We start from the raw sequence: 228,151 nt of genomic DNA on the forward strand, positions 1-228,151 counted from the left end.
CTTGGATTATCAGATTGCAGCGTTACAGGAAAAGCTTCCAAAAATCTGGGGCATGCCTGGCCAAAGCCAGGGAAGAGCCATAAAATGCAGCAAATGGACAAAAGCCTCACTGCTGTGTGTGTCTGTCATTTGGCATGGTTGTCTTCAGCCACGCACAGTTCACTTATCATTGATAGAGCCTCCTTGATCCAACATGCCAGAACAGCATACAGTCATGTTCTTGAGATGGATGACCTTTATCAGCAATAGCAAACTGAGTCCTCATCATTGATCCTATCACCTGCTTTTCTAATTTTTTCATGTTGCACCATTACAGCCTGTTGAGCAAGGTCACTGAATTGGCCGCACGATGACCGCAGCCAGTCTCTCCAGAGGGGGTCCACGTAATGGGGCTATGGACAAGTCCAAGTGACAGTGCGCGCTGTAGAGCAGTGCCCTTTACTTTGACTTGATGTCAAAATGTCAAATACTGTTGATATTCAGCATTTACTCTTGTTTGCTTTGGCAAGATACAGGTTCATTAGATAATCTCTCCTTTTGATACTGCTGTGTAAAAAATTAAACACTTATTGGCACATGATATGTAACCCAGATGTACCATGTCCTTGATGAATTTTCTAACCAGCAGCTCTCTCACAGTTTTCTTTCATACTGTGTAGCAACAGCTATTCAGGAATTGTAGTAAAAGCATATCGGCCTCACTAGGGTATACGGGGACCAATATTTAATAACCTGATGGTTGAAACACATAACCGGAAGATAAATGAACCTGGACCTCTTATTACATGGATAACTTTTATATTGTATTTATGCAATGACGTAGAGGTTATAATACCATTAATGCTAGCATTAATGACCCAGCCCCAGCCCCAGGCCCCATTTCTGCTGTCAGTCTCTGCCCCGCGACGCTGCAGCGCTGCAGCTCCAGCCCTGGAACAGCCCTGTCCTCGCCCGGCCTCGGCCTGTCCCCGACCCCATGGTGGTGCTCGGTGCCAGGGCTGGGGCTGCCCCGGCCGCCCCCAGCACCCTGCACCCTCAGGGCGGGGGGACGGGCCCTGCGGCCAGGCCCAGCCCTGCACCATGGGGCCCCGACACCGGCCCCGGGGGCCGCCAGCCTGCGCGGGGTGTCTTGACAATTCAAATGCCAAAGCATCATTTGATTTTCAGCAAAGGATTTCTTTGGATGATTTGAGAATTCAATAGTGACATTGAAAACAAAAAAACAGAGCAGAGTTCTGTTTTCACGCTACTGAAAGAGCTACGCTATTAAATACCACTTATCAGCTCCATTTTATAAATGCGTTAAAGAGATATCTGAAGTACAGATGAAAATAATGAATGGTGAAGCACTGCAACCTCAAAATAATTCTGATAAGACACAGAACAGAATATGACACTGTCTTTTTTTCCTCCCTCACTTCATAGTTCCTCAGCTATCTGGGAATTTGCTTTATCTCTGTCTGCTCAACTGCACATTTTTATCTGACAGATAAGTCACATTAAGCACTTTAGGCTTGCTCAGTGTTATCTGTCCATTTACTACTGTTCAGCCAGAAAGCAAAGCTATAAAGAGAGAAGCCAAATGGCATTAAAAAGGTGAAAGCTGGCAATCAAAGCAGCACACCAGTTATGCATGTATGAAAAAAGCAGGAAATCTGACTAGCTCAGCCATGATACAATTAGGTGATAGCTGATAGATGGGTGAAAAGCACATACATCATCTGACAAGAGGATAAGTGCATATACGGGCAGCTGCTTACAGCTGAGTGATAGAGTGTTTTTGAGGTAATAAGTGAATTGGACAGCAGAGCCTTGGTTAATCACATCAGGATACCTTTGATCTGACTTACATCAGCTATGAAAATGGTGTTGCTCAACAAGGGCAGAGATCAGAAAAGATCTTAATATAACATTTACCACAAACTGAATGGTGACACTAATAATGGCGGTGCCTGCTTAGCATGTGAATAAAGTTATTAACTAATTAGGTGATGTATTGCACAGATGCAAGAAAGAAGGCCAATAAAAAAACCTTAGTGAGGAGGAAACAGTAAACTGAGCTACAGTTCTCTCTCTATAGTTGCTAAACTCTGACTGCTACAGAGCAGGACTGGACAAGGTGCGCTGCCAGCCTCCTGCTTGTTCCTTCCTATCTTAGATCATAAAGCAGTCTGAACGATGAATTTGAAGTCAAGGATTATGTCTGGGCAAGGCAGGGTAAGTGATTTCTGGAAGAGCTGTGATTAGAGGTGTGATTAGCCAGCTGTAACCTATGGAAAGGCAGAGAGTGAACATAGCTGTACCAGTTGTCAGGTTATCAAGTCCAACACTCAGTCTCTAACAGCAGTCCAAAACAGATGCCTAAAAATGAATGTAAGAGCAGTGCAAGCAGATATCAATGCTTCTGCAAAATGCTCTCCCAGAATCCGATGACTTGCAGGTCAAAGGTCCTTGAGCCAAATATATTTAGCAATTCTCAAAGGACTTCTCTTCCATGATCTTGTACCATCTGCCCCTAAGCCCACAAAAATTTCTGGCATTCCCAACCTCCTGAAATAAGGAGCTCTTCAGATCATCTGTATGGCATAAGAGGAACCTCACCATCATCTCTTTTGAACCTGGCTACTATTAACTTAATTTGAGGACCTAAGCTCTTGCATAGGAAAAGAGGCTAGCAATCAATTATTTTCCATCATCTCCAAGCTGCTTTTAGCTAACAGACCTTTATCATATCTCCTGTTAATAGTCTCTGGACTAGGCTGGAGTGTGCACAGTTGCAGTTTTGTAGCTGATAAGGTGAAGCTGAGGTGCAATTTTTGCTAATTGAAAACTATTCCCAATATCCTGCTGTGGCAGCTTGCAATATAGCTGCCACCAGCAATTTTTGAGGGCCTATTTAATTTTTAACTGGCTGAATGGCAGAGCTCAGAGGGTTGTGCTCAGCGGTGCAGAGTCTAGTTGGAGGCCTGTAGCTAGCGGTGTCCCCCAGGGGTCAGTACTGGGTCCAGTCTTGTTCAGCTTGTTCATCAGTGACCTGGATGAAGGCACAGAGTGCACCCTCAGCAAGTTTGCTGACGATACAAAACTGGGAGGAGTGGCGGATACGCCAGAGGGCTGTGCTGCCATTCAGAGAGACCTGGACAGGCTGGAGAGGTGGGCGGAGAGGAACCTCATGAAGTTCAACAAAGGCAAGTGCAGGGTCCTGCACCTGGGGAGGAATAACCCCATGCACCAGTACAGGTTGGGGGCTGACCTGCTGGAAAGCAGCTCTGCGAAGAAGGACCTGGGAGTGCTGGTGGACACCAAGTCAACCATGAGGCAGCAATGTGCCCTTGTGGCCAAGAAGGCCAATGGTATCCTGGGGTGCATTAGGAAGAGTGTTGCCAGCAGGTTGAGGGAGGGGATCCTCCCCCTCTACTCAGCCCTGGTGAGGCCACATCTAGAGTACTGCGTCCAGTTCTGGGCTCCCCAGTACAAGAGGGATGTGGCACTACTGGAGAAGGTCAAGCAAAGGGCTACTGAAATGATTCTCTTGTATCAGGAAAGACTGAGAGAGCTGGGCCTGTTTAGCCTGGAGAAGAGAAGACTGAGGGGGGATCTTATCAACATGTACAAGTATCTGAAGGGAGGGTGTCGAGAGGATGGGGCCAGACTCTTTTCAGTGGTGCCCAGCGAGAGGAGGAAAGGCAACAGGCACAAACTGAAACACAGGAAGTTCCCTTTGAACATAAGGAAATGCTTCTTTACTGTGAGGGTAACAGAGCACTGGAACAGGTTGCCCAGAGAGGTGGTAGAGTCTCCATGTTTGGAGATATTCAAAACTCGCCTGGATGCGATCCTGTGCTATGTGCTCTAGGGGACCCTGCCTGAGCATGGGGGTTGGACCAGGTGATTTATAGAGGTCCTTTCCAACCTCAACCATCCAGTGATTCCGAGTCTTTGGCTTAATCAGTAATTCCTATAATGGAAGCCATCCCATATCTCTCATCAACCTTGTCACATTTTTCATTGTGTTTTTGTCAGTTCTACTAGGACTTTTCTGAGATAAGGAGGGCAATAGTGTCACTTATAAAATTGCTACCACTCATTTTTGTCTAGCTTCTTTCTTGTCTCTTCACCACTGTTTATATCTGAAAAGACCTTTCATTTTATTCAAGGGCAGTTTCTTTAGAGTCCTGTGGTAAGGGAACTTGCAGAATGCCTTTTGGAAATCCAGGTGGACTAGTTTGAGGAAATCTCTCTCCATGTGGCTCAGAATTCCTTGATGCATTCTACACAATTACTTTCCCACACTATATCACATTTATACCAGTATCCAATAATCATATTTTTATATGAAAATAAATTTTATGATTTATATATAGTTTTCTACTAATTTGCCTGCTGCAAATATCTGGCTTACTAGAGTTTAGTTACCCCAGATATCTGATGCAGCCCTTTCTAAAATTCCTGTCACACCTGACACCTTCCACTCCTGAAGTGCATGCTATTTTCAAACATGTGGCTGCACACCCCAATTAGTAATTCTGAGACTTCATGCTTCATCCTGGATAAATACCGTCTGTTCCTGGCAATTTGCTACAGTTCAGTTTGTCTATTTGTTCCACAGCTTCTTCCACTAACACTTCATTTTGAGACAAATAATCTGATGAATTCTCCCTCAAAAGAATTCCAGCATACAAACCTCTTGACCTCATTTGTATTGAGCATAAAAACTTCATTTTATTTTTTCTGATACATGTTTACCTTCTCCAAATGCTCCTTTCACACTGTGATATCAATTGGCCCAACATACTCTCTAGAAGGCTCCCTCCTCCTGCTGTCTTTGAAAAAGCAGTTGACATTGGGGTTGGGATTTTGTTGTTTGCTAGTTGTTCCTCAAGGTTTTTTGCCTGCTTTATTAAGTTTTACATTTAACTGATAAGTATTTCCAACATTGTTGAGCTTTCCAAAAGATGCCTTTTTGCTTTTAGTAACCACCTTTCCTCTTATGTTGATGCTTAGTCACACCAGCATCCATTTGCCTTTTTTTGAGGATTTTATTTATTGGATAAACAGTATGCATTTGCTCTGTACCTCTGCTATGGTGTCCTTAAATATCAGCCCAAAACCATCCAACTCTATAATGCTGGCCCTCCAAGGGATACATAACTGGTCTTGTCTTCTGTTACACACATTTGCTCTACCCACTGAGAATACAGAGATTTCAGGACATCATCTTCATTTCTTCCTAAATACACCACAGTTTTCTCTAAGCTTTGTCCAGTACAACCTCAACACTTTCTCACATGAAGATATTCCTCCCCTTTCCTTATTCAGGTGTCAAATCCCTACTAGTCTTGCAGATTTGCAGCATGGTCGCTCTCATACATCCCTAAAAGTCACACAATAATGCAAAAGCAGGCCTGTGATCTCTCCACCTTAGCGAGGGAAAAGGGCCAAATGTAAGGAACAATCTCTACCCACCCTTCATCCCTTAGTTGAATGTAGACCAAAGACACTGATTTGATGCTCCTGTTAAGAAGAAGTATGTAAGATGACAAGAGTAGTTTAAGAGGTTCCAGGCTGAAAGGTAATTAACCACTTACAGAAAAAGAATAAAACTTATTGGTAATTTAGTGGAGAAACACCTTTTTACAGAATCAAGGAAGCAGAATCCCCTCAGGATGAGCTTGTGTTAACTGCTTTGCTGTCAGCATCTGAACCAGGTCAGATGAGCGGTTCACTGTCAGGACATTATTGTGAAATGCATAGATGTCTCCCTTTCAGTTCCACAGGACCCGCAGATTTGGAATTCTACAGACTTCATATGATATACTCTGAAAAATGAACTTTCTTGATTTGGGAACCTTAATCTATTAGGGAACAAGGGGCCACGGTGGAATTTATTAAAGTGTTTGTTACTCTATAGAGCAATATCTTGTATTCAGACTCTGTGTTTAGCGACTGGAGACCAGTAACCTCACTTTTTCTTTTTCTTTTTTTTTTTTTTAATGAAAGTGCAGTATCTCTTATATTCTGTTGCTATCTTTGTCTTCTCTCATTTTGAGCACACTGACAGCCAGACAGTTTTTTGAAAGTGTCCTAGAGAGAAATGGAGGAAAACTACAGTAATTTTCCTATTTCTATTATCAGAAGATAACACTGAACAAAAAAAGTCAGTGAAATTGCTATGTTTCAGTGAGATCACTGTCATGAGCTTTTCCCCAAAATTCTCCTTCTTGGCATGAAATTACATGGTCACACTTTGTAAGTAATTTCAGACAGAACCTGATCTCATTTGTGCCAAAGTCAAATAAGGACAGCTTTACTGATGCTAATGAAGTAATGAAACCAAAACTAGAATGTAACCTCTTTGCAATTCTGGGATCAGTTCTTCCTATAGGATCCTAAAGTTCTTGGCAGACACAAATAGGATTGATCATGCCCTTCTGCTAGTACTACATCAGTTGCAGTCCCTGAGACACTGGAATTAAGTGACCAGTCCCCAAGGTCCATAGCTTAGAGCACCTTGCACTGCACTGACATGGTGCCTTGTAGAAATGGTGCATTCCTTAAAAGGTATTAAGGTAACATAGGATATCTACTGAAGACTTGTAATCAGGCACAGCCCTCACTTCCTGACCCACTTAATATTCTCTGTCTATGTGTGTAATGGTTTTGGACACACAATAATTGCCCCACCAGCAATTTAGAATAGATGCCATGCATAACATGCATTAGTTTAATAGCAAAAACAAGGCAGATGTGTGAGAACACAGGGAAGGGTGCAGGATGGAGTAGAAACACAGCGATTATGTTTCAATGAGAGTAGTTCTTCAGCACTCAAACCTTCTGCAGATGCAACCAATTTTTTCTCTCTGAAATTAAATTCTTGTATAAATACTGATTTTGAGTACATCTAAGATAATTCTGTAGCTTTTGTCTTGCTTTCTTAGGAATGGCAGTGTATAAAAAAATTATATAAAATGTTTTATAAATAAATTGTACAAAATAGCACTATATAATAAAATTGTGCAATTCCCCCAAGATAACATAACAAAGGACTCGGATGAGATTCAAATCTTAAATTATAACAGAACCACATGACACCTTCTACTTAAACTACAAAAGAAAAATTTTCAGAAGAAATCTGTAACCTAACACCGATATTCCACAATCAAACAAGATTTGCCAAAATACATTATTATAAAATGACTGACCAACCCATGAATTTATGTGTCAGAAGTTAATTAGTTTTTACTAATCTGTATGTTGTAATCATCAAATAAATATAGTACACCTCTATGTGATTCTGCATGAACCATGTACAACCTGCTATCAATGATTCCCGGTAACAGGTAGAGAGAAGAGTTGGTACATACTAACTACTGCATTCCCATACAAAATCGTTGAGGCATTATTGAAGCTTAGACATATATTAACATTTTTTCCCTTTTTGATATCTTTATTAATGAGAAGAAAATGATAACTTCAATAACTGGATAAGTACTTAGACAATCAGCTTGATTTTATTCTCTTATTCTGTGCATTTTTTGCATTGCCAAATTACCAAATTTAAAGGAAACAACATGCGATGTCAACTTAGTTTTAACCTGCACAGAACAAAATGTAATACATTTCATGATTAACTTTCTCAGAAATGTCTTTGTCAGGACAACGCCTACTGAATTGAAAGCATAGGTCCAGGTAAAATGGGAAACTTTATATATGCTGCAATATTCTGAAACTCAGGCTTCTGAATAAGTCTACAAAAACATCAAGCATGGGAAGTTTCTAAAATACTTTAGAGTTGCTTTTCATATCTTCTATAAATATAATTCTGCAATTCCTTTGACTCGTTTGGCTATTGTATCACTTCAGTGTTGTGTCAAAAGAAAGACATACAAATTTCAATTCTGAAAGCATAAACACACTTTCCTCCCCTATTTTCCTGAGTGTTGTTGCAATTATCATGCGGAGAAGTACTTACGCATCCATAGTTCTAAAATTTGAGGTAGAAGCAGATACAGACATGGGAGGACAAAAGTGTGCTGTAACAAGCATTTTAGGATTCATTTGTTTTTTCTTAGCAGTCCAAAGTGAAGTGAACATTTTGTATTGTTTTCTGAGAAGTGAAGCACAGCTAGAAAGTATATTAAACTTATTAGTAAGGAATAAGGCAATATTAGTGCTAGAGCGGTTTGGCAGATTCAGAGCCACTTTATAACAGTTTTTACAATCCATTCTGCACTTTTTTTTCCCCCTCCAGAAGCTACCCATCTAAATTAAACTAGCATTCCTTTCCTAAATCATTTGAAGAGACAGATGGCAAAGACTGCACTTTGTCAGATATTACTACTGAACCATCCATCTCTTCACAGAAATCTGGCACTACAGCAATTCTACAAACCTAAAATCTTCAGAACTACTACAACTGCAACATATTTAATGGACAAACGGCAACCAAAGCTGTAGTATTTCTAGATTCCAGCAACAGGGATGCTACTGGCACTAAAGGCATTATTTGCCCAAAATGACCACTTGTCCTGAGATTAGGAGACATTTAGATGTCCTAATAAGTGTCCACTGAAAAAAGTTCCTCCTCACTGCCTGGATCTTGCCCAGGGGACTCCCCCACCCAGTATGCACTGCTGAACTCCTTGTATTAAAGGACTGTTTCAGCCATATGGTCCCACTAAAATGGCTGTGCCCTCTTGGACCAGAGAAAGTTCTGTTGCAGCAGAAAGTATTGCTGGGGTGATGGAAAATGAGTTATTGATAACGTATTAATTAACATTGTGCTTATTCTGCAGTTCCCTCCTGCTGTCAAAGGTGGGGAAGAACGAGGGTCCTTCTCTCTAGAGGATGGCTTGAGGGGCTTGTTTCCACGCTGAAATAATACTATTCAATTTGCTCAAGCAGAGGGACCAGAACACCCAAGGCTCAGTGGCTTGCCTGAAATTTTGCAGTCAGTGTGTGGCAGAAAAATGATTAAGATGTTTTAGTTCCCTTTCTAAATCCATTTGAACATACTGTTCCTGTGTAAGAGGTCTGGGATTGAAAGATCCCAGTTTTCACCTGCCACTTTCAGAAAGTTGTTACCTGCTTCAGGCACCAGGTTTCTAGCACTGCTACGAAATGGCACAATGGAGACAACATTTTAGGCATAACCTAGTCTTCTAACTTCAGTCTTTTCTGAAGTTTTTCCTCAGTCTACAGGTTTTTTTCTTTTCTTAGTCTACAGTTTACAGCTTTTAATTTAACCACTGCAGATAAATCCAGATAAAAGAAATAAGAATTCTGAATTTCCAAGTTTACCCACTGCTCCATATCAGGGCCTTCTTTTTTCATTTTTTTTCATCCTAATGCAATGTTCAAAGAACAGTGACATAAAGGAGGAGAAAGGAAGTTGGCTGTAAAGGTGGAGCCCTTAGGGTAAACAAGCAACTTGATATATCAGTTATGATAAGAAAGATGCTATGGGAAAAAAAATTCACAATAGTTTTTCTTTTAAAGCTTTCCTGTACCCAAATGACAAAACAAATTAGACTGAACAGAAAGCAGTAGTGGAATGTTTTAGCCAAAAAGACGTGCAATCTTTCTTCTTTATCAAAGAAATCCTTTTGACATCTTTGCTCAGCAGTGCTCAGGTTTTCTATGATCTTTATTTAAAAGCTACACAGAGAACAACTTTTACTCATGTCCAGTGTAATATGTAGTTTCCATGCCGAAAACATCGTATTCAAACTAGTGCTTAAGGTCTTTTCTCAAATATGTTTTAATGTCAAATTTACAACTGTGAATTGAATCACTTGTTCTATTTCTCCTACAACCATTTTTTGTTATCTTCTGCAACATCCAACAACAGAGTCTTATCTGAGCCACGAGGATATTTAAATTCTTGGAGATCCATGTTCCCTATGACATCTACAAAGAACTAGCAAGGACACACTTATACTTTGTGCAATGCAGCTACTTGCTACTATCAATGGAAAGATCAAATGATGAGAGAAGTCTGTGATGCACTTCAGATTTTCCTCAAAAAAACCCCCCACCCTTAAAATTCAAAAAACCTCCACTTTTCCAAATACATTGTCTGGACTGAGAATTGACTTGACCGCTGTCCCAAGCTGGTTTTGTTGTTTCATTTCAGTTATCACTCAGGTCACTGTGTGTTCCTGATGTTGCTAACATTCATTATCAAAATTAAGTGTTTTCTACTGAAAAACACACATCCTGTCCCTACAGGCCTTTTCCTTAGTAAGGAGAAGAGGCTTAACAAGGTTTTCTTGTAAGCTAATTCCAGTAATAAATGCATGAACTGGGAACAAGAGAGAAATGATGAGAGACTACTGATTTCCTGTTTTCAGGGTATTCCTTTCAAAACAGTATGTTTAGTCTTCAAATGCTGTGGCTCTATGAAGGGCTAATAAGTTTTGGACTTCAGTACAGTAGCATAAAGGTGTAACAAAACTCTCAAATCACATTATTTTGGTTCTAGTTCAGTAGGCAGTAGCACAATGTTATTTTGGGTTATGGATGTAAGCAACGCTAGAGGCAAGGGGAAGACCACTTATGTGCAAAAGCGTGGTGCTGACCAGTCTTCATTCTGAGGCTCAGGTTAGAAAATGAAACAAGACATTCAACTGTTGCTTGTGAAAAAAGTGTGAAGGAAACAAGCAGCAGTCAGTTGCCTGTTGCATGGGTGAATAAAGATAGCAGATGTTCTGCAGGAAAAAAAAAGAGAAGGAGGAAAAATCTCTTCTCCTATGCAAGGCAGGTGCCAGCCTACAGGTTTGAACACAGTCGGTCTACTTCACCATGTATATAGGAATGGAAGAGAAGAAATAGAATTACGGCATAAACTAAACATAAAGACATCTCCCATCTCACCACCTTATGGGCATAGAAAAGTATAAAAACGCTCAAAGTAAGTCAGGAGTCCCTATTATTTTCTGCAATATAAAATTTAAGCCCATGGAAGATGCAACGCTTCTGTCAAAGATCTTCTGAAGAGCTTCTGGCTTTACTTCTCCATGAGAGAGGCAGCAGTCATAAATAGGATTGTACATGACTAAAATGAAGAGAAATATCCATGTCTTCTCCATCTCTTTCTCTGACTGTGACTCCCTATTATAATGTAGTTCTCAGCATTACCAGATGGCCACCAAGGTATAGAAGTTTCCAGAGGAAAACGGACTTAAATTTCCTAAAGTCAGAGCCATACAGAAAATAGGAAAGGTGTATTGATAAACAGTTTTGGAGGTCATATTGTACCTTGAAGATCATTTTAATGAATTTTATTGAAAACTAAGGTATCTAACAGGTTAGAAATTTGTTCTCTTCCAAAGCAAGTGTAGGGAAAATCTTGCGTCTCTCATTCAGCAAGTCACAGCCACAGGGACCATCCAAGGCATCCAGAAAAGAATTATAAAATCCCACTGAGGACAAAATGTTGAAGAAGTAAAACAGCATAATAAATAATTCATAGATGATCTAGGAGTTTAAGGGATGAGCAGAGACTGGATATTTGAAACTCAAAATAGAAGTCCTTTTACTACTTCAAGCCCTATAAGGTCTGTTCTTGCCTTTCCTGCAATTAACCCTGTTCTAAACCAACTCAGAATGCTGTAAATATTGACCTTTTTAGCACAAGAAATGGCATAAGTTGCTCCCTTAAGAAAACACACTTAACTTTAAAATTAAAATAACTAGTCCTTACAGCACTAGGGAGAGTGACCTATACAAGTCCAGCCCTTTGGTCTAGTCTGGCCTTTCCTTCTAAGACAGCAAAAAAGAAAAAAACCAAAACCTTTCCATTAAACTCTCTCTTGTAAACAAAGAAATGGTACAGGCCAACTTAACCCGCTGAACAGCAGCTGTCGCAGCGAGCCTCTCGCCTCTTGGGACAGCCGTACCTCAGTGCACGCTGGGCTGAGGACCGCCACAGCGCTGCCCTTTCGCTGCCTCCTTTCGGAGGGAGATGCTCCTCGGCTCCTGCGGCTGCCGCGCGGGTGCATCCGCGGCTCCCGGGCCCCGCGCTCTGCCGCGGTGCTGAGGGGCTGCAGGGCTCTCCGCCCCCGCGGGGCCAGTGCGCAGGGGCCTGAAAGCTAGCATTTCCCTAAGTGCTTACCAGCAAAGAGCTCGGGCCAAGCTTTCAAGTGCCCTTTTACAAATTGGATGTGCAGGTTTTTCCCCATCAAAAATGACATTATTTCTCTTCCTTGAATAAACAAAACACTTCATATGTAAGTTAAAGCCAAACATATAAACTCAGGAACATTTTGTTCTTCCTGACAATGCAAGACAGCCACATCACTCAAAACAAGAGTAAGTAACAACATAAATCAGTAAATTATTTTCCCAGTTAAGGCAATTTTGTTATGCAGTTTGATATTGCCAGCACCATACCCATTTTTTTAAGGTTTTACATATGCTTTCCTTTTTCTCCTTAAAAACAATACATTTTTAAGGGAAGAATTTTAGTCAGTGTACAGTTACTGTAATAATTTACTCTCTGATAAAGCAGGAGTCAAGGTAGCACTAAGTCATGACCTCAGCCTTAACAAGATTCTGTAGCACCATTCAAATTACAGCTTTGGGTCCCAGGACCCATAAGTCATAAGGTCATATAGCACTACTAGCTATTCAGCAACGTTAAATCCCAAAATCTTTTAGAAATTGAATAAAATGATTTGCGGTCTTTGTAATTACTGCTCATTTTGTCCCTGTGTTCAATTAGCTCTTCTCCAGCACTTCAGTATGAGGCAGATTTCTCTGATGAAATGTCACATTTTGGTAATTACTTCTGACCTTAAACTTTCTGTACTTCAGTCCCTGCCTATAAAAAAAATCAAGCAAGTTTTATCTGCCCATTTTGTAGGAATGTGTGATGTGGCAGTTGGTCTTCACATACCAAACACACACAGACACACACCTTGATGAGCACACAGAGAAGATCCCATGAAAATTAACAACTCTGAGAGGAACCTAAATAGCATATACTGACTACAGTCACATACTAATCAAACAGGAAAAGGTAAGATACAGAATAGATGCTCTCATTTGTCTCCAGAAACCAGGTGAATGAAGTAGATGATTTCAGGATATTCCTGGATTTGGTAACCTGTTGCTAGTGCGCAATATACTCCACAGATCTATCTCAAGAGTATAGCAATGTCCTGGTGAAAATATATTTTTCTCTTGCAACTCCAGGTGATTCTTCCTACTAATACAGCTGACAGAACGTGTCTGTATAAGGTGGAGCAATACAGCTTTTGGATACAAACATTCCCAGGCATCTGATTTGAGAGCATATTTCCTGCTTGCCTACTCACTTCCCAACTCTCTTTTTATGACTGCTGCAAAGAGCAACAGCTGTGATAATCCAAAAGTATCACAATAAGGACCCCAAAAGAAGGTGTAGGATCTATACCTTTAGCATGTTGCTGTTTCCGATTGCAAAATATCAAGTTTTGCAGGCCCAGTGCACTCACCTACTGTTTGAAGAGTTAAGGGCCTCTGAAAACTTCCTGCTGCCTATCTTATCGAGCATAATTCTGAAAAAACATAACTCTGAGTCCTGGTTTGGTGACTTCAGTCTGGTTTTGGTTGCCTTCAGCAACCTACTATGGAGATAATTGCAAAAAGCTGCACAGCTTTGCTCAGTGGGGGTGGCAATCACTGCTATGATCTTGGTTAAACCTCTAGGGATCATAGAGAGATCACAGGTTAGGAGCTTGTGAATCAGCTGAGCTCATGATACAGCCCTCCTCATGAGCGAGGGGAGCTGCCATTCCTTAGAAGCCTGTTTTGGGTTTCTGCCTCTCTCTCGCTTTTTCTGGCAAGGAGAAGGTTCCAAAAACACAGCAATTTTTTTAATCATACTGACAGGTCAGTCATTTGAGTCTATGGCTGCATGCTCTTTCCTTCACCTTTCTGGAAATATTATCATATACCTGTATCTTAACCAAAAGTCGGCTACGCCTTGCCTCATGAGTGTCAAGATAATTTTTGTTCAGGTAAGAAACAAGCCATATTTGCAGTATTTACCAGCTATTCCCAGTGAATACCAGTGTCTTGGCCACATTAGATATGGATGTTGCCAAAAGTGGCTTCAGTAGTTGGTGTTTCTCTGGAGGTCATCTGGGAAATTTACCTGGCCTTTGTATCAGGAAGAGTACAGGACACTTGAAGCTTTTGAAGCCCTCAGACAGACAAACTGATCACTGGAGAGACACTATAAGGCTAAGAAATGGTCTGGAAGCACATGTGCAAAGCATGAGTGAGAGGAGTACCTCCAGCTTTAACTTGGTAAGAGAGAAGAAATCGTGAGGAAGCATAAGAGGAAAACTGCTGCATTGCACTGTCACAAAGAGTTAAAAGGCAGTCAGGGGTTACGGCTGCTCTGTCCTTCACGCCCCTAGGCAGAGAAGTGCCGAGTACGTACAGGGCAAGCTGTCCAAACCGAGCTGCTGCTAAAAGGATGGGAGGAGGAAAGAGGTACTTTAGAGAAAGCACCCTAAGTGATAGGTCTTAGAGTGCAGTTTCCAGGGAAAACAGACAGTGAGGTAGAAATCATTAATTTTAAGCTGTCTGTGCAGTGACATGTCTAATAGGCTTTTTACACATTTAGAATAATGCAAAAATTATAGCACTCAAATTAGCATGAATGCATTTAGGAACTCAATAGTAACATAAATGGTGAAAAGCATACGTTAAGGTTTTCCTCATATAGGAACCCTGGGAATTTAGCACTGAGGAAGCAAAAAGAGATAGTCTGTAGCAGAGTTTCTATAACTTTAGGAAAAGCCTGTGAAAATGCTGAGGCAAACACATGAGGTGCTGGTACACTTACACTGAGGAACCTGGGTCCTTCTACAGAATAGAAAGGAAAGCATGAACACTGTGTGAATCTTTTCTGTTTCTTGCTCTGACCTATATTACCTTATTAAAAAGCCTTCTACATAAACTTCTGTAGGGTCTGGGATGTAAGGATCCAACAGTTTTTAACAAACAAACTTGATCTATCCGAAAAGGCATTTCAGGTTATTTCTCCTGATAGTCATAGTTGAATCGTTCTTCAGATCAAAGGTACACCAAGCAGAATACCAAATAAAAAATAGCCTTGCTTCTTGAAAACATAGAATTTTCTTGTAGAATTGTACAATAACCTACAAGCATCTTCATAAGCAAATGCAGATTTTTTGCAGTTTTAACTTTAAATTTTGGACAATTTAAATTAGAAACAACAAAGGAATTTTACAGTAACATTTTAGCAAAAAACAAAGAGAGTGAGTGAATTAATGTGAGTGTCTTGGTCTAAAAAACCCTATTACTGCATCAAAGGATAGAAAAATCCAGCTGCAGCGGAGACCCTAGGGCTCTACTCAAGAGTTTGACTAACTATGACATCTTTTTATTAGCTTGAAAATATGAGTACCTGGAGAGCGAGCTCATTTTAGTAATCTCACCTGCTAGTCCTTCATACTGTGTTTCTTGGCAAATCCACATTCAAAGGAAAATATAACCAAATGAAACCTCTGGTATGCTCTCCCATAAGACCAAATACAGACAAATGTGTATAAAAACAGTGTGACTTCCTATTTTATGAAATAAATATGGCACATCAGAAGAGCCTATTTTCTATGAAGACCTGCAAAGCTGCATTCAGCTAAAGGGAATGAAAAGATTCCTGTGAGCTAAAGTCCAAGTTGAATGGCAACTCTCTGCAGGGAGCTGCATTTACTGCAGCTGGGTTAGGAAGGTATTGTGTTTTATCTAGCTGAAGAAAAGCTGCAAATCATTGCAGCTCACTGTTCCAATCTGAAAACAACAAATAAAACAAAATTTCTTCTGCCTAATTAGGCAGTGAGCTGGATAATATCACAATGCCAGACATGAATAAAGACTTGGGCTCCTTTCTGCAATAACTGGAGCACCTCAGGCTAATCTACCATTAAAAAACATACCTAAATTTTTAGCCTCCAGGACTCCTCTTGAAGACAAGGCACTCAACCTCATGTTCTGCAAGATCAGGCAAAAGCACTAGATGGCTCAGCATCTTGCCTGACTAAGGTCTTTTGAAGATGTGAAGCCCTGAAGCCATAGTACCTGAGCGATTAAGAGGAGATAGTGAGAAAGAGCATTTAATTTGATTTTCCAAAAATACGTCACCCAAGAAACTCAGACTGCAGTCAGACATGTTGTTCTTCTTGTTTTCAGGCTGGGTGAAAGGATTGTTGCTCCAATCCAGCCCCAGGTACTTACCTGCAGCTGTCCTACCAGACGGTGTTGCTCGACTAAGCCTGCCAGTTTTGCTGCCTGTGTAGTGTTCCCCAGTGTAGGCTTCCTAACCCTGCTCCTCCAAATGCACTAGCCAACCTGGAGCATTTTAACAGAACTGTGTGAGGGAGCAAAGGTACAGCTGATACTGAAAAGAAAACCAAAAAACTGCTATTTTCATAACATGCAAACAGAAGAATCCAAAGTCATTGAAAAATAGATAATGTATCACCTGATTTGAATTAAAGCATCCGATCTGTGGACTAAATTCCATGAATTAATCAAAGGGATTTAAAACAGAAAATAAGTGCCTATCCTTTTAACATGACAGCAGGGCACTCTTTCTGTTCCATTAAGTGCATCTAATTGCAGCCCAAGACTAAACAGGCTTCTTCACCAATTTATACTTTGTTTTTCAAAGCATGCTGAAGAGACAGAGAATGAATCAGAGAAGAGCAAAAGGCATGCTGATTGATCCTCAAATCAGTACCCTTTAGTGTTCACTGAGAGAAGGGGAGTTTGAAGGCGGATGCAGCACAGTAAAAGCTTTCTTCCTTGCTTCTTTTCCTAGAGATTTACATTATATTCTGAACTGACAAGAGCAATGCTGGTAAAAACGAAGGGGCTCTTGTAAGTTGAAACAAAAGTGGAAAAGCAATTTAAAGTATTTTCTGCACTGCTTCAAAACATTTAGTTTCAAAAAAAGAACAAGAGAAACTTTCACCTTCAAGAGGACAAGAAAGCCGGGGCAATTCCAGACTCCAGCCAGAATGGCTGAAGAGACGAAGGAGAACAACAAGAGGAAAGGATGAGAAAAAGTTAATGATGATCATCCCAATATGTAATCTTTCCTTTAATGACATTTATTGGAAGCCTAGGTTGTCCAAGTTTGTTCTCACTTTCAAGTGTCTTCTCCTTTATTGGTAAGTGTCAGCCTTTTTTGAGTTAGAGAATTTGCTGCTACAATTGCTTTGCTAAAGATAGTCTGAGAGAAACTTCCCATCTGTTTACTTATTCTCTATCACCCTGTTTGTGAATCTAGGTCAAGTATCTGAGTATGTCTATACTGCAGTTAAAGCCGTGACTGTGGGACAGTAGAGAAATCCTGACCTAACTCTAAACTAGCTACCTTGGATACTGGATTTTTTTTATCATAAACACATAGAACTTAAAAGGGCTGATTTAGCCAAACTGGAATGCCTCAGATACCAGTTTACTACACTTACATACATTGCCCCTTATCTTAAACAAGAAAGATGTTTTTGCATTTTGAATTTGCCATTCAGGATCTGATCCAAACATCTACTTTGATTTTCTGTCTACATCAGCAGAAAACAGCCAGTGTGTCAGGAGACTGCAAGAACCTCAAATTAAGAAAGCAATATAAGCTGCATGCAACTCACTCTACTCTCTCAGACCACTTTAAGCTCTGAAGTATGGAGCTCCATAGATCTCCTGACATTAAACTAGGATAATCATAGCTGGAAGCAAATTATTCCTCTTATAAATATTCAGTTCATTTGAATATTGCTTAAAATATTCATATTTCAAATGATTTATTGTGGTAAGGAACTCCACGATTCATAAGGATGATAACACTTCAAAGTGCTTTAAAAAAAATTAAAAAATTCATCATACAGAGAAAATACCGTGGCTGACCAGGACCTCCTGAAAATGCAGCAAACGTATGCAGCAGGGGTTGAAAATATCTGATCAAGAATATTTAAGTGAAGTATGTCTTACACAGAATATATAGGATCTAGTTTTCACTAGGTGTTGCATTGTGTAAAGTTACCCACCTACCCAGAAGCTGCTGAATATTGTGAGCTAGACGTCTAAAGTAAGTAAGAATAAGTGTGCTGGCTTAAATGTGATCAGTAATAAACCTCTTATTAAATATACAAAATGAGCACTTGAGTGCAAAATTTATTACAGCTTTGTAAAACTGAGTCCAAATCTGAAATGGACATGGTGAGTATTCTGAAATACTGAGCTGATTAAATCTTTCTTTGTTGATTAAATATATGCCCATTCCCAAAATCGTGACCAAGGACTGCACAAGTTAGTGAATTAAGTTTCTATTCAGCTTCAAATCCTTTACTTCTATTCACATTTCTAACAACTTCGTCCTATCAAAACAGTTAAACTGTTGCTTCTTTTTTATGCATATAAACTGAAAGTAAAGGATAAACTTTTATATAGAATTGTGATGCCCTCGAGCTTTATAAAACTCATATCTCCTCCTTGGCCAGCAGCAGTTAAACTCAAGATCTTATTGAATTAGGTATTCAATTCATTTGTTCTTATAATGCAAAAATACAAAATTCAGGAAAAAAAAGATCTAACTTGCATTTCATTTATAAATATTTATCATGCAACATTCAATTTAATAGTACGTTATCATTCCCTTTTTCATGTACTGCTGTTTTATTTAATTTTTAGCTAATGCTTTTATTGTTTATCCATTTTTTCAAAATAAGACATATTTGCTCAATGAATTTCACTGAATATATTTTATTGCATTCAAATATTTCCCTCCAGGTCTTGTCTGAGTTTTTTTAAATTTTTTTTAAATACACATATATTAGGAGGAATCACAAAAGAGAAAAGTAAATATAATTTAGATTTTTTTTCTCCTGAAGGCATGGTATGTAGACTGAATACTAGCATTTGCAATTTAGTGTGTGTGTCCTAGGTACGCCTACATTCATGTGCATGCTTAATCATATTTAAAGAATTGAAATCACCTTGACATGAATGCTTAGTTTATTGAGTAGGCCCTGAAAACAAGACTGTCTTTCATTTGTAAAGTTTCCATTGGATCAGAAGTTAAATCTAATGGCAGGTTTGTGAACACAAGCTCTCCCTGCTTCTGTCTGTGAAAGACAACACATTTGTGAAGACAAAGAATTTACTTCCTATATTGTCAATTTTTTTTCCCAAAAAATAGTGAAAAGTAATATGCATTAAAAAACAAATAAATAATTATAACAATTCATCACAGGCTTAGAAGATATTTATTAGTGCAATGTAGTCCCAATATTTTTCAGTAATTTGTAATTTAAAAAGTACTAGAAAAAAAAGCCATTTCACAGAGATAGCCTATTTTGTATAAAGTTGCTAAAATGAACCTGTAATATTTCCAAAAGTATTAGCTAGCTGGCTTGTGGTCTAACTGAAAATGAGAAACGAAGCGTAGGGTAGAGAACACTTAGATGTCAATGCTGGAAGAGAGGGCACACACAAGGAGGTGGGGTTATAACGCAGATTGAATGTCCATCTGGAGCCAGAATATGAGTAAATGTAAGTATATCTGGGGGGAATGGATTCCTTGGATTGTGGGGGGAGGAAGGGGACACAGAAGGACACAAGGACACATTGCTATCTGGTGGAAAACATCACAAGCCCCTTAGCACAGATAAAACTTTGCTAGTTTATAGCAACAAAGTACTGAAGCTGAAGTTATTACTTTGATCCCTTCACAACTTTAGGATGTTTTTTTTTTATCCTCCTTAGGAGATGACATTGAATTTAAAAAAAAGTCCAAGTTTCCTAATAATGCCATTTAGGTATGTGGGTTTCTTAGGCAGCCCATCAGTTATGCCTTCAGCATTACATTACCAGTAAACACAAGTATAGCAGTGTTGAAGAAGATTTTATCTTCTCTGAAAGGGTGTTAGATAATAACTGAAGATTCATGGAAATTATGCAAGTACCCAAAATAATAAGCAGTCATGCTGATGTGTATACAAATCTGTCCAGAAAGGAAAGTTGAGCACAAACAGTAAGTGCCTCAGAGAGTATATTAGTATGCGTACACAACTTTTTAAAATGATTGGCTTGTATCACTTCTCATTTCTCTTCAGAAAATGAAAAATACATTTCTTTGTGCAAAAGAATCATCCCCTCTGCAACCACTCAATTTCCAAGTAAAATTTTATAAACAGTTTCTATAAAAGAAACACTACCATTGATTATTTAATGATAATGATTATGATAATGAATGTATTAGATTGCACCCTAAGACACTACAGTTTACTTTAGCAGAAGAAACACTTTCCTGTTAACTCACTGATAGAAATTTATCTAACCCGGTACAGAGACACATACATTTTTTATGTAACTTTACAAGACTCATATATTTTACATAACTCATACAGCAAAGAATTTAGTCCAATGTTTGATCCTCTTTGCACATTTCAGAGACAGTATTATGCTAAGCAAAACAATATGAAGAAGCTAGTGAACTAATATATTTTATGTACTAACACACCTGACAAAAACTCTTCCACCCTGCAGAAGGTGGCAATCCCCACTTCAAAATCTGCTCCTTCCAACACAACCTTGAATATATTTAATTTTGTCAGAAAGCAACATACCTGGGTCCACTCCGCGCCCACTGAGGTTGTCTGCTGATTGCTGTCCCCTGCGCCTCAGGTGCTCCTGTTAGGTGCAAGTTAGTGTTTCGTGGGAGCCATCCCGCTTTCTGACAGCCCCACGGTCTGGCAGTCGCTCCAGGAGAGGAGGGGCAGAAGTAGCACAGCCTTTCCCTCCATAAACTCTCTTTCCTGTAGTGCTTCATGAGGGGGTTAAGCCAATATATGACATGGCAAAAGCAGTTGGCTGGAATGGGGGCACAATATCCCAACACGCAGCTCTCGCTGGGGAAGGAAAGAGGAACGAGGGATTTGGATGGCTCGAAGGGTTCCTGAGGCTTTACAGCTCCATAGTGAGAATTTTTTATTGGCCCTCTTCTCCTGCTTTGTACCAGATAAATGAAGAGCATCCTTGAGAACTATTTTGCAAGCAGAATTATGGCATTTAATATTGCAGTTAGCAAGCATTGGCAAAAGGTCTACTTTGCATTGTTTTTAAACAGCCTACACTGAGGGGGCCATGCTCTTCTGCGTTATTATAACAAACTACAGGGGCTCTTCAAATGCAGGCCCTGACTATCCCTTAATGTTCTTAGTGGCCCTTTGCTGGACCCTCTCCAGCTTGTCAATAGCTCTGGTCCCAGGGGCCCCGAACTGCACATAACACTCCAGATGTGGCTTCACAGATGTGGTGCAGAAGGGAGTCATCACTTCCCTGGGCCTGCAGGCTACCGTCGTGATAATACAGCCTCCCACGCAGCTAGCCGCCTTCCCTGCAAGGGCACACTGCCGACAAAAAAAAAGCCTGCATAGTCTTCTTTTTTCCAAATTATATCTATTTATTTTATGACTGTGTGCAATAAACAGCTCCAGCTGCTTTTAAGCCTCTACAGCCTTAGAGAAGAGAATGACACCAGCAGAGGAGAAAGGTCGTGTGCGCACCTCATTTACAAGGGAATTAAAGGGTGCAGATAAATCCTGCCATTTTGTCTTTGTAAACCAGATTAAATCCCTTCCTCCCGACTCCTTGGGACAAGATGTGAGATCCATCCGCCACCCCCTCCCCTACAGCCAGGCCCCGTGCAGCGACAAGCGGAGAGGGGGTTGTTAGGAGACAAAACAGACAAAAACGGGCTCCGGCGGGCACCGGCCGCGCTGCTTGGACACGCGGTGAAACAAGGTGCCGCTTTGCCTTTCCGAAGGCGCCCGCGCAGCCGGCAGCGCGGGCGAGGTGAGGAGCCGGCCGAGGCGGGGGCCGGGCTCAGGGCGACCCGCCGCCCCAGCCCTCGCTGCGGCCCTTCTACAGGCTGGATTAAAAGGGTCTGCTGCCGGCAGGCGGAAAGTCATCTAATGTAATTTCCACCCGGCGTAACGCTACGGCTTCGCCAGCTGGGTGTTACAGGACCCATGGTCTACACGAGAATTAGGCCGTCGGTCTTCAGGCTACGTCTGTTCACGTACAGCTATAGATCTGCTGAAGGGAATTTATTACATATTTTCCCTCCCATATTTGCATTTTTCTCACTCGTTAAGCTTTAATATGGCCTTAATATGGAAGTCAGCTGGAGATCATGTAGCCGTTTCCCAGTCCCACGGACAGAGAAACCGTGGCCCCAGCAAAGCACAGAAAGTGTGCTGTGGTTTTCTCTCGCACGGATGGGACAGTCACAGGTTTTGCTGGGGTGCTGAGCTGTTGCTCTGGGTTTTTTTCCTTCAGGCAGCGAAGCTGTAGATTATCTCAACATAATGCTGTTTTTCAGGAAACTGGTAAACAGGAATCACTTTGAGCTGTTCGCCTGTGCACCTGTCCTCTCACAAGCACGCTTCCAGCTCCGCACTGCGTATCACGGGGCCTCTGATGCAATTTTTTCCCCAGGAATTACAAAAGCAGGGCTGAGGTACTCTTTCAGTGAAATGCTCTGGCTTCTGTCATTTACATAGTGCAGCATTCTCCCTTTTTGGCTAGGATAGTGACACAGATGAGGACATGAAATAAGGTTCTGAAGTTTAATTAGTGTCATTAGAAAATTGGATAGAAAAGCAATTTAGGCTGCTGCTGCTGAGGGAAAAAAACCCTTGACGATAGCAGAGAATTGGACTCATAATGTACTATTCACATACAACTCATCTTCCCATCTCTGAACTGACAAAGATGGTTTTTCAGTAATTTGAACACCAGCTGGCTTGTGCAGGGTTTTTTTTGAATAATACAAATACTTGTACTGCGATTCTTATTAGGTTTGTTTATATCTCCATTGCAGCTACGAAAAGTTTCATTGTGAATTGATAGCAACTTTCTCAAGCCGGAGTTAGTCTAACGTGTCATTCATATTTTTGCTTGAAATATTGTCTGCAACTCTTCAATGAAGTACCCAAAAGTCAGCTAAAAATTTAAACTCGCCACTGAACTCTTCAGTGTGGGTTCAATTCATTGCTCATCTACAGACTTTTCTGTGCAACCATGAGCAAGCTTAGACCATGCTCAGACCCCCCCAGCTGTGGCTTTTTAGAAGGTGAAAAGCAGATTAATTACTCTCAAGCATCATCTACTCCTCAAAGGTACCTAAAATCAAGCAAGCCTAAGTTTTGTTGCAATTCAGAAATACTTTACATGTCATCAGATCATATTCTACTCAGTTAACTAGCACTTAAAGAGTTCACTTAAAAATAAAAGAGGAGAGTGAAGGGACCTTTCCAAAGTGGTTTAGCGGTAAGAGGCTTTCAGGGGAAATAGGAGATGAGGGATCAAGACCCCCTTAGCCTGGCTTGACAGTGTCCAGGCATGTTTTCCTGATCAGACGAAGGCAGAGGAGCACCAGTACACAGCCAGGAATGCAAGATCCCTAGGACGGCCTTACTCTGTCATCTGGTAAGGAGAAGAAGGAAAAAAACTTGGTTTCTGATCTCTGGGAGAACCATGTGTGTGTTTTCCACTTAAGAGTTGATGAGCACCAGGAGCAGGGAAGAGAACTCTTCCCACTGAGTGGCAAAATCAGATTTCCCCTCTCCTTGCTGCTGCCAGTCCTGCAGGCCTTTCTGCCATGGCCCAGCTTTGCGGAGTTGCCCTACCTCAGGCTGCTTTGCTGCTCTGAAGTGGGAGCAGCGGGCTTAAATCCTTGCAGACCGATGAGGGTCAACAGCGTGCTTTATTGTTTCAGGGTGAGCATTGTAACCACAAAAATATTGCATTGAAGAAATTGTTCTCTTCCCTACAAGCCTCTCCAGTACGTACAAAAGAGGTCTTAAACTCTGAGTCCCAAGCTCTGAATCAGAGCTCGCTCAGGCACACCCAATGTCTACGTGTTAAATCTTTGCTGTCAGCACCCCACTTAGGGGTATGGGAATATATATGGGAAGTGCAGTTCTGCTACAGTAGTGCCTCTGCAGCTACTGAAAAGAGGCAGTTTCCTAATTTAGGTGCACTCAATTGTTCTCCAGTCCCACACAGCCCTTCCCATTGCAAAATATTTCCATGCCTTCTCAGTTTTGCTGAGTATTGCTGTATTAAAGATCTTAAAACTGCTGTTCGTGCCATATATATTGTTGGTACACTTAAAATATCTCATTTCATGCATGCCTAGATTTTTTTTTTTTTTTTGTTAATCCCACTATGAATACTAAAGTTTGTTCAGAGAAATCTGTCTCAGCCTGCCAGACAAGTGTGGCTAGACAAACTCTTTTTAAATTTTTTTTTATGACTTTTTTAGTTTGACAGCATTTGGTCAGCGTGAATGATGACTGAATTCAGTGAATAGTTTTTGCCAAAGGAAAAAACAAGGAAGAAATTTCCAGGATGGCAAAACAATTAATTTACCATTTCCATAGCAGAATCTTCAAATATTTAGGCTATAACTCCACAAAGAAATGTAGATGAGGAAGAGACAGTTGCCTCAGTGGTGCTGCTGTCTTTTACACAGTGTGGCCCTTAGTTCATCTAAGATTCAAAATAAAATGGAAATTCTGGCTCCCTCTCTGCCTGCCTGAATGCAGAGGTTTGAGCTGAGAACTCCACTTCCTGAGAGAACAGCCCAAAGCTCTCATTAAAAAAGGCTGTTTGGTTTACCCCTTTAATCAAGCCCTATAAATACTGGTCCTACAGCTATTCGTACAGCCCTAGAGATGCAGCTGTGAACTGAGGCCTGCAGGAGGCACACACGGACGTAGCACGCAGTGTCATTTTAAAAACACCAGAGGTATTTTGGCGTGAGCTTGTATGCCTGAATGGCAGATCATGAAGCAAATAACGCTGGTTTCAACCCGCTGCAGTGAGGGAGACCTCTTGCAGTCCTCCAGCCATCTTCTTATTAGGGCAGCATGATCCTGTTGTGTCAAACCTCGGTACCTAGCAATCACATCTGACAGTGTCAAACACATCTTTGCTTATGGTTTAAAATAATAAAAGGAGAAGTATGAATTCTGACAGGAGATGGCAACTATGTAATTTGTACACTGAGTTACTACTCTTCAACTGAGAAAGCCATTCGCTGGCTTGTTTCTCCAAGATTTCTCTGCCAGTGTTGTTTAATTTTTCAAGTAAATCTGAAAATACATTATACCTAGAAGGCATTGCAGACTCATGATCTCACCTGGCTTAAAGCTAAAACTCACAATTTTCATTTAATTCCTTCATTTCTACCCCGCCAGCAACAAAGACCTCCAGAAATAAATTGAGGCAACTATCTGTTGAATTTATATTGTTCAAATCATTGCTAAGTTCGTTTGGTACATTTGTGCTTCAGGAAAGTTGTGTGTGAATGGGTTTTAAGGCATTGTCTGCAGTCAGGTAGCCTATTTACAATGCTGGTATTAAGTTATAGTTGGTTGTTGTTGCAGCGCTCCTCTATAATGTGTCCTATTGGCACACTGAGTACACTCAGACAGAGTTTACGGTAGGTGCGATCGAGTTAAGACTCAAGACTGAAATGCAGGATATTCTTGAATGGCTAGAGTTCACATTCATCCGTCAGAGCTTCTTAGTTATTGAGGGAGGTGGGCATGTTACTGAACGTTAGAATAGGAAAAGCTGCACACACAATATATAGAGAAATGTGTTAGATACACATGAAATATAGTGAGAAATGTGTTACCCTGCACATGAATTCAGTAACAATATTTTGTAGGGAATCAAGTTTTAGCATTTAGGTAAGGAGCTTCTTTACTGACCCAAAGATATACAACAGGAAGGGTGCCCGTGAGAAGGCAGAATGCCACCAGGCCTCATGCATAACACTGTATGGATCTTCCCTCTCACCACAAAAAAAAAAAACCAACAACCCAAAACAGAATAACAGCATCCAAACAAACAAATGGGAGCCAGCTGGAGCTAGGATTTTCTCTCAAGACTTCCTCTTCTATGGGAAAAGCTGACTGACTTACTTCCCCCCTTCTGTTTTATCTTATTTTTTTCCTTCCCAAATTGCTTAAATAGCATGATAACAATTAACACACTGCCTATCCTATCTGACTGTATGGGGAAAAGGGAAAAAAGCCTCTTGCTCTTTATTTGTTCGCTGCTGTGTAGTAAGTTTTACAGCAAAGTTGATTCTAGGCTCTAAAAAAACTCACTGGTCTAGTGGCACTGATGTAGCTTTTGGCTTAAACCATCAGTAAGCATGAAATGGTAAGCATTCATAAAGCAGTCAAATCAATTTTATGGTAAATTCTGCCATTAGCCACATACAAGCAACTATGCTTGGTTAGAAAAATACAAAATGTTCCCAGTGTTGCTGCCCTCTCTGCTGCTTGTACCTTTAGTAGTAAGCATACCAAACCATTTAAGTTTCTTTTCTGGTCCTAGTTAAATGAAAGAAAATCTCAACAGTTAGTGCAAGCATTGCAGAGCCAGGACTGAATTACCTCTTACCAGACTGTTAATGATCCCTCTCAAATGCTGGGACTGTTTTTTGCAGTACACTGTGAAATGCAAACGAGTCTTTGCTTCTCCAGAGTGAACTGCTTGGGCTTATTAGCATTGCCTTTGCCACAGGGCTCTGCGTCACCAGAGAGGTGACTGTTTGGTTACGCTTTCTGCTCCTCTCTCAGTGGCAAGCTCATCCACTGCCATTTCTGCAGCAGACAGAGAACTACTTAGGCAACAGGGATCTCTCCCTCATTGCCATTAAGAGGAAAATACTAAGGTGTTTTTGTGAGGAATCCTGTTAGAAAGATGAAACTTTAAGCCTGCAGACATCTGACTTTTGCCCCTCACTTCCCCTCTTCTGTGCTGTCTTCTATTACAGACTGCCCCAGCACTTGAGCACTCCTTTTCATTTTGAAAATATGTGTTCTTTTTATCACGATATCTGTAGACAATGGAGAAATTGTTACCACATATATAAAATACCTTTTCCAGGATTTTATGCATCCTTTTCCCACTTGGTTAGCTTTAGGGAAAAAAAACACAACCAAAAACACTTATTCAATCTTTTTCTGAATGTAACAAAATTAATGCAAAAATACCAAAAGGCCAAGATAATGAGTGCTTGCTTACAAGAAGAAACTTATAACTTTCTATACCAGATTATTTTCATAAGTTTTACAGATCTTTTTAACAGTACAAAGTATTTTTTTTTCCATTTGAGAAAGATCTAAGAATTTGTATTTTCATACAAAAATGATACATTTGGTACAATTGTTATTAAAAATAGCTCATGGACTGCTCTAGAAATGAGAGTTGATTTCCTGACATTTTTACACATAAAATGCAAACAGACTTCATAAAATACTCTCAATATGATAATTTTATGAGAGCTGATTTTGAGCAGAGAGGGAAGTATCTGCTAAGACACTCATTGAAATATATCTGATTTTGTTTGTCCTTTAAATTCTCAGGATTCACTGGGTCCGAGAGCAACACCACAAAAAGATATGCCTAGACCATCCAGATTCTCTCCCAACCTCCAGCTCATGTTTTCAGTTCAGGTTTCAGCTTCCGTTTTAGTATTCCCTAGGAGCCAGCAGACTTTTGCATGGCCTAGCAACCCGCAAGCTCTTTTCGAGGGCAGTACATGAAAATGTTCTCTTCATATAATGTGTGAACCCGATGATCACCAAAGGAGTGGGATGCAGAACTTGTAAAGGGGCTGTTCAAGTGGACAAAACAGAATGCTTCTGAGCATGTTTCTCAGTACTGATTATCTTAGCAAATCTTAGGTTCAGTGTTATCAGACGTGAGTTTTTTTCAGCTGATAGTTTTTCCAGCTTCTTTTCCCTCAAGCATTGATTTAGTGATGTGAATGGGAAAAGAAATCCTTGATTATTTGTAATGAAATGAAAGAAGAAGCAATGGAAGTTTACACAATCTTGTTTTGCAGGCCAAGACAGAGAGGCCAGCATAAGGATGACAAGCAGATGAACAAGCCTGAAACACAGGCAAGATGACTGTGTTTACCTGAAGCACTATCAGAAGGGAAATGGGTAAAGAAAGAAAAATCTCTTTAAAACTTTGTTTAACTGTGATGCCTACATCACTGTGCAGAGACATCCGTGCTCATCCTATCCAAACACTCCCACTTTCTTTTACCCACCTGTGTTTCTCATCTTACAATTAAATGCTGAGCACAGAGGAGTAGGATCCATCTTCTTGTTTTGTGTTTGAACAGTACCTTGCACAAATTGCTCCCAAGTCTCTGGCTATGAACAGTAAGTACTATAGAAATAAAAACAAAATCTGGACCCCGAGACTTTGATAGAGAGATACCCTGAGTAACCTAAATAAAGAGAGGATAAATGAGTTTGGCCTCAAAAGGATGTAAAGAGAAAGGAAACAAAAAGGGACAAAGACTATGGGGCGTCCATAAAAAAAGGGCAAGGGAGGAGAAATTATTAGTGCTAGTAAATGCAAAGGTATCATGTCTACTTCAGAAGGTCTGAAACACAAATTGCTGAGAGCCAGAAAAGTGTGTTTCATGTCCGGCCGTTGCAGATGATCTCTCTGTCCCCTGGGGATGATGGACTGACCCACTGTGGCCATTCTGATGCTCTTACATAAATGACTAAGAGATGCTGGAGAAACAGTCAGAGATGTGGGCAGCAGTCAAAGAAGGAGAAGAAGGCAGGAGGGCCTGGAAAGGCCAGGGAAGATGCTTTTTGAATAGTACAAGTGTTGGTAGAAAGTGAATCTGAGACCTCAAGCTAAAATGCAGCTATTAGAATGGAAAAACATCCATGAAATCTGAGGAGGGAGGGAGAAGAATCGGGGACTGGCAGGTCAAGTCATGTTGGATTTCACACATCTTGTTTTGGAAGTTAGCCAGACTCTCCGTGAGGACATTATAACAAAATATATCAGGAACATGAAACTGGACAGCATCTCTTATGCCTCTGAGTCCAGGCTCCTGGTGGATTTCTGTGGTGTCTAGGTGTCACATAATTCCTTTCCACAAATTTAGTTCATTCGTCCCACTATTTCAGTTATGGGTCTGCTGCATAACCTGTTCATTCTAATGGCTAAGAATAAATTTATTCATGGCCAGTGGCTCTACTAGCAGCTCCAATTAAGGGAAAGTCAGTAGGAAGTCAAGCAAAGGAGGCAGGAGACCTGCATGGATGAGCAAGGAGCTCCTGGCAAAAGTCAACCAGAAGAAGGAAGTATACAGAAAGTGGAAAGGGGGACAGGCCACTTGGGAGGAATATAGGAACGTTGTCAGAGTATGCAGGGATGCGACGAGGAAGGCTAAGGCCCGTTTGGAATTAAATCTGGCGAGAGATGTCAAGGACAGCAAGAAGGGCTTCTTCAAATACATCAGCAGCAAGAGGAAGACTAGGGAAAATGTGGGCCCTTTGCTGAATGGGGTGGGTGCCCTGGTGACAAAGGATGCAGAGAAGGCAGAGTTACTGAATGCCTTCTTTGCTTCAGTCTTTACTGCTCAGGCCAGCCCTCAGGAACCCCAGACCCTGGAGACAAGAGAGAAAGCCTGGAAAAAGGAGGACTTTCCCTTGGTGGAGGAGGAGTGGGTTAGAGATCATTTAAGCAAACTTGACACCCACAAATCCATGGGCCCTGATGGGATGCACCCACGAGTGCTGAGGGAGCTGGCGGATGTCATTGCTAAGCCACTCTCCATCATCTTTGAAAGGTCATGGAGGACAGGAGAGGTGCCTGAGGACTGGAAGAAAGCCAATGTCACCCCAGTCTTCAAAAAGGGCAAGAAGGAGGACCCAGGGAACTACAGGCCAGTCAGCCTCACCTCCATCCCTGGAAAGGTGATGGAGCAGCTCATCCTGGAGGCCATCTCCAAGCATGTGGAGGACAAGAAGGTGATCAGGAGTAGTCAGCATGGCTTCACCAAGGGGAAATCATGCCTAACCAATCTGATAGCCTTCTGTGATGGAATGACTGGCTGGGTAGATGAGGGGAGAGCAGTGGATGTTGTCTCCCTAGACTTCAGCAAGGCTTTTGACACTGTCTCCCATAGCATCCTCATAGGGAAGCTCAGGAAGTGTGGGCTAGATGAGTGGACAGTGAGGTGGATTGAGAACTGGCTGAATGGCAGAGCTCAGAGAGTTGTGATCAGTGGCACAGAGTCTAGTTGGAGGCCTGTAGCCAGCGGTGTCCCCCAGGGGTCAGTCCTGGGTCCAGTCTTGTTCAACTTCTTCACCAGTGACTTGGATGAAGGCACAGAGTGCACCCTCAGCAAGTTTGCCGACGATACAAAACTGGGAGGAGTGGCCGATACACCAGAGGGCTGTGCTGCCATTCAGAGAGACCTGGACAGGCTGGAGAGGTGGGCGGAGAGGAACCTCATGAAGTTCAACAAAGGCAAGTGCAGGGTCCTGCACCTGGGGAGGAATGACCCCATGCACCAGTACAGGTTGGGGGCTGACCTGCTGGAAAGCAGCTCTGCCGAGAAGGACCTGGGAGTGCTGGTGGACACCAAGTTGACCATGAGGCAGCAATGTGCCCTGGTGGCCAAGAAGGCCAACGATATGCTGGGGTGCATCAGGAAGAGTGTTGCCAGCAGGTCGAGGGAGGTGATCCTCCCCCTCTACTCAGCCCTGGTGAGGCCACATCTGGAGTACTGCATCCAGTTCTGGGTTCCCCAGTACAAGAGGGATGTGGCACTACTGGAGCGAGTCCAGCGAAGGGCTGCAAAGATGATTAGGGGACTGGAGCATCTCTCTTCTGAGGAAAGACTGAGAGAGCTGGGCCTGTTTAGCTTGGAGAAGAGAAGGCTGAGAGGAGATCTTATCAACGTGTACAAGTATCTGAAGGGAGGGTGTTGAGAGGATGGGACCAGACTCTTTTCAGTGGTGACCAGCGACAGGACGCGAGGCAATGGGCACAAACTGAAACACAGACGCTTCCATCTTAACATGAGGAAAAACTTTTTCACTGTGAGGGTGACAGAGCACTGGAACAGGTTGCCCAGAGAGGTTGTGGAGTCTCCTTCTCTGGAGATATTCAAAATGCGCCTGGATGCAATCCTGTGCAACGTGCTCTAGGTGACCCTGCTTGAGCAGGGGGGTTGGACTAGACGATCTCCAGAGGTCCCTTCCAACCTCAGCGATTCTGTGATTCTGTGATTCTCCAGGGGTGCTTCTCTCCCTCTCTCCCAAGAGTCTGGGCCCCTAACTTTGGGTACCATGAACAGCACCCTATTTAAATGCCTTTAAATAGACATATGATGAAAACTTATCTTTAGAAACCTTGAAGACAAATAGAGGGGTCCTAATTAGCAATTCCTCAATCCTGTCCCAGCCTGAGCCGGTGGGGAGCCTGCAGTGATTTCAGTGGGTTTGGCTCCATCTGCACACTGTTCAGGAACTGGTTCCAGCTCACCGTCAGTGAGAATGAGACGAAGTTTTAGGTTTTGAGTGGGCTCCAGAGCACTGGCACCTCCGAGAAGAAAAGCCCGCATTAGTCCTTACTATAGCGTGCTGTCACCCTGGATGGCCTGTGTTAGGGTAGAGCTGTGCCTGCTGGCCCTGGGTATTGGGGAGCAGCGAGGGCTGGCTGCTCCGCGAGGGCAGGCGAGCCGGGAGCGGGCTGCAATGATAAGGCAGGAGCCAGCAGCGACCTCCCGGACAAGGAGGCAGGCGCAGAGCGGCAAGGCCAGGTCGGGGTCAGGGCCAGACGCAGTCCGCTGGCCACCCAGCCAGTCCGTAGCGATGAGGCAGGTCTGAGGTCGAGCCATGAAGCTGGGCCGGTGGGTCTGGGTCAGGGTGAGGCTCGTGGGGGTAGGAGACCGGGTGAGACGTGGCTGCTGCACAGCTGCGATGCAGCAGAGGTGGGGGCCAGAGTGCAGATTCTGCTTAAAAGAAGTTCCCAAGGGAAAGGAGAGGCAGGCCCTCACTTCTAGCTCTCCTCACAACAGCTCTTATCAGCGAAGGAGCCGACCAGCTGATCTCATTAACTTGGCCAATAGACTCCTAGAAAGGGGATGTGCTCCAGGCTTTGACAGCGGGTCCGCAAACGTGCAACTCACAACGCGCTCTGTTGACAATATGGCACCATACAGGGCTGTCAAGGTGATCCAGGCTGCAAACATGCAAACAGCACAGCTCTGCGAGGTGCTGCAGCTGAAGAACAGTGCAAGCATGGCCCACGGCTCACTGAGGCCGGGGTGCACACTCCCCAGCACCTCCGGGATTAGAGTGTGTCAAAGAATGGTCCAGGAATGAAAAGACTTAATTCAGAGGTTTAACTCACTGTATTTTTATTTTAGAAATACAATATTAATTCATCTCACGAGACATCACATTTAAAGCTTATTTTCTGTGCGGTTATTCTGGAATAACTTTATTCCTGAATAACTCTGGTGTGCTGATGCCCAGGAGATCACAGATTAGGCCCATGAAATGAATCTGGCAGACAGAATAACAGAGTGGGAAAGAAACTGCTGTGCCGCACTGCTGACGCACAGGAGATACGTGAAATACAGCCCCTGGAAAGAGCAGGACAGGAGCCGACTGCAGGAGTCTCATGTTCAGTGCATGAGATTTGACTAGGTCACTCTCCCGCAGGCGGCAGTATGGACACCCCCCCCCCCCCCCCCGCCCCGGCAGACAACAGGCATTGTGGAAATGTCGGTACTGGTTGTTTTGGATGCAAGCCAGAATTTTCCAACGTGGATCATTTTGGGTGTGCAACGTGAATGTTGTTGATTATTGGAGCACCAGTTTTCAGTATCTTCTGTTAAGCTGGGCCTTTCAGGCATACCAAGTCACTCCTAAAATATTTACACACTAATTTTCAATTTATTTGTAAATTATTAACAACTTATATCTGAAACAAGTGATCAGAGCATAGCCAGAGGAAAAATTTCTTATTGTGGATCTATACACCAGCTGATTTATGTCAGCTCACATTCTGTGGTGGAGTGCAAGTTAAAGCATATAAATACTTTGTAGCAGTTCTAGTTTTTTATTAAGTCTAAAAAAGTTCATGTATATCAAATGAAAAGAAAGATATTGATGTTGCTTCAGCAGTAATTCATAGTGAAAAATGCTTGTATTCAAATGCAAAATTACCCCTCCTATTTTATATGAACGCAGCAGTTATCAGGTAATTAGGTTCCTTGCTCTCAAAATGTATATTTTTACAAAATTTGAATATCTGATCTTGGAAAAACATAAGATTCTTTTCATCTTTTGGCTAGTTAAATTTATAATTTGCTTTGATTGTTTCGCAAATAGCTTGCTCTTTTTTGAAAGAAGCATATGTGCTGTTGTATCATGATATCCTTATGCTAGGTTTGGACATATGCTGAATAAAGGTTATAATCTAAAAAGTTGATTCCCAGGTAACTCATGTAATTTACTTTAATCCTCATGATTTGGGTTCATGTCACAATTTTAAAGAATTTATCTAATAGAATTTAATCTATAGCAAATAAGCAGGTTGAAATTAAACCGTTGCTTTGATGTATCTTTTTACTCTTTCAAATTTTACCTGAACCCTCTGAATTTCAAAGGTACTTGGTTGTGAATACCATCCGTCTTAAAGGAGACAGTTCTGAGCTGATTCATCTGCATAAGAAACTTGCATAAGAACCTTTTGTGAAAGACAAGCTGGATTTGGTTCAAAGTGGAGAAGAAGGGCTGCTTCCGTCTTTGGAGAATAGCCCTTGTATATTCACACTTGTGGAATATGTCTCCCCTGACATCGAGCTGTGGAATTGCCTTCAAAATTTGAGTTTGTGGGGAAGACGCAAAAGATGGCACGCACAAATGCTATCATCCCTTTATCAAGAGAACACCACTGATTAAGAAATACAGTCCCCACTCATTCTCAGACTACCTCAGTTCTTTGATCGTCACCCCTGAGACCAGAGTAGTTTATTTTCTTGTCATCACACTGCAAGGAAAAGTATTAAATATTTTAACAAATAGAGCAGATGTCTCAGGATTGTCACCAGGATCATTTCATGATGAAAGACTTTTCAGAGCTTGGAGAAATATACTTCTGGTACAGTATCAGACTTTCATACTCACAGCTGGTGTCTCCTGTCAATGACCAGTTTGCCAAACTACAGAGGAATTAATTTGGAGTCTAAGTCCTGTAGTGCTCAACTGTGGCCCAGCAAAGGGTCACCAAGATGGTTAAAGGGCTGGAGCACATGCTGGGGGATACCTGGGGACTTTGGCCAATAATGTCTGAGACTGGTAACTGCGAGCAGCTGCATGGCACAAACTGAGAGGACCTTCTGCCCGACGCTGCCAGCAACAGTCTCCCTGCTGGGAAGTTGAGACCTTGTGAATGCAATGCTGGGTGGGGGGTAAGAGCAAGTGTGTGAGATAATCAAGTAGCATAAAAATTCTCATCTCATTGGTCCTTAAACCAGTATGCAGATCCACTATGGGTTGTTGCTTACCTGGTCTCACCTGTTGAACACCTCTGCTGTATGCCTACCTGCATTCTTGATTTGCAGTTTCGTCCTCCTGAGGGAACTGAGAGCAGCCTGTGGGCAGATGTCTGCTGACCTGAGACTTTAACCATAAGCTCTAGCAATAGCATTAACTTCTGTAACTGGCCTGAGAAAATTATTTCTTTACTCTTATACATGAGAATATGTTATTCAGAACCACTAGTGCTAATGTGGCACAAAAGACAAACTAGTATCGCAGACTAAAGCTTCAATCTCCTTGCAATGACACCAGCAGTATTTCCATACATCTTCCTGACAGCGACTCTGGATGTTCTCTTTGACAGCAATACCCATTCTGCCATACAAATTGATATTGATACCCACCAGATTAAAAGAGGCAGCATATTCCCCTATATGCCTTTGAAAACCCAGTTGATTTTCTCATAGGCTTTTCTATAACTGCATCTGCTTGCTGCCATATCTGAGAAGAGAGAGTAAAATTGATTACTTCAAAGGAAACAATTTTGTTGGGTGGTCTAAGGATGCTGCCTGGAGAGCAGCGGCGGCGGGTGTGGATCAGCAGTGCCATCCAGCGGGAAATGCGGCGAGCCACAGCTCCCTCGGAAGCTGCAGGGAGAAGGTCCAGACCCCGCTCCCCCGGGACCCTCTGAGACCAGCCAGGGCCACCCCACGGCACAGAACTGCGCGTGACACCTAGCGAGCCACCTGGACATTGTCAGTGTGCTGCCTCTTTTGCCCCGTGGCCTTGCAGGTACCATCATGAATTCCTTTGGAACTGGCAGCATGTAATTTTCGTTTTTCTAGGTTTCAGAGACTTTATGAAAGTTAGCATCTCCAAAGCCACTTTCTTTTTGGGAAATTTGCTCAGGGGAAAGTTCAGTAACTGAGTTTATTATAAAACAGATGTAGTACCAGTTTAACTTTTTGCTTTTATTTATTTGGTGTCCACGTTTTAGATAAATGTTCTGCCTCAATGGTCAGGAAAGTGATTCTCTTCCTAACAGCATTAGAATCCTTCCCAAGGACACAAAATTTCTGGGAATCAAATCCTGATGGTTTCAGTTCTCACAGATGCTTTACAGTTGCAGTTAATCTTGTGAATACTAAGTTGAATGGATAAAAATATTGAGCTTTTTATGTTAAAAATTATTAGATTTAAAATAAATTTTAGTGACATTTCAGTTTTCAACATCCAACTAATTTTGAAACAGTGATGATTTAAGTCCCAAACTTATATAACATATTACACTCCTAAGCTCAGCAGACTAAAGAATTTAAATAGTCAGAAGTATTAGGTGAAAACAAAAAGGTATTGCTAAAATAGACATGGAATTACAGTGCATGCCTGCAACGTCTATTCAGCACATGAGCTCTTGGCAGGCTGGTTGCCCATTCCATAGCACAGCTCCGAGCATCGGAGCGGCTCCTTTGCACACAGGGCATGCCACTCCTCGTCCTCCTCGCCTGTATCGATCCACCACAGTACTTGGTCACGCAAGCTGTCCCCCAGCTCTGCAACTCCAGTGGTGCTGGAGCACCGGCACTACACCAATGTCTAATTCCCACCGTGCGTCTCCTAGGCTGCATTCTTGAAACTCTTAACTCTTTAAACTAATCCACCTTTATGTTAATACAATTGATGTTCTTTCGGTTAAGAAAAATTATATTCCCTACATTATCTTGACCTTTAAAATGACAGTGAATTAATATCTGTTAATGACACATTCAATAACATTAAAGTCACTAATAAAAACAATGTTTATACCAATACATTGTTATCTGTTGTTGTAGCACAATCACAGACATTGCGAAGCCTACACACACACACACACACACACACACACACACACACACACATACACAAAGAGAGAAAGACTGGAAGTACCACTCTCTTCAAAAAATAATTTATTCTTTAGGAAGAAAGCAGAAAAATGTTATAATGAAGATCTTGCATAAACAAACACATAGTAGCTAACATAGTATCAGATTGCAACATTCGCCCCTCTAAAATGTGGATGAATCATTCCAGAATTGTTATGACTAGCAGGAAAGTCACATACATCCAACCACAAAATATGGAAATTTCCCCCAAATATTGATACACATTTTGTGTCCCCACTGTTTTAAAGGGAAAGTACTCATAACTTACTAAAAAAGGATAAAACACAGAATTAGCATAGCATAGTTTCCCATGGATTTTCCCTTGAAACACCCCCACGTGTCCTGATAAGAAGTCAGAAAAAAAAGTCTAGAAAATTGAGTTAACTGTGGATAAAGAAGAAAAAAAATGCAAAGACACCTCCTAGTTCGTTAAAAAAAAAGAGACTTCCCAAATGGAATGTCTTTAAAATAGTTGTGTTATGCATCAAACACACTTACCAGACTGAGGGCAGTTACAGCTACACTGTACAGTTATACATGACAGCTGAATGTACACTATGTATCCATTTATCTAGATACCAAGAAACAACTGTTTGTGAGACTACTGCATTTCCATGCATAGAAATGAAGCAGAAGACAGAGGACAGAGAGATGCAGGGAAAGAAAACAAACACATGCCTAGACAAAAACGTCAAGGAAAGCTTGTGGGCATTCATCCAATAATTGAAAAAACAATAAAAAGGTGGAAGACTAGAAGCAGAACTATCCTAAAAGGCACCAATATGGAAAATACAATTCTAACTCTAAAACGTTGTCTCTCTTCTATAAAAATACTTCTGTGTAGAAAATTTCAAGCCAGGCACACTTCACATCTGCAAATGCCACAACTATTTGAGTAACTAGTAGATCCTTGGGATTTATGCATTTGATAGATGTTGTAAAGTCCTAATGATTCGATCTAACATTTGTTTGTGATAACAGAAGGATGTCCAGTTCAAGCCAATAACTTCACTGAAGCAGAAAGCAGAAGATGCTGAAGTCTTTTGCGGTTCATTAATAAATAAGATCACAAACAAGAAACAAATGATTCATATGGAGTATTTTGTTGGTTTGCTTCTGAGAATTTTGCTCTGGGCTGACAATTCTCCTTCAAGCACTATTTTTTGTCTAGGCATTGCTCCTGAAAAAATATAGAGGAATTTATTATTTTGAAAGAAATACTGCCTTTATATTAACCTACTACAAAAGATGATGAGCTGAAAGCACAGTACAGGATACAGTGTATTTTCTTTGGTTGGGAATTGTCACTGTCAAGATCTCCACTGAATATATTTTGTAAATGTGATGTGATGTATGCCATAGGGCTGTGCTGAAAAATTAACCAAGTGCTAGGTATATTTACAAAAACAGATTAGATTATAAGATGTACAGAGAAAAGATTGCTTCGTAAATGCCTCAACTTAAAAGAGAACAAAACCCCACAGCTTCCAAAAAATCACTTCTTCATCAGCTGCTGGAATCCAGGCAATCCGGCTTGTAGTTCTAATTCAGGTCTACAGTTGGAAGAATGTTAATTATGAAAGTATGTACAATCAAATATATGCATGTCTTTTAAATCTTTTATCTGACAATGCTGTGTCAGGACAAGAGTCTCACTTCATCTGAATTGCAACACAATAAAGTCTCTATACAGTAAAATGAAGCAAGTTTTATTACTGTGGATTTTTACAATCTGCTTCTTCCAAGAGCCACTCAAGTCCACTTAGCAGTCCATCTAAAGTAGCCGCTACAGTGTCCTGCACCTGTAAAAATAAGATAAGCTACTATATTACAGATTACAGGCAACGGATCTAACAATATTGTATCAGCACTTCATGTCTATCCTTATGTCAGAAATACTCATGTCAAATCTAAATTTTTATCATTGGTTTCTAGGTACCTTGACAGGGCAGGTTTCTTAGAGTAAGGTACAAAAAGCAAACATTATTCTTTACATAATGAATTATGAGAGCCATTAGAAAAGAGAGCCATTTGCATTCTTGATATCACAGCAAATTTTATACGAAGCCCTCCATCAGCTATCCTAGAACATTTTATTTACTTTACAGATGATGGTCTACTTGAAAATCCTCTTTATAATAATTCTTAGAGGAAAAATGCTGCCAGCTTTAGAATTCAAGACATATTATTACTTCTCAAATTTTCTAATATATTATGAAGTGGTTATTATAAATGGTACTTTAAGAAAAAAGCTTGTAAACATTGTCCTTATGAACACAAAGGAATTAGATCTGTCTTTTTTTTAAAGTATTATCCTTTAACTACACTATGTCATCAAAAACAAAATTATATGTTACTGAGACACACTGATATACATTGTGCTCAACAAGCATAAAAGAATGGGCTCAGGACCTCATGGGCTAGGCAAAAAACTGTGATTTGTCAAAAACTCCATATATCATGTCAAGCAGGTGTCAATTAGTCTCCCGAAAAATGACAGAAAAGCCTACCTTGTGGCTAAGGCCTTAGGTCAAGGAAATTCAGATTCAAATTAACTGAAGCTTTCTTACCCTCTTCAAGACCAGCAATTCATCCTTCCTTCCACTCTGGCTCCATGTGAAGCTTCTCGTGTGTTCCTGGGCAAGCCACTTAGCTTCTCTATGTTATGCTAGGCTATAATGCTTTATCTCATAGGATCAGAAAAGCTAAATTCATCACTTAAGTGGAGTGCTCAAATAGTAGTGTTGAAAGCTATGCATTTACTTAGATAGGTACAGTTCAAGAGCCACAATAAGCCTAAATTGCTTTTAAGTGCAGAGAAATCGAAGGAAAATAAAGGTTTTAAAGCAAGTACCATCCAGGGCTGATGTAACAGATTCAGTTGCAACTGATGTGCCATGTAAACACAAGGAAATCTTTTCACACCAACATGAGAGACACAAGATAAAACCAGCAGAGGTCTGTTTTGAGGCCCAAGAGCAGGATCAATCATTGCCAAAATATGGGCCAGTTCCTCTTCACGATCATGCTCTAGGAAACAATTTGTAATATATGAGTATTAAATATATGTAAATCCCAAGCAGAATATTTTTCTTTTATCTTGATTTTTCAAATATTTATTATTTCAGTTCACAAAAGCGAGGAAACGTAGGGCTGGAAGTGGCGTGGGCAAATGATCTAATTCTGCTTATCTCAGGGCTGGATCAGCTGTACTCATGTCATTCTTAGCTGTTATTTAAAGATCTCTGTAGATTTACAGGCAACCTATTCTAGTCCTTAACACCGGAGCGTTTTCCAAGTACCTCACAGAGATCAAAATCACAATAGGCCATTAAGAAATACTGATACCCTACACAGTCAGTAGCCCTTCCCTACTGACTTAATTTTTCTTGCCAGTATATCCCCCCACATTTTTTTTACCCCCTGCTTTCCTGAGTTAGCCCCTTCCCTCCACTTAAAGCTGATGAATATAAAGACAGTCCACCATAACAGGTGTTTGGATTACCCTTATTTAGGCTATTATAACAAGACAATCCTAATTTGGGTTGGTTACACCTTTCACTGCAGCGTTCCCAGTAAAGGCTCTGTTTCCAGGTTATTACATCACCACTGCTGTATTTCAGGCTTCTTCTCCCACCCACCCCACCCCCTCCACTCCGCTACCTCCTCCCAGATTTTGTTTTGTTCTGTTTTTTTAATCCAGATCATTTCCCAGATCTGACGTAAGAGAGCAGCCACACGGTACTGGCACTGACAGAAAGGGCCATAAAGCCTCACAGGAAGGTGAGAGAGAGTGTCTAGGAGAGGGGACCTCTTCAACTTGAAAAGCCACTGAAGAAATAGCACCAAGGAAGCATACCTTGAAAGAACTGGGATATGGATTTTGAGGTATCCCATATTCTTCACATATCTTTTATGACATTTCAATCATTCACAAAATATGAGTAAATATAATAAAGAGAAACCCCTTACTTTTATGAGCTTCTGCATTAGCAACATAGATGAATCCATCAACTACTTCGCACACCTTTTTAACTTGAGCTATTACATTGTAGTGCACAGCTTGCTGATTCCCCACTGTACTGTTGTCTTGGTAGAACATCTTATTCACAACAACAGCTTGCTCTGCCCTTGCTCTCCTCCTTTCCACACTGAAAGATATTAAAATACTTCAGCCATTTAATAATAATAGCCAGGTTAATTTAGATAGAAAACGAGAAAACAGAGTCCAGGCAGCGATAGCAGCACAGCAAAGGGTCAGGAAAATGGCCTAAGCCAGGAAAACAGCTTAATTCCCCCATTTTATTTGAGTGTGCACATACAGATGGTTAGCAGTCTGCAGGATGCACATTAAAATACACCCCAGGAATGAGTTTATAGAATACTTCAAAAGGGAAACAGTCAGAATATCAAGAGGGATAGAAGCACCTGTTATGCATTTGTCATAAAACATTTGTTATGTATCAGTTTTGGGAAGAAGGTTTACTAATTCCACATGGAAGTTTATAGGTTGGAGAAAGGGAAGGAAATAGGGAAGATACATATTGAAGCTTCAGTTTATAAGAGATATCCACGTATGCAATAAAGGCATAAAACTGACATCATGAAACTATGAGAGAAAGTATGAAATAACTGAGAAACTGTACTGTTGGTGGGTTTTTTTTGTGGAGAACAAATCTTACCTGGTGGTTGAATACAATGTCAGAATATTGAATTTTTGATTGTTATTGAACTGAAAACTGACTCCTGATCCAATTCCTACAAGGAGAAAATGAACATATGAGATTACAAATATCTGGTTACTGAACACAACTAAACGACAGGCTGAAAATTCTACTGGGGCTGTAAAATAGATGCCTCTAAACCTAGGTGTTGCTGTTATGGGGAAGCATACTTATTATTTCGCAAGGAAATAAAATCAAAAGAAAATCAGGAGGCATTTCCAGGTTTGTTTGTTTTTTGATACTTGTATTAGAACCTAGAAATTTAAGTCATGGAGAAGCTGATTTGCATCTGCTAGCCTAAACTGACATAGTAAAGCTCTAGTCTATTTAGGACAAGCTGCATTGAAAAGGACATAAAAGAGAATAGAAAATAACAGCAAAGAATGCATGTTTTCCCACTTCCTATAAATATAATTTAATTATCCCAATTCTGCTGTGCTTAAATATTAGTTATTCTTAGTTAAAAACAGTCCTCAGTTTTTGTATCTGGTTTGGACTGAAGCAAAATTAGAGATGTTCAAAAGTATGTTTTTTTTAAATCCCCTCTAAATATCAAAAAAATTCCTTCATCTGATTCTACAACCCCTTTTTAAATGAAGAACGTTTACACCCATTTGACACCAGAATATTCAATCAGATAAAGGATCAGTATAAAAAGACAAGCATATTTTTAACCACTAAGTAATAGTGGCACTAACCAATAGTAAGCACTACTTAAAGGAAGTCGTGTTCACGCTTATCCATCACAACAGCATGTGTGGCATGGAATTTAGGATCAAAATACAAGTATAAAGAGCACAATCTTGATCCTCTGACACTGTACAAATTTAACCATTAAATTCACTGGAGCTAAAATTTTATCCTAACTGGTTATTGTGTTTATCCTTTGGAATATATATATATATATATATATAAAAGAAATAATTTTTTACAATTACATTATTGAGCTTCAAGGGGAGCATTAAAAAAACATTCTTTTTACCTATTTCTCCCCCAACTTTTTTTGTTTTATAAGACATATCTTTTTATAAAATTTAAAAAAACCAGAAAACAAAAACCAGAGCATTACCATGAATTCGTCTTTGAGGTAGGCCAGCCACTAGTAGAATTTCTGGGCAAGTCATCATCTTTTGCACTAAAGAGTCATCCAGCTCTTCCAACCCTGGCCCAAACATAGCAAAGCGAGGTTCTGCCTGAGTGACCAGTGATTGCAAAAAGGATGTCACAGCCCCATACCGCGGACGGCTTGATTTCAGACTTCTTCTACTCTGAGGACAGCTTTTTTTATATCTGTGTAAAATAGACGCAACTAGAAATTAAACACAAAATACAAAAGAGGTATTAATCAAACAACATCAGTTAATTTAGGTCCCAAAATTCTCATGCTGTGTTATCAGAACAACTTGAGCACAGCTCAGAAATGACAGTTAAAAACTGATGGTTTAGATCACCAGCACCAAGCAGGTAAAACCGCTAGTCCTGCCAAGTTCCAAGGCATGAAGAGACTTTGGTAATCCCAAGAAAAGATGTAACAGTTACAGACGGGACTGACAGACATCCTGGAGAAGCAGCTTCAGTCTTTGCTTCTGGTCATGTGATGCTAGATAAATCACTTCAAGGAAACATCAACCGTGTGCTCCTCTGTACCCAACCCGAGACATTTCAGCTGACATCACCAAAAACATTAAGTGCTCACAGACACAATGGAAATCAGTGACAGCTGGCTTCAAGTATGCGATGTGCTCTGAAGTATTCACACCTAAAGAGATTTAAATCCAATGTTCAGAATTAAAGGACATTTTGCACTTCAAATTCTAGGGTGCCTCTTCCCTGGCTGTAAAATAGGGATGAGAGACAGAGAGATTGCCAAGATTAGCGTATTTATTGTGAAGTGAGACAAAAAAACTAAGATTTATTTGCCGTATTTTAAAGACTTAGTACTTTTAATAAAATAGGTAATTATCTTTTCTACTGAGAGTGGAGACCACGTCTTCCTCAACAAGCTCAGCACAGCATGCAGCCTCCAAGACGGCTGTATTTCTGTGGCATAGTTGGCATACAATACACCGAGAGGTTTTTTTAATATGATTTTGCATTCTTCTTTAATTCTAATCGGAAAGAGCAGACCAGACGGTCACATAGCAGGAAATGATACCCACAGACATCCGCACCCGAGACGCAAGGTCACATCCGACCGCAGCAGCGCCCGGCAGCAGGGCCCTGCGGGCACCGGCACGAGAGCTGCCGCGCGCCGAGCGCCGCTGCCGCGGAGCCGGCCGGCGCCCCCGGAGGGCGCGAGGACACTCACACCGCCATGTAGTCGCACAGCGCGCTGCCGCCGGCTTCGGAAAGGACTTGCTTAAGGACCTCCGCGCTCGGGAGCGACTTCCAGTCCACCGCCGCCCACGACGGGAGATCCCTCAGCAGAAAGCGCCTCCAGAGCAGCGGGTCGCGCACCGCCGCCCGCCAGTAGGAGCCGGTGCAGCCCAGGCGACACAGGTCTCGCGGCGACAGCAGCGACATGATGCGCAGCTGCACGTCGATCTGAAACACGCAGAGCGGCGGCTCAGCGCCCGGGGCCGCGGGGAGCCCGCGCCGCCGCCCGCGGCCGCGCCGCACTCACCGGCAGCGCCTGCAGGGCGCTCGCTTCCTCCGCGGCCTCCCCGCCGCCGCCGGGGCCGGGCGCCGCCTCCGCGCCCGCGCTGCCGCCGCCACCGCCGCCGCGCTCGCGGGCGCCCCGCGCCCAGCGCTCCCGCAGGCCGCGCAGGCGGCCGCGCACAGCGGCCTCCAGCCGGCCGCCCTCCGCCATGGCGCCCGGGCCCGCCGGCGGCGCCGCCTCCGCGCCGAGGGCGGCGCCCGCCCCGCTCCGCACCGGCCCGGCCCGCGGAGAGGCGCCGCCGAGCCCGGGACGCGGCCGCCTGCAGCACCGCGGCCCCCCGCCGCTACGCGGCGCACAGACCTGCCGCAGCCCCCGCCGCAGGGAGCCTGCTCGCCGCTTCTTTATTAAACCTCCTAAAAATACTGCTTTATTGGGCTAGGGCTTACGTGCCAGAGAGTCTCGGCATCAGTATTTTTACAACCGCATACGCGTTTTGACAAGAACAGTCAGAGAGCGAGTAGTGTTTTGCCTCACGTCAGTGCACACCACCTCCCTAGGCCTGTTCTTCATGCAGTGAGCTTCCCCTCAGAGCGCAACAGCACCAACGTCAGTTGTGGGATTTCCTGAAGCAACACAACATTTGCTTTGCACTTGTTGTGTTCCACCCTTGTCCTTTTAAAGGTCCTTCGCATACTGCCACGTATTTTGTTAACACATTTTTGCCCACTTCTCGGAAATCCAGTGCTGCACTCTGCAATCTGCTAGACCCTGGATCTGTTGTCTCAAGGCTTTTTTGCTTCCTTTCTCCACAGTGTTTCAGTCCCCAGTAGCACATTTCTCCACTGTACATCATCGCCAGTAAGCGGGTATCACTAAATATACCTGCAAAAAATAAAGTACTTTATTCTTCTTTTGTTAAACATGTATGTGACTTGTTAACTTAAAAAAAAATCTTTCTCAGTAACACAGCAAGAATTTTTCAAAAAGTCAATATATGCCTTCTATTAAGGAAGCATATCAGAGAACAAATTCCAACCCTTAGAGCACTGATACCACCAAGAAGAGAACCTGAATCAAAGGCCTTGCTCATTATTCCATCCATTTTGCTTTTTCACAATGTTAAAATCTTTAGTTTTAAGCTTGATATATAGATATTTTCTAAAAATTGTTTGTATATTTATCTTTCTGTATTTCTTTATAATCCATTAAGTGCAGATATGATTATGCATATTTACTTTATAACACTTCTGTGCCTCCCACATTTTAGGCCTCATGGAAGATGCTACTTGAGCATCATCTTAACTCAGGTTGCCGCAGCAGCTTTAGTATTTAAATAAACAGAAAGCCATATTAAGTGTCCATGATCATTCAAAAAAATCCCCCCAAAACAAAAAACAAAAACTACCAAGTAAATGTACAAAATCAGCTATTGAACTTGGCTTTGCATTCTGGAACAGAGTTGAAGCAACCCCCCTTGGTCCCTTTTGGATAAAACTAAATGAGAAGGTGCTCCATCCCATGTAGGCATCCGTTCCATAGGACCAGACTAGAGTAAGTTTTGGCAGTGTATCATGTGGGCCTGAGCACCAGCTGTTTTACTTTAAAAATCCAGTCCTGCTGCGTGACATTACTTGCATCACGCTGATGTAGCCTCAGATGCTCAGGTGAAATGCACTATAGTAATACAACTTACATAAAGCTACAGTAGAGAGCGATATACAGTTTTGCCTACTCTAAACAATGTACTCCTTCTACCTGTATGAAACCAGTAATTCATCATATCTGTTTTCTCCTAGATCTAAAGAGGAATACAACATGAGAACATTTAGCATCCATTGTAGTCATATTTATGCTTTTAAGATTTGTTAGCTGTAAACCAGATGGTTATAAAACATGCACATCGCATGTAAAACACAGACAGCCTCTGTTGTTCATCTTCCCCAGATGTGCTTACAAAGACAGAGAAAATGAACATTATCACCTCCTAAAATCTGCAAGTCAGAAGAAAGGAGAGTTGGGAGGGCAGAAAAGCACCACTGCTTGCTAACCCAATTATATTTTTTGTTCTAAAAAGTTAGTTCTTGAATACAATTAAGTCCAACCTGATATAACAAAAATATACAATAAAGGGTTTTATAAAGTGGGGAAGGTATTTGGGGTGTTTTGTACACCCCCCCCTTTTTTTTTTTTTTTTTTTTTTTACCTTCACTGAGTAATCTAGCTGTGTCTTTATCCTGAAATGAGACATCTTCATCTAGCTGGAGAGGGCATCTAAAGCTAAGCATCTTCATCAAGTAATGGACTCCATCATTAAGACACTGAATACAATTAAAAAAAAAGAGAGAAAAAAAACTAGACAAATTCTGAGCAATTTAAAGCCATAAATACTTTCAGATATGAATTTCCAAAGCAGTTATTTAAAAGGAAAAAAAAAAGGCACTGTACTTCAAAAAAAGTCATACCTGAAAAGTGTATTTATGGGCATTCACACGCTCATGAGATTACTTTTTTTTTTTTTTTTTTGAAATCTCCTTTACCTTTTCAAATACGCCGATATTCTCCCTTAGCCATTCACTCCTTTCTTTTACAGTGTGACAATACATGTAAAGCAGGGCTCCTTTTCTCCAGTAAAGACATTCAAATAACTCTGTGCCAAGGATGCTGGTGGGCTAAAATAAAACCCAATAAAACGTGCTAAGCCAAAAATAACCATTTGAACTACACATACACACTGACACATGCAAACAGTGTTGTATTAATCCTCTAACTTTAGAAGATATACTTAATTGTGATGGTCACAGACACAAGCCTAATACTTTGGATTTAAACAGCAGAACGCATCTGAAATCCTGAAGTGTTAGCAAGAAAAATTCTGAGCATCCAGTAAGTTATTTGAAAAATGATTTATGGGCAATGATTTGGGAATCCACTGCTTAAATATAAATAAGACTTGGAATTTTTTCAAAGGATCTCAAATTTTGCTCATCAAAAATGCAAATGCCACTATCCTGTTTTAGATTTTTGATTTTTAAACAATGAAATAATTAATTCTCTCACTGAATAGTGTTAGTACTCACTTCTTCATTTATGTTGCATTCTTTCACTAGGTCTTCAGGTTCTGAAAGAATACAAATAAGTTCTTTAACTTTTTGTAAGGAATAATCTTCTGGAAAATCTTCATCCACAAGCTGGTTTTCCTCAAAATATGTAATATCTAGGACAGCCTATGAAAACAGGAAGATGCATGATGTAAAAAAAATAAAATAAGTAAAAATAAGTAACATAAGTAAAAGACACTACCAACAAAATAATCAGATGGTGGCATACAATAATATACAAACTCATTAGAGTTTATAAAATACTACAATTTTAAAGATAATTTTTAACATTTAATTTTCAAAAGTGTTACAAGTTAAAAATATTGTTAGACTCTTCATTATAAACAAACTCAGAACCCTTTTTATCCTCACAATACTTGTACAATACTTGTACAATTATCAACTCTCGGTTACTATCTAATCCAGAACAAAAGTGGGCCCGTACTTTGTGAAAGTTCTGTAATCACTGCACACACTAAAAAGCAAAAATACAGGGTTTTTTTCCGCTCTACCCGCTTTATTACACCCTACCCTCTCCTATACCCTACATAGTGGATTTTCTTAAAGCAGTGCTCCAAATTCTTTAAATATACTACCTGTGTATAAAGCTGCAAAAGCTTGGAAGGATATGCTTTTTCTTTCTCTTCTTTACAGAGGTCCTTCAATTTCTCCAGCGTAGCAGAGCCGTTTACTAAGAAAGTATCTGAAGGAAAAATACAAGGCTTTCTTAGCACTGAAGAGCACCCAGCAACGGCCTTGCTTGCTTGCTTGCTACGCTTTTATCCGTCCTTGTGATACATACAATAGCAAGTGAATAACAAAGTACTTAGGCGCCTTGTCCTGTTAGACTACTGATAACATGACCAAACTCATGGCATTAATAGTTATGGTCTGATGCTTCAAAAATCACTCCAAACACTTCATTTGCAAAGAAATCATAAAGGGAAAATGCTACTTGTTATTTTGCAGTTATAAACTTTAGGCCTCAACCACCCTGCCGCAGAGAAAGGCCTCAAGACTCAGCCTCCGCACGGAGGCCTGCACAGAACACTGGAGGCGCTGCCCGGCGCAAGGCTCCTTCCCTGCGGAGGGCGAAGCGCGGCCCTCGCAGCGCCCCCGCGGACGGGCTGCCGGCGCCCCCACCGCCCAGCAGCAGGGGCGGGCCGAGGGAAGCCGCGCAGCACCAGGGCAGCGGAGGGCGGAGCGGGCCCGCTCGTTCCCCCGCTCGCTGCGGCCCCTCACCGTCGCCGCCCGCTCCCTTCAGCGCCGCCAGCCGCCGGCCCAGCGCCGCCAGCCTCGGCCGCAGCGCGGACACGGCGCTCGCCGCCTCCGCCATCCCAACCGTCACCCCCTCCCGGCGGCACGTGACCGCGCACCCGCGCCACGTGACGCGGCGGGGCCGGCGCGGCGGCCACGAGGGCGGTCCGGCTGCTCCCTTGGACGGGGCTGCGCAGGCGCAGCAGCGCCGCGGTGGTGGCCGGGCGGGTGCCCTGCTCCGCCCCCTCCGCGGGGGGCGGGAGGTGGCCGCGTCCGGTAGCGGCTGAGGTGGCTGGCGGGGGAGCGGCCGCGGTGGGGCTGGGGCTGCTCCCTTTTTAAGTGGACTTTAAAGCTCTTTGCTAGCGGAGGTGTATGGTTGCCACAGATTTGCTTCGGGGTCCTCGGGCAGAGCCTCTGCCGGGCCCTTCTGTGCTCGCTGTATCGACCTGAACGCCGTCCAGGCTCACTGCGAAACGTTTCTTGCCCATACATGAACTAAAGGGAGTGTTGACAGACTGCTGAAAGGGGGCTGGGGTTTGAAGACCGGAAGCTGAATTTTTTCCGTCAATACCTACTTCTTTACCGGGGGCGGGGGGGAGAGGGAGGGTTTGCTTTTAGTATTGGGATTATTTAACTTGTATAGGTAAAAATGTAAAAGTTCAGCTAAATCATCTTGAACTCCAAGCCTTTGGTTAGAGGAATCCCACTTATGCTCCAATTTATCATCCAACTTTAGTATACTTAATGAACCTGAGGTGCTGAATAATTCCCCTGTTATGAAGAAAAATCAATTTTCCTTCTATTTTTCACAACAGAAGCATGCTGCCATACCACTGTGAACCATCAAACACTATATTTTATGTTGCATGAGCATAACAATAGAATATTTTACTCTATCACTTTTTTAATTTTATGTTTTTACCTGTCTGGAAAAAATGGTGCATAGATGTCCAGTTGAGTAATATGTCATGACCTCACCCAATATTTTGGGTTTTGTTAGCCTGAATATTTTAAAAGAATAATTGACTAACAACATTTTTCCCTACCTGCATTATAATCTTAACTTTTTCAAGTCATATAATGCTTATTTGTTAGTGTTTGTGTCCCATTAAGGTACTTTAAAGAAAGTGGATGCAATTTACTGATGTATTTTAAATTAGTGAAAAGTCATCTACCTACACATGCACAGATGTTTTTAGTATTAACCTTGTTATGCCATATGTAAGAGTTGTCAAACAGACTAAATACAACAAAAAAGTAAAACCTAGAAGGCAAAATTGTGTTTGCTTCCGGAAACAATTTCATTTCTTGAAGAAAACTGTTAATGTTTTAGCTGTATATGTATTGTCATTTACTCCTGCATAGTCTGTATCCAGATAGAGTTCTTCATCTAAGGAACAGTTGTGTTAACAATACCAAAATTATCATGACAGTTAACCATAATTTTAACTGAGAGTAGAGGATATGGTGCTTTATGTTTTAAATGAAATGCAACACTTCCCATGTTCATTTTGGGACTGATAAATGTTTGTGCATTGAGAAGTTCCCTTTTGGTTTTTTAGATTCTTTGCTTACTTGTTCCTGCCCTTACTTTTTTGTTTAAATTCCAGGCTATGATTTTATGTCTTAGTTGCTTTTTTTTATAGCTAGTCAAGTGGGTCATCCCTTAATAGTGAAGAAAATGTCATCCAGTTTTTTAGGATATCTGTTGTAACAGAGAAAAGGAAATGCTGCAAATGGAAGAAATGGGGTGGTGTCCACTTTTCTGAGGAAAAGTGAACCTGAAAGATTTTTACCTTTTTTTCTTTTTTTTCCCCCCAACCTGTTTTTGCCATGAAACATGGTATAGTCTATCATCTGTGAATGAGTGGAAGACACTTACAGTGGCTTTCAAGCTTTTTTTCCTGTGTTGTGCCCTACACGCTTCCTGTTGGGAGCTGATTTGCAAGGAAAGGGGGTGACAAAATATATACCTGATAAACTACAGAGCTAGGAAGAGCAGGCTTGTGCTGAGACAGGATCAGAGGTGCCTCCTTAGTGTGTTGTGGGAGCCCTAACCTCTGTTTGGGCTCTCCCTTGCTCCTGGCTGGAGTGGCCTCTGAACAGCTCCAGTATCCATCCCTTCTTTAAGCTGTATCCCTGAAGTCACTAAAACCCCAACCTATATTTTGTAATTTAGAGAGCTGCTGTGCTAGTCATCCCACACCTTGCAAAACAATCAGTTCTCAAATTTGATAAAAGGGTGGGTGTCTGATTATTTGAGAGAACAATGACTTTCATCCGCCTCGTATTTTGTTTTCGCTTAGGACCCATTCAGATCAAATCCTTTCCAAATGTTTGAAAGAGAGTGTCCTGGTTTGGGGTTTGCTACCTCTCCCTATTCTGTTCAGGCCTGGGAAATCTTACAATTCAAATTCTCAGAGCTTCACACAAAGAGAAAATTGCATCTACTATTTTTCTGAAAGCTTTCCACATTTAAGAAAACTCATTCCTTCCGGATGACTCTTAGGTAAACTATATTGAAGCAAAACACCTCCTTTTTACTCTATAGAGCTACTTTAGGGAATAGTTACAGTATGGTAAAACAATTTCCGGTGAAGATATTGCACGGGGTTTGTGATAGTTTACTGCCTAGCACTTGCTGTTTTTAAAGCTGCAGTTACTAATAAGGGAAGATGTAAAATGTTGCCTATTTAAAGACAGACTGTGTTCCTAAATGGGTGGAAGCACAACAGGAAAAGGAAGCGTATCATGGTGTTTAAATAGCTGTGGTTGGTGGAAGAGGGAAGGCTGTTAAGGTTTCGTCCTTCAGAGCCAAGAATGCGGCATTGCCACCATTATGTCTTCCTATCATTTGGGATTTATATATAAATATACCTCTGTGTGTGTGTTGGCACTTGAGAGTATGTACATATACACAACGTGTGTGCTTTTATATGGAGTATATATTTAAACATATAATATTCTTTGTTTCTGTGCAGTGACTTTGGAATTACACAACCAATAAATATGGCTATGATTTTTTGTGTGTTATGAATTTGTATCTCCAGCATATGCATTAGAATCTGTTTTCATTGAACATGATTTTTTTTTACCGCATTGGATTCCACTGCTTCTTTCCTTCCGAACCACATACTCTTTCTGTTCTGAGATTTATGTGTGTAAATGAGAACAGACTAGTTGCAAATACACACTTTGGAAATACTTTTGTCCTGCAGTATTCCATCAACACTTATTAACTGTTCTGATATATGTAACGATGAAACTGAGGTATCTTGAAATCTTCGAATATTTGAAAACTTTGGACATACGTATATTCAAGATCTACATAGTTCTAATAATTTATCTTGCTTTAGAAGATGTTTTGTAACCTCTTTTATTTGTGAAAGTCAAAGAAACAATGCTTTGGTCATGACGTGTGTTGCTCCTCTGTATACTTAGTATTACCAAAATTCATATTTACAGAGAAGAACTGGAAAACCATGGTGGTAGGAAAATATTGTTAGCTCTAACTAAAAATACAGAATTGTCTAGAAAAAACAGTTTTTCACAGATGTTATGAAAGATATACTTTTATCATTGATAGTAGTCTCAAGAGCTTTTAAGTTTTGCAGGTTGTGCAAATTTTCTTGAACTGTGGTACATAAGTGGGGTGATAATGAAATCATGCTAATTATTGGAGAAAGTACCCTGAGAGAAGTTTTGTTGGGTTCAGGTGAACAACAAATTTTAATTATGTGATGCTTTGATCTTTGGAAAGAAAGTTGGAAGAAACAGGCTTTCTTTTCAGTAAATTAGTTTTTTGACCACATGTTACTATACCTGATGAAGACAGCACTGGATTATTTACTGCTTGATTTAGTTCTGGCTTCTCATTAAAAAAAAAAAAAAAAAGTGAAAGCAGTTGACAACATTGAATGGAAAGAGAGAGACTGAACTGGACCAAACAAGACTCAAAAGATACCAGATATATAATTATCACATATCCAGCAGATTCCTAACAGGTTTTAAGTCTATGGTCAAAATTTTGGCTTTGAAATGAATAGGTAAAACAGAATGGATATTAATACAGATGTACCTGGCTAATTTGAGTTTAGACTAGCATAATTCAAGCCCTGCAGAATCTGGGAAAAATTATAATACAAATATTTGGTACAGGATCTTAGAATGACACTAAATTACTGTGATTTGAAGAACAAAATGTTAAGTAGAAATAGCAATGTTTTGTAAGCAAAGAAATGGGAAGCTACTCACCTTCTTTGTTGTTTTTTTTTGTTTGAACTAAAAAAATTACAAAATTTGATAGAGTACAAAAACATAACTCCCTAAATTAGGGGACAAATTCTGTTTTATTGGTTGCTAGTGTGAATTCAGGATTTGATCAAAATTTGTGTGTATAGTTGGGGTTAGGCTCATTTATCTGTTTTATAAATTATGCTCTTATGTTACATTGTACCTCTAATAACTAAGAAGCATTTTATAAAAATGCATCCTACAGATGTACTTGCTCTTATTGTCATTTAGTTATATGTTTTAATGATACTTAGTTATACTTATCTCCTATGAATTTGAATAATGGAAGTTTGCTCAAAAGGTGTTACTTGAGATCAGTCTTGTTCTACTTTACATCAGTTGATAAGCTTTAGTGAGCAAAGAGTGAACTGCATGGATGCAGCAGTTTCACAGTCTGTTTGTGGCAGAGCTAGTCGAACTGCCTTAGGAAGAACTGGATTGTTGCACTCAATCCTAGGTGTCAGACTTGTGTCATAATCTGTGTTAGTTGAGGATTATGAGAAATGTTGTCTATGGAAACAGCTGAGAGAAACTTAATTTGTGAAAATGTGTTATAGAATATTTGGTCCTTTGCCTGTCTTTTGTCATTGTACTCTTTGAAGCAAGTATTTTTGTTCTTGAAGACAAACAAAAAAATTTTTTCTGGTTTCATGCACAGAAACTATTAAACAAGGGTATATATTTATTGTATGTGAGCTTCATGAGTGTGTTGTATCTAATATTATCTCCATTTATAAGAAAGATGGTCAATATTGTGGTACCAGCTTTCAAATGTCTGTCTGGCTCACGAAGGGAGATGCATGCTTTTACATATGACATATGTGGAACTGCTAAAATACAAGTTACCAGGGAAGGTGTGCAAAACTGGAAGTTAATCCGAATGGTGCTAAGTGGAAATTAGTCATCAAGGATTTCCTCTGTGTTCATGAGATTAAGTTTTGTGAAATGATTTCCAGAATTCAGGGTCATGGCAGGTAAGAACATCATATCGTTGAATAGGAAAATCTAGGTATCTAAATCAGTCAGTCCTCTTCTATTACCTTTTTATTTAGATATATACATACCCTATTGCTCTGCATCAAATGGAAAATAAAACTGTGTATTCAGTCTGAAATATATTTGAGTCAGAGCATTTGATATTCATATTGTTAGTCTCAGATGTGAAATCAGGGCATAAGGGTGATCTGTAGTGGAATTTTACTTTTGTGCCCATGGTTGTGAAATGTATTAGTTCTGGAGAAGCATATGAATGCCAGCTACTAAAAGTCATTGTAGTTGTGTTGTGTTTTTGTTTGCCTAACCTTGCATGACTCTTCCTTGTTCTGCCTGCTTCAAGTGTACGCGTAGGCTGGGTTGGTCCTCTGACAAAATATAAAACAGCTGCTTTCTTATGATGTGGCTGTTTGCACAGGGGACAGCGTGGCATCGGATTTGCATTTGAATAGGTTCTGAACATATGAGATGATTTAGCAGTTGATTGCTGGTTATTTGGAAGTGGCATGCAGTGAACTTTGAAGTTGTAGCTGCTCTTCTGAAGTGACCTTCCTATAAATAGCATAAGAGACCAACAAACAGGGACTGCTTTTTGCAGCTGGAGAGAGTTCAAGTAGTTTTTAAAACAGTAACTATAAAGTATACAAATGCCTCTATTAGAATGAAACTTTACTTAGACAAGGAAGACAGGGTTTTTCTGTTTTATGGTTAGTGATCAAAGAACTGCTGGTACCGTGGACACGTGTGCAATACAGGAGGACTTGCTTACAGTAGTCTTCACCCCTGCCTCCATAAGTGAGCATTACAGATTATTGTGTATGTGATTTAGGGTATTGTTTCACAGCTAACATAAAAATAATGTCACTCAGTCAAAAAGTAAGTGACCATAAACTTGTCCCTGATTGTGTGTTCCCAGCCTTTAATTGTAGAGTCATGTGACAGTATGGTGTATGAGATCACCTTGCTTATCTAATGAAATGCTGATAATCTTTTCCATGCAACTAGCCTCCAATTGGATCACCAAGCTGATCTATGTGGCCATGAGCCACATGGGATGCATAACTGTCAATTTGGAGGGTTTTGCCCCCATCTGAGACTCGTAACTTCCCCCCAAAGTTGTAATGTGTAACTTATGCTCAGAGACCCTTCATCTGGCTTTTGGTAAAGTTTTGTGCCACCTTAAGAGGTTTTACACTGTTAATTTTCTTGGATCATAGCAAAATTAAATCCGCTAATTGGGATTTTGTATTAACTGGTGTGGCGCTTAGCATTAAAGCTTTTCTGGTTCTTCTGGGGTTCCCCCTGAGAAAAAAACACACCTTTTCCTGGAAGAATTGTGGGATGGATAAGAATGAACTTTTATGTTCCTGTAGTGCTGCATGAATTTCTAAAATACAGTAAAGAGGAGCCACCATTCATACTTGTAAAAGGTTTATACAAGACAAAGGTGCCATATCGTAGTTTGGCAAGCATTTCTTTTGGAAGAGCACTAGTTTAACCAGCTGCTCTGCTCTGTTGCTTCTTCTTCCCACTTGTTTTGAAGCTGCCCTTGTAAGTTGTGCTCATATAATTGTTTGTGTCTCTTTTAGATGAACATGACTGGGAAATGTATCTGTGTTAAAAGCCTCCTCACACTTCTTTCTGGATTATGTTCAATGTGCAGTCACATAAAGGACGGTACTGTCCTGACTGATGGGTGGCTGGCGTTGCGTGGGGTAAGCTGTATGAACGGCACCGAATACCTGCCAGACTATGCGTTAAAGGTAGAACCTGGCCTATATTGCTCCGCCTTTAAAATGAGGTTACTTGAGTCTTGAATTTGGGATCAAAACTCAAATTTAGAGCCTCTTCTCTCTCACACAAAACTTTAAGGGATGCTGAATATGTCCTTTATCTTCAGACTCATTGTAAAAATGTCTCCTAATGAAAAGAGGGGGAGTTTTACCAAATAACAAATTACAGTGAATCTCTGCTGGTGATCTTTTTTTTTTTTTTTTTTTAAACAGGAACCAGCAATGTCACCTATTGCATACATAGTATTAGTGTGTTCATGTTTACTTTAACTGGAGCTATGATTTAGCAGTAAAATATCTCTTTAACATTTGTTATATTATCACCTATTTGCTGTTTACTTTCTTGCTATTTCTTAATTCACCCTGATGGTACAGTTACTTGCTCACAGTATGTCTCAGTGAAGAAAACTGGATAGTACTTGTTAATTTTCCATTGAGTTTTAGAAAAAACATTCAAAAGTTTCAGAAAAATTATTTGGGAAAATAACGTGATACAATATTTTTAAAAATATATTAGCAGCCTTTGCTAAATTGTACAGCCAGGTGACTGACCATCCTACCATGTAAATCTAGAAAGTTAACACAACTGTACAGTATTTTTGTTTTAAGTAAAAAATCAGAGGTGATATCTTCTGAAGAAACTTTGGGACTTTGTTGGAATTTCTAATTATGACTGTTAAAGATAGTGGTCATTGTATAACCGTCACTTCAAGCTCTGGGAAAGTGCTGGAAGTGTATTCTAAAGAAAAAAAGGGGGATGGGGGGAGAATTCAGCCTTTATGATTTGCAGTAGTAAGTCCATGAAAATAGCAGTTATTTTCTGGACCTGTGTCATTTTCATTTTTGGGTAGAACTTGAAAACAAACAAATATTTGTTTAGAAATGTAAGAGCATAATTTTCAAGCAGCTTTTTGGCAGCACTCAAGAATTGTCTATACATCCAATTATAGTCATGCACGTTTTTGAGTATATAATTAGTTATTTTAGACCAACTTAAACTAATGGCTTATGTCATTAATTTGTCAATGAATCATGAGAGGTAATGATTGCAAAAGAATTTGTTTTATGTCCATAACATAAAATGAATTAATGCAGTCACCTAAAAAATAAAAACTTGGATAAGATCACATGAGAACTTATCTACTGCTAGAGCAAGAAGTCTGTGTTTCTGGTACATTCAGGGCAGAGGAGGACGCTCAGTGTCTACGTGTTGAGGTCTGTTATCTGGTGGCATGATTTTTGAAAGTATTCTCTTGAATTGAGGTTCAAGTACCTTATGTTTCAAAGGCATAAGTAAATAAATATGAATTTACTGATTTTTGAAGAACTGTTCTTGTCACAGGTAATTCCTCCATTATACTTCGCAACTGTTGGGATGGCAAGCTATGATGGTAGTAATCAAAGTTTTATTCTGTGAGGTAAATGAGAGATCTAAGATTGTTACCTTATGACAGATTTTATGATTCGTGTTGTGGATAACTTGCAAGCTGAATGAAATTCTGAAGTTCTTGCTTGAAGTGATTAACAATTTAAATGCACTACAGCCAGGAAGCATCATATTCACTGTCTGGGTGAATAATCTAAAATCGTGTGAATTATACATTCAAAGGCCCTTTAAAATTATATGGGAATTTGAGACCTCTTCACCATTCCCATAGTAATTATTCATCTGGTTACCGTTGTTATTTAAAGATATGCATGTCAAAGTTGGTACAGAAGCAGCACCTAATTGGGGCCTGCTATGTCAAGTGAAGGTAGGCATTGGTGCTGGAGGAAGATAATGTCAAACTGTGTCCCTTTTCTGCTTGAGGGTTCAGTAGGATGCCACGGGGTGTCACTAGTGTGCTCGATATATTTCAGGATTTAATGGGGATGTTTCACTATAATAATGTCAGTCTTAAACGGTTGTCTTTCCTAAAACTGTACAAAACCCCCACAGCAGAGTACTGAAGTTCTCAGGGAACTATTGGAGTATGGCTGCAAACTGGCCCCTCAAGCGGACCTTCCTGGTGATGTTTGCAACTGATGGATTCAAGAGCAAGAGACCTGCGACCAGCCTGCGGAGCAGCTGGGTGCCTGCAAACGTGGAGTGCTCACCCACACCTGGGCTTAGAGGCTTCCAAGCTTCTCTTGAGTGTGTTTTTGTAGAACCAAGTTTAAAATCAGGCAGTTAAACCAGAACCAGGGGAGAGCTGAAGGGAATCCCAAATTTCTAAGACTGATTGACTGATTCTATGGCCTTTTTAAAAGATGGACAAATGAACAGAAGGTATTCTTTTTAAATTTCCTAGGAAGAATTTAACAAAAGTTTCAGATTTTGCCATGTATTCTAACTGAGGGTTTAGTTACATTCCTTACTAATTCTTACCAATTCTTGTGTTCGTTTGATTGCCACTGGAAAATGAAATGGAACAGGAAACAACTGTCTGATTTTCCTACATGTATAATTTTTAGATCACACTTTGTGTTGAGAATATTAACCAAGTTATTGATGAATTGGCCCACTGTAAAAGGGAAGCAGCTCTGAGCTCCAGAGAGTTGTTCTTCAGTAGCTGAATGAACTAGAAGAACTGGGCAAAACAAGTAATTCAGATAAGACTGTATTGGCAACCGATCTTGTCAGAGCATGCAGGGATCCAGCTCCCTAAGGATGATAAAATAATTACGTGGGCTTGGACTGCACGCATGAGTTTGCATGCCAGGCTCTTGTAGCCAAGAAATGGTGGTTGCCAAGTAAGCACCACACCCGTGAAATGGATGACAAAGTCCGAGTTTCAAAGAGGAAACCAGCATTACAGGCGAAACTTGTAACTTAGACAGGTGCTAGCTTTTTGTAATTTCTGACTAGCGTCTGTGCAGTTGGCTTATTGCACAGCACTATCTGCAGTGCCAGGTGTGTGGTTTGTTCACTGTATGCGACTCTTGCAGATGTGGTTCTACATTATCCTCTTCAGTTTCTGTATCTGTTTTGGTAAGTTGCATATCAAACACAAATAAAGAGGGGGTTTTTTACTAATAGTTTTGCACATTCTTCCTAGGTTCTGAGTTTAAAATACATACTAATTCTGCTTGCTGATGAAGTTTGCTTTAAAGTACCTCTATGTAGCTTTTAATGTAATGTTGCATTGCAGAATCTGGAAAAGCCTTTTGCAGTAGTGCTAACAAACGTGAACTGACGTGCAGCATGACGGCCGCTCAGGATTCCTGTTTACAATTTATTGTTCCTGTAGCCCCTTTCGTTATATTTAGCTTTAATCTTCTGCAACGCTATCAGTCTGGAGTGTAAAATAACCCCATGATGTCTGTTGGGCCAATGGAAGAAAAGACTTTCCTGTTCTGCTGCATTCTTGCAGCAAAAAACTCCTGGCAAAAATGAGGAGTAAGACATTAGTTAAATTTTCTCAGTAAGAACTAAAAACATTCCCCATAAATATTGGTGTACAAATATATGACACTTTTGCAGCTGGTGTCTGGGAGTATCTGCTGAATGGGCCTTTTGTTTTTTCTCATTCCTGCTGTATGGGAATGAATGATAAATCACTTATCCTTATTCCAGAACTAATAGGCATATTGGATTGTCACTGTTGAAGTTTTTCACTACTTTTGACTCTATTGATGACAGTTACTAAATATGTATTATTAAAACCTGAATAGAATTGCCAAGGATCACGTTGAGTAATATTTTTTTTTGATTTTTTTTGTCTTTTAAATATACAAAATTGACTTACCTTAAATTATACGTACTGAATAATTTAACATTGTAAGTATTCTGGCTTTGAATTGAGATGTAGCATTTGCGGTGACCAGAAAGTTAGAATTTCTCTCTGTATTTTTAAGAACACAAAATTGCAGTAACCAGTTAACTGCGGATTTAACTGAGTTTTCAGTGTCTATTTCTGTCAGGGTTGTAGAGGTTAATAACTGAATAACTTGCTGTAATAACTTTAATTCTGTAGCTTTGACCTTGTATAAAACATTCAATGGCTTCTAAGAAGTTTTGCATAGTTGCCTATCCTAGCTTATAATCATGATATGATAGTCTGACATAATATTAGAAACTCTTTTCTTCTCTGTTACATTAAAGTAGGTCATCCTCACTAAAATATGAGAGTACTGTAATGGAAACTGGAAAAGGATGAACGAAGCAAAAAAATCCCTCAGATTTTTAAAGCTGTTTATCCAATCTGCTCATGAGAATTTACTTAGAAGTTTTTATAGTTACTTGAATTAGGTGTGTCCCTGTATTCTACTAATATATTCATTGTAGCAAAAATATTCACTGTTTTTCTGTTGACTGCTCACAAGTTCATTCAGGGATAAAGAACTGTAACCAAAGAGTTGTTGATTCTTCTTTATTGTGTAGCTGCAGGATCCTCTCATACCTTGGTGTCCTCTTTGATCCTAAGCTTAGGCCTGTGAAGAGGAAATCTTGCCAGTCAGGCAAAGGAATTCCTCAGTAGCTCCCCAGCTCATTCCCTTCAGAAACCTTGGCTCTGTGGTTCTCTCACTTGCTTTACACTTCCATAGCTATCTAGAAGTTGGCTTTGTTTGTTTGTTTGTTTGTTTTCCAGTTCAATTTTGCCTTTGGTATTTATATTTAATTATGTATATATTTATTAATTAAATGAGCTTTCATTTGGTAACTACCTGTTAATTTTCAGCAAGTTTCACTAAACTCAAATACCCATGCATTTTTGTAAGGAGTAGATTTTGCTTGTAATGACCTTCCTTTCACCTGACCCTTGTTAATAAGTTTATATTTATAATTATGATATTTAAGTTCACATGACTTACCAATGTAATCACTGGTGATGCAGGTGGCAGCCCTTTTCTCTTTTGCAAGGTAAATATATATCCTATAAATGCTATGAGTGGATCTTAAAATTGTTAAATAGTGTTGCATAGGCACATGTAGTTATTCTCATATTCCTGGCTGGAATACATTTATAACTATGTAGTGCCCTTAGGTTTGTGACATGCAATATATTTAATTTTTTTTTTTTTATCTTTTCTTGATTTGCTTTTCCTTGTAGCATTCCACTCTTGAAGGAAGATGTAATGTCATGAATTACCTTCTTTCATTCTGCATTTCCCTTCCATATCAAGGTGTTCAGATTCACTCCACTTTATCCAAAGATGAGTTTTCTGTGCTCTTAAATGAGTAATATCAAAAGTATGTATTTTGAGTAACACTGGAAAGTGTGTAAACACCAGCATCTTGTTTCAGATTAGGACCTATTAACATGTTGGGAGGTAAGTTAAGGTGTTCTGTGCGTGCGTTCTAGATACGGCATAATTTAATGAGTTTTCCCTTCTGCTTGGCTCAATAGGTGATTTTCATGGCTCAGTGATTGAATATTCTTGCCAAATTCTAATGGATCTAAAGGAAAGCTTCAAATTGGTAAAAATCTAGTTAAATGTATAATAGCTTTATAAGCAAATGTTGATGAGACGTTTACCTAGAAATAAATTAGTTCATCTCAGATTTCTGGTTCTTCCCTCTATACAGATAAAATCGAGTAGATAACAAATGCCTGCATGTTTGCTAACTCTTTGATGGCTTTTGTTGTACTTCTTTGGGAAATGGTGTTTCAAAGTATTGCACTGGTCTGACTTTGACATGTTATTATGCTTGGTAGTAGTATAACTAAATAGTGTTATAACGAATATATAATCATTAACCTGTGGTTGCTCCGAAAGACCAGTCTACTGAGTTGTGTTTGGCATTAAGGGCTCAAAACTCTTCCACTATTCATTTCTAAATGCTGTTAAATGTGACAAATGTTTGACCAATGTCACATGCTTGACTTCAATGGAAAAAAATAAGACCAAGCTGAAAATATCCTTGATCATTTCAGAGAATCCTTTCATATTGGCTGTTTTGTTGTAACTGTTTGTGCGAATGGCTTTAAAACATTATGAAATTAAGACAAAATAGATAATCTATTGTACTTCTGTAAAATACTCCAGAATAAATTCCTTTTTCTGCTCATTCAGTTATGTTTGGAGCTTGTCTAAGCCAAAATAGGATGTTTGTGGTCCAAAGCATGTGGAATTTGCGTAATCTTTTTTGAATAATTTTGGCTTTAGATAATCTATAGCTGCTCATAAGGAAAAGGTATGTCCTCCTAATTTCCTTGTTAGTAAACTGTAATTTATATAAGTAGAATATCTAAGTATCAATGTCACATAACATTAGGAAACACAGATGTTTCAGGGAGGTATTAATACTTATCGTGTGTAGCTACTGCATGCAGTTGGCCCCTTCCCTCCAGAGCGCAATTAGCACCCTGTGGGAATCCCAAACAGCCCAAACCCTAGGCAAAGTAAGTGCAAGCTGGGTACGTCGCAAGTGTTCAAGAGCATGAACAGCTTTATAGGTAAGTCTGGGGATAAGCACTATTGGTTTAAAGGAAGATATTTGCTGAACAGAAGAGAATAAACTTTTTAGATGAACAAGCTTTTCTCACTTAGGGAAAATGTTTCATGATAGGAGAAATGGCTTCATCCAGCAAGAAATTTATGCACCTATATGAAATTTAGGTAGAACTGAGGTTTAGGAATACAGTCCTGTACAACTTTTCTCCTCATGCTTAGCCCTGGGGAGAATACAAGCTCCACTAGCATTTTATTTTTAAGTCCACCAAGCACCTGTAATTTGTAGCTCTTCACACCTAGAACTGCCCCGGACTTAGCTAACTAAATCTGATAGGTATTTAGAAACAAAACCATTCCTGACCTAACCCCCCGAGAGCCCCATTCGAAAGGAGTGTCCACCACATGTTGCAGTGGCATCTGCAAGGTTTATCTGTTTTGTGAACTGTAACTGCGGAAACCACCTCTTCGAAAGCGCGCAAGGGACTGGCGTGGTGGAGCCGGTGTGACCCCGCCAAATCCTGCTCCTGCGTGTCGCAGAGCAGCACCCTGCAGGCTGGACCTCTGGCTGGAATAAAATGAAGCAATGTGCACAAACACACTGAGCGAGGCCAGCGGCACCCTCCTAACACCTTGGCTTCCTGGTTGTAAATGATCCTTTGGCGCATTCAGCCCCCTCCAAGTGCAGCACAGCAAGGCCAGCGGCTGCGCCGCGGAGAGCCTGCAAACAGCAACAGCGGCGTGGCAGCAGAGACGCGTGACCTCGCGTCACGTCTGCGGGCAAGTCCCCTCTTCCTGCATCCAAACTGCTTCCCACATTTTTCTCCGAATCTTCCACCAGCCATCTTTAGGGCATGAACTGATCATGCCGGCTATTTTTAGAAAGCGCAAATAATGGTGGAGGCATGCTGTGAATTTTCCTTCCAGCAGCGACAGCATTGCTCGCGGTAAGAGGGTCGCATCATGTGACTGAGCAAGTCTCCATCTATTCTAGTCACATTTTTTCCAACCAGACACAGCATCCAAGTGCCTGCTGGAGACCATGTGCTTCCAGGAGCCGGGCAACCTCGAGCGCTCCGGCTCCGCGCGTTAACCGCTCACAGCCCGTGCTGCTCAAAGCACCGTCGCTGGGGGCCGGGGCCGGGGCCGCCTCGCGCCCCCGCGGCCCCGCCCCGCCCCGCCTCGCCTCGCCCCGCCCCGCGCCGACGTCAGTGGGCGCCGCGGCCGAGCCCCCCACCCTCCCCCGGCCCACGTGACCCGCCGCCGCCCGCGCGCCCCTCGGCCGCCGCTGCGCTGTGCCGCCGCCGCCTCCCTGCCCCGCGCTGCGCGAAGATGGCGGCCTGCGCGCTGCTCCTGCCGCCGCGCCGCATCCTCTTGGCCGCCGCGCGGGCCGCCCGGGCGGAGGTAAGGCCCGCCCCGGCCCCGCCGGTGACCTTGGCGGGGATGAGGGGCGGCGCGGGTGACACCGGGGGGGGGGCGGCTGGCGCTCCCCCTTCGCCGGCGGAGAAACGGCGGTTTCGCTCCGTTTTATGCTTGTGGTACGGGCCGGGCCCCGGCGCTGCTCGGGGGCGGGGGGCCCGGCGAGGCGCCGCCTGGGATGCTGCGGCCTTGGGCGGCGGGCTGGAGACCTTGCTCCGAACTGCCTTCTTTTCTTTTCTTTTCTTTTCTTTTCTTTTCTTTTCTTTTCTTTTCTTTTCTTTTCTTTTCTTTTCTTTTCTTTTCTTTTCTTTTCTTTTCTTTTCTTTTCTTCCGACGTCCGAAATCGCTGCATGATTTCAGGAGGTCGCTTTACGTCCCGGTGCTGTCTTGCCCGCACGGCGCCGCGCCAGGCGTGGGCTGGGGGCTCCCGCGGAGGCGGGACGAGCCCGCTGCCCCCCGTGAGTCCCCGCTCTGCCTGCGGCGAGCCCCGCCGCGCGGCCCGGCCGCTCCAGGCCTCTGCCCTCGCTCGGGGAAGGCTCGTCCAGACCCCATGGATCTGCTGGTGCTCAGCTGCGTGCGACCCTGCACAGACTGGCTTCTTCTTGAGCCAGCGTTGTTTCTTTGCCTCTTCTTGTTGTTGGTCTGCTTTAGTTTAAGAAGCTCACCTACTCTCCTCCTCATCCCCACGTTTATTCCTGATGGGTTATGGACAATAATTGCGTCTTTCCCAGCCTGTGTTTTGCTAAGCTGTTTTGCTCCCCTGTATTACTTCCTTCTATTCTGCTGGTTATCCTAAAAGCCTGTCTGTCCCCATTTTATTTCTGCTTCTCTTGAACCTGGGCAGCCAGATTCACAGCTGACTGCAGGGCGTTTAGCTTCCCAGCCCAGGTCTGTGGGTTAGTGTGGGTGCTCTCCAGCGCCTTGGCTTAGTGAAAGCTCATAGCCCTCAAATAGCAGAGTGGGTGGGGAAGGGACTGAGGAAAAACATAATTAGGAGAGTAGGGCAGACACCCTTCTTAGAGATATCCAGGCAGGTATTGCGTAACACAGCTTGCTTCATTGTAACTAACCTAGTTTTTTTTTTTTTTTTTTTTAACCTGTCCTAGAAGAGGTCTGGTATAGATCTTGGATTTGACTTGGCTGGGGTTTTTTTTTGGGGGGGAGGGGGTTGGTCCAAGTTCCTTTGATTACCCATTTGTTTTTTTCCTTTTATTGTCACACTTTATGTCTACATTAGGATAAAGTACTCATTTCAGGTGTTATGTCAACATAGTAACAGAGAAAGTTCAGAGGACTCCAGCTGGAACTGGATTTCACTGTTAGTTTCTTCTGACCAGCTTGACAAAGTTTTGTGACCAGTGGTAGACACTTTTGCTGTTACACTGGCATCACATTTTTATTTTCATCTTCATTTTTTTCTAACAGTAATTAAGAAAAGTCAGACAAAGCTTACATCACTTACCCTTAAGGAAATGCTCACAATGACTGAAGAGATGAATGCCATTATTGGTGTGCGTAGGGGCCAGAATAGGAAGTTTTTTAGGACTGACATTTGTTGCTTTTTGAATGGGGATAAAGGTTTATACTCTTCTGATCTTAGAATATTGTTCCCCACTGTTATAGGTACACCTGTGAGGAGGTTCAGGGAATAGGTACCCTGTGGTCTCTTCAAAATGTTGTTGCCCATGTGCCTATGGGCTGAGTGGCCTGGCCTCTCTCCAGCCCTGCCCCCTTGGTCAGACCTGAGGGCAAGGAGCCACCTGGAGCCCTCCTGCCCTGCCGCTTGCCCTCCGCTTGGACTGGGTCTCCTGTGGCTGCCACTGCTTACTGCTCCTTTTGTCACCTCCTGCAGAAGGGGACCGGAGGAGATGCTCTTCACAATCTTACTGTGGTCCTGAAAAAAGGTTTCTGGAAGAAATAGTCATGGTATAATTGACCATGATGTTTGGTCCTTTACTTTTTCTCAGTCAGTATAGAATCATTCCTTATGACCTACTTATTGATGTTTTATTGAGCCCATCAAAGCAAAGTAGCATCAATGTTTCCCTTGGGAATGAGATAAGCAAGCCTCCCATTAGAATGGTTTTCTTAATATTCATTATAAACTCTTGCAGCTTTAATTTTCTAAAGAAGGCAGTTTGTGTAATCTTGAAATGGAGCCAAAAATTATTGCAATGGTTGTAATTATATCTTAAAAGAGGCTCATTAGGGAGGAATTACACTACTGTTTTAAAAAATGTGTATAGATTAGGTTATTTATTACTTATTTAGTCATTCTTTTCCTTCTTTCACAGCCTAAAATTTCCTGCTTCGGCTGTCAAATTAGAAGTGGAGACATATGGACATATGAAGTATATTAAACTCCAAATACTCTGAATTTATTGAGATTGCCTCCATGTAGTATGGTGACCTAAATATCAGCTGGTGCTAGTGCCTTGACAGTACTTGATTAATATCTATCTGTGATAGCAGTAATGGGAAATACTTAAGGAGGGGAGGGGAAGTTTAGGATAATTATGACCAAAGAATGCAATAGGTGAGCTATGACACTGTAGAATGGCTTTATAGTGTGAAGTCTAGTTTTGGGGGTGTGAGTTCTTTTGACTTCCCACCTGCCTATGCACCTGCCCCCATTCTTTTTCTGTTTGTCGCCATCTCCCTGATTCTGGGTTGTTCTCCAGCAACAGAAGGAGCCCTAAAACTGGATCAGAAAGCTGGTGCAAGCATCACCCTGTTGAAGAGAGTCCCTGTTTACAATACTGCTAGCACAATGCAGCACTTTGTGTCATTCATTGGCCTCCTCTCCAACTTTGTGGGGATTTGGCCCTCTGCTTCAGCAATTCCTAGTGCCTGGATATCTTTGAAGCTACAAGTAGCTATATACAGGCTAGAGCAGTCTTGTCCTAAGTCATGCTGAGGAATTAGCATTTGAGTCTGTTTAAACTGTTGACAAATTTTGACTTCCTGTAGTGTAGGACTCAGAAATTTAAAATACCTTTGAATATTGTCAAATTGATGAAGCTTGTATTAGCTCTAAAGCATTCATCATGCATATAAACAGAATAGCAAAATATGCTATGACTTGGGGGGAGAGAAAACAGATGAGTTCACTCTTGCTTTAGAGATGCCAGAGTGATACTGGTCCATAAAGGATGCTGCAGCTGAACCTTTCTCTGTCTCTGTCTCTCTCTCTCTCCACAAACGTTTAGTGTCTAGAGTGGAGATATCAGTCTTTTTTTGCACATCTCCTTACTTAGTTACAGGGATCGTCATCATTATAAATCTACAATATAATGCTTTTGATTAATTCACTTGTTTCTGTTAATGTTGTTCCAGATTTGTGGGTGCTATTTTTCTACCAGCTGTCAACGCAACACCAAGTTTTATACTGATCCTGTAGAAGCTGTAAAAGATATACCCAATGGGGCAACTATACTTGTTGGTGGTAAATATTAAATTCTTTATGGATGAAATCTTGTATCCTGTTAAAGAAATACTTTTACCTTCATTCTTTTTAAATTAACTAATTCAAGAATCCATATTCTTATATAAATATTTTAAACAAGTGATTTCTTACTGCTACTCGTGGGACAAACTTTTTCAGTAAGAAAATACCTGTTTGCTTGTTAGGGGAGGAAAAATTGGCAGAAAAATAATTATTATTTTTTCCACGTTAATGAAATATTAGATTTTACTTGTGCCAGTTTGAATGCAAAATATTAACTTGGGCTTTTCAGGTTAGTGTTATTATTTCAAATAGTGTGAAATTCTGGTTTGATCAAGTTTATGGTGGCATTCTCTATATTCTGTAGCTCCTTGTCACTGGCTCTTTTGATGCTGAGCAAATCATCTAACCTGTTTCTGACTGGGAAAAGAAGATAATATCTATCTATGTTACACTAAATGGATACATGTAATATTTTCAGAAGAGTCAAGAAATTGTGTCACATTGGTTTTCAATGTGTATTGAGCTTTTGAGTCTTCTGGGTGATTTTCAGAATTTTACCCAATTCAATCCACTTAAAGAAAAAAAACCTCTCTATGCAATTGGTTGCAACTGATTTTTAGTGCTGAAGAAGAATAATTAACATAACTTTGTAAAACATGGGAAACATCATTGGAGATCGGTAATGAGGCAAAATGCCTAATGGGAAGAATTGCTGTTTTTTTTTTTTTTTTTTGCTTGATAGGAACAAAGAAAGATCTGAGGCTAAGTGGTTGGGAACAAAATATTAATAGTTTTGTTCCTAGAGCCCAGTCTAAGACTTTAGGTGCCTCAAATTTGGCATGGTACTTTGTTAGGCATATAGGGTTCTTGCACCGCACGTAGGCGTTTTAGGCACTGCAGCCTGGGTGGAGTTCTGGGTTGTTATGCTTCCCCTGTCACAGATCTTCCCCAGCAGGTTAGGAGTCCCAGATTTTTATCACCTAATGATAGGCTGCACTGTATGGGAGAACTCTTCACTCCTGTTTGACATTTTGTGCAGGTAGAAAGAGAGGGTGAAATAATGAGTATAATGGAATAGTGTAGTGGTTTGGGGACACTTTAGGAGAGCCAAGGTTCTCTAGCCCTGCTCCAAAGGCCTTTTATGTATGAGCAGACCTCTAATAGTTAATTGCTTTCATCCAAGCTGGGAAGCACCTGGTGACTCTAGGAGATTCCAGCACTAGGGTGCAACTGAATAAAGCTTTTTGAGTCACACTTCTGAGTTTAAGTACTTCAGATTTGGTTTAGGTGCAAAGTTAGTTGTTGTCTACTATTCTTATTCCAGAAAGGTTTCTTTCCAGAAGTATTGGGCTCTTTAGTCATCTAAGAAGCTTGTTCTCATCTATTCAGAAAAGATTTTCAATCAACCAGTGCATGTTGCCAGACTTTTGATTAAACTGTGTTCTTTCAAATACTTGTTACATATTCAGTTTTCTTTATTTTGCATAGGTTTTGGATTGTGTGGGATCCCTGAAAACCTGATAGGGGGTCTACTGAAGACTGGAGTAAAGGGAATAACTGCTGTCAGTAACAATGCAGGGTAAGTATTCATGTAAGTCCCTAGTTTAAAAAGTACAGACTAAATATTCTGCTTACATTGGTAGGTTGATATGTATGAAAAAGCCTTACTTTTCTTTGTGTAAATTTCCATATTAACTCACTTAGCTGTGTTTGCAAGTGTTATTTTTGGAATGACTTTAAAAAGTACAGTATACCCAATTTTGTCAGTAGTTGTCACTGCTGTAGAACATAGCAAGTGTATGTATATTTATATGCATATGTAACTGGTGGACTGTAAATGAAAAATCTGACTTAGATGCTTTAAATGTGGTATCAGTGATTTTGTGTGTGTGTAAGTTCCAAATAGTTTTTTTTTCTAACTGAAATTTGATGCTTTTTGACAAGTTTTTATTGTAGTTTGATTATTAAAAAATGGAGAATGTTTATAACAAAGGAATGGGGAGCCTTTTTAGTAGGTCTTGTGATTTTTTTTTTCTTTGACATTTGCTCATTAAGAAGTTCAAGTGAGGCCGACAGAATATTTGTTTGTTTGTTTTTGTATATATAATTTCTCAGCTTCTCATTAGGGTTAATTTTTACACAAGCCGTTCATTGTAATAGACTCCATAACACCTAATGAACTTCACATAGAGAAATATTTACAGCCAGTTCTGTTAAAGTGCATTGATAGTATAGAAATGAAAGTAAAAAATATTGATATGCAGATTGATACCTTTGAAATTGGCCTGGTCAGAAAGACTGATATTCTCCTTGCAATGTGTCATTGGATGACTAGCATCTGTAGGTGGCCGTTACGTTAGTTACGTTAGTTACGTTAGTTACGTTAGTTACGTTAGTTACGTTAGTTACGTTAGTTACGTTAGTTACGTTAGTTACGTTAGTTACGTTAGTTACCGTATTAAGTGTCACCTTCAGCAACATCATAATCCCAGGGTAACTTGATTAATTATAGGCTTAAAGAACATTGAATAACTGATGTTTCCTGGTAGCATTATACTTTCTTTGACAATCTTTCCTTCATGAGGTGGTTCATCTTAAACTATCTTGTCATGTGAAATAAGACCTCAATGTACTGGAGTTACAAGCCGTAACTGCTAAGGAAGCTAGTTTGTTAGTATTCTTGTTTGTTTGTTTGTTTTTCTAATAGTGTTGCTTACATTCAGCAAACAGTAATCTCCATTTTATTAAATTTTCTGTGAACTTTTTACTTCTGAATGCTGCATTTGTGACAAACAATAAGAAGAACGTTATATTATTTTCAGTGGAGCTTCCTTAATACTTGCAATTATGAGCTTCTTCCTTGGGTTGGAAGTCTCCATCTGTTCTGTAGAAGTACAGCCTTTGTATGATTGCAGAACAAAAGATGTGGGGGAAAAAGATTGGGAAGATGTTTTCTCCTGTGGCTATGTCAGAATATAAGAAAAGGGAGTTTGTTATGTGAGCCAGAAAGGTTGCCTGGGTATAAAGAAGTTGGTTACCCATGTGGAGTAAAAGTAGATGTCAAACTCCACTCCTCCAGTCTTGCCAAACAAATGAATTAGGTTGAATTTTTCTAGTAGTGCTTGATGCTACTTTTAGCTATATCATTGCATCTCCCATATCCTTTTCTGTAGGTTTATATCCAAATATTAGTGTTTTGTTTTTAACCAGAACATGATTAACTTGAGTTAAAACCAGAATACCATTCAAAAAATGGTGTTTTAAAATATCATGGCTGTTTTACTGTCCCTTCCTGTGTTATTGAACCATCATGTTTTAGTTTTCATTTAAATCACCTCTAATAAAGTTTCTTGGTAATAGAACAGGAAACAGCAAAAATCTGTATTGGTCTTTTGCACTACCTTTTCAAATGCAGATTTAAACATTAACAAAAGTTTCTCTTATTATCTACTCTGTTGTTGATAGTGTTGGCTGGATGATAAGATAATACTGACCTGTAGATTGCTGAAACACTTTTTTTCCTTTTATCGTTGCTAGTTTCAATGTTACTTGCTAAAAGTTTGATATGGTGAGCTAAAAATTTGAGTAATGAGCTTATCAGTAAATTTTCTTGGATACATCATCTTGAGAATCTTGGAATATTCTTTTTAGCAATGATTATGACAATTCTGAAGTATCTGATTAAATTGGCAAAGTATGTGGCCATCCTACTCCATTACAAAACTTCCTATATTTAATAAAAGGGCACTTAGCTATTGCTGGAATCCTATTAAGTAGAGAAAGCTATAAGATATTTATGTTTAGTTCTACTAAGTTTCTCACTTCTGTTCTCTCCTGTATGAATTCTTTTGCCAACCTTAGAAATAAGCCACCAGTCTTATTTTCTATATTTACCTATCTTAGGTTGAAAGATAGTTGTTATTATTTTTTAAAGCAGAAGAGATTTAGTCTGTGTGTAAACAGTCCAGTCTCCTAAGGATGAAGTTCAGCATATCTTATACTTCATTTTTATTGGAAGTGCATCAAGCTTGTAGTAGCATGGTCACAGACAATGCATGTTTGTATTGATATTTGGTCCTCAGATAGTCAAATTCGAGCCCCTCAGAGCCTTTTTTCAAAAACCATTTCTGCTGAAAGGAGGAAGGAGAGAGGAAGAGCCCAGAGTACTCTCTATTCTCTGCTGAGAGTAGAGATCAATCACTTTCTGAAGTTTCTGAAAGACAAACATATATGTAGATAGAAAGATTGCACAGATGTTTTGGGGAGGGAGGTGGGGGTTTGAGTGTGAGGAAAAAGTGGAAAGAGAAGCATTGTGTAATAGAACTGAGAAGCAGCTATTTTGTATTGTATTCTGTATATTGTTGGTGGTATTCCAGGCTGGAATTAACTCAGCTCAAAAGAATGCTAACTCTCCTGATATTTCTGCTGTCTTTGAGGCTGGAGAGAGATACTGTAAAAAGTTTGACTGGTTGGAAAGCATAGCTTAATTCAGCTGTCCTTGAAACTGGTTTTCCATAAATGCTCATGGCAGTTAGATAAACCCCTCACAGACAGTACAACGGTCCAGGCCTCCTCCTGGCATGCTCAGAAGCTGCTGGTATTTGGTCTGTCTCCAGGGCAGACTTCTGGGACCCCTGCAGATTTTCAAGGTGCTTCACATTCTCATCCTCCTTTTCCTTTTGTATAGCAGCTAATGACTGTTACCTCTGAGGAGCGGTTGGAGCAGCAATTCTGCTAGGCTTTCCTTGTAGAAGTTACTGTATATGATGATTAGAAAATGTATAGGGACATTCATAGAGTCTAGTTTATAAAAAGGCCTGGTTTTGATATCTTGTCTCATGCTGAACAATTCCATCTATTTTGAAATTCACTCCAAAAAAAAGTATAGTCTAATCTGTTGTTTTTATTTATTATATTACTATTATATGGAACTGAGCCTACTGTAATTCTGTAGGATTTGGGATCCATATTAAAGCAGATGTTGTCATTAATAAAGTCAGGATACTGAGTTGACAGTGGGTGATACCATTTAAGTATATTATAATATCATACCAAAAAAGTATAGTGATATTACCAAATATTGTGATACTAATAAATAGATTTGAAAACTGAAGTAACCAGCACAACCTTCACATACCCTGCAGAACAGTTTTGAAAGGATGGATTGTTCCTGTAATCTTAGGTTGTCAAGTACTTTTGGGGTTGAGCAATTTACTGTTTTCCAAGAGGCCTCTGGATTCCGTGTTTTGCTTTGGTGCTGTTATGCTGCAGCTGATGCCCTGCTGTGTTTCATCCTCCTGACTGCAGCTGCTTTCTATTCTCCAGCTCTCCCAGCAAACAGGTGGTAATTGGCTGTGGTCAGGTTTATTCAGCCTGCAGTGGGATTAGCAGGCAGCTTGCAATTGCAGAAGGAAAGGAGCCAAGTATTTAGACAGACAGCTTATTATGGAGAACAGTGCAGCCCCATGGACTGAATCACATGGCTTTCAATGTGCGTGAACTGCAAAATGTGTTACAGAGCTATCTGTTTATAACTAAAATAGCGGCAATGGAGACAGCATTTCACTTGCATCTAGGGGAAAAATGTTAACAGTACCTGTGCTTAATTAAGCTGGCAGTTCTGATAGAGTAGGGAGTCCGGAGGCACTGTTACCAACTCCCTCTCTCCTTTAGCTGGAAAGAAGGTTCAGCAGAGCTTAGAAACACTTGGCAGCATCTGGAAACAGCTTTAAAGGAGTCGGGTGGCCACCAGTTCACACCCAGTTCAGTGTAACGGGGAGAAGATTCCTCAAGCAAGTCCTTGCTCCCTTCATGTAGTTACTGTCAGGGAAAGTCCTTATTTTGGCCTATGACAAGCTTGCCAGGGACCAAATATACAGTAGTCTAGGGGTGTTCCAGCGTACCTCCTTCATTTAGAAACATGATACTGCTACAACGTTTTGTCTATTGCTGTGTGTTACCTAGCACGTGCATGTGTGCTGGCTACTGAAACAGCCCCTTTAAGAGTAGTTACTGTTTTGCCAAGCCAAACAAAGTGAAGTGTTGGAAAGAGAAGCAATACAAATATCCAGTATCTCTGATATTTACACAGCTCACTGCAAGGAAACTGGAGCCTGTGAGGGAAACAGTGAAAGCTACCATGGTGGGTGTGTGTGCTGCTAAAATGCCACCTCTCATACCTTCCCTTACAACTTGTTTTGTCTACGTTACTCATATTTTAAGTATTTTCTTTACAATATTTGATTATATGCCCTTTTATAGTTAGAGGGTTCTGTCTCCTTAAGGTACTTAAAATCCATTTTATTGAATCTTTATGGCATGTTGCTAAAATTTGCTTAGCTCCATGTCTATCCAAGCTCCAAGGATGTTTTGCAACATCCTTGTTTTAAAACTTTACTCAGTAAATCCCCTGCGTAGTTGCAGTTACTATACAATACCTTCTAGCACATGGCTTTTTTGTCATCTGCCTTTGACTTCATGGTAACCTTGACTTCATGGTTACAGTAGACTTGGACACTTCAGGTCAACTTAACCTGCATTAGGGAAGTGTCAGTATATCAGGCCTATTGTTTCAGGATCTGTGTTGCAACAAAACTATGTTCTTGTCGCTAACAGTCAACAAAATGAAATATTTAAAAAAAGGTTTAATATTGGCTCCAAATGGCTGGTTTTAATTATGCTTTATGAAATGGATAACTAATTTTGCATATGAATTCATTCTAAGATTAACTATCTTCTGTCTCTACCATCTCAATAGACTGAATTTGGGCTGGGTGAAAATGAAGTCCGTTATTTATACTGGCTGCACATGTGGTCTGACAGGCTCAAATGAGCTCTTTTCTTTCTTTTTTGTCTGTTTTTGATGCTTTTCTTGATGATGTACTTTTTTTGAATGAGATAGTGTTGAACTGTATGAATGTCATTGTACTATTTACAGTAAAAATTGTCTGAACAGTTACAGTTAATATCTCTAATTCCTAATCACCTAGAGGATCAACTAAAAGGAGATTGACAGCATGCTGTCAAATTATCACAGATTATCACAGATTCAAACTGTCTGCTTAAAAGGCATTATCAGTGTTTTGAACCTTTGATCTCTGTGCTCTTTGTGGAGAAGTTCTTTTTAGGTTACTATGTTATGCATTAATAAGCAGAAAATATCTCTGTGATAAACATTTGAACTGCCAGTAAAGGTGCATGAGTGTTCTTGGTAAGTAAGAAAGTTATTTATTTATATTGAATATAATGGCCTGTTTTTCATAATGGGCTAACTGTAGTTGCTGAGCATCCAGATCAGGAACTATTCTATGGCAGTATTTTAAAGCACAATTTAGAGACTAAACTTCTTGCATCTGTCTGCATTCCATATTCTAAAGCAGCAAAGGTATTTTTCTACTCTTAGCAATTAAATACTTTGAATTTAAAGGATTAATACATTTTATCTATGTTAATTAAAGTAAAGTTAAGATCTCATGTGTCAGTCATTGCTTTAAGTCAAATGTTTCTGTTAAAACCAAAGTGCATCTACTGTCTTTGCCACAGACTTCCTGTTTGTTCTTGGGTATGTTGTTCCCATGCCGTAATTCCTTCATTATTATTATTAATGTGTAAAATGCCCTCAGGTAGAAGCTGCATTCCAAATTCACAGAAAGTTGAGAATTTTTTCACATAGTATATCAATAAAGTGTAAAGTGGTTTTAATAGGCACAAATTTGACAAACCCTTGATTCAAAGAGCTTAAATGTAACTGAAAGTGTATGACGGAGTAGGAAGAAAGCTTGTATGTTCACAAAGATATGATCAAGGTGATGCCCAGAATATTTAACATTGTGCATATCGTTTTTTTATATACATAAGAAATTCTCTAAACATCCCAAGTTAAATATACTTTCAGAGATGAAATATAAGGGCATCAATGACACTTATTCCTTTTGACAGAGTTAGATAAAAACTTGCTCATGGCAAGTTTGCCACAATAATAATGATGAAAGGTTTATAAAATATCTTTAATGTTAAGTTGATTTTTTTTTTCTTATTTACTTGTTTTTTTTAATCACCATTCTTCTTGAAGATTCTATTCAGGTGCTTTATTACAAATTTTAAATTGCTGACACTGTATGAACTGTAAATCCCTGAAGATGTGCCCAAGTTGTCCTGCTAATTTTAGCATAAAGGTTATTTAGGATTTTGGCAGGGCAAATTGTACTGAACTTTGCACTACGTAAAACTATTAAGGAATCATCTGTGCAGCTGACTGTCTTGCCTGTTATAATTCCAAATGCAGAAGGCAAAACAGGTCTAGAACCCACAGCTGTGGGACTGTGTCAACTTGGTTTTAGAATAGTGCCAATAAAAGGTAACCTTATCTTTCAGCCACGAGGCTTTTGAGGAATGATGCATTCATGATGAAATTCAGATATTTAAAGGATTATGTCTACACTATGTAACTGCACTGTAAGGGCAAAATATGGTAGAGAAAATCTAAAATTTCTGAATGGAGTGCATTGTTTCATTTGTTTTAATAAAAACAACATACCATTTCATAGTTGAAAGGAACATGGGAAGATGAGACTTCGCTGCTGACATAACTGTGCAACATCTTCAAAAATCTTCTGCCCTCACAATTTTTTAATGGATTTGCCAAATATGCCTGCATCAGTCATTCTTAAAGCAGTGGTGCTTTTGGGGAGGAGGACGGCAGAGGAAAAGTACTGCTGTGAGCAGTAGCTGTGAGGCTGGAGCAGAGATGAAGTTAGTGGAATAGAGAACAGCCTTGTTCTAAACAGGCTTTAGTAGCAGAGGGAGAAGGGTGCTGCGCAGATGCTGCAGAGAAGGAGCAGAGGGAGTTTAAGGCTCAGTAGAGTCATGCTGGTAACTTGCAGGCCAGGCTTCATGACTCAACAACCATGGGCTCCCTTTTTTCTTCCCTCTTTCTCCCCTCAAAGTGAAAGAAGTCCCAGGCTGCAGAGCTGGGAGCTCTTCAGTGCGTTGGTTCCTTTGTCCTTTGCCATGGGCTGAGAAGGTGGCAAGATAGGTTCTGTGTTTCTGGGAGCTGTGAACTCCAGCCCTTCTTTATGTCATAGTTGTTCCTTCTCCCGACCTGGGCCGCCTTAGCTCTTGGGAGCTTCAATACTTCTCTTTTCCTCCACTCTGCCAGTCACTTTCCCTCCAATACCTTCTGCCTCCCTTTTCTGCCTCCCATTAAACAGTTCTCATTAGGGGAGATGGGAAAATATTCTAGGCAAATGGAAGGAAAAAAGATGGCTGAAGACAGTGTCTCAAGGATCAATGGGGCAAATAAACATTATGTCTCTCTAATTTACCTCTTCATGAACTGAATTTATTTTTTTCCCCCATTAGTCAACTCTCATTCCTCATCCTCCCCTCATTCTGTGATACTGTGCTGGGCGGGGGGGGGGAGAAAAGAAGCAGAAACAGAATATTGTCTGAGCTGGCTCCTTGGTGCTCTTTCAACCAATTCATGGGAGAATATTGTGGGACATAGTCTCACTGTTAAGTACCCGGTAGATGGCTCTTGAAGACAAGTCATTAAGAGTTGTTATGTGAGTGATTGTCTACATTTATTTTACCCTTGGCGTGTCTGCACTTGTGTTTGGTGTCTTCTGACAAAGGGCGTCTAGTGGGGATAAATGCTGCTACTTGTTTTCTGCACAAAGGGGTATAAAGGGTCACTGTCTGGTGCTGCCAAGATTACATTTTATAATTCTTCTTGCAGAGCTGCTAATGTGCATCACTGAGAACTTGGATGGTATTTTCAGCCGCATACCTTCTTTCATGTTGGTCAAGTTTCATGCCATAGTTTCAGTCTCATGAGCCTGAAAGCTGAAGTCTGTGTATCTAAGACATGCAAAAGAGCCAGTGATTGATGCACCCCTCTTAGCTGGGGAGCATATCTGGACTTCTCAAGGAAGTGTGGATCTGCCAGGAGATGTAATTGCATGTAACTTGGAGCAAATTGTTTGAAATGAAACTCAAATGCTGATGCTACAAAGTAAAACAGGTAGGATGAAGCATCTTTTAAGGGGAGAGAGATGGAGGAGGTTGTTTCTCTTTCACAATCCTAACCTTTTGCCTGGAGAATATCTAGCTCTGGAACAGGTTTATCCATTATCAAGCTTCATACATAACTCTACAACGCTTTGACCTGCAGAATGCCTAGAGAGACTGCTCATGTATCTTCAGAAGGTGACTATTGTCTGTATATAAAGCATTCTCCAGGAGTAGGACCAACTGAAAATAAACCCTTTTGCAGCAACAGCAAGTTTCAACAAATCCCACTTTCCGTTTGAGTTGGAGCCTCACCGTGGGATTCTTACTACATGCATTTCTTTCTCAGTTCATAGTCTCCAGGAGTAATGTAGTAACCCTCCTGTCATTCTGATTCCTCAAATTGTGAGAGGAGAAAGGCTGGGTAGTTAGCTACAGTCATTACATTAGCTCCTGTTTGGCCAACACATTTTAATTCTCTGTAACTTAGATATGCATGTTAACCTTTCACAACTAGTGACTTTTGGTCTTGATATTATCTCCCAGAAATCTCCGCCTCAAATCCTGGACAGTCCTTGGATGACAAATATGAAGAAAGTCTTTTCTTTAAGAGAAGTAGAAAAAAGCCATCACGCTAGCTGATGCAGTTCAACAGAAGTTTCCAGTGAGGGCAGCCAGTCTGTCCTAATTACCCCCACTTTTCCTGGATACCTTTAAATCTCTTTAAAATGACAGAGGGAGAGAGTTTAATTATCTCAGTTTACTGAAAAGGGAGCAAAAAGCCTTCTTAAGATCTTTTGCCAGAGTAGTGTGACATTCCAAGCCTCCTTTTTTCTGCATAATAATAAAATGTTTTATTCCATACATCTTTGGGCTCTGTAGAGCTTGGTATGGGATGCTCTTGTCCACTTAGAAACTTTGCAACCTCTTCTCTATGATATTGTACAGTGTGTCTTGTTACATGGACCACCAAAGAGATGAAGTTCTGAGAGCTGTGAATTATCTTTTATTTGAAGGGCAACATTGGTGTGTTGCCTTTGACTACTTGCAATATATTTGAGAACTGTGGGCTGGGTCTGTCTGGAAGTCTTTTCTGGCTAAATTTTTTGTTAGCAAATGCTGACATTAGTTTTGACAGAAAGATTTTGTAGGTCTGAGAAGGACAAAACAATAGAGAGGAGTGTGCTGCTTAATAACCAGACCCGCTTGATAGTAATTACTTTTTTTCATCTCAATCAGTAGAACAGGGACTGTGAACTTGGATCAGCTACATTCTTGACGAGTGCCATATTCTTTTTCTCTGTTTCTTTCATGTATTCTGTAGATTCACATTTCATACTAATATAGAATGGGAAACTTTTAGAAATCTCAATATTTTTGAGGGGAAAAAGAAAGCATTCTCTGTCTAGCACTAATATGTGCTTTCCTTCTTCTGGCAACACATGTAACAGCTATATCAATGTCCACCACACCTTTTTTTCTTCCTACCCAGAGGAACATGTTTTTATTGTACTCACCTTTGACTAGATATTTAAAAGACTGAACCCAGCTTTTAAAATGCATATCCAGTATGTATTCTTTGCCTGTTCATATGCTCAGCGAAGGACATTTTTCTTTTTACGGCTGCTGTTTGGTATGGAGGGCATTGCCTGCAAGACTGATATTTTAGAGAGAACATTTTCAACATAAATGTAATTTAAGTGAAAAGTCCTAAGAAACTTTTTCACCTAAAAGAAAAAGACCAAGAGAGCAGCAAAGTATGGGAAAGGAGAACAAGTAACTAATAATCACAGTAAAAAATATTATATTGTAAGAAATTTCGCCAAACCGGAAATTGGTGTCTATTTTTATTCTGGGACAGAAATGTCAAGTAAAGAGCAAAGGATAGGGAGAAAGGGAGAGAGAACAGTATTTTGACTGTTTTGTGAAATGTTAGTTTCTTAGGACATTCAAATATAAGAAACACTGAATAAAATGTTCAAAATGAATTTTAGGAGGGACAGGAAAGGAAAACTGATGTGCCTGGAAGGCAAAAGGATTATTTTAACTGGAAACATGAATGCAGGTTGCATCATTAATGAAGACGGATAGCACTATATTTCCTTTAGAAATTTATACTTTAAAAATAACCATGTAAGTAACAGCAATTGGATTTTGTGGTGCTGCTCTGAAGAGGAAAAGCCCCAGGGAATGGAGATAATGTGATATCAGGCAGGCAGAACTTCTTGGTGCATTAGTGTCTGATGGTAAAAATGCCTTTTCTAATTGTGCTAGGAAAATGAAATTGTATGACCTGTGTGCCCAGTGACTGGTCCTCACTGCAATTTTATTTTTAAATAAATTGACCACCTTTCAGGTAAGGAAAAAGAGTGACTTAAGAAGCGATGAACTTGTGTGATGAGCCTGACGGAGAATAACTTTTGTGTATCTTGTTGTCTAATTTCTGTGGTGATCTTTGTAACTAAAGGCTTTTGTTTGAAAGAAGATATCTTCCTGTAGTAGATGAGAGACTCAGACATGTCCATATGGGGTCCTGTAGGAAGATGTACAAAATCCCGTTAAGGATAATGTGTGCTAGTTGCTGCTTCTGAGATTGTCGGAGTAGGGATTATAGATCTTGGTGAAATGAGGCAGAAATTTCTTGAATCATTCCAAATCTGCGGTTGACGCTCACTTGCTGTCCCTTTCTCATGTGCATATGCACTCAGAATTTTTGGTCTATATGTGGAAATCTTGTATCTGCCTGTTTCTATTTCATAGCTTGCAAGTGTTGAAATGTAAGAGCACTATTAACCAGAGTGAATGATATGTGAAAGTAACAAATTGTGTTCTGTAGGCAGTTCAAAATACTGCCATGGTTGTTCTTGTGCTATTAAGCACTGGACACTATTATGTCTATTCTTTTGCTAGCTGATACTCCAGTTATCGATCCCCATTAAACTGCTAGTAGATACTGGCTGCTCTGTTACATTTGCTTATTATCTTTTGTAAAGAGAAGTCAGCGTTTGGTATTCGTGTGAAAGGGATTTTTCTGCTATTAGTGACCCTATACAGTAAATCCTGTCACTTATATATTTTTATCCCTTTCTTTGTCCTCTTTGCCCTGTTTCTGCTCTATTCTGAGTTATTTTAATTCCAAACTGGTGGAAGTCCTTGCTATGAGGAATTAAAAATACAGGTTGTTTCCAGGCAACACACATTTTACTCTCGAGGCTTTGACACTGGAACATTTTTGACATAGTGAAGTATTGCATTAGGTTTAGACTTTTATAGGCCAAAGTTGGGGAGTGGAGAAAGCTTTTAAAATAAGTCAAGCTTTTTACATTTAGAGAACATAAATCCAATCAGAGACCTAAATCAGAGAAGTTTGTTTTGCTTCCTCTCATGCAAAGTTTTCAAGATGTTTGTGTATGCATAGAACTGGGCTGCCAAATCTTAAAATAGTCCTCATTATACATGCAATTGAGAAGTCTTTCTGACTGCACGTCAGAGTCTGTGTCTGTGCAACTGTTCTGAGTGTTGTGATAGGAGAAGAGCTGTTGCTGCTACTGCTTAGCCCCTGTTCTTTCCACTCTGCCAATGCATGCAACACATGCTGTGGAAAGTCAGTGCTATCGAGCAAGAAGATATTGGTCCTGTTGTAATAGTAGGCAGGCCAGGCCTGATTTGGCCTGAAGAAGAGAAACTTGGTCTCTTTTGTGACTTCAGATTAATCACTTAGGAGCAGATTTTCAAAGGTAAAGGTTGACATCCCCCTAGTCACCTGGTTCTGTTTGAAATTTAGACTTTCAACATCTCTGTTTGAAAAACAGTGAGAGGTAAATGTAAACTCTGTTTTGATCAGATGGTTTCTGTGGAGTTTTCTGATGTGGGAAATACCATATATGACACTACATCTGTCAAAGTTAATTAATCAGTGTTAAACTTCAGAATAAAAATGGATGAGCAAGTGGATTAGGTTCATCGTTACCTCTTTTAAACTAAAAAATGAGAACTCTATACTGTTTACTTTTTGATCTAGTCTGTTGAAAGGATGCCCGGAGGTAGCAGCTGAGATGTCTAAAATAGAACCTGGTGCAGTGGAGTATTAACATACATTAAATGAGGTTTGGTTGTTGCCCAAGGGGTTCTTTCCTTTAACCTACGCTGATTTATTGTGCAAAATATCTCTCCACTAACTCAGCATCATAAATTGATTTTTAAAGGATTTTTTTTTTTTTGAGTTAGGAAGCCGTAGTATTTCTTTGCAAGCAAGATTTTAAACAAAAATTAAGTCTTTGTTCACTAAAAGACCGATTTTGCCTTGTGACTTTTTAATTAATTTATAAGACTTTTTGAGGAGGCACATATATAAAATAACACTACTTGTTAAATTGCAATTTGTAGCTGTTACATGTGAAATGTCTTAAAAATTAAAGTTTTGGCTGTATTTGGTGTATTCTTCCCTTGAAAGAGATGAGGTCTGAACACTAGACTCCTAAATTTTAATTGTAGCTTTGTTGCTTTTTCCCCCTGAAAGCTGGAATTTGATTTCATCTCTAATTCTTTATGTCTAAAATGGGGGGAGATAACTTCATTTTATCGTGTTAACTCATTAAACCTTATTAAGTGTTTGAATACAACAAAATACTTTTATGAATCCTGAGTATTGTGTTTCTTTTTCTATCCAGTGTTGACAATTTTGGACTTGGTCTTCTGCTTCAGACTAAGCAGATAAAACGCATGGTATCATCATATGTTGGAGAGAATGCTGAATTTGAACGCCAGTATTTATCTGGTGAGCTTGAGGTTGAACTTACACCTCAGGTAAGAGTGGATCTTTAAACTGGTGATTTCTTTTCATCTAAAATAGTGATTATGATATGGTTTTCTTAAAGTGCTCTTTTTAAAATTATTTGGCAATCTAAATGTTTTCTCTGTACATATATGTGCAGTAAAGACAAATGGTAGTTGCCATCTTCAGATCATGGGCTGTAGACTGCTGCTGGTCTGTTAAGAATTGACTAAATATATTGTGTAAATTCCTTTTACAGCTTGTTGCCTTACATTCATTTCAGCTAAATATATATAAATATATATGTTTTATTGTACAGTGTTTGGTTTTGATAGATCTCCTGGGTGGCAGAAAAACACATGAAGTAGGTCTTGCTTGTTGCTGTGGTCCACATGAGGGGAAAAAGAGTCAGAGAATCCCTGGATTACCATATTGGTCGCATTTCTGTGTGCTTATAGAGATGTCATGTGTGTAGTGCCTGCCATCTAATGGTTAGGAATGAAAAGAGGAGCTTTCAGTTCACTGTGAGACTTAAAAAGTCTCTTAAAAAGAGTACCTTACTCTCAACTGAATTAATCTCCGTGTAGTGTTACGATTTTACTATTTGCAGATTTACTTTTTAGCACCACAGTTGTAACTATTTTAGTGCTGCCAGCCTACATGCATAGCCTGAATACAATGAGATCCTAAGTCAGAGTAGCAGTCATATGCCACTGAAATCTAGTTTTGCAAAATCAGTAATATAACTTTAAAATCTGCAGCATGTCACTGTGTGGCATTTCCAAATTTCCATCTCTTCAAACACATAACTTGCTGTGTGCAGTGCACAGAAAAATTATGTAGATTATGTAGGACAATACCAGGGAATATGTGACCTGTGTTTTGGAGACTGCTAAGCTAGATAATTGACGATGATCTTTTCTTGCTTTAAATTTAGAAAAATATTAATAAAATGTGTGGTAGGACACTAAAGGCAGACAGATGTGTCTCCCCACTGAACTCCACAGTTGAAGCTGATAAGGAATTTGGGATGTTAGTATCTGTGATCTGGCTGGACATAGGGGAGAGCACAAATAGGGTGGTCAGACTGAATGACAATGCTGTTCCACCAACCTCTTGGCATTTTTGGCAAATTACTTCACTCCTCCTTCTTTCTTAATCTGCTATGCATGGTTGTCTCAACTTGGAAGGAGGTATTTATTAAGTTTCTCCTGAGGTGTTGGAGAAACATAAACAAATATATAGCATTCATATAAAAGAAAAAGCTCCTAGAATATGTAGCCAGGTGGGGAAGAGAAAAAGAACTGTGTACTCTTCTCAGAGTGGTAGTTGGGGAAACAAAATTAAAGAAAGGTATTACAAAAGGCACAACAAAATGCTGGGGCCTGGGAGTCAATTATGAGTTCTGTGACTGTGTGCTGTTGAGCAATTCATGTCCAAGTGTGATACTTTTCTTGCCAAATCCTGTCCCAGTCCTGCAATGGAGAACTAATGGGAGGAAGAATTAGATGATGGCCTACTGAGTTCAGAAGGAAAAGCCCCAAATGATGGGATATAAAAATAAGTTCACACAAGTGAAACATCAGAGTTTGATTTGATTTTTCCAAGTGGCTAAGCTCTTGAATGTGTTCTCCCATAGGGTACGCTTGCTGAACGCATTCGAGCAGGGGGAGCAGGAATCCCAGCATTTTACACCAGCACCGGCTATGGGACACTGGTGCAGGAAGGGGGGGCGCCTATCAAATACAACACAGATGGTACCGTTGCCATTGCCAGCCAGCCAAGAGAGGTAAGATGTCATTTTGTTATAAGGAAGCTCTGAAAACTGCATTTCTTACAGATTTCCAGGATAAATAGTAATTTAAGCTTCTCCATGCCAAGTTTAACCTTGACATGTTGGATTAATAGCGTGGCTGTGCTACTGTATGCATGAATTTCCCTTGCCTGTCATTCCTGCTCATTCCTGTCCCCTGTGAAGTGCTAATTAAGTTCTTCTCTCAGCTTTAAGGTGACTTAGCATCAAGAAACTGATCCAGGGAAAACCTTCCCTGCTGAGTAATTCTTCACTTGATTTAGTTCTCTTACCTGGTTCTCTGTGTATTTAAACAAAATCTTGTACCAGGCCAGTGCACTGCCCAGTATCGATTGAGCATAAGCTGCTATAAGGGAGGCAGGCGCTCCTTAAGTAGCGTCATAAGAATTAGGCAGCCTTGCAGCTGAACATGAAGCTTTAGCATTAGAAGAGACAGGACATCTTCCTGGTAAACAGGAAAAAGCTCAACCGACACAAACGTATTCAGCAAACACGTATGCCAACAGTTGAAATGCAGTTTAATATGAGCCTTTGAAATTGCAAAGAAATAAAAAACAGTGTGGCTTCCAAGTGAGAAACAAGGACTTCATGTTGAAATTTCAGTATGAGGACTTCAGATTGAAATTGGATGGAGAATTTGGAGAAGGGAAGACATTTGTCAGTGTTATGACTGTACTTGAAGAAATGGAATGAGGCTGATGTTGTATGTTCCATAGACATTATACTCTACCTGAAGAGCCTCAGTAAGATAAAGGTAACTTTTTTCCCCCCAAGGATTTCACATATTTTATACATGTCATTTTCATTATCCCATCAATAAATTAGTCTTTTTTTTCTTAATTTTCTTACTGACTATGTCATTATGATATTTTACTATTTGAAGGACTGTTTCATTTATTAAATAGCTTATAATTTTGATAGCAGTTTTCTTCTCCCTTTAACATTTGTTGAAAAGTGTATCTTACTCTCCTCAGTCTTTTGGGAGGCTAATAACATCGCTAACATTATTTGGTCAAATTCATTCTCCAAATCCATTTCACATGTAAGTATCATTTTGTAAAAGGAGATCTGAGCTTTTATAGGAACCCAAAACTGACTTTTGTTGTACTCTCTCCCTGTCTCAGAAATTATAGGTTATGCTCCAGTAGTACTTGTGTATACTCTAATCTTCTTCTACACTGTCAGGAGAAAAGCTGTTTCATGTTTCTGTATAGGATTTGTGTCCTACCTGCTTGGTGGTGGCTGGCAATTATAAATATAGACACCATCTTTTCTGAGGCAGTAATGGTTTTTACCTTGATGGTTTTTTATGTTCTTTTGCTTTCTTTTCTGCAATGGTTTCTAGTGATATGCAATATTTAGTAATGAAAGTGCTTGTTGAAGAAGTTAGGGTTTGGTTATTGTGTAATCCAGATTTTAAGGAATATTAGTTTTACTTCTAGCTCTTTTTTTCATGGGAGTGTCCATATTCTTTGGAACTGAAGTCTTAGATACAACTCTACATAGGCTTGGAGACTCCTCATATAAAGCAAGATGGGGAAGAACAACACTCTTGAAGAAGCCACAGTCTGCAGTGTGCCTGGAGGGTATTTGATGATCTCAGGCACCTTGACAGAGAACACAGAGAGGGTAGGGACATAGCCCAACTAACTTTGTGCTGGAGGATTGAGCTGGCTTCACAGAGTGTGAAAATGGCCTTGTTTCCTAAAATTCATCTAATAATATATAATATAAGAATTACTTTTGTCTTCCTCGTTTTTGACTGTTTTTTATTTTTGAGTTTTATTTCTGTATGCATTGTAACACAGTTCTTCATGAATAAAAATAATCTCAATCTCTATTTTAAGGATTTAACAAGGTCCAGTACCTTTCCTTGGGGCATCAGTAATTAGATGGATTTAATACATATACCCTGAGTTTACCCATGTTCTTTGAAATATTCTTTGAAACCAAAACTGATTTCCAGTGACATTCAGTTCTGCCTTTATCCTATGAAATGGTTCAATGTTGAGCTTCAGTTGTGATTGTGAAGAGAACTCAGTTACATTTTAGAGAATCTAGGAATAAGTTTGCCAGTATACTTTTGTTAGACTTCATTCAGTTTCTACATTAAATATAATTCTAATGTTTTAGATTGTGTCCCTCGCCCAGTTTTACGAATGAGCTTGGCAATGAATTGGAAAAACTTTTACCTTGATGATAAGAGACTCTTCCTATATTTATTTTTACAAAATGAATTTAGTTTTATGGAGCTGTTAAAATATTAGCTGTTTGTCAGTTATATATTCTGGCTTCAAGCACAATATCATTAAAAATATTAATCATAAATGCAGAGAAGACCAAATGAAATTCAGCCTGTCAGCTGAAATGAACAGATGATCTGAATTGAGTACTCTGCCTCAAATCTTCTTCATTAAGATTTGGGGTCTCTGCTGATGGGCATACTTTTCCCACAGTGAATATGAACTTTTTTGAACAGTTCTGCTTTAGCACTTCAGTTTTGGGTTAGCTGGTAGATGTGCAGCAAAAAGCATGTTAAATTCCAGTAGATGGAGCAGCAGGAATATGCATCTGATTCTCATTGTGTTTCAGTAAACAGGGACACTCAAGAGTATGCTAAATCTGTGTTTTACAGCTTTTCCATGCTTCTCTGTGACTACATACTTGAGCTACAGTTTTTCAGATAAAATTGTACATAGATGAAAAAGAAATCTAAATAAAATAGACTGTAAAATTAATCCCATAAAATAAGTATTACGTGAGAGATCTGTTTGAAGAAACCTATATCTCAGTAGTGTACTTTTCTCTACAGGTGCGAGAATTTGATGGTCGTCACTTTATTATGGAGAAGTCAATTACAGGAGATTTTGCTCTTGTGAAGGCATGGAAGGCTGATCGTGCAGGAAACATCATTTTCAGGTATGGCTTGTTTACCAGTAGGAAAAGATTCTTTAATGGTTTAGATAATGAAAGAGAAAGAGAATCCTGTCTCCTCTGCAATGGCAAAATAGTGTTTTACTGACTTCACTTTCATTCATATTGCATTTCCCTACTGTCAAATGATACTGCTATAAAAAACAAAATATAATTGCTTTTTATAATGACTTCTGAGAATTCAAATACGGCTGGTATTAACTACGAATACATTGGTAGTTAAAAATGAGGCATAGCAGATAAAAGTCATTATGTTGACTATTAAGAAACATAATGATATTCTATTCATATTGCAATTTTCATGCGAGAGTTTGGGTCATGTTTCTTGTACATATGAAAGCTGATCCAAGACATGTAGGTTCATACACATCAGAACAGAGAAGAGCTGAGTTATTCTCCTGGCCAGTAAATAATGAGAAAGCTTAATTCTGTCCCCAGAAAAGAGTGTTTAAAATGTGTTTAATCTCAGTGGTGTAAGGAGAGGCATTATAGGAATTTAAACATCTTTTGTAGAGAAAAGCTTACACCTGACTTTACAAGCTTACAAAGCTTATAGCTTGTAGTGAAAAGATTGTGCTAGCGATAACATTTATTTAGGTTGTTATACTGGTGCTTTGGTCTGTCCTGAGTTGAAGGAAAGGTTTGTGTATGTTTAATGTCTGGTCTTTGTTTGTTTGTTTTATGGCTATCAGATGAGAAGGTAAGTGCTCTAGCAATCAACTGCAGATTACTGCAAGAAAGTGCTGAATGATGCAGTCTGCCTTTGTATATATTAGAAGAAAGAAGGAGTTGAGGAAACAGCAGTGATAACCCAACTGTCCAGAAAATATATAGATAAAATAATATAAATATGTATAAATAATTATTTGTCTATAATAATTATAATATAGATAAAACAACAAAAAAAAGAAAGTGAAGAGAATTACTTTCCCCCTCTTACCCCCCAATGCTTGATATACTGGCTTCCCCATTGGCAAGACAAGATTGCTTCTGATGGAAAATTGAACTTTCTTGTGTACACATACATAAGTTTGGCTGTTAAACTGCTTTCTGTGGGCTCTGGGACATGGACTACAGAAAATGTTGTCTTTCTCCTTTGGTTTGTCTTTATCTTTGATTTTGAGCCTCTCCTTTCTGTGCCTCTACCCAGTGCCTGTCCCCTGATGCTTGCTTACTTTGAATTTCTTTCATACCTCACAGATACAAATTGATTGTGTTCTCACCTTCCCCCCTTCATTTGCATCCTTTGGTGTCTCATTCTCACTTTATCTCTCCCCCCTGTTCCTTTCAGAAGTCTTCCTATCCCTCTGGAATTCACACAGTACAGTTGATAACAGAACTAGTTCTATTGGGAGACCTAAAATCTTAGCTGCTCCTTTCAAATGCTGCTAATAAAGGATGGAAACATCAACATTTAATGTCTTATTCCATGTTTAGTGTTGCTAGTTTCAAAGAACTTGTTCATAATAAGCGGTGACCCATTCCCTTTTTGAATGACAGCCTTGCCTGATGGTCTAGAACAGTGAAACAAACATAGGCTGTTCTCATAGCCTGCCAGAGACAAGAGAGAAGGAAACTGGAATAGATTAGAATATTACACTGTTAAATATGTGACCTACAAGTTGAAAAGGAATATGTGTTTTTTGACATCATGTTCCATTTGGCTTATGTCAGTGGAATCGTTCCATAGTTATTTTTACTACAAAACCTCTGTTTCCATTTGCTGAGGTACACCTAGGTTAGCATGGATTCTAGGCTTCCTCGTATCTGCCACTGCTTTCACAGCAGTGGGATATTATTTATAGTGTATTTCCCATGACTCTGATTCCTGTTGTGCCAATAGGAGTGAAGTAAGAGTCTGCCAAGCTGTTAGTTACCCTCAAGTTAAGAGCTCCTTTTATGTCTAAAGGATGTACTTAAACTATATTTAAATAGACTTATTTGGAACACACAGGCCAGTGTAATCTTTTTTTTTGTCTGATCTTGTACATGAAGCCATATTGATTCCTTGGGGATCCTGCATGGATTGTCAACGGCACCATGTCCTTTAGAAAGCAATTTTAAAACAAGGGTTTTTACATGAGGCTTTATGTCCCATTTCACTTTTGTTCCATACAGTATGCTGTGGCTGCCTTCCTTCCAGGTGTGTTTCTGCTGAGCAGACTTCTGCAATGCAACCCTTGCCTAACAAGACCTGTTTTTTTGGCCCAGTAGATAATCATTCTTAGTTATAATGAACCATTATCAAGACTAATGTTCCAAGACTCCTTCAAACTTGATGAAATAATTCCACCTTGTTCCTATGCTAGCTCTAAGGATGCATATATGGGTGTATAACTTCAGTAGTCTGCTGTAGGTACTAGTTCTGCTTAGCCAAACATCTTGTCTCCAGGTCTTATAGCTCCCTCAGAGGAACTTTTCTTTTTAGGACAACAGCAGGGAGCTCCACTGCATATGTGGATATTCCACTTACTTTGGCTGCATTCCCTTTTCATCTAGTACCACTCAGCTTTGGAGTTGTTCTGGCCTGATATACTCTCACCTTACAAGTGAAGGTGTAGTTTTGTACCATTAAAAGTATGCTTTTGACATAGGAACAGAAAAGTTGAAGGGGTGTCTTGAGTTAGGCCCGTGCTATCATAGGCAGTCATGTCAGGTCATCTCTTCATTCTTCAATTGGCTCTGAAATACATTAATTCAGCTCATATCTGAAGTGTCTTTTCACCCCTGTGCCATTAGGTACATAGTTAATGTACTTGGTTATTTTATCTTGTTTTGAACTAGTTTGCCATCTTCTGCCTTTAGGAGAGAAGCCGCTGTCATGCCTATGGGTCGGCTTAGAAATCCATTGCTGGAACAATGAACTTTGTATGCATAGCTGAGTCTAGATATCCAGTAAGGTACCTTAAAATGAAAAGTTAGACTTAGCTAGCTAGTTTCTGGATTTCAGACCCCCAGAACCTGAACATTATTCTGTGTTGGAAAGTAAGTTTAATATTTCTGTTTTTCCCCTCCCCCCCCCTTTTTTTTCTTCTGAATTGATGTGTTCTTCAGAATTCAGACCTTTGAGGTAAATTTGATCTTATAGAAGATTGCTTTCTCTGAAGCAACTTTATTAACCCAAGAACATTTCAAAACGAAGAAACTTTTATAAATAGAGTGGGAATCAAGCCCATCAAATCTTCTTAATTTGCCTTTGGAATTTTTTCTTCTTGTAACTTTTTCTATGTGAAAATAATTTTATATCAGTTTCTTATATAGACAGATCAACCAATAAGATCTTGTGAGAGACTTTGGCTCAGAAAGGTAGTCATTTGGGAACAAATGCCGAATTCTTTGTCGCCACTTCTGCCCTCCCCCATCTGTATCCTTCTATTTTAGTTCAGCTTTTGTAACTTTATTTTTCATCTCATTTTCTGCTCTGCCTAGTTTACAGCTATATTTCCCTAGATCACTCCCAGCTAGTGTTTTATTCATGCACTGAGAGAAGAATATAAATTTAAATCATTTTTTATGCTTTCCTCTTCTTACATTCTTTCGTGTTTACACAGCCACAGAGGGGACCAACAGACAAAATATCTTGTGCCTCCCTTAGCCTTTGTTAGAGGCTTTACAGTTGCTGTATGTTTCTGATAAGACAGTCCTGCCCCAGATGTGTGCCTTGGGGTACAGTTCTTATTCTATCCTCCTTCTGCATTACAAATCATCTTAAAGCTGCCTGGTAGATGCTGCACCTCAGCATTTGGCCAACCCCCAGGACCACGAGGGGGCAGCAGCACCCCAAAGTTCAGCATGCTTACAGCACTAGGAATGGTCCTTGGACAAAAGGGTGAAGAAATGAGGAAAATACGTTGGAAAATAAGGAGAGTCAGGGAAAAAAAATACTTCCGTAGAAAGGGAAAAATGAGGTTTTGACTTTTTTTTTTTTTCAATACAAATCAAAAGCAAGCTCTTTCCTTTCTAATTGGAGAGGAATCTAATCCAAGATATGGGACACACGTGTGCAGGTCCCTGCCTAGCCTACCTCATGGCAAACACTTGAACCTCAGTTGCATGTATTTTGATGAAAAAATTTCAAGAGTGGTACTTTTTAAAAGAGAAAAATGTTGAGAAGTTGTCAGTGGAACTCCACCAAAATATGTATCATAGATTCAAATATTATGCCCCACAGCTGTTTGCTTTCTGGAAAATAGAGGGGCTGACATGGGTCTTCTGTTGTTTCTTGTGTCCAGTAGGATCTGGTTGCGGATTGTGGCATAGTTATATATGTCATGTGTTCCTTTTACTTCCTAGAGATTATTTTTTCCTTTTTACAGAAATAATGCAATTAAGGCAAATGCCAGAAGCTTGTAGTGAGTATCAAAACTGGCACAGCTTTTTTAATCAAGAGAATTGGATTAAATTTACTGTTGCACAGAATGCTAGCCCAAGTCCATATAGCTGCCTGAACTGAATTGTGAAGGCATATGTGGGACTTGAGAGATTGTTAGGCCCTATGCTGGCCCCCTTGTGGAGATAAATATCATTCTGTGTGCTATGAAGTAATAGGAAAGGACGTTGTACACAGCTTTCTGCTGCTCTTGGATCTGAAAAATGAAGATATCAGTAGCATACCCAATTTCAATAAAATAACGTGCTGATTAAAAATTCCAAGGAGCTGTAATTAATACTTTCTAATGTCTCAAAATACAATTTAATTTCATATGCATTCTACACAGTTCTGCAATATTTTTTCCTTCCTCCCATTTTTTATTAGTCTTCTGGCTATTTGGCAAAAAGATTTGTGTTGTTTACTTTACAGAGATACTTGCAGTAGTTAGTTCAGAGGGGTGTTTCCATGTACATTTACAGCTTTCAGTAGTTATTCATTTTCTTTTCTTTCACAGGAAAACTGCAAGAAACTTCAACCAACCTATGTGCAAAGCTGCCAAGACAACTGTGGTGGAGGTAGGGAATTGAAATGTACCCAGTTCCCTGTAGGAACAAACCCCTTTGGATGCTGTGGCATTCTGGGGACGGAGTTCCTTTCTTTGACTAATTTTGGTGGATTTCATGCTATGGACAGTGGTCTAATCATTCTTTGCTGATAGTGTTAGGAGTAGCCAATTCAGCGTGCTTGGTTTTAATGATTAGTTTACTGAGTTCCTCCAGTTATTGTTTCTCTGATCCTGTCCAGGCCTTTGTGTTCACTGTGATTAGCCTTTGGGAGGGAGACATGGGAATAGCTTCAAACATGTAAAAGGATGTTAAAATAAAAGAATATGTGGATAAAAGAAGAAACGGTAGGCGTAGGCTATGTCTGAGAAGAATCACATAAGACGTTATGAAAAATGTCCTGATAATAAAGACAAATACATACCAGCATAGACTGGGCAGGTCATGGACCTTTCACAGTGGAGATCTTTAAAAGTAAGTTAGATAAATATCAGTCATGACATAGAGACATTTGGTCATCCTTCCAGTAAAGGGACGGGCTATATGATCTAGAAGTTTCTTCCAGTCTCTTTCACTCCTCTTTTTTTTTTTTTTAATTCTTTTTTTGATCCTTTTTCCTTGCTATCTAAAAATAAAACGTTTAAAAGCATGGGGCAACCTACATTGGAAGTATATTGGTGACTGAAGAGTTGCTAAGGCAAAGTAATGTCTAAAAGATAGACTACTCTACTGGCTTTTTCTTGCTCCATGGTAAGTTTTTATAAGTCTAGTAAAAGCTAAATAAGATTTTACAGTAAGATCAAGAGAAACTATTCTGGAACATGTTTAGTAAGCTCTAAATGGAAGAGGCTTGTGTTTCTTCATTTTTTTTTTCATAAAAACTTATCTGAAAAAGATGTTTGTTATACAAACATCTCTGGATAATATGTTTTGGAACTTGAGTTATTTCTTTGTGTTGCACAGAGCTTCGGCAAACAATACTGTATGATTTCCCTTAGAATTTGTCACTTGAATTACAGTGACAATTCAGCAACAATATATGAATTTTCACAATTGGTTTTCAAGAAAGGCTTAAAATATTTTTCTATTTAAAAATGAAATAAAGAATCCTTCATTTCTTTTCCTTCTATTCACTTGCCCTTCATACTTTGTTCATACTCTGGTGTTTAGAGAATTTAAGTAGATCAAAGCCTTCCACCTACATTCCATCTCATTCTCTCTTTCTACTGTTCTTTCCACATATGATGGGGTAGAATTTTCTTGTCAGTGAACAATAATTATGTGACATCCTTCTTGTTATAATTCCACTTAAGAGTATTTAGTAGCTCTGCCATGAATGGTGTCCACCTCAGGTTTGTTGCATTTTCAATACCATTTAAAACCTGGTATGCTTTTTGCAGAATAGCACACTAATATTAATTTTTTCCACTCTAGTTTTTATGGACAAATTAATGAGCAGAGAAGCATAACTAGAGAGCTAGGAAAAAATAAGTATTTCAGACCAAATGCGGTGCCTTGTTAGCTGAACTTTTAAGTGCCTTGCTTCCAGAGCGGAATCAGAATATTGTGCTAGGATTTAAGAGCTTGGATCTTAGGCATTGGAAAGAGATATCTCGATGTGGCATCTAGAACACCCTGAGCACTGAGCGTGGTCAGCCTGCAGATGTCTACAGCTAATCACTAGGGAACTGAGGAGGCTGAAGGGAGTTTCCTCCCAGTTTACCCATTGTGTCAGATGCCGCTGCTTCCTTCTTAGGATTTATTATTCCACCAGTCTTTCCCCATATTTCTTTAAGTTTCTGATCATTGATTAAAAATATGGACTGGCATTGAGCATAATGAGATCCCTGCCAAGGAGAATATAAACTACTGGAAATCCAGTCTGAGGATATTTGTTAATTTAGTGAAAGTGGGAAGCGCACTGGGAATTGATTGCTTTTGTTAACCTGCCCTTTTAAGATGTCCTGTGGAGCTGAAATATGCAGACAAAACTGTGCATGCACAGTAGAAAGCACATTTTTTCTTTAATGTATTAAACCTGCTGTTCCCTAGTTTAGGTCAGTGTGGCAATTAATACTGTTTTAGCTGAAATATGGACAGACACTTACTTTTTGTAAGAATTCAGAGGTGAGAAATTGGCAGCATTTAGTGATGTGGAGGATAAGAGCAAAGAGGCCAAAAAAAACAACCACCCACCCAAACCCTGATAGCTGTTGCTTGCCTAAAAATCTTACCATGTTGTGAGGAATGATACTCTCTGTGCATAGAGAGGCTTTCGAAGGAGGGGGAAGTAAATCTGTTCTGTTACCAGTTGTGTCTGTGGCACATAGTTGAGGGCTCTTGGTTTTAGAATTCCCTGAGAGCAAGCTTCAGATTAAAGTATCTGACTCTCAGCCTTGTGTATTTTAACTAGTGAAATGGTCAGAAGTAGCTGTACAGAACCAAATACAGTAGTCTTTTTGAGATTAGAAATGTGTTGAACATAAACTTCTGCTAAGGAAATACAAGAGGCTTACTAAACTGCCCAGATATTTGGGACTGTTTGGTTTGTTTTTGTTTTTATAAGTGATAGGAAGTAGAACCTGATAACATGCTCGATAATAAGGATGTTTGCTGAGGCATAGATGACGTTCTGTAGAGGTCTGATGATGCTGTGTCTAGAGGAATTTCTACTTTAAATTTAAAGATGACCAGTTCTGAGGGTCAAAAACAAGTTTTAACTAAAAGGTATGATTCATGTTATTTGTAAGGTAACTGTTGCAGAGAAAACTGTTAAATAATCCAGCAAGATTAGTTACTTTGGCTTTATCTGTATGTGAAAACCAAGTGATACAGGAGTTAAGCTGTTTTTTAGTTCTTCTACAGTGTTGCATTCTAAAAAGATACTGTATTTGGTATATTCATATCTCACTTCATCTTGCATAAGCACTTGCAGTTAGAGCTATAGCTTTGTGTGTGGACCTGGGTCCTCCTGTGCACATTCTGCCTGAGTCCTTCAGGTCGACTTTCAGAGCTATAAACACTTCCCGGCTCCTCTGGCATAGGCACTGCTATTGCAAGGACGAGGGAGCTGGGAAATCAGCCAATCGTTTGGAAAAAAAAAAAAAAAAGGAAAAAAAAAAAAAAGAAAAGAAAAGGCAATCACAAGTTATATACAAGCCCCGAGCATTTGTACAGCAGCAGAGAAAGGACTTGGCATGTGAAGAAACATGGTGGTTTGTGTGGTATATGCAGCAGCATTTCAAATGCTCCCTGCTGCCTGAGGGACTTGTCTACTGAATTCACCAGCAGCACTGCTGTTAGGCCTCTCAAGAGGCCCATAGCCCATGTTATGAATTGTGTGATAGGAAATGAAATGGTGTTTCAGGAGGGCCTTTTGGATGTGTGGTCTGGAGTGCAGGGGAAGGGCTGTGATACACAGCTGCTTCCAGAGAAGTGTGTCTTGCTGCAGAAGCTCCTGTGAGCAGCGTCCCACTGGGAGAGACAGCTTTGGCTGTGGCGATTCTTTTTTGGAGAATATCAAAGCAACCTAAAGCCACAGGAAAAAACATGATGTGATTGTGCCAGATGTGGGTGTCGTGACAATGCAGGAGAGGTGAAGGGTGATTTAGTCTCAGGCTCTCATTCTCTGCCCAGGAGAGCACATAAACCTCCATAATGGCCATAAACATCCCTAAGCTGCTGTCTGTTCCCTGCCACTGTTACTCTTTGCTGAGAGACCTACAGAATACTTGTCCCTGGTGAGGTCGTTTGAGATCTCAGCCACTGCTATGATATAAATGTTTGATAGTGGTAATAGTATGTTTAAAAATATTTATAGGCAGGCTGTTTGGATATCCAGTTTGAAAAATTTTTTTGTTCAGATTGCGAGAGGATGGCTAAATATATCTCCCTGTGTAAACAGCATTTCCACCTCAAATAATGTCAGGGGAGGAAAAAGAAGAGTGTACTTTCTCATAAAAATGCATTAAATAAAAATCATTAAACCCTGCATTTTATCTCTGGTTGCCTAGTAACAACACAGCCACGTCAGTGAGCGCCATTATCTCAGGTACAACGAACTGTGCTGCACTGAGGGATAGAAGCAGACTGAAACAAGTCACTTGTATCCTATTATCTGCGCTAAATCATGGCATTGTGTTTTACTGAAAAATGAACTTTTTTGTGCCTAATCGTCCAAACATTTTAACACCAACATAACTTTCCTCAGATGCATAGTTCTCTTCTGAGAAAATTTTCAGTGTTTTTGCACAGTGGTGGTTTGCTGTAAAAAGCCTATAAGCTGAGTTTGAAGATGGAATAAGAATCTAAATCTCTTTTTCCTTACCTGAATGCTCCAACCATGGAACTTGAAACTGTACCCTGGTACAGGAAAGAAATCTGAAATTGGAGTGGGCACTGACTTTGCGTAAGGATGGTTTTCTGGGGGACCCCAGGTCAGGATTTGAGGCCCAGGAGGACAGGAAACCCATGTCTTTTTGCTTCAGTGCAAGTGCTTGAACCACCGAGCTGTCATACAGCTAGAGCATTCTCGATATTGCTGTCCAGGCGCTCAGTGATGACGGTGCGGGTGCTCAGGGATGGCTGCTGAGAGGGTATCCCAGCGGACTTCAGTGGAGAAATGTTTTGTTTGAGAATCCCATTTGGTACAGGGTGGGCACTGAGCTGCTTACTCTAACCACGTTATCACAAGTTTTTGGCACAAGTGACAATAGAATTGTAGTTGCCATAGTAATTTATTAGTATAAGTATGGAAAACTGGATCATAAGTACCTAGGGGTTAGTCAGGGACTTTGACTGCATGATTGGGTTTACATGCCCAAGTTCTGGCTAAATCCTGCATCAGAAATGTTTGTCAATCTGGATTTAGATAAACTTAAAATTAATAAAGTGAACTTAATTGTAGGGTACAGACATTCATTATAATCTCGTCTTCCAAACGAACCTTAGGTGAAAGTGATTAGAATGAACACTTGAGGGAGAGTAACTATGAAATACAAGTTCATGGTGCTTAGAAAGCATAGAAGGGAGAACAGCAAAATATCGGGAATGACTCTTAGGAACACTGACCTCATGAGCTTGTAGATTTGGTAGATGAAGGCTTCTGGGAGGTAAGAAGAAATGAAGTTAAGGAAAGACCTTATTAAAGGCTTGAGAGTAAACTTTCCCACCAAGGAGGAAGCATTGGAAGAGCAGCAGGAGATGAATTCAACTTCATCACAATCATCACTATCATCTCAAACACAGAAACAAAAAATTATGAAAAGTGACACCAAAGTCAGACTTCTGAGGATGAGCATTAAAAAAAAAAAAAAAAAAGCCTAAGTACATAGAGGCAAATTCAGAAAACTCCAGCCCAGTGTGAAATAAAAAAGACATGAAGGTAGCAAGAAATTGTTATGAAAGTACATATGTAGTGAGCTGGAAGACCAAGGACACTGGGACACTGATATTTCACTGCTCGATGAATGGAGGGAAAATTACCAATGCAGAGTACAAAGAAGGCTGAAGTGTTTAATGCCTTTGCTGCTTCAGTCTTCAGTTATGTTAAAAAGCAGTTTGGCTATTACTACTATGAGAATTTTGAAATAGTCATTCCAATCAGCAGATCAGATTTTAATCTGTTGCAGCATCCTTCCATGCAAATGCTTTAAAACAGAATTATTCAGTGAAAAAACTGAGGTTTTAAAGAGGAGTAAAGGATAAAGATATCAAGGCTGTCTTGACTTCATATAATGCTGGTTTTTCTTTTCGTGTGTGAGAAGCCAGAGAAAGTGATACCTATTTAAACAAGAGATTGTTTTAAGATTTATGTAGATATTTTTTTGATGATAGAAAAGTAGGGACATTTCCCCATTTTGTCAACCTTTGCAGTAAGTCAAAGGTATTATATCAGTTTTTTTTTTTTTCCTTGTTGAAAGAAGCAGGGAAAAGTAAAGAGCAGAGTTGGGACAGATATATTCCTGATAAAAATGGGGACTGTATGTAGCTGATTTATTGTGTAAGCTAATGAGCTAAGGAGGGCTAGAGTCTTCCTGGCTCTCCTGATAAAGCTGTAGATGCTGAATTATTTCTCTTATTTGTGCATATGGATTTTTAATTTTGGCAGGGATATTTGGTTAACATGGGTTCTAAACATAACAACTGGCAACTTCAATCTTGGATATCTATCCTTAAGACTTTTAAAGTGCTGAATTTGTCAGACACTCTAAGTATCAAGAGCTGCAAATGAAGGCACAAGCACATCTAGCAGTTAGTTTTTTAAGTAAACTAAATCTCTTTTTAAAAATAGTTTCGGGTACTAATTTTTCCCCCAGTACTTTCAAAATAGACACATGCTTTTTTATGCTATTTTTTTTTTTACCTATTTGAAATCTAGACTGGTGGAAGATATACTGATATGTCTCACAGTTCACCTTGCTTCTTTTAAGTGAATTAAAGAAAGTTTTTTGCACCTTCTTTTGCCATAGCTTTGTTCTGTTGCTTTTTTTCAGAGTGGTATCTTATGAGGAGTCTTGTAACTGGAGAAAAGATAGCACTTTGCTTCCTTTTGCAACATTTTGGGATGAGGCTAGGTAGAAAATAGACTTCCTAGCTTGGACAACAGCACATTCTTGGTGCTGTAATATTTGGTCACCTCCTGTAGTGCATTTAGGAGGGATTACGTGTATTTTTTGTTTGTTTGTTTTTGCCACCAATAATCAGAAAAGATCCCCTCCCCTTCCCAAGTGGCCTGTCCCTTGATTCTCTTGAGCTGTCTGTGTATGTGTTCATTTTCTTCTGGCATTCATACATTGAGAGAAGTAAATAATAAAGCTATTTTTACATGTTTTTGTCTTTGAAAAAGATGTAACAGAAGATGTAGAGTGCTTCATCGATTCAAAATTAGAACTAATCTGTGATTTTAAGACACTCCATATCTAAGGTGCTAGCTATGGTAAATCTAGCTATGTTGCAAGTAGAAATGATCTGCTCTTTGTGATGAATTACAGCAGATTCCATCAGGGCTGAATGCACACTAACCAAACGTGTCTGATTTAGTCATCTGCCAGAAAATTTTTGAGAGAGGGGAGAACCACATGAGTTATATGAAGTTGGCCACCTAACCACCCACTTCAAGGCAATGTCTAGACTTTCAGACACAGGAAGAACAAAAATCGCTAAATGAATATAAAGGTTTCTGTGAGAGCTATTTTTTTTTCCCCAGTAATTTGGATGAATCAGCAATAGCAAAGATACCTATGATTAATATATTTCTATTTTTGAGGGGGGCTGGGGAAGGGAAGGGTTGTATAGGGGTTCTATTAGGCAGTTGAAAGCCAATTGGTATTAGCTTGGTGTACTTCAGCTATTATTCCCCCAATTAACAAATACACAGATAGAATAGAAAGCTTGGTGTGACTGGGAGATTAGAGATCATACTTGTTACGACTTTGAATATCAGATTTGCTTAAGACAATTCTTCACAGTTTTTGGAAGCAGATAAATCAGAATTTTCTCATTAGGTTCTGAGAAACAATTTTTTTTTCTTCAGTGAAGGTCTGATTTAATACATCTGTGTCAGTTTCAGCTTCAAAAATAAATTTGGTTCCGTGAAGCATGTTATTCTTGTTATTTATTCCCATGCATGTGGTGGTGTCTTTCCAGGCAGTGTTCAGGAAGGATAAAGTGCAAGTGTAAGAAAAGTTTTATTTTTCTTAATATTTGTTACTTACAATCCGTTTTTACCCAAATTCCTGTGATTTCTGAGTAAGCTATTGAGACTGTTTAAACCTCACAACATAATACTACTTTCACTTCATTTTTTTTCTTCCATTTTTTTCTTTGAAAAATACTCTGACTGCTTTCTTCCCAAAGTTTTATTGATTTTGAATATTTGGAGCATTTGGATACCTGCTATGGTTTTGAAGGTGAGATGCAACACACTGCTCTCCTGTTGAGGAAAAAACAAAATGGTAGCATGCACTTTTTTTGGAAGTCTTTATAAACTATCACTGTTTTTAATGAATATGTGGAATAAGGAGGACAACTAATACATGCATATACCTAGGGTGCCATTTTGTGATGACGTGTCTTTTTGTCTTCTTTAGTAAAATACCTGAGGGCTTTCTTTCTCTTCCCAGAGGGAACCTGCAACTTAATTTGTTACTAAATAGCTGCTACTACATTGATTCACTCTGATTACCTTACTATGTGTCTTGTGTTCAGCACAATCTGGCCTGATTCTTAGGTGTATTCCTTGAACTTTAGAGGGGTTTAGTTGGACTTGCATATCCTGGAAGATGCAAATAAATCTCTCAGATTTCTTTGAAATTTTCCACCTCTTCCTTCAGCAATTAAAACTCTTTTTATATCACTTTTGAAAGTAAAACTTAAATTTATCTCCTGACCTTTGGGTTATATTCCTTTGAACATGTAGGAGATGAGTCTCTCTTCATTTGTCATTTCTCTGATATGAGTAAGAAAATATAAGTCTATTTGTTTAGGTTTCTGTTCTTCCTGATAATTTATGAATAATTTTAATAAAAAGGACAGTTATTGATTTTTACCTTCTAATCAGTTCAAAGGTTTTCAATCTAACATACTTTGCAAATAAGCAATGAAGTACTGGAATAATTTACTTAAAACAATGTAGCTTTTGTTTGCAAAAATGTTAAATTGTATCATTTTGATAGTCAATATTGTGAGCAGCTATTCTACTTGAAAGTGGAAAGATTAGGGATATGGCCTGTTTCCTTATTTAGCATGTGTACCTAGTACAGATTAAGTAAATTCTTTTGCCATTAGTTAGCCATTAATGAATAAAGAATTTGTTCATGGATTGTGGGATTTTTGTTTGTTTTTCCCCTGGCTCCTGTCCTATTATGTTGATTATTTTCAAAATAATTATGTAATATAAGCTAAAAATTTATTTTCCAAAATTGCCTTTTCCAGAGTTGAGAAAGCCATTTTATAACTATTGAGTGTAGATGGTTATGTTTCATTTTGTGTTAAGTACTGAATACAAATCGGGTGCTTTCTTATTAAGAGGCGATAACACAGTTATGTTCCAGTTTCTGTTGCATTGCTAGCATCTAGTTGAGTATAGTAAAATTAGGTATTGAACACTATGAAATCACCTCATTTTATCTGGAAAGTACAAGCTGCAAAATCTAATTGATTACAACGAGAGTGGGTTCATTGATGACTTGTATCCAAACAATCAGATTTTAAGAAGGATCTAGGAAGTGATCACTTCCTGAAGTGATTCCTAAAGATTATTTTGAGAATGTTGTATTCTTAGGAGTATTCCTTTGAGGAATTTCAGTATCTTCTGACTTTGAACATGACCTTGAAAGTTAAGTATATTGTATACCCTAGTTATGCTGGAATTTGACTAACTTATAAGTTCCTGAAGAAGTGTAGTTCTTATGTGTATAGTAGAGCTTTTTCAGAGCCTGGCAACTAAATTCTTTCATTCATGCATATATGCACACAGTTTTACAAATGGACAGCTTTTGCAGATAATCAAGTATGCTGCTTCTTTTCTTTGCAGTTGTTATCCCAGAACTGCTATGCACACGTACCAAGAGCAGATAATTTAGTGCAATCTGTATTCTTCTTTGCTGTCACCAGTACAGCATGGAGAAAGAGGTTAAAGGCATGGAATGGAAAGTGATCGTTGGAGAAAACAGAGGAAGCAGGTGCAGAGAAACACAAAAGAAGAGATTAAGCCTGAGGCAACTAGAAGTGGAGGTAATTGAGGGGATTTAGAACAGAGAAAACAAATGTAAAATGAGTATAACGTAGCAAGGGCTCCTAAGTTGTGAGAATCCGTAGCCATATGATGAAAAATCTGGAGGCAAATCTAGGAGATTTATTTCAGCTTTGCTCCTCTAATGACCAGTTAAAACATGCAGCATGTCTGGCTGTTTTTCACGGGAGTGTTCACAGAGCATAACAGTCTACTAGCAACCAAAAAAGATGTAAAGATACATAGTATTTCCATTAGTATGGAAAAGTCAAATAGAGAACAGCTGCATACTGCTCCTATACTGCAAAGAGAAGGAAACACCCAGTGAAATTAAAAACATAATGAGAAATATTTTTGACAGAATCACAGAATGGTTGAGGTTGGAAGGGACCTCTAGAGATCGTCTAGTCCAACCCTCCTGCTCAAGCAGGGTCCCCTAGAGCACGTTGCACAGGATCGCATCCAGGCGGGTTTTGAATATCTCCAGAGAAGGAGATATTCACAACCTCTTTGGGCAACCTGTTCCAGTGCTCTGTCACCCTCACCGTGAAGAAGTTTTTTCCTCATGTTCAGATGGAACTGTCTGTGTTTCAGTTTGTGCCCGTTGCCTCGCGTCCTGTCACTGGGCACCACTGAAAAGAGTCTGGCCCCATCCTCTCGACACCCTCCCTTCAGATACTTGTACACGTTGATAAGATCTCCTCTCAGCCTTCTCTTCTCCAGGCTAAACAGGCCCAGCTCTCTCAGCCTTTCCTCATAAGAGAGATGCTCCAGTCCCCTAATCATCTTTGCAGCCCTTCGCTGGACTCGCTCCAGTAGTGCCACATCCCTCTTGTACTGGGGAGCCCAGAACTGGACGCAGTACTCCAGCTGTGGCCTCACCAGGGCTGAGTAGAGGGGGAGGATCCCCTCCCTCAACCTGCTGGCAACACTCTTCCTGATGCACCCCAGCATATCGTTGGCCTTCTTGGCCACCAGGGCACATTGCTGCCTCATGGTCAACTTGGTGTCCACCAGGACTCCCAGGTCCTTCTCTTCAGAGCTGCTTTCCAGCAGGTCAGCCCCCAACCTGTACTGGTGCATGGGGTCATTCCTCCCCAGGTGCAGGACCCTGCACTTGCCTTTGTTGAACTTCATGAGGTTCCTCTCCGCCCAGCTCTCCAGCCTGTCCAGGTCTCTCTGAATGGCAGCACAGCCCTCTGGCGTATCCGCCACTCCTCCCAGTTTTGTATCGTCAGCAAACTAGCTAAGGGTGCACTCTGTCCCTTCATCCAGGTCGCTAATGAATAAGTTGACACTAGTCAAACTGAGGAAATGCAATGATACAGAAAGTTTTGTTTGTCAAAGATGTACATGGCTTCAGAAATCTATTAAACGAATTCATGGTCCATCAGAAGCTATAGAGCAAGATGGCGTGTGTCCAACCTCTTCTGACTCAGGAAGTCCCTAAACTTCATGCTGCTAGAAGCTGGGATGAATATCACCAGAAGTATCTCACTGTCTTTTAAGCTTCTGTCTTTTGCTAGGAAGGAGGGTTCATGAACTAGATGGATGGACAATTAGTGTGTCACCCAGATGATCAGTTTGGTCAGACTGCAGGTTCTTTAATAAATGTGAACTTCACAGATTTTACTGTTCCCCTTCACCTCAGTAAATTTATGAAGATATTTATTCCAAACTGTTAGGTGAGCACAAATCAGTGATTATTATCGAGACATGCCTTTGTCTAACTGATTAGTAGTTGCTTGCTTTTTAAAATTACTCTGAAAGTCTCTTCTTTAGGATGGATATTGACTGACTGTCATTTCACTTCAATGGGAGCTGGACAGGAGTAGAAATTTCATGGTCTAATCTAATCACAGAATCAGAAAAGGACAGAACTCTTCTGAGACTCTCAGAAGATCAGAGAGAAGATCAGAAGAACATCTATTTTGTCTCCCTGCGTTCATGCAAAATTGAATACATATTGACTCATTTTGCTCTTTCCTCCAGCCCAATACATGTTTGTATAGTTTGTTCTCAAGAATTTCCAGGGGCCAGTTTCCAGAATATATTCCACTGTTTTACAACATCAAAAGTTTTCTGTGATACTCAGTTTATTCTTTTTTTTTTTTCTTGTTTGTCATTAGAATAGTTGATCATAGTGCTCTTTCTGTCTACCTTCAGTCTTCTCTCAACTGGACCAAACAAACGCAACTTCTCCTCGTAGCCTTATTTTTTAAACTTCTTATGATTTTATATATGTTACAATGAATTTTGTAGTGACATCCTGACTCTTCCTGCCGTAAACTGAAGAAATGTTCTAATGAACTTGTCACTAGCATCTAAAGGGCTAAATATGATTTCATTCTTCTGTTGTTTTGGAGATCTGACCAGGTGTAATATTTTACCCTACTTATGTTCTGCTTAGTATTCTTTTTTTTTTTTCAGTTTGAAGAACTGAAGGGTACCAGGATAATGAAGATAGTGATAGAGAGCTTCAGTAAAGCCAATTTAAAAATAAGCTACTTAAAAATCACAGAATCACAGAATGGTTGAGGTTGGAAGGGACCTCTGGAGATCATCTGGTCCAACCCCCAATGCATTGGTTTTGTTAAGCGCGCACGTGCTTGCTCGTGCGCGCATGGTCGCTCTCTCTCATCTTCCCCCCGCCCCCATAGTAAAGAATTATATTGTCATTTCTGCTTATAGCTTAGTTGTATGGAAACTGAGGTTTATGACTAAAACAGCTGAGAACATGTCACATAATATAAAGCATCTAATTAGGCTGCAGAATTAAGTAAAAAATGAAATATTCAAAGTAAAAGCCCTTTTTTATTTTTACTATTAAGTGTTTTGGCATGAATAGGTGTGCCATTACAATTTCCTTGCCAATTTTTGGTCAAATATAAGCATTCATTATCTTACTGGAAGTTCATAATCTTCCAGGTTCAATTTCTCTCTCTAAAAGCCTTTGGAAATTCTGAGGTAAAACTTTAGGAGAATAGCTGAATTTCCATAAGCAAAAATAAACTAACTACTTGCTTAAAAAGGGAAGATTGGATGTAAATTACAGAAGGAAGTGATATTTTGAAACAAGTGACCATTGACTCTGTGACTGCTGATACCAAAAGGAATGGCAGAATGCTCTTGTGAATCACAGCAGAGAACAGCTTTTATGTTCTGGGTGTACTTGCAGATAAACCAGTATTCAGAAATGATTGAATTCGTTCATTCTGCCCCCATTGTTAGCAAGCATTTGCTAGCATAGGCATATTTGCAAGGATACTTATACAGAGGAGGAAAACTGATATTGTGCAGCTCTTGAAACAATGAAAGGATTTTTTAAATCACAATTCAGAGCCTTCCAAAGAGAGGGAACTCAGCCTGTGTGGTCTCTCAGAGTTACTTTTTAGCTTTACCTGTGTAGCAAAAAGTTACAAACTTTCTATTTCCTGTCACTTTGGTGAAGGTAAGTTTTAAAATGATCACATGTGATCAAGACAATCTAAATGGTACCAAAATACTTTCACTCACTAATTAAAAAAAATTACAGGAGGTTCTCTGCCCTGATTACTTCCCTCTTTACACTTTGCCAGACTTCATGGTGTGTCTCCTAGGCAGTTTGTCATATGATGATTTTTGATGTTTACAGAGATTCTTCTGTACATGACAAAATAAAGCCTGAGGCAAGGTGAGTTGGGGGAAGAAGGAACAGAAGGATAAATAAAATGGAGAAGTAGAGCGAGAAGAAAAAAAGTTTTGTGAAACCCATACACATCCTTCTAGCTAGTCCTGTAAATGGTTTCCTAGCTATTTACAGGTGATTGAGGCTTAGGCTGGGGATGTGTTAAAGAGGAGACTCACATGCAAGGGAACTGAATGTGCCCAGTTATGAAACTATTAATTTTTGGATTATCATTCTTATCTAGCAAGGTGCTTGGATTATGTCTTGCAGTGGTCACAGTAGTGCTACATATAAAGTTAAGTTGTTGATTCCCTTAGCCATCAGATTTCCCATAGCTTCACTTCTCTTGGCACAGCTTCACATGTGGTAGCAGTGCTGGCAATACTGATGTAGGTGTGCTGCCGACAGCCTCCTGTAGTGTTATGCAGTTTGTTTATAAGCAGAGTAAGGAGAGAGAATTGGAGAAGTGGCAGTCAGATGACATTTGTGCTTCCCCTGCGAGACTTCTTGCTTTTTATTTTCTGCCACATAAACATGCTGATTAATCCTGCTTGCAGGACTGGATGATGTGGATTCTTGCAGACATTATGTACAAATTTATAATCCCTTTTCAAAATTCCATTTTATTGCTTTATGGCTATTTCTAATGTATTTGATTTTAATTATACTTGGTACTTGTTTCATAATGGTAGAATGTGGAAATTGCAAAACAGCAGCAGAAATTGTGTGTGTGTGTGTGTGTGGGGGGGGGGTGTTGCCTGTGAACATGGAGGTGTTCCAGTGTGCAAGGGTCCTTAGGCTCATTTAAAATAGCTAGGACAATATACATTTTGTTTGTCTGTGTGTCATACTCATTTAGGATACTATAGTAGGAAAATAAATAATTGTGTTGGTGGTTCTTAAGAGGAAAAGCTATCATACTGATTGCTGTTTCCAAAAAGATAAAATTCTAACCAATTAAGGAGATGGGGGTGATTAATAATAAAATCTGGTATTGTTGGATAAATTATTTATTCTGTGTATTGTAAGGGGGGAGGAATACAGTGTGTCAGGCTTTCTGATAGCATAATTCTTTTGAAGTCAGCTGAAATGTGCCAGCAAAGATTTTGGTTTTATAATCCCAGCTGCTAAAGTATATTAAAGTAGTTCTTTTATGACAAGATTCAAATCAGTAGCAATTAGTATTCTCAAGGCCTAATTTTTCACCTGATAAATGAAGACAAATGTTAATTAGAAAAGGTGAATTTGGGAATTCAACTGATAGCAGATCATCTGCTTATATATGGCTTCACTGGAAAGTCTGTACATTTCCTGCTTTTCCTCCCTTTTGATCCTGTTCTGGCAGTAGACAGTACTCTGAGAGAACATCTTCATCTGTGCACATCAGGATTTTTTTTCATCTTAGTCTAGGTTTGACTTGGTCTCCATGTTCATTTGCATATTAATGTATAAAATAATAACCTTCAGGTTAGTGAGACAGGGCATGAATGCCATTGTAGCACTTTTCCCTGAATGAAATAGTTTGAATTTTTAAAATCCTAAATTGATTGTCTCTCCATCTTGTAAAAATTCTTGTAGCTTTGCACTTTCTGGATGTGTAATATTGATATTCGTGAACACTGTGGCTTGTGTCACTGTGGCTGCTATAGTCTCTTCCTCGCAACCTTCACTTTAGAGAACTTGCATCTTGTCTTTTCCTGTCTGTTTACCCCATGGCTCCTTTCAGGGGTCAACTGGAACTGATCCTATGATCATTTGTCTGTTAATTTTTCCTCTCCCTCTGCTGCTTTTTGTGGTAGATTGGTTTGTTTATTTATTGTCACACTGCAAGGCACAGTAGGAAGGTAATTGTCCATCAGATGTACTATGGATTTTATTATTGATCACATTGTGCAATAGCAGTAGGATGTCAAATCGGATTTTAAGTTCTTTAGTGTTGCTTCATTGGTGATGGCTGCTAAGTGATGCAGCCCTACTGATATGCCATATTCTATGTCCTTTGGGATTCCTCGACTTTTTTCTAAACGTTTCTAAAAGTCTATCTAGTTCCTGATAATGTAGTTGAGTAGATTGTTTCAGAGGTTATCTTTGACCCATTGCTTTGCTTAACGTTATGTATTTTCTCAGTGGTCCAATGCAGATACAGTCGCGAAATGAGTGTCTGTTTCATGAGTTTTGTGACAGGATGAGATGTGCTCCTTGCAGCTGAGATTTGCCAGGGAAAGTACCAGACACGGCCAAGGCTCTGAGCTGCATGCACGTGGCCACACAGTGGTCTCCAACCATGGAGCATGGGACCACCCTGAACTCAGACAAAGCAGGAGGGACAGCCCTGTTGTCTGTGTTGCCCCAAAGAGATCCCATCTAAAATGCACCTTGTGTGGGTCAGTGCCATTTTGTGCTGTATCTCTGTTTCACTAACTATTGATCTTCACATCTTTTTTACCATTAATTATTGCCTTTCAAATGTTTTCAGCATTATCACTGAGCGCACTACAGAGTAACTTCAGTGCAGCTTCTGAGTTTGTATGCTTAAAATTCGTGCTTCTTGTTTGTACTCTGACTTTTTGCTACCAGCATATCATTTTGTCCTGTTTAGATGTAAACTACTTATAGGTACAAAGAACTCTGATGTGAGTGTATACGGTATGTTTCTCTAAGGTGGTTTTATACAATTTGGGCTGTTAGAACATCAGCTACTTTCAGTTTGTGTATAGAAATACCCTTGGCAAAAAATGCTGCAGTTTGCTGCATGTGAAAGAGGAAGAAAGATAAATACCTAAAACAGCCTATTTTAAAGGGTATTTCTATTCTGTCCCATTCCTTGCTTTTTCTTAAGTGATTTGATCCACTGCATATTTAATATTTGAATTTTCATTGCTAATAAACTCTCATTGAATCAGTAAATATTTTCCCTTTCTCTTTTCTTTTTGTAGGTGGAAGAAATTGTTGATATAGGAGCATTTGCCCCAGAAGATATTCATGTTCCCAAAATCTATGTCGATCGTCTGATACAGGGAGAGAAGTTTGAGAAGAGAATTGAAGTAAGTAGTTCAGCTTCTTGGTAACAACATTTTTCAACTTGGGGTAGTTTTTTAGAATTTGCAGAATGTTTTCTCTAGCCACTAAGTGTTAGTGGTGAGAAAACACTATGAGAGAGACCTGCCAAGTTTCACTAAGTACTGGAGAATAGTAGGTAGATGGAGGGGCTGACAACTAAACCTTGCATCTCATGCCTCAGCCTCTCTGGTTTGGACCCTGAAAAAGTCAGAGCAACTGCCCGTGGTCCCAAAAGACTTTACAGCAGTTGAAAATTTGTTGATGGAAAATCCATTCTCCTTCCTTCTCCCAGCCAACCTGTAGACACAGTGAGGAATGCCTAGACTAAGAGCTAACTTTGACAATCAGATATTTTCTTTTCTACTGGAGAGCTTTTGAGGTGGACAGGTAGGGCCAGTCTCAGTCCTGTTTGTGCTGTGTAGTGAATTACACTGCAAAGGTCCTGGAACCTTTCTTTCCTTTTCTTTAAACAGGAACTTTTTTATCAGTGGATTTCTGGACTAAATACAAGATGTCAATGGCTATTAAAAATTGCAGCAATAATATTCCAACACTGAAAAATTCCAAGAAAGTGATGATTATGTAATTGTTCTTTTTTTTCTGTTGCTTTGCCTCACTCAAGCTATGTCCTAATGCTCATTTTGGTGATGTGACAATGCACTTAAATTGCAATTGAAAATTCTGTATTTCTCCAGTGTCTCCATACTCTGGAGGTGGAAATTATTCAAAATGTCATTAGAAGAACTAGTGGAGGGGAGGAATATATGATACAAGGAAAAAACCTTCGTGACAAAAAAGAGTGCAAAAAGAAATTGTAGTAATTAAACTTTTATTTTTAAAATTAAGTCACAAAGTCCTAGAAAGTCATACAAGTCCTTTTCTCTGGGTAAACTCTTTTTGGGAATGTTAAGGTTAAAAAGTGGGGGGGGGTTGTTTTTTTTTCCTCCTTCCTCTTCCATCTGCTCATCCTGCAAAAACATATTGCCTCGTTGAGTACTGGACTGGAAACAGATGTATCGAACCTCTTTTTATTCTTTGGGCATGTTGTGTGAGACTGCAATTAATAAATACCCTGTTACTTCCTTTTGAATGGATGTGATATCTCAGTTTAAAAAAGCTTTCACCTTTCATGAGAGAAATCTATTTTGCATTTATTAAACTGCTGCTCTTACTGCAGTTTGGTGCTAGATAAAGAGGTGACTCTCCACCCAGGAAAGACCTCTATACAAAATACATAGGTTGTCTGAGATTTTCTTTGACTTCTCTGCATAAGTGGGAACTCCTTTGATGTCCACTCAACTGCCTCTTTTTTATACGCCTAAGAGAAAAAGGAAGTGAGAGAGAGAAAGAAGAAAGCTTTTATAAACTACACAGCAAAGTTGCAACAGAGATTAACTTTGTCCTTGGAATTTTGTAATTCTAGCAGTGATGCATCTCATTATTGGAAGTATAGGAAGGAAATGGCAGATTATATGTGAGGAAGGAGGCTGTATGTATAAAAGCATAGAGTATGATAACTGGTAAAGGGGAGGAAATGAGGAATAAGTAGAAGACAGTTTGTCATAATTCTTACTGGTTTTAAATAGCAGTTTCTGCCTAATTGGACTCATACTTGGTTCCTCTACTGGAAATGCCTTTGTCATATTTCCTATCCAAACTTCCATTCGCTGCAGAGAAATCCTCTGTGATTTTTCTTACTTTTTGCATAAACAATTCTAGGGAAAATAGCCAAAGCACAAAAAATTTCTGTATAATGAAATTCCAAATAGGTGGGAAAAGGGAAATCTAACTATGAATTTTATCTAAATATGAATCTTATTTAATTCAGTTCCTGCTGCTGGCCTCTGTTCTTTAAGGAAGGGCCTCTTCAGCACAAACTCATTGGCTTCAAACGCAAAAAACAAAATTTCAGAAAATATTTTTTGGGCAAAGATTTTCTCAATGGATTAGATCTGAAAAGTGCCTTTATCAAAAAGACTTTAAGTTCTCAAAAGCAGGATAGCTTTTCTAGAAATGTTCAGCCAGTTTTTTGCATGCCATTGTGAAAATGATACTATCTAATATGGTCTGTAGGATAATTTTTTATAAAGGAATTAATTTAATAATAAATTCTATGTGTTTTGTACAATGCCTGTAATTCTGATTAGTTTACCCCTATAAAATTGTTAAGAGATTTTGAAGAAGGTATTTCACCTTTCATAAAAAGAACCAATCTGCGCATTAGAATACTAAATAAAATGCAGTTAGAAGATTACAGTGCACAAGAAGAACCTCTTTCAAATGGGTCAAGAACTGTAATATTTCAAGTAAGAAAAAAATAGTAACTCTTTTTTTCAGGATGTCTTGTCCTTGGGAGTTCTACTCCTAGAATACATGCAACAATGAGCACAAAGTAAATTCTTTTGGCTGGGATTGTCACGGAGACTGTCTGCAGTTTGTTTGTCCTTGTAGTTTTCCATATACAGCACAAAGGGTGGAGCTCTTGTGCTAATTCGGAAGCCCCAGGGAGCAGATGTCAGATGTAGAGAAAAAGAGCATATCACCAGGGCCGTGGAGACAGCACATCCTGAGGAACTACTGTTACTGTACAATTGAGAATTGTTCTCCCACAGCATGCAATGTAACCTACAAAGTAGAAATATCTTCTAAATGGTCTGAACCACTCTGTATGTAGCTATCATATATGTTTTTATATGTGTGAATATGTTTGTATGTACATATATAAATATATATGTTCCTAAACAGTAGTGGAAGCTCCTTAAGTTCTAGTTGAATAAGTGCTAAGGTGGCTAAAAGGATATAATTTGAACAGCTTGTAACTCATTCTTAGAAGCTGAAGATTCACTTATGATATCTGCAGGGATTTTGGCTATCCATAACCTTGTCTACAAAAGCTGCAGCTGAAGGTAATCCTGCATGATAGCGTACTATTAAGGTAACATGTTGATGCCCTTATAACTTAAAGTGCATGGAGCAGTGCTTCCCTGACGTAAAGGAAAAGAAAACTGAGATGAACAGACTGGGTTGTGTGGAACTCTGTAACAGCTATGTGCAAAATTCCTCTTCATGGGCAAAATTCCTCTTTATGAAAGATTGCATGAGGGAAGTCTGTGATGAAAGTCTGAGTCTTTCTTGCTGTTTGAGACAATGTTATGCCTTCTATAAAGGCAGTCATCACTTGTAAGTGATATAAAGAAGAAATTGCTGAGGACTTTAAGAGAACTGACAGTGTTAGTCCATGACTGTCCAGGAAGAAAGGGGCTCCCAATATAAGGAGAAAAAGGCGCTGAAAGGGTTGTTATGTGATGGTGAAAGGAACAGAGGATGATTTTGCCTAATTTGTCCTTTATGACCTGGAGTAGGAGAGAATGTGAGGACATAGGGGGTGCAGGACCTGCAACCTGACGTTGTTCAGAATAGTCCAAAACAGGACATGGGGGAGATGCACAAAGAAGAGAATCCATGTACACCATCACTTAAAAAAAAGGTCTTACGAACTTTTTGAATGCCATGGCATTTTCACCTACATGTGATTTGGAAAGCATCAACTTAAGGCCAGGAAATCACAGGAAATGCCTTTTGGACAGATTTGTGCAAAAGTGTATTTGAAACTTAGTTGCTTAGCTCTTTACATGACTGGTATTTGTGTCTCTCATGCATGTAAATCTAGAATAGCACCATTGAATGGAATGAATGCAGAGAGAGGGCAGTATCTGCATTTTAGGCTGACATTTAAAAAAATGTAGTTATCTATGGGGAAATGAATCTCAGACTTGTTAGTATCTGCACTAATGCCTGGTGCTTTTTTTCTCCTTTATTCTTAACCAGTTGTGTCTGTGTATCGTGCATCCACTCAGCCTTGGCAATACAGACAAAGAAATAACATTTTCCTCTAAGGCTATCATTTGGGGTACTTGATGACTACATTGGTTAGATAGGACTGAACTGATGAAAGAAAAGGTTATTTTTTGTAAGAGACATTGTTAACCTTATTCTTAGACCAAGTATCTCAGTGCAATCACAAATCAGGCTTTCATGTCTGGGAAGCAAGAATTTGGATGCTAATCTTTGCTTATGATTATTTTTTCTTTTGCAGCGCTTATCAATCCGAAAGCCTGAAGACTCAAAAACCAAACAAAAACAAGGAGACAATGTGAGGGAGAGGATCATCAGACGAGCCGCTTTAGAGTTTGAGGATGGCATGTATGGTATCCTCTAGCTGTGCTGTAGGTTAAAGCTGTGGTGATTCACTATAGCAGCTGCAGCTGTTCTGCTTAACACAAGTTTATTTTCATGTTTGTTCTTTGCATTGCCCAGCACATGGAATTATGTCATTTTATTAATGCCCTATTGAAATAGATGGGATGTTAATGCATATGGAACCTGGAGTCTTTACCCAGGCACGTCCAGAGTGTTTGCTAGCAGTTGAATGTTTCATAAGTATGTCTTGAAAAAGTACATTAGAAATGAAGATTACTTGGACAGGTTTTTTTTTTAGCATGTGAGCCATTTGACAGAATGCAGTTAGGCAGTCCAAATGCCAAAATAATTCAGTACAAATGTGAGGCGTCTAACTGAAAAATAAAATGTTTGTGAAGAGAACAGTTCTAATCTAATTGTAGTACAATGGTAACTTTGTCAATTTACTAGTTTGCAATAACTGTGTTCCCTGTTTCTGCCTTGACCAATTCACTCAGCGAATCTGGGTATCGGAATCCCGCTGTTGGCCAGTAACTTCATCAGTCCAGATATAACTGTTCACTTACAGAGTGAAAATGGAGTCCTGGGTTTGGTAAGAATATATCATGGTCACTGATAATTTTCTGCAGTGTATACACCTTGCTGAGCTGCTGGGTTTTAGTCTTCCCACCAACCTCATTATAGTTTTACTAAAAAGCATGTTCAAAGACTTGCCATATTGCAGGATTCCATAATTCTCTTTGTAGTGTGGGGAAGTCTTGAAGGAAATGCTCATTTCAGGATTATGGTGTTATTTATTAAAATTAAACATGTTCTTAACTGCATATTTTTCTGGAGGGGTCAGAACCTTCGCTAGTTTGCAAGACCAAGCCTTGTAAGTTGGCTTATTAACATAATTTAACTTAAAACTTAAAATAAGCATTATTTTCACTGTGGTAAAAAGCTTTATTAAATTGCATTTGGAGACCTCCCTCTGAAAAATATCTGTCATTTTGGTGAAAACAACTCTGTGGTCATTTAATAATTCTAACAGCCTCCAGCAATGTGTGCATCAGTCCTGATAGGTTAGTACATTTTGGTTTGTATATATAGGATGGCCTTGTGCCAAAGAGGAAAAAAAAAAAAGCAAGTTGGTTATGATCTGCTTTCAGTAATAAGCATTAGATATAATAAAGCAGTTACAAATTGTATCTCAAAGGTATTTTAATATAGAGCTGACATACGTCTGTTTTGTTGTCAGGGTCCTTATCCACTTGAAAATGAAGTGGATCCAGACCTGATTAATGCAGGTAAAATCTTTTAAATAAACTTCATTTATGGAAAATGATTATTCATTGTTAATCTAAAATTTTTCTTTTGATCCAGTATTTGAACCCAGATTCCTGATTTATTTACTTATAAATATTGATGTATTTGGCTTCTTTTAGTATTTTAAGTAATAGTTGTTTTTGATCACTACAGATGTTTTCTGTTCTGGTTAGAGCTTATGCATTGGTACATATCAGTAACTACTGAAGGAAACTTTTTTACAGCCTAGGCAGTAGAGGGTCAAATTTTCCTTTTCAGAAGTGAGATTGTTTTGTGAGGCCTATATGTGAATATGGATTTTTTTTTTTTTCCGGGTACTTCTCACATTGTGTCTTCTAGAATATGGTTTTCAATGATTCATGTCTGGGACACAGTTTTCAAGGTTGTGTATATAACAGCCTGGTTTCTTCCTATGCAGTGAATTGTATAAGTGATACCTGATTATATCTTTGGAGAGGGAGCTGTAGCCAGGGCAGGAGCAAAAGAGCTTGCCAAAAAGGGCCAGGCACGCTGCAATGCTGCTGCTGGGGCTGCTGCTTTCGGCACTTCAGGAGAGGAATGGAGCTCCATGGGCGCTGAGAGCAGCCTGGCCGTGAGGGAGGTCAGCGAAGGAGCAGCGCTTCTGGGACTGCTCTGTCTGGAAGAGCTTTCCCTTTTTCAAACGTATCGCCTGCTGCTGCTCCCTTTTATTTATCCAGGGCAGTTTTGCACTGCTTCCTTCTGTTTAGGGGCATTTCACCTCAGAAGCAGCCATGAAATGTGAAAAAACAAACTTCTTAAGGTTTAGTGTGTCTGTCTTTGGTTTGATTTCTGTTTTCTTAGTGGTAAGTTGTGCATGTACCTGTTCCCTTTGCTTCCATATAAAACTGGACCTATATATTGCATTGTGATAAACTTCAGGAAGCCTTTGCACCTCATAAATTCCCATTGATATTAACAGTATAGATTACGGATCCATAGCTGATATTTCAGAGTTGTTTTTGCAAAGTTGTCTTTATCAGAAATCACTTTATATATAAAAAAAGTACCTTTGCCAATCGCTATTTCTTAGTACAATTAAACTCTGAATAGCCAAATGAGATAAAGCACTGACATAAGTTAAGCTTGTAATTTAATATCGTGGTACACTCCAACAATTGCTCACTGACTTAAAGCGTTTGCTACCTGGCTTAACTAATTGATACCCACTATGTTATTTCCCCTGTTTCAGTGTTACATTTTAAATAAAGAGTTATTTAAGCCCATCTCCAGTGTTTCACCAGTAGCTGACTGTTGAGATGCGCTGTAAGGTGGAAAATGTCAGAGACACATTGGAGCTGAATTAATGCCTGAACTAAATTCAGGATTTTTAAAATTTTTTATTAAAGTTGTCATTGGAAAGAAAAAATATTTTAAAATAATCTACCATAGAAATTGATATTGATAAGTTCTAATATGGGTATATTAGAAATGAAACATTTTAACAAAGTGAGGATTAATAAAACTCGAAGAACTTTATCAGATTCGGAAAATCATTGTGCTTTTATATAGATATCAAGATGATCTTGAATTATTATTTATGATCAGCAAATATTTTTCAAGAAGTAGTCTTGCTGGGTTGAAGCTAACATATGAGAGATTAGAATAAAATGCAACATGGAAATCAGGTTATTCTAGTATTGGGTAATTCAGTGTTGAGCATCTTACATCTGTGTCTGAAGCTGCACTAGGCAGGACACAGGATTAGATGAATCTCAGAACTACCACCAAGACTATTATTGTTCTCATTGGTAAAACATTCAGAAACTGCTGAATCCCACTGAGACTTAGCTGGGTTAAGACCACTCTAGGTGCCTTTGAGCATTTCAGCCAAATTTGTAAAACCATATGAAGATGACAGAAGCTAAATGTCAAAGGAACAGGATTTAATTCTGCTCCCACTCATAGACTTGAATGGTACAGTATCAAAACCCAAAGCTTGTTACAAAAAAATATTTTTACTCAAGTTTTCAAAATAACTTCCTGGCTTTTCTTCTCCATTTTTTTTTTCCTGAAAATGTAATTATATTTTTTTCCAATATATTTCCCCTCATTTTCTGGAAACTGTTTAATGGTGTTTCATTTTTCTTACCCTCTGTTGTTACATTAACTTTTTTTTCCTCAATGTCATCTTGCATTACAGTCTCTTTTACTCTTCAGTTTCTCATGCCTGGCTGCTCATTCTACCCGTGGTTGTGCTTTTTATGCATTTCCATAGGCACTTTATAAATATGGTTGTTGCTCAGACCAATTCAAAGAATTGGCAGGGGAGGAAAGAGAGGGCTCTGGATGGAGTCAAAATTAGACGCTTCCATGTGATTCATGCACTGGGCACTGGCTCAAATTTTGTGTGCTCCATTGCTTGACCCAAATACCATGGAAAGAACAGTACAGCACAAAGAAATACATTTTTTTGTGCACTTAAATGACAGATTTAGTCTGTTCTTTCTTTGTTTATTTTTCTGTTTTCTATATCATTGCCACTCTAGACTGTGTAGCATCTGGTCTGCTCTCTTCCTTTCAACCCTTCTATCTCTTGAAGATGCTCTTTCTCTCTTCCAAAAGTGATTACCCCTCACTTTTCCTGTGGATAGAGCAGAAAGCTGAAGTCTGCAGGGATTTCTTAACCTCTGGCCTCAGTGATGTCTTGCCTGGGACTGCTAGTGGTTAAACAGTAGGCAATCCTATGATAAAAACTGTCACATAAACTACTCCATGATTCATTATGATTGATTAGGAAGTGTAACCAAGTCCATAGTTGTGCAAAATCCAAAAGGAATTAGATAAAAAAAAAAATCCTTTCCTAGTGGTTAATAGCTGTGACTGCATTTGTAAAAGACACAAAATACATACAAATAATAGCTTATTTCTTTTACAGGAAAGGAGACAGTCACTGTTCTGCCAGGTTCTTCCTATTTCTCTAGCGATGAATCATTTGCAATGATAAGAGGGTACGTAACAACAGAAACATATCTTTTGAAACATGAAAAGAATAAACTGAGTCAGTGACTGAACTCATTAGTAATTCTTTGAAATGTGGTTAGCATTTAACAACCTGTAAAATGATCATGGACTTGCTCGGTGATGGTTTACAAAGAATTAGGTCTGGCTATTGGAAATTGAAACACACTGTAACTAATAGATACCATACTGATGTTCGTGTCTAGCACCCACCTGGCCTTATATAAACACATTTATAACTATGTTTTAACAAATACTTTTTGGTGATTTCCAGGTATCTAATCTGTACTTGCACACTGTGTTCTCGTTGCTCAGCCTGCAACTGCAGTCCTCATTCCACCCTGCTGATGGAAATTCACCATCTGCACCTGTTTTTTGTTTGTTTTTTTGGGGAAGGAGGTTGGATGCAAACAAACACTAAATCATAATGGCTCTGAAAAGATAATGAGTGCATATAAATATGTGAAGGAGTGCACTTAAAAATATGAGTTCAGAGCTGATTGACTGTGCATGCAATTAACCAAAATCAGACAAAAATAATAACAGTTTGAGGCTCAGTAGGCAGACAGAAAAGTTTGCATCAGTGATACATCTAGAGAAAAGAACAACTACATATATGAAACATATATGTATCATATACCTGCCTCTGTGGTATACCGCTATTTTTCTCATTGATATAATGAGAGTGTGAACAAAAGTTTGTAAAGATTTGTGGGCTGTTACTTGAACATGATATGCTAATTACACACTTTGCTTCTGTTACCAGAGGCCATGTTGACCTGACAATGCTCGGAGCTATGCAGGTGTCCAAGTATGGTGACCTGGCCAACTGGATGATTCCTGTAAGTAGACATTTGTACTTCTGTCACTGCACATATTATTTAGGATAATATAGATGCATTAGTAGCTGAGAGTCAGGCAAAGGAGCAAAGGGTTGAAGCAGAAGGGACGCTGTGAAGCTCAAAGCATTAAAATAGAGATGTGCGCGGCTTTAAGGTTAACACTGTTTTTCTTGGATATTGTTGGGACCAAGCAATCAAATATCAGCAGTCAGCCCTCTAAAATTATGCTTACATTAAGCATAACGTGTGAGGAACCAAACACGATATAGGTTAGCGTTCTTTCTTCCTGTTGGGTTTAAGTCTTTGAAATGACACATTTTTGGGCTGAGGACTGGTGCTTTTTCTTGAGAAAGCAACAACTCTTGTATGGTTACCTAACTAGAGCAAGAGCTTGACGAAAGGTGTAAAAGGATGTGTAGCTATTACAAAGATATAAGACTAAAAATTGGCTGCCTTTTCTTTCCCCAGTGTTCCTGTCAAAGGATCCCAGCATTGCTATTTCGCATACAGCTAGAATGAAGTAATACTGTTGTAGTTACATGAATAGTATTACAGGTTTCAAACACAGAAATATAAGCCAGTCTCAGTGTTATTCAAGCAGCTAATGATATTAGCCATTCTTTGAATGCAGTTTACATTTTAACATTAAACAGCATAAATGTTTTTCGCATGTTTTACAAGTTTATTTCAGATATTTACAACTGCTTGCAATACAGTACTGTTGTATCAGAAGAGATACCTAGAAACAAATGTTTTTTTAGTCTGGTTTAAGGTAATGAGCTGTATTTAAAAATTGGAAGCTGGATAGAGGAGGAAAAAAAACAAATGAGTGTCCTGTCTGAGGGAAAAGCTTTAGCTGAGCACAACAGTCTGTGTGACCTTCCAGTAGGCCTATGAGCACACAGGTAGCATAGCAGTGCCTGGAGCACAGGTTGCTTTTAGCGAGAGGGGACATAGGATCTGTGAGGACAGATGTGGGAGAAAGGGATATCTGAAGGGATATTGCAGGTGTCTGTGTGAGAGAGATCACAGGAGATGTGAAGGGCTTATGGCTAGATTGGAATATGGGGTGTATGACACAAATCCATAAGAAAACACACTTCCTTACTTCTGCTTCTTGCAGAATAGCTTGTTTTTATAGTCACCTAACTGAGAACAGAGGGACTAATGCTGGTTAGATCTTTTCAGACCCCACTGATAAAAGTGCTGGCTTTTTCATGATGCTTTTCTGCTTGCAGTGTCATCTGGTTAATACTGTGAAAAATGGGGTCTGAGAGTTAATGCTTCTCCCTATTGCATCTCTCTGGGATCTTATATGTGTTCTACTATTACTACTCTGTGTCTTTTGACAGAGCTCTGTATTTGAATCTAAGCCAATGATCAGTTATACTGTAAATGTCCAAGTGTGATATGCATGAAAGTAATGCTGGTTAGCTTTGCATTACCCAAGTTCCAAATTTGTACTAAAATCTTTGAGTAGTTTGGTCTCCTGAATCTGATTTGGAACTTCTTTTCTTGACTTGAGTTACAAGAGCTTGTCACTAGAATCCAAAATAATGAAATCAGCCTTTATTGAGGGAAAAAAAACCCACTTTGAATATAAGGGATAAATCAAATTATGCCTTTAACCCCAGGTTTGCTGTTTGAACCAAGGTGAAAGAATGATATTGAAAGTTTTCAAGGAGTTGAACTAAAATTGGAGTTCACCTGATTTATGCATGGCCCTGTATCTCAAAGGTGCGATAAATAAGTCACCCAAATTTTAAATAGCTAACTGTTTAAAAGTTATGCTTATTAAGCTATATTTTTCCAAATGGTAGATATAGATAAATCTAAGTAATCTATACTGTTAGTCCAATAGTACAGATAAAGGTTACTGAGAACCTGAGTGGGATGTTTTTTCCTTTACGTCAGCTTAAGATCTACTTTTCTCTCTTTTATTTTTACTTGAGGAGTAGTTTTGCTTCTGTCAAAGCACTTCCTTACTTTAACCTGTGGTGGCTGTGATGTCTTATACAAACATAAAATTAAGTACTTGTTTATGTAATGGCTAGTAAAAATGATTTTGAATCATTACATTCTTTGTCAAAACTGATTTTTGGAGATAGACTAGAAAACATATTTAGAAGTAAATTATTACAGTATAAACCCAACTAATAATTTACTTTTTTGTGAATAGAATTTAGAAGTATTCTTATAGGCACAATTCAAGATGATTTTAATCCATATATCTTTTTAAATTTCAATTGTCAGATAAATTCTGTTTCATTTGGCTGGGCTGTCTTAGACTGATATTTTCTTTATACTTTTGCAAACTGAAAGTCACAATATTAAAATGTCTGTAAGCTGCACTTTATATTCAAGATTACTTAACTCTGGGATTTTCTTCTTGCCCTAATATTTGGCCTGCAAAAGCTCTGTTAAGTGTTCCTGTACTCAGGAAAGCCTTCCATTTACTCAAGCTCTTTCTGAGAGACCTACTAGAAAGCAGAAGGGGGTGGGTCGAATTCTAGGTCGGAAGAATTGCTTTGTTTGCTTTATTGTTGCTATTGTAAACTGAAAGGGCAAGAGAAGCATCTTCAAAATGCACAAGTGAACAAATGGTAAATACAGGTCCCTGCTCTACAGTATTCCTGGTGATCTAGCAAAAATACACATGTAGTGATATCTCACAAAGCTGAAATGTCTGAAAATAGGCATTCCTGATTCATCAATGGACAGATTTTAATGTCAAAGATCCAAGTAATTTTATATGACCACGTGTGATATTACGTTTCACACAGTTGCATCTGTACTGCGTCCAAAAGCTTTTATTTAACTAGAGCATTCATTCCTGAAAAGTGAACTGAACTAGGAAGGTTCATTGCAATGATTGCAGCCCTTTCTTCACTCTTATCTGCTGATTTCTAATAGAGAGGAAAATCCTGTGAGTAAAGGAAGACGAATATGACAATATTCAAAGTACATGCAGTAAACCAAGCTATTTGTTTGCTTATGCAGGAGAGTCTTCCTAAACACAGGCATTTATTGATAGATTTATTTCATCAAACATTACTTATGGCTTTTTGATTTCATCTCTGTGGTGTTTCTCAAACTGACAGGCAGGCTTTGGGGAAGGAAAAGAGGGGAAGGAGAAGGAGATGGCAAATTTCTGAGGATCCCTTGGGCACGGAGTGCAGTTGGGACAGGGTGGCCAAGGTGGGTGGAATAGAAATGCTGAGGACACCACGGTGGATGAAGCCTGGAGACTGAAGGAAGACAGGCAAGCAGGCAAGAGCAGATGGGTGACCATGTGTTATGGAAAATTAGGCTCGCTGGCCACCATAACAGGGTCTGACCCTAGGTTCCCGCTGAGGCAGAAGTTCGAAGTCAGATCGGAGCGAAATAAAATTTAATGACACATGTGCAGTAATTACAGCTCGAGCTGGGTGCCTCTGAAGAGGGACCCCGAACAAAGAAATCCCTGGGCAATTATACCCTTACAATCTAAATTCCCCACCTCTTAAGCGATAGTTTGGACCAATAGTAATAGTTAGGTCTGGGGTCTTCCCCTTCTTCATTGGGCTCTTTCATTGTCTCTAGGCAGGCTGCTTCTTTTCTTATCTTCAAGATTGCTCCTCCTGCTGTAGGTGTAACTTCTTTATCTCTCCGGCTTGAACTGGCGGCTCTGGGGCCCCCTTTTACTTACCTAGGTAAAAGTTCAACGTATCTAGGTGAAATTTCACAGCTTGAGGCCTAAGGCTTCAGCAAATTTAGCTACTAATGCTAAGCAAGTTATGCTAAGTGATTAATTCTAGGCAGCTTCAGTCTGATATTCTCTAACACATGATTGCTGGGGGCTGCTGGGTTGAGCCACTTCACTAAGAGTGAAGGACACAATATCTGACCTGTTTCTCTCAAGCTACTATCAGAAATTGCTGCCAGCAGGGCAGCTTCACTGCATGCTTACAGAGCAGCAGCACAGATTGTCACAGCAGTCCTGGCTCCTGTGCCAGCGTACTTGCCTCTCAGGATTTTTAAAATTCTGGGATTGACCACTTCTCCCTGCCTGTATTTGCTTCATTTCTAGTTCCTTTCTGCCGGTGATTTTTTGGGACCCTGCTGAAGAAGGGTTTTATGAAACGCCTGTCTCTGCAGCCTCTCTAGTGGCTACATCATACTGGGAAATATTGCTTCCTTTTCTACAGCCTTCCTGATGGAAGATATATGACTCCATTTGCCACTGAGACAGGTAGCAGAGGCTGGGCATAGGTCAAAGCAAGACACCAGAGGCTTTGCCTTATTATTAGTGCTGCTTGTTTTGATTTAATTGTTGCTTTTTGTTTAAAATTTTAGTATAAGGAAATTTCTCTTCCTCCAAAGAGCTCAGAGTAAATACTTATCCATAGTCTAAAGGAGAGAGCAAAAGAGAAGGTTTAGGTACCAAAAAGTGAAGTACTATTGTGTCTTGCATTTCGGTGCCTGACTTCTGAGTGGAATTTGGTACCTATGGTAACTGGATAACTTTATATCTAATGACACATGTCACTTTTCCTAAGCATTGAATTCTGGTCTTTTGATTTGTGCATGGCAAAGTACAATTTCTGAAGTCAGTTACACTGTCTCCACATAAAAAGAAAAAAAAACCCACCTGATATGGCCTATTAATGTGGTTTCTTTGACTAATGATGTTTCTGCATTTCTGAACATCTCCTAGCCATTAAACAACATCTTTTAAGAGCAAGAGAAGGAGAAAAAAAAAGATTAAAAGTGATGGATGAGACCTCCTAAGGGTTCAGTGACACTAATAACATAACTACTGATACTGCTGATACAATGTACCAGCAGAAAAAACATTGAACCAATGATGGAGATGCCCTGCAGCTGGAGGTCGAAGAATCTGAAAGAGTAAAATGTATGAGATTTCTGTGACATAACATTTCACTAGGTAGAGAATTACTACAGGTGAAAGTTATGTGACGAAGCACATCATTAGTGAGAGGGTAAAATACTTCAGGATAAAGGACATGGAAAAGGCCAAGGTACTCAACAACTTCTTTGCCTTAGTTTACTGGTGTGGTCTCTGTGGCTAGTGGCGGAATTTGGGGGGGTATCCACTGTAGAAAAGGATTGATTTAGGGGCTATTTAAGTAAACTGGACATATAGAAGTCCATTAGACTGGACAGGATGTGTCTGAAGGTGCTGGGGAAGTTGTTAGTTGCTGGGACCATCAGGCTCAAAGTGTAGTGACCAACAGTCGACTAACACAGCCACAGGGTTGATACTGGGCTGATACTGTTTAACATCTCCATTCCCTACAAACAATACAAAGCAAATACAATTTTGAGCAAGCAGATTAGCTGTAGCTTGCTGCTGGAGTGTAAGATACATTTTGATAGCTAAGGTAAAGCAGTTAAAGGGCAGATCAAGAGGGTGATGTTATTTGTGGAGGGTGGCTCTGCTGGACATCTGAATGTGGACTGTTCTTTAACCCACCCCCTGCAAACCAAAAACAACAAAATGAAAAAAAATCTTTGGACTTTCAAACCAGCAGCCTTTATTTTTAAATGCTCTGACTTGGAGTAGCCAAATTTAAAGGATTAAAGTGTTAATAATGGAATAAATGGAATAGAAAGAAAAACAATATAAAAATTCTAGAGTTTTATCAAAGGAGATTATCTGAAAAGAAACCATGAGGAAACCCATTCAAATTTAGTAATAAATCTTTTAATTTGCTATCTGTAGGGGTCAGTATAACCTAAGACATTAGGAATGCAGTTCTGTACATTAAATGGTAGGGTTTTTTACAGGTATTCAAAGTACATCTTTTTTGTACAGCTTTGGACTTTTTGAGCATAAGATGAACTGCATGTTCATCAGCTGAGTCATTTGTATGCCTAAAGTGAAAGTAAACTGTGGCAGAGGCCAGCTGAATTGCAGGAGGAATGCAAAAATGTTGCTGATCTATTTTATTTATTTATTTATTTATTTGTAACATCTAATCTAAAAGCAGAGGGCTCCGAAGCAACAGATTTTCTGACTTGACATGTTCATTGTTGATGATGGGAGGAAGCGTACCTGTCCCTGGATTCCTCAGAGCATTGTAACTTCTTCTCTAAGGAGTCCCAATACAGGGTATTTACACCTTTGCTTAAACAGGAGGATTTTTGAACAGGGCTTGTCTTCATTTTGAATCCAAACACGCTGTCTGGCAAGTGGCTTCCTCCAGCATTTCTGTTGCAATGGGTACATTGAACCATCTGCATTTGTTTCTTGCTCCAAAGTTGAACAGCATGAAGTTGCAAGAAATTTTATGAGAAATACATTTCCTTTTTTATAACTATTGTCAGTAAAATAATGAATGAAGCACTGCAAATTAGACATCTAAATTCTGTATAAATAGAAAACATGCAGGTTAATTACATTTGATTACGTTTAACCAGTGTGTGCATCCCTCAGCACTAATGTGAATTTGTCTGTCTAATGCTTAGGGCATGCCTGAGTAGGACTTATAAAGTAGTAGCTTAACAGTGGGGGAGGACAGGACCTGCAGTTACCTAGATTCTGCTTTGAAATTTAGGTTTCAATGGGATATTATTTTAATATGAAATGACATTTTGTGGACACCTGCCTTGGAATGAAGCCTACAGTGATATATCAGCTTACTGTTTCTCTCCCAACAAACATGTGCCTGGCAACCCTACAGAGCCCTTGCAGGACATAATTGCTACCATTGGAAGAGTCCTGGAGCCTCAAAAGAGAAGGGAAGTATATTATGTTAGCTGTACTTTAATCTTCCTTTCACCTTTTTGAGGGCTTTTTCTATCCTATTTTGTTTGTGTGAAAAAAACATGACTTTCTCTTGTTTCTTCTGAAAAATGCCCCATCACCACAATAACCACAACATTTTATTTTATAATACCTAGGCATTATTAGAAATCCCTCTTTTTGCAATTTTCTTTTTTGCAAATAGTTGTAAGAAAGCAGAAGAGCTGAATATCTTAAAAAAAAAAAAAATCCATTGTGTCCATGACCCACACCCTCCCAAGAAAATCTGGACTGAGACTTAGCAAAAACTGCTGACAAAGTGAGATGAGAGACATAGAACTCTTCCCGGGATCCTAAACCCTTTACAGTAACTGTTGGAACAAAAGAGCTACAAGAAAACTGTCAGCTTGTCTCTGTCTTCTCCCTAACCCTTTTTTGTAAGTATACCCAATGTTGGACCTCCCAGAGAGCACAAAGTTAATTTGAAAAACTTTTTTTCTTGCTTCAAACTCCAACTGATAAAGTAGGTTTTCATAATAGAGCACTGTAATTTGCAGCACTGCCACTGAACTAAATCTTTCCTTCTAGTTTCTTAAGCTAGCAGCACTAATGTATTTGGGAGCTTACAAAGCTCAACTAAAAAAAGCATACAAGCATGTAAACCTTGGGCCCCAGACAACGTGCTAAGAAGGAGTAGGAAAATTGCAGGTGTACTTTAGGAAACGCTCATTTGAAATTTTTTTAATGAGTTGTCTAAAACAATTGAGCTCAATGTGGGTTAAACATTACACTTGTGTCTTATCAATTTGCAAAAAGAGAACAATTATACTGTCTGCAGTTTGCCCTGTTCAGTGAAAAACAAACCAAAATAAATGAACACTACTTTTTAAAAGTGAAATGTACAGTTACCGTCCCAACTAGTATTCAGCACTATCAGCCCTACTTAGCTTTTATCAGAGATTTCACATCACAGCTGGCTGTTGCATTTGGTCTCCAGGAAGAGTAAATATTTCTTTCTGTGACCTGCTGCATTTTACAAAGTATTCAAATAAAACAGTCTGGCTTATGTCAGGTGCAATCAAATATACTATTAAAAATTAAAGGAAACAGAAATTGCTCATTGCTCATAAATGCACAGTGTTTATAAGTGGTAGAACTGCTTTGTTCTGCATGTTTATCTTAGGCAAAAAAAACCAAAATGTCTTTTGGGAATATTTTTTTTTAATATTTTTTGTGGAGCATCCTAATTCAAATTTAGAGTTGTGAGATTTCAATAGATGCACTAAGAGCAATATAAGACTCTCATTCTTTGGATATTCCTCAAAATATGAACATGGCTAGCGGGAGTTAAGGCTTAAATTATTTGCTTTGCCAGGAATGAATATGTTTGCCTAAAGAAGAACAGCAGATGGATTGATTTAATTTTCCCAAAGTCCTTCTCAACTTGCATTTTACTGCTTCTGCACACATGTAGGGATGAAATTCCCTATCTCAGTCCTGTATGACATCATCTTCAGCAGCAGATTTACTTTGTCCTTCAACTGTGCTTATTTCTTCAGGAATTTCCCAGTTGCTGTAGCTCTTTACTATTTAACAGAATTAAAAAGCCTGGAAAATGAACTAACAGCATTATTAGGGCAGATATATTGATAGCATAATCCCCCATGCAAACATATTTTGAGCTAATGGGAAGATAATACCTCAGCTTCAGCTACTCTACATTATTTTGCTGGTGAACCTCTGGCAGGCTGATGAGAGGTCACTGCAGTCTCTGTAAGGACTCTGTATTTCAAGATAGGATGGAGAATTATACGAGCAGTGCCAGGAAATTAAGTGCAGAGGTAAATCCTGTCATCCCTTTTAGGTTTGTATTTACAAAGAAATATTTAGTAGTGTGTTAAGACAAAGTCTGAAATGTTTTGGGTGATTAATATTAAATATTAATCTGATCTGAGAAATACCAAGGGAGTTTACAGATATAGAAAGTGGTGATTCATTCTTCGCTCTGCAAACAATAAGAAAATAACATTTTCTGTGTCTGTTCCCTTCATTATGCTAAAGAGATTTCCAATAAGTTGCTGGCTTGACAGCTTAATGAGACAAGTTTCTCCCATATGTTTTGTATCACAGACCATAGGTACTGATACTGAATAACATAGGAATCAAAAGGAAGTATAAGAGAAATGTTTTACATGGGGAAGTTTCCAAGTTATTTAACCATATACTTTTAGGTTTTATATGTAAAACAACCAACCACATATTTCTGTCCATGGTTTATTTTAAATTCCAGAAAACAGCCAGTTCAAAACAGAGAAAATATAAAACACTTGAGACAGACATTAGTTTCTTTTAACCTGTAAAATTCCTTGCCTCATGCTTCCTACTAACCTTCCCTATCATGCTAGTAACTTGAGATTCCCTTCCCAGTAACTCAGGAGTGACATATGAAGTTGTTGCCTAGCTTGGTTTTTGGGGTCTAGTGTTTGCCAGCTGTCCAAAAATGACTGCTGTGCTCATGCTGGTAGAACTTTGTACTTTTAGTCATTTCTCATCCAAGAAGTGTGCTAAGTCTGGACTTCTTACCTTCCAAGATCAGATGCATTTTATTTAAGGTGATAGAAGCAGGCAGGGGTTGAATTTCAATGAATGGTGCAGCATGACAGAAAATAAAAATATAGGTAGCTGAACACCAAGCCACAATACAGCTGCTGTGATAACAGGTGCGATTTTGACACTCTTTTAAAGAAGAATGAGGCACAGAAGCAGAAAACATTACTTGGTTTGAGGGACAAACAGAAATGAATACTGATCCAAATTCATTTATTTACCCATGTTCCAAAATGACATCCAAAGACATCTGGAATGAAATAAGCAGAAAAGTTTGTGCTGATACAGTGATACAAACCATGGTTTTCTAAACTGGCAGGTGGAGAGCTTGAGAGTGCTCAGATGTTCTTGTTGTTACGTTTTCATAAGCAAAGATTTCTTTGGAGGGAAGAATGATATTTCTATCACCATGAGAATGAATGCTTTGCTTTTATAATGTCAGAACCATTGGAACTAAATTCATCTCTCCTCTGTGTCAGGGCTTCCATTAAGTCAATGGTACTACTTAGATTTAAGTTACACCCTGGGACACCAAGCATAACAATTGGCCCCATGTGCTACTCATTATTCTTCTACTATTTGCATTACAGAGAGCTTAGAATGAGACAACTGTTTTCTCTCTAGTGAAGCTCTGTTTTGGTCTGAATACAGTGGTGAATATGTGGGCTTTCTATACAGAAAGAAGGTGAATATATTGTCCTGTCAATGCAGCCAATATATCTATCTATCTTGTGTATTGTAAAAATGTTAAACTACTTTAAAAAAATTCATTTCAGGGTAAGATGGTGAAAGGCATGGGGGGTGCCATGGACCTGGTATCCAGTGCACAGACAAAAGTGGTTGTCACCATGGAGCATTCAGCCAAGGTAAGGCTCTGCTGCTTCTTTCTAAACAAATATTTTGTGCTGTACCAAAAAAGATCTCTTACATTGATTGTCCCTCTTTGTGAGGATTTGACAGTTTTGCTGTTAGCTATTATGGAGATACAGCAGGGAGTTAGCATGGTTCCTTGCCTCTTGTAAGTGGACCATTCACCCTGGAAAAATGAAATATGAATTTGTTATTTAATAGCCGCACACATTTTTTAGTTACTTCATGTAAATTCAATGAGAGTGGCAATCGCCAGAGCTGCAGTAAATGCTGCCTAGGTTTTTTACTCTTTACCTCAGGACAATTGGAAAAATGAAGTTTCCCGTGGCTTAATACTTGCTATGATGAAAAGATATTTACCTTTGAAGTTGCCAATCAAATTGGTACTGACAGCTTGATAAAATGGATCTTTTTGGCATGATATGATACAGGCTGCCTTACATATTATATTATTATGTGATAGAAGTTAGTCTGGAGAATTCTTTGCAGGGGAGGTTTGCAGAGATAAACAGCCTCCCCCAGAAAGTCATAGGAACCTTGTCATTTGAAACTTCTAAAACTGGGCTGTCTAGAATATGAGAAAAATGGACTGAAGGACAAAATCTCTATTCTGAGAAAACTGGAATAGATCTTTAAAAATTAACCTTTTGTTTCATTTGTGTGTTTCTGTTATTCCAAATCTGTTGCATGTCTGCAATAAGAATTAGTTATGTATGTGTGAGATTTATATCCCTGCCGGAAGATATTAGGGCAAGCATAAGGAGTTTTCATGGTAGTAAATATGAAAGTTAAATATATTAACAGGTGTGTTTTTTTTAAATCTGATTTATGGAATGAATTTTCACTTTCAAAAAAATTACTATTAAAAATACAGTATTTGCACAATTTATACTGAACTGTGATCTCAAGGGGCACATTTTCAGTAACAGGACTGAGACTGGCCCAACAGTGTGTGCGAAAAGGAAATTCATCTATGTGTCTTGCTCCTCTACCCCAGCCCCCACCCAAACTGAATGTGCAATTATCTATTTGCTCAGACACATACTGCAGGTATTACTGTCATCTGAATGAATTTTTGTTTCTAACTTCCAGATACTGTGAAATTCAGTTAGGGCTCTGAGTCCACACACAGTGCAATTATCCATGCCATTTTGTCTCTTTAAAATGCTATTACCAAAGTCTTTTTTCAGTAAAGTGCTTGGAAGTTGTTTGCTTGCTGTTTTTAGTCAGTAGGAGTACTGAAACCTGAGAAGGATGGAAACACAGGTAGGTTCACTATTATAAACAGTCCAGGCATAGACTTACTTATTTTCATGTATATATACATAATTTGGGTCATTAGGTACAAGGAATGCCTGGTGTGCACTTCTTGAAAGTCTGTTATAGGCTTTCATCAAGTATTTCTTCTGCTTCTGCTGTTTGTTAGAAAGCACTGCAAAATAAACAGTGTAATTTTTCATTATATAGTTGTTTTAAAATGGAGGCTACTGGTATTCTTGGAGCTCTTTCCTCTTAGGTAGCTTCTTTTTGGGGTCTTCATACTTCTTTCAGAAGTGAAGAGGCTGAAATATGTAAATCTTTTGTTCAGAAATCAAAAGCTGCTGTTATGGTTTTCAGATGCTCCTTTTTCTTTTTCTTCTTCTTTTTTTTTCTTTTTGCATACATAAACAAATTTATAGCATCTGTGACACCAGTTCTGAAAGTCCGAAGCCTTTTATCGGGGTGATTACTTCTTACAGAGCTGATTTTATATTCAGGTCCCTTTATTTCTTTACTCCAAAGATTTTTCTCACAAACTGTTATTTCATCCATATCTAAGAAGCACTTCATACATCTCAGGAGCACTCTTTCATTCCTGCTCAGAGCACAGTGTGCTACTGAGTGAAAGAAATGTATGTATGTACTGTGAGAACATGCTGGTTTATTTAGAAGTGTACTGGTAAGGAGCTGAGGGTACAGTGGCTATACTTCCTGTGTGTTTTTGTTGTCTTGTTTTCCCCCCCAAATATCTATTATTAGATGCTAAAGCCACCTGTAAATCAACAGGAGTCAAGAGCTGGTGGCCTGAAATACAGTGGAAGGCTATGGGATATACACAATACCTTCAATGAACTTGTTCCAGAGTTGTTGCAGTAGATAGTTCTTGTAATCAGTTTTGTCTGATTTGTGATCTTATAAAGGACCTTTTAATCCCTTTCAAGTTTCTTTTTATTAATAGCGATGGCTTGTTAAACCTTAAAATACAGTTTCTTAGAATTTAAAAATGCATTCTCTGTTCAGTTTACAAGTTGTAGTTTTTAAATGTAACAAGATGTTGAATCTTTGCAGTGAACTCATGCTTAAATTATGAAGGTGAACCTAGTATCTCTCAACACTCAAAGAAATACTTGAAGGATTTTCCTCTTTTTAAACTCTGGTATACAGTATATTACAAACATTGTCTCAGTAACAATGTTTATATTTAATTGAAAACCAAAAGGTACAGAAAAAAGATGATGACATGAAATGACTTTTTTAGAAGACTCTTCAGCTTAAGAAAGAGATCATTAAGGGAGGGTAACATAGAAGTATATAAAACAGTGGCATGGAGAAGATGGATGCAGAATGTTTGGTCACTGTCTTGTAAAAGAACTGCTGGGAGCCAAGGGAAATTAGCAAGCAGCAGCTTTAAAACAACAGAAAATATTTTTTCACAGACAACTAATGAAGTTGTGGATCATTGGCAGGATCTTGTAGGAGCTTAAAGTATTAGGTTTATCTGGAGGTGATTAAACTGATTTATGAGGCTAGGTTCATCAGTGACAAATAAATAGGATTGTCCAGAAGCAACCTCTGTCTCAGGAAATCCATAAATCACAGGAAGTCAGGAACCAGGACACACCTGTGGAAGGGTGACTCTGTTTTCACAGAATCACAGAATCGCTGAGGTTGGAAGGGACCTCTGGAGATCGTCTAGTCCAACCCCCCTGCTCAAGCAGGGTCACCTAGAGCACATTGCACAGGATTGCATCCAGGTGGGTTTTGAATATCTCCAGAGAAGGAGACTCCACAACCTCTCTGGGCAACCTGTTCCAGTGCTCTGTCACCCTCACGGTGAAGAAGTTTTTCCTCATGTTCAGATGGAACTGCCTGTGTTTCAGTTTGTGCCCGTTGCCTCGTGTCCCGTCGCTGGGCACCACTGAAAAGAGTCTGGTCCCATCCTCTCAACACCCTCCCTTCAGATACTTGTACACGTTGATAAGATCTCCTCTCAGCCTTCTCTTCTCCAAGCTAAACAGGCCAAGCTCTCTCAGCCTTTCCTCATAAGAGAGATGCTCCAGTCCCCTAATCATCTTTGCAGCCCTTCGCTGGACTTGCTCCAGTAGTGCCACATCCCTCTTGTACTGGGGAGCCCAGAACTGGACGCAGTACTCCAGATGTGGCCTCACCAGGGCTGAGTAGAGGGGGAGGATCACCTCCCTCGACCTGCTGGCAGCACTCTTCCTAATGCACCCCAGCATATCGTTGGCCTTCTTGGCCACCAGGGCACATTGCTGCCTCATGGTCAACTTGGTGTCCACCAGCACTCCCAGGTCCTTCTCGGCAGAGCTGCTTTCCAGCAGGTCAGCCCCCAACCTGTACTGGTGCATGGGGTCATTCCTCCCCAGGTGCAGGACCCTGCACTTGCCTTTGTTGAACTTCATGAGGTTCCTCTCCGCCCAGCTCTCCAGCCTGTCCAGGTCTCTCTGAATGGCAGCGCAGCCCTCTGGCGTATCCGCCACTCCTCCCAGTTTTGTATTGTCAGCAAACTTGATGAGGGTGCACTCTGTCCCTTCCTCCAGGTCATTGATGAAGAAGTTGAACAAGACTGGACCCAGTACTGACCCCTGCGGGACACTGCTGGCTACAGGCCTCCAACTAGACTCTGCGCCGCTGATCACAACCCTCTGAGCTCTGCCATTCAGCCAGTTCTCAATCCACCTCACTGTCCACTCATCTAACCCACACTTCCTGAGCTTGTCTATGAGGATGCTATGGGAGACAGTGTCAAAAGCCTTGCTGAAGTCTAGGTAGACAACATCCACTGCTCTCCCCTCATCTACCCAGCCAGTCATTCCATCATAGAAGGCTATCAGATTGGTTAAGCATGATTTCCCCTTGGTGAAGCCATGCTGACTACTCCTGATCACTTTCTTGTCCTCCACATGCTTGGAGATGACCTCCAGGATGAGCTGCTCCATCACCTTTCCAGGGATGGAGGTGAGGCTGACTGGCCTGTAGTTCCCTGGGTCCTCCTTCTGGCCCTTTTTGAAGACTGGAGTGGCACTGGCTTTCTTGCAGTCTTCAGGCACCTCTCCTGTTCTCCATGACCTTTCAAAGATGGTGGAGAGTGGCTTAGCAATGATATCCACCAGCTCCCTCAGCACTCGTGGGTGCATCCCATCAGGGCCCATGGATTTGTGGGTGTCAAGTTTGCTTAAACGATCTCTAACCCGATCCTCCTCGACCAAGGGAAAGTCTTCCTTTCTCCAGACTTTCTCTCTTGCCTCCAGGATCTGGGGTTCCTGAGGGCTGGCCTGAGCAGTAAAGACTGAAGCAAAGAAGGCATTCAGTAACTCTGCCTTCTCTGCATCCTTCGTCACCAGGGCACCCACCCCATTCAGCAAAGGGCCCACATTTTCCCTAGTCTTCCTTTTGCTACTGATGTATTTGAAGAAGCCCTTCTTGCTGTCCTTGACATGCCTTGCCAGATTTAATTCCAAACGGGCCTTAGCCTTCCTCGTCACATCCCTGCATACTCTGACAACGTTCCTATATTCTTCCCAAGTGGCCTGTCCCCCTTTCCACTTTCTGTAGACTTCCTTCTTCTGGTTGAGTTTTGCCAGGAGCTCCTTGCTCATCCATGCAGGTCTCCTACCTCCTTTGCTTGACTTCCTACTCATAGGGATGCACCACTCTTGAGCCTGGAGGAGGTGATGTTTAAATATTAACCAGCTCTCTTGAACGCCCCTTCCTTCTAGGGCCCTAACCCATGGGATTCCTCCAAGTAGGTCCCTGAAGAGGACCTGAAGAGTTTTTGCCCCATTGTTTTAGGCCACTGTGAGAAACATAGCAAATGGACCTTGTGTCTAACTCATTATGGTAGTTATTTGATGTGTTTTTTACTAAATTAACTTTTTTCTTTATTACTGTGAAGAACAATAGCAAAGGAGAGTAGTAGTGTTTTTTCATGTACTAAACAGATGCTGTACCTAAATTGCTAAATATTGCTTTAGACTTCTCTTATAAATAAGAGAAATAAAAATCAAGCTCTTACCCCATATCATCATTAGCCTTCTTTGCAAGAAGTAACAAAGTACTGGCTGGTAAAATGGTTCCATATTGTGAAATATGGAAACTAGTTTTAAACATGTGATTTGGATCTGACTGAAGCATGGAATATTGAATTGAAATGCTCTTTTCCATTATTGTGAATAGTTTCGATTTTGATGCATTGTGGAAGATTAAGGACATTTTTATTGTTCAGCAAAAGAATTTTTAAATTTAAAATAGAGGGAAATACCTTAAGGTACAACAATCTTTCCTGAATTTGTCTGAACAAATCCTGTGTAAACGTAGACTGTAAACACGCATGCAGTTCCATTTGGATTCCCATTCTGATAGTGCCCTGAAAGCACAGATTCTAATGAGTCAGATGAGTTCTAAAAGTCACCTTTAATGCTAAGTGGTAATATAATAATCTTCAGATCAACTGTTAAGAAGCTGCAATGTGTCAGTGCGCAGGGTCACAGGAACCATTCAAGCTGTCACCTCCTCAAGTCCATGCATTTCAATCTCAGTTGGATACCAGGAAGGGATATTGCATATCATATGCCTTAGATGTGCACCTGATATGTTATTGAAGATATTAAAAATAGCACAGATTAATCTTCTCTCTTAGGAAAAGAGTGCAAGAAGGTCCTTGAGATGGACACAATATAAGTTGATCGATTGAAAGTAATGCTCTGTCTCAAGTCCGTATTTTCATCAAGAGTGAGTCAGTTTCCGTTTCATCAGAGTAGTTGCCTTGATATGAAATGTGGATCTTGCCAGCATAATTAGAATGAAGAAATAGTTCTTCACAGAAGATAAATTCAAAATCACACAGATTGCTCATTTTGTCATCACTCAGGAATCAAATTGGCTGAGGTTTGGTTGCCCAGTTTATATTAAGCCTTAAGGCAAACTGATGATTGTAAATTAAAAAAATTAAATTAAAAGAATTTGCATTCAGATGATTAAATTAGATATACTACACTCTGAGATCTTTGAAATGCATAACAGAAAATTAATAATTAGAGAAAAAATAAAAGCATGTGATAATGGGAGAGATGTGCACTTAATGCTACCTCTCTAAAACGCCTACAAATAGTGACTAAAAGTGCAGTGATCCATCCGTTTCATATCCATTCAGAGCTCTTTCAACCTACATTCATTTGGCAGGATCTAAAGCCATTTGTGAACTCCTATTAGAAAAAAAGAAAGAATAAGGAGGGGAAAAAAAAAAAAAACCCTCCCCACCCAAGCCCTAAATATCCAGCTTCCCATCAAAACTACATCTTTTCATTAGGTAATTTCTCACAAGATTTAGTGTAGCTGGCATTTGGTGTCCCAGAAAGAAAGTGCCTGAAAGTAAATTATTTTTTTGCCTTTCTCTAATTTGTCCTTGACATGTCATCAGTGAGGTTCCATCTATCTCTCTTCCTCACATTCCAGTAGGAAAGAAAAAAAATTAAGCAGAAGTATGCTTAACTTCTAAACTCAGGAACCCACTCAGTGGTACCGTGAGATTCTTATTAGTCATCACTCTTTATGTGGGATTTAAGTAAGAACTGTCCCAAATTGTTTGAGATGTAATCTGCCATGAAGGAGAATTCTAACAGTGTTCTGAGTACTGTGAAGTTTCAATAACGCTGAGTGTCTTCAGCTGTCATTTTCCTTTTTCATGTTCATATTTGAATGCTGAGTAAGTGGCATTATTTTTGAAAATTAATGTTTGTCTATATCTTGTTAAACACAGGGCAATGTCCATAAAATCCTGGAAAAATGCAATTTACCACTCACTGGGAAACAATGTGTAAACCGCATCATTACAGAGAAGGTAAGTACATGAATCCTTGTCAATCCTTTCATCCTCTATCCCTAAGAAATGCCACTTAGTAGAAGTAGTAAAGCTTAGTAAAAGCGAGGATTGTATTCTGTATCTGTTACCAACAAAGGGCAAAGATTCCCTTGGAGTTCATTTCTCCAGGCCCAGGGGCTCGTTTTTTTTTATTTGAAAGCTTTTACCAGTGACATCTAACATACTGGACCATATTCTTAAATACCTTCAGAACAGAGATGCCATGCATGAGCAGTATTTATGCAAAGTATGTTTCTACTTATTATTCCCAATGCATATCTGAAAATTTTCCTTGAGAGATGTAAATTCTCAAATACCGTTTTAAGTGAGCTATATCACAGCCCACTTTTTCCAGCAGAAGAAAAACTGTAGCACATATACATCAGACAGCTGGCATCTTCCTTGCTGTACACTTCAGACTCTTTTAGAGAAGCTGTAACAGTACCTGTAATTATACCAGGACTTTAATTCTTTTGTCCTTACTTGAAGGCCATTTGTGAAGCAATTTACTCTCCAGTTTAAGTCCACGAGAGTGTGTGCTGCTGCTCAAAGTCGGCTAGTGGATATTTTCAGTAGAGGATAAGTGACTTAGGTTTCTGCTGTAGTCATACTTCTTTCATTGTCAGTGTTTACATATTTAAGGGCTAAGAATAGTCCCTCTGTGATCCCTCTGTCATACTAAGTAGAATGCTTCAAAGGTGCTTTCTCCCTGTGGTCTGTTACTACTGTTATTTAAAGCCTTCCTCCACGTAGTAGGGGGAAATAAATGAAAATGTGGAAGTTTATTTACAGTCTTCTACTATCTGGCCAAATACAAAGTGCAAAAAAATGCGACTGAACAAGAACTGATAGAAAATAAACACCTGGAGAAATTTCTTTAAGAGTCACCACTAGTTAGATCTGGTTGTTTTATAAGGCAATGACATAAACATATAACAGCACTTTAGAATATATTTTAAACTCTGTTTCCCCACTAGCTTCCTAGGGTGGATGTTCCTTACTCCCAACTTCTCTCTTAAGATTTAGGTTGGCTATCACTTTCTAGTCCTGTAAATCAGTCTCATGTACCCAAAGGAGCAGAGTTGAGCTTCAGTACACTTCTGTGATGAGTTTAAAACTTCATTTTCCTTCCAAGTTCAATCTTCACTGGACTTTTTCTACTGACTTTCTTTATGGCTAGACCTTATGGTTTCCCTGGCAACTAGTTTGCGACCTGTACATCTCCCTCTGGCAGGCACCACTAAAGTGCACATCATTTTACAGGTGTTTTTATTTGATGTGCTTGAGCGCCTTGGAAGTGGAAAGCATGTCTTGTGAAGACATCAGAAAGAGCAGCCTTTGCCCTTTTAGCCACTTCCTCCCAGGCTTTCTATTACAAATAAAACAAAAAGCCTTCTCTTCCATTGCTAGCTTCTGAAAACTAAAACTACTGAAATCTGTAATGAAACGGGGTGTGCAACAGATGTTGGAGAAGATCATCTTCTGCTGATGATTCAGAGGCCAGCCACTCTGTACCTCTCTTCTGGCCTAAAACCACAGACAATGCCTCCCTCATTCTTCTGCCCTGTTATCTGTCATGATCTCTTGGTGGGCATTGCCTTGTAGCAAAGGATGTCTCTATCCTTTCCTTTGCCCCTCCCAGTTCTCACCAGATTGGGGCAGAAGGCACAGTCCTCGTTTTATGCGAAGAAAAGCAGGCACGTGGTTTTCCCTCAGAATTAACGTCTCATAATTTATATTCCTTCAAGTACAGATGAAAGCTGCAGAAACCTTTATTGGTCAGTCAGAAATGTGTAAGGTGATACTGATTGATAATGGCATAATTTGGTATTTAGGAAACTGTACATATTTCAATGCATTTTGTGCAATATAACTATTTCCTTGCTATCTGTTTTAATGTTAAAAAAGTACTTGTATGCTATTTGACAGGCTGTGTTTGATGTGGACAAGAAAAAGGGGCTGACCCTTGTGGAAATCTGGGAAGGACTGTCAGTGGATGATATCAAGAAAAGCACTGGCTGTGACTTCACAGTAAGTCATTCTACAACCAAATATAGTTATTCCTTTGTCAGAACAAATATTCTTCACAGATACTTATCACATGATGACTTCTAGGTCCAGTAAGTTTCCCCTTTACAGGTGGAAAGCTACTGGGTAGATTGCCTGTGGGATTTACAATGAAACTAGGAAGAGACCTTACGGGACATCTTAGGGCTAATCGAATATGATTATATTAGGTACTGGAATTAGAATACACCTGGGAAAGACAGAAGAGAAAGAGAAATTGTCAACAGTAGAAAGGATAATGTGGAAAGGGAACTTTTTGTAATGCTCTGAAGAGGGCAGCTGATTCATATCTGAGGTGGATGAATATTTGTTCTTCCTCTGGATAAGTCAGTTTACCTAACCCTCCATTGCTAAGTTTTCATAATAGCTGTAGATGGGGTTGTGAGTCTTCTCAACAGGGCTGACTACGTGTCCACTCTGTGCCACTGACGCTATTCATTTACATGCTTCTACTGCTGGTATTTTTGCTCTTTCTTTCCTATTGTCTTATATGAATTAAACTTATGTTCTGCATTAATCCATACAGTCACTGCCTTTTCACCTTCACATTCCTTCTTAAGAGGCTCACTTAATGCCAACACAAAACTGGCTGATTAATGGAAAGCTGTAATACATTGGAGCATAACTGAGGAGACATTTAACAAAACTGATTCCATATGTGTGGCTGATAACAAATACAGTTTCTTCAAGTCCTTCTCCCACATGCAAGTTATTATGTTTTTTCTCTTGTGTTGTAGTCTTGTGGGGTAGGTCAGCCCTCTTTAGGTGAGGACAGTGACTATGACAGTGTACAGTTTGTGCTGACAGATAGCTGGGGAGCGTTTGGTAATGGAGTGCAATACTCTGGATATCTTCCTCTTTGCAGAGTTGCATGGCAGGACTAGGGCACATACATAATTGTATGACTGCAGAGCAGTTATTATGTCAAGATTTTGTTATTAAGGCTTTGAATACTACTGGCAGTAAGTAAAAAACTCTGAACAATGTGCTTTGAAAGCCTGGGGAATTTCATTCATTCCCTGTGTCTATAAAAGTAATTTTTGATAACCAAATATGATAGTGTATGTTTTTCTTATGGAGTTTAAAATATTTTAAATAAAGAGCAGTTTACTACATATTCATTCATTTATATGAATATATTCATTTATCTGAGAAAAATTCTTCTCTTATAGATAAGTGGCCTGCAACTGCATAGTGCAGGAAATTTGCTACAAAACCACTTTGCTCCATTATTCATTTTCCATGTAACATTTTGTGGAAGTCATTATTATTTTTTAATTTACAGTGGAAGCAAGCTTCCATATTCAGCAATTCTATGCGCAAAAGAAATTACTTATTCAACTTCTCCCAGTGATCTAGGGAAAAGTGATCAATTTTTTAAAACTTTGATAATGTCAGAGCTCATCTCTCTTTGGCTGATCAGCCTCTCAAACAGCTAACCCAATCCTAAAACATAAAAACTGACCTTGTAGATTTATATTTGCTGCAGTCAATCACTATTTTATTCTTGCATATATAATTTTGGGATTAAATTCATGAGGAATTTGAATGTGCCATGTTTAGTAAGCATTTTTATAGACTGAAGCTACAGGAAAGGACTTTATTGTCAGAAGACACCAGTGCTTAGATGCATTACCTGTTGGTTTGGAAGGAGTTGGTTTCTTTTGGTCAGGTGAACAATATATTGTTTTTAACTGGCTGTGTATTACCCAAAGTGAAGTCCAGCAGCCTAGGCTTGCCTTGAGGCAGTAAAAGCAGAACCATCCAAGGGATTCAGAGAAAGAGGTGACAGGCTCAAATGATAGGCTATGAGATTAAGCTTTGCAGCAGTACTTGGAATGGGTAAGATAGGGCAAGACTGTAGCTATCAGGACCAAAGAAAAGTTTTTCACCACCCTTTGGCACTTACTGCTTTCCTGTAAATGTTGTATAGGAATAGCACGATTTTGAATCTTTAGGTTTGCCTGTAGTTAGCAATTGATGAGAGAGAGCGCAGCATCATTGAGATCCCTTGAATCTGTCTCACTGGGATCGGGAAGGGACTTTTCAAAAGCACCCGTTCCTGATTCTCGAGAAAGCAAACTCTGGTGCAGTCTGTTTGTACAACTCCCTGGTCATGCATGAGATCCTGAGTTGCACTAAAGGAATTGTGGGCATGAAAAATGTAGATGCTGCTTGGTTTATGCACTTTCATATACTTGAAAGCTTGCAGCTTGCATAGATGCTTGCAAAGCACACTTTGCTGACCTCCGCCAGGGTATGTGCTTGGGTCAGCGTTACCTGCTGACTGGTAGTTCCAAAAGCACCAGAAATCTTTATAGCTCTGCAAGTGGAAGGGGTGAACTATAATGATTTGTTTATTTCAGCAGTAGCATAGAAAAGCACTAGCTCTTCCTCTCTCCCATTTCCTTCCTGCCTGCCTGCCTTCCTGCCTGCCTGCCTTCCTGCCTGCCTGCCTTCCTGCCTGCCTGCCTTCCTGCCTGCCTGCCTTCCTGCCTGCCTGCCTGCCTGCCTTCCTGCCTTCCTGCCTGCCTGCCTTCCTGCCTGCCTGCCTTCCTGCCTGCCTGCCTTCCTGCCTGCCTGCCTTCCTGCCTGCCTGCCTTCCTGCCTGCCTGCCTTCCTGCCTGCCTGCCTGCCTGCCTGCCTGCCTTCCTGCCTGCCTGCCTGCCTGCCTGCCTGCCTGCCTTCCTGCCTTCCTGCCTTCCTGCCTGCCTGCCTTCCTGCCTTCCTGCCTGCCTTCCTGCCTGCCTTCCTGCCTGCCTGCCTGCCTGCCTGCCTGCCTGCCTGCCTTCCTGCCTTCCTGCCTGCCTTCCTGCCTTCCTGCCTGCCTTCCTGCCTGCCTTCCTGCCGTCTGCCTGCCTTCCTGCCGTCTGCCTGCCTTCCTGCCGTCTGCCTTCCTGTCTTTCAGAATGTTTCCAGGCTACAGTGACCCAGTCCTCCTCTCACTGGAGTCCTTAGCAAAACTTCTGTTGATATCAGTGACAGCAGCCCTGGCTTACTGTTGTGTGAAGCCGGACCCTTGAGGGCCTGATTGCCATATGCAGAGAACACCTACAGTTCCCCCACTTCATTTTGAAGTTGAAAAAATAGGTTTGAGCACTGTGGTAGACAGTTGTTCAAAAAGTAGCATCCTTGGTCCTTTTTTCCACATATCAATACACTGTCTCAGGCTCCCTTACAAGAGTAGCAGTTGCACTTGTGATTCTTTATGTTCGCTGAATGAAACTTCTTGTTTACATTGCTGACAGGGACTTTAGTGATATTTTATTGCGATAGTAAAGGCAGAATTTTAGCGTCATATATCATGCTAGTTTGAAGCAAGACTAATGGATGGAAAATGAGGAGCTGATGTTTTTCTAACAATTTTTTTGCAGTGGATGCAGAGAACCATCTTAACTAAAATTAGCATCTCTATGTTCATTACAACTGAGAATTTAAGGGATAACTGTACATTCACATTGTACTACCTGTGCAGGCTACTTTTCTTTGTAGAGGAGAGCTTTATAGCCTCTACGAATTTCTTTGAGAGACATTTGGCCATGCATTCCCATTTTCACAGCCTCCTTATTTGGGAAAACATTTCCTAAGGACATTTGCAACAGCAAAATGTCAAAAAAAAAAAAAAAAAAAAAAGATTTAGAGTCAGCAATCTTGATTATAGACTGGCGTCACATCAAAAATAAACAATTCACCCTCAATTCACTGTGCTGTGAAGACAAAGTATTGGCTTATCTTGTATGCTTAAATCAGATCTGCTGCTGCCTAGCATATAGATCACTGTGGCAGGTAATCTGTTTTGACTTGTACTAACTCATATCTTTGATGAGACCATCAGAGAACAAACTGAGAAACCATACTTTTGCAGGTGTATTTCATTATAAAAATAGTCAGGGAAAGTCTGTCTACATAAAAACCCCTCTCCCCCTTTTTTAATCTGAGAGCTGAGTTTTACAAAAAGAACTGAAAAGATAAAGTGGTAAACAACTTTTACTATTTTAGTGAACAAATATGCTAACATTTTTTTTAGGGAGTGTTTTTACACTGTTGGCACAATAATTTGCTTTTGCAACTCCTGATGAGATCAGGAACAGTTATTAGGATTCAGTACCATTCAAAATCAGGCCAGATAGAACTACTATCTTGCTATAAATAAACATAATGAAATAAGCATGCAGATGTTTGTGTAGCTGAAAAGGATAGTTTGGGGTTGAAAATCAGGGGGTCAACAGGCTTGAATTGCAGGGAGTCCCTGAGGTCACCTGTACTTAGCCAACATCTTCCTCTTAACCAGTTCTGAGGCTGCGTAACAGGCTGACGAGGCACACGGCTCCCGGGAATCCTGAATCCTGTTCAGCATTGGCAGAGTATTCTGAAGCTTCCACGATGAGCTATTCTTTCTGTACACAAAGTAATATTATGGGAATGTGTTGCTTAGAATGATCTATAAGAAAGTAATAACTCTATGGTAGTATAATGTAGAATAGTCTTTGGTAAGCACATTCAGCCCTTATCAAACGCTATGCTGTTAGCGTAGGGTGATACTGAATTAAAAGGCTCTACTGGGATTTAAAGCAGTGGACTCGGGGGGCTTTCAGACTTGATGACTCCCTGTTTTCTAAGCCCAAATCATCCCCCTTATTACATTAGCAATCTTCTGCTTATTTAATCATGTTTCTTGAGAGCAAACCATTCTGTTTGGGCCTACTTCTGAGTGGTGCTGACCTCTCACCACCTTTACGTTCAGCAGGCAATGTGGCACCTCGGCACCTCTTGGGATCAGACCCTTACTGGAGCAGATCGTGGGATGCACAAATGACAGCTGTTAGCGTCAAATGTGCAGACATCACATTTAATGTAGTATGCTCAATCAAATGTAAAACAGTTGAAGTTTTGATGGCACCAAAAACTACGACAGCAGAAAAACAATAACCTCCTCCAGTAATTGTCTGCTGTTATGATTTTCAGAATATAGATTTTAAGGGTGCTATTTTTGCCCTACAGTTTTTGTCTTTACTTCAATGGAACCGTTCCTGGGTGAGGGATATTACTTCAGGATGGCAGAAATAGCCCACATTAAGTGAGACACACATCAACTTTGAGTTGGAAATGTTGAAACACTGCTGGAACTAATCCAAAAATGTTTGTACACTCGGGGAGTTTCTCCAGCTCCTCTACACTCGTAGCTGTTGCATCTATTTATTATCCCGTTCCCCACAGAACTTTGAAAAATCAATGAACAGTTTCCATCCACCAAAAATATTTCATTAGCATTTGATACAGTAAACACATTCTTCATGAACTAAGCTTTTCTTCTCAGTGGCTGTTCTCATAAGGGCTGTTTTAAGTGTTGATGTATTGTGGCTGGAGGAAGGGTAACTTAGAAATCTAACATACAGGAAATACAGACCAATACTTCTAAAAGAAAGAGGCTTTCGTGCTTGGAAAGGCCCTTATATATCATTCTTTCGTGAGTTAGCTTGTTCAGTACTATTAAGTGAAAAAGATGGGGTAAGGAGGCAGAAGGCATGCATTATGTGATATTTCACTGGGACGCTTAATCAGTTGGGAGCCAGGTATCTCTGGAATTGTCTTTCATCCTGAACAAGTAAGATCATATGAATTATTTCTGCTCTTCATCCTGAGACACCTATTTAAATAGGGCTGGGAACAGGCGATATTTTAAGAGGTCTGGATCTTTTGTGGAGATCTTTTCTTCAGAGTGTTTGTGTAGAGCTGCAGTCAAGGTTCAACCAATTGTTAACCATTGCTACTTTTCACTCCAAAGTCTTCTCTGTTTTGTTTCTATTTACACCTTCTTTCCTCATCCATTTTCCTATTTAGGCTTACTTACTGTCTTTTATATTTTGCCTGCTGGATTTCTTATAATACCATTAATTGATTTGATTACTGTGTAGAACCAAAAGAATACAGTACATAAATGTGTCCGGACATGAAAATGAATGGAAGAAGACAAGGAATAAAAATGAATTTAATATTTATTAGTTTGAGTTGAAAGTATTGAACTTTACATGTCGTATCCCTTGCATTTGAGTTGATTGTCTATCCACTGCTAATATACACGTTCCCAGCTGACTCCTTCTGTGTAGACCCACCATTGGCAGACAGCATCCTATTGCCTGGTGTGTGGGGAGGAGAAGCAGAATGAACCTGGCTATTGAGCAAAGAAGAGAAGTCATTAGTTTAAGATTCCTTGGCAGGTTTGTTTTATTACTGCAGTGGCAATTCAATAACGTGTTGAATATAATCTGTTTTGTTGCCTCTGCATCATTCTGGGCATTGGTGTGTGAATACAAGCGGATTAAAAGGTGATGACTGAAGCGGTTGCCTGTCTCCAGCTATCTGTACTATTGCTGTTCGTGGCAAGTGCAGCCCCACCATACACAAAATATAACCTTTTACGGTCCAGCACATTAACCTAAGTCACAGCCTGTTTGAGTTATGTTAATGCACCATCCTGTGCACTGTATAATTGAGGAGCTGCTTCATTTGCATTCAACTATCCCCTTTTCTGGCATTTGGGGCCCTCTAAGAAGATCATGCAGTTAGCAGGGGCAAATACAGATTCAGCTGTCCAAGTTTAATCTGCTTGCATTCTTAAATCAATAACCCAAATCTAAATAAATGAAGCTTACAAGCTGGATACTAGCATCACCTGCATCTTGTATTCCTGCATCAGAAAATTTAGTGGTGGGAGTGTTTACCTCAGAAATACTGCAAATATATCAGTTTAAATAAAGACAGTGTCTTTAATCTTCAGTGGCACATAGTTGATAGAGGCAGAAGTGAACTGTGGGTTATATTGCTATATCTGTATGCCAACTGTTGTGTTTTTTTCCCTCCTCTTTGCTAGGTTTCGCCAAAACTCATACCAATGAGGCAGATTTAAACCTGAAATACAGATTGGGCTTGACTTGCCAGAAGGCTTGTCTCCAAATGGGAGCTCAGTGAAGAGAAACTGATGTCTGTTTTGCAATTTTACTTTTTATTTTATTTTTTTTAAGGGCTTTGTAAGTAGTTTCCAGGTAGTCAGGCTGTGACTAGCAGCCTAAATTGTATTTTTACTTATATAACTTTACCAACTTTAATGGAAGGGTGAATTTATTCCCTAAATTTTGAATAACATTGTATTAAAATGTTAGTGAACATTGTCAAAAAAAATGCCTTGTAGTCTCTCTGCCAAAGACTACATTTTTTAAACAGAGATTCAGAAAATGCCTGTGCAAACTTATAATTGCCTCTGCTTTTGCTAATGTCATTAAACCTACAAATCACTCCTTTGCCCTGGAACTACAGCACTTACTATGTTAATTCTCCTGTAAAATTGTGGGTTTCTTCTGGAGTGGCATATAACAAATGTACGCAGCCATAGAGAGGCAGCTGGAATATGGACTTCTCTTTCCTGGACCTCTTAATGAGTTGGTGACAAAACTGTTTATATCTGTGGAAACTGGGTCCTTAACCCTGAATGTATCTGCTGTTTCCACAATGTCTGTGTGCTGGCATTAAGAAGCCTAGTCCTCCCAAAGTCCAGCTCTGACCTCTTCTATTTAAATGGTACAAGCTAGAATGGGGCTGGTTTGAAGGAGGAAAATAAAAGGCCCCATCTCTGTCCAGACAACTGATAGTTGTCCCATGTGAACCACTGTCACTCTCTAGATATAATCCTTCTACTCCCCAGCCTCCATTCAAAGGCAAATGAAGATTGTTTTTGGTGAGAGGTCTGTCCTTCCAGTGTTACAGAGAGGATCAGGTGATTTGGGCACTTAAAAGATTTGTTCCAAAGAAAATATGATTGGTTGAGCGTAAAAGCAATAAGTTTGCACCACTTGCTGATCAAGGCATCAGAAAAAATTGAAGTCTTTGGAAGCCAAACTCATGATAACTAGAATGCATGCCATGAGACAATCAAAATGAAAAGTTATTCTCTCATACTGGTTCTGATATATGGTAAAGATCTCCCTTTTCTTGTTCTTAATTATGAAGTGACTGTTGTTTTTGCAAATAAGTAGCATAATTATGACTATATTGGATCTCACATCCCAGATCAGCACAATGAATCCTCACGGTATAGAGCATGAGTTGACTGAAAATCTGCAATTACTAAAATATAATGTTCTTTAAAGGTCCGATGGTTTTATCATTCATCTGAATAGAAACACTTAAAGCACTTTAGTTAAAATAGTTCTTGACATATGTCTGACATCAGCACTGGAGCATGTTAAGTAACTGAAAAAATATGTAAAATATACATGCATATATGCCTATCATACCTATGTGATGAGCAGTGTTGAGATATAGTACAGAAGCGGATTCTAATGCTAGATGGATGAGATATTCACTGTGTTCACATTTCTAGGGAACCAGATATGAAATTCCTGCAGTACCTAGCTCCTCTGTGGCCTTGGGCAGGTTAATCAGCCTTTGTCCTGCATTTTTTTCATTCTAAAGTAAGAAATACTTTTCCTCATGGGACAGGTATAAAATTAGTCTTGATGCACACATGAGTTTTACAGCAGTAAAACTGTTTTGATTAGCGAGATTACTTTTGTTTAATTGGACTTATTCTAAACATTTCTTTGATAATCTCTTGTCAATACCAGAATAGGTTACCTTTCCTCCCACAAAGGAGCAAGAAAAATGCCTTTGTAAGCACCTTTATACTAGTACAAAGTACTTCCCATACTAGGTTGTATGACTTGAACTGTACTGTGATGCTAATGGGTGGTAGGCCACTGTATAGCCTGAATGTGTAGGCAAGACCCAGTGTGTTGGGCACATGCGAAAGAAATGTGTTGTGCAAGGGCTGATTTGGTTAATATTTCATTTGTACGTAGGATTTGAACCTACATTGATCAAAGTGCTCCAGAATATCTTAACCCAGGATTAGCACATTTTTTTACCTAGTTTTGGTTTTCAGCTGTTTTGTCTGTTTAGGTATATTTCCTATGGTATTCACTGCATCCAGAAAAGTTACTTTCTTAAAATTTGGCCATTTCTATTGCTATAGAATAATCTAAGAGTTGGACTTAAGTTCTGCTCACTGAGGTTTTGCAGATTAAAAGTCTCTATATAACAAAAGGTAACTGTATGGTAGCCCAGTATGAAACAATTTTGGTTTTGGATAGAGCAGCCAAGAGACTTTTGACTCAGTCCATAGTGAGATTTCACTGACAACTGTACAGCGATGCTGTACTGAGCAAAAGGTGCCTGTCGTTGCCTTCAGAGCTGCAGATGGGTTAAGAGCTACTCCAAGGGCAAGGATGGGATCCCAGGAGGATTCTTGTTCATCATCATTCAGAGGTCTAGAAGAGAGCACTCAGAATGGATGCTGTTTTTAGGGGGGGAATATTATGCAAGGGGAAAGAGGGAGTTGATATCAACTTATCCAGATAAAAAACTATATATTTACATAAGTGGGGAAATCTTAAAGAAAATCAAGAAATTAAATGTTGATCTATTGCAATTACCTGTGTTACATTACTCTTAGTACTGAATAGTTAATTAAAGTATATATTTATCAGCGTATGTAAGGTACAGGAGGAGTATCTAAGGGTAGCAGCAGGTACATGTTTCTTCTTCCATAGAATTATGCTTTGCTGGCATACGCACAGAAGCCATAGTTGTCATTAAACTATGGCTATTAAAAAAACTAATGACCTGATAATGTCTAGGAGTTCAGTTCCTTGGTTTCCAGAGTAAAGAATTAGGAGCCAAGAACTCCTGAGTTTCAGCTTTTCTGGTTCTCCATTTATTGCCTTGAAAAATGTACTTTCTGCCTCACTTCCTGTAGCTGTGAAAGGAGATGTTTTGCTTCCTACCTCACAGGGATGTTGTGAGGATTAACCAGCTAAGGTCTGTACAACAGGTTATTTTTTCTCTTTAGCTTGGATATCACACTTGATCAAGAGTGTGGGAGAGTACTTGAAGACTGTCATACGTGCTGGATATTTAGTTCTGTGTCTTCTCTTATTTGTATCAGTGTAATGCAAGACAACAAAAGTCAATATGGTGCTGAAAACTGGGGAAGAAAGAAGAACAGGCTCTTTCAGTATACAACAGCGGTGCAAATATCTGTATGTCACACTCAAATTTTTTATCTTAGGAACATTATATTGTAGTAGGATATTGGTATTATCATGAAAATGTCAGGTGTCCCCACAAGCCAACTGCAAGAAGCTGTGACTCCATTTTTCATTAAGGGTTGTAAAGTAGGATTAGAAATTAAAACACTCCTGAAGGATTTCCCTTTCTGTGGAAGCAAGTGTGGTTCATAGCTGCTGAAAGGCGTACTGTGAGCCGTAGTTGTGATGATCGGTATAATGAGAGATTTTTGATCCTCTTTCTCTTCCATGGCTGTAAGAAAAATGGTATGCATGAAGGTTTGTTGTGATAGCACACAGATCATCCCCTGGTTGACAGCACTTCACAAGGTGAGGACAGCTGATACTGTGTCCTGAAAAGGTGGTGATTCTGCCATATTATCATGTTGGACTTATTTCACATTATATTTTATTGACTTTTGCCCATGAGAAATAAAAAATGAAAGGACTATATAAAATGTAATTATACTGTAAGCTCTGTCAAAGTCCTTCTATGTATTTGCAAAACAATCAATAAAAAAAAAGATTCAAAATCCCAGGTTTTGTCCATTGTTACCTTTTTTAATGGTTTTCTGTTCTGCCATTAGGAACATCAAACAATTAGTATGTGTGCAAATGAGCATGTCATGTTACACCTCAACATGGAGAAAACCTGAAGATCCTGGGTTAAGGTGGAGGGATAGCTACCAGATTTTCCATTTCTACTTCTGTCCTTGATGTCTGTGTTGGGTCAATCTGACACATAATTATCACATTCATTTTCTTTAATGACTTGCTTTTCAAACAGGTCAAATAATGGACTACAAATGTAGTTCTTTTAGAAAAGTCATTTTTACCTTTTGATTAGAACTGCTATAGAAATTATGGCATTTAACATGTTTATCACTGATATTAGTGTGTGGCTGCAGTTTGAAAATAGTACTAGATGACACATGAAGAGAAATTCCATTAATGACCTAGTGAATGACAAATTAGATGATTGCAAAGTGATGAAAGGGCCTATTTCCATGTTCTTAAAGCTGTCTCCTGAGCATGCAATTTGGACCGGAATTGGTAAATTTGTGTAAAGGTGTGGCAGGTGTTTACACTCTCGCTGCAATGCATTCTAGGCTTTGACACTGCTGTTGGGCAGAGTCAGAAGAGCTGCACTCGGTTTATGTGAAGCATCATGTTTGTCATGAGCTGCTGCCTGTATGAGATTCACAAGCTGGGTGTCCATCCGCCTAACTCTGCTGAGGCATCTCACTGGGGAGGCAAGCCTGTGCAGTTCTCACCACAGCAGTGGCACAACCACAGTCAATTTAAAAAAAGTGTTAATGACGCATCTTTCTAGATAATAACCCAGTGAGGACAGTGTTTGTCAAGTTTCAGTTCCTAACTGTGTCCAGGAAGATTGAAACCACATCTAGCTTATCCCAGGAAAGCACCTAAACCACCACATGACAGCTGGGTGAGAGCGCTTCTCCTAGTGACATTGGGTTATGTTGTAGAAAGAATTGTAAGGGCAAGTCAAGAAGGAGTAGGAGACTGTGTAGTGTGTAGGTCATTTACCCAGTACTGGGAAGGCTTGAATTATGCTCTGAAGAATGGTTTTTGTTTGATACACACCGACTTCAAAATCAACTGTGTTAAGCCAGTCACTTCCCCTCATTTCTGGATTCCCTAGGGAGTAGGTACCTACCTATATTAAGGCAGGTGCTTCTTGGCAAGCTCAGAAGAAAATCTGAAGGCACCTACAGAACAGGCAAGGTCAAGCAGCGAGGTGCCCAGGCAACTCAGTGAGGTATAGAGTGGATTTTCCAGACCACAGTTTTAAACTTAGGTTGACTAAATTAATCAAATTCTCTTGTAGGTGCCTATATCAATTATTTTTATTTTTTGGATATGTTCCTAAATGTTCCCTTTGGTTCTGTTGGTTGGAAAGTAGTTAGGTAGAAAATGGAAGTGAAAACTTTAATAAATGAGGAAAAAAATATATCAGAAGAAGAAGCGTTAAAAACTGCAGCCAGGAGGAGAATTAGAACATTTGCATAAACTGAGCAAAAACAATGTGAAAAGCAAACTTATATGTTACCCCAAAAGATAAAAACAAGCCACAGAAGGAGCACACTGGTACCACTTACGGACAGTATACATTAATTCTAGGACAAATTCTATCCCAACTGTTTAGGTGGTGAGTGAATAAGACTATAAATTGGATCTGATGCTCATATCCTGCAAAACAGTCCTTTCCCTACTCCTTTGGATAAAAATCTGGATGTATGAGCAATTAACACATTCTCTTAGATCTGTCCAAGAATAAAGCAAGCTCAGCAAGGTGATAGCAGGGAAAGTTGTCTTGTTCAATAAATATCCCTGAAAATATCAACTTTAAAGCTATAATCACAAACCCTGGCTTGTCAGTCACTTCTGTCTAGTTTCATCTCGTATTTTCTAGACTAAAACCCATCACATGTGCTTTGCTTCTTCCCCACCATCAGCTCTTCTGGCACCTTCCCAATGCTAAAGGAGTAGCTCCCCTTGCCCAAGATATTGCTGCGACGTGCTCAGATTTCAGTAGTCTTCCTGCTTGCCTGGTCTCATTCTCAGCTGTAGAATAGAAGTGTGTGTCCGCTGAGCTAGGGCAGAGGGAGAACTAAAATCAGAAAAGGGAGGTTGGTGAGGAGAGAAGAGGCCCCTCACAATGCCACAAAGCTCAGCCTGGAGCAACTTGGGTACGGGGAGCCTCGCTTGGTCTGGCCTCCTCTCACCCTGACTGCAGCTGTGGCTGCGTAGCCAGAGATGGTGCTGGAGTATGATGTTATAAAGCTACCACTGAAGTTCAGGCCTGTTTCTAATGTATTTCTGTTCATGGACTTCCTAAAAGATGGGGGATATATTCCTGTCTCTATTTTCATTTCATTTTAGCTTGGCGTTTGGTCATTTGGATGCCTGTGTCTGGAAAATAATGCACTTTGTGAGATGGACACATCCTAGTGGGGAGCCCCAGGGCTAGCTAGCCTGTGAATCATGCATGGCTAAAACACCACCTCTTCTAGACCGGGGCAAGGAGGAAGACATCAGACTAGGACATGGCTCTCCTCAAATTCTGGGTTCTTGTAATAGGTCCAGTGCTTACCCAGAGGCAGGGGAGGGCAGTGCTGTACATCTGTACCTCTGTCTGTTTGGGTTGCGAGTGGCTCAGGACTTCTTCAGAATAAAAGACAGGGTTGAGATCAGTGACTCAAATTTTTCCTTGTTCTCCTGTCTTACAGAAAGGTATTTGCTGATACTCAGCCATTGTATCAACTAATAAAGACATTTTCAGATTCTTCTCTTTCTCAAGCAACTTACAGCCTGAAAAAAAAAAAAAGCTAACTGCATAAACCTACAAGCAATAAAACTGAAAGATGGTGAAATTAGTCTGCAACAACATATCCCAGTTCTCATTAAGAGCAATTCAGCATTTTTAGGACATGTTAACTGCTGTAGTGAGGAAAAGAGGCTGCAGACCAATTTAAAATAAACCACAGATTTGCAAAATCCAATTTATAATTTACAAAGTACCTTTCCTCAGTCATGTGGGAAAGTCATTTTTGGTATGTAAACAGGTCAATAGTTATAAAGAAAATGCCACAAACCAGTCTGAGTGAGGAGTTTGACTATATTGTCATGAACTGAACAGAGAAACACTAAGAATCATTGATAGGTTCATTCCAGAAGTGAAAAAGGTCATAACTGGTAATTATCTGAATCATCAGTGTTATAAATCTCTATCTAACAAGTTGTTTGACCCTTTGCAGAATAATCCAGTCGAGAATATATCAACTTGAGAGCTTGTTTCTATGGGGATTTTAATTGTGCGGCAGATTATTTTCACAGCTGAGCTGAAATGGATAGAAAGGTCAGAAAGCAGCAGATGGAAGCAATGCAAAGAAAATGGGAAACTCACAGGTAAATGACCTCATGACCACAATCCTTTTTCTCTGAACATGGTCACACCTGAAACACACAACAGTGTTGTCCGGTGGTTTTTCATTTTATTAGCAGGATGGAGAGTGAAGAGATGAAGGTAGGCTGAATACGGGATTTCAGGACTCCCACAGTCCTGCAGGTAGACCCAGGAAGAAAGACCCTGAAAATCCTCGCTGTTGCAAGGTTTCTACCTTGACCCTGGTTTTCCTCGTTTTTCCTGTTGTAGGCAGTAGTTGTAGCCCCCCCCCCCCCCCCGAATCTGATACATAGCTGTTTCTTCTCAGAATGAATTGGAATATGCTACCAGTTCAGGTAGATTTTATAGTTTTCCTATCCGCATGGTCTGTTTTTTATGCTGAATTGCCCCTGGGCAGCCATTCTTTCATTTCACTCCTCAGTTGTTCCTTACAGAACTCCCTTTGCTAGAGCCCGAGCCCTGACGGTGCTGTGAAACCACTCTAGGTTTTATTGGTTGTGGCAGCGGTAACCAGTTACTGCAGCAAGCGCAGCTGTTAGCCCTTAACGAGGCACCCGGGCGGCTTCAATGCGCCAGGAGCCCGAGACTGTAATTCTTCATTCAGCTGCTGCTGTTAGAGTCTAGTTTCACATCTGCGCAGGGCTGCTCAGCACACAACTCTTCTCAGAAGAAGTTTTTGGTTTGAAGGTTAGTCCTGATGCATCTCCTCTGGTCTTGAAATCCCCTCGTTTTCCCAAGCCGTGCAGCCTCCTTCAGAGGCCGCCCAGTAACGCATTAGCGCCTTCCCCGTATTTCTAGGCTGTGTCATGTTTGTATATAAATTGGGCAAAGTTATTATTGTGTGCTGACAAATGCTGTCCTTAGGGCCTTTCTTTTTTTTTTTTTTGTCTGCTCTGCCTTTTTTTCTACTTTGTAACTTCCAGCTTTAAATATGTTCCTCTGCTCCATGCCTGTAGATTAGAGATTTTGATAGGGGTGTCAGTATTCTCTGAAAACATCACTTAGATGTCTTTCACTGAAGACTGCATTCATTCCTCATGCTGTCATAGTTGATGAGCGAGTCTGGCTGAAATATAACCTTTTAAATAGTATTGAAATATTTTTATTTTATCAGAATTCTCCACTTTTCAATGAATTTTTATTATATCATGCTCAGTTTTCCCATATTATGTTTGAGATTTCTTTTTTAAATTCAGTTTTAGAAACATAGATTAAAAAAAAAGTACAAACTTAAGCTAAGAAAACAGCCCATCTAGAATAGTAGTGAAAAGCTGAGTTTCTTGGAGTAAATATTTTAATTGACAGACAAGCTCAGATGAAAAGACAATTAAAAACATAATCACCAAAACTACAGAGGGCCTTAAAATAGATAGGAATTGATCAACAGAGGGAGGTGAAACAGAATTCTGAAAGCTGGGGATTACAAACAGTGTTTTGCACAGACACACAAAAGCTACGGCAGGAGCCCTCACTGAGTGCATGCACATTGGCCTCACCATGGGTCCCAGCACACACAAATCTGAATTACTTAAAAATTAAATATTATACATTTAATAAATTCAATGTGATTTTGGCCTAAGAATCCCAGCTTTCTTTTCTCAGGTCAGTGGGTAAATGTTTTAACCCTGTGGATTTCAAGTATTGAGACAGGTTGCACTAAAACCTACAAATATTCTAATAGCTAAATTTAATTTGAAAAGGTCTGTAAAAAAACAGGAAAGAAAGACTACAGAGGGAGAGAAGCCTCACCTTGACTTTCTTGCCACTTAGCATTCAAAACCTCTAATGTTTGCACAGTGCTTCACAATTTAATAGGAATGGGACAAATCAAACACAGCAGCATTCATTCATCTACATAATTACTGAGGGCCAGATGATAGAAAACAAGTGCTAATTCCAACACACTAATTTTCAGGTGAAACTGTCGACAGGAAAAATGAATACAGCTTGATTTTCTTCAACTATTTTGAACCTTTAAGGTGGAAAACGAAAAAGATAACTTGGTTTGCTGAATAAATCAGCACTGTAGTCTCTACTGTTTACCCATTAGGCTTAGGATTTTTTTCTGTTTGTATTACAGTAGAATACGGTGCTCCCAAGGGAGGTTAGTGCCCCTTTGCGTAAGGCGCCGTGTAACTAACAGCGTGAGCAATCTGCGCAACGGCAAAGACGGCTGGCAATGGTTTACTCAGCAAACACACACCTGCGTCTGCACCTCTAAAAGGTCAATATGAAAAAGGCTGAAAATGACAAATGAAAAGGTAAATTCTTAGCCTGCTTCTGCCACAAATGCCCAAGTCTACGAGAGCTGGAAGGCTGCTAGTTCCTGCTGGGTGAATTAAGTCAGAGGTCTAAAATGAGCATGAATTCCCCTCCAGACTCTAGTTCATGGGCACGACTTGGGCCTCAGAGTTTTACTGCCTGCCTCCTCGCTATTGAGATCCTCGTGATGAGGAAGCCTGCAAACCCGCATCAGGACCTTTCTGCCATTGCTTTAATCATAGATCTCTATTGTTTTGTGATGTTTTAGAAAATAATAATAAGCATAAAATGGAGCTGTGGTAGACATGGTATTTGAAGTAGAAGGCTCTTATTTTTGTTCAAGTGGTTCATCGCTTAAGCAAGATTTCAGAGATAACTGCTAATCACAGTAAACAACAACAAAAAAATCCCTGCAGTGGAGCAGCATCTCCAGAAACCACTGGCAGAGCTGGCTTTCCCTATGATTCTTCTCCCTCAGTCACGTATGTGCACACACACTTTGACTTTCACCCTTCGCCCTGTGTGGCATAAAAAAAAAAAAAGAACTTTACAAGTTTTCTCTTGCAACAAGAAAGGGAGCTTATTTTTGCACCTTTTCTTTCCTGCTAACAGGATAGACTCGGGATCCTCCGCGCATGCGCGCGCGTGTGTGTGTGCACACGTGTGTGTGTCTAAGAATGAAGGGGAGTGGATGGCGCTCAACCGTATTAAAGTGATAGTAAGTGCCATGGGGTGAGGAATGCTTTCATTTAAGAGTAATTTAAAAAGCTCTTTGGCCAGATCACTGTCTTGTTACCAGGCCTGGAAAAGGGACAATATGTTGTAACATGACGCATAGTGCCTGAAAATCCCGTTTTGTCATTTAAGCAGCTTAAAATGAGGGATCAGGCAAACATTCAACTTTTAGAGTCTAAAACCTTTTTTTATAACCAAAATGCATACAATCTGTCAGTTAGTATTTCGGACAACTCTAAACCAGGTAGGGCAAAGTAAAGAGTTGGCACAGCAGTACACAGCAGAGCAAGATCTGGTTCTGGTAACTGGAATGTGTGTTACCTACTCTGGCTTATTTTGGGCAGGTTAAAACAATTATTTTAGCTTACAAAACAGGAACCGTGTTTGATCCCAGGGCTGGCTGGTAGCGATGTAGCCCGACGTTCCTGGTCGCCTCTGAATGGCTTCTCCAGCAGCTGAGCCGGCAGGCAGGAGCACAGCTAAAGGGGCCACAAAGACAGGGACTGGGCTCACGGTGAGGCTGACAGGACATCACCCAGCAAAGTCAGGGAACAGAGACGGTTCTCCCGACTGCTGTGCAACGGATGGCATTGCTCCACGTGTGGGACAGCAGCACTGACAGACGCACTGGTGCGGTTCTCTCAGAGGAGCTATAGGAGCTTCAGCCCTTGCTTTCTATCACCTTGCTCCTGGTCCAGGAGCTCAGGTAGGATAGGCAAAATTGATCCTGTGCATTTGCCAGTCTTTCTGATCCTCTTTCTCTGCCTTCAAAGGTTACTATTAATGCTAACAAGGGAAAAAAATCCTTGAGCATTTTGGGACGCAGAAAATAGGCTAACGTTGCACTGACCTTGTGCTAAAGAAAAGCTAGAATTGGGTAGTTCAGCAGTTGGGTTGCTGGGCACATCTGGACTCTAGGTGGTGAGTCACAGACGGAAGGATACTGCTCGTATGTTCAGTGTCACGGTATTTCAGATCTGCCTAAATCCTGGCCAGGATCAGGCATGCAGGGAGCAGCCTGCTGGCTTTCATGGCAATGTACTCTCCCGTTTCTGGGCTTGCCAGAGTATTTTTGTTCCCTTTCACTTGCCTCCTCACAGAATAAGCCGTCTCACTGACTGGGCATGCTTTCTGGAAATCTTGTTGAAATCAGTGTACACACTCATTCAGCCAGCCATTCAGGGACCAGCAGCGCTTTCTGATAGCCACAGGCCAGGTGTCAGGGAAAGAGGACACGGCAGCAGAGCAGAGACGGAAGAAAGCAGGGAAGGATTTTTTTATTTTTATTTTTTAGATAAGTGACATGGGTACACAGCCCAAGAGGTTACATACAGGGAGAAATGTGCAGAGATATCTGGAAACCTGTGCTTCCCCTGTTACACGCCAGCAGCCAGGCAGGAACTCTGCCTCTGAAGAGGAACCCATTCTGTAGCGGTTGTGAACAAACCGGGCACCAGGGACAGTTTCAGGAGAGGAACAGTACGAAAATAAAGGCAGCAGCTTCCCTTGCAGCTGGAAGATGATTTCCCTACAAAGACAGCAATTCTCTTTCCTACTTACAGACTGTTGTACAACAGCAGTATCCAGGCTCCCAACTCAAACGGGAGCCTCGTTGTGCAGGGTACTGTACAAACAGATAACAGATAACATCCCCTTTTCCGGGAGGGTTTGCAGCCTAAAGCTCCAAACACTGAATTGCCTAAGCATTGATTTACCTCCTGTGGGACTATTCCTGCTCTTAAGTAAGTCTCTGTAGGACCAGGGCCTCTGGCGAATGGCAGAAACCTTATTGTCATTGTCTTATTTTATCAATGAGGACTCAAAGCTTGAAGAGACACTGATTTTCCCATGATCACACGGGAAGTTAGCAGCAGAGCTGAGAACTGATTCTCAGCCAGCTCAGATCTCCTATGCTCTAAACAGAAACACCACCTTAATGGTAATGAATGGTACCAGATGTCCCACCAAAGAGCTCTCTAACATGAGCATTTCTATCGAGGAATGTAGCCATAAGCTGGCTGGTCTCCTCTGTAATCAGCGAGAAAGGAGGGATTTTTCAAAGACCAGTGTCTAACACTGGTGGGGTGGAGACTCCCCACGCCCATATGAATTTAAAGACAGCAGAAGATCTTCTTGTGGTACTCAGCAATACACCTAGGACCATCACACAGCAGACAATTAGCCTGAACCTTCAGCAAGAGCCCCTGGGCTTCAACCTGTAGACAGCCCAAACCTGTGGTTGAGCCCAAAGCCAGGGCAGGTCTTGCTGGCGCCTCTCCCACTGTTCCAGTTGGCAATAACAATTCTAACACCAGGGAGAAATAAAGTTGGCTACAAAGAAATATTCTCCAGAGTGGAAAGACATGTCCAAGGTAACAATAAACAGCACTCTCTCCCATGTAGAGTTTCTGGAGGCGTGCTCAGAATTTTCTGTCACCGCAGGTAAATGTTTGCCCAGTCAGTGCCGACTGCTTACACAGCTTTGCCGTCAGCTCCTAAAGACAGAGTTGTCTTGTTTGTTGGTTCAATAAAAAGCAGCCTGTTATCATATTTATCTGCCGATTTAATCTAAATTGCATGTGAGATGCACACTGCAGAACTTCTGTGTGTCTGTGTGTGCAATTAGCAGTTAAATTCCCCTCTTTTTTAATAACAAAAGTGTTCTGATTGCAGCAGCGGCACATTCTGCAGATTACATGGTTAAGCCTGAAGTAAGTGCAGACTGACAGAAAAAAAATTTGCAAATCATCTTCACACACCTATTAAAACTGTTTTACTAAATCTCAGAGCACTCATTGGCTAGTAATGAAGAATAGGGAGAACTTGGTAAATGGAGATGGTTGGAACAAAAAAGTAATTTTTTCCAAATATGCTGTTTTATACAGCTGATTTGTGAGTTTCAAGGGAGAGAACGAAAGAAAAGCCTGGTCTCTGGGATGCTGGCCTCAAACACAGGAGCCTCTTGGTCAAAATCCTGCAAGCTCCAACCTAAATAATCTGGCATGCAGCATTGACCTTCACTGGCTTTTATTTAAAAGAAAGATGAATGAGAGTTTCCTAACACAGACTCTAGCCCATCATGGCCGGTGAGCTCTCCGTAAATAGAGGCAAGGCTGCTCCTCACCTTTGCAGAGGCTCTCCCTGGAGAGACAAACGCGCGCAAGAGTGCTGAGCACCCAAGCTCTGCGTCCAAGCTTCTCGCATGCTCTGAAGCCAGCAAAGGCTGCAGCTTCAAGCCGAGTGTGCCTGTCAAAGGCAAAGGTTGATCGTGAGGGAAGAGCCCTGCCCGGAGACAGTCAGGCCATGCGTCTTGTCCGGCTTCCTGTTGCTCTGGCAAAGATGCCAAGGACAGGCTTCCATCAGCCCGATCACTTTGAAGTGTTTAGAAAGGATCCATTTGTACCCAGACATCTGCCGCTCACTCTTCAAAACACGAATGGAGATGCAAGGGTGAAAAGCCCTGTAGACTCTAGGAAACTAGCCAGGCTGTCTTTAAGTTGAACTGTTAGGTCTTTAACTTGCTGTAAAGTTAAACAGCAAGTTAAACTTGAAGGTCCCTTAAACTCTTAAAAGATCTCATTTAAGGGAACAAAATCCTTTGAAGATCTGTTTCTAAGCAAGACCGCATGAGAGGAACTACCTTTGCAAGTCCTTTGGAAACAGATCCAGTTATATTAATGCCGTCTTGAACATTCTAGGTAAACTGATCTTCAAGCTGAAGTGACACGTGTCCATCTTCCAATTCCCTGAGAACTCATTCTAGGACTGTTCTCAAGTGTTTGCATTTATGTCTTCTCAAAAGGAATCCAAAAGTCACTGCAAATTAACCCAGGGCAGGAAGCAATGCATTTAGGGAGGAATAAGTGCACTGTAAGTTGAAAGGTCACATTCAAGGAGTGAGTTTGTCTAACCAAGAGTACAGGTGGGTTAGTTTTGCATCACCCTTGGAAATGTAACAAGTATTATTCTGGATACCAAAAGGCTGACGTTACCTCCAATTTTTGCACGTTCTACTATTGCTTTGCTTCCATTTTTTATTCTCTCCCCACTTTCTGAGGAAAACACATCTGGCTGTGTCATTCCACAGAATGACATTTTAATTCAGTCTGCAATCTCTGACCCCCTTGGGGACTTCAAAAAACGTGACAGACTGAAAGAGTTCTCAAAGACAGTGTGTTTCTACCTATTTTATGAAAGGATGAAGCTGAGCAAAGAATAGTGCCCCAAATTAGCATCTCAGTAGGAAAAGAGTACTTCACGAATTCAACTTTACTGCTGGACATTGAACTACCCCTCAGGAGGGGTCAGCATCACACTTGCAGTCACTGGAAAATCTTCTCTTAGAGCTCAAACCTTGTTAGACAGTCAAAAGTCCAAACAGGACTTTTCTCCTCTTCTCCCTGATGTAGTTTAGCAAATGGCCCTGCACCAAACTAGAGAGATGATAGAAGTAGAATGAGCAAATGTCAGTAGCCCAGGGAAAGCCTCCTGGATACCAGGTTTCCCAGAAAACTCATACTTCCACTATCAGAATAACTATCTGTCTGTCTTTTCCCCCGCAACACGCTTTTACTCCTGTCCAATTTCAGGCAAAACTGACAAAGACCTAATTACATGGGAGACAGTAAGTTTGCTGAAGAACTTGGGCAGATCAACAGATGGTTACAGGAGTAGAAGCCCAGCTTCTGGCTCTTGCTGGCATAAAACTGGTTGTGTGAGTTCACCTGCATCACTAGAGACTCAAGAATCGGCACTGGAGAGAACTACAAATGAAAGCTGCAGGAATTCAGGCCTCAGGTATTCCACTTCTCACAAAACTGCTTGTTATTAAATAAAATGGAAGTTGATTTGAAATTTTCAGTAAATAGGAAAAACTGCAGGTATGTTGTCACCCAAGCATTGCAAATGCTGATCTGCAGGAGCTGCTTTCTAGAATAAATATATATTTGGCTAGTGCTGTAATGTGGGGGCATATGTTCCCCTTCTTTTTCTCAGTTTACCACAAAAAGGGTAATAAAATGCATCAACGTTCCTAGCTAATTAGCAGAGAGGTTTCAGTAACACTGCTCATTACTGCCAGGGACAAAAAAACGCTACAATGCACCTCCCTGACGTTTTTCCCATTCTGACCAGGAGCAACCTCACATCACCCAGAATGCAAGCCCAAATGACTGACAAATATTTGGAGAAATGCTAAGAAGCCTTCAGTCCCCCACTGCAGATATAATCCCTCCCACTTTGTGATAGCAAGAGGTGGGACAAATATTCTCCTGTTTGCTGTCAGCCGCTAGCCATGCTAATTTATAGAGGGAGGTTTTTGTTATCTACCCATGCAAAAAGAAGAAAATGACAACATGGAGCGATGATCTCCCAAGAGGAAGGACTGGACAGCAGCTACTCCCTATGGAGCCCCGGCTGGATTCCCCAGGCTCAGAGCAGAGCGGAACAAGCAGCACAGCAAAGTCAGCTGTAACTATTTCTTAGACGTGGCTCCAACACATGAACTGTATCATCACTAAAGCTTGAGTGGAGGAGATCCCCTTATATTGCTGTTAGCGCCCGTATACATTTTCCTTGTTCCTACCTAGCTGCAGATATAACTCTGGCTTCTTCCTGCACTGCTGAAATCAGTGGAGATCCTCAGAGCATATTTAGTAAAGCAACCCGAGCTGTGGGACTGCCACGAGGTGTTCAGCAAAGCGCTCCTCTCTCTGCAGTTTTGCATCCCAGCTTGCTGCTTCTTTAGGTTGCATTGCTGAAAGTTTGTCCTCCTCAGAGAATAAAAGAGCCCTAGAGCATCCACGGAGCCCTACGGAGCCCTGGTTTTAGCACAGAGCTCCCATGGGGCTGACTGCTGCACAGACAGAGCAAGAAAGAGGCTGAGCCCCAAAGCATTTGAGGTCTAAGTGCAGGGCAGGAGACCAAAAGGAAAAGACTGACCAGGCACACATGTGTTTGTGAGGAGCAAAGAAAGGTCAAAAAGCATTGCCTGCCCCGAGCACGGATTTCATACAGAAGCTGCCTGGCTGAAGGTTTCAGCCACACGTTTCAGCTATGTGGTGTGCTTCTCAGGCCCTGGGAATTAGGGTCTACAACGCCAATGGGGATGTTATGAGTCAGGTCAGTAGAAGTGAGAGGAGCTCGACCCACAACCTGTACACACTGTGCCTCAGCAGAAGACGGAAAAGCCAGAGCCACAATCACTTGACACTTGCTTTCTCCTACCAAACAGGCTGCCTCGAGGACTGTATACTGACTCTCTCCATTTTCCCCTAACAAATCATCTTCCCACCACAGTTAGGGTGCAAAAATTATTTTTACTGGTTGCTATTATTATCTGGGTATTCTACATTAATAGGATGTAGAAAAATAATTTAACTGAACAGACTGTCAAAAATGCATCTAATTCAGTTTAACTTGCTTCAGTATCAGCACAGTTTGAAAGAATTAGAAAACAAAAGAGTTAATGAACTTGTAGATGTTTCCTATTCCTAACTGCTTTGCCCTGCTCAAACATTTCTTGGTCCCTGGGGATTTGTCTGCAGATTTTGCAAATAGATTCAATTTACTGGCTCCAGCCTGTTGTAAAAAGGTGTTCTGCAGCTGCATTTCAGCAGACATCAAGGATCTGACTTAATGTCAGATTAAAGTGAGGGACACTAACCTTTACGAAGCCTCCACCAGCAGAAAAACAGTCTGCACGGTGCCTATGCAAACCAACAGACACCTGTTGACCAAGAGGAGGAGTGGGAATATGCAAATAAAGCAAAAGAAACAATCTAGAGGGACTAATCTAATTCAAGGAAACCAGAGATGTCTTGATCAGGTAAGGAGGAAAGCAAACTAGCATTAGCAGGTCTGTGCAGACGTGCTGACTACCTCAGGATGTCCCCCTTGGGGTACTGGGGTACCAGGTCGTCTGCACTGGTGGCAAGTTGCTCATAAACGTGTTTGGATTGCCTTAAAAGCTTAGCAGTGTTCCACTTGCTAGATATGTAGTATAACTTTTCCCTGCAACTCAGCCATCAATTCCTTGCAACAAGCTGTGACTAACCACCTCTTTTCTGCCCCAAACAGCTCCCACGCTTTTCCACACTGGTACCGCCACCCTTTTTCAAACTGGGAACCCAAACAAACCGCAGTATGGGGGGGGGGGGGCCAGTGCTCCCCTTGGATACTCTAGAAGCAGCCACTGCTTTACCGCGTATCTGTCTGGTCGCCTTTTGCAACAGGCTTCCGAGCTGACGCGTCAGTAAACCCAGCACAAAACCCGGCCGTAAACAGGCACCGCATGCCCAGGTTCACCTCGAGGGGGCTGCGCGGTCCCCCCGCCATGCACAGCCCACGGAGCAGGCACTGCGGCAGCTCCCAGGGGCCACCCACAGCTGGCCCCACCGTGGGGACCCAGGGAGCCCAAGCCGAGCTGAGCCCCATCCCCCGGCTGCGCCCCGCAACTCGGACCCTGCCTGGGACCCTGCGCCGCCGCTCCTGGGCCACTGCCCAGCCCCATGCCGGGGAGCCAACCCCGCTCTGCCTGCATGCACCGGCCCCCCAGAAATGCAGCTTCAGGGTACAGCAAAGTGATAACACTTTTTTTTTTTTTTTTAATTTATTTTCTTCTAGTTGAGGTACAGACAGGACAGTAAAAACACAAGGGGGTAGAATGGGACTTTCGCCCCAATCGACTCCAGGAAGAGAAGAGCGCAGCAGCTGTTTAACGGAAGTTCTAGCTCTATTTTCTGGAATTTAGTTACACTTTCTTTAGAAGTCAGGAGGTTCAAGCTTGCAGGGCGCTGCTGAAGTGCTGCAACACTTCGGTTATGCAGGGCCTGCCTCAGCCCCGTAAGGCAGAAGGACAGAAGGGGAAGGAGCCAGGGAGGCCTTGGGGCCAGGTAGCTTTCAAAATCCAACTCAGATTAACTCTGCACCCCAGTCCAATTGCACTGCACAGGCAACCTTAACTCTGCCCCCAACCATGCACCTAACAGGCCTCTACAGCTCTCGGATTTTCATCCATTTATGCTAGCTGCAGTGTCCTACTGCTTATACTGCAGGCCAAAGAGAATCCAAAATAAATCCTACAACACTGCAGTAACACCAAAAACCTCCACAACACTGCAGTACCACCATACCTCCTACCATAAAACCTCCACAACACTGCAGTACCACCATACAGCTACCATAAAATTTCCACAACGCTGCAGTACCACCAAACTCCTAACAAAAAACCTCCATGACAACACTGCAGTAAAAAACTCCTACCTGGAAGCTGCCACACAGTTGCCGAGATCCCACTTGGAACCACCAAGCACAAACCACGCACTAGCCTCACAACAGCAAAAACTCCAAAGGTTGGGGCAAAATTAAAACCACCTGTACAGTGCAATTTTGTTGGCATGGATTAAAGCAGAGTTGGGTGTGAAAGTTGCTCAGTGTAACATACAGTTTAATAACACCATTTTATTGAGTAACCATAACAGTAAGTAACTGGGAAAACTGGATATCCACAAGAGGTTCAGGCCAAGTTGAAGCTCCTCCACAGATGTTGAGGTACTCCTGCAACCTTCTCTGTGCAGAGACTGAAAAACAAATTTAAAAGAGAGGAAACCACCTCTAAATCCCTGCTGCTGAGGACTGTTCACCAAGCCCCTGTTCAGACTCAAAGCCCCGTTCTGACTGACGGAAAACTGCCCCAGTCAAGAGGGATATCCCATTCCCCATAACCTGGGCAACAACGTATCTGTACAGCAAGGATTTTTTAAAAATAAATTTCAAATTCATGCCCCCTTAGCCCCAAATTGCAACGACTTCCAAAATCCTAGGGAACGGTACTCAGCAAGCACCTTCTCCCAAGGAACCTCAAAACAGCGTGACAACGCCAGGCATGCCCTCACGTGACCACAGCCCTGCTTACAGGGAGGTCCCTTGGCCCACAGTGCCCTCCTCTTTCCTCCTCTTCAGTCTTCCGCATCTCCTCTTCTTGCTCCCTCTCGACTTGCAGTCCCACTCCGCTCCTCTTCTTCCTTCTCCGTGAGCAGCTGCAAAGGGAACCAGGTACACTTTGGACTGAGAAGGCCCAAGTCTCAACCCTGACACCCAGGCAAGGCCTGACTCATGCAGCACCACTCCTGCAGCTCACAAGGGCCAGGGGTGTGCTGCTGGCCACCTCCTCCTCTTCCTTCCTCCCTGGCACCCCCCCGCCCCCGACCCCCTCCACCCCCCCAGCTCAAACATCGCAGATCAGCTCCTCTCGCTCCAGTCAGAGTCGCGCTGCCCCTTGCCATGCTGCACTTAGGCAGCAGCTTCTCCCAAGCACCCAGGAAGCCCCGCACTTTGGGAAAATGCTCCGCCTGAGCCCTCAACACCTCCTGGGCCAAAACCCTCGCTGAACACACCAGCAGCCGCTGCCGATTTGTGCACAAGGGCTCCGGCAGTCTTGATTGAAGCTTGCGCCGTACTGTGCCAGCTGTGGCTGGAGCTGGGGTCAGAGGCGGGCACGCTGGGCAAACATAGCTGGGCATGGCAAGCGGTGGCCCAGCAGGCTCCAGCCCTGCTTACAGGGGGCTGGGGCCGCTGCCAGAACCGCATAACACCTGGGGCCCCAGGGCACTAGCCACTCCCTGAGTTACAGGGCAGCCCTGGGCCCCAGAGCTCTAGGAGGCTCCTTTTCTCCCACTCAGGGGCACTCTGACCCGCAGCCTGCTAACCAGGTGCTCACCCCAAACCAGCTGCCCACTGAGCACAAGGGCTGCGGGTCTGGAGCCTAACTGCGGGCCAGTGCACGACACCCAGGGAGCCAGAGAGCTCGGCCCTCCCCCACAGCCACAGGAATGACTCTCAACAGCCAGGCAGCGGAGCAGGCTGGCCAAAGGCCGGCGCCCGGGCCCCTAGCCCTGATTACAGGCAAGGCCCGCCCTGCCCCACGCATCTCGGCCCCATGCCTCGCAAAGGCGGGGCCACGGCACAGCCGCCTGCTTACAGGGGGCCGCTCCGAGTACCTCCCGCAGAGCGCAGGGGACACACACAACCCTGCTTACCGGACGGTCCCCCCACAGCTCAGCACAAGCAACAAGCCCCACCGAGCAGGAGGCTCTGACCTACGCCCGAGTTATGGGCTGGCCAACCTGGCTGCAGCACAACATCGTGTCTTGCGGAGCCCAGGCAGGGACCTCGGCCCCAGCTGTGGGGCGGTCACCCCCAGAAAAAAGCAGCGCCAAAGGCAGCGTTGCACCCTCCAGCAGAGCGCTTCCTCAACCTGCCCCCTCCAAAGGGCCAGGCAGGGGTCATTCCTGGTGGCTGGCTAGAGCAGCAGGCCTCAGGAGGGCAGGCCCCTCAGCCCTGCTTACAGGGAGGCCGAGCTGCTCCTGGGGACAAAGGGCTCCACGGCTTGTGACCCACACCCCCAGGACAGGGCGGTCACGCTGGCCAGGCGGCCAGCAGCACAGGCAGCCACGTGGGCAGAGACCTCGGCCCTCACTACAGGCAGGTCACATTGCCCACACTCTTCCCCACTGGCTTTGCTCTGTCCTAGCAAGGAAGGGGCAAGCCTGAACCCCCCCTCCTCAACTCCAGGCCTGACACAGGACCCCTCCTCTGCTGCTGCCCACAGCTGCTTTTTCAGTCCTGGGAAGCTGAAGCTGAGCACGCTGCAGCGCTTTTAACAGAGGCCTACAGGACAAGCTTGCTCACTCACCCCGACAAGGCACAAGGACAAGGCACAAGGACAAGCATGATTTTCCAGAAGAGAAAGAGCGCCCAGGGCAGCCGCTGTCAGGGGACCAGTCTGTACCCGCGAGCAGGAGGAGAGGCTCATGCCTGCCCCCAGGCTGCATGCAGGCCAGAGCGCTCAGCATGCCCAGGGACTGGGCGGGTGGCCAAAGGGCAAATGCTGGGACCCGCCTGCATTACAGGGGGTCATGCTGGCCAGGCTGCCAGCGGGTGGAAAGCCACGGGGGGCAAAGGGCCCTCCCCTGCTTACGGGGGGGGCCTGGGGTCCAGTGAGCTCCCTTTCCCCCTCAGGAGCGGAGAAAGGGACTCGCACACTCCTTACAGGGTTGTCCCTCTCTCCAGGCAGCCAAAGGAGCAACATGGCAAAAGGCCAACAACAAAAGCAAAGACCCAAGCCCTGCTTACAGGGAGGTCGCCCAGCGCAAAGGCCCCAAGGGCACCAAAGGTGCCATGGATGCTCTTCTGGGACCACAGCCCTGCATACAGGGAGGTCCCTTTGCCCAGAGTGCCCTTCTCCTTCCTCCCCTCTGCTCTTCCTCCTCTTGCTCCCTCTTGACTCGCAGGTCCACTCCGCTCCTCTTCTTTCTTCTCCACGAGCAGCTCCAAAGGAAACCAGACACCCTTAGCGCTGAGAAGTGTCAAATTGAAACCCCTATACACAGAGAAGGCCTGATTCTTGGAGCACCACTCCTGCAGTTCTCTACAAGGAGAAGTTGTACCGCTGGCCACCTTCCTTCCTCCTCAGCTCCCCTCCCCGACTCCATCTCCTTCACAGGATGAAAACCACTTCCTAAACTTACCAGCATTTGCTTGTCATCTCCATTCTTCCAGCAGAGATGGTGTACAGGAATTTTTCTTGAAGCTTTGGCTGCTCCTTAATAAAGGAAAATCCTGACTCAACCCAGCTGTTGTATCCATTAAATTATATCCATTCCTACATGGATGCTTTTTTCTACAGTTTCCTCAGCGTTTCCCTCCAAAATAATCACCCAGTCCCCTCTACAGTTACCTCAGGTTTTCCAATCCAAATTGCTTACCCTGTCGCCTCTACAGTTACTTCAGCATTTCCCTCCAAAATAATCACCCGGTTCCCTCTAGATTTACCTCAACGTTTCCCGCCAAAATACTCACCCTGTTCTCTTTAGAGTTACCTCAGTGTTTCCCTCCAAAATGCTCGCCCTCGCCTCTCTAGAGTTACCTCAGTGTTTTCCTCCCAAATGCTAGCCCTGTCCCCTATAGTTACCTCAGGTTTTCCAATCCAAACTGCTTGCCTTCTCCCCTCTAGAGTTACCTCAACATTTCCCTCTAAAAATCTCACCCTGTCCTCTCTAGAGTTACCTCAGCGTTTCCCTTCAAAATGTTTTCACTGTTCCCCCTAAGTTACCTCAACCATTTTCTCCAAACTGCTCGCCCTGTTCCCCTTAGAGTTACTTCAGCATTCCCCTCCAAAATGCTAGAGTCTGTTTCCTCTGAGGTACTTCACCTTTCAGTCCTAAACTTTGGTACTGTCTGCTTTCAGGTACCTCAGGATTTCCTGCTAAAATGTTCTGCTTTGCCCCACTCATTTTCCTTATTATTTCCCACCAAAAGCCTCTTGTTGTCACTTCTCATGTGTGGTAGCATCTTCCAGCAAAACCCACTGCTTCCCCCCTCTCTTTTGTACTGAAAAACTTTACACTGAAACACACCTGTTGCTTTTTGAGGTAGCTCCCCACTTGCTGCCCACTACTTCCCAAGCGTGTCCTCTGTCATAGTCCAACCCCACCTAAGCGTGATCTCAAGATTTATCATCAAATCCTTCATAATGCCTTCAACACTACCTGCAGGCAATTTGGGGCAGCCATCCATGGCTACCCCAGCATTTCCCATCTCAGTCTCAGTCCCACCCTCTTAGCCATGTCAAGGAGTGCCATTCCCCCAGGGAGGGAAGAAAAAAAAAACATCTGAGCTCTCAACCTTCCCATCTTCATCCTTCATTTTTTAAGAGGCTGCAGCCATCCCTGCTCTCCCACCCCTATGAGTCACTTCAGTGTTCAGCCCCCGACCCTCACTTCAGCCTGTGTGGCTGCGCACTGCCTGGCGCGGCGCAGCGCTGCGACACAACCGCGTCAGCCGCCGCCGCCGCCGCCGCCGCCGCCGCCGCCGCCGCCGCCGCCGCCGCCGCCGCCGCCGCCGCCGCCGCCGCCGCCGCCGCCGCCGCCGCCGCCGCCGCCGCCGCCGCCGCCGCCGCCGCCCACCTCCCCCACCCGGGACTGCGCCTCAGCGGGGCGCGAGCCCGCCTTCAAGAGCGGCCGCGCGCCCGCGAGCCAATCGCAGCGCGGTCCGCGCGCCCGGACCTCGAAGCAGCTGGACGGCGCGCGCCGGCACTTGGCGGCGGTCACGCGCCGGGCGGCGAGCCGCGCCCAAAGCCCCGCCCCCCCGGGGCACCCAGAGCCCCTCAGCGACCTCATTCGGGTTTGCCAGACCCCTGCCTGGGTCCTCTCAGAGGTTCCTAATCATGAGACGTTTCAGAAGTTGTTACCTTTCAATGAATGGAGACACTCTCACGAAGCTGTGGGTTTTTGTTTTTTTTTTCCTTAATTTTTTTGCTTTTTTTTTTATTTTTTGCCAGATACCGTTCAGAAAAAGTCTTTGACTGACACTTGGGGAAGTTTTTCTACTTCAGCTAGATCTAAGAATGCAAATGGAAAACACACTCTATTTTTTTTTTTTTTTATAATCTTTGCTGTGCACTGAACAAAACAATGTATAAAAGACTACTCCCCTTCCCACATGTTCACTTCAGTAAAGGAAAATCTTACACGTTCCTTCTAGAGCAGCAGATGTCCCCAAAATCAGTTTACCCCACAATAACTTCTACTGTGTCTTCCTCTATGAGGAAAACCCCTGGGTCCAGGGTGAAACTTTATAGCACATGGCATATGGGTCAGACTAAATAATGAGTGTAAACTTCCAGGCTTAATATCTATTACTCAGCAGATCAGAACAGTGAACGAAAGATTTTGTATTCAGCAAGAACTACACGCAGGAATTGAGGTAGGCAGGGGATATAATTACCTGACCTTCTACCGGGCTGGGTTAAATCACTGCTCCTTTAAAATAAAATGGCACGTCTTATTTCTATAGCAAGTGCACAGTGCCTTGATTTCACACCTCAGCTAGAAGATCATATCAAAAGCAGCAGGGTGCTTTCTAACACCTGGTAACAGCGTTGGTCCAGTATTCAACGAGCACAAAGAGGGCTGCTCATAAAGTTACAAACCCTGTTACATGTGCCACTGCCTATGTGGACTGGCCTGCAGAGATCTTGTTGAGCTTCCCAAGATCTAGAAGTGCATAGCAAAATGGGACATGACCATTTAGTCTTCAAAATTAGTCCCTGTGTTTGAGTTCTCCCTCTTCAGAGAACAAGTTGGGTTAGATTCCTCAGGACAACCCCAAACTGAAACCCTTTTTTCCCTAGGAAGCTTTCTGCTTCTCTTCACTCAGATTTATTTTTCTTGTTTTATTATGAGACAATGGATAGAAACAGTACGCGACTTTCTTTTGTAGCTCATGATTTCATATCCTACATCTGAAAATTTTCAGATTTTCAGATTTTCAGATTCAGAGATTTTTCTCTTCCACTAATGTATTGTTTAAATCTTGGCTCACTCTGACTCAATAAAAAGAAACAGGCTATACACAGTTGCAGTTAAGAGAACTTCCACCTTAAAACATTGGCTCTGTTTGCAATAAGTGGTACACAAGCTTTTATTTTAATAGCAGTATTCAGTGACTCATGTAAATAAAAAAACTGTTAAGAAATATAGGTCTTGAATACTTTTTTTTTTTTTTTAATTTTCCCCTCATTTGAATGTGGCGGTATAGCTCAGAAATCTCTGGAAGAAATTGGGAGATTATTACTACTATTTATCCTCAGGCCAGCGAGGCAGATTGCCTGCTTGGGAGGGTACAGCAAAGTAGGGGAAAAACAAGAGGGTTCTTAGCCTCTTCCCCCATAGCATCCCTCTGCATTTAGTGGGGCCATGGAGGATGAGGTCATGCACAGGCTGACAGACATGGGAGCGCTGCATGCTAGAAGAGAAGATCAGGTGCTGGGCCACGCAGCTTCTTATGGCCTGAAAGACTGCAGTTTTAACATGATTCTCTTTCTAACAGTGTCTGCAGCCATGGTGCTTTAGTCCACATTCTCCCCAAACTGACAAACTCAAAACAGCTGAAGAGAGGTTAAGGAAAGAGCTGTGAAGTGTTACCCAGACAGGCCACTGGTTATTTGACAGCTGCTGGTATCCCCTGTAAAAAAGCTCTGAAACCAACCTGATTCTTAAAAGTCCTCTGAAAGAGCCTCCTCGTAGTGGGTGTTAAATAGCATTAACACATGTAAATTTACTGAATAAATAAAGAGGGTCACGTGGAAAACCCTGCCTCTGCAGAGCTGATGTTGCATTGCCTGATGCAGGGGACCCCAGGGAAGCCTGAACCCCAGCAGCCTGCCCTACGGCAGGAGACAAATGCTCCACATGAGCCCTGTGCAGCTGGAAAACAAACCTCTCCAGAAGCAGCATTCTTCTCTGCACTTCACATTGCCTTGGAAAGTACGTAGAGATACTGCTGAACCACCATGGTTTCAAGTAAATAAACTCACTGCCATAGTTTATAGTTAGCTTAAAGCAGGATGATAAAATATAATGAAAAATGAGACCTTCCCCAGATCGATGAATTGTTTCTGACACAGCACTGTAGAGTGATTTTTCAGTATTCAAGAATAATGTAGGGCAGGATGAACAACCAACTGCGAGTGCTTTTATACGTCAATAAATTAAAATGATCTAGGTGGAAAATGAAATTACACACAGAGATTTGCCCGAGAAAACTACTCTAAAGCTATTTTTCTGAAGCCTCAGTGGCTTCAGATAAGTACTTAGGTGCTTGTCTTTACATACTTGGGCAGCTCTACTAAAGGAAAAGGATTAGCCACAAGTAACAACTTAAGCAGGTGCAGGATGAGCTGCCAGACAGGAACACCGCTATTATTTTGATGGAAACTGTTACCATGGTTTCTGCAAAAAATATTCCAGGTAATTGCTGGACCACCTGATTATAGTTCATTCTGTTTAGACAATATTCTCTCCTGCTGATAGTATTGGCACAGTAAAAATCCCTGCCACAGCCGCCGTACCTTCCACTGGAGAATTTCAGACGCTTGGCAGGCAGCAACAGGCTGAACTCTCCTGTGTTGTGCCCCTTCACGGAAGAGGCGGAGGTGCCCGGGAGCAAAGCTATGCACCACAGCCCGACCCAGGGCCTGGCCCGGCTGTTCACCCCTGTGTCCTGGCACCAAGGAAACCCCTGCGACAGGGGAGGAGGGGAATGGGCTCAGCTGCTGGTGGGACCACGCTGGCAGAGGATGGGACTGCCTGGCTCAAGCAGCAATGCCATGGGCAAGAGGGGACCTCAGGAGCTCTCCTTCCTGGCCTCTGCACACCAGAGGAGCAGCTCAAGATACAGTGAAAACCAGACCCTGGAAACTACTGACTTGCCACTGTACAATCCAAAATCAGAGACTTAAACCCTCTAAACAGCCTCCTCAGCTGCAGCTCTGGTTTGCAGACACTCCAGGTCCCTGTGCATCACAGCTGTCCCTGGTAAATCTCCCTATTAACCCCAAGAGCCTGCCCAGAGCCTGTCGCCCCAAAGCAGGGGCTTTCACGAAGAAATCTCACCTGACCCCCCCAGGAGTGATGGCCATCGGTCCCCAGGAAGGGAGCAGCACCACCATGTCTCAGAGTGACAGCAAACTGTATTTGCAAAGCTGCTTATAGATCAAACCTCGTATTTGGCATCAGTGGTTCAAGCACTCGCCCAGAACCAAGAGGCCCAAATTCAGGTAATTTCCCTGCACGAGAGGATCTGAACCTGCTCTGTCACTGTAAATGCCCCACGACCATCTATGGGCTCTCCTGGAGCGAAACTGCCCGAGTGCCACTTTGCAGGAATAATGAAATATTCCTAAGGCTGGAGAGGGGATGGACATGACCACACACAAAGGGGTGGTCAGGGCTCTCATTTGGCACAGGCAGGTTTACCTCCAGATCCTGATCCAATGACTAATGTTGAGCAGTATTATTGCAAAATATTTAAAAAAAGAATTGCTAATATAATATGATTTTTAAATGTAATAAAATGCTATGAAAGTCATAAATCTTCCATAAGAATGAATTCAGACTAGAGCAGGTACACGGACAGATGACTGAGAGCAGGTGTCTGTCCCTGAGAGAGAACAAAACATCACAGAGCAGTCAGCCTCAGAAACCAAAGGCAAGCAGGGATGTGATTTTTCTCTTGAAATATGGTAAGGGTAAATTAAACATCAGAGAAGAGGAAGTATTAAGGCTAAGACTTCTGTTGGTACCACAGCAAAAGGTAAAAACCGCTATTAACGGTTTCAGGCTGGGAACTAGAAAAAAGTTTCTAACCATCAGAGGGGGGAGGTTCCGGAACAGCCTTTCAGCCTGAAAAATGGGCAAAAGCACTCGTACAAATGCAGCTTGGTAGATTTATGAGTGAGACCACATGAAGTGACTGACTGTGATGGAAGGCTTGCCTCCTATTTGTGTATCTGTGGGCAAAGAAAGGCCAGTGAAATTTGCAGGGTTTTTAGGATTTTTCATAGTGCTGATGTGAGGTAGCATCACTGAACAGTGCTTTCATCATTCCCAAGTAAGAGATTCATTCCCATCCTTGCATATGACCCAACTTTGGTTTCACACATTTTTTTTATTTCCATCCAAACTGTAGCCATGTAGTATTAATGGGACCTGAAACCTAAAAAGATTTAAATTCAAACTAAAATATTTCTAAAATAAAAAACTCTTCTGCAATTACATCTTTCCTCTATGAAAAACATATTAAAGAATGACTGAAGTACTATGGAAGTACTTCAGATACTGTTGAGATCGAGGTTCTGTAAAAACTTATATAAAAACTATAAGCCTGATCAGAATACAGAAGGGAGAAGTTAACACCATTTATTAGAGCCTCTGAAGAAGCGCAGTAAGAATTGCTTTATGTGATGCCTTCTAAAATTTATTCCCTATTACTTGTAAATCAATGTGATCTAGCAAAGGAACAATCTATTCAGAACATCAGGGGTAAGACTGTTTAATTTCATTAATATGGTATGAAAATGAAGTACAAACCCATTGTTTCTGATGTAAAACATTCAAACTTTGTAGATTCCAGGGCCTCATTCAAATGAGAAATATTTTTGCAGCCACATAATTCGGAAAGACCATAAGCCTCTCTCAGTGCCATCCTCTTAGCCTGCTTTGGCATAGCACAGGGTGCTACGTGATTTTTGTTAAGTGAATGATAACAAGGAGTCAGAATGTTCAACAGGACCAGCAAAGACTGGGTATTAGTGCAAGTGAGAAGGCCACTGTTCAGCTACTGTTTCTACAGCTTAGAAACACGAGCTGCAGAACAGTATATGCCTTCATGCATGACTTGTGTGTGAAAGACTAAATGGTCACAAACAATCTGTGAGTTTAGAGAGTAAACAAGTAACATTCAACTGTATATTCTGCCTGGATAGTCTAGAGAAGACTTCATTTTATGCCAGTAACAGCAAAGTCTTCTGACGGTGACGACACTGATCTTGTTCATCACAGTGTGACCATGCTGCATATTCTTTCATGAGTAGTAAGAGGGAATTATATTTTAAGGGTTACAAGCACACACATCTTAGCTCCTATGTTTATAAAAGACCATTCTCAAAGGACAAGGAAATTATCCTTCTTCCAAGGAATCAATGTACAGAATTCCTATCAACTGGGAAGAGTAACAAGAATACTTCTAACAATTCAGACTTATGCTGTGGCATACAAAGAACATGTAGTAGGGTCACTCTCCTAAATCACCACTGTATTAGCAAATGCATCTGTGAATGGAATATTGGATTGTTTATTTTTTAAAAAATGATTTATTTAGTTTTTATGAACAATGAGAGAATTGTTCTGAAAAATCTTACCTGGAAAAGCCAAATCTGCTGTTTTAAGACACAAGAGTCCCCCCCCACACATGGAAGCGACTGTGTGCCCCCACAGAGGGCTCTGATGTTACAGACCCACATGTTTCTCATTTAGAAAGGTGGCAGATTGCAAAAATGAGTGGCTTTTAACAATCCTTGGTCACAATTTTACGTGGAGATCTTATTTGTAAAGAGTTCATAAATGATTAATTGGTAGTGTAATAGGTGTGCCAGGCCCAATTAGCTAGTATCAGAGATAGCCCTATGCACATCTGTGACTGTAGATAATTATTAGCCATGGTTATAAACAACTTATTGACCCACGAGATTTTTTTGTTAAGGTATCCATGATTAATTTATTAACTAACCCATTATACAATGCTTATAATTAAAAGCATAATGTAAAGCGGGACTAATTATTCCAAGCTCTATTTTCCAAACAAAACAGTCTTCCCTACTGAAAGATAAAAGCATCAGTAGGAAATATTATTCTGAAATAAAGACAGCTACTCATATTCACACACTTGTTTAAGTACATGTACATGCCTGCATGTACACAAACACTTCTATAACGCTGTAGGTTTTGGAATAATGGAACTGCTCAAAGACTGTCTTACTCAAATTTGTGTCCTTGCTAGGTCAGTCACTCTCACTTTTGCTCTGACCCAGTTGGCATTTCCAAAGGAGGTTTCCCTGGCAGATGAGCAGATTTGGTCTTTCGTCTTCTACTAACCGAAATGTACCACCTAACACTCACGCTGTACCTTGTTCTAATAGAAGAGGAAAGAGCTAAGCAGTAAGGTGCTAAAGAGCTATTGTAGATGACTGACTGCGTATTTGGATATTGAATCAGAGCTTTCACAATATTTTTTGCTCACAGTCAGTCTCTTTTTTCATCTTTTTACTGTATAAAAAAAGAAAAAAAAAGATTGGTTGGGAGTATTAAGGAGCTAAGTGGGGTCGCATGCTAACGAAGCCATGTGGGAAGCTTCACACCTCTTTTACATGTGGAGGTGGAGTTTCCTGAGCAGAATGAGCAAAGTGTGTGCAACATTAGTACAAATAGTAAGAAAAAAGACGTACCTCCTGATTTACGTTTCTTCATAGTCCTAAAGATTGCAGGAGCTGCACACTAGGCCAGATCTGGCTCTCAGTTTATGATGGTTTAAGTGTGATGTTTTCAGATGAGCAATTCAAACAATCAGTGCAGAAGGATACAAAGAAGAATCACCTCCTTTTTTACCGCAGGCCACATTCTTAAGTAATCTCACATCTGTTCTCTGAAAACTCAGTATTGTTTCAATGTGCCCAACATGCTCTCAAAATAAGCAAGAGTAAAACTTAAGGCAGATTTGTCCATCCAACAGATTTGCCTCTACTTTAAGAATTTAAAAGAAGAATATAGCCAAACCTTGGAGTTTTTCAGTTCCCCAGATTTGGGCTTCAACAGTTAGTGCTACAAGTATTGCATCCAATGGTACTATGACTTGCTATGGGAAAAAGCTCAACCCCACAAAAATGTCTTAAGGAAGGAGAACACATTGCTAATGGCCAGAGAAACATTACATGCCTAAATAAGCTTTTTTGCAAACACAGCTCCCACTCTGTGATTTTTATCTTTTAAGTTACTATAGCCCCAATTTGATATAAATTATTATTTTTAAATAGAAAGTCTATTCTGAGCAAAGATCTTCATTGTATTAGAACTTCATGATTTCAGGTATAAACACTTGAGGAAAAAGTGCACAACAGTTACATACAGGAAGGTAACTTTAGACATGATAACACACATTTGGGAAAAACTCACCCTGGACTAAAAACCTTACATAACAGGATCTCTCTTGCTTTCCAGAGTACTCATGCTATTTTCAGGGTAATGCACAGTTGTGCATGTTGTATATGTTCAGTACATATAGGAATGTAAAACAAGAAGGAACTGCCATGATCACAAAGCACCACATACGGACTGTAGAAGTGCCCCAGAACATGCGCCCCATCTGTCGGCTACAGTCATCGCCTCTGTAACAAACACAAAGCCTATAATAATAAGCCAAAACTCATCTACAAGAAGAGAATAGGAGAGATCAGGGACATCACTCACACTACTGGCTCTCAAATAACTGCAAATTGTTGCATTATTGCAAATAATAAAATAAAAAAATACTAGATGGACCAACAAATCAGACCAGGACTGTGCTTCTGAAGCGGGCGTGAGAAATCCTCAGTAGTCTCTCCAGTCTGGCATTCCCTCTAGACTGAGCTCTGGTGAGTGGTTTAACCACAGTGGGCAAAGAGGACATACAAACAAGACACCATTGAATTGAATGACCCCGGCAGCAACGGTGCATCCTGCCATCATCCTCATTCAGTCAGTCACCAGTGTGTCAGGGGAAGGCCAAGGAAACTAATCCTTCCTGGCACCCCAAACCACCACCAAAAGCTGAAACACAAGATAACTACAATACAAATATGGTGTAAACAGAGTAATCCAGTGTCTCTTCAAAAACTCTTTGGATATAACTTGATACATCCAAGGTCTCATAAGACAAACCTCATCCCTTTTCTCCAAGGATTCTTCCATAAATATATTCTATCCCTCGTGTGAGGTCATGAAGCTTCTTCTTAAAACAAGTCAAAGTCCCTCATTTCCCTAACTAAATGAGCATTTCAGAACTGCCTCTTCAGATGTCTAGAAACTGTCTTCTAATTTACAGTTTAAATTTATTCATGAACAATTTATAACCATTTGATCCTGTGCTAATATTATCCTTCAAGTCAGAAAGCTCTTTCCTCTCCTCAGTATTTACCACCCAGCATATTTATTGAGAGATATCACTTCCCCTCTAACCTTTGCTCGACTTGACTAAACGAGCTAAGCTCAGATTAGGAAATGTTATAATTATTTTAAAATACAATTACCAGTTCTGCAAATAAGAGAGAATAGAAAGACTATAAAGTCAAGAAGACTTCAGTAGTAACAACTAAAACATGAAGGTACCCGCCTTAGAGCTTTTAACTGGAAATGGTCCTTAGTTTCCTGAATACATATTTCCCCATGGAATCCAGTCACTCAACAATGAGAAAGTCTCCTGCTAAATCTAAAAATAATTTGTTTTACATTCTTTAATACTAAATGCACCTAGTGTTCAGCTTGTATCTGTCTTCCAGAAGGCCTGTACACATTACCCCCGTGCTCACACAGAACAGCCAACGATGCAGAGCAGAAAACTTAAAGCAACATTAAAAAATAACAAAATGGAATGAAAATGAAAAGTAGTGTGAAGAGGAGCAGTTCTTGGTATCATGACTTGTTTGCATTGTTTCATTGCTGCTCCTGCATGTGTGTGTGTGCATGCATGGCCATGTGTTCACTTGCATGCATCTGTATGTGTGTGTACCCAGACACACAATTAGGGCTTGCTTTGGTAAACACTGAACAGCGCAAGGTAGTTCAGTGGACCCCCTTACCCTAGCAAAATCTGTCATGTCCCATTGGATATCATAAGGAATACTTGCAAGCCTGGGCATCTAGAGCATTAGCAATGGAAAGTGGGGGGCATTAACCCCCATTGCTTCTGAATTGGAGAAAGAAGTGAAGGCCAAAGGGAGGATGCGCTTGGTGGATGGATTTTCCCCCTTTGTCACACCTTTGCCTCCCTTCCGCATAAGTGAAGCGTCCATTAGGAGGAAACAGGAGGCTGAGGACCCCCGTGCCATGCAGTGCTGGTGCCTGGCAGCTCCACACAGGCTGAGGCAGAGGAGCAGCTCGGCAGCACCTTCAGCCTCTTCCAAGCACGGCAGGCACAGCTTGGGGACTGCCAGGACAGGCTCCAGTGCCACACACAGCACCCCACTGGCCTAGAGCTATGCTGCACAGCCCCCTTGCTGCCAGCCTGGGGCAGAGACAGTCCCCCACAAGCAGCTCCAGGTGACCAGCTCCATGGCATGCGTCCCTCACCCACACCGCACTGCAGCACCAAACTGCTCCCTAGGGAGCTGCTGAATCTCACAAGACCTGCAGCAGCTACCGAGTAGGCTGAAAACACAGTGCTTTTTCCATAGAGAACTAGGATGGAGGAGAACAAAGAGGAAATTCTCCCGATTCATTGGCTTAAACATGTCTTTGCAAATTTTCTTTTTTTGCCCATGCAGGTCTGAGAAGGTTGCTCAAACTTTGTCAGTCGTAGCACAGGTGTTGTGTGCATTAGCTCCAGTGAGCAACTCAGAAGACTGGCTGTGCTGAGGAGGAATCATTTGACAGGTTATTACTAAATTTATTTTCCATTGGCACATACTGTCAGACCCACTTGGCTCTATTTCCAATCAAGTTTTTTCAACCCTTTTTTAAGCAAAGAAATAACATTTTCCCTTCTCTTTAACCAAGTTGTGATTTTAAGGCATCTATATTTTTACTTTGACATCTCAGAAATTGAATGGTGGGTAAATTGACTGGTAGATTTGGCCCATGTTGTGGGAGAGCCCTGTCATAAAACCGACAGCGCTCAATATGACAAACACTGAAGGTCTGAGAAGGAACAGCAGAAAAAAAAAATCTCTGGTTTTACTGACTACCTTCTCCAAGAAGTCAGGGGCTGAATGGACATGAAGCCCTGATGCTGACACAGTGCCGTGTCCTCATGGGTCTGCAAAGAGGGTCCCTGAGAGTGGCCTTGAGATGCTTGTCTTGTCTGAGTTAGAGCTCTGCAGGAGTAATGGGGGCACTTCAGTCCTCAGCACTTCTCCGGGTCTGTTTATTAATACAAATCTACTCCAGCCAGAAGCATTAATGAGCCACTGAACCCGCAGCCCACTCCACCGCTCAGTGCACTTGATTCTAGCAGTTCTTAGAGTGTCTTTAAATGTCCAGAAATTGTATCTATAGATGTCTGTATTCCATTTGTGTAGGAGAAGGAAAATGCTCTGGCCTTGTGGTCTGATAAAACTGCTAAAAGCTATAGGAGATGATTTCTCTTCCTCATCTACAGTTCATTTTTCCCAAGCCATTACACTTCCTTCTATAAGCAAAAACATGCTAACAGGATATTAAAGCTGTTCAGTAGCAAACCACAAGATTTACAGTCTGCATGTGGCCTTATAGGTATTTGGGACCGAATCTGCTACATATCTGATGGACAAGAACAGAACATATGCATGCAAAAGGATCCTGCGTACAGGATCAATCTCCAGTTTAAAAGGCATTGATAGGTTTCCTGAAGAAAAGGTGAAGCGCTGCCAAAAACCTGGAAAACCAAAAATTTAGCAAGAGTTAAAGATCTCCATAGAAAGCCACTGTCTGATCCGAGCTGATCTGCCACTAGAACTATACAGAAATTTAAAACTGAAACAAAGTCAAGTCACTAAGTTTCAAGCCTAATCCACTCTATAGGCTTTTCTAGCTATTTTGGTTAGTGGTGAAGACTGAGTAAATTTATATAAAAATTCACTGTCCCCTCCCATTCCTTTCTATATGAATTTTATTATTTTTCATTGTGATGTTCTTAAATAGCAGTGGCATGAGAGCATTATCAAAAGCCACATTGCGTGCTCCAGAAATAAGAGGTACCTAACTCCTGTTTGCTTGATCAGCCTCAGTGAGTTTTCATGTTGATGCAGTGAGAGTAGAAGCCAAAGGAGACCTGGTCTGACTGATTGGGGACTGCAAGTGGAAAAAATTTGCATTGCTCTTATGAACTGGAAGGTTTACAGAAATCCATTCCCACTAGATATTAAAGCAGAGAGAGGTGAACCAAAAACAAAAGTAGCTTCTAAAGTAGCATTTGGTGGAATAGTTTGTTTTACATAAATGGGTTTGCTTATATAAATGTGGCTTTTGGGCTAACATGGCAAAAGCAGCAAACTTTCCTGCTCACCACTAGAGTGCTGGGCAGCTATTATATCCATGTAACAGGAGGTGAAGGCTCCCAGTCTGATCACGGGGCACTAGGCATAGCAAAGCCTTTAGGCTGATTTGATGGTTAATTTGCATGAAGCAAAAGAGAGGAAAAAAAATCAACAGCAACTGTCTTCTTGTTAGTGGAAATTGCTGTATTTTACAGAGCATGGCCTAACATTTCCACACTTGAAAGACACAGCTGTGGAGCAGTATACAGGCATATCTTGTTTTATTGTCTTTTGCTTTATTGCACTTCGCAGATATTGCTTTTTTTACAAATTGAAGGTTTGTGGCAACCCTGCATCGAGCAAGTCTATCGGCACCATTTTTCCAACAGCATGTGCTCACTTTGTGTCTCTGTGTCACATTTTGTACATTGTTTTTTTTTTAGACATAATGCTATTGCACACTTAATAGACTACAGTATAGTGTAAACGTAGCTTTTATATGCACTGGGAAACCAAAAAATGTGTGTGACTCACTTTATTGCGATATTTGCTTTATGGCGGTGGTCTGGAACCAAACCCACAACACCTCTGAGGTATGCCTGTAGTCAGCCCATGGCATGCAGGGTGCCAGCAGAGACAAGGCACTGTCTCCCTGTGCCTTTTATAAAAGCATAAATGCTCAGCCTGGAAATATCAACAGGCTGGAGCAGCAACCTGGCTGTCTCCTCCATTGCTGCAGTTCTCAGGTTGGAGTTGGCAGATTCAAAGCTGCTGCTCAGCCCAGCCACTTTCCACTTTTCACAGTCAAGATGGGATTTCTAACGACTGATTTGACACTCTTTTTTCAGAGTGCCTTTCTCCATCATATCCTTGCTTACAGTGCTGCTGAGAAAAGGGACCAGTCCTTCTACCTCTATACCACTGTGCTTGGGTTAACCTTTAAACGTGCTGTACAGGACGCACAACACCCAAGCCTGAATCAGCGGATGGGGAGACAGGAGGATGCTGTGTCGCAGTGCAGGTACAGCTGCTAAGTGCCTTGGCCAAGATTGCCCCCCATGTAAAAGCCATCAGGAAGACAGATTTAGCCACATCCTTAGCTCTACCATCCTCATCAATTCGAGCACCGACTTGCACATGTCTTGACTCTTGTTTGATGCTGTTGTGAGGTGCACACTGTGGGGAACACCAGCCTGCTCCCCACAGACTCCTCTGCACACACCTTGGCCCATGGCCCCATCCAGCCACCATCAGAGAGGGCTCCGGCACACACACCTGGCTCAGCACCCAGCCCTTGCTACAGCCCAAAAGCTGAGACCTGGACTAGTCCAGAGCTTTTAATTCACCCAGATTGCTGAAATTCTTGTGGCAGCAGACACATGTAATGCCTTGTAGTTGAACAACATCAATCTGAGCGTTTTATTCACCTTTTAGACTCAAAACAGCAGTTTTCCAAGTGTGCAATAAGAGCAATACTTTGGATCCTTAGCCTGTGGTGCAGCATTTTCCATCGCGATGCTGCAACAAGCAACCCTAAAGCCAGGATGCCCTAAACCCTCCCCTACCAGTGGCAGTGTGGCACCTGGGATCCTGGCAGGGAAGGAAGTGCGATGCCCAGCCTTTTCTGTATGTTTTAAATCCTGCTTGCTGAGAGCTGTATAAAGCTGGCAGAAACCGTTCTCGAGCTGCTTTAGATTGTAGCAGGGGATCAGATCAGCAAACCCAAAATTCATGAAGACAAACCTAACAGGGGCCTGAACAACTCCAAACTGCACAGCACATCCCTGCAGTACAAATTAAATCTGGATCTCAAACTGGAAAGGAAGCTGGAGTTCTCTCCAACACTCTCAAGCCTTTTGTGCTTGACCCCGAGCTGTCAAAGCATGAAAAGAGTCTACCCCATCTTAATGAACACACACAGCTTCAGGAAATGGCAGGGGAGAAAGGGAGGACAGAAAGATGAGAGAATGGATGTGAAAGCAACTTGCCTGGCCTCCTCCAAAACACAGGTCACAGAGCTCTACCTGCTGTTCTTGCTAGGCAGTGATAGGATGACTTTGATCACTGTAACGACCCAGCAGTCTCAGCACAGAACAGGACTTTCAGCATTGCTACATGAAACCCTAAAGGACTTGATTACTTTTGCTGTATGTGGGTTTCTTTTTGCTCCTTACTAACCTTCACTTGCTAAAAAAAGTATTCAGTTGCAAAGGGATACTTGAGCAAAGCCAAACAAAGCTTCATCCACCCTCCGTGGGGCATGGCCTGGGGCAGCCCCCCTTGGAATTTTCCACCCCAAGAACAGCTGGCCAAGCCCACAGGAGTTGCCTGGCTCCGCACAAGAGCCAGGGGCACAAGCCACCGTCAAACATGCCTGGTTTGCATCTGCTGTCAAGATATTGCCAGAAACACTGGGAACATCCCAGTCCTGGTGCATCTCAAAGATAATGAAAGGAAAGGGCAAAATGTGCTGCTGCAGCTACACAGAAACTGGGCAAAAGGCTGGCAGAAACCTATTGGTACAAAAGAAACTCCTGCTCCATAATCTCACTGCTAGTAATAATGTTTCAAATGAATATGATGTAGTCAAAAAGAAAATGAGTGAAAGAAAAAGTGTATCCCGAGAAGTCATTCTTCTTTCGCAGATTATGATAAAATATATTTAATTTTTGGAATTATATTACATGATATGAGGACCTGTCAGTGCCAACTACAGTGAACTTTAACTAACACTTCCCATTCTAAGACACCATTTTTAGGTTTTTCATAATTTTGCAAAATTTGACTGAACTAAAATGTTTTGCTGAGCATTTTTGGCAGAAAAAAAATCTGTTTCTGAAAAGAAGTTGGGAAAACCAGTTGCTTTGCACACATTAAGAGAAAAATGCAAACAATTTCACCAAGAAGCTTCAAAGCCCCCATGCTGCAAAGGACAGATTTGAAATTTGGCATGGCTGTTCCCTTCCCTGTCAGAGCTGTGCCCTTTGACCCTTTGCACGAAATCCTTCTCAAATATCATCATTATTTGCCCCAGAAAAATCAAAATTCACACATACTCAGAAGAAGCTTTATAGCTTGACAAGTTATCCCAATTTCAGCCCTTCCTCTAACAACTTCTGTATGTGAAGGTGTTCTCCATACCCAGACTATAATATTTTTCCTGGTTTTCAGAGACCAGCATTGCTCTCCTATATACCAGACCAAGTAGGGAAACTCTTGGGCTCTCCTCGTGCCCTTGGTGGTGCCCTGACAGCATGTGGGTCTCCATGATGGCTGAGGGGGACAGCAAAGGGACAGGCAAGAACAGGTAGGTAGAAGGAAGGAAAAGGGAACAGGCAGCTGCAAAGAGGAGTGATCAAGCAGGGCAGAGATGAGATGTGTGGAGCAGCAGGTGGGTTTGTACCCACCAGAGCATGTGGGCCTGCAGCACCTGGAGGGGGACCAAGAGCTGCTGCCTCCCAAAATCCAGCTGCTGTGACAAATAGGTGTGCGATCCCCTGGCGAATTGCACATCCAAAGAAAAGGAGCCAGAAGGCAGTCAATAAGCATGATGACAGCCTCCTGCTGCTATCACTTATCCTTACAGGCTCTGCTATGGAGTCAAAAATCTCAGCTATGCAGGTCACCCAGCTGAGGACACATATGGTACCACAGAAACTATTCTTTTAAAAGAAAAAACATGAAACAAAAAAATTAAGAAATTACATTACTTTCAAAAAAATCCAAGTTTGTAAAGTCAATGATCAAGTTAGAAAATGAGAGAATTTAAGATTACCTCTTTATTCTGGATTCAGCCTTTTTGCACCAACAGAGATGTAGCTTTTATTTATAGATTCACTTTTTCTTTTGAATCCCTGTCTTATTCTGGGCCTGGGAAGGGGGAGAGGCTATGATCAAGAAATTAATCAGGTTTTGTAGAGATGTAGGCAGTTGCCTTCTATGTCATCGAATACGGGGGAATCACATTCTCTGCACATACTGCAAAAACTCCATGATGTTCACCTTCTCTTCAGCACTCTCACTATGAAATATCTGGATCAAAGCCGTGGGAATGCTAAGTCCTTCCGGCCAAAATCAAGTGAAGCTGGATTTTGCACAGGAAAGGTGCAATAGAAGCACTGTTTCCTTTGGAAAATATTAGGCCAAAAAACCTTAAGAGAGGAGAGGCAGATGGCACAGGACAGGCTTTGGACGCCCGGCAGGGAGAGGACGTGCCAAATCACAGCTCAGCGCATGGTGACCCCAGCAGGGCCCCCAGGGCAGGCAGCTCCTCAGCCCTGGCCAGCGCTGCAGCCAGCGGACTTGCAGCCCACCGTCTCTTTCTGCAGCTGCTGCCACCCTCAGAAGAGCTACCTCATTTACTACCTCTCCCAGGTGCCAGCCCCCGCCAGGCAGGGGAGGAGGGTGTAGGAAAAAAGTCATATGAAGCCTGCTTTTAATGTTGCTTGGGCCAATTTAAGTCTAGTCTTTCCTAACTTTCTAGAAAGCTGGCTATGCAAAACGTTATGTTAGCATAATCCTCTCTTGTATAATAGCTGATCTACAGAAGACGTATAGAGGGGATTAGAAGCAGTGAGGCTTGCCCATGCTCGAGCACCAGGACCCATCCTCACTGCCAGATGAAGGCAGAGGAAAGGACGTTTGCTTGGCAGGCCAACGCAGGAGAGCTTTGCGGCACCGCACGGCATGGATCGCTGTCTGAGGCAGGCTGTGGGGATCCACAGCCTGTTCCAGCTGGCATTTATTGCCTCCTCTATTACAACTTCAAAAGACTCAGAAATTAAAACAAGCTCATTGTTACTTTAGTACATGGCTGAAGCAGGTAGGGACAGGCTTAATTAGGGTAGATAATGCCACAAGAATAAAATTCTGACATAAGATAATGTCTCTTCGTGGTACATAAATGTCAAGACTTTCATGGAAGACAAGTGTTGCAGTGAAACAAATGCCTGTATTTTCATTATATCAAGTGACTGATGAAGATGCAAATGTCACCATATGTCTAAAGGGTGCTGTGCAGATGAATGGAGGTAGCTCACTAGCAGTACATTGCCTGAGTTACTGCATGCCACCAGTCTCTGCTGGGAAGGATCAGCACCATGAGACTTTCGAGCTCTGCAACTGGCAGCAGCCACTAGCTGTCAGCACAGGTGGGTCAGGCTGTGCCTCTGAGGGAAAGAGGGTGAGCGCCGTCCTCCAGGCTCTCCCGCTACCCTGCGGGCTGCTGCAGGCAGCAGACTGACAGCCACCTCAGGCCTGCAATAAAAGATTATTTGTATAAAGTAGCTCTCTAAAGAGGTAGGTTGGATGGAACCCTTTCCCTGGGCTCCATTCACTTTGCTAGAGCTGCCTGAGAGGGCACTCCAAGCTGGTTTGGGTTGTGTTTGCTGTAAGGTATATCCCTGCATCTCTTTCCTCACTGAATTAATCCTAGCTCCATCTAATAAGACATCTGCTTTATCCATAAAGCATGCATAAGCAATAGAAAAATACATCTCTGTGGAGAGAGAGATGGGGAGAGAAAAAGAGGCAGAGAAAAAGAGAAGCTTTTTTTTCCCTAAGCCCTTTGCACAATGAGGATTCGGGCTCCAAGACACATTGACAATACAAACAACAAATAGTAACAGATAGACTTGGCTTTGACACAGGACTTCACTTTGAAGATGATATGACTTTAAAATAAAGTTTGAAATAAAATTAACCTGTATATACCATTCAAATCCTACTCTAATTTCATGGCCATTTTCAGAAAGCTATAGCATTACAGACAGTAGAGGTAATACATGAAAAATGCAAAGGGTGGATGAATGATGAATGAATAAACGATGAACAGACACAAAATGTTTTCTAATAGGCAGTAACTCCTTTTTCCCTTGTTTTTACTGTTGGCATTGAATGATATTTTGCCATTCGAGGTTCTTAATATGGGTTCAGTTTTCATCAAGCAAGTGCAGCTCTGGCTGCTAAACCCTGCGTAGCTCCGACCCCTTGGCACGACCCTGCACGGCCTCCCGCTGCCTCTCTGTGCCCTACCGTGAAGGGAGCAACAGACACCCTGCGTGTTTGACTTCACAAGATGTGGCACACAGGCACCCCAAATTCCCCACAATTTTAGCGTGAGTACACGCAAAGAAGTTCACGTTTGCTGTGGATATTTACTAAGTAAGTTGAGGCTGATTTCCATTCCACCCCACACCCCTCTGCCATTAAACAGGAACCTAATAGCAAGATCGAGGGCTAACTAGGATATTTTGGGAGAGATGTAATTTTATACCAAGGAGCTGCTGCTGCTGAACCCCTTGGGAAATATGCTGGAGAGGAAAAGAAGAATCTGCCTCTCTTTCAGCCACGAAGAGATTCATCTGAATGGCACTAACACAGATGAATACACGCCTGATGATGCAACCTAAACATTGAGCTGTAGTTCTGAGAAAGCAAACTACAACCCTACGTTACTCAAAACCAATGAAAAGCAAAGTTCTCATGAACAGCCAGTTTATGCAATAAATGAGTAATTAAAAACATGAGTTGATGGTTTTCTTTTAAGAAATGACAGATTAGACTGGAAAACACTGTAATTTAAACATGTTAAAATAGATTCCAGAATGTATCAGTCAAACCTTCTCTTTTTTACTACACATTAATGACATCCATTCCTTTAGCAAAACATTTTTCCAGCAGTGCCCCACTATACATCTATTCTAAAAGTATACAATTTAACAGAAGCATTAAAGCAAGACAGAGCCAAATAGTTAAATTTCTCATTTCTCTAAAGGACCAGAGGTCAATTTTCCTCACTATCAACACCGTAGTCTTTAATATTAATCTTAAGTTCTTTTTTTAAATCCAACAAACCTTTAAATACATTGGTTTGATTTTTGCAACTAATATTGCTCCAAAAGGCAAGTCTTTTCTACCTCTTTCCCCCATCTACGTTGCTCTCCTGTATAAGCTGGGGGCTGCAGTAAACACCCTCCCACAGCGCCTGCATATGAACATGCCTGTGAGCTGCAAACACAGCAGGAAGAATGACTTAATAAAATAGTGTTAACACAGTAAGCAATCAAATGCACACACACAGTCAGGAGAAAACAGAAATACAGTTCCAGTTTTGCCCACTTCCAATAACCTGAGTTTATCTGTAGACAGACCAGTCCTGTTCTCAGCAGACGGGGGCTTGCCAGGCTGATGACATCCCATCATTGAAGAGTAAGGGCTGCACTTTGGGGATACGGCCATCATTCTCTCCCTCAGCAGCACAGGAAATTGTGAGAAACCAGCACAGGAGTCATGGGGAGTTACCGCATCTTTGGTTATTTGTTTGCTCTGTACAAGTACGTCCCTTTAAAGGCCACGCACACCCCAGTAAAGCCAAGTGACAGAGGGAGGAAGGCCCCATGCCTCCAGGAGACCGTGCGCAGGCAGATGCCTGCTGTCCTGCCAACAGCCCTGCTGGGAGACAGCGTTCAGCCCAGCCCTACAGCCAGCAGACGGGCACTGCTGAGAGGAGCAGGGACAGGTATGCACCCCGGCTGCAGGGAGGAGGCTTTCCTTTCCCCATCCAAGGACACACAGCAACACTGCAGAGTTCACTCCACCCAGAAGAGCCATTGAAGAATGAATGAGCCTGAAAGAAAGAAACAGTCTGCTGGATGCAGTAGGGAGCAAAGAGTTTTTTTTTTTTTTTTAATAAAACCCTTTTATTTCTATTCTGTGTTATTCTTAGGTTTTCTCAACTTTCAGAGCTTGCTGCTGGAGCTCTGGAGTTCACAAAGTCTTTTGGTGTCCTCAGCACTCTCAACATTGGAGAGGTGCTGTGGGTCCACCTCGGACTGCAGCGAGCTGGAGGTCCATCACAGCCCTTCACAGCAGAGAGAAGGAGGGACCAATCCACACATCATCTGTTTTCACATGAATGTAATATAAAGGAACCTAAGGATGAGAAAGGATTCCAAAGCTTTTAGAAGTCAATAATTTGTAATATCCCTATCACAAGTATTTTAGTTTCAGCTTTTCAAAAATGTGGCTGCATAAAAAGTAGCCTTTATCTCTACATTCATCTTTTAACACTACTTCCAGCATTTCACCACAGATATCAGTTTCCACCAACTTTATAAATCCCCACTCAAATAATTTCCAAATTCCAAATAAAATTAAGGCAAGAGACATGGACAAAAGAGAAAACAAAGACTTAGAAAGTTCCTGCTGCTACATATACTTCATAATTCCTCTAGCTTAAAAATCTTCTGCTTCTAGTAGCGATTGATCCTTCTAGCCCTAATGCAAGCAGACTGTCCTGCTAAGCCTCCTTCCCTGTCATTAGCCCGCAGAGGCAGTACTGCTCCAGACTGTGTCAGTGCAACCTGCTGGAAGCCTACACGTATGTATATTAATACAAGCAAGACCACGCACAGGCCCTTCTCCCTGCCTAGTCTTTTGCTCAGGCTTGCCCTTTCCAGAAATGAATCCCTCCATTATTCAGCAAAGTAGCTTAGAAAGACCTGAACACCAGAAAAGTCTACTCAGTAACGGGCCGGGAGCGCTGGGTACCCTGCACCTCGCCCAAGGGGACGAGCAGGAGCACCCAGGCGCTGGCCCCGCTCGGTGAGGGGCAGCCCCCAGGCCTGCCGCTGTGCTCGTGCCGCGGCGCTTCCCTGGGCCAAGGCGGCCAGGGGCTGCGCGAGCCGAGCTTCCTCCCAGCCCTGCCGCTGCTCCTCCCTGCAGGCTGCTCTACCCTGCGCAGCGCGTTATCGGTGATGTGCAAGGGAGGCAGCTGCGACCTTCGTAAGGGGACTGCGCAGCCAGCGCCTGGAGAGTGCACACCACCACAGAGAGGGTGACTGCAACCTCATTAGCCTCCCTAATAAATTTTTGCCCGTAATTAGCTCAAAGCCCTTCAGCTTTCCCTCAGCATTTGATATCACTGGTGCTGAACAAAAAGCATCTCTAGTGGAAATTGCAGGTTGAGATTTCACACTTGCAGCAGCACTCTTCAGGGACTGGAAAAAGGTATTTAACAGCCCTCCCCACAGGCATCTGCCTGCTGGCGCTGTGACAGCCTCTGCACCGCGTTCCCACAGATTCAACTCTGTCTTTAGGAGCAACTTCTCAAACTCAGGAGTCTTTGGGAAAGTTGCAGTCTGGACATCAATGGAAAACATACCCACAGTCCTTGCAATAAGCTAACAGCTCTTAAAGGAAAGGCATTTGGACCTTTGCGTTTAGGACAGTCTTTGCTTCTCTTTTCATTGTTTTTTTTTTTTCCACTTATGGGAAAAGCTATGTAAAGAAAAGAGGTTTTTGGGGGGAAGCCATCCCTGCAAACAGCACAGCAGGTTCTGACCCTTCAGTCTTTCTACCACTCTCCCCGCAGCTATCACAACTGCGCTAGCCCAGCCTGCTGCACAGGATGAAAGTTTTCATTCTGTTTATATAATCTAATGTATCTGATTGTAATCCTCTTTGCTTAGAATTCTCTTTTGGTGTTCATTTAATTCACTAATAACAATTTTTAAATGCCTGGTCCTTGCCTCATATGGATTTTGAACAAGAAGCAGGATATTTTCACTGTTTCAGTGCCCACAAACATTTTCTTGACACACCTGATCAATGTGCAGCAGTAGGCAATTCCTGATTTACAGAATTAAGATTAATGGTTTTTAGGTCTAAGTTAAAACACTTTGGTTGTATGGGTGAAGGTACAATGTCAGGGCTGCCAAAGAAGAGTCATCAAATGGAATTTGATGCCAAAGTGACTTTACCACTTGCTGAAGTGAAAGGCAGGACATGACCAGCTGACTGATTACCTATAATAAAGTGAGCTCTGAAAGGACATGAAGAGGAAAGACAGAGGGCAAAAAAAAAAATCCATGATGGGTGGAGGGCCCTGGCGAGAGTCGAATTTGGTGTACCTTCAGCACATGAAAGGGACCAAGGGATGGGAGGCAGGAGGAATCTCACAGTTCACATCGCCTTTCCCAGTCTGGGCTCATTCCGCATGAAAATGAAAACAAAAGCCTCCCACGTAGGCTGAACTGCGTCCAGACGAGTGTTTGCAAGAGGACAAGGGTGTGGAAAACTGAAATACAAACCCTTCTTCCACCCAACTCAGGAGGGAGTTGCCTTCTGTAAAGGACCCTTATAAGGCCTGTGCCAGTGCATTAATAAACATAAGTTTCTCTTGAGCAACCTCTGCTGTTTCTACTTGCAGAATTGTCATTTTCAGAGACTGAGGTGCAGAAATTGATAGAGGGCAATAACATTTGGGACCACCCGCCTCCCTCTCAGAGATTTCTGAGGTTTTAGCAGGCCCAGGGGACTATCCTGCTCCTAGCACTGCAACAAACTGCAACCTCAGACAGGCTCCTTAACCCTTCCCATGTTGTTATTTTCCCTTTTGATCTTTCAGGGAGCTTTTTATTTAGTATTTTTACAAGACAGGAGGAGAGGAGAAACACAAGGAATCATGCCTAGATTTTCACATTTGGACAAGGCTATACCTGAGCCTGAAGTTATTCAGGTACCTGACCTGACTTCCACTTGCCTGAGCTGGTGGAGAGCAACACATTGAAAAAGTCTATTTGGACTTACTAAAAAAGAAGGACCATCTGTCCAGGCTCTCCTGCTCTAGCATATCCAGCAATTACAGGCTGAAATCAAGAACTGTGCTCAAGGTCTCTCAGACACCAAAAATTATCATTTCAACTTGCAAGCTCAGTGCAATGCTGTTCACTTACTGTTCAATAACTGAGCTTGTGGAGGAGGTAGTCCATATTCCTGCAAAGAAAAATGGATTTTTTTTTATGAGTAATGTGCTCAGATGGGTTATGCCATAGGCTTAGCTTTCTTCTCACAGAAACATTTCTGAAGATGGGAGTGAAGGAACAGATAACCTCAGTAACTGCTGTTCTTCAGTATTCTTCATTGTATCTTTTTGGGGCAGGATTAGACCCAGTTCTTAATGTGCTTTGGAGCATCCTCACAACATCTAAGAGAGCTCTGTGCTCAGCTGGCAGATCGGAGCCCTACCTCTGGAGTCATTTTCCAAGTGCAGTGCTCCTGGAGCTACTAGTTCTCTAGAGATTACATTGCATTTTAAGTTCAGACGCTCACCTACACTCCTCAGTGCAATCTCCATAGCAACCACCCCCTTTTCAGTTTTAAATATTATCACCATTTAAAAATGCGTATGCTTTGGTTGTTTAGTTGCATAAATCATAGACTGAACAAATCCAACCCTATTAAAAGTGTGCGTAATGTTTTAATCTGAATTCATTAGAAAATCAAGGAATATTCAATAAAAACATATTTTTGGTTTAAATACAGTACTGAGCATTCATGAGTGTTAGGTTAACTTCTGTAGCCAAGCCAAAAACACATATGTCTTTAAAGTCCAGCTTATAACTGAGGTTCAGTGAGCTTTTTGTCCTTTTCATTGTGTCACTTCTTTCTTATTATATTGTGGCTGCAGTAGCAGAAGTCAGGAGAGATTCATATTCCACAAAGCCTTTTCTGAATTTCTCTTGCAGATCTGCATGGTTTCTAGAAGGATTCTTGACATAGTCCTGTTTAAAAACAACCCCCCTCCCCTCAAAAAAAAAAACAACAAAAAACTACCCAGCCAGCCAGCCAAACCAGTCAGGCAAATCTTAATAATTGTAAGCAAAATATCTTGTCCTGCTGCTTCTCCATGGTATTTCCTATTCTCTTAAAATGTTTTATCTCAGTTTGGATTATTCTGCCTTATAAATTTCATGGGAAATGCCAAACCCACCAGCTTTGGACACACTGAGAGTATATCTTAAACTCTTGCAAAGAATAACTCCCACAATTATCCAAACTGAACAGATCTTCAAAAAATGACAGAGTCATTGTGAAGCCAGTGAAAAAGACAGGTAAAATTCAAAATCGAAAAGTGGAAAGGAGTGAAACCAATACAACAAAATGAGTTCAGTGTATCAGAAGATGAAAACTTGTAAGAGAATAGGTGAGTCAGTATCCTTGGTAGGAAGGGAGCAATTAAGAAAGTTATGAATATTGCATAGAAATTTAATTTGCTTCCATCAGTCATCATTATAGATGATAATATACTACTGTGTAACCAGGACCTACTAGTTCAGATAGCAAAGGTGAGGCTTTGTCAGCTGATCAGGTACCAAAGATGAAATGCTGCAACAAACCAATACACTCAAAAAGCCGTACCTGGCAAAAGCCCTCCCAGACAGGCTCCAAAGGAACCTCCCCCCCCCCAAGCTTTGCAAACACAGACTGAAAAGGAGGGTGGTCTAATGTTTAAAGCACCAGACTCTCGGCCTCTCGAGGGAGACGAGACTGAGTGCCCTGCTTGGCCAGGTTTCTCCCGTGCCCTGGGGCTCCCTCTTTCACCCCCGGCAGCGCAGCACCCAGCTCTGATGCAGCGCGGGCCCCAGCATCACGGGGATGAGGCTGCTGTGCGGGGCTGTGAGGCTACCTGGAGTTGTCCTGCGTCTTCCCATCTGCTGAACGTGAATTTCCAGAGAGCTGTGGTGGGTGTGGGTGCAGCAAAAGCCCTGCCGGTGCAGACGGGAGCCCGTGGAGAGGGTCAGTGCCCCACGGCCACACTCACCACCCGCAGCCAGCCATGAGGGAGCCCAGCACTGTCTCCTGGTCCCTCAGGGACATCCCTCCCTGCTGCCCTCGGAGGGAGGTGAGATCAGCTCAGACGCCAACACGTGTGTGGTGGACCCCTTTTGTGTGCCCGTCTTACTCATCCCTGCACTCTGCCGGTAGCACCCGTCACTGAAATTAGGTGCACGGCCCTGTGAGGTGCTAAAAAGCTGCACGGACCACGAACCAGTTCTACCCCCATGTGAGAAACCTCGAGATCACATACTTACTAAATTTTGCAAACCTTTACTTTAATCCCTGTAACTCCCCAGAGGGCACGTGCCTGGCCCCATGCGCTGGTACGTCCCTTCTGCCCCTTCGCACTGCACTGCCACAGCCTCCCACGCTCAGCCGTGCCGCAGGAGAGGATACAAATGCCTTGCTTCTGGTCGTACGTGAAACCGGAAATAAACAGCAAAACCCCTCCAATTACCTAATACTACACTACACAGGATCAAATAACAGTGACACTTCAGTTGCCATTTGCATTTACATCATCCATTGTGTTCAGCTCTAGGAAGGCAAAACAGAAGTTCCATCGAGATTCACTGTAATCCCAAATTTCAGAGTTTTCTGAGGTCTACGTTGAGATAACTTGACGTTCTGAAAGTGCACAAAGCTCCTCCAAGCAACTGTAGCTCTGCTCAAATTATTTGATCAGTCTTGTGATAAAAAGATTTCCTTTTTCTCTAACCACAAAACAAAACAAAACTAGCCAGAAACAAGGTATTTACACAATTCACTGTTCATTTAGCTACAGACATGTAAGCTTGCTGTTGTGGTGGCTGTTTCCAACAAAACAAATTAATCTATTGCTATAAGCAGAAAAGTTCGTTAGTATCATCTTTACAATTGATTAATGTATTAAGAGATGAACAAACATAATTGTGGTAAAGAAACAGCATGTCTGTCTAAGAGATTGCAATGCTTTCATGGTGTCAGGGAAACAACGAGCAAACTGGTAATGGGCTGGCAGAATGCACCAGGGTCTTTTTTCATCAGTGTCAGTTAATGAAATAAACTGCTCTCAGAAAGGAAAAACTAAGAGAGAAAAACAAGAGTAGAAGAAAAAGGCTAAAAATGACCTGTGGGGCATTTCATGGTTATGTAGAGAATTGATGTTCAGTACGGTTATGAAAAATCCCCCAAAAGGCTAACGGTGAAGTAACAACATATCCAGGTAATCCCAACCAGTTATGGCCACGGAGATTAGAGAAACGATGTGGAGCTGCAGGGGCTGAGACCTCTGAGAGGCTGCCAAAATTCCCTGCAAACCTTGGGGAACAGGTGCCAGAAAGAATAATTTCCCTGTCTGTGCACATTACCAGAAACTGCATTAACTGTAATCTTTGGGAGAAAAATATTCTGGACTATTCTAAAAAAATCAACAAAAGCCTTTACTGTGCGTGTCAGAGAGATAATAAATCTCTTTAAATATATTTATATCCAAACTGTCCTGCTTCAGGGTATATATCAGGCAGTAACTGCGGGAAGTTTAGGAAGTCTCTGGGCAGGTTATCCCATGACTGTGGCCACAAAAACTTTGTGTATTTGGAAAGAGGCACTACTTTAACAAAATCAGTTTTAAAGGGCAACTTAATTTAGTACAAAACGCCAGGAGGGTGCTTTGAGATGAAATTAATCTAGATTATACTAGTTTAGCTAAAATGGATTCCTTGCCACATTCAGCAAAGGAAGTTATGGATTTGATGCAGCTCTGTGCCACTGTGCCACAGGAGTTCGGAGCATGAAAATATGCTGGTCCCTTTGGGTCTCTGCCAACTCTGTACGGTGTTTAAAACTGCTTTAGGAGTTTTATGATGGGAGCGTGACCCTCTGAACACGTCTGTTTCAAAATCATTTAATTAAGGAGACGCACATTTGCACAGAGGCCAGACACAGCATGAGGGGCCGGTGCCGCCCAGGAGGGAGCCGCGGGCAGCGCTGGGCACCGCGCCGACCCGGGGGCCTGGAAAAGGCCGAGGGCGCTCGGCCACGTGAGCGAGCAGGAGCAGCGCTGCCAGGCCAGTTCACCTGCCACTGTCTCCCGAGCCCGAGCCAGCACCAGCTGGCGCCTGTGGTAGAGGAAGGCACGGGCCTGGCTCTTCTGGAGGATTACTCCAAACCAAAAAGCAAGAAATAAGGGAGCAGCGCTGGAGTATTTTCTGCTCTGCAGCCTCAGAACACGTTGGAGCATGAGCTGCGTGGCTGCAAAGCCCTTCTGTCCAAGCCTGAGCTTGGCTTTGCAGCATTAAAACTTCAGCTACTGAATCATTATTTTAAAAAAGCCAAAAGGTTGGAGTTTTGTCAGTTTAAAAAAAAAGAAGTTCCCCCCCCACACACACCTTTAGGAGTTGATCAAAATCTTTTCAAAGGCTCTTTGGAAAAATAAATTGCTTATGAGCTCAGCTTCATCTGAAAAGCAGGGGCTGCACAGGGCAGAGATAATTTTGACATTCTTTGCATTGAGTGTCTGCAGCTACTTTTCGTACCTGCCTTTTGCCCTGCGTTTTGCACGTAGAAGGAGTCGGCAAGACTGATGAGGAATTCAGCCAGGGAGACGAAAACGGGCCGCTCTTGCGTGTCGGCCGCCACGCAGCGAGGGGCGAAGGGCGCCCGGGGACCGGGGGGGTCTCGTGCCCAGAGCCAGGGCCAGGGCAGCGCTGTGCTGCGCTCTTACGAGTGACTTGAAATACCATGTGAAACCAACAGGTCGCCGTTCTCCACTCATCCCATGCTCCAGTTTTGAGCGTCCCTCTGGGGAAATGAGGCTCTCCTGAATCTTCAGTGACAACTTTCAGTCCTGCGCATCAGGCAGCCTGGTCTGTAGCGTTTACAAGGCTCTGCTTCCATCACCACAGGCTACAACCTTTCTTTTTCCTTCTGCCACTTGTGGCCATTTGATGAGACTGCTGTTTGGAAACCCTACCATTTGTGCTCTCACTTCTTTTACAAAGTCTCCAGCATGTGAAGCTGGGCTAAACCCTTCAATTTAATGTTTTTCTACTGGAAAAAAAAGCAGCTTATGAAAACAAAGCTTTCTGGAGAATATAAAATAATACACTTCAGAAGGAACAGCCATTTGAGAATAAAATATCAAACTGTTCCTCTTCAATTTGACTGAAACATTTTATTTCAGCATATTTGCAAAATAAAATTATCAGCTTCCAGATATTCTCTGGAAAGTTTTGTTTTCACAAGCTGCTGCTTTACAGTGGAAAAACATTATTCTGTATTGCATCTCATTAAAAATAGAAAATGAAGAAAACCTATTTCTTTGAAACAAGATGTTCTAAATGATTGATCTGAAATCAATTGGTTTTCATCTTGTTTTTTAGGTAACTTTGATAACAGAATCACAGAATCATTGAGGTCGGAAGGGACCTCTGGAGATCACCTAGTCCAACCCCGCTGCTCAGGCAGGGTCACCTAGAGAAATGCTTTGGGCTTTCTTCTCATTTTGTTATGAAAACAAATAGCAAAGTTTTGGAGCTTTCCCTGGAAAAGGAACATTAAACTTCAAGCAGTTCTGGCCAAAAATCTCAATTCTTGAATTCACAAGCGTATGAATCATAGAGTTTTGACTATATCTTTACAAACAATGATTTTTATTCCATTTTTCCTGGAGTTAACAAAGATTTGTGAGCTAGCAAGTAAGCTGGGGAAGAGTCTAATTTGTTTCTTAATGGTACAGATGTAACACATTGTCTACATCCCCATTTGCAGCTAGTACCAAGATAACATACCCAAGAGACAAATCATAGGCTCTTTAAAGTGCTTGTTAGCTCAGAAACAGCACCCTGTAGCATTCAGCAAATAACGAAGACTTGCAAAGGCATCGTGAAGTTTATTGTTAGAGAGTAAAGATGATGTGAATGGACACAGGCCTATAAATAATGCAATTTCACAGAATGCCACTGAGATAAAAAATGGAAACTACCGCCTTTACCGAACAACCGCCAAACCGAACAGGGGTGAAACTCACGGGGCGATGAAGGGGGGTCCTGCACAGGTTGCTCCAAAAGCCTGCGGGAGCTGCTCAAGCACTCCAGCAAAGCTCTGTAAAAAGGAAGGAGGAATCTCAAATTCCACGCACTCACCCTCAAGAAGAAGAGTTTATCAGCGGGGCAGTTTCCGGCTGGAGTGTCCCGCGGCCTCCCTCTCCCGCCGGCGCGGGGCTCGAGGGCTGGCATGCGGCCAGCGGCCGGCTCGCGAGGGTGTCCGGGCGCAGGCACCCTTGTCCGCCCCGACCGCGGCGAGGGTGCGCAGGGGCTGCAAGTGCCTGAGTTCGAGGAGCAGCCGGGGACGCTTCAAGGGGACGAGTTGAGGTGCCTGAAATGCAGGAGTGGGCGCTGGGCGCCGGGTGCCGCGGCACCGTGGGCAGCTGAGAGCAGCCTTGTTTTGCAGAGCTAGATCACTTCTCTCGCACTTTATCCTCCAGCAGAATGGGTCCTTGCTTTGCAAGAAATCGTCCTTGCTGATAATTCAGAAATATACATCTCTCCCACTAGTTTCCTAAAGTGCTTTCCACTGACTCTGCATTAACATGATATTCTACACAGCATGATACATTCTGAAAAATATTCATGTAATATTCTAACCTTTTTACAGGGTTGCTTGAGGACTTCCATTTTGCATAGCCAGGGAAATTGTCTTGATCTTCCGTTTAAATATAGAAAAATATGTTATCCTATAAGTAAGTCCCTTTTATCATAAATATCAGAGAAATAAGCCTCCTATAGAAACACTGAATAAAGACTGCAGCTTCCCTTGTTGCTGGGCTCTTGAAGTAGATTTATTCTGATCAAAAGAATAGTTGTACTGGAATAAATTGTTATTGAGCCAGACTTACTGCCCCTGGGAGACTTACTGTATAATTATTAAGAAAAGAGCTTTTTTTAGGGAGACTATACAGGCTTGAACAGGTTAGGTGCAAGTCCGTAAGAATATTTGAGACTGGGCTATCTGACATTACCTGTTTTGCACTTTTCCCATTGAACTATGACTTATCTTCAAGAAAGATATCCAGTCTTGATTTGGAGAGACAAAGTGATGGCTAACCATCTATGTCTCTTGGTACTTTGTTCCAGTTGTTAGTATCCTCACTTGTCAAATTTTATGTCCTAATATTTCTAAGGTGGAAACATCTGCCTTCCATTCTCATTGCTTTTAATCTGTGACATAGATGACTTGTCTTTACTGATGGCTCTATTTCAACACGTGGCAAAAGGATCCCTTATTTACTTTCTGAGCTTTGCAGTTCCAGGAAGGTCTACAGTTTTTCATCCAACCCAAAAATATATATACCCACATAGTAGTTTTTAATGAATTAGGTTAATTATATAATGAATAAATTAGGTCAAGAGTGTCTAGCCGTGACCAGAAGTTTCTCCTTCAGTCTGTCTCTATACTGTGCCTTATCTCTGACTGACAATTGAAGGCCTTGAGACAGTACATTGTTGAAAAAATATCACCTGAACGTTTCCAAACACCAAGGAAGAAAATTGTACCGCCACCACTGGAGAGATTAGCTGATGAAATACTACACATTTTGACCATGTCAGACCAAAAGCATCTACACTTCTTACATTGCCCCACATTTCTTCTTTGTTTTATGATGAAATATGCTGAAAGCAGAAAAAAAAGATCAAAGACATTAACATCCCTGCAGGAAACTCATTCATACTCAGCCCAAGAACAGCTGAAAATTCCTGACATCTTTCTGCGTTGCCATTATAACAGATACATAAATAATCTGTCTCCCAGGCACAATTGTATCAAACAAATCATAACTACTCTAACAGCTCTGTGTGATAAGCAGGTAATTAAACCTGACTGTCAGTTATGCTTTGAAGAGTTTTCATCTTGTTTCTAAGGCAAAAGTTGAGGGACTTTTCAGTTAGACAGAGGTAACAAAACCAAAGAATTGGCCGTAGGGAGATGTAGACCTATCATCTCAACAAAAAACCAGACGGCTGTTAAGAATGAATGGTCTGCTGAATCTCACAGTTTGTGAGTAAAATAAAGACCACTTGGTCAAGATGACCAAGACTATTAATGTCTCCTTGGAAGGCAGTGAATGGCTGGCTACCTACAAACATGTCCTTGTCCCTGTGCACAGATGGCATCAATGAGCTCCCTGCTGCTGCCCAGAGTCAGGCTGCCGTTCCCTGCCACGGTTCCTGGGGGCAGCCCGGCACAAAGAGCCTTTGTCTTCTCGCAGGTTCTAGCCCTTCCCTTTGGGTTCACACTCACATGGAGAATAGGATATGCCGACCTTAAGCAAGAAGCATTGACGGCAGATGCTTTTGTGAGGCTTCTTGCAGGACAGCATATCTGAGAGGATTAAAGACGTTATATGAGAACTTGTGAACACACAGAGGTATAACTCTTTGGATGCAGGTTAGGTGGATTCTCCTGGTTGTGTAAGCCTGTATCATGGCGAGGTTCTCACACTCCATTTCTCCTCTCCTTACCACAACCCTGCATTTTTTTTTTGTTGTACATGTGAGACTCTGCAGAGAACTTGTGAAACAATACATGTGTGCTACTTGTGTAGAGATAGCAATGGTTTGCTTTCCTTTCCTTTCCTTCTTTTTGCATAAAACCCCAGAGCCTGGAAAACATGAATGGATTGACAAAGAGCAGTTGATATAAGTATTACCCAGGCAAGACATACACGAACATTAATAATGTTGTACCAATATTAGGAAACACTTTAAGGATCATCCTCATACTTTAATCTCTCCAGGATTTTGGGCACCTCGAAGCAGACTAGCAAAGTGGAGCATGGCACTGTGCTCACTTTCTGTGCTTTGGGTCAGGAAATTTTCATCTGGTCCAGACACTTTCTCCTCTTTCCTCAAATAAAAACGCATCTCTCCTGATCCACATTCTTGTCATGTCTTGTATAGACTTGCACAACTTCTTTTTCCTTGGTCTTAATATGAGCACTACAGGAAGTCTGAAATTGTACAGCATGCAGCTACATGCCTCATAAACAATGATGGCCAATGTGAGGAATTCACATCTGTGCTCTGCTAACTGCGTTTCATCCTCCTTCATTTTGGAACAGAGTTCAATGTCCTTATTATAATCTACAAAGTCATTGCTAAAATAACGATGAACTTTCTGGTTAGGAGGCTTCTTCATCCTACAGAACAGCTCTGTGCCCCAGGGGGGGTGGACATTCTCCGTTGCTTGAGATGCACAGGGCATCCTCAGCTGAGCATCCCTGTTGGAAGAGGGCAGGTCAGGCTGAACATGAGCCTGACTGTGGTGTTACAGAAGAATACAGCAATTCTTCTTTAAGATGAAGGACTGGTGCTAATGCATGCTAAAAGAATAACAAAACACCCCAGCCTCCTTTAGTATATACATTCAGACCCTGCAGTAAAGCAAGGGGATGTGGAAGGCAAGCAGAAAGGTGGGGTGACCTTGTGGTTAGGGTGCTGCCTCCAGGCCTTATCCTACCTATAGGATCCTCTGACCAAATTTTTTAACCTTTCTGTACCTTGGCCTCCCATTTATAAAACAATGACATGAAGTACTATTTTGGTCTCTTATCCAGGAAAGGTGCGATTTTGTTAAGGAATGGTTGTAAGACATGGGGATAATATATCAAAGGGAAAATACTGTTTGTTCTTGAATCTATGGTCCTATTTGGATAAAAACAAAATTAGCGCCTAGATATCAAGGATTATTTTCTACAATTACAAATAGCGGACAGAAAAAGAATTCAAGATATGTTCAGTTAAAACCTTGGAGCAGCTTAGGTGAAAGTTACCATAAAACAGCTCATTATTATATTTCTTTTCTGTAATAAAGAATAGAAGCTTTACCCTTTTTTCACTGAGTATTGCTTTCTTTAGACAGCACATTTGACACTGTTGAAACTGCTTCTTGCTCAAATGCCAAGACCATGTTTTCTACAAAATGACGCTAGTCTTTATCCAGAGCACATGACAGATCTTACCTGTGCTTGTCTGAAAAGTCACCATGATGATGCCATACTGCGCTTACGAATGTGACCAAACCACTGCTACCAGTATCAGTCCATGCCGCAGTTAAACCTAAAATAATAGCTTACTACTGATCCTGAAGAATCTGTTAAGCTGAGGAGAAATTGCTGCTCAAATGGTGTATCACGCCAAAGTCATGCTCAGGCCTGTGGGTCGCACTCTGCCGGGGCTGCGCTGTGCAGAACAGACGGTGCCGGGAGTCGCTGGGGAGCTGGGAGAGGAGAGCTGCTGCCTGCACAGACCTTCCTGGTCACAGGAACACAGGCAGGAGACAGAGCCAGGGAGGATGTGTCAGGCTGCACACAGCAAACTGTGAAGTAAAACAAACCTGTTAGATCTAATTTTATGTACAGCAGCATTAGCAGCGAGTCTAAAGTCAAGGGAGATGTTCAACTCTTTTTATTTTGTCTTAGAAAATCATATCGTAAGAAATTACTTAGTCTAGTTGGGATTTAATAAAACAGTTCTATCACATTTTATGTTGTGGAAAATGATGTTGAAAGAACATATTTGGTGAAGAAAGAGAGTTTGCTCTTTTCTAATGGGTGTTCCCTGAGGAAAGAAGGATATTTGCTGTGAGGACTTGCCGTTCCATTGCCACCCTGGAGCTCCTGGGGCACGGTTCTCGTTCGCACTGATGGGAGTCGCTCCCATGTGCAAAACCAAGGCAGCAGAACAGTGCTACTCATTCCTTCCCTTCTTCAAAGTTTTTGTAATTTTGTGAATAACTGCAATTGCTATTTTGAAATCAGTGAGATTCAAAGTTGCAAAATTAGAAATATATCTCTGTTAAAAACGTGATAAATCCTGACAGTATGAAATTGTTACTACAGATAGCAAGAAACAGTGGTATGAAATGAAACTAGTCATGTTACTACAGATAAATCTGTTTTGATTATCAAGTGAATAGAAAGTTTAGGGATTATTCCCAGTTAGTTTGATATACATGACATTCATTCCCTTTTCTGTATGCACTAAATATTTCTACATTAGCCAATGAAATTAGGCAATCCGTAGACCTGAAGGCTTTGCTCTCATTTGCAGTTTAATATGCCAATAAGAACAATGTAATTTCCTTAGAATGAATAACTATGGGCTGGCTGGGAGTTAATGGGCCAAGGTGTGCAGAGAAACAATCAAACCCTTCTGGTCATTAATCCCCAGGATCAACATGTTCTGGTTGTTACTGGGTAATTATTTAATAAAGTCCCTTTCAAAAGGAAGAGAACCACTTTCTCTGAGCACAACATGCAGTGTATCTCTCATGGTTTATTCATTGTGGTTGAATCTGATTCTCACTTTAGAGGGCGTATTCTTGGAAGATAATGTATCTATTTTAATGTTTCTGTTGTTTTCAATACTGCAAAAACAAAAGATGACGATGCTTATGAAATATTTTAATCTGAAGCATTTTTTTAAAAAGCAGTGCACATTAAAGGCAGTGTTTTGGGTTGGGCATAAAAAAATAGAGGTGAAGGGAAACGATAATTTTCAAGGAGATACACCTGCATGTGTGACTAGGAGAAGATGACATATAATTTGAATTTAATATTTCCTACAATAAATATTTTTGCTCTCTGCTGTCCAGAAATGGAATGAGATTTGATGTACTATTATTTGATTTACTATTAAATGTATTTTTGAAATAATTGCTTTGAAGAGTAGCTAGTCTTCAAAAAGAATTATTTTGAGCTGTTTTAGTTGGACACATATGTTACATGGCAGTTAAGTGTAAGTCTTAAATTCAGGCTGCCAGGCCAAAGGTATAAGAATTCAAAATAAATTTAAATTTCTAGAGTATTCACTTAACATTAGTATTTTTTGTGTAGGCTTATACAGCAAATTCCTTGAATAGAATATTCACAGAAACAAATTCAAAGAAACCTTGTTGTATGCAGGGAAATTAATGTAAAATCTTAAGTGAATATTCATGAATAGTTTTTTTTTTCCCCTGCTGTACTTGGCCAGCTAAACTGATCAACTTCTCAGATCAAATTAGAAAGCAGATCCTTCTCATTCCTTTGTGAACACTTTATGAGTTTAGGTCCTGATCCAGAAGACTCAGTGGGAATCAGATCCAGTCAAAATTATTCCAATCCCTGATCAGTAGCAGTCTGATCTTTTTCATGATTAAAAGACACTTTTCCAAGAAACAGATACCACTGTCAGCAGCCTGAAATGAGAACTCTAAATGCCTTATTGATACTGTTTGGTTCAATGGAGCTGTTATGAATTCATATAAACGATGAACAAAATTGTACCTCCTAATAACATCAGATCAGTAGTTGTCTATTTTAATTACAGATCTGTGATGGAAAATCAATGGGAGCATCTTTGTAGCCATTTACTATACAACAAAACCTGAAGAAGCTGATCAGCTGAAGCAAGTCCAGCGGCGGGCCACCTGGATGCTCAGGGCTGGGGCACGTGCCCTGCAAGGAGAGGCTGAGGGACCGGGGCTCCTTCAGCCTGGAGAAGGGAAGGCTTTGGGGGCCTCAAAGCAGCCTTCCCACATCTATGAGGAGGGTATCAAAAAGACAAAGCATTGCGCTCCATGCAGCAGTGTGTGGTGAGAGGACGAGAGATAACGGGCATAAGTTGAAAGCAGAAAAGTTCAAGTGGATATAAGGGACACCTTTCCCCCACAGGGACAGTGGAGCAGGTTGCCCAGAGAGGCTGTGTGGTCTCCATCCTTGGAGGTTTTTGAGACCAGACTGGATAAAGCCCTGAGCAACCTGGTCTGACCTCTGAGCTGATGCTGCTCTGAGCAGAAAGTTGGAGTAGAGACCGCCTGTGGTCCCTGCCAGCCTCCGTTACTCTGCAGTCCCAACCCCCTTTAGGAGACAGTCCACAGACAACTCTGGGCCACACCTATTTGCTTAAATGGTAGCATGCTGAATTTGGTGAAGCATGCAATCTCTTCATTTTTAAACCAAGGTTGTAGTTTGAAACCCTTATTAACCCTCTCTTCTGTTTCTACTGATTTCTGTTCAATGCCTGACTCTTACTGTGACACACTCATGCCAGCTGACCACACTTTCTGTATCTCATAGCTTTCCATTTTAAGTAATGGTTCTCTCTTACAAGCTAAAAAGCTAATTTAAGACGTTTTATTGTGTGCTTACAGTCATTCTTTTATCGCTGTTTTTTCTGTACACCTTGACTATCCAATGTTCTCTCTTTCAGTGTAAGCAGTCTTTGAAAACTGACTGGATCCCTGGGCACAACAGAGCTGATACAGACTGTACAAACCTTACATATTCAGTATTTGCATTTATAGTTGAGTCAAGTGAATATTTCTTCTCCTGTGATGGAATTGGCTCAGCTTGGAAATCCTCATCTCTGTGAGGATTCAGCAGTGCGTATCTGCTATCTGCTCTTTTCTCAAATGCTTGGTGCCTTATTTACCATCTTCTGCTGTTACCATATAAATGTTAAGTATAATGGAGTTTGTTTCATGCCTTACTCATTGCTTAGGTTATGAGCAAACTGCTGTGCAGTGGAGGTCTAGAAACTATAACTGATGGTGTTTTTTCAAAATTTAGGGAAAGTTCTCCCTATTATCTTATAAGAAACATGTCAATTCATTACCCAGTTCATGTACCTCAGTTTTAGAGCACTCATTTTTCAGTCATGACACTGTACGGAACGAGGTCAAGTATATGTTACCAAAGTCAATGCTTCAGGCAAGTTACCTTTAGCCACTCAATAAATGAAATTAGCTTTGTCTGATAAAACTTGTTTTCGATAAAATCACATTGACTCAAGTTAATTATTCTCATCTGCTAATTTTTTATTAGTTGAACTTATTTGACAGACTAGATAGATAAACTCTACCTAATAACAGCCAAGGAATGAATTATGTGCTTCTCCAGCTACAACTGAAAGACCAGTTCAGCAAGTGGCAGAGAAGGGTGGGGACAGCAGGTATCTTGGAAGTTGCTTTGGGAAGTGCCTCAGGTAGCAACTTTGGGTGCTGGTAAGTAGTAGAACATGTTGCTGTGGAAAATGCACAAAAAAAAGAGAAAAAATAGAACATCCTAGGGAACAACTGAGGAATTGTAAAGAGTAAACCTAGTACAACTGGGGTTTCTGGGTTTTCTCAGTCTCTTACTGTAGAAGAAGAGTGTTGACTCTGGAAAAAAAAGCAGGAAGAAGGCAAGAAGCATGGAAAAAGCAGAAAACGGGTGAGGCCAAATAGGCCTTAACCTTTGAGGTTAGTGATATCTTTTTCTTGTCTGCAGTGCAAAAGCCTTTGCTGTTTGGGCAGAATAAAGAGCAGCAGTGGCAAACGTGTTGCTATGGCAGATGTAAGATAGCTCATTTTCTGTGGGCTGAATCTCCTACAATTGATTATTTGATTTCCCACTATTTTGCCTGAGATTGCTATCAAATTAACCCACCATCTGTCATCGTTTGCTCCTGCTGAAGGGTGGACAATGTTACAGCTCTTTAAGTTCTCAGGTATTTTCTCTGGCCTTTCCAAAAACTTATTTTAAATAGAAAATCAAGGGCTAGAATTTTCCTCAGTAAATTTTTTTGTGACTTGTGTAGCAGTTATCTGGTCCTGTAGACTCAAATATTTATATATAGTTCAGTGTCCTTCTCTGGTTACTGCTGGCCTGGGAACCACTTCATCATTGTCATGAAAATAATTCATCTAATAAATACCTCATCTTGCCTTCTTCCAGATACAGAACAGTAAATGATTACAGAAAGACTATTACTAATGAGGTAGAGACTACTGTTCAGTAAACAGGTGCCTATCTTGCTTTGATATTTTCTGTTCTTAAAACACTTAAATGAAAGTTGCTTTGTTCTTTGACCTGGCTGTAATGGATTTTTCTCTAACATTGCTAACTTTTCTTATTGCACTTTCCTATACTCTGTGAGCTAGACATTATATTTGCTTTACCTTTTCCTCCTTGTCTCTTTTTTATATATCTAGCTTCTGTCTTGTCTTCATTTATCCAATAGGAACCTTTGCTCAAAAAAGTCCTCAGTCTTGACTGTAGCTTTTTGACCATCTAAAACTTTTCTTAAAGGAATACAGTGTTTACTTTTCAAATACTTCAATACTTTTCAAAACAATCTTTTAATGCTAAATTAAAACTTTTGAAACTTTTGAAAATTAAAACTTTTGAAAATTTACAGGAAGTTAAAAAAAATAAAAACACCAGTTAGTAGTCTGAAGAGCTGGACAGATAAGGATGGAATCCTGTAGCGTGCCAAGTAGCATCCAAGCCAAAGATGCAAATATCGATACAACAACCTGGTGAAGACTACAGTCTTATCACATATACTGTTCTAATTTGTTTACTGTGTTCAGTCTATCCATATATGTTAAACATGGAGAAAAGAAGAACTAAAAAAAGAAAAACAAACCAAATCATAGGTGGTATGCCCAGATTTCAAGCTGCCTCCCATTTTTTTTCTTTTTTCTCATTATGCACACAGAACTCTGGTTTCAGGACCCTAAGATGAGCAATGGTATGTGTGATACATGGTGCCATTCTTCCACCTACCTGTTACCTGCTTTATTCCTCTTAACCAGCTTATAACCAGTGTTTTTAACATTCCAGATGTGCAAATCCTCCCACTAGCTTTCTGTATCACCAGTTATATTAAATGTCTTCTCGTAAATGAGAAATTTCCAGTTCTTTTTGCTTCCCACTGCAAGTGCTAGCAATTGGAATACTATTTCTTTTCATATTTTCTGTCATTGTAGGTCAATTTTTTTCATTATTTGCTGAGTTAGTGTCTATGTTACATTTGTCTCCTTTGCATATTCCCATATATTTTTAAAGTAATACCTCCCTTAATGCTCTGCTTGCTTCCATTCCTAATAATTGTTGCTGCAACACAGGATATACAGGTCATCCAGTCTTTCAAAAAGCTGTACTGTTTAAGGCTGTGCAAAAAGAAAAACTGTTTCATTCTAGTAATACAGCTAGTGATGTGCCTGTATTATTTTCTTTCTATTCCTATCTCACTAATGGGGACAGAAAAAAAAGGGATGAGCTGCTTCTCTAATCTGTCTCGCTTTGTTTGATGTTGTGTTGGTCCCAGTGTATGTCATCTTTAGTGGAGGTTTTCCAGATGTCTTCATAATTCTATCCAGTTCCTGCAGTTAAAGTGAAAACTCAAGATTTGTGCTTTTCTTTCTTTCTCCAAGGAGACAACACACACAATCCTATTGTTCTTGTGTCCATTACTAAAGTTTCACTCATAGCAATCTGGAATAACAGACAGAAAAGGTTTGTAATCTTATACTGATAATGGTTGTTCATAATTTCGGTGTGGTTGAAGAACTTCTCTTGGTTGATGCTTACTTCATACCACAAGGATGCCTATTAGGTTACATCCTCTGTAGTTGCGTTTTGCTTCTTCATAGACAAGTTTCTTGGCAGTCGACTTGCTGAGAACCTGGTAACCATTTGATCATGCAAAATTGTGCTTTATATTTTGAGTCACAGCCTGCATGTCCTCTTACAGAGACAGAGTACATATACTTTATTGCTGTAATTCCTCTGAAATCCAAGCATCTTCCTCCTTAGCCGTGCTGGATGTTTTGCCACCTTTCAGACAAAGTTTTCAAAGGCTTTCCTAAACAAAAGCAGGAACTCTGCAGGAGCTTGAAGCTTATCCCTCCATGCTGGTGTGAAGATTTTGTCAGCTGCTCACTGCTTACGTATGGAGCCGAGGCACCCTCTGCTAACACAAGTGCTGTAACTCAGGTGCTGGTGCATCCAGCCAAATGCACCTGGCCAGAATGGGGCACCTCAAGGACTGCAAAGACAAACTGAGTTACACTGCTGTTCCCCTGCATATATGGGCAACAGCAGATCTGTTTCCTTGTTGCCTGCACATCTTCTACCTTATGTATTCCTTGGGCAAACCAACTATAAAAGCAACTACGCCAGGAAGAAAGCAATGAAAATGGGTCCCAGTGAGTTCACTGAGTTATAACCAGTACACTGTGAATAGCAAACAGGAGGAAGCGTGCCTTGGCTCAGGGATGCAGCCAGGGCATTGGATATTGATATGAATGAGTGAAAGGAAAGATTAAGAGAAGTTGCTAAGCAACGAGGGAAATTATTCTTGGAAATGACATTTGGACTGAAAAGGGCCAATGTCTGATCTAAGCCTTCCTGTTGCAGAGGGGTTAACCTAATAAGACTGCCATGCAGCTATCTGCAGGGCTCTTCACAGTCTAAAATGGAAGTTACTTAATAGCAAGAGAACTGATTTAAAGACAGAAAAGTTGTAACTTGCAGAAGTGAAATGGGCTAAGATAAAACTAGGGGGAAAAGACAGGATAATAACTGCTTGCAATGAGAGAGGTGAAGCCCTGTCATTGCTGGAATTTGAGCACAGCACTGTGAAAAAGAGCACATAACTGTTCAGCACATCAGTTTGCTTCTGCGCAGTATATTTACAAGTGGTGTTAGTTTTTTTTTTTTTTTAATATGATATAACAGTATAGTAACATGTTGGAAAACGTAATGCTGTGCAAAAAGGAACAGAATTATAATGGATCACAACAGTCACTTATGTATTGGCCTCCTGAATTCATATTCAGTATAAAAATCATATATAGCTCATTCCCAATGGCTAGTCTGAGAAGAGTTCCCTGATGGCACCACCTGATGTGTATATCTATGCCACACACAGGAACTTATTTAGTGTTGCCCTGGTAAGACCAAGATCTTTAAAGCAATCTATGGATCAGAGCAGATCCACAGCACCGGCAAGGCACCCAAACTACCACTAATTTCAAGTCTCACAAATTTGGCAGTAGCTCCTATCAAAGGATCTTGACTCTCTTCCCAGATTCTAAACAGTATCAAGAGTACACATATGAAGTGTTTATTTCTAATAATTTTAATAATCAAGAAGCTTTATGAATAAAAGTCCTAGCTAGCAATGTTTTTTCTAATGTGCCTCCTAGCACCGTGAGGACAGAGTTAGCTCACTCTGGTGGAAAAAAGAGAACTGCAAGAGAGCTCTGCAGGGTTCTCGTTTCTGCCTGAGCAGATGGAGGCACTGGACGGCCCCAGGGAGCAAAGCACAGGCTCATACTAAGATACAGAAAATTCCTGTTTCTGTAAACTCTAACAATTACAGTTTAACCATGTTGTCTCTCACCAGTCATTTAGTCTAGCTCTGTGTTTTGTGCTAAGTAATGTTAAGTTTTGTACTAACTGAAACCAAGAATCTAATTTTGCACTATTCTCTAGAATGGACAGCAGCATTGCCATTAAAGGATTGTATCAGTATAGATCCTTCCTGAAAATTCAGTAACATAAGCTATGTGAGAGGTAGCAGCCTTTCCATTATGAAACCATTACATGACATTAGCAAGGAAAAGTATACATTAAAAATAAAGACCATTTTGGTATTTTAATTCTGAAGTTGATCTCATAAAATGTTAAGGCCTAAATACACTATCATCTTATCCCCTTTTGCTGTCCCTGTAGCCAAACACGTACAAGGGGAGTAGGCATCTGTGATTCCTGAATTTATTGATAACCTAACTTCTGCTTTGGCATATGGTATATACTTATATCTCTGCTGCAGCAAAAACCAAAAAACCGAACCCCACCAAGAAAAACAATGCCCAAGCAGTGCATGTTTGCTGCCAAGGTTTTAAAGCATGTCAAAATCCTGAAATAATGTCATTGGCTATGCATCTGGGGAAAAAAAAACCTGTCTGAAGTGAAAACCAACTTTTGACTGAAATAACTTGTTTTGCATCTGCAGACAGTAGTCCATTTTCCTCAAATAGATCTACCAAAGATGATTTCCCTCATAAATAAAAAGCCATTTGGGAGCAGAAAAAGTAGACAAGCTTGTTTCTTTTTCCAGTTTATGAATAAAAATGAAGTGTGAAAGTGAAATTTATTGGTTCTAAAATCTTGAAGGACATAGCAGAAACAATCTGTTCAGTTCATTGTATTTCTTAATGAATCAGTTTTTAATGTAGAATATGATTTGATAAGCTTATTTTTTTTTTCTTTTGTGTCCAGCAAATTCAAGGCAATTCAAGAAATAAAACTACTCTTAAATTCTCTTGCAGTATTTTAGCTGACTTCCAACTTCCATCTAAGCATTGCTTTAATGTATCACAAGCACAAAGTTTCTGGTAGACAAGGCATACACTGTATACATTTGTGTTAGCAACTATTGAATTGTAAACGATTATGTAGCTTAACATGGTTATTCAGTCTTATTTAATCTTTTGAATATATTGTTTGTATCCTTGTGCTATCCAGAAGAATTAGGAAATCTATTGAAAGAACTATAGCAGTTGGAAATTCACATGTAATTATAGCTCTCATAATGTGAATCAACTTTTCTTTGGGAAAATAAAAGGAGAATAAAATTAAAATGCACGACAACATAAATGAAGACCTCTTCTGTGGTGCTGGTATGCTGTTTTACATGAATTTATCCTGATAAAACTGTCTAGATCAGGCTTTTGAATCAGTCTGGCATAATTTGAGCATTATGAGATGTTAGAAAGTCACAAGACGGCATGGTGGGATGTGTATTTGCCATTGCTAAGTAGCAGTGACACCAGACACTGCTAAGGAGACAGAAAGCAGAAGTAGCAGGAAAAACAAGCCCTGGAAGTTGCAAAAACAAAGGTGCTAATGGAGCTTGAGTGCATGTCCATTTTCATAGACATATCCCATGTCAGCGAACTCCCTTTGCCCAGTCCAGAGCACAGCAAGCCAAGGACTACGGGAATTGCAGCAGTTGGACATGCCTCTGCCGAATGTGCACAGCCCACAGGCAACGCTGGGTTAATCATCATTAGAAATCATTCCAAGTCTGAGTCTAAAATGATACCAAATTGCTAGAAACAAGCAGTACCAAAACTGAAGAATCTTTAACCTCATCTCTGATTAAACCAATTCAGAGAAAGCATGAGGCCAATGTCTGTGCAGCCGCAGACGAGGGAGGGATGGAGAGGACAAGCTGGCAGTAATATTGCATTTGCCTTCTCCTGAGTTTCAATATCACATGGGCTGATTTGGGCCAGGGAGCAGCACTGGGATTGCTTTAATACAGATAGCTAGTGATTTTTACCAACAGAGACTGTGCTCTGACCGCACCGGTTCTAGCTGGGGAATTGGATGTATGTGGCTTAACTCCAAGGTTACGGGGTCATTAAAGTTTATTACGGGGGCGTTAAGGTTGTCTGTCACGCCAGGGAAATCTGCCACTTTCCAAAGGGAGGCTTTCTGTCCTTTTGTGACGTTGAAACACTGCTCCAAGTGTAAGGGAATTGACTGGATTCTGATCAGGTGTCTATAGTCATCTATTGTATAGCATTTCATGACCATATCTATGGTCACGAAAACAGAATAAAGTGTAGAGGAGAAAAGGAAAAGGTAGCAAACATCAGAATTTTAACTGTATTTTTTCCTGTCTTTATCCATTTAAAGCACCACATCTTTCCATTAAGTATAGTAGGTGAAGACAAGAGTTTGGTACTTCCTTTCCTCGTTAACACTGAATGCTCTGCAGTGCAGTGGCAGTAGCACAGTTCAGTGCAATGTGGAGGGAGACCTCTGTCGCTGTCCCTGTCAAGGAGCTTGCAGAATAGGGGGAGGGTTCAGGAATCACATTTTGGTGTGATTACGAATGCCCTGGTTCAGCCTCCCTGAAAACTTCTGCGCTGAGAACTCTTTGCAAAGATAACCACAAGTATAAGGTTACCACTTGAGTATCCCCATTAAAAAATGTGGTAGCACTAAAACACACAAGAAAATGAATTTCAGACTTAGGTCTTTCAGAATGATAAAAATCCCTAGCAAATATGCTTAGATTTGAGATAAATTGAAACATCCAGCAAATATATGTGTTTTAAGTTGCCATAGGAAAACTTTTGAAATACATTTGTACACATCTGCTGTCTTATTTTTCATGCTGTTATGGTATCTAAGTATTCACAAAATATTCATTGACAGTGAAGTTAGGCTTCACATACAACTGAATGGTAGGTCTAAAGATAAATGACTGGCTCCGTACAGAACATTAATGTGCCAGATGTGCTGGTCTGTGGATCATAACAATAAGCAGACTCTCCATATGGGTACAGCCAAATTTGTCTTTCAGCTGTGATACCAGGTTGCCATTTCACCAGTGACAAAACTGTTCACCCGCTTCTATTACAATATGCCAGTGAATTACAAAGACGTGCCTCCTCAGCTACAGCAAATGTATTGTAATAGCTGATCAGAGAATAACCTTTTTCCAGGGGAGGCAAAGCTGCATCTCCCAGCTGAAGAAGCTGTGAGCTCCCTGAGAAGCCCCCTGGACTCGCTCAAAGGACACACAAAACCTGGGTGAAGGCTGGGATCTTTGGTAATACCTGAGCGTTAGGTGGTCATATGCCACTGTTGCCTGAAACTTTCATTTGGGAAAGTCAGTTGGTAACCTGGTGCTGGCTGCAAGGCAACAGAGGTTGCTTTCCATAGTAATCTCAGAAGCCCGAAAACCTTCTTAAAAATCAGGATCAACAACTGAAAATTGACATCACTATCAGTTTTCGTGTACATGTGAGTGATAGGAATTTAAGCTTATCAACCTGTCATTATAGTTGTATTGGCAGAAGGCTATGTGCAACTATTTTATTTCATCTGACAGAGCTTATAGGTTCACAAATTGAAAAGCATAATGAAATGTGGTTTAGCTCATTGAAGCGGCGGGCTATCCTTCCTCCATTCTGTGTTCAGATTTCCAGTGGAGAACGCAGGAACCACAACGTTGTTCTCCTTTTTGGAATGAGGATGCTAAACTGATTTGAATCTGGCAATATAAGTAATATTCACTTCATCTTATTTATGTTTTTACACTGGTATACAATAAATATCACAACTAGGTGCCTGCAGTCACCTGCTGTCTAATTGCTTATGTGTCAGTAATGGAATTCAAGCTAGTTTTTGGCTGCTTTTCCCCCTCTGAGCAGCATAAATGCTTAAAAATACTGGCCTTTGTCAAAAGCAGAGTAACACTGCTATGAGTCGACGCATTAGTTCCTGCACATTCACCTTGGAGCAGCCAGTGCATGTGCCTGTGCCCCACGGTCACTGGGCCCAAGAGGGCCGTGTGCCAGCCCTGCACATCCCTCTGCTCTGGAAGTAGGATGTAAATCAATTGTAGCCGCCTTACTGTCAGTCTGGAGTTTTTCCAGCCAATTCTTGCTTTTCTATAGCCAGACGGGAGACGGGGGTCTGTCAGCGCTCTGGAGAGACCCTCCTTCTCCATTAAGAGCCTTTGGAGCATGGCACTGCCCCAGCTCTAACGTGTGAGAGAGCTCTCCACGCCACTTCCTAATGATTTTATCCTTTAGGTTTAAATCTTAACCCTTACGTTAAAGCAATCAGCTCATCACCAGAGCGGCCAGACCCCTATCTTTTGTGACCCCTAGCAATGACATGCCAGTGGGCACAGACCCCCTGGCCACCAGTTCGCGGGTCGCCTTCTGCCTGGCCCTGAAACGGGGCAGAAACACCTCCTGCAGAATGGCGCAAATACCTGGAAAAAGGGAGCGTGTCCCCTCTCGGGTGTTTTTTCCCACCTCTCAGGTGCCAGGGCTGCGAGACTGGTGTCAGCTCCGCGAGGCGCCGGCGGGGAAGGGCCGCTGAACCGCTCGCACTGCGAGCCCATGGCTCTCCGGCGGACGCCCCCGCCGCCGGCACGGCCGCGGAGGCGCCTGTGGGCACGGCCCAGCTGGCGCTACCCCAGCGAGAACATCGCAACTCCTGCCCTAGTCAGTTTTTGTTCTCATTTTTTTGTTTTCTTAGAGTAAAGCATAACCCCAGAAACACTTGGGCAGTAACTGTACTCCTCATGAAACATAATAATCCCCAATATTTCCCAGGGGGACAAGGCAAATCATACACTTTTCAGTTCAAACTCCAGAATAAAACATTTTCACTGTATTGTAAAAGTATAATGGCCCTATGCTGAGAGACCAATAGTGCTGAGACACCGTTTGATGTATTTATTTAGTCACGCTCTTTGCCTCTGCTTGTTGGTGGATTGCAGAATATTTGAGATAATTCTTTAAAGCAAGGATCAGTGTTCATGTTTGGGCTGGGGGTAAATGTTGTCATAGATGAAATAGAAACAGAGACAAAACATATCTCCAGATGAGCTTTACAGAGAAAAAAGCGATCTGCCTCCTTTCAGTTTCTGTGAAGGAAGACATGAAAAGAAGCTTCTTGCTTGGCTATATGGATACATATGTGTGTGTGTGTGTGCGTGTGTATATAAAATAAGTCTTGAATCATTCTTAAAAACTCTTTTCAGGAATAGAGAACCATTATAAAAAATCAAGCATCTGGAATTTGAGAAGGAAAGTCATACTGGCTGTTTAAAATCCTAAATCTCATTTATACACTCTTTCAAATTCCATTTAAGAGTTGCAAGGGCCTACTGAATATGTGAGTTTTGCTCGTAATAAATAGATGTATTTTATTGTGCTGTCAGATGATCTCATGGGAAAGATATCGGAATCTTAAAAGCAATCATAATCCGCTTATTGGTTACAAACCCTATTGATTTATTTTTTAAATGAAAATGTAACTGGAAAGGTAAAATATTTGCTTTTAAAAGATGACAATTTTACTGACTGTGTGGGTTGAGAATAAAAGAGGCAACTGACTGAAAGTCTGCAGATTTGACTGAAGAATGAAACAGAAAATTATTCTTGCATATGTTAAAGCATAGACAAATAGCCTAGTTTGCTACGTTTATGATGGCTGATAGTGATGTGGGATGAGAGAGGGGGCAGGGATTAATAATATTTTATTGCTGCTGAGGGAAATTTTAAACAGAACCATCATGATCCTTTACTGATTAAGGCTACATGAGGGAATTTTATTCTTAAGAAATGACCCTACTAGATACTGTGTAAAGAAGCAGAATCTTCTTGCAGATGGGTTTTGCATGTCAATTGGGAATTTGAAGCTTTAGGGCTAATGTGTGTTTATGCTTTAGAATATAGGCACAGCAGACTACTTTTTTAGCCACCCAGGAGCCTTATTCCGTACTCTACAGGCTTATTTTTAAGGTACTTTCTCCAACCACATAGGATAGAGACAAATTCTCAGGGAAGAACACGTATGTCATTTAGGGAAATTTGTTCACAGGGAGCCAAAGAAAAAGCCAAAAAAGAAAAAAAAAAGACCAACCAAAATCTGTCTATGCACCTAACTGCTGCTGGAAGATATGTACCAGGCCTTGAGACTGCATCTCAGAAATGCAGTGGATATTTTATAGATGCTTTTCTATACATAGAATAAATAGAAAGCAGTAAGAAAGGAAGGAAAAGTGGAAAGTGTAGAATTCAAGATACAAAGAATCCAGTGATGAGCTGCTTCAAAGGGTTTAGCAGTGTGCCATGTTTACTGTTTCTTTCCTGAGGTGTAGTAAATCACTCAGTAATTTCTGTGTTCCCACAGAGATGAAAGATAGGCATTCATTAGTCTCATTCATTATAGTCACTGACTATAGGGAAAAAATCCTCTCTTAATTAGAAATCTGACCTCTGCATTGTGAATCCCTGGTTAACTGCATACTGTTTTACTGTTCAAAAGGCATCACCTGTATTTCAAAAAAGCAGTTTGTGGATTTGTGGAGAGAGAAGGAGTGTCCAGTGGATCTTAGGTTTACTTCAGGAGTTTTGAGGAGGCGAGAGAAAGAGGGAAATACGGAGAACGTGCACTTCTGGACTAAACATCTGTTACCTGCCAACCTGCAGTCACTGTGCCTCTGCTCAGGATCCCAGGTGCTTTCGTCCAGCCCCACACACCAGAGTTTCCATACAAATCCAATGGATGTATCTAGGATCACCTTCATTTTAGTCTTCTCAGATGATGGATTTACTCGTTTTTGGCACCCACTCATTCACAGACACACATTTATTCCTAGAATGGGGGTGTTATTGCAGAGTAGTGATGAAAAAAAGATTGTCCTTGAAGGGATTTGCAACATGCAGACCCACTGGCAGCTGGTTTCATCTCTGAATTTAATTAGTTTTACTAGACGTGATATAAGGCAGTGTTGAAATTGGTCCATTATTATCCTATAGTCTGTCTGTTTCTCTGCACAGGATCAAACGTACACCGAAAACCTACGAGCAATGTCACTAGGAAGCTGAAGAACTCTGCGTTTACAAACAAGCTAACGGGTAAAATATTAAGACAAATACTTCTCTCTGACATTCTCTCTGACAGGCTGCTTCCTTTAACTAAAATAACAAACCTAAATAAAATCCTGCCATTTAAAGAGACCTAGCTCGCCAGAGGCAAACAAGTGCACATGAGGCATGATGGCTAATCAAAGGATAGACGGCTGACGAATCATGAAACATTTGCACTTCTAGCTCATACTTTGAGCACTTCTGTAAGGAAGGGGTATCAAAATCAAAAATATTTAGGTGTCTTGGAACAATTTTTTACTCTTTCAAGCCTAAAAGCCAGGGAAAGCATAAACTACACGTTTATTTCCACTGAGATCCTTTCAAGTCTCATATTAAAATATACATACAAATAATTATAAAGTGGTGAACATTAAAGGAACTGAAATGGATTTGTATTTTCCATGGGTCTGGTTCTCCTTTTGTAGGGGTTTTATACCAGAAGAATGTTATCCATTTCAGTATTTATGTATAGGTTATGTATGTATATATCTACAAGAAAGAGATTCAGGTTTTTCACTTTTCTATGAGGATCCAAAGGGCATTTAGCTGTTTGTATGAGAAGAACACAGGCAGAATTTCTTTGTATTTTAAAAGACAGCAGTGATCAACTTCTCCTTTTTAGTACCTTGTGCTGCTTCCCACAGGGGAGGCAGCTTGCCTCTCTGCAGGTATCAAAACACAGGTGAATGCCATAAAACTGAATCAGAATTTGGATCCCAAATGAAAAAGATCTGCAATCCTTTTGATACCATTAGGCATGCAATTAGTCCCACAGATCTGGTGATACTATTCACATGATTTAAGTTCTTTTGTAACTCACAAATGAAATTAAACAGGTGCTTAACTCTTTTATTGTAATAGGCCAGGTAGCATTTACTGAATGTCTGAGGGATTGCTGTTTGAACCAAAGTCTGTGCTTGATCATGTTTGGTTAAAGTAGGGGAAGGGAGAACAAGCCTGATTTTGGTATTGCATTCGCTCTCAAAGATAATCTGTATTTCTTTTTTAAACATTGAAAATTACAGTGAGACCTGAGCTACAGAACCAGTGTCAACAGAAGTGTACATCTGGAATCAGATAACAAATTCTAAAAGCTTTGGATCCAGTATTTTGTATAAATCAAGGCTTACACCACTGCAAGAGTTTACCACTTGGAGGAAAAATATCTTTCAGTAGAATTCCTAATGTTTTATTTTCTTTTTAAATTAAGGAACAGCTTCCAGCAGATGAGAATTTCAGCAGCTGATCATAAAAAGTTTTAAATGAGAGCTCTCATAGAGAAACTCTACAAAAGATAACTTTCTAAATTGGAGCAAAAATACAAGCTTAGGGGTGGTGTGCTAATAAATAGGAAATGTTCTGCAATAAGATTTCACTGTGACATTTCTCAAAGGATGAGACCAGAGAAATGCCAAGGAATGTATGGGAGGTGGAAGCCATTTATTGCAAACCTATGCAAGTAAAAAAAATCTAAGTGGTCTGGATGCTTTTGCCAGAAAGAGGCCAGGCACCTATTGTCTTATTTATTGAAACTAGAAAAGTTGGCTTCGGAGTAAAATCTCTTAGAACTTCAAGGAGTGAAAAGCTGAAGTTTTAAGAGTGATGGGAATTGCAAGAATGCTTGCAAAAGGCATTATGGTTAGCTAGGACAGTCAAAAACCTTGACAGGTGCTCTCAGACACATCAGTGATGTAAATCAAATTCTAACTACCCGGCTCTCTGACGTCTTTCATGAACCCACACTGTCACTGCAGATTCAGAGCCCAATCCTGAAGAAAACCGAGGAGCGATCTAACAGTGGACAGAGGCCCTGGGAGCTACCGTGAGGGATGCGGTCCTGCTTCCACCTTCTGCATGGAGACCTTGGCAAAGACCCTGCTGGACCGCCCTGGTGGTGGGCAGCCTCCTCTGGGTCCCCAAGGTGCCTTGCTGCAGCAGGTCGCCTCATCCCAGGTGTAAATGTCGACACAAGAGAGCGCTTGCTTGCTTTGCGTAGCTGGTAGGTGTTAGCTCTGCACCTGGAAAGGGTTTGCTCAGAGACTGATGCATGAACAGCAGCTTTTTTCTGGTGAATCTTCAGCTTCTGAAGCAAATTTCACCTTAACTAAAACAGTAATTTTTTTCAGGAAAACAGTGCTATCTGTCATAATTGCATTTGGCAAGCCTCAGTAGGTCTACAGTTGTTATTTTAAAAGCCAGTGTTTGCCAACATGGTAAAATCCCAGATGCAAGTGTCTTTACAGGAAATAGTGTTGAAATGCCCTATGCTGAAGTTTGGCAAATTTTGGCAACTATTTTAACAGTGAATAATTACTGAAATTATTCTTTGCTGTGCTATTGTTTTCCTTTGCATGAGAATTACTGCTAAGACAACTCAGGAACAGGAGGTACAATGATACCACCTTCATAAGCTAAGATAAAGCCTTGGAAAGTATTAACACAAATCTACATCTGTCATCTAAATGCTGACTGATTTAAAACAGATTATTCTTTACGTCTTGAGCATTTGGCATGCTAAACTGAGGTGTTTAGACTATTTGATCGATTTCCATTTTCATTGGAGTCTCATGTTTATTTAGTCTTGTCTCCTGTTTGATGTTAGGGATAGGTATTTGTTTTCCACCTTTTTTCCTCAAATCCTCCATATATTGCGTGCACAACAGTTGGCATTACAGCTCAGTTTGTTGCCTGGAGACAGCTGTCGGGATGCATGGTAGTATAAATCACACCTGACACTGTTGCTAAGGAAATAAGACCATCTCCTGCTTCTCCTTTAGGCCTTGTAATAAGAGAGGCAAACAAAATAAGTGGTTTGTATTCGGGATATTTAAATATTGCTTTAATTTAACAAAAGTGAAAAGGAAGCTACATAATGTACATCTGTAACAGCTTTCCTGGGGAACAAATACTGCATTTTCTTCCTTCTGAAGGTGATTATTGGAAGCACAGGATTACAGCTTGTTGTGTGATGGAGGAGAATAATTAGACACAATTTGGATTTAGGGCATAACAACTCAGTAAACTTTTTGGAGGGTTTTTAATTTTGCAGAGCAGTGCCTGCTGTTCACCCTAATCTTTACAGTGCTTTGAAGGAAAAGAAATATTTTCGTTACCAAAAGCCTGACAGTAAAAGTGAAAATTGGACTTGAGAAGTTACTTCTTCAGTCTAGAAGACCATAAAGGAATTTAATTTGATGAGTTCATTTATTTCTTTCCTCTATGTGAAGAATCACAGAGTGCATACTTAAGTTGTTCTTGACAAAATGCTTGTTACAGCTAAGTAAATATATTTGGGCAACAATGGAAAATCTGCGAACACATTTCTTAGTCTCTCTCAGCTTTCCTTTAAGCTTCTTTCCCTATAGGAAACTGCAAAGAGGCTGGCTGGAGGGACTGATCACCTATTGCAGCCACCAGTCTGTCAAACCAGCAGGAAGGAGTCAGGCAGCTGCTGCTCTGTTCTGATTTATTCTTATCCCTTGGTTGAAAGCAATGTGCAAAGAGCTCCTTTTTTATAAAAGTAACTTGACAATGTGCACAGTAACATACAGTTATTTTGCTCTTTTCTAAAATAAGACGGACTTCTTGAACAACTTTCTCATTTTTTATCCTTTGCAAAACCCATGCAAGTCCCAAATCAGCATAGCATACCAAATCCTTGTATTGCATATTGTTGGAAACAAAGTTCATCACTACAGGGAAACAAATCCTTAGAAATTTCTCTCTTAAGAGATTTTAAGATATTTAGAGGTATCTAAACATTTAGCGTCTATTACCAGTATTGTAGCTGATTGACAAGTCTCATAATTATTTCTCTACTTATCCTTTATTTATTTTGATTTATACAAACAATAAAGAAAGAACCTACCTCCGTCCCTAGGCATTCCTCATAACTTTTGAGTATCTTAAACCTCTGAAGCTTTGACAGACGAAACACCAGCAACAATATTTATTCCCTCTGATAAGTATTTTAAAGACCCCATTTTAAGTTCTTGACATCTATCCTCCTGAGACTTTTTGCCCTCAAAATCAAGGAAATGAAGACAGGCTTTGTAGTCTTGACCAGAATAGCTTTCTTTGGGAGAAACAGATACCAAACAATACGAATCTTTCGTGGCAATTCCTTCCCTTTGATGCTGAGCAAGGCCAACCTCACGAGCCACTGGCCACTGAGGTGAATGGTAGAAATGCCAAATCAAAAGCAGGCCCAGGATTTCACACGCACATTTTAATCACCTAAATACTAGTATGCTAATTATTCATTCATATTATTAAATTGTATTACATTAGCAAGTAGAGGTCCCAGTTAGCATGTCACTGTGAGGAAAAACTTGAACTAAAGAATTTACTACTATTGGTAAGAAATTATTGTAGGGCAAGAAGTGCACACGAGGAATATGGAGAAGTTAATGGTGAGGCATTTCTCGTTAGGTTAGTAAGCAGTGCTGTCCGTATACCTTGCTAACGAATGTAAAGTGTTCTGTAGGCACTGTGCTGTAAATGGATTAAAGGAAAATTTAAAAGAAAGTATTATTCTTTTTCCTTTCTCTTACCCTCTTATCCCTGATTGACACATGCAATTTTAGCAGAGACATGCACTGCCTTTTTATATTTTTATTTTTAAATATTCTTATGTTTACAAGAAATGCCAGAAGTTTCTTCTATATCTAACAAGACCTCCTTTTTTCAAGGACTGGATGTACAATAAAAGGATGTTCAGATTATTTCAATGTACTTTTGTAAGGATTTTTTTCCCTACGGTATTATTTCTTGGTCAGTAAAGCAGTTATCCACTGCTGTCACACACCCAAATTCTGAAATCCTTTGCTCTCATATTTTTCTTTATTATCCTTCACTGTCCTGCAGCTCCTCTTTGTGCAGCAGGCAGAAGGTGGCATTTCAAACCAATCTCAGCTGAACTTTTCTAATTTACTGGAAGCTGCTGAGCAATTCCTAGTAAAGAAAATATTGCTAGAATAGTTTATAGCGAAAAGTATTGGACAACAGAATTGGAGCAGTTGCTATCAGATATCTTCTTCAAGAACGCTTGAAAACCTTCTAGTGTGAGCGACGCATCATTTCCTAGCCTGACCTCTAACTTCAAGTGTGTATGTTTGAAACACATTTCTCAAAATGACTTTTTTCTGGAGGCAGTAGTGTTTGAAAGTATTGCTTTTGCCCTCTGGATGCCCTTAGTTTGGGGAACTGAGGATGCCCTTCTCCACATAGCTCAAGAAAATTTTCAGCCCGGGATCCCAAGTTTGTTTCTAGGGAAGAAGAATGATACAGTAGATCACAATTTTTTACCAGTATATTTTTCTCTTTTGCACTGAAAAAGTAGCTCAAGCTTTTCATTTTCTTTACACAACAGAGCAGCTGTTTAGCCAACAGTGTGACTAGAAAAGCTTTGCCACATGCCCAGGAAAGTCAAAACAGTAGTCTTGAAGGCTGCCTCCCTTGCATTCTGTGGCAAACCTCCTACTGACTTCAAAGGGGCAAAGGTTTTACCTGCTGTATCTCCTCAGTCTGTGTGTGATCCAAGTTGTTTATCATCCAGAACGTTCAGAAACCTCCCGTTGTCATTTCTCTTTCAGCGAGGGAAAATTCTTCCAAAAATGAAATTCTAAAAATGGGACTGAGTTTTGCCTGCTTTTTCGCTTCATATGGCTAGTGGAATAACACATCAACACTCCTGTTCTTCAGATGGCATATGTTTAACCTAACAGTGAGAAACATTATCAGTCTATCTTTACAGTTTAGCTGCTGATGAATGTGCCATATCATTTTCATTCAGATATTTTAACAAAATAGTAATGCCCTGAATCAATATACGCTTTCTTTCATTCATAAACAGGTACTGTCTGATTTTGATATGCTTATATATGCGCATTTGTATAAATCTGTTACATAGAACTACATCTCACCACGTTAACCCAGAAAGAACGCAGTTAATATAAAAATACTTAAAAGTCTTCAAATTTAAGCTAGTACTTAACATTAAACTACTTAAGCCTAAATACTGTGTTAAGCTCTGCCGCTGTATTCTGTTTAGAAAGGTCCTTTCATTTGTTTGGAGAGCAGCGACACCAAAACCCCAGCTGTTTCTCTTCAGCTTCTCCCTCTTCTCCAAGTTCCTTGGTGCTTCTCTCATTTTACCTTGCTGTTGTCGTGGACAAAAACGTGCAGTCCCCTGAGTTTTCCAGAACCGGCCTCAGTTTCAAACCCAGCACCCGAGGTGCTTTTTCTGGCTAGCAGCTGGCTGGCAGTGAAATTCCCAGCAACACACCAGCCAGTTTCCTTCTGACATGACTTTAATTTCATCCTCAGATAAGTGGGCTTTACAAAACTGTAACTACTGTACAGAAAACGTCCAGAAACTCCTCTGAGGTGAAAGTACAACTGCAGCACTAGCTAGATTGAGTTTCAGCTTTCCACAGCAGCAGAAATTGGAACTCTATTGCTTTGTACACAAAAAAGCGTATTCCAGTTAAGTCTGTATGTGTCTGTGTGCAAGTCTTTGCAGACCATGTGGCCTTTGCAGCTTGAATTCTTTTGTTTTTAGTTGTCTTGTTCATGTGAGCCCCCATTGACCTTCACAGTGTTTGGAGCTGACACGAGGAAAAGATGTTACACATTATAGTATTGTCATGTTCTAACTTGCTAAACCGTCAAGAAAAATATGTTTCGAATGCAGCTGATCCAGAGACTTAACTTGAAATATAGCTGTAAAGGATTGCTTTTCCCTATTACCCTGAAGAATTTTAATGAAAAGAGTGGATCTCTTGAGAAAAACAGAACTAAAAGAGATTGCAAAGTGATTGTATCCTGAGTTCAGGAAGGCAGAAGAAATGAGCTGCTTAGAGCTGTATGAGACATCGGCTTCATTTCTTTATAGGATTGACTCTTTGGATTTGCAGATGACATTTTGAATTTGCGCTCCAGTTTTGATGGGAGATCCTTCTTCCCTTAAAAAAAAAAAAAAGAAAACAGATGATCTTGAATGCTCGTCCTGGGTGTCAGAGGCCGTGAACGGCCTGCCCGGCCCCGCAGCCGCTCCCGAGCGGGCGCTCGCGCTGCCGCGGGTCCTGCCCGGGAAGAGCAGCAGCGCGACCTTCTCTCTCCAGCTGCAGAAGCAAGTTCATCTCAAATGAACCAAGCGACTCAACCCCATCTCTCCTACCACTGTGCTGAAGAGATCTCTTTCTTCCCTGCTCCCATATATGATTTAGCTGATGCCAAAAGATACTCCTGGAGAGAAAGTTTTGATTTGGTTATCACATGTTTTTCTCCTAACAGGCAGGAAAAATTCAAGAGGCCTTTGGGTGTCAGGCAATGTAGCTAGTCTTTCATGCCTCGAACCAGAAAAGCTCGTGCTGAAGTTCCCTTTGTTAGGCTACAAACACACTTAGGTGCTTCACTGAATCAAGGCCTTATTCTGATTTCTAGACTATTGCATCAAATGAAAAATATTTTAAAATGAGAAAATGCTTTTGAAACATTGGCAGACTGTGAGGAGCACGTTATTAAAGCTGCGCTCACCAGTCCTGCAGGGTCCAGGGGAGCTTTGTGAGACATGCTGGCAGTATTTGGTCCTGGAAATAAAGTTCAGAGGCCTGACCCTTCACTGAGGGCCGCACTGAAAGCCAGGCCCCAGTATGGTTCACATGACAGCATGATTTCAAGCAAAATGAGTAACTAAATTCGATCTACTGTAACTTGTTGGTTTATATTGCTTGCAGGTTATGTGGGGAGAAGTCTCCTATGGCTTTTTAAACCCCTGTCTTTCCCAAGGGAATTAGGCAAATATTGTACAGCCTAGTGGCTAAAACGTGTGACTTACATTGCAAAAATAATGAGTTTTAATTCTAAGGGGATTGTATTTTTATTAGGGATTCCTCATATCTTTTATTCACTCAGTGTCATACAGATCATTACATTTTTAAACTTAATTAACTTTATAATCCAGAGCTGTACTGCCTTTAATGAAACTGTTTTTAACAACTTTTCTTTCTGGTAGCAAGTCGTGATGTGCAGCAATTAGGGCCAGTCGTACAGGCAAAAAAATCTTTTGGAAACAGATGCTTTATTTTCTAACTTTAGTTAAAAATATTTATGGCCTTTTGGAATGGTTCATTAGGTACTGTGCAGTCAGGCAACTAAGATGTTAGGCGCATAATTTAATTTGCCAGATAGGTCAAGAGCTAGGCAGCAGTTCAAATCAGAGAGAAACAGAGCTGAGTCCGCAGGAATCGCTGGAGGAGCTGTGTGGCAGAGGGTCACGCTCTCCGAAGGAAAGGTGGGACCAGCTCCTCCACCCCATGGTCCCTGAGGATGGAGATCTAGGCACTGAGCTACACCCCACAGCCTGGCCTCTCACATTCAGCACTGGGGACCGTCTCTGCTCCCGTCTCTGGCTGCTCTCAGTAGCATTTGGAGCCCAGCTTCCCCCAAAGGGTTTGTCAGGGACGTCGTGGGCCCCCTGTGGGCAAACTGAATTTATACTCCAGCTTCTCTGGGCTTGGAGGTCTGCTGCTGTGGTCCCCTGGCCCCTATCAGCATTTCAGGGTGTCACCTACTTGGTCGCTGATCACAGCTGTCTGTTCCCAAATCTGTCTGGTTTTCCACCTTTCTTGGGGCCCAGCATCAGTCAGATTTGCATTTCTGCAAAGCTTTGCTTGATCGCCCTACATGTGGTCCTTTATTAGGCAGTATGAGAAGTCATACTATCAGGTAAATATCATACTCTACTAACACCATGATCATCAGCAGACCCCTCAATCTGGATCCAAAAGTTGCAAGCCCATGTTCCCCTGTCTGCACTGCACTATATCAATTGTTATCCTATCGATCATCACTTTTTATTGTGTATCTTAATGCCATACATTTAATTCATACAGAAGCCCACCTAGTGGGGATCTAGTTCTGCATGCCATATTTGCTTGTTCCTGGTCTGCAGGTCCTCGCTGTGCTACATCCTTTCCAGGACTAATGCAAGTCAATTCCTTTCTTTAATTAGCCTGGGCTCGGTTGCCTGTTTAGCTTGACCTGTTGAGGTCTCTATCACTTTGTCACTTGGCTGCAAGCAATCAGCCAAACGTGAAGTGTAGTGCAGGTTTCCAGGTAATGCAGTTGCCTTGTGCCCAGGTGTTAGTTACCTGGCGTTTGGCCAAGACAGCTGTGCTCGGTGTTTTCCAAGCCTGCACAACACTGCATGACCTACAAAAGGTGCTCTTCTCCAAGTCTACAGCTCTCCTCCCTCCACTGATCTTGGAAGATATGTAGAAGAACAAGGTATTTAGGATCTCTGTGACCTGCAATTTGCCTATAGGATCTAAGATTCTTCATAGTTCAGAGGCTACCTAAAACCCTGCTGTTTTCTCACAGGACGTACTTGCCCACAGACATCCCTGGAATCTGTCCACCTGGGGAATTGTCAGGACAGTGGAGTCTGACACATGCTTGCTTGCATCCCTTGTGTTAACGCCATCTAGCCTTGCGATGATCTGCAGGCATGTTGATACCACCCAGGTACCTGATCTCCAGGAATCAGCCTTGTATGTCAGCTTCCCCCATTGCCTTGAGGGATTCTTTTCCTGTCTTTTTTACCTCCCATTTTTTTTTCCCATTCTTTTGTTCTATCCCTCTTTCTCTCCCACCTCATTCTCTTAGGCTAGAAGAACAAATATTCCTAGTTTCAGGTACATTTTTATGTTGTTCCATAGGACTTTACCTCCGAGCAGCTACTGTGTAGCATTCCTTAACATTACAAGGTGGAAGGGGATTCACTGTGGAAAAGGCCGACTTCCCAGACTTAGTCGTTGTCTTTGTTTCCCTGGCATCTGTGCCTACTTCTTCCTCTACAGAAGCCAGTCATCACCCGTTTCGTTGGGGTTGAGACAGTGCCCTGCATCCTGCACTCCCTGGCCTGCAAATCACGAGGTGGAATGACCCCACTGCTCATACCAGTCACAGGGTGGGTGTAACTAAAAGAAACATTATCGCATCCCCCCAGCATGCGCTGCAGCCTAGGAGATGTGGCTAGCGTACCGATTTAAGTGTGTGCTAAAATCTCATTAGTCCCACTGCCTATTTTTGGCACCTTTGGGGAATGCTTCATTACCATGCAAATAGGAAGAGCCTGTCTGGAAAGCCTAATCCAAGATGCAGAAATGCATCTTTTATGAAACATCTTTTATGATTCCAGTCAACAGGAGTCAAGCTGACCATCGTTAACGCTCTACAGCTCCTGTTGGAAAGTTGCTGTATCATTCGTCATACTCCTCAGAATCAAGCAGGTTAAAAATAGAAAAGACCTTTCACCTCTAAAGGCTTAGGTTTTAGGTACAGCAGATGCATCAACTATTTACATAATATCTGCTCTTACCAACTGATACCAGTTCTTCATCCAGGGAATCCAAATACCACTGAATTCAGTGCAGTATTTTCATTATCTTCACTGATTTTGAACTTTCTCCAACAGGCAGAGAAGTAGAAATATTTTGTTTATTATTGCTCAATATTAATTGCTTAGGCAGTCATTATGCATTTATTTGCTTTCATTATTTTCCTATTTAAATGAGTTCACACTTCCTGTAGCCTCTTTTAAATAATATCTACTAGTGAAGAGGAATAGTTTGCCTGGTATTTGCTTTTTTAAAACTAATCTTACAGCAAGGAAGTGGGAACTACATAATAGTGCATATGTGCTGTTCAGTCACAGCCAAGATTAATTACAAGATGCCATTCAGAGTATCGTGATGATAAAGAAAGAGTCATAAAATATCAGTCACTTTTTATAGGATTTAATTTCCATACTTTAACAAATAAAGAAATACTCTATTATTAGACCATCTATTTAGAAATAACATTTCTTTTTTCCCTCAGTTGCTGAATACCCTGTCTAGTATATCTGAGCTATATCATAAATGGCTGACAACTGACTGCATCTCATATCTTTAGTGGTCCACTGTAAAATCCTGCAAATGCTATCCACTACTATAATCTCTTGCATTTCATTCCTGCTACCTTCATTGATTTTTCTGCATATAGATTTTTTTCTTAAAACAATGCAATGACATAATAAATATTGTCAAATGAGCATCATTTTTTTTCTTGACTTGGTTGTCTTGCCCTTTTAACAGTTTTTGCCCTGACTTGAACACCCCAATTTTGTCTATGCTTGGTACAACCCCAAAGGTAGGATCCCAGCATTCAGAAAATCTGGATTCTTCTTATTGTGTCTTCTTATAGTGTTTTCTGTTATCATATCTCTTTTTAGTGAAGATTTTCAGTTTGACGGGCCAAAAATTTCTATTCGCACAAAGGACTGTTTTTTTTTTCTGACAAAATTAAATAGAATACTTTGGAATATCTGACTGTCTTGAAAACTTAATTCTTTTTGTTGTTGGAAAGCTTAAAAGTTGTGATGGGAGAGACAGGAGCAGAGATTGGTTTGGAGCTTTCAACTCATCTGGGTCACAGACTCTATAGTTCACAACAACAACAGAGCAGGAATAACACTAAAATCCATATCGTCAGCTGCCTAGAACAAATATGGCTTCTTTTCAGGCTCAGTACCAGCACCAGCAAGGACGGTCAGTTTTTTATGGCAGAGAATGACAAATAACAGTGCAGAATAAACCACATTTTCTTTTGGTGGAAACACAGATAATCTTCGTTATAGGATGAAGAAAAGACTATTTACCCTATTTTTACAAGGCTTTTTTTGTGTTTACTCAGAAATTTTGTAGGCTGTTTTGACAGCATGAGTACTGCCAAATACAGATTGCCTAACGAATGCAAGGTGAGATTGTCAAAGTAGCGTGATGAAGTATGAAATGAAAATAAAAAGACTTATCACCTCCTCTATTCATCTTTATGGTGACTTTAAAAATGATCTCTTCTCATTCAACAATTGTACTTCCTTTCTCTTTTTAGGGTTACATGCACTTGTCTTACAGATAAAAAGGACTTTTTACTCCCGTTAGCCATGAAGAATAACGAAGTTGAGGGTAACTTGGATTCACTCGGTTCTCAGGTAACAAGAAGATAACTGGGAACTCAGCTGCAAACAACTGCAAGGACTTTGCTGCATGGATTTGACTGAGGGCATCGTTTGAAGGCATAAGAGCTGCAAAGGTGGGATGGTGGCCAGGATTTGCTCGGGAAAACTTCTAGTAATAGAAGCAGGCTGTAAGAGGGAGGAAAACACTGAACCTCAGAAGTCGAATCCACCAAAAACTTCAAATATATAAAAACTGTTAATTCATTTTGTGTTCAAAACCTCATTTTGAATTTATTAACAAAGGATTTAGAGTATCCTCTAAATTTAGAGGAAAAGATCTTGTTACTCCTTTGTTATTCACATGATTAAAATAGATGCCAAGGACATGTGAAAAGGCAGAGTATCTGACTGCTAAAAGGACAAAGTTTAACTGTGAATGGTTACCATTAAAATGCTAATTTTTTAGAGAATGAAAACAATGGAGAGCCTTTTTTTATAATGAAATTATTTTTGAGTGCTGAAGTGACATAAGCCCACTGGCTAAATTACTTTGTTTTTCTACTGAATGGGTTCAGTAGAAGCAGAGATGTTGTCACTGTTCATCAGTGCGGTTATAGTCCCAGACTGGAGAGAACACAATATGCGATAAACAGATAGTATGACTTCTATTTTTCTTCTCTTGCCATCTTCAGTGAGCTCAACATAGTTGTCATTAAAAGAGCAAGAGTGGAATTTTTCAATGTCTTGGCACTGCCTTTCATTTTCATTGTATCTGGTCCCTCTCAAGCTTTCAAAGTATTGGATACCTGGAATATGCTTTCTTTGATGCCTCAGGCTTCTTATGTGTAGGGATTTCAGTAATTTAGCCCCCTCCCTCTAAATAGGAGCAAAAGACTGTATGGATGCTCTGACTTTGATTTACAGGCTACCATTGTTTCTATCAGTTAAAATCAGTTAAATGGAAGGTTTAAGCTACACCGAAATAAGCTGCTCTTCAATCAAAATCAGAGATTAATTTGCTCTGGCTTTTATTAAACTCTTCCCAAGTTGATAAGTGGACAATTCCTTATTCTGAAATTTAACACCACTGAAAAGCTTCAGAAAGCCACCTTTTTATTTGAAGTCAAAACTTTGACATAAATGTTTCTTTAAGCTGCTAGAGAAGTATTTCCTTCTTTCTGTCCCATATAAGCTTCCTCTCCTATCCCACTTCCCTCCAACTTATTGAAGTCTGCTTTCTCAGAAGTTAAAGTGTATTAGAAACAGAGGCAAACATCTTCAAACATAATTATTGTGAGACATCTTAGAGAGGACTGGCTTTCAAAAAGTAGAGTATCCATGCTTGAAAATTGGGGTCGCTAAGAAATCTTACTTTGGACATCAAAAAATTAAGAGATACAAAAGCTCTGATTACTTTTGGAAGCAAAGGCCAACTTTCTACCTAGTGCAAAGAGGGACATTTACAGTTCTGCAGTAAAGCAGAAAGCATTACTGAGAGACCTGAAATAGCATCAGATAGTTCTAGCATTATTATACAAAATACATATAAATATGACAGGGTTTTGCATGTATTTGTTTTATTTTTGCTCTGTGTTATACCTGAAGCCTCCTGGCTTTAGAGACTGAAAGAGATCAACAATAGTATTAATAACATGCCTAACCTTTCAAAAAATGGTATATAATACTTTTATGTCAGAAAAGACAGAACACATAGTGGGATAAAAATTCAGCAGCCATTTTCCAGGTTACCAGGGGAACCTGCTAATAACTTTGACACTTAAAATGATGTGACCCAATCTTGTTAATAAAAGCTTTACTCCTTACTTGAACACTCTTTGAAAATCTATAGTCTTTTGGCTACAATTTCTTATTGTCCTCTGAAGACAACGGGAAGCAATATCTTCCATCTTCAGGTCATTACTGGGTTTTATGTCTTTACATTTGTTATGCGAACTTCTGTTTTTTGTGTGTGTGTGTTTAATATTTACTAATATCAATGCTTTCGGAAAGAATGGATTAGCATGCTAACAGGCAGGGAGCACACACTGGAAAAATTATACCAGTCTGACAGTTTGTTCACTCCTCCCCCTTTTTCATGTACTACCCAATTCAAATTCAACATCTCTCCCGAGGTCAACCATCTGTTCGTATTTCTCCATTCAAATTCCACCTTAAGAGCTATTTCTACTGCAATAAATGAGTCAGCATATTTCCTTTATTTAAATATCTTAAAAATACTTAGTCATTTTCCAAGAAATTCCTCCTTTATTTTGTGGCTGAGGGAAGAGCTTGTCTTTTTACTTACTCTGGGAATTCAGACTGAAAGAGAAAAAAAAAAACGTTAGTAAGTGTTCCCTGCATTTTTATTTTTAAAGTCAGCTGTTACAGAAAACGTTGAGTAAGAGTATAAGCGGAAGGACCACAGTCTGGCCTCCTAGGAATGCAAGGTGAACTCTTAATTGTTCCTGTTGCACACGTGGCTCTTCTCAGGCATTGGTTTTCATAGATACATCAAATAAACTTCTTTAGAAGGCAACAAACCTTGAATATCAACAACCTTAAAAAAAAAAAAGT

At 40.9% G+C, this 228,151-nt stretch overlaps 3 protein-coding genes, 1 long non-coding RNA gene and 1 other non-coding gene across 7 annotated transcripts; 2 read left to right on the top strand and 3 right to left on the bottom strand.

The window, feature by feature from the left end:
- Positions 1-2,762: 2,762 nt before the first annotated feature.
- Positions 2,763-2,911, top strand: LOC136995470 (U4 spliceosomal RNA). The gene has a single exon (XR_010887060.1). It is a non-coding gene; the product is annotated as a U4 spliceosomal RNA (small nuclear RNA).
- Positions 2,912-36,363: 33,452 nt separating this feature from the next.
- FBXO4 (F-box protein 4) lies at positions 36,364-43,885 on the bottom strand. The gene is made up of 7 exons (XM_067316444.1): positions 43,700-43,885; positions 43,385-43,620; positions 42,146-42,366; positions 41,035-41,110; positions 40,325-40,503; positions 39,207-39,382; positions 36,364-38,154 (listed from the first exon to the last, which is right to left on the bottom strand). The coding sequence occupies exons 1-7, from the start codon at positions 43,883-43,885 to the stop codon at positions 38,065-38,067; spliced, it is 1,164 nt and encodes a 387-aa protein (XP_067172545.1). The 3' UTR covers positions 36,364-38,064.
- Positions 43,886-44,089: 204 nt separating this feature from the next.
- RIMOC1 (RAB7A interacting MON1-CCZ1 complex subunit 1) lies at positions 44,090-48,121 on the bottom strand. 2 transcript variants are annotated; one of them, XM_067315501.1, is made up of 6 exons: positions 48,016-48,121; positions 47,370-47,476; positions 46,753-46,899; positions 46,213-46,344; positions 45,879-45,993; positions 44,090-44,557 (listed from the first exon to the last, which is right to left on the bottom strand). In XM_067315501.1, the coding sequence occupies exons 1-6, from the start codon at positions 48,107-48,109 to the stop codon at positions 44,283-44,285; spliced, it is 870 nt and encodes a 289-aa protein (XP_067171602.1). In that variant the 5' UTR covers positions 48,110-48,121; the 3' UTR covers positions 44,090-44,282. The 2 variants fall into 2 exon arrangements, with proteins under 2 accessions (XP_067171602.1, XP_067171603.1); XM_067315502.1 differs by lacking the exon at positions 46,213-46,344.
- Positions 48,122-62,800: 14,679 nt separating this feature from the next.
- OXCT1 (3-oxoacid CoA-transferase 1) lies at positions 62,801-146,696 on the top strand. Of its 2 annotated transcripts, XM_067315660.1 has the most exons (17): positions 62,801-62,888; positions 66,240-66,348; positions 67,840-67,930; positions 81,030-81,165; positions 82,773-82,922; positions 85,759-85,865; positions 90,767-90,827; positions 107,152-107,259; positions 111,372-111,483; positions 111,973-112,067; positions 112,716-112,764; positions 115,680-115,752; positions 116,529-116,604; positions 126,736-126,825; positions 133,869-133,949; positions 135,900-136,001; positions 142,909-146,696. In XM_067315660.1, the coding sequence occupies exons 1-17, from the start codon at positions 62,817-62,819 to the stop codon at positions 142,942-142,944; spliced, it is 1,548 nt and encodes a 515-aa protein (XP_067171761.1). In that variant the 5' UTR covers positions 62,801-62,816; the 3' UTR covers positions 142,945-146,696. The 2 variants fall into 2 exon arrangements, with proteins under 2 accessions (XP_067171761.1, XP_067171762.1); XM_067315661.1 differs by lacking the exons at positions 126,736-126,825; positions 133,869-133,949; positions 135,900-136,001; positions 142,909-146,696 and adding an exon at positions 123,291-123,351.
- Positions 146,697-160,632: 13,936 nt separating this feature from the next.
- Positions 160,633-165,947, bottom strand: LOC106499512 (uncharacterized). Its single transcript, XR_001295195.2, has 4 exons — positions 165,866-165,947; positions 164,615-164,688; positions 162,001-162,124; positions 160,633-161,665 (listed from the first exon to the last, which is right to left on the bottom strand). It is a non-coding gene; the product is annotated as an uncharacterized lncRNA (long non-coding RNA).
- Between the last annotated feature and the right edge of the window lie 62,204 nt (positions 165,948-228,151).

The sequence above is a fragment of the Apteryx mantelli genome, chromosome Z (genome assembly GCF_036417845.1).
Source record: "Apteryx mantelli isolate bAptMan1 chromosome Z, bAptMan1.hap1, whole genome shotgun sequence".
Lineage (NCBI taxonomy): Eukaryota > Metazoa > Chordata > Aves > Apterygiformes > Apterygidae > Apteryx > Apteryx mantelli.

Coding starts and splice junctions, on each gene's coding strand:
- FBXO4 (XM_067316444.1), bottom strand. CDS start 43,885: ATGGCGGAGGGCGGCCGGCTGGAGGCCGCTGTGCGCGGCCGCCTGCGC. Junction 40,504..41,034: donor ACATTGTATTCAACCACCAG/GTAAGATTTGTT, acceptor AATATCTTTCAG/TGTGGAAAGGAGGAGAGCAA. Junction 39,383..40,324: donor TAATGCAGAAGCTCATAAAA/GTAAGGGGTTTC, acceptor ATTGTTTCCTAG/AGCATGATCGTGAAGAGGAA.
- RIMOC1 (XM_067315501.1), bottom strand. CDS start 48,109: ATGGCGGAGGCGGCGAGCGCCGTGTCCGCGCTGCGGCCGAGGCTGGCG. Junction 47,477..48,015: donor GAAGGGAGCGGGCGGCGACG/GTGAGGGGCCGC, acceptor TTTTTCCTTCAG/ATACTTTCTTAGTAAACGGC. Junction 45,994..46,212: donor ATATCGGCGTATTTGAAAAG/GTAAAGGAGATT, acceptor AATTGTATTCAG/TGTCTTAATGATGGAGTCCA.
- OXCT1 (XM_067315660.1), top strand. CDS start 62,817: ATGGCGGCCTGCGCGCTGCTCCTGCCGCCGCGCCGCATCCTCTTGGCC. Junction 81,166..82,772: donor AGGTTGAACTTACACCTCAG/GTAAGAGTGGAT, acceptor GTTCTCCCATAG/GGTACGCTTGCTGAACGCAT. Junction 111,484..111,972: donor GTTTGAGGATGGCATGTATG/GTATCCTCTAGC, acceptor CAATTCACTCAG/CGAATCTGGGTATCGGAATC.